This window comes from Salmo trutta, chromosome 20 (genome assembly GCF_901001165.1).
Source record: "Salmo trutta chromosome 20, fSalTru1.1, whole genome shotgun sequence".
NCBI lineage: Eukaryota > Metazoa > Chordata > Actinopteri > Salmoniformes > Salmonidae > Salmo > Salmo trutta.
This window is the reverse complement of record NC_042976.1, coordinates 49,234,890-49,523,247: the sequence shown is the minus strand read 5'-3', so window position 1 is coordinate 49,523,247 and position 288,358 is coordinate 49,234,890. Positions and strand designations below refer to the sequence as shown.

At 42.1% G+C, this 288,358-nt stretch overlaps 3 protein-coding genes, 1 long non-coding RNA gene and 1 pseudogene across 7 annotated transcripts; all 5 read right to left on the bottom strand.

Moving 5' to 3' along the window:
* Positions 1-8,288: 8,288 nt before the first annotated feature.
* LOC115155370 (uncharacterized) lies at positions 8,289-8,961 on the bottom strand. The gene is made up of 2 exons (XR_003868044.1): positions 8,608-8,961; positions 8,289-8,510 (listed from the first exon to the last, which is right to left on the bottom strand). It is a non-coding gene; the product is annotated as an uncharacterized LOC115155370 (long non-coding RNA).
* A 41,067-nt stretch (positions 8,962-50,028) lies between these two features.
* LOC115156208 (COP9 signalosome complex subunit 8) lies at positions 50,029-69,289 on the bottom strand. 3 transcript variants are annotated; one of them, XR_003868201.1, is made up of 8 exons: positions 69,071-69,289; positions 67,371-67,441; positions 67,220-67,268; positions 65,578-65,710; positions 54,097-54,204; positions 53,809-53,871; positions 51,446-51,596; positions 50,029-51,405 (listed from the first exon to the last, which is right to left on the bottom strand). XR_003868201.1 is itself a non-coding variant. In XM_029703587.1 (7 exons), the coding sequence occupies exons 1-7, from the start codon at positions 69,164-69,166 to the stop codon at positions 51,517-51,519; spliced, it is 600 nt and encodes a 199-aa protein (XP_029559447.1). In that variant the 5' UTR covers positions 69,167-69,289; the 3' UTR covers positions 51,418-51,516. The 3 variants fall into 3 exon arrangements, 1 of the variants encoding a protein (XP_029559447.1); XR_003868203.1 differs by having other exon boundaries at positions 50,029-51,399; XM_029703587.1 differs by lacking the exon at positions 50,029-51,405 and having other exon boundaries at positions 51,418-51,596.
* On the bottom strand, positions 59,797-62,004 carry LOC115156207 (E3 ubiquitin-protein ligase TRIM63 pseudogene; annotated as a pseudogene).
* Positions 69,290-87,015: 17,726 nt separating the features above from the next.
* On the bottom strand, positions 87,016-92,175 carry LOC115156206 (leucine-rich repeat-containing protein 3). Its single transcript, XM_029703586.1, has 2 exons — positions 91,049-92,175; positions 87,016-88,542 (listed from the first exon to the last, which is right to left on the bottom strand). Exon 2 carries the CDS (start codon positions 88,149-88,151, stop codon positions 87,351-87,353), a length of 801 nt encoding a protein of 266 aa, XP_029559446.1. The 5' UTR covers positions 88,152-88,542; positions 91,049-92,175; the 3' UTR covers positions 87,016-87,350.
* An 18,971-nt stretch (positions 92,176-111,146) lies between these two features.
* Positions 111,147-283,325, bottom strand: LOC115156204 (poly(rC)-binding protein 3). 2 transcript variants are annotated; one of them, XM_029703584.1, is made up of 16 exons: positions 283,026-283,325; positions 255,187-255,279; positions 254,703-254,813; positions 253,638-253,782; positions 172,707-172,877; positions 163,431-163,454; positions 163,266-163,298; positions 163,051-163,167; positions 162,404-162,535; positions 161,852-161,980; positions 160,314-160,388; positions 155,254-155,295; positions 150,629-150,707; positions 114,417-114,469; positions 113,833-114,002; positions 111,147-112,468 (listed from the first exon to the last, which is right to left on the bottom strand). In XM_029703584.1, the coding sequence occupies exons 5-16, from the start codon at positions 172,779-172,781 to the stop codon at positions 112,414-112,416; spliced, it is 984 nt and encodes a 327-aa protein (XP_029559444.1). In that variant the 5' UTR covers positions 172,782-172,877; positions 253,638-253,782; positions 254,703-254,813; positions 255,187-255,279; positions 283,026-283,325; the 3' UTR covers positions 111,147-112,413. The 2 variants fall into 2 exon arrangements, with proteins under 2 accessions (XP_029559444.1, XP_029559445.1); XM_029703585.1 differs by having other exon boundaries at positions 150,629-150,704.
* Positions 283,326-288,358: the final 5,033 nt, after the last annotated feature.

The window sequence follows — 288,358 nt, the reverse complement described above, 5'->3', positions numbered from 1 at the left end:
TCGGTCGACCTCTACTGTAGACCACACTATCTACCTAGAGAGGTTTCATCTGTATTTTTCGTAGCTCTGTACATACTACCACAGACCGAGGCAGGCACTAAAACCGCACTCAATGAGCTGTATTCAAAAGCAAACAGGAAAACGCTCATCCACAGGCAGCGCTCCTAGTGGCCAGGGACTTTAATGCAGGGAAACTTAAATCAGACCACCATGGCGGACTGAAGATGGCGGACTGAACGTAGTTATGTAGAGCACCTCAAGATTGAAACGTAATATTCAATATCGGTAAGTTAGACTAAATATTAGCACCACACAATCTGGTGGGTGATAACCTTCAATCTGGATAACAACACAAAACAAATCTTAAGACTAGAGAAATTTATCGACAAATATTACAAAAACAAGCAACACCCAAACATGACGGATAGTAAGACAGGGGAACCTATTTCAAAACGAAAACGTGACTCTTCTACAGACACAGACGATTTAATATTTTCACCACCGGGAATGGTAAAGGTCAAAACCGATCTGTTAAAATCAATAAATGACAAACTGGGTATACTGGAATTAGTCAGTAAGGATATAAAAGAATTGAAGGAAAGCCTCGAGATGAGTGATGAAAAAGCTGCGACATTGGAGAAAGATACAAACAGCTAAAAGGGACAGTCAATAAGATTCAAACCGAAGTGAATGAACTTAAAAAGGAGAACACTGTTCTGAGAGAAGCCTTACTTAACATACAGACTAGATCCATGAGAGAGAATCTGGTACTTACATGTATCCAAGAGAAAGAAGGAGAAGTTCCTGAATCTGTCGTTAGAGAGTTCCTCCTTACTCCTTTCAGATTCCATGTGAAGCTATCAAGAAAATCCAACTCGAATGTGTACACAGCTTCGGACAGAGAGGGCAGAGGTATGAACGCCCAATCGTTGCCAAATTTGCTTCCTTTAAAAATAAAATAATGGTTAAAAGCCTGGGTAAAATACTTGCTGGGACCCAAATTGGCATGAATGACCAGTTCCCGAAGGAAATTAAGGATGTGCCTTTAGAGGCCATGCAATTCAGTACTCATCTATAAAACAAAAGCAATTTAGATCCAAAGAGTCCATATTAACAAAGGAAATTGAAAGACTAACAGTACAGTTAGATAGCAATAAAAACTGTACCATAGAGGCACAGAATAAGTTAGAGGAAAAACAAAAAGAAATGGAGGAACTTATTCAAGAAAGATCCAGTGTAATATATTATAAAAATAACGTGAACTGGATGGAATATGGGGAAAAATGCACCAAATTATTTTTCAATCTACATTTTTTTTTTATTGAAACGTGTTACAAATGATGGAGTCACGCATGATTCACCGAATGATATTTTGAAAGAGGAAGTAAAGTAATTTAAGGATATGTTTTCGTTTCAGTCTCCTCCATCTCCACTAACCGAAGATAATTGTATGGATCTTTTTCCTAATTATAATGTAAAATTAACATCAGAAAGACTCATGTGAAGGCCAAATTACAGATGAGGAACTTCTTGATGCCATTAAAGCCTTTAAAGCTGGGAAATCTCCAGGGCTGGATGGCATACCAGTGGAAGCATACCAAACTTTTTTTGATATAGTCAGAGGACCATTATTAGTATGTTTTAACCACTCCTATATAAATGGTAGATTATCGGACACACAACAAGAAGGTCTGATATCATTATTACTAAAACAGGACCCAAGTGGTATATATAAAGATCCAGTCCATTTAAACATTTGGAAGCCTCTTACACTTCAGTGTTGTGATGCAAAAATCCTAGCAAAATGCTTGGCGCATAGAATTAAAAAAGTATTGTCAGATATTGTTGATCCTAATCAGACAGGTTTTTAACATGGACGATACATTGGAGATAATATAAGACAAGTACTGAAAACAATAGAATACTATGAAATATCGGGGACACCAGACCTGGTTTTCATAGCTGATTTTGAAAAGGCTTTTGATGACTGGAGTTTATATATAAATGCCTAGAATATTTAAATTTTGGGGAATCTCTTATAAAATGGGTTAAAGTTATGTATAGTAACCCTAGGTGTAAAATAGTTGTCAGGGATTTCCTCGTCGTTTGACGATATAGCGAAATCATCGTCGGAAAAAGATGACCAATATGCAGCAGAGTTGATATAGTTCATTTTGAACATTTAATAAACTCAAAATGGATATACAAAATAACAAAAACGAACTCACGATATACTGACAGCCCTGTTAGGCTTACACACGCTAAACACGAAACAATCTCCCACAAAAACACAGACAAACACACCCAACTAATATAGGACTTCCAATCAAAGGCAACACCAAACAGCTGCCTTCAATTGGAAGTCCACCCCAATTAACTCAACATAGAAATAGATACCTAGACTAAACATAGAATTACATAAACAAGGAACAGTGCCCAAAACCCCCGGAATACATAAATCAAATGCCGTTTTTAGAAAAACCACCACCCCTAACCACATAAAACAAATACCCTCTGCCACGTCCTGACCAAACTACAATACCAATTAACCCTTATACTGGCCAGGACGTGACAATAGTAAATAATGGCTACATCTCAGAAAGTTTTAAACTATCTAAAGGAGTAAAACAAGGTTGTCCACTATAGGCACATCTATTTATTTTTGCCATTGAAATGTTAGCAGTTAAAATTAGATCCAACAATAATATTAAGGGATTAGAAATCCGTGGCTTAAAAACTAAGGCGTCATTGTACGCTGATGATTCATGTTTCTTTTAAAAACACAATTAGAATCTCTGCATGGCCTCATAGAGGATCTAGATACTTTTGCTATCCTCTCTGGATTAAAACCAAATTACGATCAGTGTATTATATTATGTATTGGATCACAAAAAAATGCAAATTTAACATTACCGTGTAGTTTACCAATTAAATGTGGACATACTCGGTATACAAACCCCAAAAGAAAGAAATGATCTCACTTCAATACTCCAAGCACGCGCTGACCAACTGGCAAGTGTCTTCACTGACATTTTCAACCTCTCCCTGTCTGAGTCTGTAATACCAACATGTTTCAACCAGACCACCACAGTCCCTGTGCCCAACAACGCAAAGGTAACCTGCCTAAATGACTACCGACCCCTAGTACTCATGTATGTAGTCTTGAAATGCCTTGAAAGGCTGGTCATGGCTCGCATCAACACCATTATCCCAGAAACCCTAGACCCACTCCAATTTGCATACAAATCAAATCAAATTTTATTTGTCACATACACATGGTTAGCAGATGTTAATGTGAGTGTAGCAACATGCTTGTGCTTCTAGTTCCGACCATGCAGTAATATCTAACAAGTAATCTAACAATTCTCCAACAACTACCTTATACACACAAGTGTAAAGGAATGAATAAGAATATGTACATAACAATATATGGATGAGAGATGGCCGAACGGCATAGGCAAGATGCAGTAGATGGTATAGAGTACAGTATATACATATGAGATGAGTAATGTAGGGTATGTAAAAATTATATAAAGTGGCATTGTTTAAAGTGGCTATTGATACATTTATTACATCCAAATTTTAATTATTGAAGTGGCTAGAGATTTGAGTCAGTATGTTGGCAGCAGCCACTCAATGTTAGTGATGGCTGTTTAACAGTCTGATGGCCTTGAGATAGAAGCTGTTTTTCAGTCTCTCGGTCCCAGTTTTGATGCACCTGTACTGACCTTGCCTTCTGGATGATAGCGGGGTGAACAGGCAGTGGCTCGGGTGGTTGTTGTCCTTGATGATCTTCTTGGCCTTCCTGTGACATCGGGTGGTGTAGATGTCCTGGAGGGCAGGTAGTTTGCCCCCGGTGATGCGTTGTGCAGACCTCACGACCCTCTGGAGAGCCTTACGGTTGTGGGCGTAGCAGTTGCCGTACCAGGCAGTGATACAGCCTGACAGGATGCTCTCGATTGTGCATCTGTAAAAGTTTGTGAGTGTTTTTGGTGACAAGCCAAATTTCTTCAGCCCACCTGAGGTTGAAGAGACGCTGCTGCGCCTTCTTCACCATGCTGTCTGTGTGGGTGGACCATTTCAGTTTGTCCGTGATGTGTACGCCGAGGAACTTAAAACGTTCCACCTTCTCCACTACTGTCCGTCGATGTTGATAGGGGAGTGTTCCCTCTGCTGTTTCCTGAGGTCCACAATCATCTCCTTTGTTTTGTTGACATTGAGTGTGAGGTTACAGTGAGGGGGAAACAAATTGATCCCCTGCTGATTTTGTACATTTGCCCACTGACAAAAATATTATCAGTCTATAATTTTAATGGTAGGTTTATTTGAACAGTGAGAGACAGAATAACAACAAACAAATCCAGAAAACGCATGTCAAAAATGTTATAAATTGATTTGCATTTTAATGAGGGAAATAAGTATTTGACCCCCTCTCAATCAGAAAGATTTCTGGCTCCCAGGTGTCTTTTATACAGGTAACGAGCTGAGATTAGGAGCACACTCTTAAAGGGACTGCTCCTAATCTCAGTTTGTTACCTGTATAAAAGACACCTGTCCACAGAAGCAATCAATCAATCAATCAGAATCCAAACTCTCCACCATGGCCAAGACCAAAGAGCTCTCCAAGGATGTCAGGGACAAGATTGTAGACCTACACAAGGCTGGAATGGGCTACAAGACCATCGCTAAGCAGCTTGGGGAGAAGGTGACAACATTTGGTGCGATTATTCGCAAATGGAAGAAACACAAAAGAACTGTCAATCTCCCTCGGCATGGGGTTCCATGCAAGAGCTCACCTCGTGGAGTTGCAATGATCATGAGAACGGTAAGGAATCAGCCCAGAACTACACGGGAGGAAGGACGCCGTGAAGGACTGAAATCCTGCAGCGCCCGCAAGGTCCCCCTGCTCAAGAATACATATACATGCCCGTCTGAAGTTTGCCAATGAACATCTGAATGACTCAGAGGACAACTGGTGAAAGTGTTGTGGTCAGATGAGACAAAACGGAGCTCTTTGGAATCAACTCAACTCATAGGAATGCTGCCTATGACCTCAAGAACACCATCCCCCACCGTCAAACATGGAGGCGGAAACATTATGCTTTGGGGGTGTTTTTCTGCTAAGGGGACAGGACAACTTCACCGCATCAAAGGGACGATGGATGGGGCCATGTACCGCCAAATCTTGGGTGAGAACCTCTTTCCCTCAGCCAGGGCATTGAAAATGGGTTGTGGATGGGTATTCCAGCATGACAATGACCCAAAACACACGGCCAAGGCAACAATGGAGTGACTCAAGAAGAAGCACATTAAGGTCCTGGAGTGGCCTAGCCAGTCTCCAGACCTTAATCCCATATAAAATCTGTGGCGGGAGCTGAAGATTCGAGTTGCCAAATGTCAGCCTCGAAACCTTAATGACTTGGAGAAGATCTGCAAAGAGGAGTGGGACAAAATTCCTCCTGAGATGTGTGCAAACCTGGTGGCCAACTACAAGAAACATCTGACCTCTGTGATTGCCAACAAGGGTTTTGCCACCAAGTACTAAGTAAGTACTAATTCTGTCTCTCACTGTTCAAATAAACTTACCATTAAAATTATAGACTGATCATTTCTTTGTCAGTGGGTAAACGTACAAAATCAGCAGGGGATTAAATACTTTTTTCCCTCACTGTATTTTTCTGACACCACACTCCGAGTGCCCTCACCTCCTTCCTGTAGGCCGTCTCTTCATTGTTGGTAATCAAGCCTACCACTGTAGTGTCTGGTACTATGGTGTTAAATGCTGAGCTGTAGTCGATGAACAGCATTCTTACATAGGTATTCCACTTGTCCTGATGGGTTAGGGCAGTGTGTAGTGTGATTGCGATTGCGTCGTCTGTGGACCTATTGGGGCGGTAAACAAATTGGAGTGGGTCTAGGGTGTCAGGTAGGGTGGAGGTCATATGGTCCTTGACTAGTCTCTCAAAGCACTTCATGATGATGGAAGTGAGTGCTATAGGGCGATAGTCGTTTAGCTCAGTTACCTTAGCTTTCTTGGGAACAGGAACAATGGTGGCCCTCTTGAACCATGTGAGAACAGCAGACTGGGATAAGGATTGATTGAATATGTCCGTAAACACACCAGCCAGCTGGTCTGCGCATGCTCCTAGGACGCAGCTAGGGATGCCGTCTGGGCCGGCAGCCTTGCGAGGGTTAACATGTTTAAATGTTTTACTCACGTTGGCTGCAGTGAAGGAGAGCCCGCAGGTTTTGGTAGCGGGCTGTGTCGGTGGCACTGTATTGTCCTCAAAGCAAGCAAAGAAGTTGTTTAGTTTGTCTGGGAGCAAGACATCGTGGCCCGCGACGGGGCTGGTTTTCTTTTTGTAGTCTGTGATTGACTGTAGACCTTGCCACATACCTCTCGCGTCTGAGCCGTTGAATTGCGACTCTACTTTGTCTCTATACTGACGTTTAGCTTGTTTGATTGCCTTGCGGGGGGGAATAGCTACGCTGTTTGTATTCGGTCATGTTTTCGGTCACCTTACCCTGATTAAAAGCACTGGTTCGCGCTTTCAGTTTTGCGCGAATGCTGCCATCAATCCACGGTTTCTGGTTGGGGAAGGTTTTACTAATAATAAAATAACGATATAACCGATGCACTTGCAAATGAACTCGCTCACTGAATCAGCGTATTCATCAATGTTATTGTTAGACGTTATGCGGAACATATCCCAGTCCACGTAATCGAAGCAATCTTGAAGCGTGGAATCCGATTGGTCAGACCAGCGTTGAACAGAGCACGGGCGTTTCCTGTTTTAGTTTCTGTCTATAGGCTGGGAGCAACAAAACGGAGTCATGGTCAGATTTTCCGGAAGGAGGGCGGGGGAGGGCTTTTTATGCGTCGCAGAAGTTAGAGTAACAATGATCCATGATTTAACTAGCCCGGGTCGCGCATTCGATATGCTGATAAAATTTAGGGAGCCTTGTTTTCAGATTAGCCTTGTTAAAATCCCCAGCTACAATAAATACAGCCTCAGGATATGTGGTTTCCAGTTTACATAGAGTCCAATGAAGTTCTTTCAGGGCCGTCTGTGTCTACTTGGGGGGGATATACACGACTATGATTATAATCAAAGAGAATTCTCTTGGTAGATAATCAATTCAAATCTATTTATAAAGCCCTTCTTACATCAGCTGATATCTCAAAGTGCTGTACAGAAACCCAGCCTAAAACACCCAAACAGCAAGCAATGCAGGTGTAGAAGCACGGAGGCTAAGGAAAAACTCCCTAGAAAGGCCAGAACCTAGGAAGAAACCTAGAGAGGAACCAGGCTATGAGGGGTGGCCAGTCCTCAAATGCAGACGGCATTTGATTGTAAGGATTTCTAGGTCAGGTGAACAAAAGGACTTCCTGTATGTTGTTATGATCAAACCATCTCTCGTTATTCATAAGTCATACACCACCGCCTTTCTTCTTACCAGAGAGATGTTTGTTTCTGTTGGCACGATGCGTGAAGAAACCAGGTGGCTATACCGACTCTGATAATGTATCGTGAAACGTGAAACAAAGAACGTTACAATCTCTGATGTCTCTCTGGAAGGCAACCCTTGCTCGGATTTCGTCTACCTTGTTGTCAAGAGACTGGACATTGGTGAGTAGTATACTCGGGAGCGGTGCGCGATGTGCCCGTCTACGGAGCCTGACCAGAAGACCGCTTCGTCTGCCCCTTCTGCGTCGCCGTTGTTTTGGGTCGCCGGCTGGGATCCGATCCATTGCCCTGGGTGGTGGCCCAAACAGAGGATCCGCCTAGGGAAAGTCGTATTCCTGGTCGTAATGTTGGTAAGTTGACGTTGCTCTTATATCCAATTAATTAGCGTACTGGAAAGGTGTGACTTTCAGGTTACAATAGGCCAGAAGTATACAGCAGATCACCGTTTGTCCTCACTTTGATTATGCTGTAACAACATACTGTCAGAATATTCTGATATTCTTTGAGTTAATTTGGGAAATAGAAACTCAATTAAGCCAAAACTTTCCAATGGTGCCCCATGTTAATGAGTTAATAACTACCTGATTCATGAAATAATTTAATCATTCGATGAACAGCAGTCGTCACACGTCCGGACGGCCCTTGCTGTGCCTGGTGAGCAGTTCATCAAGTTCTGTTGTCAGAAGAGGAATGATGGAAATGTCAGGGTGAACCGACAACCTGACACCACGTATGTTGACTCTGCCTGTCAGAGGTGGAGTTCCAGAGCTCACAGGTGTGCCTGGCATGGGTTGTGACTCCATCTCGTTCTTCGCCCTCTTCAACGCGTACTCTTCTCCGCCTGACTCGCCGCCAATGCCGCCTGGCTCTGGACCAATGCATCAGCTGTCGTCGTATCTCTGCCCTCAGAGAAAGTTTCTCTTTCTGCTGGTCTGCCTTCAATGACTCGATCTCTGTCTTCAAAGTTTAAATCTGATCCATGCGCACCCTCATCAGATGAGCAGAATGGTACCGCCCTGAGCCCCCATCGATTACAGTGGCCTATGTTAGAAACAGTAGATCAATTAAGAATTAAAAGTGACTCCAAAACAGAAATGCTGCATACAAAAACACATTTTAAGAATCTAGCAAAACGAACCGCTTTGATGGGAACCATGCGTTTTTTCGGTGTGGCCCATTGTCCAGCACTTTGTCCACTGATCTCCACGGATGGTTGTTGGCATGGTTGTATGCTCTGCAAAAACATATTCACGTTTTTAGTTCACAATTATCGATTTTATTACACAGTATGCCTACACATTGATAGCCTATAACATTTTTTTAAGAAAATGCACTGAAACCAAAATATCTTTAGTTTTGGTGATCCTCTCAGCTCCGGCTCAGTAAATGTATTGTTTACGAACCACATCTGGATTGATCCATAATGTCTATTCTCTTTAGTCGCAATGTCCTTTTTTTTTAGATAACACATTTACCATTAAAAAAACGAGTTGTTTAATCTTACATCTAGATGTTCCGCTAGCGGAACGTCTGCTCCAATATCCAATGATGGGCGGGGCGCGAAATACAAACTCCTCTAAAATCCGAAAACTTCCACTTTTCAAACATATGACTATTTTACAGCTATTTAAAGACAAGACTCTCGTTAATCTAACCACACTGTCCGATTTCAAAAAGGCTTTACAGCGAAAGCAAAACATTAGATTATGTCAGCAGAGTACCCAGCCAGAAATAATCAGACACCCATTTTTCAAGCTAGCATATAATGTCACAAAAAACAAAACCACAGCTAAATGCAGCACTAACCTTTTATGATCTTCATCAGATGACACACCTAGGACATTATGTTATACAATACATGCATGTCTGTTCAATCAAGTTCATATTTATATCAAAAAACAGCTTTTTACATTAGCATGTGACGTTCAGAACTAGCATTCCCACCGAACACTTCCGGTGAATTTACTAAATTACTCACGATAAACGTTCACAAAAAGCATAACAATTATTTTAAGAATTATAGATACAGAACTCCTCTATGCACTCGATATGTCCGATTTTAAAATAGCTTTTCGGATGAAGCACATTTTGCAATATTCTAAGTACATAGCCCGGCATCACAGGGCTAGCTATTTAGACACCCAACCAGTTTAGCCTTCACCAAAATCACATTTCCTATAAGAAAACTGTTATTACCTTTCCTGTTCTTCGTCAGAATGCACTCCCAGGACTTCTACTTCAATAACAAATGTTGGTTTGGTCCCAAATAATCCATCGTCATGTTCCATCAACGACGTTTTGTTCGTGCGTTCTAGACACTATCCCAATGGTATATCACGGTCACGAGCATGGCGCAGAAAGTGACAAAACATTTCTAAATATTCCATTACCGTACTTCGAAGCATGTCAACCGCTGTTTAAAACCAATTTTTATGCAATTTATCTCGTAGAAAAGCGATAATATTCCGACCAGGAATCTGCCTGTCTGTAAACTGAGGGAAAAACCGAAAGCCGGGGGCGGGGCATGTCGCGAGCGTAGGCATTTCCCCACTGAGAGACCACTTAGCTTTTGCTCTCCTTTGTTTCAGCCAGGGCTTTGAATTACGTCATTCCTGTTTTTCCCGGGCTCTGAGAGCCCATTGGAGACGTGGGTATTGTCACGTAACAGCAGAGATCCTTAGTTTTTGGAAGAGATGTCAAAGAAAGCAAATAAATGGTCAGACAGGGTACTTCCTGAACAGAACCTTCTCAGGTTTTTGCCTGCCATAGGAGTTCTGTTATACTCACAGACACCATTCAAACAGTTTTAGAAACTTTGGAGTGTTTTCTCTCCAAAGCTAATAATTATATGCATATTCTAGTTTCTGGGCAGGACTAATAATCAGATTAAATCGGGTACGTTTTTTATCCAGCCGTGAAAATACTGCCCCCTAAGGGTGGAGTTTGGGGCTGGGTGAGGAGTACTGGAAAGGTGTGACTTTCAGGTTACAATAGGCCAGAAGTATACCGCCGTTTGTCCTCACTTTGATTGTGCTGTAACAACATACTGTAGCACCATGACCAGGATCTCTATTCATTTAAGTGAGCAGATTAGGTCTTTGAGGAGGAACGGAAAATCTACTAGAGACATTTCAAAAATACTGTTAGACTTGGCGATTTTGGTCACGGACAGTGCTATTCGCAAACACTATCATCTGATGCCTGTGTTACGCCGAACACAAAAGCTCAGGAAAATGATCAGGTACAGTAGGCTACAATACTGTACCGTAGGCCTAATAATGCTATATGCGTTCTGTTATACTCACAGACACCATTCAAACAGTTTTAGAAACTTTAGAGTGTTTTCTGTCCAAATGTACTAATTATATGCATATCCTAGCTTCTGTCCTTAACGTGCGTCAAGAACTGCATCAAGTTCAATACATTTAAAAACAATGAAGGTATCCATCGGACCTTTCCCCGTGACAACTACGAACTTGTCGCAGATAATACACTTAAATAGCACGCAAGTCCCCAGCAGATTCACAGGAGTTTTCACTGCTGAACACCGACAGTCCAAGGGAACAAACATTTCCCGGCACCGCCAGGGACATAAATGCGCCCTCTATGGCCGCCCCTACCAGCACCTTGCACAACTGTTTTGGTGTCTGTCTCTCATTTAATGTGAAGTGCGAGAGAGAATCGCAGGGGGGGAGGTTGATGGCTGGGTCGGTTGTCAGTGGCTGGTCGCAGCCTGTTTCTTGCTACACACCGTCCCGGCTGTGTGTTAGCGTTCGGTGTAGCCTCTCAGAGCTGTGTCGGACGTGTCCCCAGTGTCTTTAGTAGTTCTATAGAGAGTGTTGTATGAGTTGAGCTCTTGGTAGCCTGGCTCGGTTGTTAGTATACAGGTACTAAAGTGTCCGGGGTGAAAAAGTTGAATGAAACAAGTTGAGCAAGGAAAAAACAAAGACGTTGGTAAATGTGATAAATGCAGAGTCTTGATTAAAGTAAAAAACGAAAAGTTTGGCAGGTAGCCAAGTCGCAACAAACAGCACAGCAGCACGACAACGCAGAAGTGTGACGGTTTCCCACGTGACTTACAAAGATGAGGACCAAGATCAAGAGAGGGAATGCGTGATGTAGTGTCCACTGTTATGTGTAAGGCTTGGATGCCACCTGCTGGTATGGTGCTAAACTCTTAGGTTATAGCCCAGATGCCATTGTTCCATGTGCGGGATGTGGCAGTTGTTACACGCTGGCTACATGACACATCCACAACTAAAGAAATATTATGTAATCTGAAAAGACACTTATCACAAATGTATGATGGTGTACTTACTACATGCACATGCTAAAATAACGGAAAGAGGTGGGTAGATAACTAAGTGCGTCATCGTAACAAAGTGTTTATAAACAAAAAAATCTGATCTCTTAAACGTTTCGTTCATTTTCGTTCTATTATCTATACAAGGGGCTGTAATTGATTTTTGCCCAATAGGTCTGGCATATTCCCACCTTCAAAGAGATTTCCATTTTGATTGGGTTATTTTGCCTAAAAACCTTGAGGCCTACGTATAGAAAAAAAAAACTCTGCCCAGCCTGGCAAGAGTGGCCAAAAGGGTGTTTAGCATTCCCTGTGGCTCTGCAGGTGTAGAGAGAATATTCTCCACTGCTGACTGGCTCTCCAGGCACCATCGCATGAGCCTGATGTCATAGACTGGCCAAACTCGTGTTCCTAAAAATGAATTATAAAAATGAATTCAAAGGGACTAATAAGTCATTTTTAATTTAATTTCTGATTAATTCTATGTCCCTACCAACGCCTTGTGTCGCACTCGCAAATGCTTCACAATGTATTTATTTGTAGTCTATAGCCTTCAAATAATATAGCCTAAAAAAGGCTCCCTGTCAGGATCCGGACCTATTTAGAGTGCTTCTATGCTCTTTAATATGACATGTAGCCTATTTGAAATGATGTTCGCTTCTTACATTCACCTTTTCATGTTTATTCAAATACTTTTCATTAAAATCCATAATGGTTTGGTTTCAATACTTAAAAAACAATTGTTAGGTCCAGGTTGTCACAAAAATAGATGGGTGTTGGTTAAATTGTGATTTTAATGAATGGAGCGAACTTGGAGGAGGTTTTCTTCCTGTGAGCATGGAGCAGTTTTTAGCAGAGGGGTAGGAAAGGTCTTCGCTCACATACTCTGATTAGTTAGCTACTTGAGGTAAGAAAACATGTAACGTAACATCTAATTAGGGTCACTTGGAAACACTGACCAACACTGGTTCCCACCCTGTCAATAATTTATCCCTGGCTTATTCATTTATTTACATCATTATTTTACCAGGTAAATTGACTGAGAGCACATTCTCATTTACAGTACAGCAACGACCTGGGGAATAGTTACATGGGAGAGGAGGGGGGATGAACGAGCCAATTGTAAGCTGGGGATGATTAGCCAACCTCAAATGATTGAATATCATCGTCTCATTCAATTTAATAAGTTAAATTGTTGAACGTACCTTTTCAGGTTCTTCCAATTAAATGAGACAATTTAAACTTTTGCACATTAACCTTGATACAGCTTCGCTTCCGGATTAATTAAAGTATAATTCCAAATAGCCTATACAGGTTTGATTTATTATTATATATATTTATTTATTTATCATTGATTAATTAGTCAAATTTGCTTTGCAAAGCTCATTGGGTACAACACAGTACAGACGGAAGTCCCGCCTTCGCGGGAATCCCATGTGGCTTCGGCCTTAGGGATATGTGAACCTGGTGGTGAATGTGAACATGTGAATGAACATTTAAACTAATGGTTACATTTATGATAATCCAGCCAATCTCAATTGATTGGATATCATTGTTTCATTCAATTTAATAAGTCAAATTGTCGAACATACCTTTTCAGGTTCTTCCAATTAAATTTGATATTATAAACTTTCCCATATTAACCTAGACAAGCCAACTTCTCAGGTTAATTAAAGTTTAATTCCCGGATAGCCTATCCATAACGATTAATCATTATCATTGATTAATCAATTCAATTTGCTTTTGCAATTGATTCATGTTCAGCTCCCACATTACGGATACAGTATTGATGGTTCATTAACATCTATAAATAGATTAAAATCATCTTTGCAGCTTCCAACAAATCAAAACCTTGAAAAAATATGAAACATTTCCTCTCAAATGTTCTAATAATGGTCAAGCTATCAGAGGGGGTTGTCCCTACTCCCCAGCTAATTAGTGAACCCTCACCCATAAAAGGATTGATCACTGACCTCAGCAGCGATACAAACCCTAATTATGCCATTAGCGGAAAAACAGCAGAAATTGCGAACAACGCTCTCCAAAATCAACCATCAAACGCAGACTTTGTAGTGGTTCTCTCCACTTTAGCCCTTATGTATCACCATCAAATATTGGCATCGGTCCAGTACCGCAGTGCTTACCAGAAGCACGTGCAAGACATGGCTGACATGAAGGGACAGGTGGAGAGAACTGAGCAACTATTGACAAAAGCAGGAAATGAAAACATTCTGCTAGCCGAGGAACTGCATTTGAAATCTGAACAATTAAAAGTAATTGCAAATACTTATGACAATGAACGAGCACAAACTCGTCAACAAAATCATTTTCTACAGGAACAACTTCATTTAGCCAAAAGTAAATACGATGTAGTCCACTCCAAACTGGATAAATCTGTTGAGTTATCTACAAACAGGAGCGCGCAATTTGATAACATGCAGGCAGTTTTGTTGAACGTTACTCAAGGTAACAATGTTCTACTCCAAATGCTGCAGATCAAAGACAATCAGTTTATGAACACAATGACTAAGTTGGATGACAAATCAGCAGAACTCATTGAAGTCACTGACCAAATGAATGATGAGAGAACTCAAGTGATGAAGATGGAAATATTGAGATCTAAGCAAAGGGAGGAAATCTCATCACTGAATCTCTCACTCCATACTCAAGACCTCTATCTGCAAACCATGACAGATAAGTATGAGACCGAAAGGAGCAAGTGCAACACTCATGTGTCCAAAATCAGTACTCTAAGTGCTCAAGTGGACTCTGCAATGCAGCAGAATACCACCCTTAGGTACAATCTAGTGGAATTCCAGAACGGTCACGTGCTACAGCGTGACTACTCAACCAAGCAACCGGAGCCCGGTACTCAAAGGAGTGAAGATGATAGAAGGTTTCAGACTTTGCCTACCTCATGTGTCCCTCAAGTCTTCTCCTCTTGGCCTTTCGGCCGCAATTTCCCCACAGGATAAAGCCAAACCTCTGCGCCCGCTTGGCATGGAACGCCTTGACAAGCTCATCAAAAATGTCCCCACCTTTGACCCCGTTCCAGGTCAGCCAAATGATAATGTTACGTTCCTAGCTGACATAGAGGACGAATTGGATGGCTACCCGAATGCTACGGGTTCTGACATGGTTTACCTGTTGAAGCGAACGTCGAATAGACACGTGACGAGGTTCACTCGTCTACAACAGCAACACGTGCTAAACGACTATGCTAAACTTGCCACAGTTTTGAAATTAGAATTCAGTGGTTCTGCGACTCGCAAACACGATAGCTCAATGGTTAACACTGTCAAACAAGCTCGGAATGAACACCCACAAGCTTACAATCATTGGCACCTTTCAGCTTACTTTGGCCTACTCACTGAAACAGGAATGGAAGACAAACAAATGCTTCTGTCGAACATGTATCCCATCTTCATTATCTACTTGGGCCCTACAGCCCACGTTGGCTTGCCTATCTTACAACTCAGAGAGCTTGCAATAACTGTAAAGTACATATACATCGGCTTAAAGATGACCTTCTTGTTAATCCAGCCGCTTTGTCAGATTTCAAAAAGGCTTCAGGGCGAAAGCATACCATGCGATTATCTGAGGACAGCGCCCCGCTTACAAAAGCATACATACATTTTACAACCAAGTAAAGGAATTACAAAAGTCAGAAATAGCGATAAAATTAATCGCTTACCTTTGAAGATCTTCATATAGTTGCAGTCCCAAGAGTCCCAGCTACACAATAAATGTTCGTTTTGTTTGATAAAGTTCCTCTTTACATACCAAAAACGTAGTTTTGTTGGCGCGTTTTGTTCAGTATTCCACTGGCTCCAAGTCGGTCAAAACATGCAGACGAATACATCCTAATAGTACCGGTAAAGTTCATCAAGACATGTCAAACGATGTTTATAATTAATCCTCAGGTTGTCAATTGTCTAAATAACGATAATATTTCAACCGGACAATAGCGTATTCAATAGAAAGAAAAAACAATGGAGGGCGCTGTCACGCCCTGACCTTGGAGTTCCTTTTATGTCTCTATTTTGGTTGGTCAGGGCGTGAGTTGGGGTGGGCATTCTATGTCCTTTTTTCTATGTTTGGTATTTGTTTCGGCCGGGTATGGCTCTCAATCAGGGACAGCTGTATATCGTTGTTGCTGATTGGGAGCCATACTTAGGCAGCCCGATTTCCTTTGGGTTTTGTGGGTGGTTATTTTCTGTTTAGTGTTTTGCACCTGACGGAACTGTTCGGTTGTTCTTTTGTTTGCTTGTCGCATTAGTGTTCAGTTTTAACATTAAAATTATGAACACTTACCACGCTGCATTTTGGTCTGATTTCTCTTCCCCTTCATCCGAGTACGACGAAGACCGTTACAGAACCTCCCACCATAAGAAGACCAAGCAGCGTGGATTGGAGCATCGGGTTGACGGATGGACTTGGCAGACGGAGCGAAGATTCTGGGAGGACTAGTTGCGGGAGCTACGGGAGCCCGAGAGGCAGCCCCCAAAACATTTTTGGGGGGGGCACACGAGAAGTTGGCCTGAGTCAGGATGGAATACTGAGCCAATTTCCCGTGCTTACAGGAGGCATCGTAGTACTGGTCAGGCACCGTGTTATGCGGTAGAGCGCACGGTGTCCCCAGTACGCGTTGAGAGCCCGGTGCACTACATCCCAGCTCCTAACATCTGCCGGGCGAGAGTGGGCATTGAGCCGGGGCGGAGTGTTCCAGCTCAGCGCATCTGGTCTCCGGTGCGCTGTCTCGGTCCAGGTTATCCTGCGCCGGCGCTGCGTACTGTGTCTCCGGAGCGCTGGGATGAATCAGTCCGTCCTGTGCCTGCGCTCCGCCCGCGCCGGGCTAGGTTGGGTATTCAGCTTGGAAGATGGGTAACAAGCCTACGCACCAGATCTCCAGTGTGACCCCACAGTCCAGTACGCCCTGTTCCTGCTCCTCGCACTAGCCTTGAGGTGCGGGTCTCCAGTCTGGTACCTCCAGTACCAGCCCCACGCACCAGGCCTCCAGTGCGTCAGCCAAGTCCAGCTCGTCCTGCTCCTGCTCCTCGCACTCGCCCTGTGGTGCGTGTCCCTAGTCTGGCGCCTCCTAAGCCAGCCCCACGCATCAGGCCTTCAGTGCGCAGTCCCCGTCCAGAGCTTCCGGCAACAGTGCCCGTCCAGAGTGTCCGGCAACAGTGCCCCGTCCAGTGTCCGGCAACAGTGCCCCGTCCAGAGCTTCCGGCGATAGTGCCCCGTCTAGAGACGGCCCACAATCCAGAGCCGGCAGAGACGGCCCACAGTCCGGAGCCGGCAGAGACGGCCCACAATCCGGAGCCGACAGTCGCCCTACAGCCCGGAACCGGCGCAGCCAGAGTCGCCCTCCAGTCCGGAGCTCCCAGAGTCGCCCTCCAGTCCGGAGCTCCCAGAGTCGCCCTCCAGTCCGGGGCCCGCTGCGAGAGTCCCCAGTCCGTGGTCGGCGGCGAGAGACCCCGCTCTAGGGGAGCCATTAAAGTGGGGTGAGCCAGCGGTGGAGCGGGGTCTGCGTCCTGCTCCTGAGCCACCACCACGGGTAGATGCCCACCCGGACCCTCCCCTATAGATTTAGGTTTTGCGGCCGGAGTCCGCACCTTTGGGGGGGCTACTGTCATGCCCTGACCTTGGAGATCCTTTTATGTCTCTATTTTGGTTGGTCAGGGCTTGAGTTGGGGTGGGCATTCTATGTCCTTTTTTCTATGTTTGGTATTTCTTTGTTTCGACCGGGTATGGCTCTCACTTCCTGGATGGATTTTCCTCAGGTGTTCGCCTGCCATATCAGTTCTGCTATACTCACAGACATTATTTTAACAGTTCTGGAAACTTTAGAGCGTTTTCTATCCAAATCTACCAATTATATGCATATCCTAGCTGCTGGGCCTGAGTAACAGGCAGTTTACTTTGGGCCCACTTTTCATCCAGATGTGAAAATACTGCCCCCTACTCAAGAGAGGTTAACAACGCACACACACTCACGAAATACATAATTATATTTATTCTCAAATGAGCGGTGTTGTGGTGCTAAGTGATGGTTGTATGGGGACTTTGTTTATGGCTCTATCACTTCCTAAGTGTCAAAGGAAATGAAATGGAATAAAAGCATAAACAAAAGATATACAAAATATAGTTATCACACCTTAATCATCTAATTGGACTGTATTCTACATACGTTCAAGGTCTTGGCAAAATGACCCAATCATGGCATTGTCTAATGGCATTGTCTAATGTCATATCTAGGGCGTTCCTAATTTGCAGTGTGTTGCTTAGGGCAATATCCTAAGTTGATAACTACATGATAAGTCTACAGCTGCAAGGCACCAGCTTTCGTGCAGTCTACAGGGATGACCTATTGACCTCTGTGGAGAAACTGGTGAGTACTGTAGCTGTGGAGTCAAAGGCCTCAAAGTAAATTTTCAACTTTACTAAGGCTGGTATTTTGCTCGGACCCTTAAGCGATCCAAGCATGAATCCTTATTAAATGTTCCATTGTACGTGTGCGTTTATGCTTACATAAGCGCACATGCAAAGGGAAAGAAAACCAATTATCCTGGTAGGCTGCAAACTGTTCAGAATGAGTCTGATGTCATCAGATAATTTCCAGGTTAATGCCTGGAGGTCAGTAATAATTTATGTCGACCTCAAGCCATATGTTAAGGGGACCTGTAGTAGTTTTACTACACGTCAATGTGTCTTACACCATTGTAGCAGTGGTAGGTATGAAGGAGTCTATTTCATAGCTATGTTATCCACGGAGGAGATAACCTCACGATGGAAGTACCCTTTAAGCACTGAACCAGCCGTAAGCGTTGTGATCATGGTTCATGAATTCTAATAACTGTCCTCGAATGGAGGGTTCTATTTATTAGTGGCATGTGTGTTGACCATCAGAAGAATGTTCCGGAGATTCCCTTACACGTGTTGCAGTCTGAGTGACTACTAACTCCTTTGTCGCTGTTATCAATAGCAATTTGACTTGTGAGGTCTCTAATCCTCTTACTGATTGCTGCTGGACTGACTGTGCTGACATTGGTACTGATACTCAAGGGGACCAGTTATCCTACCGACTTATTCTGAAATATTATCCTACCGGAACAGATGATTAGAGCACTTTACTAGTTGTATTGTAGTTGAACCTACACTTGGCAAGGCATTACAATTTTTGCCATTTGTTTTGGAGGTTAGGGTTAGGTTATGTCTGTGAGTATAACAGAACTGATATGGCAGGCGAAACCTCGAGGACAAACCATCCCAAATTGTTTTTATTTCAGCCTACCACTGTTTTCAATGGCTGTCACTTTTATTATAAGGCGAAACCCTCCCAGATTGCAGTTCCTAGGGCTTCCACTAAATGTCAACAGTCCTTAAAAAGAGTTTCATGCTGGTTTTTGGTTAAATGAGCCAGAAATTGTACACTGCTCAAAAAAATAAAGGGAACACTTAATTAAACAACACAATGTAACTCCAAGTCAATCACACTTCTGTGAAATCAAACTGTCCACTTAGGAAGCAACACTGATTGACAACACATTTCACATGCTGTTGTGCAAATGGAATAGACAACAGGTGGAAATTATAGGCAATTAGCAAGACACACCCAATAAAGGAGTGGTTCTGCAGGTGGGGACCACAGACCACTTCTCAGTTCCTATGCTTCCTGGCTGATATTTTGGTCACTTTTGAATGCTGGCGGTGCTTTCACTCTAGTGGTAGCATGAGACGGAGTCTACAACCCACACAAGTGGCTTAGGTAGTGCAGCTCATCCAGGATGGCAAATCAATGCGAGCTGTGTCAAGAAGGTTTGCTGTGTCTGTCAGCATAGGGTCCAGAGCATGGAGGCGCTACCAGGAGACAGACCAGTACATCAGGAGACGTGGAGGAGGCCGTAGGAGGGCAACAACCCAGCAGCAGGACCGCTACCTCTGCCTTTGTGCAAGGAGGAGCAGGAGAAGCACTGTCAGAGTCCTGCAAAATGACCTCCAGCAGGCCACAAATGTGCATGTGTCTGCTCAAACGGTCAGAAACAGACTCCATGAGGGTGGTATGAGGGCACGACGTCCACAGGTGGGGGTTGTGCTTACAGCCCAACACCGTGCAGGACGTTTGGCATTTGCCAGAGAACACCAAGATTGGCAAATTCGCCACTGGCGCCCTGTGCTCTTCACAGATGAAAGCAGGTTCACACTGAGCACATGTGACAGACGTGACAGAGTCTGGAGACGCCGTTGAGAACGCTCTGCTGCCTGCAACATCCTCCAGCATGACCGGTTTGGAGGTGGGTCAGTCATGGTGTGGGGTGGCATTTCTTTGGGGGGCCGCACAGCCCTCCATGTGCTCGCCAGAGGTAGCCTGACTGCCATTAGGTACCGAGATGAGATCCTCAGACCCCTTGTGAGACCATATGCTGGTGCGGTTGGCCCTGGGTTCCTCCTAATGCAAGACATTGCTAGACCTCATGTGGCTGGAGTGTGTCAGCAGTTCCTGCAAGAGGAAGGCATTGATGCTATGGACTGGCCCGCCCGTTCCCCAGACCTGAATCCAATTGAGCACATCTGGGACATCATGTCTCGCTCCATCCACCAACGCCACTTTGCACCACAGACTGTCCAGGATTTGGCGGATGCTTTAGTCCAGGTCTGGGAGGAGATCCCTCAGGAGACCATCCGCCACCTCATCAGGAGCATGCCCAGGCGTTGTAGGGAGGGCACGTGGAGGCCACACACACTACTGAGCCTCATTTTGACTTGTTTTAAGGACATTACATCAAAGTTGGATCAGCCTGTAGTGTGGTTTTCCACTTTAATTTTGAGTGTGACTCCAAATCCAGACCTCCATGGGTTGATAAATTGGATTTCCATTGATTATTTTTGTGTGATTTTGTTGTCAGCACATTCAACTATGTAAAGAAAAAAGTATTTAATAAGATTATTTCATTCATTCAGATCTAGGATGTGTTATTTTAGTGTTCCCTTTATTTTTTTGAGCAGTGTAGTTTTTCTAGGTGGCTCCCATTTTGGCTGTAGTGTTTCCAAGCGCGTGGAAGAGAGTGCGTTCTTTGGTATTTTTCTCCGGGTAAAGACAATAAAGATTCCCCGTCTTAAATTGTATAGTTTATTTACTTATTAGGGTACCTAAGGTTTGATTATAAACATTGTTTGACTTGTTTGGAAAAGTTTATTAGTAACATTTGGGATTCATTTTGTATGCATTTTGATGGAGGGAAACTGGGTGGATTATTGACTGAAGCGTGCCAGCTAAACTGAGTTTTTATGGATATAAAGTTGGACATTATTGAACAAAAGGACCATTTGTGATGTATCTGGGACCTTTTGGAGTGCCAACAGAAGAAGATAATCAAAGGTAAGGCATTTATTATATTGCTATTTCTGACTTTCATGGTGCACCTCCCTGGTTGAAATATGTCTTTCATGCTGTTGTATGCGGGGTGCTGTCCTCAGATAATTGCATGGTGTGCTTTCGCCGTAAAGCCTTTTGGAAATCTGACACAGCGGCTGGATTAACAAGAAGTTAAGCTTTATTTTGATTTATTACATTTGTGATTTTATGAAAGTTAAATATTTAGAATTCTGTAGTTTGAATTTCGCGCTCTGCAATTTCACCGGATGTTGGCCAGGTGAGATGCTACCGTCCCACCTGCCCATAAGAAGTTAACATCTGCCTAAGTTACTGCCCAGATCTTCCAGTCTGGACGACCAGACGACGGTTCCGGAACGGTGATCCCAATCCGGACATCCGCTGCCCATCCTTGTGGCGGCCTGTTCTATTTGCAGAAATCCTACCCGGGTCGACCACCAGAGGGGGACTGCAACGGCAATCACCAACCGGACACCCACTGCCCATCTTTGAGTTGGACTGCTCCGCTTACAGAGAGCCTACCAAGGTAAACCACCAGAGGGGGACCGCAACGGCGATCACCAACCAGGACATCTCCTGGCCATTCCTGTGGTACTTTGCAGCTTCCAGGAAACCTACCAAGGTAAACCACTAGAGGCGGACCACAACGGCGATCACCAACCGAACATCCACTGCCCATCCTTGTGGTGGACTGCTCCGCTTTCAGAGAGCCTACCAATGTCAACCCCCAGAGGGGGACTGCAAAAATGATCCACAACCAGGACATCACGTGGTCATTATTTTTATGTTGGCTTGCAATTTGCAGGATAATTATGAGATTGAACCCACCAGAGGGGGACTGTCATATCTCTTCTGTGACGATCTGAAGGATCAGGTTAAAGTGGGTCCGCTCTACAGCATGCTCTCTCTCGTAGAGGGGGGAGAGCGGGAAGTCAACTGTTTTATGGCGGTTGTAAAATATGCTGCCTCTATGCTCTGTAGTGTTTGAGTTTGGAATGTAAACTGTGGAACACAGAGAGACCTTTGGACAATCAAAAGTTTGAATAATTAAACAATATATAAAAAAAATGGAATTGGTTTGATTGTGTGACACCAGGAAAGACAGTGGAACAATATACAGTATACTGTGTCTTTGGTTGTGTCCACTTCTCAATTATGGAGTTCACATCTAAATGTTGTATAAAATATATGATTGAATACGAAACTATTTGTGAGAAGATGTAATGTGATGTTGGCCATCTAAACAAGATACTTGTTAAGATGTAATGTTTTAACTAGTCTGTGGCCACGCCCACATGAGCGTAGACTTGGTCGGCGTCATGGAACGCCCCCTCTTCCAGAGTATAAAATCCACTTCCTAGAAAATGTACATTAAGTCAGAGAACACCGGGACGTGAGTCCCCACATTGGAATGGCTACAATTTTATAGGCCATTAGACCAGACAGCATGCAGCGGTGGCTACGCGGCTGACAAATGGTTTAACCTCTCTTGGGTATGTGGGACGTGACCGTCCCACCTGCGGGACACACTCCCAACAGCCAGTGAAATAGCAGGGCGGCAAATTCAAAACGACCAAAATCTCATAATTCAAATTTCTCAAACATACACTTCTCCTTAATGCAACCACATTGTCTGATTTCAAAAAGGCTTTACAGCGAAAGCAAAACATTAGATTATGTTAGGACACCACCTAAACAAGAAAAGCCACACAGCCATTTTCCTAGCATGGAGAGGCGTCACAAAAACCAGAAATACAGCTAAAATTAAGCACTAACCTTTGATGATCTTCATCAGACGACACTCATAGGACATCATGTTACACAATACATGTATGTTTTGTTCGATCAAGTTCATATTTCTATCCAAAAACAGCATTTTACATTGGCACGTGATGTTCAGAAAATGTTTGCCTCCCAAAACTTCCGGTGAATGTGCACATAAATTTACAGAAATACTCATCATAAACGTTGATAAAATATATAACAATTATTTAAAGAATTATAGATATACTACTTCTTAATGCAACCACTGTGTCAGTTTTCAAAATAAATAACTTTACGGAGAAAGCACATTGTTCAATATTCTGAGTACAGAACTCAGCCATCAATGCAAGCTATACAGTTACCCGCCAAGTTCTAGCATCAACAAAACTCTAAATTAGTGTTATAAATCTTTCCTTACCTTTGCTGATCCTCAGCGGAATGCATTCGCAGGACCCCCACTTCCACAAGAAATGCTCATTTGTTCGATGAAGTCCATAATTTATGTCCAAATACCTCCGTTTTGTTGGCGCGTCCAGAACACTATTCCAAAGGGACGAGGCGGGGGCGCAAATCAATAGACGAAAAGCTCAAAAGTTCCATTACCGTTTGTAGAAACATGTCAAATGATGTTTACAATCAATCCTTAGGGTGCTTTTAACATAAATAATCGATAATATTCCAACCAGACAATATCATATTCATTACAGAAGAAGAAAAAAAATGCTAGCCATGCGTGAACGCGCATGAAGTAACTACATGACCTCAGACAGTCCACTGCTTGAACCGGCTGTTATTCCCTCAAAATTCACCATAGAAGCCTCAAACAACTTTCTAAAGACTGTTGACATCTAGTGGAAGCCTTAGAAAGTGCAAAATGACCCCTAAGTCACTGTAGTTTGGAAAGGGAATTATTAAAAAAAAAAATACAGCCTCAGATTTTCAAGTTTTAGAAACTTGTGAGTGTTTTCTATCTAAATCTACTAATAATATGCATATTCTAGTTTCTGGGCCCGAGTAGTAGGCAGTTTAATTTGGGTACGTTTTTCATCCGTCCGTGAAAATACTGCCCCCTACCCAATAGAGGTTAAAACTACAAGACCAGAAAAGCATGGAGCGGTAGCTACATGTGAAATGGTTAAGAACTACAACTATAGGCCGAGGAGACCATACATCGTGTAGCATTGGCTACATGGCTGGAAATGGTTAAACACTAAAATATTGCCACAAAAGGAGCAAATCTTAGACAAGGCCTTTTCAGTCTGCAGCTGGAAATGTACGTAGCCTAGGATGAAGAAAACCGCCAACCACCGAAACATCTATTTTATGTGACAACATGGGTATCCATTAGGATACCCAGGATTAGCCTTCCCCGTAGCTCAGTTGGTAGAGCATGGTGTTTGCAACACCAGGGTTGTGGGTTCGATTCCCACGGGGGGCCAAGTACGAAGAAAAAAAAAAATGTATGAAATGAAAATGAAATGTATGCATTCACTACTGTAAGTCGCTCTGGATAAGACCGTCTGCTAAATGTAATGAGGAACGCAACCGGAGACTTTTCTGTCGTCTCTCTCCAGCAGATGGACCGGCAACCACAGCGCGAGACAACAAGACATACACTCGTAAATATGTAAATTGTAATTTCTTTTCGAATGAGAGGTTGTTCATATTCAAAGTATTAACAATTTCTATGAGCGTAGTTTTCAGCTATGAGTCTCCCGCTCTTGAGCAGTCCCCACCCAGTTTCCTTTGTCTACCAAGCCGTTATATCGGTTTCGTCCGCTAGGGACTTTTTCTTTGATTAGTTCGTTAGTGAATAAATAATTAAACCAATTTGTATATCGCTGATTCATGATCTAGGCTAGGGTTCATGCAGATATCCAAGAGTTTGCGACATTCAATAATGAAACTGATGAGGTAAAATTAATTAATAAGCAACTGTTTTGATAAGATATGAAAATATCTGAAGAGTTATATTCGGGAAATTGACACTCTATTAAACAACCTGTTCCCGTGGTGCCCCGATTTCCTAGTTAACTAAAGTTACATGACTAGTTTAATTGCGTAATTAAATTACAAAGAGAATTGATTTGATAATATAGTCTTCACATTTAATAATAGTCAACGACACGACAGTGACCGTGATGGTATTCCTTGTCATGTCAAACAAAAATGTATTCAAGGTGCTTCCCACTATAGAATTTGAAGAATCATTCTATTTCCATGATTCCAACAGTTCACCAATTATCTAGGCCTAGATTTTTTGCCCGTATCATGCAGCCCTGGCACAGTGTGGAAATCATAACAAAAGTGCAGGAAATGCAGAAATGTATGAAAACCGCTGAAAATAATTTTGGGTTGAAGTTGGATTTAACTCATAATATATGTGTTGCCACCCTAAGGGAATAAAATACTCATGAAGCATATTTAGAACTTTTATTTTTCAAAAACATAAAATACTGTCAAAAAATGTACAAATATTGTGATATAGTATGATATTTTGGCCACATCACGCAGCATTAGACTACACTGCTTCAGACAGCAGAGGTAACTGTAGCACGTATACCTGTGGATGAATGAGTGACTTGATTTTATCATGGTAAAATACTCCAACAAAATGAACCAGCATATCGTATCGCTACAATATCGATAATCACAATATCAGCATATCGTCTTATAGCATTATGAGTTTTCCAAACATGAGAAGGCATACTGTAGGCCTAAATGTGTATGTATATTTATTTGTACTGTACGGTATGTATGTACATGTACTGTACAGGGCTTGTTGAGTTTATTGGGTGATGTTGTGCCCTACACTTCTCTGTATTCCAGACATGATTATAGAACATTAACTTGGTTCTAGCACTTAACACTTACTGTCTAATACTGTGATAGAATGCAGTTAGAAGGTTCACTCTATAAACGTTATGGGCCAGTTTCCCAGACAAAGATTAAGTGTACCCCACAACAGCCACTAAAACTAATTTTCCGATCATTACCACTTCCTATGGTACCACCAGTGTTACTGCACCACTGACACCATTAACAACCACAACTACAAAACATAGCAATAGTGATGGTAACATATATTCTATAGTAGTAATATACTACTGTTACAATCATCTTTTTTAGGTTGAGCTTTGCAGTCTCTACCTAGAATGAACCTGTCATTCCTCAACTGAAACCTGTTTTCTTCCTGTATTTTTCCCGTATTTCGCTGGAATTCTCTACTGGCAGCATAGCATTACCTCAGCCACCTCCAGCTGTTAGCAACTGACAGACTTGCCCAGTGTCCAGGACTAAGTGACAGAGCAGGCGATGAGCTTTGACCCTCAGATGAATAGCCTCTGTTCTGGTCAGTTCTGTCTCAGTTCCAGCTTATTACTACACTGACTGTAGAGAAATAGAAGTAAAGCACAAAGGGGCAGATCATATTATACTGGATTGTGATTAGTAGGCACGGAATGGAAGGTAACGCTCCGCAACGGAGTGAAACAGGCAAGTACTATGTGCTTTTCCAATAAGAAACAATTGTTTTCCGTTGCAAAACATTTTGCTAGGGTGTGCCCTAAATTAACACATCCCTGGAGTTATACTGGAGCAGGATCATTTGAAAAACAGCCAACACTTCTATGTTGATTTTCTTTTCCTTTTTTCCACAATTTGGCGAGGTAAGTCAGGGAGCGGTCACTTTTTTCATCACAGAAATTTCCAGAAGGACCCAGGTCTGGCTAAAGCAATGAACTGGGCTCTTGCTCTGGCCAAGCGAGATGCAGACCGGCAATGTTTCCACTGTATCCATGGTAACCTTGTACAGTATGAGTAGGCGAGTTAGTATATTATGTGAGTGGGAGGACAGGTTTCTGGACCATTGACAATAATATGTCATGCATTTGCTTGATTGTTTACTTTTTGTTGTTGATTGTCCTCTCCACTCGACATCTTACAGAATGTGGCTTAGTAGGATAACATTAGATTATAATTTCAAGGAACAACTTAAATCACAGTGCCATTGTCAGGTCATTTCTCTAACTCTGTTTCTTATATTGTACAGATTGTAGTTGTAGTTGGCTTTGACAGACAGTACATACAACACCAACCGTAACATTACAACTAAATGGAAAGGTCTTCCTTCTAATCGTAAGAACATATGCCAATAAATGTGCACCTCGGGGAAATTCAAGTGAAGTGTTTTGAAAACGTACAGTACCTCTATCCAGGCATGGAAGGTCTTGCTATACTCAGGGCCGGCTCTAACCTTTTGGGGGCCCTAACTGAGATTTTGATGGGGGGCCACCTCGAGGCAAAGCATTTTAGTGGCCCCTCTATTGACTGCAAATTTAAAAAAATACATTTGAACCTTTTCACTGGTGAGTTCCAAATCTCTAACGGTCACCCCAGTGTGAGTATTCTTATGTTCTTAAATGTCCAAATGTTCTCACTGTTCCAAAATGTAACAGGACAGTTAACCCACGCTGCCCTCCAACCAAGGCACGCTGCTAATTATCTATAGAATATGTTTGAACTTGATTTTTTTTCTAAGAAGTTTTATTTTCTAATAACTGTTTGAATTGAGTTGTCGTTCCGCTTTGTCATTAATTCACATAGAAGAAACCCATTTCACTGTTGCAGACAATTTACATTTGAGGTATTACTGTGCTGGACAAACTTCTCTCTTCGATGAGAGCCCAAGCACAAACCTTTTCCTCCCTGGCACATTTTCCGCCTGCACCCGCATTGCCTTAAGAAACGAATAATAACTTTGGACATGTGTGCGTTCTTATCAAAGAAAGTGACTTATTACGTTATCGTTATAGCGTATATCATGTTATCATTTCAATTGTAGCACACCGTGTGTATGTATGTATGTATGTATGTATGTATGTATGTATGTATGTATGTATGTATGTATGTACAGTTGAAGTCGGAAGTTTACATACACCTTAGCCAACTACATTTAAACTCAGTTTTTCACAATTCCTGACATTTAATACTAGTAAAAATTCCCTGTCTTAGGTCAGTTAGGATCTCCACTTTATTTTAAGAATGTGAAATTTCAGAACAATAGTAGAGAATTATTTATTTCAGCTTTTATTTCTTTCATCACATTCCCAGTGGGTCAGAAGTTTACATACACTCAATTAGTATTTGGTAGCATTGCCTTTAAATTGTTTAACATGGGCCAAACATTTCGGTTAGCCTTCCACAAGCTTCCCACAATAAGTTGGGTGAATTTTGGCCCATTCCTCCTGACAGAGCTGTTGTAACTGAGTCAGGTTTGTAGGCCTCCTTCCTTGCCCACGTTTTTCAGTTCTGCCCACAAATTTTCTACAGGAATGAGGTCAGTGCTTTGTGATGGCCACTCCAATACCTTGACTTTGTTGTCCTTAAGCCATTTTGCCTTTGGAAGTATGCTTGGGGTCATTGTCCATTCAACCAAGCTTTAAATTCCTGACTGATGTCTTGAGATGTTGTTTCAATATATCCACATAATTTTCCTCCCTCATGATGCCATCTATTTTGTGAAGGAGCACCAGTTCCTCCTGCAGCAAAGCACGCCCACAACATGATGCTGCCACCCCCGTGCTTCATGGTTGGGATGGTCTTCTTCGGCTTGCAAGCCTCCCCCTTTTTCTTCCAAACATAACAATGGTCATTATGGCCAAATAGTTATATTTTTGTTTCATCAGACCAGAGGACATTTCTCCAAAAAGTATGATCTTTGTCCCCATGTGCAGTTGCAAATCGTAGTCTGGCTTCTTTATGGCGGTTTTGGAGCAGTGGCATCTTCCTTGCTGAGCGGCCTTTCAGGTTACATCGATATAGGACTCGTTTTACTGTGGATATAGATACTTTTGTACCTGTTTCCTCCAGCATCTTCACAAGGTCCTTTGCTGATGTTCTGGGATTGATTTGCACTTTTCGCACCAAAGTACGTTCATCTCTAGGAGACAGAACGTGTCTCCTTCCTGAGCGGTATGACGGCTGCATGGTCCCATGGTGTTAATACTTGCGCACTATTGTTTGTACAGATGAAGGTGGTACCTTTAGGTGTTTGGAAATTGCTACCAAGGATGAACCAGACTTGTGGAGGTCTACAATTATTTTTCTGATGATTTTCTTTTGATTTTCCCATGATGTCAAGCAAAGATGTGAAATACATCCACAGGTACACCTCCAATTGACTCAAATGATGTCAATTAACCTATCAGAAGCTTCTAGAGCCATGACATTTTCTGGAATTTTCCAAGCTGTTTAAAGGCACAGTCAACTTAGTGTATGTACATTTCTGACCCACTGGAATTGTGATACAGTTAATTATAAGTTAAATAATCTGTCTGTAAACAATTGTTGGAAAAATTACTTGTGTCATGCACAAAGTAGAAATCCTAACTGACTTGCCAAAACTATAGTTTGTTAACAAGAAATTTGTGGAGTGGTTGAAAAACGAGTTTTAATGACTCCAACCTAAGTGTATGTAAACTTCCAACTTCAACTGTATGTATGTATGTATGTATGTATGTATGTGTGGGGCAAAATGTATTTACTGTTTTATTCATGTTTTCAAGTACTGGTGACAAAGCATGCATTCCGATTCTTGCATAGATTGTAATGGACGTATTTGATGTTTGTAAAATACTTTTTTGAAGGTTGTACTAAATACAATGAGCTAATTGGCAGTTACAGTGGGGGGAAAAAGTATTTATAAAAAAAGTATTTATAACATTTATAACATTTTTGACATGCGTTTTTCTGGATTTTTGTTGTTGTTATTCTGTCTCTCACTGTTCAAATAAACCTACCATTAAAATTACAGACTGATCCTTTCTTTATCAGTGGGCAAACGTACAAAATCAGCAGGGGATCAAATACTTTTTTCCCCCACTGTATGTGGGCGCCATGTTTGTTGACATACAATGCATTCTGGTTGTCACATAAATGTCTGTCAGACCAAAGATGTTTTTACAAAACGAAGTGAAGGGATAGTTCACTCGTCTTTCGAGTAAACTTCCGGAAGTGAATGATGGATGTGAGTGATGGTAGACGACACACCCCCTTCAATATGCATACTGAAAACAGACCCAACTCATCGTGTAACCTCTTATCTTCTGGTGACGCAAAGAAACAAACACGGCGACGCACACAAACTACCCATCGTTGGATTAATTTAGATTTTTCGATCACTGGTGAGGTCTCCCGTGATGTGATGAACTGTAAATAATAGTTTCTGTCAACCGAGAGCTAAGTATGACAGCTTATGTCAGGTCAATCTTTCCTCAGTTAGCCCTACGACTAATGTAGCCTACATTTTCCGGTTTGGGTGAGAACTGTGTTATGCTGTCAACACTTCTGTGAATGTCTGAACATTGCATCCAAAAATAAACTGCTTACATTGAGGACATAACGTTGTAAAAACTGTATTTATGCAAAATCTTTCTGTGAAAAAACTGTGTGGCCAGCTCAAACGCTGACTGTAACATCAATCGTAACTGAACATTCTAAATAAGTGTTCTAATCACACCGTTTTGAGTGTATGCTGCAAGAACCATTGTAGAATGATCACACCCGTATGTTCCTACATGTCAAAGGGTTAAAGTTAATTTCGTTCAATTCTACACATTTTGCCATGGGGCAGAGAGAAAATGTAGCAATTTTATAATGAATTTAATGCTATTCTATTCATTTTTCCATGGGGAAGAGAGAAAAAAGTAGCAGTTTCACAGCTAATCACCTGCAATTCTACCCATTTTTGCCATTGGGTGGAGAGACATTTTTGGAGTTTTAAAGGCCCATAAGGAAGAAAAAAAAAATTCAACTGAAAGAAGATGCCCATAGCTTGCCCATGATGTTGCACAATGATTTCAAATCAAATCAAAGTTTATTTGTCACGTGTGCCGAATACAACAGGCTTGGGGGAAAAAACTGTTGAGGAGCCTTTTTGTCCCAGACTTGGTGCTCCAGTACCGCTTTCCATGCAGTAAAAGACAGAACAGTCTATGACTTGGGTGGCTGGAGTCTTTGACAATTTTTAGGGCCTTCCTCTGACACCGCCTAGTATAGAGGTATGGCAGGGAGCTTGGCCACAGGGATGTACTGGGCCGTACGCACTTCCCTTTGTAGTGCCTTACGATCGGATGCCAAGCAGTTACCATACCATGATAGGTCCTTAGTAATGTGGACACCGAGGAACTTGAGGCTCTCAACCCGCTCCACTACAGCCTCGTCGATGTGAATCGGGCGTGCTTGGCCCTCTGTTTCCTTTAGTCCACGATCAGCTCTTTGGTCTTGCTGACGTTAAGGGAGAGGTTGTCCTGGCACCACACTGCCAGGTCTTTGACCTCCTCCCTATAGGCTGTCTCGTCATCAACGGTTATCAGGCCTACCACCTACCACCACAGGCCAACTTAATGATGTTGTTGCAGTCGTGCGTGGCCACGCAGTTGTGGGTGTACAAGAGGGAACTAAGCACGCACACCTGAGGGGCCACCATATTGAGGGTCAGCGTGGCAGATGTGTTGTTGCCTACCCTCAGGAAGTCCAGGATCCAGTTGTAGAGGGAGGTGTTCAGTCCTAGGGTCCTTAGCTTAGTGATGAGCTTGGAGGGTACAATGGTGTTGAATGCTGAGCTGTAGTCAGTGAACAGCATTCTCACGTAGGTGTTCCTTTTGTCCAAGTGGGAAAGGGCAGTTTGGAGTGCAATAGAGGTTGAGTCATCTGTGGATCTATTGGGGCGGTATGCAAATTCGAGTGGGTCCAGGGTGTCTGAGATGATGGTGTTGATCAAACCAGCTTTTCAAAGCATTTCATGGCTACATAACTTTACGTGAGTGCTACAGGGTGATAGTCATTTAAACAGGTTACCTTGGTGTTCTTGGGCACAGAGACCATAGTGGTCTGCTTGAAACATGCAGTGCCTTCAGAAAGTATTCATATACCGTTGACTTATTCCAAATTTGTTTGTGTTACAGCTTAAATGCAAAATGTATTAAATATATATTTTTTGTCACCCATCTACACACAATACCCCATAATGACAAAGTTTTTGCAAATGTATTGAAAATTAAATACAGAAATATACCATTTACATAAGTATTCACACTCCTGAGTCAGTTCATGTTAGAATCACCTTTGGCAGCGATTCAAGTTGTGAGTCTTTCTGGGTAAATCTCTAAGAGTTTGGCACACCTGGATTGTTGTTGATCATAGCTAGACAGACATTTTCAAGCCGATTTAAGTCAAAACTGTAACTTAGGTTAGTATCATTTAGGTTAGTACTGTGGAATAACTACAATGTTGTTGATCCATCCTCAGTTTTCTCATATCACAGCCATTAACGTATGTAACTTTTAACGTCATCATGGTGAAAACCCTGAGAGGTTTCTTCCCTCTCCGGCAAATAAGTTAGGAAGGACACCTGTATCTTTGTAGGTACTGGGTTGTATTATACAACATCCAAAGTGTAATTAATAACTTCACCCTGCTCAAAGGGATATTCAATGTCTGCTTTTGTTATTTCTACCCATCTACCAATAGGTGCCCTTCTTTGCGAGGCATTGGAAAACCTCCCTGGTATTTGTCATTGAATCTGTTCGAAATTTACTGCTCGATTGAGGGACGTTACAGATAATGGTATGTGTGGGGTACAGAGATGAGGTAGTCATTCAAAAATCATGTTACACACTATTATTGAACACAGAGTGAGTCCGTGCAACTTATTATGTGACATGTTAAGCACATTTTTAGGCTTGCCATAACAAAGGGGTTGAATACATATTGACTCGACATTTCAGCTTTTAATTGTTTATTCATTTGTATATATTTGTAAAAACAGAATTCCACTTTGGCATTATGGGGTATTGTGTGTAGGCCAGTGACATAATCTCAATTTATTCCATTTAAAATTCAGGCAGTAACACAACAAAATTTGGAAAAAGTCAAGGGGTGTGAATACATTCTGAAGGCACTATAGGTATGACAAGCTGGGTCAGGGAGAGGTTTAAAATGTCAGTGAAGACACTTTCCAGCTGATCAGTGCATGCTCTGAGTACGCGTCCTGGTAATTGCCCTGCAGCCTTGTGAATGTTAACATGTTTGGGACATGTGGGACGCTAGAGTCCCACCCGCGGGACACACTGCCAACAGCCAGTGAAATAGCAGGGCGGCAAATTCAAAACAACAGAAATCTCATAATTCAAATTTCTCAAACATACAACTATTATATCCCATTTTAAAGATAATCTTCTCGTTAATCCAACCACATTGTCCGATTTCAAAAAGGCTTTACGGCGAAAGCATAACATTAGATTATGTTTGGACAGCACCTAAACAAGAAAAACCACACAGCCATTTTCCAAGCAAGGAGAGGCGTCACAAAAACCAGAAATACAGCTAAAATTAATCACTAACCTTTGATGATCTTCATCATATGACACTCCCAGGACTCAATGTTACACAATACATGTACGCTTTGTTTGAAAAAGTTCATATTTATATCCATAAATCCCATTTTACATTGGCGCGTGATGTTCAGTAATGTGTTGCCTCCCAAAACTTCCGGTGAATGAGCACATCAATTTACAAAAATACTCATCATAAACGGTGATAAAATTTACACCAGTTATTGAAAGAATTATAGACACACTTCTCTTTAATGCAACCGCTGTATCAGATTTCAAAATAGCTTTACGGCGAAAGCACATTGTTCAATATTCTGAGTACAGAACTCAGCCATCAAAGCAAGCTATACAGTTACCCGCCAAGTTCTGGAGTCAACTAAACTCAGAAATAGTATTATAAATCTTCACTTACCTTTGCTGATCTTCATCAGAATGCACTCCCAGGACTCCTACTTCAACAATACATTTTTGTTTTGTTCAATAAACTCCATATTTATGCCCAAATACCTCCGTTTTGTTCACGTGTTCAGATCACTAATCCAAAGGCATAATGCACGAGCGCAAAACTCGAGACGAAAAGTTAAATAGTTCCATTACCATTCGTAGAAACATGTCAAATGATGTTTACAATCAATCCTTAGGGTCTTTTTAACATAAATCTTCGATAATATTCCAAGCGGACAATAGCGTATTCATTACAGAGGAAAAAGAAGGAGCGGCGTGTGAGTGCGCAGTAAACAACTCACTGGTCCCAGGCTTGAGACAGCTCTTATTCTCTGCCCAGTAACAGTAGAAGCATGAAACAAGGTTCTAAAGACTGTTGACATCTAGTGGAAGCCTTAGGAAGTGCAAAATGACCCCATTGACACTGTAGTTTGGAAAGGGAATCAGTTGAAAAAACTACAAACCACTTCCTGGTTGGATTGTTTCTCAGGTTTTTGCCTGCCATATGAGTTCTGTTATACTCACAGACATCATTCAAACAGTTTTAGAAACTTCAGAGTGTTTTCTATCCAAATCTACTAATATCCTACCTTCTGGGCCTGAGTAGCAGGCAGTTTAATTTGGGCACGTCATTCATCTGAATTTCCGAATACTGCCCCGTCACTAAAAAGTTAAAGGTGTTACTCACATTGGCTATGGAGAGCGTGATCACACAGTCTTTCGGCACCGCTGTTGCTTGTTTCATGGTTCGTCGGAGGGCGTAGGAGGATTTCTTATAAGCGTCCGGATTAGTGTCCCACTCCTTGAAAGCGGCAGCTCTAGCCTTTAGCTCAGTACGGATGTTTCTTGTAATCCTTGGCTTCTGGTTGGGATATGTACGTACGGTCACTGTGGGGAGGATGTCATCGATGCACTTATTAAGGAAGCCGGTGACTGATGTGGTAAACTCCTCAATGCCATCGGATGAATCCCGTAACCTATTCCAGTCTGTTCTAGGGAAACAATCCTGTAGCTTAGCATCAACTTCATCGGAACACTTCCGTATTGAGCGCGTCACTGGTACTTACTGTTTGAGTTTTTGCTTGTAAGCAAGAATCAGGAGGATAGAGTTATGGTTAGATTTGCCAAATGAAGGACGAGGGAGAGCTTTGTATGCGTCTCTGTGTGTGGAGAAAAGATGATCTAGAGTTTTTTCGCCTCTAGTTGCACAGGTGACATGCTGGTAGAAATTATGATTTCAGTTTTCCTGCACTAAAATCACAGGCCACTAGGAGTGCCTCCTCTGGGGGAGAGTTTTCCTGTTTGCTTATGACCCTATACAGCTGGTTGAGTGCGGTCTTAGTGCCAGCATCTATTTGTGGTGTCAGTAGACAGCTACGAAAAATATAGATGTAAACTCTATTGGTAAATAGTACGGTCTACAGCTTATCAGGAGGTATTCTAACTCAGGCGAGCAGAACCTTGAGACGCTCTTAATATTAGAGATTGCGCACCAGCTGTTGTTAACAAAGAGACACACACCACCCCCTTCAGACTGCCTGATGCTGCCGTTCTGTCTTGCCGATGTTTAGAAAAAACAGCTAGATTTATATTTTCAGTCACAACTCTGAGAATCATTGAATATTACAGTTCTTAAGATCATGTTGATAGGATAGACTCTAATGGAGCTCAGCAAACCGCTCGCCCACATGACCCCATTCACGTGGTCTGCGGCTGGTTGGACGTACCTCCAGATTCTTCAAAATTACATTGGAGGCAGGTTATGTTAGAGAAATTAACATTCAATTCTCTGGCAACAGCTCCCTCAAAACATGTAACATTTGTGGCATTGTGTTGTGTGACAAACTGCACATTTTAGAATGGTCTTTTATTGCCCCCAGCACAAGGTGCATCTGTGTAATGATCATGCTGTTTAATCAGCTTCTTGATATGCCACACTTGTCGGGTGGATGGATTATCTTGGCAACTGAGAAATGCTCACTAACAGGGATGTAAACAAATTTGTGCACCATATTTGAGAGAAATAATCTTTTTGTGCGTCTGAAACATTTTTGGGTTATTTTATTTCAGCTCATGAAACATGGGACCAACACTTTATATGTTGCATTTATAATTTTGTTCAGAGTACAATACAAAACCATAAAAATGTCTGTGTCTCTTCACAGTCACCCTTGTGCCATAAGGTGTTCTTTTATCTGTTTATTTAATTTGGTTTTATTGCTAACTTGAGTTACCTGGGGTAGCAGAGAGCTCCATTTAGTCATGGCTCTATTTAATACTGTGTGTTACCTAGCCTCTGTTCTGGACCTGGGAACTGTGAAGAGACCTCTGGTTGCATGTCTTGAATGTTTCCGATGAGCGTCCAAACTGAGTGCCAACTGCTTGAACAGACAGTTCGGTAGCTTCAACACATCCGCACCTTGCACAAAGACCAAGGGTCTCCCTCCTCAACTTTGAGCAAAGAGAGATTGACATGCATGTCATTGCAATTTGCCCTCCGTGTACATTTAAGTGCAATATGTGCTGCTCTAAGTTAAGGGTGTCAGTAATCTATTTTACTGTTGCAGCTGACGTGTATACTGTTGAGTTATCAGCGTACATGGACACACAGGCTTTATTCAAGGTCAGTGGAAGGTAATTAGTAAACACAAAAAAACAATAATGGTCCAAGCCGGCTGGCTACCCTGCGGGTACAACACACTCATCAGAATTTGCATTAGAGAGGCTTCATTAAGGAAAACCCTCTGTTCCCAAATGCTTTCAAGTTTGAGAGTAAAACCTGGTATTTTCAAGCCTTTAACAAGTCCCTCATACTCACTTTTCTGCTTTTACCGGATTCTACCCAAGATTGTGCTGTAAACAATGACTACAGATGTTAATTTGGGGTAAGTAAAACAGAATGGAATATGTTTCTACACTAATGTGGATGCTACCATGATTACGGATAATCCTGAATGAGGGTCAAAGATCATACCTCTGGGCCTCCCGAGTGGCGCAGCTGTCTAAGCATTGCAGTGCTTAAGGCATCATTACAGACCTGGGTTCGATCTCAGGCTGTGTCACAGCTGGCCATGACCGGGAGACCCATGAGGCGACGCACAATTGGCCCAGAGTCGTCCGGGTTAGGCCGGCCGGGATTTCCTTGTCCCATCGCGCTCTAGCTATTCCTTGTGGCGGGCCGTGCACCTGAAAGCTCAAACTTCGGTCTCCAGCCGGAACAGTGTTTCCTCCGACACATTGGTGCGGCTGGCTTCCGGGTTAAGCGAGCAATGTAATAATTTTTGTAACTTGTTAAACTAAATCTCTTTCTCTGAGCAATTGTATTAGTATTAAATAATATCATTTCCCCCTTTTTTTGCATAAAATATAGCTCAGTATTTGAATTATTTATTTTATACATTCATTATTGCTCACCTTTATCAATGCTGTCAATAATTTCGGACCCCATTGTAAGAGGAGCAAGCCTCTGAAAGGACAGTTTTGTGTTTTCTCTAGGTCTGCCTGAGTGGAAGGTTTTGTTGAATTTTTTGTTAATCATAAAAAAGCCCCTGCACATCCGAAGTGAAACTGTTTCCATGTGGGATGGTGAGTCATAGGTTACGCTGAGACTGGGACCACAAAGAGTCCAAGAGGATGTGGGAGATTGGAAATGGAGAGATGATGAGAAAAAAGAAAGAATGTAAGAGAAAAGAAAGACTAGAGTTAGGAGAGAGAGAGAAAGCAGTGGGTGGAAGAGGGGGAGAGATGGATGAGTGGCGAGAGGGAGGGGAGAACATCACTGATTGGAATGATGGAACGGGAATGAGAGATGGAGAGAGAGGGAGTGGGAGTAGCAGGACTTCATTGGCCTCAAAGCTGCAACTGGGTCAGTTTTATATGGCCGTAATCCGAGGGAGCTGTTGGTTCTGGCTGGGGAAATTTGTGCACTGTGTGGAACAGGATCTTTGAAGTGTTACACTTTAACCAATTCAGATGTTGCACAAAGCAAAACTAAAATAAATAGTTTTTAGCCAAAACTGCTATGCCTTGTTAATTTTGTTTTACTAACATCTGTAGTCATTGTTTACATGGTAACAGAGCACAATCTTGGGTAGAAGCCCGGTAGAAGCACAAAAAGTGAGTATGAGGGACTTGCTAAAGGGCCTTGAAATAAGAGGTTATACTTCCAAACTCTTGAGAGTGATTTTCACTAAAGGGACATTTTTTATATATAGTTTTTGTCATTACAACATACAGGTAACTGTCAAAATAATGTAAACAAAGTCTACTGAAAGCAGGTGATTCCACACAGGTTTGGTTTCTGAGTTAATTAAGCAATTAACCTCCCATCATGCTTAACAAACACATCACCGACCATTTCGAATCCCACCGTACCTTCTCCACTATGCAATCTGGTTTCCGAGCTGGTCATGGGTGCACCTCAGCCACGCTCAAGGTCCTAAACAATATCATAACCACCATCGATAAAAGACAATACTGTGCAGCCGTATTCATCGACCTGGCCAAGTCCTTCGACTCTGTCAATCACCACATTCTTATCGGCAAACTTAACAGCCTTGGTTTCTCAAATGACTGCCTCGCCTGGTTCACCAACTACTTCTCAGACAGAGTTCAGTGTGTCAAATCGGAGGGCCTGTTGTCCAGACCTCTGGCAGTCTCTATGGGGGTGCCACAGGGTTCAATTCTTGGGCCGACTCTTTTCTCTGTATACATCAATGATGTCGCTCTTGCTGCTGGTGATTCTCTGATCCACCTCTACGCAGACGACACCATTCTGTATACTTCTGGCCCTTCTTTGGACACTGTGTTAACTAACCTCCAGACGAGCTTCAATACCATACAACACTCCTTCCGTGGCCTCCAACTGCTCTTAAATGCAAGTAAACTAAATGCATGCTCTTCAACTGATCGCTGCCCGCACCTGCCCACCCGTCTAGCATCACTACTCTGGACGGTTCTGACTTAGGTATTTGTAATTGTCCACATATTCTAAGTGTCTGGTTAGACTGTAAACTGTCCTTCCAGACTCCCCTTAAGCATCTCCAATCCAAAATTAAATCTAGAATCGCTTCCTATTTCGCAACAAAGCATCCTTCACTCATGCTACCAAACATACCCTCGTAAAACTGGCTATCCTACAAATCCTTGACTTCGGCGACGTCCTTTATAAAATAGCCTCCAACACTCTACTCAGAAAATTGGATGCAGTCTATCACAGTGCCATCCGTTTTGTCACCAAAGCCCAATATACTACCCACTGCGACCTGTATGCTCTCGTTGGCTGGCCCTCGCTTCATATTCGTCGCCAAACCCACTGGCTCCAGGTCATCTATAAGTCTTTGCTAGGTAAAGCCCCACCTTATCTTAGCTCACTGGCCACCATAGCAGCACCCACCCATAGCACGCACTCCAGCAGGTATATTTCACTGGTCACCCCCAAAGCCTATTCCCCCATTGGCTGCCTTTCCTTCCAGTTCTCTGCTGCCAATGACTGGAATGAATTGCAAAAATCACTGAAGCTGGAGACTCATATACATCTCCCTCACTAACTTTAAGCATCAGCTGTCAGAGCAGATCACTGCACCTGTACATAACCCATCTGGAAATAGCCCATCCAACTGCCTCATCCCCATATTGTTATTATTATAGTTTTTTTTGCTCCTTTGCACCCCTGTATCTCTACTTGCACATTCATCTTCTGCACATCTATCACTCCAGTGTTTAATTGTTATATTGTAATTACTTCGCCACTATGGCCTATTTATTGCCTTACCTCCCTAATCTTACCTCATTTGCACACACTGTATATAGATTTTTTCCTATTGTACATTTGTTTTTTTCCATGTGTTGTTGTTTGTGTCACACTGCTTTGCTTTATCTTGGCCAGGTCACAGTTGTAAATGAGAACTTGTTCTCAACTGGCCTACATGGTTAAATAAAGGTGAAATAAAAAATAAAATAAAATCGAAATTGGCTTATCGCCCCCTAGTGGCAAAAGTAAGAAAAGCCAAAAATGCACAGTTCAAAGAGGAGAAAAATTATTCTGTCAAGGAAAAGATTTGTATATATTTTTTAAAGACAAAGTAAATGTGACACAGTGTGTAACTACCGTAATTTCCGGACTATAAGCCGCTACTTTTTTCCCAGGCTTTGAACCTCGCGGCTTAAACAATGACGCGGCTAATATATGGATTTTTCCCGCTTTCAAATAAAATAAAAAAATAAAAAAAACATTCTGTGACGTGCTCAGTTTTTTGGCGGCATGAAGCTTTCATTAGACCAATGAAATTGCCGAACGTGTTAAGGTCAAACAACTTCTTTGTTTACTGTTTAGATTAAATCGAGTGCGCTCAAACTTCCCATCATTCTGATTACGGTAGTCATTTTGTCACCCTCATCATGGCAAAGACACGGAGAAATGCATATGATGCAGCTTTCAAGTTGAAGGCGATTGATCTGGCTGTTGGAAAAGGAAATAGAGCTGCTGCATGGGAGCTTGGTCTGGAGCAATGACTTTCTTGGTAGGCTACTGTTTACTGCAAATGTTTTATTTTTTGTTACAAGCCGTGTTTCGTTAAAGCCTGTGTAAAGTTAATTTGTTTCAATGTACCGGTAGGCACCTGCGGCTTATAGACATGTGCGGCTTATTTATCTTCTTATGGATAGGGGGCAGTATTTTCACGGCCGGATAAAAAACGTACCCGATTTAATCTGGTTATTACTCCTGCCCAGAAACTAGAATATGCATATAATTAGTAGCTTTGGATAGAAAACACTCCAAAGTTTCTAAAACTGTTTGAATGGTGTCTGTGAGTATAACAGAACTCAAATGGCAGGCCAAAACCTGAGAAGATTCTGTACAGGAAGTACCCTGTCTGACCATTTCTTGGCCTTCTTTGTCCTCTATCCAAAACAGAGGATCTCTGCTGTAACGTGACACTTTCTAAGGCTCCCATAGAAGCATATTTGATACATTATGAATATGGTATTCAGGTGAGGTTATCTATGAGATTATCTGTTTACTGTTGTGCGCATTCAGTTTGGCGCCAGAACGTTGAATGATGACTCTGCAGTCTCTGGCTGAAAAACAGTAGCGCATTTGGATAGTGGTCGATCTGAGAACAATGAGACGGGCGCGCGCGTGCACGAGACGACTCCATTTTCAACTTTGTATCTTTTAACGAAAACATGGTTTCCTGGTCGGAATATTATCGCTATTTTACGAGAAAAATCGCATAAAAATGAATTCAGTGGGTGCGGCTTATATTCAGGTGCGCTCAAAAGTCTGGATATAACGGTAGCTAGGTTTCCAAGAAATTGGCCACAGTCTTTCACGCAAATATTCTAGAATCTGCTTAAATGAAATTAGCTAATTTCCCACCAGTGGTATGTTTCCACTAAACGTCTAACGGAGACGCTGGGAGTCGGAAGGCAGGTGGTGAATTTAATACTACAAGAACCATGGCATGACATGAACCAAAACAAGAGTAGGGTCTGGACATGAAACCAATACTGCCTGGGGAATGGAACTAAGGGAGTGACAGATAGAGGGGAGGTAATCAGTGAAGTGAGTCCAGGTGTGCCTCATAATGAGGCGCAGGTGTGCGTAACGATGGAGCCAGGTGTGCGTAATGATAATTGCCAGGACCAGTGGTTAGTAATCCAGCAATTATTTTTTCACCTTTATTTAGCCAATGCACACAAAATGTACTTTTTCGCCTAATTTTTCATGTACCAAATAAAAATCAAATGTTCAATGTGTTTCCATCGCATTTTCAACTCTACCGATAGTTTTGTCACAAAAACTGTTGGGTTAAATAGCAACTGTGCCTACTATTGTCTTGGCACCTGCGCTCTAGCCAACAGCCCGCAGATACAGTACATGCTGAGATTATGGATAAGAGTGAGAATATTTTTATTTGTCAAACGGCAGTTAAGCATCGATCATCATTTCACCAAAATAAGACCCGTGGTATTTATTTGAAAGCAGCAAGCTCATTATTATCATCATAACTTATTTAATCTGTAGCCTAATAGACTGCATGGTTTCCCCGAGTCATAATGGGAGGACCACACACCATATCATCGTGTGACTCCAAATTGACTTCGATATGATGGTCATTCTATTAACATTTGCGCATAAATATTGTTCCACCACCATTTCCAGCATAATTAATTTTACGGAGGGAAAAAGATCCCACCATGTCAAAGGAACAAATTATCTGTCAATAATTATAAAATTCCATTGAAACTTCCTGTTTCCATCACAGCTATTGTGATTTTTTTGTATACAATATTACTTAACTGTGGATGGAAACGTGGTCAATAATAACACATTAGTACAGGAAATGAAGAAATGTATTAAAATGCTAGATGTGTATGTTGGAATTAAACAATTAACTATGCAAATGAGCAAAAGCTGTGTGCATTATGGAAATAGACAACTGGCTCAAATAGAAGCCTCTCTAATAAGTGCCTGTGGTGTTCAGTGATTTAAGCAAATAAATAAAACACCCAGGCTATTGATTTACGTTTTCCCGTACCGACGCTCAGTGGTGTAAAATACACTGCTCAAAAAAATAAAGGGAACACTTAAACAACACAATATAACTCCAAGTCAATCACACTTCTGTGAAATCAAACTGTCCACTTAGGAAGCAACACTGATTGACAATACATTTCACATGCTGTTGTGCAAATGGAATAGACAACAGGTGGAAATTATAGGCAATTAGTAAGCCACCCCCAATAAAGGACTGGTTCTACAGGTGGGGACCACAGACAACTTCTCAGTTCCTATGCTTACTGGATTATGTTTTAGTCACTTTTGAATGCTGGCGGTGCTTTCACTCTAGTGGTAGCATGAGACGGAGTCTACAACCCACACAAGTGGCTCAGGTAGTGCAGCTCATCCAGGATGGCACATCAATGCGAGCTGTGGCAAGAAGGTTTGCTGTGTCTGTCAGCGTAGTGTCCAGAGCATGGAGGCGCTACCAGGAGACAGGCCAGTACATCAGGAGACGTGGAGGAAGCCGTAGGAGGGCAACAACCCAACAGCAGGACCGGCTACCTCCGCCTTTGTGCAAGGAGGAGCAGGAGGAGCACTGCCAGAGCCCTGCAAAATGACCTCCAGCAGGCCACAAATGGGCATGTGTCTCCTCAAACGGTCAGAAACAGACTCCATGAGGGTGGTATGAGGGCCCGACGTCCACAGGTGGGGGTTGTGCTTACAGCCCAACACCGTGCAGGACGTTTGGCATTTGCCAGAGAACACCAAGATTGGCAAATGTGCCACTGGCGCCCTGTGCTCTTCACAGATGAAAGCAGGTTCACACTGAGCACATGTGACAGACGTGACAGAGTCTGGAGACGCCGTGGAGAACGTCCGGCTGCCTGCAACATCCTCCAGCATGACCGGTTTGGCGGTGGGTCAGTCATGGTGTGGGGTGGCATTTCTTTGGGGGGCCGCACAGCCCTCCATGTGCTCGCCAGAGGTAGCCTGACTGCCATTAGGTACCGAGATGAGATCCTCAGACCCCTTGTGAGACCATATGCTGGTGCGGTTGGCCCTGGGTTCCTCCTAATGCAAGACAATGCTAGACCTCATGTGGCTGGAGTGTGTCAGCAGTTCCTGCAAGAGGAAGGAATTGATGCTATGGACTGGTCCGCCCGTTCCCCAGACCTGAATCCAATTGAGCACATCTCGGACATCATGTCTCGCTCCATCCACCAACACCACAGACTGTCCAGGAGTTGGCGGATGCTTTAGTCCAGGTCTGGGAGGAGATCCCTCAGGAGACCATCCTCCACCTCATCAGGAGCATGCCCAGGCATTGTAGGGAGGTCATACAGGCACGTAGAGGCCACACACACTACTGAGCCTCATTTTGACTTGTTTTAAGGACATTACATCAAAGTTGGATCAGCCTGTAGTGTGGTTTTCCACTTTAATTTTGAGTGTGACTCCAAATCCAGACCTCCATGGGTTGATAAATTGGATTTCCATTGATTTTTTTTTTTGTGTGATTTTGTCAGCACATTCAACTCTGTAAAGAAAAAAGTATTTAATAAGATTATTTCTTTCATTCAGATCTAGGATGTTGTTTAAGTGTTCCCTTTATTTTTCTGAGCAGTATACTTAGGTAAAAATACTTGAAAGTACTACTTAAGTTGTTTTTCGGGATATCTGTACTTTACTGCACTATTTATATTTTTGACAACTTCACTACATTCCTAAAGAAAATTATTTACGTTTTACTCATACATATATTTCCCTGACACCCAAAAGTATTTGTTATTTTTTGAATACTTAGCAAGACAAAAAAAAAATGGTCCAATTCACACACTCAAGACAACATCCCTGTCATCCCTACTGCCTCTTTTCTGGAGGACTCACTAAACACAAATGCTTCCTTTGTAAATGAGTGTTGGAGTGGGACCCTAGCTATCCGTAAATATTTATTTATTTATTTATAAAAAAATAGTGCCGTCTGGTTCGCTAAATAAGGAATTTAAAATGAATTATACTTGTACTTTTGATACTTAAGTATATTTTAGCAATTATATTTACTTTTGATACTTAAGTATATTTAAAACCAAATACTTTTACACTTTTACTCAAGTAGTATTTTATTGGGTAACTTTCACTTTTACTTGAGTGATACTCTATTAAAAGGTATCTTTACTTTTACTCAAGTATGAGAGTTGGGTGCTTTTTCCACCACTACCGGCGCTTTTACGCGCGATTTGTGGAGGTGGAGAAGCGTACCCAAGTTGTTAGGTTGTTATTTTTAGTGAATGAAAATATGCTAGCCAGGTACATTATGAAAATAGTATACATTTCCTCCGCTACATTTTCTGATTAAAAATGCCTATAATATTCCTATCATACCCATATGTTAAGAACTTGATTGATATCCTCGAAAACCTTCTACGGTAGAAGCATTCTGAGACAGTTGAATGTGTTTTTTTATTTCAGATGGCTGTCTATCCTGTCTTTCCGTTTATAATCGAATGCTAAATTGCAGGTTTTGCAGAATATATTGTTGACTGCAAAGAGCGTACCAGTGAGGAATTAGCACTCTTTTTTCAAGCGATATTCAGATTGAATTGTTTTTCTTTTTTGGTTGCATTTGTATTTATTAGGGATCCCCATTAGCTGCTGCCTTGGCACATTGGCACACATTAAGGCACTTAGACCACACACAAAACAAAAGATAAAACAGTACATCATATAACATTACACCACTACATATCTACAATGCAAAATGTATAACACCACCGTACAACAATATTACAATGTACGTGTGTGTGTAGTGCGTGTGCTAGCATTTGTGTGCATATGCATTTGTACTCGCTGTGTGCTAGTAGTTTTCAACAGACAGCATAGAGCATTCAGCTTGTCAACACTTCTTACAAAAACAAGTATTGATGAAGTCAATCTCTCAATCTCTACTTTGAGCCAGGAGAGATGGACATGCATATTATTAATGTTAGCTCTCTGTGTACATTTAAGGGCCAGCTATGCTGCCCTGTTCAAGCCAATTGTATCTTTCCTAAGTCCCTCTTTGTGGCACCTGACCACAGGAGTGATCAGTAGTCCCGGGGTGCCTTGTTTATAGTGTTGTTAAGAAGGCAGAGTAGCGCTTTATTATGGACAGACTTCTCCCCATCTTAGCTACTGTTGTATCAATATGTTTTGACCATAACAGTTTACAATCCAGGGTTACTCCAAGCAGTTTAGTCACCTCAACTTTCTCAATTTCTACATTATTTATTACAATATTTAGTTGAGGTTTAGGGTTTAGTGAATGATTTGTCCCAAATACAATTATTTTAGTGTTTGAAATCATTAGGATTCATAGTCTCTCCCCTTTTAACTGTCCTAACTGCCCCATTTTTATAACCTCAGATCAGCGATTGAGTCTGTTGGAGAGGATCAGCTTGAGCAAAGGGAGGTGTAGAATCACTGATATACAAATAATATTCCCTGCCAAATAGTAGGCTTTGTGCAATAAAGATTTGAATGCTACGCCTCCCCTGGTTTAATCAATCCCCCCACCAAACACTAATGCACAACCAGACATTGAACATTTGATTGTCAATTAAAGAGCATTTCCTATGATTTTCTGCCTGCAGCAAACCCAGTAGATAATGCTGGAAATACGGGTAAAAAAAATGATAAAACATGTAATAAAAAAAACACCCATGGTGAATCAGAATGTGGACAAGATCAGGATAAAGGATGTTTGCGCCAGGTATAAACGGTGCTATAGTTTTATGCGAGTAAAGTCATACCATATAATATTTCAAAATCACGACAGCTGTGATGGAAACAGGAAGTTTTGGTAAAATGTTATAAATGCTGACAAATAATTTGTTTGTTTGACATGGTGGGTTCTTTTTGTGACAATAAAATGTGTTAAAATGCGAGAAATGGCGTTGGTAACGAGTCACGCAATGACATGGTATGTGGTGCTCCCACTAGGACTCGGCAAACCATGCATTTCAAATTAGGCTACAGATGCAATAAGTTATGATGAACTTCACAGGGTGGTGAAAATACACGGTATGAGCTTGATGTTCTTTTCCAATAAATGTTGAGGGTCTTATTCTGGCAACATGATAATCAATGCTTGACTGCCGTTTTGACAAATAAAAACGTTTTCTTATCCATAATCTCATCATGTAGACTTGCCAACACGCAGAGCACGTGCCAAGACCAGAGTAGGCACATTTGCTATTAAAGGCTACAGTTTGTGAAAAAATATCAGTAGAGTTGAACATGTGATGAAAACACATTGAACATCCCATTTTTATTCGGTACATGAAAATGTAAGCGAAAATTACATTTTGTACACACTGTGTCATCTGCAACATGTCAGTTTGGTGGAAACACCACTATTGGGCAAATTCACATATTTTCTTTATGCAGATTTTTTTATATTCAGGAAACCAACCAAAAAATGTACCTTACCAACATCATCATGTGTCATATCATCTAATTCAGTCATCTTTATCTGACATCTCATGTCAACCTCATATTATGACATGAGAAAGATGTCCAGCGCGTCTACAGAAGTGAGTACCTGGTCACTGCTACATTTGTGTACAGAAAAATAAATCAGACTCCTGAGTCTGCACAATAGCCATGGGAAGTAGGTGTGCTGAGGATGCTGCAGCACCCCCTGATAAATCACAATTACCCCCTGATAAACTACCCAAAAACATATTCCCGCAGCCATGGTCTGCAGGTCGGAACTCTTGACCTCTGTGACCTTACTTCAAAGTCTCTCAGCCAGCAGCTTCACAACATCTGCATTCCTTTCAGGTTTCCAGTATGTGTTATGGTGCAGTAAACCTGGGTTGGCCCATCCACAATCATCACATATCACAAAGGAGTATCTGACAGGGTTATGATTTCGGAGACACCCCTGGAATACACTGGGAATAGTGAGTTGAATGGAGGTTAGTATGTGTAGAGGTTAGTGTGTTTTCAGCTTTCTGGTATAAAATGGCTGCCATGGCATCCCCCAGCTGGGTGCTAAGCAGGGGTAAGGATGAGGTGAGCCCCCCCCCCATACAATTTAAAGCCTTTTGAGCACCTGGAAAATGTGCTAAGTATAAATCCAACACAGTCACATTACAACAAGTCAGTCTAGACTCCTGTTGTTCTATGTCAATCTTTCAGCTGTTACTGTAAACACACCTGAGGTCAATATAAATAGGCTAGGCCATAGATTACATTCACAGGGCATCGGGGAATGGTGTGCGCCTGTGTCCACAGATCTCCAAATTCATTACTGTTTACAACGTTGAAAACAACAGCTGTGCCCATTGTAAGCAGCCCAAAAAATAAGTTGGATCTTCAATCAAAAAGAGAGACTCGGCTTGATTTTGTCCCCATGCAGCTGTTAGTCTAACATTGATTCTAAAGTTATAAAAAGGTTCAGGTTGCACCTGTTGATATTGAGTTTCAGTAATAATTAATGTTACAAGCCCCACACTATTTTAACTGTTGTGAGTCATGGTGATAGAGCTCTGCATTATTGCAAATACTTTTCAGCGAGTGTAATGACCATAGGCATAACATTGTCATAGGACTGGGCTTCCCCAGGACCACAACTGCTAAATCTCTATATTAGCCTACTAACAAACTAAACAAAAAGGAAGAACATGGATAACAGCAACTCAGAAAAAAAGGATCTTTGAATTTGAAGCCAAAAAATGCATGTCCACAAAGGGGTATTATTTGCATTACTTCCATGTGTGAAGAATTAGTAGTTTATCGTTGTTGATTATTTTCATTTGATGGTGTCCAAAGGCTTTATGTGGGAAGAGTAACAGTAATTACTTTGTCCATCTCCCCTATGTATCATTACAAGCATATTAAGGCAAGTAATTACTTGCTATTAGCAAAATGTTAAGTAGTTCACACATTCATGGTAGTCAGCTTTATCTCGAACCGCTCAGAAACAACCCTCACTTTGTCTACCTTCTCTATGTCATCAAGTTCAAATACAGTGGCGCTTCCTTGCTCAATATAACTTTATGGCTGGCCCCCATGTGGATGACGAGCGCTGTTGATATGCATATCAGACAAGACAGGGAGTAACGGAGTCACTGAATAGTGAGTGATCGGGTCCAGTTACCACCAGCCTGACTGACACTGACACACCATAAACTGGACCATAGGAGTATACAACAACACAGGCACAATGAGTTAGCCAGCTAACTTTGATAAACAACCAGAAATAACTATAGATTTTCTGGTTCATTAAGAAAGCTAAACTTAGATATGTATTATTGATTGCTGGGTCAATTAGATCATGCCCATTTCTAGCTTATCTTTAAAAAAAAAAGTTACTTCACAAATTTAGGTAAGTTATCTGGCTAACTCATTGATCCTGCTGTGTAGCATACCCTTCTGGTGTTGTGGCCACTGCAGTGTCAATAAATGCCTGGAAATTATGCTACACGTGTTTGTATAGAGCATGCATCGCAAACAACCACATAGAACAAAGCTATACAGATGGAGAGCACACATTATACCGGTTTTAAGGTCTCTGCACTGGCTGCCTGTGAGTTTGAGTTCATTTTAATATTCTTCGATTGGTTTTTAAACCAATCCACAATTGTGCACCCCAATACATGTCAGACATGCTTCTAAGTTATGTACCCAGTAGGTCCCTCCAGTCTTGGTGGATTTTAACTTTGCTGTTGACATCTGTATATAAGCAGTCGTCCAGCTGTGTATCGTCATGTTATATTGTTGTATCTGTAAAATACATTAAATTACAGCTCCTTTTAACTATCCCCAAGCCTAGGACCAAGAGGCATAGAGGCAGCCTTTAGTTACAGTGCCTTGCAAAAGTATTCATCCCCCTTGGAGTTTTTCCTATTTTGTTGCATTACAACCTGTAATTGAAATGGATTTTTATTTGGATTTCATGTAATGGACATACACAAAATAGTCCATATGGGTGAAGTGAAAAAAATTGTTTCAAATTATTTATTGTTTTAACTGAAATGTGGTGTGTGCATATGTATTCACCATCTTTGCTTGGATGCCCCTAAATAAGATCTGGTGCAACCAATTACCTTCAGAAATCTAAGTATCACAGAAATCTAAGTATCACATAATCTGTCACATGATCATATATATATATATATATATGATCATATATATATATATATATATATATATATATATATATATATATATATATACACACACACACACACACACACACACACTCTCCTGACATAATCTAATGTTTTGCTTTCGCTGTAAAGCCTTTTTGAAATCGGACAATGTGGTTAGATTAACGAGAGTCTTATCTTTAACCTCTCTGGGCCAGTGGGACGTTAGCGTCCCACCCTAGTCAACAGCCAGTGGAATCGCGTGGCGTGAAATACAACCCCCCCCCAATTTTTTATTTTTTATTCCAGGTTGTAAGGCAACAAAATAGGAAAAATTCCAAAGGGGGTGAATACTTTCGCAAGCCAGTGTATTATGCCCCCAGCCTCTGGAATAGCCTGCCAGAGAATCTGAGGGGGCGAAACTGTGTACATACTGTATTTAAAAGAGATCTTAAAACACACCTTTTTAGCTTTGCTTTTCCTTAGGATTCTGTTTTGTCATTTAGTTTTTGTTATTCTTTTGTTTTTATCCTCTTGTTTGTTGTGTAGTAAATATTTATTTTATTTATTGTTTTTATTTTCTCCTGTGAAGCACATTGCATTGCATTCCATGTCTGAAATGTGTATAAATAAAGCTTTATTTAATTTCATACATTGGCAAGCCAGTGGGCAATAGGCCAGGCGACAGGCAGTTGGAAGTTTCTTACAGCTAAAATGGAGGAGTACCTATACAAGTCGAGCTAGATCATTGCATGGTGTTGCTTTTATTATTGCGCAATTGTTGCATTTCTCAGTGTATTTGAATATTTTGTGGCTCCTCAAGGTTTTTAGTCAATAAGTACTACTACAGGTACAAATAAATGTCACACCTTCTTCTGGAACCTTAATGGTCAACTTGAGATGTGTGCTTGCAATTTCAACTTTAGGAATATGGAAAACTTTAAATTATCCAAAGTGCATGCATACTGTAGGTCAGAAACAAATAAGAATAAAATCTGGGCTTAGATGAAATCAACAGGAAAAAAAGCACATCCCAAAACTGTCTCCCACCATGTGGAGACTAGAGCGGCGTTTTCTAATGATTATTATAGGGGTTTCAAGTTTCTCTGCAGATCAAGAAAGTATTTTTTTTGTTGAAAAGTGTGCTCCTTATTCTTTTGAAAAGGATTGAGAAAACCTGACCAGACTAACAGTATTTCATAGAGCAGATGGTTGCCAGATTCACCTAAAGGATTGTTATGGAGAGGGAGGGACGTCTAGGCCACCCTTCTCGTGGCATGTTGCTCTCACAGACAACTGACACTAGAGAGTCACAACTTTTCTTGTTTGCAGTGACTGCCCCCCAAAAACCACCAAGTTCAGAAATAGAAACAAGCCATACCATTAATTCACAAGTCAAAACACAAACAGTAATTCAAAAGCAAAGTCTATAGATGGAAGGGTGTTGTTGGAGAGAAGGGCCTACATTTTCTAAATAGCCTGATGAGTAATCTCTTACCTGAAGAATTTCTATTGAGATAACTTAAGTGCTCAGGGAGTCTACATAAATAGGTCTATTTATATATTTGGTACTGTGTAAAATGCAGTTCCGTGTCTTACTATGATCAGGTTCACTCCACTCTTGAGAAACCATATAAATGCATGTAGCGATAAGGTGCATACTCAAATACAATACTGAACAAAAATATAAAACGCAACATGCAACAATTTCAAAGATTATACTGAGGTACAGTTCATATAAGGAAATCAGTCAATTGAAATAAATTCATTAGGCCCTAATCTATGGATTTCACGACTGAGCAGGGGCGCAACCATGGGTGGGCCTCGGAGGGAATATATGCCCACCCACTGTGGAGCCAGGCCCACCCACTGGGAATCCAGGTCCAGCCATTCAAAATGAGTTTTACCCAACAAAAGACATGACGACAATCATTCACAAGGGGGGGTCAGTTTGAGGTCCTGCGTGTGTGTGTGTGTGTGTGTGTGTGTGTGTGTGTGTGTGTGTGTGTGTGTGTGTGTGTGTGTGTGTGTGCACCTAAGCTTGGGAAAAGGGGCGTTCTGGTGTCCTCCTCATGGCAGACAAACAGGGCTGAAGGAAATGTATCAGTTCTCAAGAAAAGCCACGTAGTCAGTGAGTCTGGCCAGCTGCTGCTCGTTTGGAACCAGCGATACAGGGGGAGGATCTGTTGAAAGAGAGAGAGTGAGTGAGTAAGCGAGGGATTCCTCATAGAGCCAAGTCTTCTACCATGTAGCATCCTCCATCCGTGTGTGTGTCAGAGTTTCCGTTATGAAAATGTGGTGCAGGACATTTGACCAGCAGCATTTCCATTTACCAGACATTTTAGAAATGTACCAGAACCATAGGCCTATGCATTGGGTGCGTAACCTGATTAAGGCATCCACCAACGGTGATCGGAATGACAGAAACCACATTCAGATTATAGTGAATTAATCTTAACATAACGTGCAAGTCGAGTATGCAATGACGTGTTTCTTACTTACCGCTCACTTTGTAGATGATAGAATAACTGTTGACATTTACTTTTCCTCAGCCAACAAGATGAGAAACGAAAAGTACAATCACTAGCCTAGGCGGTGCGTGATTTTGAAGTTTGGGGAAGCCAATTTTCACCATAAAAATGCAACTGTATTTGCAGACTTATGTAAAATAGCCTACTATTCGGAATGTGATGAGTAGAGTGTATAGTCATAATTTAGGCTAATAATATAACTCAAAATCACTGTTCGCAAAAAAGACTGTCCAATGCATGGCTGAGCGCATATAGTAGAGAGGCCTAGGCTATATCAGATGTGTTTTTTCTTTCTTTGTGCAGGAATAATTAAGCTTAGACGTATTATTCAATTCTACTACACTTTACAATACTGCAGACATTAGCAGACTCTTTTTTAATTACAGGGTAGCCCACTCTGCTGACACTGACAAACAGATCAATAAAAACGACATTGTCCATATAATAGGTGAGACAAATAGAATATGACATCCATCTAAGCTGGAGGAGGAAATTATTGCCCAAAAACAAACTTAAGTGGCACTGACCCGACAACGACAGAGTGAATATGTGCAGTGAGCACTCACCAGGGATATGGTCAATGCTCTCCACAGATGCCAAACAACATGAACATGACAGAAATGGGCAACAGGTTTCAATGGCATATGGAAGTCTTTATAAAAATAGGCTAATTGCCTCCACTGATATGGTCAGATTTTGCCTAGGCTACTTTGAAGCAAGGTAAAACATGCCTCATAATATGTAGCAAAATGTTCAGGTTTCAAACAATTAAGAAGCTATACACTTTCAAAATGCATACTGCCTCCAGCTCATTGCAAAGTGGTGTGTGACGCACTGATGAAGCCTGCCTTCATTTGCCTATACATTTAAAAAGCAAATGGGAAGCGTGCTTCAATTTCCAGTTGAGAAATAAAAATAATACCTATAAGTACGGCGTGGGACAAAAATATATTTTTAACACAAGATTGCATTTAGCATTGTTGCGCAATGATTGGGCATATGAAAGCGCTGTCTGGCAGATTTTCTGCTCAAAGGCTCTGTATGCTGATTCAATGTAAGAAAAATTGAGGTGCGAGAGGATTAATCGAGGGGCTGACGGATCAAGTCAGATGAACATATGTGCCACAGATTTTCAGCATGATGGTCTGCTGGTTAGAGAAAGGGGCTGTTACAAGGTCCCGCAAAATGTTTCCATAAAGAAATGCATCTCAAACCAGACTGATCAACAAGCCACCCACTGGGCGTGTCGACAGTTAGGATTGGAGGGAAAAGAACGGCATATGTGGTGATGAGAGTTGAGGGAAGGGGGAAGATGAGGGAAGGGAGTGAAAAATGAGCGAGCACAAGAGAGAACTATGGTTACGAAGTGGATGAAAGAGAACACAAGTGGGGGGAAGAAGGAAACTATGATGTGTGAGAAATTAAGGGATATCTGATGTTGCTCATTCCTGAACCCGTATTTGACCAGTTACACAGGGACAGAATGTCTCAGGAGGTAGACCAGGCAAAGGAAACAGAACAGTAATATGGGGTGAAAATGCGCAAAGAAAAACCTATGAGAGCCCACAAATACATGAGAGAAACAGAGAGGAGGGGAAAGTAAGGGCGGTGAGGAGGAGTGGAGTCAGTGTCTAAGCCAGCTATGAATGACCTCATAATTCACAGCTCTGGACCGGGTTCGCTCTCACACACAACACACACACGGCGTATGGTTAAATGGAGCGTATGGGGGAATGACAGTCTGGTTGGAAAATGCTATCTGCACCAGAAGAGGGGGTGATTGAGCAAAGTAGGGGGGAAAAGGCTCAGGCATGACAAATAGCCTACTGACGGGAGAAAAGAGAAGGGCAATAGCTCCACCTACCTGGCTTCTGGGGCATTACCATCCTGGTGGCAGGGTCTGCATGCCAACCCTGGCTCACCACCCCTGTGGGAGGGAAAAAGTGATAAGAGAGAGGAGGGTTGGGTGGAGAAAAGAAGGGCAAAATAAGCGAAGAAAGGGGAAAAGTTAGAGACACACTATTTTCAGGTCTAAACTTGAAGTCACATGAAGAGATTAAGGATATACAAAACAATGGTATACGACTGTGTTATTGATCCAGTAGCCAGATAGTAGTGAGTATAGATTAGGTTCTACACTGCTTCTGCTTACCCTTCACGGCTTCCTCCACGGAGTAGCCCACAAAGGCGGCAAAGTCTTCGGCCATGATGGAGGTATACGCCTGGGCCACCAGGCCATACGCCCTCCGACGAGTGGTCTCTGTAGGAATAAAGATGGGTACACACGTGAGATGTATGCATTTAAGAGAGGGCCATTTTGTCTTTCAAACATGCAAAAAAATCTAATAACACCTCATGTAAACTGCACAATGTGGAGTCCAGCCCCATGGTCAAAAAGTAATGTTATTGTACTACTCATGTAGCAGCGCTAACAACAATTTGTCTATACTTGGACTGAGAAATAGCAAGTCAAATAGGCCTACAGTGTAAGGCAGATGTTTTTTATTTAACCTTTAACCAGGTAGGCAAGTTGAGAAGAAGTTCTCAATGTATGTAAAGATGTAAGGAAAAGGCGAGCACAAAACAAGGTCAGAGTATGATTTGGTCCCGAGTCAAGAGTGGGTCAACTGCTCCTTATGACGACATTGCAAAACAATTTAGCCTCACAGCTGACGGCAAACCAGACTTTGGCTTACACCTTTGATGGATTGTATGTTTATTGATACCCCGACAGCTTCAATGAACAAGCCCTAAGTTATCGCCTTCACACTTTATAGCCTAGCAACAGTCTGTGTGTATTAACAACCCCCCATTCGCTACAACAGTGTTACCGGTGGTAACATAACAACTGGGACAAGTGGAGACAGCTGCGAGGACGGGCGCAGTGACTGTCCGGGGTTTTTCCCCCTTTCTTCTCCCCAAAGAGCCCCCTGTTATCAATGTTACTTCATTTTCTGAACAAAATGCCACATTTGCTTTTAACTCCAGGCATTGGCCCAGAAAATCAACCGATATCCTTCCAACCACATTATGTAGCCTACTGTATATGGCACAATTGAGAGCCAGAGCATTATCAACTGGTGTGCCCAAGTAATATAAATTAAAACTTAACTGGTCCTGCCTTTTTAAGTAGACCTACAAAATGCTAAACCCACCTGATGTCTTTCTCAGCCATCTACAGTGCATTCGGAAAGTATTCAGACCCCTTGACTTTTTCCACATTTTGTTACGTTACAGAATTTCCCCTCATCAATCTACACACACAAATACCCCATAATGACAAAGCAAAAACAAGTTTAGAAATTTTTGGAAACGTTTAAAAAAAATGTAAACTGAAATCTCACATAAGCATTCAGCCCCTTTACTCAGTACTTTGTTGAAGCACATTTGGCAGTGATTACAGCATCATGTCTTCTTAGGTATGGCGTCACAAGCTTGACACACCTGTATTTGTGGAGTTTCTCCCATTTTTCTTTGCATATCCTCTCAAGTTCTGTCAGGTTGGATGGGGAGCATAGCTGCACCGCTATTGGGTTCAAGTCCAGGCTCTGACATTGAGACTTGTCCTGAAGCCACTACTGCGTTATCTTGGCTGTGTGCTTAGGGTCGTTGTCCATAGGGTCGTTGTCCTATTGGAAGGTGAACCTTCGCCCCAGTCTGAGGTTCTGAGCGCTCTGGAGCAGGTTTTCATCAAGGATCTCTCTGTACTGTGCTCTGTTCATCTTTCCCTCAATCCTGACTAGTCTCCCAGTCCCTGTCGCTGAAAAACGTCCCCACCACCATGCTGCCACCACCATGCTTCACCGTAGGGATGGTGCCACGTTTCCTTCAGACGTGACGCTTGACATTCAAGCCAAAGAGTTTAATCTTGGTTTCATCAGACCAGAGAATCTTGTTACTTTAGGTGCCTTTTGGCAAACTCCAAGCAGACTGTCATGTGCCTTTTATTGAAGAGTGGCTTCCGTCTGGCCACTCTAGCACAAAGGCCTGATAGGTAGAGAGCTGCAGAGATGGTTGTCCTTCTGGAAGGTTCTCCCATCTCCACAGAGGAACTCTAAAGCTCTGTCAGAGTGACCATCGGGTTCTTGGTCACCTCCATGTCCAAGGCCCTTCTCACCCGATTGCTCAATTTGGCCGGGCAGTTAGCTCGAGTCCTGCTGGTTCCAAACTTATTCCATTTTAGAATGGATGGAGGCCAATGTTTTTGGGGACCTTCAATGCTGCAGAAATGTTTTGGTACCCTTCCCCAGATCTGTGCCTCGACACAAACCTGTCTTGGAGCTCTACGGACAATTCCTTCGACCTCATGGCTTGGTTTTTGCTCTGACATGCACTGTCAACTGTGGGACCTTATATAGAGAGATGTGTGCCTTTCCAAATCATGTCCAATCAATTTAATTTACCACAGGTGGACTCCAATAGAGTTGTAGAAACATCTCAGGGATGCTGAATGGAAACAGGATGCACAGGAGCTCAATTTCGAGTCTCATTGCAAAGGGTCTGAATACTTATGTAAATAAGGCATCTGTTTTTTATTTTAAATTAGCAAAGAAATTCTAAAAACCTGTTTTCCCTTTGTCATTATGGGATATTGAGTGTAGACTAAATACATTTTTAAAACAATTTCAATCTATTTTAGAATAAGGCTATAACATAACAAAATGTGGAAAAAAGCCAAGGGGTCTGAATACTTTCCGAATGCACTGTATTTCCTGTGCTTGAGGGGTATAAAATCAATGTCACTTAAATCTCACTGGATTGATTGAGTTCATTTTATTCTTGCATGTGCTGATAATTTTTTCCCGTTAATGTTACGACCACGGAAACGTTTGTAATGTTAAACACACCCCGGTAATGACTGAAATGGACTCAAAGGAATAGATTGTCTTTCTGTTGAATCTATAAGAACACTCAAGCTTTGTCAGGGATTTAACACAGTCTTGACACATACCACAAGAAATAGAAGATAACAGTGCCTTCAGAATATATTCACAGTGCCTTCAGAAAATATTCACACCCCTAGACTTTTTCCACATTTTGTTGTGTTACAGCCTGATTTTAAAATTGATTAAATTTAGGTTTGTGGGCATCGGCCAACACACAATACCCCATAATGTCAAAGTGGAATTAAGCTTAGAAATTTGTACTAATTAATTAAAAATTAAAAGCTGAATTGTCTTGAGTCAATAAGTATTCAACCCCTTTGTTATGTCAAGCCAAAATACATTCAGAAGTAAAAACGTGCTTAACAAGTCACAATAAGTTGCATGGACTAATAATAGTGTTTAACATTTTGTTATGACTACCTCATCTCTGTACCTCACACATACAGATAATTGTATGGTCCCTCAGTCAAACACAGATTCAACCACAAAGACCAGGGAGGTTTTCCAATGCCTAGCAAAGGACACCCATTGACGTGAACATCCCCTTGAGTATGGTTAAGTTAATTGACTTTGGATGGTGTATCAATACTCCCAGTCCCTACAAAGTTACAGGCGTCCTTCCTAACTTAGTGGCCGGAGAGGAAGGAAACCGCTCAGAGATTTCACAATGAGGCCAGTTAGAGTTTAATGGCTGTGATAGGAGAAAATTGAGGATGGATCAACCTTGTACAGTGGGGGAAAAAAGTATTTGATCCCCTGCTGATTTTGTATGTTTGCCCACTTACAAAGAAATGATCAGTCTATCATTTTAATAGTAGGTTTATTTGAACAGTGAGAGACTGAATAACAACAAAAATATCCAGAAAAAATCATGTCAAAAATGTTATAAAATGATTTGCATTTTAATGAGGGAAATAAGTATTTCACCCCTCTGCAAAACATGACTTAGTACTTGGTGGCAAAACTCTTGTTGGCAATCACAGAGGTCAGACGTTTCTTGTAGTTGGCCACCAGGTTTGCACACATCTCAGGAGAGATTTTGTCCCACTCCTCTTTGCAGATCTTCTCCAAGTCATTAAGGTTGAGGCTGACGTTTCAGAAAGATTTCTGGCTCCCAGGTGTCTTTTTTACAGGTAACAAGCTGCGGTTAGAAGCACTCCCTTTAAGAATGTGCTCCTAATCTCAGCTCGTTACCTGTATAAAAGACACCTGGGAGCCAGAAATCTTTCTGATTGAAAGGGGGTCAAATACTTATTTCTCTGATTGAAATGCAAATCAATTTATAACATTTTTGACATGCGTTTTTCTGGATATTTTTGTTGTTATTCTGTCTCTCACTGTTCAAATAAACCTACCATTAATATTATAGACTGATCCTTTCTTTGTCAGTGGGCAAACGTACAAAATCAGCAGGGGATCAAATACTTATTTCCCCCACTGTAGTTACTCCACAATACTAACCTAATTGACAGAGTGAAAATAAGTGAGCCTGTACAGAATTAAAATATTCCAAAACATGCATCCTGTTTGCAACAAGGCACTAAAAGTAATACTGCAAAAAATGTGGCACAGCAATTAACGTTTTGTATGGAATACAAAAAGTGGAATGTTTTGGGGTAAATTCAATACAACACATTACTGAGTACCACTCTCCATATTTTCAAGCACAGTGGTGGCTGCATCATGTCATGGGTATGCTTGTAATCATTAAGGACTGGAGTTTTTCCAGATAAAAAATATAAACCAAATGGAGCTAAGCACAGGCAAAATCCTAGCTGAGTTAGTTGACTTAAATCTATGGCAAGACCTGAAAATGGTTGTCTAGCAACGATAAAACAATTTGACAGAGCTTGAAGAATTTTGAAAATAAAAAGGTGCAAATGTTGCACAATCCAGGTGTCAACAACTCTTAAGAGACATACCCTGAAAGACAGACAGCTGTAATGACTGCCAAAGGTGCTTCTACAAAGTTGTGACTCAGGGGTGTGAATACTTGTGTAAATGAGTGTACTTCTGCATATTTTTTTTGTATAAATTAGCAAAGAAAATATGTTGCTAATGTTTTCACTTATGGGTATTGTGTGTAGATTGGTGAAAAATATATACATTTATTCAAATTAGGCACATCATTTTCTGTATTTTAACAAAATATTTTCCTTTTCTGACACCATTACAAAATGTATACAAGTGCATTCTAAGAAAAAAGTCAATTTTGACAATAAATGTAATAATGGAATTCCCACCAAAATCCCTGAACTAATTATTTGTCCGCCCCAGTAAAATGTTGTGCTCCAATTCAGTTAATTAATAACGTTTGGAGTGTCTTCATCCATTGTCTAACTGTTGCATTTATTAGAATTGTTCTTAAAACCTTTTAACAATTTTGATGACTGTTGCTAGCACCACTGATAAAATATTACAACTAATTCTAAAGGAATTTGGAGACTACAAGAACAGATGACAGAAGCCATTGAATCAGCTGACTGGCAGGGTACTAATCCAAAGATGACTAGTCATGTGGGCCGGCCCCTCCAAATGCCTTCCCTACAGCTCTTCAGAAAGGAGTTGGTAGTTGCTGAGCAAGTCGGTCTATGACATGAGGGGGATGGTACTTAATGGAGAAACAGGACCCCCACCTGACCTTCACTGACACTCTATTCCAGGGCCTCTGTCATTTCTCAACATCTTAACTTTTAAAAATAGCCCCCCCCCCAATATTCACCAGCAAAGGCTTGCCACTGAGGACTTAGCAAGGGCTTTTATTTTTAAATGCTGGCACATGCCAAGTGAGAGCAACAACATATTGGGACAACACTCAAACTATAGTTATATTGCAAAACCATTTTGTTTTGAACTTCAAACTGATTTGCTGGGTATGCATGTGTGTTTCTCTGTACCTTGAAAAAAGGAGGAATGAAGGGCATTCTTGAAATAATCAGAATCTGATAAAAACAAAGAAATATCTGCTTGAGTCATTTGAAGCATTGTTTATTTCATGATGCGACAAAAACAGATCTGTTGAAATATTCTGTTGCCAGTTGTGGGCACGCAATCAATTCAAGCATTTATCCGTTTGAAACAACCACAGGCATTCTAGATGCAGATGAGAAATCACAAATCAAATCTTCATTCCCATCTCAATCTCTACACCTGATAAAGTCTTCAAGTGGTTGTTTACCAGAGTGTATTCAACCTAAAGTACATAACAAATAGATCTGATATGGAAATACAAAAGTATAAAAAAAACTATATAGTTTACAAAATGGCAAAATTAAGAGTACAAAAACCTAAATATTGCACTCAAAACTGGGGTAAGCCATTGTGTATCCAAGTCAATCCACTCCTAACGAAAACATTCTGACGCAACCAACGTCTTCCTTCCTTCCTCCTAAATTATCTTAATATCTCTGAAACATTGAAACTAGAGTCCCTGCCATGAACATTCAGGTTGAAGAACCTTCAAAAGTAGTAAATAGTTAATTTGTTCATTTCGTATATTTAAGTTTCATCACTCCTCCTCTTCGTCCCCTTCCGCATCCTCAAACTCGTCATCGTCGACAATTCCAAAGTCCATCTTGGCCAGGACGACCTCCACATGCTCCGTGGACAGCGTGAAGTGGTCCATCTTCTCAAAGCCTGGCTCGGGCCTCTCCTCACCCAGGGAGCTCTTGGCGGTGTCCTTGGTCTGTGTAATCAGGCCCTTGGAGGCCAGCAGGAACTCGGCAGCACCGCTCTGCTCCAGGGCCTGAACCGCCGTGTCAGTCAGCTCTGAGCCTGCCTGCAGTCGCTCGCCATAGCGCTGGGCCAGCGCCCGCAATGCTGTAACCTTCTCGTCCTGCTCCTTGCCGATCTGTTCCAGCAGCATGCCCTTACGCTCCTCCAGCACAGCGTAGAGCAGGTCGAAGCGCTCGCCCAAGCTTTGCTTGGCGCGCTGTGCATTGTCCTGCACTGCCCGGCAGGCGTCCTCCATCTGGTTGAGTAGGGCCTGAAGGCGCCCATTGCCCGCCACCAGGGCGTCGATGGCGTTGCTAAGCTCGCCCTTCTGCACCTGGTAGACACTGGCCAGCGGCGACACTTCACAGTCCTTGTGCTGGCCAAACACCTTGCACATGGAACAGGTGGGCATCTGGCAGGTAACGCAGTAGATGTTGATCTTTTCCTCCTCGTGCTCCTGGCACATGGGTTCTTTAGAGTCCTTGGGCTTCAATGGAGTCTCTGTGCTGTCACCGCTGCCACTACCCCCGCCGCCCTCCTGCTGTTGCTTGTAGATGTCAATTATGTTCTCCACCAGCAGGTTGCGTTGAAGGCCGTGCACGCCGTGGCGGTCCAGGACCACCTCGAAGCGGCAGGTGGGGCAGCGGAAGACGCCGCCCGAGAAGCGGTAGGGATTGCGTGAGTCGTAGAGGTCGCTGGCACAGCCACGGCACAGGTTGTGCTGGCAGGGCAGGATGACCACGGGCTTAGTGAACATCTCCAGGCAGATGGGGCAGCTCAGCTGCTTCTCCAGGCTCTCCATGGGGCTTGGTGGACGCACCACCGAGCCTGTCCTCTGGACATCCATGCTGAAATAAGCTTCTCCTTAATGTTGGGCTAGAAAAGCTGAGTCTCTTTTTCGACACAGCCTTCTCAAACTTCAGTGTGTCTTGGACGACTGCTTCTCCTATAGGCTTTAACAAGCCTGTAACTGTGGAGGCTGGGGGCTGAACCTTTCTCTTTGGTAGCTGCTTCAGAGTCCGCTGAAGTGCTGACATCTGTTCTGACTGGGGAATAGCAGCCCTGTCCTTTATAACCAGCCTGCGACACCCGATATCTCCCACCAACCAGGGTACACATTCCTCCCTGCTTGTTTGCCAGGCTCTTTTCTGAGAAAATGGCCCCCACCCACTGGCTGCTGCATGTGTCATATGTTACACAAGGAGCGAGATCCCCTCCCGCAGTGACAGAAATCTGACAGGGCCAGGAGTACATTCAGCAGAGATAAAGCCCCCCATGTGACTGTCCCAGAGCAGTCGCACCTGAGGGAGGTTTCCTTAAGGGTAAACAACATGCCTTGTCACGTCAACACACCCCTGACTTTGTTTACCACGGGCTGGTTTTCCAGGAGTATTACGACAAAGCCAACATAGGCTTCATAAAGCTGACCACCTTTCTCGCTGGTGTAGCCTACTTATAGACTCTGGTCATATCAGAGCACTTCAGTAGATTAAATAAAACTCTTAGCAAGCATTCACAACACCCTCTGTGGCAGACCCCAAACCCACTGTTTGATGTTTCATGCCATGCATTGCACCATCATCCTATAAATATGCAAAAAATCTATATTTCTCTCTACATACTTTTGCCCCTTCTACATTTGCCCACTGAATGGTGTTTTGAATCCAACATCTTACTCGATAAACTGCCCCAACAAAACAAGCAGAATAAAATACCTCCCAGTGACTTTCTTTGGATTGATTTCCATTATATTACACAAGCGGTCAGCTATAGGTTAAACCCCAGATCGTGGAAATTAAGATGGCCTTGAGTAACTCTCCTGTGAATGTGTAGCACATTCCGTGACGCTGAAAAATTATCAAAATAAATAACAGTGAACTCCAGGGATGAGCTATTCTTAACCTTGCCGCATGAGTGACTTCGTGTATGGGTCTACCAGGGTCCAAAAGTTAGAGGTGGTTACACGTGGGGAGTGTGAGCAGTGAAGGTCATAAGTGTTTCCATATGACACTTAACTGCAGAGGCAGGAACTTACTGATGGATATTTTAGTGTAATTTAAGAAGACACCATCTTATCTGTCAATTTCATAACCTTGTGACAATACCTTTGTAATATACTCATCTATATTGACTACTGTCATTTTGAGAATCAAGAAAAATGATCTGTTTTGAACAATTGTGGCAGGCTAAATGGTGTGATGCTGCTTATGGTTTAAAGAGCTAGATTAAACAAGGTGAACTGTATCATATCATGCTGTGCATCAATGAGACAATTTGTTTATGTTCTTATAGAGCCTATTAATTATCAAGGGGGTATTACAAAAACTTTTAAAGATGGAATCCGCAGTATTGGGAAACAGCTCCACTGTCCACTTGACAAAGAAGAGCTGGGGAGCATCACGTATCGTAAATATACATATGCTGCTGTTCTATCGTGTGTGCAATAAGGGGAGAAAAAAAATGTTTGCAGTAACTTTGTTGTTCTTATAGAGCAAATGGACATGGCAGTTTCACCATTCAGGATTCCAACTTTAAGCTCCCTCATGTTTGCCCCCATTTACCACTTCACAGCTGGGAAACAATGTAGGATGCAAGTGGCACCCTTTTATTTATTTAACTAGGCAAGTGAGTAAAGAACAAATTCTTATTTACAATGACGGCCTATCGGGGAACAGTGGGTTAACTGCCTTGTTTAGGGGTAAAATGACAGATTTTTACCTTGTCAGCACAGGGATTCGATTCAGCAACCTTTCGGTTACTGGCCCAACGCTCTAACCACTAGGCTACCTGCCACCCCTTTTGATCATCAAGAACCCTCAATAGGCAGCAGACTACAATGTACAGTTGAAGTCGGAAGTTTACATACACTTAGGTTGGAGTCATTAAAACTTGTTTTTCAACCAGTCCACAAATTTCTTGCTAACAAACTATAGTTTTGGCACATCTACTTTGTGTATGACAAGTCATTTTCCCAACAATTGTTTAGACATTATTTTGCTTAGAATTCACTGTATCACAATTCCAGTGGGTCAGAAGTTTACAGACACTAAGTCGACTGTGCCTTCAAACAGCTTGGAAAATTCCAGAAAATGATGTCATGGCTTTAGAAGCTTCTGATATGCTAAATGACATCATTTGAGTCAATTGAAGGTGTACCTGTGGATGTATTTCAAGGCCTACCTTCAAACTTAGTGCTTCTTTGCTTGACATCATGGGAAAATCAAAAGAAATCAGCCAAGACCTCAGAAAAAAAATTGTAGACCTCCACAAGTCTGGTTCATCCTTGGGAGCAATTTCTAAACACCTGAAGGTACCACCTTCATCTGTACAAACAATAGTACGCAAGTATAAACACCATGGGACCACGCAGCCGTCATACCGCTCAGGAAGGAGATGCGTTCTGTCTCCTAGAGATGAACGTACTTTGGTGCGAAAAGTACAAATCAATCCCAGAAAAACCGCAAAGGACCTTGTGAAGATGCTGGAGGAAACAGGTAGAAAAGTATCTATATCCACAGTAAAACAAGTCCTATACCAACATAACCTGAAAGGCCGCTCAGCAAGGAAGAAGCCACTGCTCAGAAACCGCCATCAAAAAGCTAGACTACGGTTTGCAACTGCACATGGGGACAAAAATCGTACTTTTAGAAGAAATGTCCTCTGGTCTGATGAAACAAAAATAGAACTGTTTGGCCATAATGACCATCGTTATGTTATGAGGAAAAAGGGGGATGCTTGCAAGCCAAAGAACACCATACCAACCGTGAAGCATGGGGATGGCAGCATCATGTTGTGGTGATGCTTTGCTGCAGGAGGGACTGGTGCATTTCACAAAATAGATGGCATCATAAGGGAGGAAAATGATGTGGATATATTGAAGCAACATCAAAACATCAGTCAGGAAGTTAAAGCTTGGTTGCAAATGGGTCTTACAAATGGACAATGACCCCAAGCATACTTCCAAAGTTGTGGAAAAATGGCTTAAGGACAACAAAGTCAAGGTATTGGAGTGGCCATCACAAAGCACTGACCTCAGTCCTGTAGAAAATTTGTGGGCAGAACTGAAAAAGCGTGTGGAGCAAGGAGGCCTACAAACCTGACTCAGTTACACCAGCTCTGTCAGGAGGAATGGGCCAAAATTCACCCAACTTATTGTGGGAAGCTTGTGGACGGCTACCCAAAACGTTTGACCCAAGTTAAACAATTTAAAGGCAATGCTACCAAATACTAATCGAGTGTATGTAAACTTCTGACCCACTGGGAATGTGATGAAAGAAATAAAACATTCTCTACTATTATTCTGACATTTTACATTCTTAAAATAAATTGGTGATCCTAACTGACCTAAGACAGGAAATATTTACTAGGATTAAATGTCAGGAATTGTGAAAAACTGAGTTTAAATGTATTTGGCTAAACTTCGACTTCAACTGTAAACATTGCAAAATGTGCTATATAACAAGTGTGGGGCCACTAGTTTCATAATTTAAGTAAGAATACAAATTCTTACATCAACTACCCAACATTTTATTTAATCCTGCTACAAATTGTCCAAAGCTAATTCTAACATGAAAAACTTAGCTGCTGATTGTGTGAACATTAACAAATCTATCCTTATCCAATGTATTTCTTCTTGTCTAGCCTAAGGGTTAGGCTATGAATATAGTAAACTGGTGAGAGACAAAGCCTAAGCAAGAGTTCAGTCTGTCTCAACAGGTCAATACAGTGAGCCTCAAACACATCTGCAGTCAATCAATCACTCACTCAATGTGTAGCATTACTCTCTGGAGTGTATTCAATAACACCCAGTAACAGTCTCCAGAATATGTTTTTCTCACCAGAAGACATACAAAAACAAAACAGCATGCATATTCTGAGATCCCCTGTAGGACTACTGTTATATTTGAAAACCTGGAAACTCAGTCACATTGTGTTAGAAATGCATTTTGAGCCACAGATGTGTGTAGTGCAAGCCATCATTCAGGTCAGGTGTGTGCAATTGGTAACAGAAAAGTGCACAGCCATGACAGTACCTCGCAGGGCCTCCATGACTGGCAGGATGTTCTCAGACCACTGGTGAGCTGCGATGGCCGAGTAGATCCCTGGGAAGTCTCGCTGCCATATACGCTGACCCACGGCCCATAAGGCCGTCAGTTCTAGGTTCGCCTGCACACACCACATGTTTCAACCCACTTCACTGACATTACCATACATTGGGGCCTAGACTATAATGAATGACATGCAGGCTAGGAGTCTTGTTGCTAGTGACACATTGGATACACTCATTCTCATGTGTTGAATTAATTCAGCGTGCAGGGCAGATCCCACTTGTCTACAATCATTTTCAACGTGGGAAATTATATGTTGAGTACCTATTCAATAGTTACGGGGTTCCCAGTATAGCGTTAACATTTTTATCTAACAACTAGGGATGTTAACAGATAACCGTTTTAAATCGGTTAGCCTCTGAAAATACATTTGATTGGTCATGCTCATCAGTCTATAGGTTAAATTGCATAATTTAGGAGTTAAATTGGCATGTGTGTATATTCATTGTTATCATGTAGATTATCCCACCAGCACAGCATAGAGCCTAGTTTTAGGAGTGGAATGGCCTATCACGGGTAGGCAACCCTGTTCCTGGAGTGCTGCAGGATTTGTAGTTCCAACACTAGGCACCATACCTGACCAACTGAATTAATTGATCAGTTCAGTGATTGCCTAAATTCAACACACCTGGTCTTCCTGCAGCACTCCAGGACCAGGGCTGCCTGGCCTATCACCTGTCAGACAGCGCAGCTCTTTAAAAATCTGGAGTGAAGCATGTGCTTTTATAAACCCAGTCATTGTGCAACAAATAACAATTCTAAATGCAATTGCATGTTAACTGTTTTGATGGCCACGATTAAGAGCTACTATTTTAAATTCTCAAACTCAACTCGTAATTAAAGAGTCCCTTCCATTCGCCATTCAAGTGCATAGGCTAGTCGACAATAGGCAGGCTATCATCGTGTCACCTACCACTTTTCAATGTGAGCTTGAGGCAGTATAATTGTTTGAAACCTGAACGTTTTACTTTGATTAAAATAATGAGGCATGTCTTACCTTGCTTCAAAACTTGGGAGGTAATTATTTAATAAAGACTTAATGTCATTAACCAGCATTTGTCTCCTGTTCTATTGGTTTTCATATCAACTTTCCTTCGTTGTCCAGAAGCCAAAGGCACAATCATAGTCATATTAGCAACCCATCCTAGTTGTTGCCATTAGATTACCCTCTTTCTATGTTTGAGATTCACCTCTATCACATATGGAACCACTTGCATTTGGTGCACTGTTTAGAACAGTGTTTTTCACATTAATAGCATGTTTGAAAATGGGGTTTTATTAACTGTTTCATTACAGAAGTTGCCTGTTCAATAATAGGCTTGCTATTGTTGTATGTTTCCATTAAGCTCTTAAAATGTCTTGTGTGCATGCATTATATTTTGTTGGTCAGTCATTTGACTGTTTGGAGAGAGAAAATCTATTTGTTGACCGGTTAATGAGGGTCGGTCAGTCGGCAGCAAAATTGACCCGAAATGTGCATACCTACTAAGAAAAAGATGCTTTTGACACTAAGACATTTACAAACATTTACAGCTATCTAAGTATGAGAAATTCTAACCCTTCTCACCGATTTAATGGCTTGAGGAATTCGCTTCCACAAGTACCTTGCATTATTCCTGTAAAGAGAAAAAGTAATCTGACAATTAATTCCAATCATGTCTCAGTGGGTAGAAAATCTTATCTTTAGAAGGGCTTTGGAAAGGCATAGCCTGACTTGCATGTCATTGTGCAGTAGATAGAGCACCAACAGCTGGGCATACACTTGAGGGGTAGCAATGCCACCTGGAGCCTGGCAATAAAAAGAGCATGAATTAGTCAATGCCTATGGTCAGACCATTCAAGCCAATTAATTACTCATGAAGTTCCACATTTGGTAGCACCCTCATGACTTAGAATAGCCCAATAATGGAGTAAAGGAGCCTACGTTACTCCTTACAGTCCAAGGACCTTACTTGTTCTGTTTAAAGGCGAATTGGCTCAAAGTCAAAACAGCCATCTAATCCTGAATCGATTCTCAATTGCAGTACGGTTCTAGAATCAAATCCCTCTACTTCTCATATCAAATGTCACAAATGCAAAATACACACTTATTGTACATTGTTAAAACAGTTTCAGCCGACAATATACTTCAGTGACAACATGTTTGGGGCATCAGTCTTCCATTTACACAGAGGTGTTAGGAGACACAGATAGCTAATTAGCACAAGTAGTCAACTGTCTTCAGTCTGTTTTCCGTAAACACGCACTGTAACATGGAGATATGGCATTACCATGCAGTGGTAGAAAAGATCATAAAAGTTCACATGGGAGGAACCATACAAAGGCTTTGTGTGAGTCAGGCTGTTGGTAGATCTGCCCACCTATGAAACCAGTAGGCCTATAGGAGAATAACTTTTCTGTTCTAATTATAAGCCTTGGTCGAACAGGGCGAAAATTATCTTCTCCATGCAAACTCCCAAGTGGCGCTCCCGAGTTGTGAAGCGGTCTAAGGCAGTGCTTGGGGCTTCACTACAGACCATGGTTCGATCCCGGGCTGTATCACAACCGGCCGTGATCGGGAGTACCATATTGCGGGGTACAATTGGCCCAGCGTCATCCGGGTTAGGCCGCCATTGTAAAATAAGAATGTGTTCTAAACTGACTTGCCTAGTTAAAGGTAATATATATATATATATATATATATTCTGCAACCTTGCGAGGCACATGTATCAAATAAGGACCATGCGGGCTAGACATATGGCAAAACGCATGTGTATCTGGTGGACATCTGACATTAATGTTCCAGTGTCAAGCTAAGAATGTAGACTTTAAAGCCACTAGTCTGAATTATGTATATACCAAAGAGTAGCATACATTTAGAAGCTTAGTTTAAAACGTTGTCTGTGCATACCATCAAAGAGTAGGCCACCAACACAAAACGTACGGTTAAACAACGGACCAAATGCAAGCACTAGCCAAATGACGTACGGGTGACAAGGTACTTTACGCACAACTCATTCAATGAACTGCGTTAGTCAATTTCATGTTATGAGCTAGCTAGTTAGACGTGTTGTTTGCCAACAAACGCTAGTGTGTCTGTGTGTGGCTGGATAGCTAACTACTGAACTTAGCAGCCAGCTACACCAAACGTAAATAACGGAGCAGATGCAAAAGCACTAACGTTAGCAACATCATAACTAGCTAAGTTAGCAAACCACCGTCGTGTAGCTAGCTACTTTCACTCACAGCTCCTGCAGCGTTAGCTTTGTTCAATTTAACGGTAATGTTATGATCTAGCTAGCTAGATATGTTGTGTTCGCTGACGTTACCTAGTTAGTGTGTGTGGATGGGTAACTTAGCTAGCTACAACACAAACCAAAGCGATTATCTTCGAACACCGACATTTAAATTATAAAAGTTTGAAGAAATACATAACTACCTCAAGCTCCTGTGTTTCGCACTGCTCTAAAAGTTTATCATAATTTTCACCCATTATCACTGCGGCAGGCATTTTGTTGCTGCCCAGATTAGTCATTCGACCAGATACTGGGTTTCCAATTGCACTAGTAGTTACCACAGCCACAAAGTCCAATTGGCTTGGTCTTAAACATTTATACAAACAAACATTTTCTTCTTGGTATTCATTTAAGGTTAGGGGCACGGTTTGCAGTGTGATTATGGTTAAAATCACATTTTAAGATGAAAAATTATAGAAATGGGCGGGGTTTATGACTGTGTTGCTGTGGTAACTAGTGAAGACCCAGATACTGGGTAATTTCTTCTTTAAATTTGTATTGGTTGATCGCAACCAAGTGAAAGCTGCATACACCGCAACCTACTGTATTGGAGTGCTAGGCCCCTATTAATCTATTTCTCTTACCTAGCCGTGTTTCCTCCTACTGTTCTAGGAAATTAAAAAATATAAAAATTGCCCTACACAAATTTAAACCTCACCACTATTCTACTACTAGGCTGATGCTACACCAGGCCGGCAGCCTGGGAGGATTCAACACACCTTGTTACTCTTCTTCAGTAAAATCTTGTACACCCAAGTACTTCTCTGCAACTACCACCGCAACATTTATTTTCTGTATTTTATGTTCGATTTCTGCAGTACAGTTGATAACCATGGCTATGAATGCTTAGAAACCAACAGGATAACGGAAGCACATGTTATTCCTACTCACAGGTAGCCTCTTAGGATCCCTTGACCTACTCACAGGGAGCCTCTTAGGATCCTCACCCTACATATGACACCTTCTGTACAACTCTGATCCTGGCAGCCTCAGCCTGCCTTTCTCTCACCGGACACTTCTTATCTCCGGCACCATGGGTAACCCTACAGTTAAAACACAACTTTTCCCACCTATACTACACATTCCTTTGTCTCATGCCCTCCTGCACACTTCTCACATCTAGGAATCTCCCTCATACAAACTGCTGCAACATGACCAAAAGCTTGGCACCTAAAACACCGTAATGGGTTTGGGACAAAATCACTGGATAACTGACACATCTAACTTGACTTTGTCAGGTATTGATGCTGCATCAAAATTCAGCAGGACAAAGGCCCTCCCGAGTGGCGCAGCAGTCTAAGGCACTGCATCACAGTGCTTGAGGCATCACTACAGACCCGGGTTCGATCCCAGGCTGTGTGACAGCCGGCCGTGACCGGGAGATTGGCCCAGTGGGTTAAGCGAGCAGTGTGTCAAGAAGTAGTGTGGCTTGTCAGGGTCGTGTTTTGGAGGACACATTGCTCTCAAACTTCGCCTCTCCTGAGTTCGTAGGGGAGTTGCAGCGAAGACTGTAACTACCGATTGGATATCACGAAATTCGGGAGAAAAAGGGGTAAAAGTTCAAAAAAAAATAAAAAATTCAGCAGGACAGACACCACGCTGTTTCACCACGCTCTCCACCAGGTCTGCATCTCCCCAAACAGAGGGCAGCACAGACACCGGGAATCTTCCATTTCAGTTGATCCTCCTCAGCATAACCCCACCCCAGTTATCACTTCTTTCACTGGCACCCTGCTGCAGAGAGAGCAGTCACAGTTCTTGTCCCTAGGTGGGTGGTGCGGAGCGCCCACTCCCTCTGGATGGAAGAAACGCAAAAGATCATCACAAGTCCACTTCAACTGTCGCCAACTTCATCTCCACCCAACCTGACACCAGCATATAGATCAGCCAGAAGGTAAGGATTTATTCTCTCCAAAAACCTCACTCCCACTGGGCCAGAATCATCTTTGTCATCATCGGGATGAGGCTCTAACTCGGCTCTCTTCACCGCATATGCCACCGGAGGTAATTAATCCTCTCTTGTCAGGTTCAATTTCTGAGCTATTGGAATACGTTTTTTTATTTTTGCACTTGACGCCAATCTATCTCAACACACGCTTCACTTTATACTCAACTCCTTTCCTGATTCTTCTCTGTCCATTTCCACATCTCCACACTCTTGCCGCTCCTAAACCAGGCTATGAGGGGTGTCCAGTCCTCTTCTGGCTGTGCTGGTTGGAGATTATAACAGAACATGTCCAAGTTGTTCAAATGTTCATAAATGACCAGCATGGTCAAATAATAGTAATCACAGTGAACAGGTTCAGGGTTCCATAGCCGCAGGCAGAACAGTTGAAACTGGAGCAGCAGCATGGCCAGGTGGGCTGGGGACAACAAGGAGTCATCATTCCAGGTAGTCCAATGTATGCATTCACTACTGTAAGTTGCTCTGGATAAGAGCGTCTGCTAAATGACTAAAATGTTAAATGTTATGACAAATGTTTTTAGTTTTTAGGGGTGCAACTGCATCTAGGGTATTGCGCAAGGTTAAATTGAGTTCCTCAGTTAGGTGGTTAACTGATTTTTGTCCTCTGATGTCCTTGGGTAGGCAGAGGGAGTCTGGAAGGGCATCAAGGAATCTTTGGGTTGTCTGAGAATTTATATCACGACTTTTGATGCTCCTTGGTTGGGGTCTGAGCAGATTATTTGTTGCGATTGCAAACGTAATAAAATGGTGGTCCGATAGTCCAGGATTATGAGGAAAAACATTAAGATCCACACATTTTTTTCCATGGGACAAAACTAGGTCCAGAGTATGACTGTGGCAGTGAGTAGGTCCGGAGGCATGTTGGACAAAACCCACTGAGTTGATGATGGCTCCGAAAGCCATTTGGAGTGGGTCTGTGGACTTTTCCACATGAATATTAAAGTCACCAAATATTAGAATATTATCTGCTATGACTACAAGGTCCGATAGGAATTCAGGGAACTCAGTGAGGAACGCTATATATGGCCCATTAGGCCTGTAAACAGTAGCTATAAAAAGTGATCGAGTAGGCTGCATAGATTTCATGACTAGAAGCTCAAAAGACGAAAACGTAAATTGAAATTTGCTATCGTAAATGTTAGCAACACCTCCGCCTTTGAGGGATGCGCGGGGGATATTGTCACTAGTGTAACCAGGAGGTGAGGCATCATTTAACACAGTAAATTCATCAGGCTTAAGCCATGTTTCAGTCAGGCCAATCACATCAAGATTATGATCAGTGATTAGTTCATTGACTATAACTGCCTTGGAAGTGAGGGATCTAACATTAAGTAGCCCTATTTTGAGATGTGAGGTATCACGATCTCTTTCAATAATGGCAGGAATGGAGGAGGTCTTTATTCTAGTGAGATTGCTAAGGTGAACACCGCCATGTTTAGTGTTGCCCAACCTAGGTCGAGGCACAGACACGGTCTCAATGGGGATAGCTGAGCTGACTACACTGACTGTGCTAGTGGCACAGCCTGCTGCCTGGCCTGTACCCTATTTCATTGTGGAGCTAGGAGAGTTAGAGCCCCGTCTATGTTCGTAGATAAGATGAGAGCACCCCTCCAGCTAGGATGGAGTCCGTCACTCCTCAACAGGCCAGGCTTGGTCCTGTTTGTGGGTGAGTCACAAAAAGAGGGCCAATTATCTACAAATTCTATCTTTTGGGAGGGGCAGAAAAGTTTTCAACCAGCGATTGCTGTGAGACTCTGCTGTGGAGCTCATCACTCCCCCTAACTGGGAGGAGGCCAGAGACAATTACTCAATGCCGACACATCTTTCTAGCTGATTTACACGCTGAAGCTATGTTGCGCTTAGTGACCTCTGACTGTTTCATCCTAACATCGTTGGTGCCAACGTGGATAACAATATCCCTATACTCTCTACACTCGCCAATTTTTTTGCTTTAGCCAGCACCACCTTCAGATTAGCCTTAACGTCGGTAGCCCTGCACCCTGGTAAACAGTGCATGATCGCTGGATGATTCGTTTTAAGTCTAATACTGCAGGTAATGGAGTCGCCAATGACTAGGGATTTCAATTTGTCAGAGCTAATGGTGGGAGGCTTCGACGTCTCAGACCCCGTAACGGGAGGAGTAGAGCCCAGAGAAGGCTCGGCCTCTGACTCCGACTCGCTGCTTAATGGGGAGAACTGGTTGAAAGTTTATGTCGGCTGAATGAGCGACACCGGTTGAGCATTCCTACAGCATTTCCCTCCACAAGCCATGAGAAAGTTGTCTGGCTGCAGGGACCGTGCGAGGGGATTTATACTACTATCTGTACTTACTGGTAGCACAGACGCTGTTTCATCCTTTCCTACACTGAAATTACCCTTGCCTAACGATTTGATTGCGTCTGAAGCTGGGCTTGCAGCACAGCTATCCTCGCCGTAAGGCGATCATTCTCCTGTATATTATGAGTACAGTGACTGCAATTAGAAGGCATCATGTTAATGTTACTACTTAGCTTCGGCTGTTGGAGGTCCTGACGAACCATGTCCAGATAAAGCGAAAAAGTTGAGTGAGGGAAAAACTACAAATATAAATGGTAATTAAAAAGTAAAAAACGTAAAGTTGTCAGGTAGCAAAGTAAGGTTAGCAACAAAACGCACAGCAGCACGTAAACAAGTCTGCAAGTTGTAACCGTAAATGACACAATATTGACATGCATATTATCTCTGTACTTCCAGGGGCCAGCCGTGCTGCCCTGTTCTGAGCCAATTGTAATTTTCTCAAGTCCTTTCATAATTTGGTCTGATATACTTAAGTGTGTAGTGTCAGCGTTTGTTGCTGGCATGTCATCCCTAAGTTCGCTTATCTTGCCAATGAAAAAGTCATTAAAGTAGTTGGCAATATCAGTGGGCTTTGTGATGAATGAGCCATCTGATTCAATGAATGATGGCGCCAAGTTGGCTTTTTTTCCCAAAATGTAATTTAAGATGCCCCAAAGCTTTTTACTATCACTCTTTATGTAATTTATCATTGTTTCATAGTATAGTTTATTTTTATTTAGCTTAGTCACGATTTTTTAATTTGAAGTACATTTGCCAATCAGTTGCCAGACTTATTTGCCATACCTTTTGCCTCATCCCTCTCAACCATACAATTTTTTAATTCCTCATCAATCCAAGGGAATTGAACAGTTTTTACAGTCATTTTCTTAATGGGTGCGTGCTTATTAGTAACTGGAACAAGCAATTGTATAAATGTGTCAAGTGCAGCATCTGGTTGCTCCTCATTACACACTACAGACCAGCAAATATTCTTTACATCATCAACATATGAATCATTACAAAACGTATTGTGTGACCACTTATACACTATATTAGGCCCAGCCTTTGGAACTTTGGTTTTCCTAGATATGGCTATTATATTGTGATCACTACATCCTATGGATTTGGATACTGCTTTAAAGCTAATTTCTGCAGCATTAGTAAAGATGTGATCAATCCATGTTGATGATTTAATTCCGGTGATGTTTATAACTTCCCTGGTAGGTTAACTGATAACCTGAACCAGGTTGCAGGCACTGGTTACAGTTTGACATTTTTTCTTGAGTGGGCAGCCTGATGAGAGCCAGTCAATATTTAAAAATCACCCAGAAAATATACTTCTCTGTTGATATCACATATATTATCAAGCATTTCACACATATTATCCAGATACTGACTGTTAGCACTTGGTGGTTTTAGCAGCTTCCCACAATAATGGGCTTTAGGTGAGGCAGATGAACCTGTAGCCATATTACTTTAACAATATTTAACATTAGATCGTCTCTAAGCTTTACAGGAACATGGTTCTGAATATAGACCGCAACACCACCCCCGTTAGCATTTCTGTCTTTTCAGTAGATGTTATAACCATGTATTGCTACCACTGTATCATCAAAGGTATTTTCTAAGTGAGTTTCAGAGACAGTCAGATTATGAATGCCATCTGTTACAAGCAAGTTATTGACTTCATGGACCTTGTTTCTCAAGCTGCATATGTTAATATGAGCTATTTTTAAATCAAATCACATTTATTTATATAGCCCTTCGTACATCAGCTGATATCTCAAAGTGCTGTACAGAAACCCAGCCTAAAACCCCAAACAGCAAGCAATGCATGTGAAAGAAGCACGGTGGCTAGGAAAAACTCCCTAGGAAAAACTCCCTAGAAAGGCCAAAAACCTAGGAAGAAACCTAGAGAGGAACCAGGCTATGAGGGGTGGCCAGGCCTCTTCTGGCTGTGCCGGGTGGATATTATAACAGAACATGGTCAAGATGTTAAAATGTTCATAAATGACCAGCATGGTCAAATAATAATAATCATAGTAGTTGTCGAGGGTGCAACAAGCACGTCCGGTGAACAGGTCAGGGTTCCATAGCCGCAGGCAGAACAGTTGAAACTGGAGCAGCAGCACGGCCAGGTGGACGGGGGACAGCAAGGAGTCATCATGCCAGGTAGTCCTGAGGCATGGTCCTAGGGCTCAGGTCCTCTGAGAGAAAGAAAGAAAGAAAGAAAGAGAGAAAGAGAGAATTAGAGAGAGCATATTTAAATTCACACAGGACACCAGATAAGACAAGAGAAATACTCCAGATGTAACAGACTGACCCTAGCCCCCCGACACATAAACTACTGCAGCATAAATACTGGAGGCTGAGACAGGAGGGATCAGAAGACACTGTGGCCCCATCTGATGATACCCCCGGATAGGGCCAAACAGGCAGGATATAACCCCACCCACTTTGTCAAAGCACAGCCCCCACACCACTAGAGGGATGTCTCCAACCACCAACTTACCGTCCTAAGACAAGGCCGAGTATAGCCCACAATTTTTTTTGGCACTTTTCTGGGTTGCTTGATTGTTTTTAATGCTTATCAGAATAGACTTGCTCATGTTATTTATATTGGAGCTGATCGTGCAGGGTGAGCAGCACAAATTGGTCTTCCTACTAGGGCACACTGCCTCAGTGCTAACAGTGTAAATTTGGTTCGTTGGCCCATGATTACTGCATACAATAGCTGTAGGATAAACAGAGGTATTCGGTGCAATTAGGGGCACATAAATTAAGTTACATTGTTTGCCAATGCCCCTAGGATAATATACAATTGATGCAGCATTATGAGGATTCATTGTCACAATGGTAGGGATTAACTGAGTTGGTCTTGGATCATTGAAAAGTCATTGTTTCAATGCAGCCTTGAGTCCAGGAGCCAAGATGATTTGGATGGACTCCGTCATTCCTGTAGAGCAGTGGTTCCCAAACTTTTTATAGTCCCGGACCCCTTCAAACATTCAACCTCCAGCTGCATACTCCCTCTAGCACCAGGGTCAGTGCACTCTCAAATGTTGTTTTTCCCATCATTGTAAGCCTGCCACACACACACACGATACGATACATTTATTAAACATAAGAATGAGTGTTTTTGTCACAACCCGGCTCTTGGGAAGTGACATAGAGCTCTGAAAGGACCAGGGCACAAATAATATAATAATCAATAATTTTGCTCTTTATTTAGACATATTTATCTTACATATAAAACTATATTTGTTCATCAAAAATGGTGAATACCTCACCACAGGTTAATGAGAAGGGTGTGCTTGAAAGGGGAATCATCCAAAGTGATACGCTACTACGCCAAGTCTTTCCTGAGCCACCAGTCATAAGCTTTAAGAGATGTCCTACCCTAAAGGACAAATTAGTCCACAGTTATCTTCCGGGTGACTCTCAAAAAACTTGGCTTGGCCACAAACCCAAGGGCTCGTTTAAATGTAACCAGTGCAACCATTGCAGAAATATTGCACAGAAAAAGTATTTTGTTGATACAGCTTCCAAAATGGAGTATTACGTCAAGCATTTCATTAACTGCAAAACCAGTCATGTCATCTATAGATTGGAATGCCCACAGTGCAAGGTGTTCTACATTGGACGAACAAAGAGACGCCTTCAAGATCGCCTAGCGGAACACAAGTACGCCATACGGGTAGGCAATGAAGACTACCCCATGGCAAGGCACTACAAGTCCTTACACCATGGCAACCCTGCCTCCCTACAAGCTATGGGTATTGATCATATCCCGGCCTCTATTAGAAAAGGGGACCGTCTTAAACAGTTAAACCAAATGGAACGTTTTTGGATTTACAAACTACAGGCCACTAAATACCCGGGTTTAAATGAAGATATGGATTTCTCACCCTTCCTGTAGGGTTGTGATGGGTACATTTGCTGTCATCTAGTGGATATTTTGCTCAATTGCCCTCAGCTATGTTTAGACTCTTGTTGTTCATGTTTTGCTGTGTTCTTGTGTATTGTGGAATATATTGCTTTCTTATTCTTGACACTTCGCCCAGACATATTTAAGGTTAGAACTACCTTTCTAACTGTTCTGATACTTCTAGTTTGGAGTTACATTTTTATGATAACATAGCTACAGCATTTCACTTTAAAGTGTGTATACTATTGCTTACTAGGTGTGTCCAATCAATTTTAACCACTCCCCCTTCAAATTAGGGTTAATTGGAAAAGCTGTTAACCTCTCTGGGCTAGGTGGCACCAAATCGTCCCACCTACGTAACAGCCAGTTGAATCCTGTGGCGCGATTTTCAAATACCTTAGAAATGCTATTACTTCAATTTCTCAAACATATGACTATTTTACAGCTATTTAAAGACAAGACTCTCGTTAATCTAACCACACTGTCCGATTTCAAAAAGGCTTTACAACGAAAGCAAAACATTAGATTATGTCAGCAGAGTACCCAGCCAGAAATAATCAGACACCCATTTTTCAAGCTAGCATATAATGTCACAAAAACCCAGAAGACAGCTAAATGCAGCACTAACCTTTGATGATCTTCATCAGATGACACACCTAGGACATTATGTTATACAATACATGCATGTTTTGTTCAATCAAGTTCATATTTATATCAAAAAACAGCTTTTTACATTAGCATGCGACGTTCAGAACTAGCATACCCCCCGCAAACTTCCGGGGAATTTACTAACAATTTACTAAATTACTCACGATAAACGTTCACAAAAAGCATAACAATTATTTTAAGAATTATAGATACAGAACTCCTCTATGCACTCGATATGTCCGATTTTAAAATAGCTTTTTGGTGAAAGCACATTTTGCAATATTCTAAGTACATAGCCCAGCCATCACGGGCTAGCTATTTAGACACCCAGCAAGTTTAGCCTTCACCAAAATCAGATTTACTATAACAAAAATGTTATTACCTTTCCTGTTCTTCGTCAGAATGCACTCCCAGGACTTGTACTTCAATAACAAATGTTGGTTTGGTCACAAATAATCCATCGTTATATCCAAACAGCGGTGTTTTGTTCGTGCGTTCAAGACACTATCCGAAATGGTAAATCAGGGTTACGAGCATGGCGCATTTCGTGACAAAAAAATTCTAAATATTCCATTACCATACTTCGAAGCATGTCAACCGCTGTTTAAAATCAATTTTTATGCAATTTATCTCGTAAAAAGTGATAATATTCCGACCGGGAATCAGCGTTTCGGTAAATAGAGGGGAAAAAAGAAAGACGGGGGCGGCCAGTGCACGAGCCTAAGCCCTTTGTCCTCTGATCGGCCACTTGACAAAGGCGATAATGTGCTTCAGTCTGGGGCTGCAATGACGACATTCTGTTTTTTCCCGGGCTCTGAGAGCCTATGGGAGCCGTGGGAAGTGTCACGTTACCGCAGAGATCCTTTGTTTTGGAAAGAGATGTCAAAGAAAGCCAATAAATGGTCAGACAGGCCACTTCCTGTAAAGGAATCTCTCAGGTTTTTGCCTGCCATATGAGTTCTGTTATTCTCACAGACACCATTCAAACAGTTTTAGAAACTTTAGGGTGTTTTCTATCCATATCTAATAAGTATATGCATATTCTAGTTACTGGGTAGGAGTGGTAACCAGATTAAATCGGGTACGTTTTTTATCTGGCGGTGTAAATACTGCCCCCTAGCCTTATTAAACAGAGAACATTGTATTATTTCTTTGTACACCCGGATGAAGGCCATGCAGCCGAAACGCGTCGGTTTTTTTAAAACATTGTTTCTATTGAACATGCCGTACTAATAAAGGCATTTTAATCAATTATATGAAGAGTGCCTTGGTCCTCCTTTCTTTTTGAAGACCAACTTCTTTTTTTACTGTTTAGATTAAATCGAGCGCTCTCAAACTTCCCATCATTCTGATTACGGTAGTCATTTTGTCACCCTCATGGCAAAGACACGGAGAAATGCATATGATGCAGCTTTCAAGTTGAAGGCGATTGATCTGGCTGTTGGAAAAGGAAATAGAGCTGCTGCACGGGAGCTTGGTCTTAATGAGTAGATGATAAGACGTTGGAAACAGCAGCGTGAGGAATTGACTCAGTGCAAAAAGACAACTAAAGCTTACTGCAAATTTTTTATTTTTTGTTACAAAGCCGTGTTTCGTTAAAGCCTATTTATTTTTGTTACAAGCCGTGTTTCGTTAAAGCCTATTTATTTTTGTTACAAGCCGTGTTTCGTTAAAGCCTGTGTAAAGTTCATTTGTTTGAATGTACCGGTAGGCACCTGCGGCTTATAGACATGTGCGGCTTATTTATGTTCAAAATAATATATATTTTTAAATTCAGTGGGTGCGGCTTATATTCAGGTGTGCTTAATAGTCCGGAAATTACGATAGTTTTTTGTTGCGTCCGTTTCGGGAAAGTATCTGCGTAATTGCGCACCCAGCTCACTCGGGTGCTTTGCTATATCACATTTGACATTGTCTGTAAGCTTGAGTTCATTTGCACACAAATCATACAATGATGAAAAGACCTATGTGTTGTCCTTGTTAATGCAGACAGAAAATAGCTCCAACTTCTTAATCATAGCCTCAATTTTGTCCAGCACATTGAATATACAGTTGAAGTCGAAAGTTTACATACACTTAGGTTGGAATCATTAAAACTTGTTTTTCAACCACTCCACAAATGTCTTGTCCACAAACTATAGTTTTGGCAAGTCAGTTAGGAAATCTACTTTGTGCAGGACACAAATAATTTTTCCAACAATTGTTTACAGACAGATTATTTCACTTATAATTCACTGTATCACAATTCCAGTGGGTCAGAAGTTTACATACACTAAGTTGACTGTGCCTTTAATAAGCTTTTACAATACAGAAGAAGGCCCTCCCACTTTTTGATTAAAGTATACAGAATTGGAGGCAGCTGAGGGGAGGACGGCTCATAATAATAGCTGTAATGGAGTCAATGGAATGGTATTGAGCAAATGGTTTCCATGTGGTTGATACCATTCCTTTCACTCTATTACTATGAGCCGTTCGTCCCTCAGCTGCCTCCACTGGTATACAGTGAATAATCTATTCCTTTAAATAAATAAATACTGCAATGTAGTACTGAAGCAATTCGAAAGTGATAATCCAACACTACACCACCACTGAAATGCTGCCAGTGAAGCATTTAGCATCCTAATTAGAAATTACACAAATAAATGTCATTCTTTTTCACACTCCATGCACCATCTGTTGTAACCCTGTAGAATCTCACCCCACTGTTCTTACAGAGCACTTGACCCCTTCCAAAACAAGACAAAACCCCCTTGGCCTTTACACTGACGTGCCAGGTTGCAACCTGTTCGATCTTATCTTGTAACTTCTGGCCTGACATCTAGTGCAGCTCCGGGGTGCCACTTTCTTAATTAAATGAGTTAGACATTACAGCGAGGCGGGCTACTTTACAGGCTGCACTGAATGCATGATTTCCTATAGGCTCTGAGGGTTGCTGTTTTCCAAGATGGTGTTAGTGAGGTTCAGGTACTGATTTATTCCTACACCCTTCCCAAATATACCACCAAATCTATAGGTAACATTTATACCAGTTAATGGACAGACATTAATCACTGTAGGCAAAATCATTGCTTTGAATGAGAAGATGGGGGCTGGTTGAGAAAGATGTGTATTTTAGTGATAATAAACCATACCAACGAATAATCTCGATTAATATGCAATGCCCATTCTTTCAGCTCTGCATATGCTATCCCTGAGGCTGCAATTAAAATCAGATAAAATATACATTAAACCTTTGCTTGTTTGGTGTTCGGAGAATACCCAATGCTCTCTCATCAGAAAAATAGCCAAAAATACTCCCTGGGATTGGAATCCAAAATGCTTCAGCGCTGCTTTCAGAGGCAGAACACATACATTTTCAGAAGTGGTATATGGGCATCCAGTAACTGGCAGAGGACTAAGATGAGGAGGAGGAAGAGTTGGAGGAGAGAACGAGGTTAAAAAGAGGAAGAGAGGAAGAGGACAAGGAAGATGGGGTGGAATATTGCAGATTAATGTTAACAGTTAAAGTTATGAATAGTACACCTACTAATGCAATTTTCATACTATTGTGTCAACCCAAACCCTACTGTACTGGTTCTGATATTTTCTTGAAATAAAGATAGATACCCACATAATGTTGAATGCCCCCACTGTTTTATTGAGTGCATTGTTTTTTCCGGAAGCTTCTCAGCCTGACAAAGACGTTTGCAGAACACATTCATCCCAAACCAGGTCTTACTGTAACGATCGTCGTAGTAATTGGACCAAGGCGCAGCGGGTTGAGTGCTCATCTTAACCTTTATTGTGAACACGACTAATAAACAAAACAATAAACGAACGAACGAACAGTCTTGTAGGCTCACACAGCAGTACAAAGAACAACCTCCCACCATTCCCATGACAAATACATTCCTAATTATAGGACCTTCAATCAGAGGTAACGATAGACAGCTGCCTCCAATTGAAGGCCCCAATCCCAATGACCTAAACACAGATGTAAACACCCTAGAACAGACATAGAAATATACAAACATAGAACAATGACCAAAACCCCGGAATACATAAATCAAACACCCCTCTACATACACACACACCCCCCAAACCATATAAAACAAATACCCCCTGCCACGTCCTGACCAAACTATATTAACAAATAACCCCTTTACTGGTCAGGACGTGACACTTACTCCACACATAAGGCCCCACTACCCAGAACAATGCCAGTCACTGGACGGTGGGCAATGTCGCTGAGAGTCAACAGTATGCAAAAATACACACTTGCTCTCCTGACCTCTTAAATGATATTTGAGAGCCACTTTGATCTGATATCATGAGGTCATTCAGCACCCAGTCCTTTGAAAGTAATGAATTGCCTGTATTGCAGACTCTATGGTACACACATGATCTACCTCAAATCACAATGTCTAAGAATAATGCAACAGGAAGGAGTCTTTTGGCTCGTGTTTGAAGTAATGAGGACAGAGGGATGCATTCATGTCTCTTTCACTGTTCCTTAACCACAATGCATTTTCCTAACAGATTTTTATCTCTAGGTTAGGAAATTCTGTTGCATACATAATAAACATCATACCACAAAAAAAGATTTTGATAACAGAATCAAATACTGGTGACCACTCAATACATTTGCAACCCAACTTTGCTTGGTTGAGAGTGCCAAACAGTTGCTGATACTTACATCTTAATTTGTATTCCTTCAGCAAATGCTGCCAAATTAGTTGTGAATCACCAGCCAGTTGATAACTAATGTATCATGCTCATTTGCTTTCAAGAATAGAGATGGAGAATAATGTGTTTTGATGATAGTCATGTGTACAGGAAATGAAGTCGCTACTTATTGAGCTACAGAAGACATTGAAGTTCCCAATTGTATGAAATTTGTATCATGTTATAGAGCATAATTTTCTGTCTGCGAAACAAACTAACTTATTACTTGCAAAATTGGTATCATGATGTTGTACGTTTTCTATAAAGATGTATGTGAAGGGCGAAAATTGGAATAAAAAGTGCAACAATGTGTTGCATGCAGCTACAGTGTACGCTAAGAAAGTGTGGCACTAGGGAGACATTAATTTAAATGCAACCTATATTTTTGACTATACATATTATCATTACAGGTGTGGGAGAGGAAGAGTGGGATATGTATATGTTCCCTGAGTATATTGAGACAAGGAGTCTCGTGGTCTTGATTGAGACCACTGCAGCACAGAAATGCGGTCTTTGTCTCAATCCACAGGGTCTGGTCTTGGTCTCGTAATGGCCTTGATTCACTGGGTCTTGGTCTCAAGAGGTTGGCTCTAGGTCTGGGTTTTAAGGGTTCTGGTCTGGGTTGCAAGTTCTGGTCTTGACCATAATGTCTGTTTTACCACATCTCGCTACCAACCTAAATGTCACATTATTAGAAAAGGTAGTGGTGCAATAACTCTCAAAGTTCGATACATAACATGAATCACTGGAGCATACTTTTCCTTTTGAAGCCTACTAACTGTTCTCATGAAAACTATCAGATCGGCTCTTCACTTCTCTTGGATCTACTTCCCTTGGAGTAATAATGGTTAATAGAATTTTAACATTGGTTTGAGCTATTTATCAAAATGTGTAGATTTTTGTTGATTACTTATTATTTGCGAGGGCTGACAAAATGTGAGTAAGGACCATTTGATGAGTCATTGCCAGATGAGATTAGTCAAAAGGGCTGTTACCTCTAAAATCATATTTCTTTCAATATCACTTTACGTTTCCAGGACAAGTATTTTATGTTGAAAGGAACGTATCTATTTTGAAAAGTTCACATGGCTGAAGGCTTGGAGTTCAAGTCCCATCAGTGAATCAGACTAAGTTGAGCGTAAGCAAATTGAGTGAATCTGTAGAGCATTTGTTCTGGCAATGGATTGAATTCAGGCTTAAAACTTCTACAGGATCGGTATCCCCCCGCGGGACGGTTGAGCTAACTTGCGCTAATGTGATTAGCATGAGGTTGTAAGTAACAAGAACATTTGCCAGGACATAGACATATCTGATATGGGCAGAAAGCTTAAATTCTTGTTAATCTAACTGCACTGTTCAATTTACAGTAGCTATACATTGAAATAATACCATGCTATTGTTTGAGCAGAGTGCACAGTTATTAACTTGAAAATGTATCAATAAACCAATTAGGCACATTTGGGCAGACTTGACACAACATTTTGAACATAAATGCAATGGTTCATTGGATGAGTCTAAAACTTTGCACATACACAGCCAAAATTGGAATTTTGCCTAACCTAAAATAATACATTGTGACCTTACTCTTGCATTTTTTACCAAATCTAATGTGTTCAATTCTCCTACATTAATTTCACATTTACACAAACTTCAAAGTGTTTCCTTTCAAATGGTATCACGAATATGCATATCCTTGCTTCAGGTCCTGAGCTACAGGCAGTTCGATTTGGGTATGTCATTTTAGCAGAAAATTGAAAAAAAGGGTCCAATCCTTAAGAGTGTGTTTACACAGGCAGCCCAATTCTGAAATGTATTTTGACCAATCAGATCAGCTCTGAAAAAGATCTGATGTGATTGGTCAAAATACCAATTAGTGGAAAAAATATCAGAATTCACACACCAGCTGCAGTTTGGAGGAGTTGTTGCCAGAGGAAATGTCACGATGACATTCATGTTCAAGTGTAATTACAAGGACATAGCAGTATATCACAGAAACCAACTGGATAGAATGGAACACTAAAATCCACTCTCAAATAAATGGGATTCTGTGGACACTCAATCAGAAAAGCAAACACATTCTCTGCAAGGAACAGAACACTCGTTGGATTAGAAATCCATTATTAACGTGACGCCAACTTTCCCTGCGCCATCATGAAATCTCATCACTACAAAGCAATAAGTCAGAATTCTACTTCTGCAGGTCAAGCTCGGTAAAACAAATAAGATAATTTTTTTGTGTGCCCTTCTGTTCGAGAGGCATTGGTTTTATGCACTTTCAGACAGCAATATCATCGTTCTTTCATACATCAAACACTGTCCTTGCAGCCCCAGTGCCAAAATACAAGCAGAAAATTCAATACATTAATGAAAACAAACCGATGTAGTATCTCAGGTGGTCCTCTGCTCAGTGTGTTTTGTATCAATGTTCATGAACTAGAAAAAAAGTTGAAATCCTCCAAATATGATCATTTCCATATACAATATTTGGCTTGGTTGTAGACATAGTAGTAGTAGTGGTAGTGGTGGTAATAGTGGCGGGGGCGGCTTCCAAGTGACGCAGCGGTCTAAGGCACTGCATCTCATCCCTGGTTCGAATCCAGGCTGAATCACTTCCGGCTGTGATTGGGAGTCCCATAGGGCGGCACACAATTGGTCATCCGGGTTTGGCTGGGATAGGCTGTCATTGTTAATAAGAATTTGTTCTTAACTGACTTGCCTAGTTAAATAAAGTTTAAATAAAAAAGTACTAGTAGTAGTAGTACAACATTACCTTTATGATATGAAGGACCTTTATGATTCATATAAAGCTGAAGAAAGTTATGTATAACAACCTTTATTTTCAAATGCTGCTATGGTGTCCATTTTGAATTCCACAGATTATAAATTTAAGTAACAATTCTACATTGACACATAGAAACAACAGAAATTGGACAATGGTAATTACAAGAAATGACTGGATGTCACGTCCTGACCAGCAGAGGGAGGTATGGTATCAGTTTTGGGTCAGGATGTGGCAGGTCTTTTGTATGTTAAGGGATTTGTGTTGGTGATTAGACTCCCAATTGAAGGCAGGTGTGTTGAGTTGCCTTTGATTGGGAGTTCTATATAGTGGTGTGTGTTTTTCTTTGGGGTTGTGGGTAGTTGTTCTTGCACTGCGTTTTTGTATGCCTGTAAGACTGTTCCTGGCGTGTGTATTGTTTTTCCAGTGGATGCTTTACTCCTTTTTTGAATTAAAACATGAGCATCCATATTCCCGCTGCAGTTTGGTCTATGTAACACGGCACCTTTTGTGACACTGGAGACCTTTCAATTCTAACAATGTGCAAATATAAATTACCTAATGACAATAACACTTTAAACCGGGCCCAGCCCCAGAAAAACGGACACTTGGCCCATTCATTGAACATTATGACAACATTGAAACAACATTGACCTATTTAGCATGTGGGATATCCCAAACAAGCACAGATTGTATAAACCATACAAGATGTTGACTCACGTTTGACCACTAAAACACCAAATAAAATTAGGAGAAAGTCTAACTACACAGATAAAAACTTCCTACCCAGCAGGCACAAATTGACACGACGTCTTAAGAACAATTTCCTGGTTGTAAACTGATTTTCTGATTGAGAAGACGTCATATTATCAGATGTCATATTTTGGTTGTTATCCTGTCAAATAACCAGATAAAGATGTATTTATATTGGTTGCTAAAAATACATTAATGAAACTTCCTTATATAACCAGTATACAACCTGACAATGACAACATAATTACCTCATTGCAACCAACTTTCCCCCCTGAGTAGCAACTAACTAGATTAAAAGACAGCATTAACGAAGTGTACATGGCAGAAGGACAGGGAGGGAACATGATCTAGTACAGCCCAATACACAGTGTTAAGGTGTAGAAGTCACAGGGGATAGGCACTTCGGCATGCACGTCTCATAACCACAAAGCTACAGAAAGACCAATACAAAAATGAGTATGGCTTATGGTTGTGCTAAAGTGGCAGAAATGTAACAGTCTAGCTATCAATCAACTTTTATTCCACTTGTCTAATGAATTCCATTGAATTTGCATGTAAACATATGTTGTATAAACAGACAACGGTGTGCATTTACCACATGTACATGGGGATTCTGTGGTGGTTTGCAGAGTATAATGAGTTGTAGTTAGGAACCAATCTGTGTGCCACAAGGAAATATAACAAGTTCTGAACAGCATAACTCTCCCACTTAAATGCAAGATCGCAAGAGATGTCAAGTGAAAATAGTGTTCTAAAAGAATTAGCCTTCACCTGAATATAAATGAAATGATAGTCTAGATGATAAAATGCCAGATTTGTCAATGTATGTCCTTTTTTGTAATTTGATCACTCTGTTGTCACAGAAAAAGTTCCTGCACCGTGGGAAATGCAACTTTTAGTGTATTTGAGGTTTAAAAAGGCTTTTAAAGTTTGGAATTTCCACTTTAAAATTTGCCCCAACAAAAATGTATCAACCCCTACAAAAATGCTCATTATAATCCACATAATAATTCACATTTCCTGTTGCGGAAGGATTATTTTCCTGCTGAGAGAAACTGGTCAAATTAAGATAGTATATCTGTGTACATACAGAGAGACAGAGAGCGATTATAAATACTAAAGGTCCAGACGAAGTCCAGGTCTATCATCTCCTTAGGCCACCTAAAATAAATCCCAGCTCAAAAATCAAGAACACCATTCCCCCTATCATCCACTCACTCACTCACTCACTCACTCACTCACTCACTCACTCACTCACTCACTCACTCACTCACTCACTCACTCACTCACTCACTCACACTTTCTCAAATGTGTGCCACAGCGGGCCTGCTAGAGAACTGTGCTGATGGTGTCAAAGTCTTTGCTGATCTGCGAGCTGCTGGGCAGGGACTTGAGGTACTCCATGTGCCTCTTGGCATCCTCCTGGTTCTGCCGCACGTAGTAGATCACGTAAGCTATCACCATGGTGAACCAGCCGAACACAATGACAAACATGGCCACGTCGGTGGTCTTGTGGTTGAAGTTGCAGAAGTTGATGCCCGAGTCCAGAACCTGGATAACGGGTTTGCCGGTGTACTCCTCCTCCACAGCCGTGTGACAGCTCACCTCATTGACCGTCTCTGGGTCTAGTCTCAGCTCCCTCAGGACCTCCTGCAAGCTGCACTCGCAGTGCCAGGGGTTGTTGGAGAGGCTGATTTTGGCCTGAAGTTTGGCGAATGCCTCTTTGGGCACCCTGCTTATGCGGTTGTTGGACAAGTCCAGGACCCGAAGGACGTCGGAGATCCCCTGGAAGGCCCCAGCATCCACCGTCTCAATGGCGTTGTTGGACAGATCCAGTTCCTGTAATCTGTTGAGGTCCTTAAAGGCCTGTTTGGGGATCTTGGTAATCCTGTTTGAGGCCAGCAGCAGGACTACAGTGTCACGCGGCAGGTCAGCCGGGATGTTCTCCAGGTTGCGTGACATGCACTGCAGCACAACAAGGCTGTTCTTCTCCATGCAGTGGCAGCTCTTGGGACAAGCGGTCACCAGTGCACCTCCGAACAATATTCCAAAGTGCAAGGCCCACAAGAGAGCCGAGACAGCTGAGAGCAAGGGATTTTTGGGCCGATCATGACCCATACGGTTGGACATATTCAGCTGTGTGCTCCTGCTGGTCCTGTCATGAAAGAGCAGTCATGGTTAAACCTTGTGCCATGTTGTTCTATCGTTATGGCTTGCAAACCACATGACAAGACAGTTTTAACTTCCTTACAAGCTGTCAAGGTTTTATCTGTAGTTAATCCATCAGATCCTTCGGTGAAGTATCATTTTCATGTCCTCCTGTTTCCAAAGGGTTTCAGTAGAGCCCAGTTTCACATGAGTTGCATTGGGAGTATTCCGGACAGAATCCAAGAGGCTGCTTTCTGATTAGAAAGTCAAGAGAGTTACTCAAGAGGGAAAAGTATCTTAGAGGGAGATAAAGGCAACTGTGAGGTGGAGGTAGGCTGAATGTGTTACCGGTACCCCCCTGCCATGTCGAGAACTGAAAGAACAAAAACAGAATAGCGAATAACAGTCCTAGTGAAAAAGGGAATTACTAGACATAGCTTCTTCTTAGAAGCAGTGACACAGAAAAACATGAAGGCCATACTGGAAGAGTTTTAGGGTAGGTTTAAGTATTTTAGGGATAATGTTTAATATCAAGATTACTTTCCTAAAATATTTGTACAATTGTCCTGAGTGCATCAGCCAAATTGGTTTTGCTTGCAAATTGGGCATAGTCAATTCAAGCGTCACACTGTTTACACATTTGTAAAATGATAATCAAGGACAATCCATTTTACTTAAAGGAAATCTCATAAAGCAGAGAGACAAATAGATTGATCATCACTTACATTATCGGATGATATTAGGATAGTCTAATTCATTTATATGGACTTAAAACATTTGAATGAAATTAATTTCTCCTGCTTCTGCAGGATAGTGCCAGTTTAATAATGATTACACTCTTATGAACTGTGCTTCTCTTCTCATAACGTAACATATCAATGCTTCAGCTGCTCAATCATATTTCCACAAAGGAAAACTGATGTCATACGTTTACACAACTAGAATGGATCCACTGTGCCAATGTATTATATCATTTTCACAATAGGTGCACCCTCTTGTGGATTATGCTGACCATACAGATTATTGTTGTACTTGATGTCAACCTGTGATGGGACTGGGGCACCAATGTGACATTTAGATATCAACCATTTTTGGCTACTTTACGTCTCTATGTCTTCATCCCATGAGCACGCACACACACAAAATGCAGACAAGATTTCTTAAACAAGCCCCTCGCGTTCACATATGAGCTGGAGATCATAGGGAGGTGTCGACAGGATTTTACAAGCTAAAATGCATAAGGGCACACTGGGACAGCCTGTAGTGACATTATGAAAGCACTGCCTTTGTTCTTTTACAAAAGAGGCCATATTAATAGACCATGGCAGCCCTGCAGTTGAAGTGAGTTTAATTGAATGTATAAGATCATATGACATTAATTTGGAGACAGAGCCAAAATATAACAAAATGTTAACAATTAGAGGTACTAATTGGTTCTGTATTTTGTTAGGTAACCATTTCTATTCCAAGTAAAATAGATTAATTATTGTAAATGCAGTAAAATGTTGAACACACATAATGTCATGCAGCAAATTGCTACATCCCTTTTTGGACTTTTAAATTAATGATATATACCCATTGATTCTTGAAGGATATGACTTGTAAATGCCTTATGAGCTTAGTTCAACTGCCGTGCCCCATCAGAACCCAAAATATAATCTTGTTTACTCCACTGTTTGTAAACAATGTAATTGTAAACAATTACTGTATAGCCTCAAAACATAGTTTAAACTATAATTTTGATATCATAGATGGTCAGTCCTTGCATCCACAGCTCTTGGAATTTGAGAGTAGTTACATTTCTTCAATCCCATCTCTAAGCTTTTTACCAAAACAGTGGTGGGTAAATTTGAAATTGTTTGTACTGCAGATTGCCCCTGTAGATAATGTAGCGCTGAATGTATCACAGATAAAATGAGGAGAGTTACAATCCACAATATGATCACTTATAATAATAAGGTTTCAGGCCACAATCCTGGTTTGCTATAAAGTTGAAGGGTGGGGCTAGATAAATGTAACCACTGTCAAATTCATAGGTGGAGCTATGGGTGCAAGGACTGAAAGGCAAGGAGATCATCATGAGTTGCAAACATATTTTGAAGCTATAAAAACCATCAAACCCATAAATAATGTAATAAAACAACCTTATATATTGGGGGAAGACAGTTCAAAGCTTATAATGCATTTTACATTACATTCCTTACATTTAGAAGTTATATAAAACCATGCTATTTAATTGCAGTAGTAGCCTAGCAAATTGTAACTCTACATAATTTTACTTATTTATCTTAATTTAAATTGTCCTATACTGAATTATTTGCTCTTACAAAAACCCACCCATAATCAAAAAGATTAATCCTATAGGCATTGGACATTAATTGTAGACAACTATGGCCTTTCAAAGTTTTTCGCACCAAAATATACAGATAAAACTTACTGGAATCGTTACCTGAGTGTTACCGTTATCATTATATTAAAAATTATTCCGCGTTATATCATAGTTATAAAAAGGAGCACACATCAGGTGTTTATCCAGCAGTCCATTTGCTCCAGAAGGCGTGCGTAAAAACTGGTGGACTCGTTTCCATTTTGAGAATATGTGCTTTTATATTTCAAATTTCCACGAAGATCCATACTTCTTTAAGGATAATTACTGCAGACATTTCTTATGAATATAAAACAAAACATAATTCAGACAGCTGTGGTCTGTACAACATGTCTTGCTTTCAGCACAAGGCATTCTACTCATAGTCTAAAATGTCAGCGGTCAGCATAAAACCGAAGTTCCCGCATGGTCTGTACATAGTATTCCAAGTAACATCATCTCCAAAACAGGTACCCTACACCATAGATTACAGTTGTAATAGCTAATAGCATACCGTTTTTTAAAAGAGATGACAGCAGCCACACTTGTTGATGTTCCTGTTCAGTCGCAGGCCACATTCATCAGCGCGTCCTGCGCCCATCAGTGGAGAGCATAGAAGAAGGTCGGTCGGGCTGTGTCGATTGGACTACTGTTAGTTTGGCAAGCCTCCACGTATTCCCTCGCTTGAAAAAAACGAGTCGATCCTGTATAGTCAAACAATGAATTTAGGGCATGGTGGTTGAATAAAATAGGCAATAAACCTATTACATGTTAACAATTATTACAGGTTACAGGTTAACAATTTGAAACATAAATGTAAGGAGGATATATTAGGTGTTGTAAGACCTTGACTATAAACTGGTGAGTCGGTGAAGTCAATACACATGTGTTGCTTATTGTCATCAGTAACTTTCTGACTGGACAGGCAACGTTGCGTGCACCGATATTGCTAAATAAATACATACATGTAATTCAATCGTTTCATTCAAACTGCTCTCGCGCTTCAACGGGTGTCGGTGTAGCCAGGCGCATAGAACTTGGTAAATAAAAAAAAGCATAGAACTTGGTTCTGTTTGAGACACTTGACGCACTGTAAATTCCTCCTATCCCATCTACTGATTGGTTTTCACAAGCATACTAACCCAAGTGGGTGATTAAAAGATGAACAAGGAGAGATTAATCAAATAAAACGAACTAGGTTTCCACTTGTATCTGTGGATTAATTGTCAGAGTAGAGAACACACAATTTTGTGACTCAAAATGTGTCAAAATTAAATTTCACAAAAAAAAGGACAATAGGCATTGCAATAGACACAAATGACTTATTCGACAGACAAATGAAAAGTCCCCTTTTTGGTGTGTATTACACGATTTTCATCACAATGAATTTCATGTGTATTACACGATTTTCTTTCTTCATAATGCATTAGTGTACATTACACGAATTCCAATTTGTGGTGGCTAATGTTAGCTAGGCTAGCTAGAAGGCTAACGTTAGCTAGGCTAGGCGTTAAGGTTAGGGTTAGGTGTTAAGGTTAGGGTTTGGTTTAGGGGTTACGGTTAGGGCTAGTTAAGATGCTAGCTAAGTAGTTAAAGGGTTAGGGGAAGGGTTAGCTAATTTAATAAGTAGTTACAACGTAGCTCAAAAGTAGTAAGTAGTTGCAAAATAGCTAATTAGCAAAAATGCTAAAGTTATCCATGATGAGATTCAAACACACATCCTTTGGGTAGGTAGATGTTCTAGTGATTCAATATATTGGAATAATCTATCGCGGTATAACAACTCGTACTCTCAGTGATAGATTATTCCAATATATTGACTCACTGTGCCACCTAAAAAATTATTTACAACCTGTGTATGACATGTTAATTAACTTGCAGGTGATTATGAAACGATGTAAACATAATTGTGTTATTTTCAACCCAGTATCACAGATTATTGTGAAATAGACATGAATTGCTCATTGGAAATGTGTCTATTTTTTGGTGTGCAATATACAATTTTGTATACAGTACATTTTAACTTATACCTTATACATTTATGTTACAAACATTCATTTACAAGGGCACAGTTATCAAAGTACCTCAATGCATTCACATATCAGGCAGCAGCCCTGCGTTTAAAATTTAAATGGAGGACATAACTGTAATTAAGAGAACATTTTTATATTCTTTCTTCCATGGGTGAATTGATTTTGACATCAACCCCAAACAATATGACCAAAATATCCCTCAAATGAACCTATGTACTAGCAGATGTTTACACATTCTCTGAGGATTGTGGGGGAGTCCTGTGCCTTTTAATGTAACACAACACTTTTTATGTGAGGATGTGTCTTCTCATCTGCATAGCATTACATTACATTATTAAGCGGTGTCTGTTGGCTCTCGCATAGCGTTCTATGACCTGGTACCAATTTCTTTTGGAAATTGTTTTCTAACTAACCTCCTCCACCCCAACTGGCTTGGATTCAGATAGTTTTTTGTGTGAAGCAGATGAAACCAGTACCATACATATTGTATAGCTGAGAGAAACTAGGATGTATGATAGTATAATAGGCATTTTAAGTTGTTTTCCATCATTATTAACGGAGGCACTCAGTTACCTCTGAAACATGAAGAATGTTCCAATTTAGTAAAGTCCAGAATTTGTATTATTTTGTTCACCAAATGATCAATATGTAGCCTGTTCCCAGATCTGATTGTGCTTTCATTTCAACTCCTTGCCATGTTCTGCATGACAAGGAGTGGCAAGGAGTGACATGATGGCACAAACTGAGTGGTACCCAGGCTAATGAATACCTGCTGACAGTGTAATACTGAATTATATAGTCATAAAGAGAGGCATCATGGCTCTATGGGAGGAGCAGTTTGGAGTTGCAATCCAGGTAAATTTGCTTGCATGCAGATTTGAAGAGGTCTGATTGGACAACATTGTTTCCTACACTCGAAAATACAGCTGTACTGGCACCATGTCACGTCCTGACCAGTGTAAGAGGTCATTTGCCATAGTAGAGTGGTCAGGGCGTGACAGGTGGTTGTTTTGGGTGGTTTTAGGGTTTTCTGTTTCTAGGTTGGATTGTTCTAGATGTCTATTTCTATGTGTTGTTTTCCATGTTTTGGTGTCTTTCGTTGTCTCTGATTGGAAGCCATACTTACGCAGCCTGTTTTCCTTTGGGGTTTGTGGGTAGTTGTTTCCGTTTAGTCTAGTGTACCTGACGGGACTGTTATCGGTCATTTGTTGTTTTTTGTCAAAGTGTATTCATTAAAGGAAAAGAATGAGCACAAGAATGAGCACTATACGCACAATACACGCTGCGCCTTGGTCTCCTTTCAATGACCCCTGTGACACACCAACTGCTTCCTCACAGCGTAGTATACAGTCATTACCAAACCATACTTCATTGATTCCATCAGAGCTCAGGGAACTATCATTCATTTATATATATATATATATATATATATATATATATATATATATACAATAATTGTTGTGCACAATATTTGCTGTATTGTACAACTAGCTTGCACTGTCTTAAAGACGGTAGAAGATGTGGAAATATGTGTTTGTGTTCCGATTATCTTTAAAATGCTCACACAATACCTTATTTTCTGTGAGAGGTACCTAAAACCTCCTGGTCCTCCCCATTGACCTATAATGTGGCTCATTGCATGGATTATTGATAGTGTAACTAAGCCCAAGTACAGAGTTATAAAGCTAAGGAAAACTATTTAATAGAAGATGACATTACGGTAACATTCGCTTCTAAGAAAATCCTAGGTCAGGACTTTTGAGGATATAGCTACTGGTGTGAGGCATACAAATCCTAACACAGCTCAAGCAGGCTTTCCACATCCACACCTTATGCTCACATCCTTCAATCTTTGTCAATTAATTTCACGTCACCAGACAGAGGAGCTGAGGGATATAGAAAACATCAGATCAGCCTGGATGTGTGGTAGCAGTTCTGTCTTCATTTTGATGTTCCGTAATTTGTTTTGCTGCTATGGGTTTCTTTTTCTATGGCATGTTTTTAAAAAGCAGCTGAGGTAATTGAGATATATATATTTATAATGCTTTTCCACAAAAACCGTTGCTTTTTGACAGAGAGCAAATACCTACAGCATGTGGATGGCAAACGTGTAGTAAGTATGCAGCCCAGTCTCCCTCAATAAGATGCTGCTACCTTAAGCCCACTATACCAATGATGAGCTTTAGAGTGAAGTGCACTTAATGGTCTTAATTGGTTTACATGAAGTAGTTTGGCCCATAATTTCCATGTAGACCACCAACAGCAATGTGAACTGCAAAACACATTAATCTAAAGCTGTGCTAAGCACCACAGGCGGTGTTGGTCCTCTGATACAATTAGCTGATTAATGTCTGAAAATGTGTGTTTGGGTGGGTAGTATCAGGCATGGAAGAGAACACAGCGGTCATTAACAATAGAACAGGCAGACTGCAACTGTTTATTTACCAAGGTTGCTCATTCACTTCTCTGTACACCTGTGTCTTAATTAATTCCCAGTGCTCCAAAGTCCTTAATAGACAAATTACGTGTCAAGTGCCAAGGGGGAATTCCGCTTCTATAGCTGACTTACTCATCCAAGCGCAACGGTGTGGTGTTATAGCAGATCCATCTTTTTTGATGGGCGAGATACTGCCTTTTGTCCCAAATTAATCACAATTACCAGTACTCTTACTGCCGCTCTGACCAAGCAATGGAGTTGGAGGCTGCAAATGATATCAGTAGCTGGGTGATCGGGTTGTATCTCCTATTAGCAGCCACAATGCACTCTTGTGTTCTAAGTGCAACTCCAGAACAACTGAGAGCCAACATCGGACGAACAGGGCAGACATGTACAGGAGCTATTAAGTTAAGGAGCCATTACGGCACCATGTATGTGGATATGTATTTATTATGCATAAGATACAAAACTAACGTCACATGGGCTCCTAAAACTTCCACTGACTGTCACAGATCCCCCCAGTACTGCTGCTCATTCCATTCACCTACGGTCTACGTCACCGGCCTTCTAGGTGTCACTGAACTGGATTCATTACCACCAACCCCGGACTGTCTTGTCTCATTACGCACACCTGGTTCCCATTCCCCCTGATTAGTATGTGTATATATGTGCCCTCTTTCCCATTGTCCTTGTCGGTTATTGTTACCATGTCTGTTGGTCTTGTGAGCACCTGTGCTGTTGTATCGGCCATGCTACGTGTTATTGTACACTTGTTTTATGGGTCTCATCCCGTGTATTATTTAGAGGTTTACACCTCACTCTTTTGTTTGGATGGAGAAAATATAACCCCCTATTACGTATTCCTGCGCTTGTCTCCTATCATTATACAGTGTGACACCGACACATTAGGCCCTCCATTTAATTTCTACTCAGAGGCAATCAAAATCAAGTGTTGAAAGCCAGATGCAAAACCCAATACTGAAGGTCTCCAGACATCCAAAAGTTTAGTCAATGAGATAATGAAGGCTCGATTCAATCAGATCCGCTTTAGCCAACATCTGCATGGCAGTTGTTTTGGAAGTGTCAGAGATGGAACTGCATTAGAGCTGTCAAATCCACAAGCTGCTCCCAGCATTATACCTGTAGAAGACATTGCCATTGTGTAACGGCCGTCGGAAGAGAGAGTAGACCAAGGCGCAGCGGAGTTAGTGTTCATCATGATTTTAACCCACCGTTCCTAGGCCGTCATTGAAAATAAGAATGTGTTCTTAACTGACTTGCCTAGTTAATGAACAAATATTATATAAAAAATAAAAAAATCGGCAAAACGGTGGCCAAAAATACCGATTACCGATTGTTATGAAAACGTGAAATCGGCCCTAATTAATCGGCCATTCCGATTAATCGGTTGACCTCTAGTCTACAGCTTATCATGAGATACTCTACCTCATGGGATTGACACGGGATTCCACTGGCTGTTGACTAGGGTGGGACGCAAACGTCCCACCTAGCCCAGAGAGGTTAACAATGCCACTGAAAATATAAAAAAGAAGGTCTAAGCGTCTTCGACAGAGGGGATCAAGCTGATTCTACACCGTTTTACAGAGGCCAGTTCATGAAGGAAGGCTTGCTCATTAACCTCTCTAGGGTATGTGGGACGAAATCGTCCCACCTACTCAACAGCCAGTGGAATCCCGTGGCGCGATATTGAAATACCTTAGAAATGCTATTACTTCAATTTCTCAAACATATGACTATTTTACACCATTTTAAAGACAAGACTCTCGGTAATCTAACCACACTGTCCGATTTCAAAAAGGCTTTACAACGAAAGCAAAACATTAGATTATGTCAGCAGAGTACCCAGCCAGAAATAATCAGACACCCATTTTTCAAGCTAGCATATAATGTCACAAAAACCAAAACCACAGCTAAATGCAGCAGTAACCTTTGATGATCTTCATCAGATGACACTCCTAGGACATTATGTTATACAATACATGCATGTTTTGTTCAATCAAGTTCATATTTATATCAAAAACCAGCTTTTTACATTAGCATGTGACGTTTAGAACTAGCATACCCACCGCAAACTTCCGGTGAATTTACTAAATTACTCACGATAAATGTTCACAAAAAACATAATAATTATTTTAAAAATTATAGATACAGAACTCCTTTATGCAATCGCGGTGTCCGATTTTAAAATAACTTTTCGGCAAAAGCACATTTTGCAATATTCTGAGTAGATAGCTCGCCATCACGGGCTAGCTATTTTGACACCAACAAGTTTGGCACTCACCAAACTCAGATTTACTATAAGAAAAATTTGATTACCTTTGCTGTTCTTCGTCAGAATGCCCTCCCAGGACTTCTACTTCATCCACAAATGTTGTTTTGGTTCAAAATAATCCATAGTTATGTTCAAATGTCCTGTTTTGTTCTTGCGTTCAAGACACTATCCGAACGGTGACACGCAGACGCGTATCGTGACAAGAAATGTCTAAATATTCCATTACCGTACTTCGAAGCATGTCAAACGCTGTTTAAAATCAATTTTTATGCAATTTTTCTCGTAAAAAAGCGATAAAATTCCGACCGGGAAACCCTGTTTTCGTTCAAAGACTCAAAATCTAAAATGGACTGTTCACGTGCAAGCGCGCACCCGTCTCATTGTTCTCAGATCGACCACTTACCAAATGTGCTACTGTTTTTCAGCCAGAGACTGCAAAGTCATCATTCAACGTTCTGGCGCCTTCTGAGAGCCTATGGGAGCCTCAGGAAGTGTCACGTTTCAGCAGAGATCCTTTGTTTTCAATAAAGAGAATGTAGAAGGCCAAGAAATGGTCAGAGAGGGCACTTCCTGTACAGAATCTTCTCAGGTTTTTGCCTGCCATATGAGTTCTGTTATACTCACAGACACCATTCAAACAGTTTTAGTAACTTTAGGGTGTTTACTATCCAAATCTACTAATTATATGCATATTCTAGTTTCTGGGCAGTAGTAATAACCAGATTAAATCGGGTACGTTTTTTATCTGGATGTGAAAATACTGCCCCCTACCCTAGAGAGGTTAAAGTTTTTTATCAAATGTCTATGACAAATCAGGACAGGTTGTTTCACTGAGCAGCCATTATGAACACAGGCTGTAAAACAGTGATCACTAAGGACATTACAGAAAACAACAGACTGATACCTATCAGGATTATTTGTGAGGATAACATCAAGAAGAGTAGCCTTTTCTGGGTGTTTGGAGTCATACCTTCTTCAATTGGTAATAATCTGAGAAAGATTTAGGGAATCCCATTGCTTAGGACTTGGTCAGGTGGTTTAAGCTTCTCCTAGTTCAGGTCACCTAGCAGGACAAATTCAGACTTGGTGTAAGGGGCCAGGAGATAGCTTAGGGCAGGTAAGGTACAGGCCGTGCTGACGGAGGACGATAGAACCCAGCAACAGTCAACAAAGAGCTATTTGAAAGTTGAATATTTAAAACCAGCAAATCAAATTGTTTGGGGACAGACTTGGTGGAGAAAACCAAGCACTGAAGGTGATCCTTGGTAAAGATTGCTACTCCCCCACCTTTGGAAATGGAGAAAAAGGTTATAACCAGAACAGTTAACATCAGTATTCAAAACACTCTTCCTTAACCACGTCTCAGTAATGACCAACACATCTGGATTGGAGCTGGTAACCCACACTTTCAATTGATCCATTTTAGGTAATAAGCTTCTAGTGTTAATGTGCAGAAAACCCAGGCTTTTAAAACCCAGGCCTCCGGATCTGGGTGGGGTAGCTTGCCATTTGTTGGGCTCAAATGCTTTGACACCTCTCGCTTCACACGTCAGTGCTAATTGAAGTTGATTCTCTTTGTCCTAGCAAGGTTGGTAGCCTTAGCATTCAGTCCTTATAAAGTAAAATATATCATTGTAATGTATTTTTCTTCTTGGCTTTTGAAAGTAAAAAATAGCTTCAGACTAAGCATTACTCACTCAGGTCCAGGTTGGATGGTGTTTTCAGGTCTCTGCTTGTTTGCCAGAGCAAGGAAGCATTCTAGGTAATTCCAGGTAATTCTGTCTAAACTCAGTTTGTAGGTTTGGAGTTTTGTTTTGGAGTGAAGGTTATGTTGTTTAGGGTAGCATCCTGTATATGTCCCTGCCAAAAAATCTAAGTTTGTCTAACTCTAAATTGATCGATTTTTTTAAAACATGCTGAAAAACGTGGGAGCTCATCTGCTCATGACCTCTCTCTCTCTCTCTCTCTCTCATCCCATATAGACCAAATAGCTACATGTTTAGCTGCATTGGAAGAGTTGGAGGTGCCGGACCTCACTAATCCTCGTGGCTAAAAGGAAGCAAGTCCCAGCAGAAATGTTCCAACATGTAGTGGAAAGCCTTCCCAGAAGAGCAGAGGCTATTATAGCATCAAAGGGGAGACCAACTCGATATTAATGCCCATGATTTTGGAACATGTAAGACGAGCAAGTGTCCACATACTTTTGGTCATGTAATGTATATATGACTGACACAAAAAGACAGACAGACACACACACACACACACACACACACCAATGTGTCTTTCTCTCCCTCTCTTCCTCTTTCTGTCTTCTCATCACTGTACCCTCTACCATCATCACTGTACCCTCTACCATCATCACTGTACCCTCTACCACTGTTATGCATTGCTATTGTTTTAACATTGTAGGTTGTAAAGCCTTATTTGCATATTTCCCAGCATGCCTTTCGAGTGAATGTGAGGGATACCCACTCATGACTGTTTGTTAGTGACAGAGACAAGGTTGTTGCATTCAATAAATTATATTCCTTAAAATCTCTCTGGGCTAGGTGGGACGTTTGCGTCCCACCCTAGTCAACAGCCAGTGGAATCGCATGGCGCGAAATACAAATAGCTCAAAAATGCTATAACTTCAATTTCTCAAACATATGATTATTTTACACCATTTTAAAGACAAGACTCTCGTTAATCTAACCACATTGTCCGATTTCAAAAAGGCTTTACAGCGAAAGCAAAACATTAGATTATGTCAGGAGAGTACCCTGCCAGAAATAATCACACAGCCATTTTCCAAGCAAGCATATATGTCACAAAAACAAAAACCACAGCTAAATGCAGCACTAACCTTTGATGATCTTCATTAGATGACACTCCTAGGACATTATGTTATACAATACATGCATGTTTTGTTCAATCAAGTTCATATTTATATCAAAAACCAGCTTTTTACATTAGCATGTGATGTTCATAACTAGCATACCCACCGAAAACTTCCGGTGAATTTACTAAATTACTCATGATAAACGTTGACAAAATACATAACAATTATTTTAAGAATTATAAATACAGAACTCCTTTATGCAATCGCGGTGTCAGATTTTAAAATAGCTTTTCGGCGAAAGCACATTTTGCAATATTCTGAGTACATAGCTCGGCCATCACAGGCTAGCTATTTTGACACCCACCAAGTTTGGGGCTCACTAAACTCAGAATTACTATTAGAAAAATTGGATTACCTTTGCTGTTCTTCGTCAGAATGCACTCCCAGGACTTCTACTTCAACAACAAATGTTGTTTTGGTTCCAAATAATCCATAGTTATATCCAAATAGCTCCGTTTTGTTCGTGCGTTCAGGTCACTATCCGAAGGGTAACGCGCGAGCGCATTTCGTGACAAAAAAATTCAAAATATTCCATTACCGTACTTAGAAGCATGTCAAACACTGTTTAAAATCAATTTTTATGCTATTTTTCTCGTAAAATAGCGATAATATTCCAACCGGGCAACGTTGTATTCATTCAAAGACTGAAAGAAAAAAATGGAGAAGTCTCGTGAATGCGCATCTCAGTCTCACTGTCCCCACTGTCCCCAGGCTGACCACTTACAAACTCTGCTGCTGTACTTTGCCCAGAGACAGCAGACACCCCATTCCACTTTCTGGCGGCTTTAGAGAGCCAATGGAAGCCTTAGAAAGTGTCACGTTACAGCAAAGATGCTGTTTTTTCGATAGAGATGCAACAGAAGGACAACAAATTGTCAGACAGGGCTCTTCCTGTATGGCATCTTCTCAGGTTTTGGCCTGCCATATGAGTTCTGTTATACTCACAGACACCATTCAAACAGTTTTAGAAACTTTAGAGTGTTTTCTACTAATTATATGCATATTCTCGTTTCTGGGCAAGAGTAGTAACCAGTTTAAATCGGGTACATTTTTTATCCGGCCGTGAAAATACTGCCCCCTAGCCCCAACAGGTTGCCCTCACCAAGTGACTGCCTAGTGAATGTGTTGGAATTAAATGTAAATGCTTTATGACCATATATTATACATTTCATCAGGCCTTTAGTTATCCTCAACATTGTGTTCTGAAAGTCTTGGCTCATGGGCCACATCAGACTTGCAACTCAATGTGAAATGATTAGTAATTCGGATCGGAATCCAGCCAAAGTAAGGATATCCAACAATTGGAATATTGACATGACAAACAAAACTACCAAAACCATCTAAACTGGAACAACCATCTCAGTAATGGGTGCAATAAGTCCAACCCCTTACAGATTGGATTAGTTTAGAAACATATACAGTACATTACCAAAAGTATGATACCTGCCTACCTACCTACCAGATGGTGAAGCTGATTCATCACTCCAAAGAACGTGTTTCTACTGCACCAGAGTCCAATGGCGAGCTTTACACCACTACAGCCGACGCTTGACATTGCGCATGGTGATCTTAGGCTTGTGTGCGGCTGCTCAGCCATGGAAACCCATTTCATGAAGCTCCCAACAAACAGTTATTGTGCTAAAGTTGCTTCCAGGGGCAGTTTGGTACTCTTAGTGAGTGTTGCAACCCGAAAACAGACACATTTTACACACTACGCGCTTCAGCACTCGGCGGTCCCGTTATGTGAGCTTGTGTGGCCTACCACTTCATGGCTGAGCTGTTGTTGCTCCTAGACGTTTCCACTTTACAATAACAGCACTTACAGTGGACCAGGGCAGCTCACAGGGCAGAAATTTGACGAACGGACTTGTTGGAAATGGTGTCATCCTATGACGCTACCACGTTGAAAGTCACTGAGCTCTTCAGTATGGGCCATTCTACTGCCAAAGTTTGTCTATGGAGATTTTATGGCTGTGTGCTCAATTTTATACACCTATTTGCAATGGGTGTGGCTGAAATAGCTGAATCCACCAATTTGAAGGGGTGTCTACATACTTTTGTCCAGTGTAAGTTATTTATTTTGTATAGTTTAAGATCAATTAATCAATCAATGTGCATGCAGAAACATAGATATTAAAACAAACTATTCTAAAAATCTACCTTCAACCAAGCATTCTGGGAAGAATGATAATGAGGCCTCGCCCATGTCTTTTTCACTCAGAGAGTTAACGGAAATGTACTCAACACAGTCGAGTAACAACAACACCACACAGTGTTGATTCAAATAACACTTGATTTATTCATGGCATGTGGTGTCAATTTTAATCCCAATGGTGTTAACCCCACAAGAACCAACACTCCGATATAACATTCACAACACTTTTTACCTGACCACTGAGATTTTAACACTTGCAAATGTGCTGTGTAGTTAGGAGTGGTGACAGAGTAGAGGAGAAGGGGAGGATGTGACTTCTGTTGCCCCTTGAGTAATGGTGCTAATTTGGAAACATGCCTGCGGACCCCGGGGCCTCCTCATGCTCCCTGCGCAAGTCTCCAAAATGAAATATTCAAATTAACTACACACAAGACATTTTTTCAGATGGACACATCACATTAAGGGCCTTATGGTTCTGGGGGTATAGAATACTATGGTTTTAGCTGTGTCTTTGGGAAACAGAGAGATTAACAAAGCTGATTCCGAGCAGTGAATAATGTTATAAAGTCTGTTTTGGTCAGACAGGATTTTAATTGTTTTGAATTGTCGACTCCATTGTTAGCCTAAATAGTATTGACCGTAAATCTTAGCTTAGTTTCAGTTTTCGGGAACTGGATTCTTTTGAGTGTTTATTTCAGTAATCAGGTTGCTTTTTTCATCGATTTTTTTTCAGTCTTTAGTTATTGGTTTAGCTAACTATTCTTGGATGACCACTCAATAAAATAACAGCATGTTAAATGGCATTGGCATGACTTATTGTTTCCCTTTTACAGCAATGTGCATCACTGGTCTAAAGTACGTGTCTTATGGCATTAGTTGCCCATGTCCCCAATGCTGGACTGGCACCTCTGATAGTTCATGGGGTAACCTTGACTTGTCCAGCCTCAGATGTAGGCTCTGTCAAAATATCTGGGATAGAGATTAGGCCCTCAGAGGGGTAACACTGCCTCATTACAGCCAATCACCAGCTAGGGAAATGTCGCCTTCAGCCTATAACGATCCATTACCTTGTCATACATTGTTGAGTACTACGTTACAATTGTCCCAACCAGCACTGTCTTCATTAGAAATTATAAACACTATCAAGGTTGACAGCCAATTCCATTTAAACTCAAACCAGGGAACAAATTGGAATGCAATGCAGTAAATGACAAGCTACCCCCCCCCCCCACACACACACACTCACAATTTTAATTAGAATGGAATTTACCCTCAACCTTGAAAACATTGGTCCTTTGTCGAAATGTGTGCCCTCTACTGGCAGAGATAGGTTAAAGTAATAGCCAGATAACAAATCTTGGTAGTACTGTATTTCTGAATTCCAAATCGACAGCTAGTCTCTTCTCCATAGCCACTACTGTAGATCTGACTACGGGAGGATTGGATAGGCGAAAGCAATATGGCAAAATTTCCATCCAGCCAGTCAGAAGGCAAAATGAAGCTATTATGATAATGCTACAGCGACCCAATCCTCACAGAGCTACTGGAGTTCTTAGGCGTAAGTAAGCCTTTGGATGTAGGCTAGGAGTCAATTTGGAATTGTGCTTATGTCACTGTAACACAGGTTATGGAGAGCTTAGAATAATTTATAACACATATAACATGCAACTTATATTTTTTCTAACAATAAATATTTGAAGAAAGACCCTCAGCAAAAATGTGTTTATGATTGGATGTTAAGCATTACGATAATAACATTATACTTTATTATTAAAAAAACGCACAAATAATAACAACCACTGATCAAAATTAAAAAAAGTAATTGTATTCATGTGAAAGCTTAAACTGATCTCAATAAATGTATCTAATATCGATCTCCAAGAAGCGAATTATCAACCATAAATATACCCCCTCTTACATTTTCAAACAGCATATTTTACATCAGCTTTAAGAGAAAAAAGGGCCCTTCCATTTTTTTGCTGCTCTAGCACAAAGAAAATAAAAGTGATTGAAAATGTATGATCAAAATGACAGCCTGTAATGGAATTTGTTTCTTTATACACTGCTCAAAAAAATAAAGGGAACACTTAAACAACACAATGTAACTCCAAGTCAATCACACTTCTGTGAAATCAAACTGTCCACTTAGGAAGCAACACTGATTGACAATACATTTCACATGCTGTTGTGCAAATGGAATAGACAACAGGTGGAAATTATAGGCAATTAGCAAGACACCCCCAATAAAGGAGTGGTTCTGCAGGTGGGGATCACAGACCACTTCTCAGTTCCTATGCTTCCTGGCTGATGTTTTGGTCACTTTTGAATGCTGGCGGTGCTTTCACTCTAGTGGTAGCATGAGACGGAGTCTACAACCCACACAAGTGTCTCAGGTAGTGCAGCTCATCCAGGATGGCACATCAATGCGAGCTGTGGCAAGAAAGTTTGCTGTGTCTGTCAGCGTAGTATCCAGAGCATGGAGGCGCTACCAGGAGACAGGCCAGTACATCAGGAGACGTGGAGGAGGCTGTAGGAGGGCAACAAGCCAGCAGCAGGACCGCTACCTCCGCCTTTGTGCAAGGAGGAGCAGGAGAAGCACTGCCAGAGCCCTGCAAAATGACCTCCAGCAGGCCACAAATGTGCATGTGTCTGCTCAAACGGTCAGAAACAGACTCCATGAGGGTGGTATGAGGGCCCAATGTCCACAGGTGGGGGTTTGGCTTACAGCCCAACACCGTGCAGGACGTTTGGCATTTGCCAGAGAACACCAAGATTGGCAAATTCGCCACTGGCGCCCTGTGCTCTTCACAGATGAAAGCAGGTTCACACTGAGCATGTGACAGACGTGACAGAGTCTGGAGACGCCGTGGAGAACGTTCTGCTGCCTGCAACATCCTCCAGCATGACCGGTTTGGCGGTGGGTCAGTCATGGTGTGGGGTGGCATTTCTTTGGGGGGGCCACACAGCTCTCCATGTGCTCACCAGAGGTAGCCTGACTGCCATTAGGTACCAAGATGAGATCCTCAGACCCCTTGTGAGACCATATGCTGGTGCGGTTGGCCCTGGGTTCCTCCTAATGCAAGACAATGCTAGACCTCATGTGGCTGGAGTGTGTCAGCAGTTCCTGCAAGAGGAAGGCATTGATGCTATGGACTGGCCCGCCCGTTCCCCAGACCTGAATCCAATTGAGCACATCTGGGACATCATGTCTCGCTCCATCCACCAACGCCACGTTGCACCACAGACTGTCCAGGAGTTGGCGGATGCTTTAGTCCAGGTCTGGGAGGAGATCCCTCAGGAGACCATCCGCCACCTCATCAGGAGCATGCCCAGGCGTTGTAGGGAGGTCACACGTGGATGCCACACACACTACTGAGCCTCATTTTGACTTGTTTTAATGACATTACATCAAAGTTGGATCAGCCTGTAGTGTGGTTTTCCACTTTAATTTTGAGTGTGACTCCAAATCCAGACCTCCATGGGTTGATAAATTGGATTTCCATTGATTATTTTTGTGTGATTTTGTTGTCAGCACATTCAACTCTGTAAAGAAAAAAGTATTTAATAAGATTATTTATTTCATTCAGATCTAGGATGTGTTGTTTAAGTGTTCCCTTTATTTTTTTGAGCAGTATATATACAGTTCCAGGCAAAAGTTTTGACACACCTACTCATTCAAGGGTTTTTCTTTATTTTTACTATTTTCTACATTGCAGAATAACAGTGAAGACATCAAAACTAGGAAATAACACATATGGAATCATGTAGTAACACTCTTGGAATTCTCTCAACCAGCTTCACCTGGAATGCTTTTCCAACAGTCTTGAAGGGGTTTCCACATATGCTGACCAATTGTTGGCTGCTTTTAATTCACTCTGCAGTCCAACTCATCCCAAACCATCTCGATTAGGTTGAGGTCAAGTGATTGAGGACGCCAGGTCATCTTCTGCAGCATACCATTACTCTCCTTATTGGTCAAATAGCCCTTACACAGCCTGGAGGTGTGTTGGGTCATTGACCAGTTGAAAAACAAATGATTGTCCCACTCAGCGCACACCAGATGGGATGGTTTATCACCGCATAATGCTGTGGTAGCCATGCTGGTTAAGTGTGCCTTGAATTCTAAATAAATCCCTCACAGTGTCACCAGCAAAGCACCCCCACACCATCACACCTCCTCCTCCATGCTTCACGGTGGGAACCACACCTGCAGAGATCATCCGTTCACCTACTCTGCGTCTCACAAAGACACGGCGGTTGGAAGCAAAAATCTCAAATTTGGACTTATCAGACCAAAGGACAAATTTCCACCGGTCTAATGTCCATTGCCCGTGTTTCTTGGCCCAAGCAAGTCCCTTCTTCTTATTGGTGTCCTTTAGGAGTGGTTTCTTTGCAGCATTTCACCATGAAGGCCTGATTCACGCAGTCTCTGGTGAACAGTGGATGTTGAGATGTGTCTGCTACTTTAACACTGTGAAGCATTTATTTGGGCTGCTATTTCTGAGGCTGGTAACTCTAATGAACTTGTCCTCTGGGTCTTCTTTTCCTGTGGTGGTCCTCATGAGAACCAGTTTCATCATAGCGCTTGATCATTTTTGTGACTGCACTTGAAGAAACTTTATAAGTTCTTGAAATTTTCCGGATTGACTGACCTTCATGTCTTAAAGTAATGATGGACTGTCATTTCTCTTTGCTTATTTTAGCTATCCTTGCCATAATATGGACTTTTACCAAATAGGGCTATCTTCTGTGTACCACCCCTACCTTTTTCACAACACAACTGATTGGCTCAAACGCATTAAGGAAAGAAATTCCACAAATTAACAAGGCACACTGTTAATTGAAATTCCTTTCGAGGTGACAACCTCATAAAGCTGTTTGAGAGAATGTCAAGAGATGCAAAGCTGTCATCAAGGCAAGGTGTGGCTACTTTGAAGTCTCTCAAATAAACATGTTATTTTTCTAAAACACTTTTTTGCTTACTACATGATTCTATATGTGTTATTTAATAGTTTTGATGTCTTCACAATTATTCTACAATGAACAAAATAGTAAAAGTAAAGAAAAACCCTTGAATAAGTAGGTGTACAAACTGTTGACTGGTACTGTGTATGTATAAACAGTTGAAGTCAGAAGTTTACGTACACCTTAGCTAAATACATTTAAACTCAGTTTTTCACAATTCCTGACATTTAATCCTAGTAAAAATTCCCTGTTTTAGGTTAGCTAGGATCACCACTTTATTTTAAGAATGTGAAATGTCAGAATAATAGTAGAGGGAATGATTTATTTCAGCTGTATTTCTTCCATCACATTCCCAGTGGGTCAGAAGTTTACATACACTCAATTAGTATTTGGTAGCATTGCATTTCAATTGTTTAACTTGGGTCAAACGTTTTGGGTAGCCTTCCACAAGCTTCCCACAATAAGTTGGGTGAATTTTGGCCCATTCCTCCTGACAGAGCTGGTGTAACTGAGTCAGGTTTGTAGCCCTCCTTCCTCGCCCACGCTTTTTCAGTTCTGCCCACAAATTTTCTATAGGATTGAGGTCAGGGCTTTGTGATGGCCACTCCAATACCTTGACTTTGTTGTCCTTATGCCATTTTGCCACAACTTTGGAAGTATGCTTGGGGTCACTGTCCATTTGGAAGACCCATTTGCAACCAAGCTTTCACTTCCTGACTGATGTCTTGAGATGTTGCTTCAATATATCCACATAATTTCCCTCCTCACGATGCCATCTATTGTGTGAAGTGCACCAGCCCCTCCTGCAGCAAAGCACCCCCACAACATGATGCTGCCACCCCCGTGCTTCACGGTTGGGATGGTGTTCTTCGGCTTGCAAGCCTCCCCCTTTTTCCTCCAAACATAACGATGGTCATTATAGCCAAACAGCTCTATTTTTGTTTCATCAGACCAGAGGACATTTCTCCAAAAAGTACAATCTTTGTCCCCATGTGCAGCTGCAAACCATAGAATGGCTTTTTTATGGCGGTTTTGGAGCAGTGGCTTCTTCCTTGCTGAGCGGTCTTTCAGGTTATGTCGATATAGGACTCGTTTTACTGTGGATATAGATACTTTTGTACCTGTTTCCTCCAGCATCTTCACAAGGTCCTTTGCTGGTGTTCTGGGACTGATTTGCACTTTTCGCACCAAAGTAGGTTAATTTCTAGGAGACAGAATGCATCTCCTTCCTGAGAGGAATGACGGCTACGTGGTGCTATGGTGTTTATACTTACGTACTATTGTTTGTACAGATGAACGTGGTACCTTCAGGCGTTTGGAAATTTCTCCCATGGATGAACTAGAGTTGTGGAGATCTACAGTTTTTTTCTGAGGTCTTGGCTGATTTATTTTGATTATCCAATGATGTCAAGCATAGAGGCACTGAGTTTGAAGGTAGGCCTTGAAATACATCCACCGGTACACCTCCAATTGACTCAAATGATGTCAATTTGCCTATCAGAAGCTTCTGAAGCCATTAAATAATTTTCTGGAATTTTCCAAGCTTTTTAAAGGCAAAGTCAACTTAGTTGATGTCAAGACAGACAGACAGGCAGACAGACAGGCAGGCAGGCAGACAGACAGACAGACAGACAGACAGACAGACAGACAGACAGACAGACAGACAGACAGACAGACAGACAGACAGACAGACAGACAGACAGACAGACAGACAGACAGACAGACAGACAGACAGACAGACAGACAGACAGTGGTGTGTATTCATGGATGCCAAGGGAAGCCAGGCTTCTCCAAATATTTGACCAATAAAAAAATGTAATAAATAAAATAATATATATTTTGTCTCTCTCTTTGTTTTCATAATTTTCCGTCAATTAGCAAGAGGCTGAATCTCACCGGAGAAATCACTTGAGCGAGTGAAACAGCGCCCCTCTGTCTCAGTATGTGTATCCCATTTATGTGATGCTGTCTGGACCAAAAGAGTAAAACATGTTGCCACAATAGTGTTTGATTGATTGATGCCAGCAAGCATTTGACCTCCCTTGTAAAAAAAGAAAGTGTTGAAAGAATCAGCCAATCAGCGGTGAGCTTAACTGTGGGTTGTCCACGTGCAGCAAAATTACTTTTGGTGTCTAAGTTTGTTTTCAGTGTATTAAACTAAGCAAACAGTATATAGCCTTGTTGATTTGATGATGTTTAAAGGTTTAAGTTGAAATGGTGCTGGAATAGCGAAGGCAGTGCTCCTGTGATTTGCGGTAACTCTGTGGTTCTAAATCAGTTGTTGTTGTTTAGTAGACTGTCAAACATTAACTTGCTTGATCATGCTGTAGGTGATAACACTATTACATGCAGTGGCGATCCATATATTTTGTATATTTTTTTGTGTCTTTTTTTTGGAGGGGGGTTGCCTGTTTTGCATGTTATTTTGACATTAATACAGTACGTGTTGCATATCAGTTTGCAAACAATATATATTTTTTTAAATAATCATTGAGTTAATAAAGTCGCAAACAAACTTGGCATAGCTCAGTGCTTTCTGTGGTGGTGGGGCAGCCAGCGGAAAATATGGAGCGTAGGGTTTGGTAATGTTCTCTTGTTGCGTCGTGATTGGGTAATGTTCTCTAGTTGTGCCGTGATCCTGACACACTACGTCACCGCAAAATCTACGGGGAGAGCAAGCCCCTTGGGTGCTGCCATTGACTTACATTAGAATTGCCCAACAAAGAAGGCTCAAGGTCATTGGTCACAGATAAAATGACATCAAATCACATTATATCTACAGTAGCTTTGATTGGACTGATCATGTCAATGTCATGCTTTAATTAAATCTTAGCCCGCAAGCTGGAAAGCGGTCATCTTCATTAATCAAGTCGACAATCTACTGGCAAATGCTTTTCAATTCTTGTCATATGAAGAGAAATTATAGATAAAACATACTCATCGGCCATTGGACATAAACATTACCCAACAAGTTGAAAATCGCAAATTCAACAATGAGTGGTTTGGAAGGAATCAGTGGCTAACTGCAAGCATTGCAAATAAATCACTAGCCTGTTATTCAGTGGAGAGGGTGTGTGGTCCAAGTCTGGGTTTAAGGGTCTCTTTTCCAAATAAATATTCACTCGCAACACACCATGGGCCAGAAAAAGTTGAATACATTAGCCATGCTGTCAATCCAGCATTACTTCTGCCGCATTCAAAACAACTGGAAACTTGGAACTGGGACATTTCAGTCTTCAGTGAGTTCAAGACAAATGGAAACTTGGGGGAAAAAAACGAGCTCCGACTGGGAAAATCCCTTTTGAACGGTCTTCCAAACCGGAATTCCAAGGCCTCTTTCTAGAGCTTCGACCTGAAGATCACTGACGTCATGATTCAACCTTGTTGTCTTGAAAGCATCATAAATCTAGAGAATGCCAGACTTTGATGACAATGTTGGATGACAAAATTTGTCCACGAGAAGGACCGCCGCGCCACCTTCCTGTTCAAGTGAGCACAGCACAACAAGGTGAGTCCAAAAATGTCTTGTATGCTGCTGCATAAATTATGTAATGTAGTGTAGTGGCTTTGCTGACATGCATCTAAATAAAAATTGGAGTTTGCCCCAGCAAGATTTACTGTGCACATATCACCCAAAACTTTGCCATGTAATTATTTATGCAAAATATATTCAGATATTATTACAATGTATGCATTTTTAGAGGCAAATATTCTGATGTGAATTTCTGGCTCCGTTGACTGTCCTAGCCTATTTCAATAGTACACTTATTAGCCTACTATTAAAGCATTGTGAATTACTTTGGTCCTAGACCCATGTTAGCAAATCAAACATTAAAAACAGACACGTATTTTAATTTGGGACAGTTTATTTTCTTTTTGGGGCGTTTGAAATTGCACTTTGGGACGATTCTCGGATGGTTAGTCTCTCTCGAACCCTGCATATATCATGAGCATAGACACTATACCTGTGTTTTAAAATGATTAAATAAACTGAATTCAGAGTAAAACACATGAAAATGCCCAAAAATAAAGTGTCCTTTGAATAGTCGGTTGAGGGCAGGTGAGGAGACTCATGTTAACAGTGTGGGTATCATGTTTACTTTACATAAAATAAATTAGTTAGGACCGCTTAAAGGCGCAGGACAGATAAATACAGAGAACAAAAATAAACGTGCAATGCCATTGACACAAGGGTCGTGTGATGCAGTGAAGAATGATGGGTAGAAATTAGTGTTCACATTCCAGTGACCTCAGACGTCAGCCTAGAATAGTTAAGGAAGAGGGGAGAAGGGAAGGGTGAAGGAAAAATATAGAAAAAAAATAGAAAAAAAAACTTTTCTGAGATTGGACACTTTCGCACAACAGTGAAACTCTGCAGCATTCTGTCTTTTAGGTCTCCATGTTACATTTACTATTGTATATTGGTCATGCATATGGATTTTATGATGCAATTTCATTAAAACCAATCCCAAATTTTCCAGGTAATTCCGGATTTTCCCTAATTGAAAAACCTGCACCTAAGTCTCTTGAGCTAAGAATAGTGTGAGTTCAAACGTAGTCCTCTATCACAATGGAAGTTGCTGACTTAATAATTTAAGTCTCCCTGCAAAATGGAGAACCTCCGAAACCTCCTTACTATTTACATAAAAAGCACTTCCTTTTCATTCCAAATTTGACGCAACAATATCTCTTCACAAACGCATCACATCACTCGAGACTCATGGCCAATAGCATTGCCCAGTAGCAATCTGAATAGCAATATTTTTTTGTTTTCCACTTTTTATCCGTTTTTACTTGCCTGACAATTAACTACAAGATTGAATCTGCAAACTTATCTCTGACCTAGCAAACAGAAAAATGATGTAACAATTATCCTAAGCAGTCGGCATGCTGAAACACTATACGTAACTCTTTACATTACATGAACAGAATTCAAGTCAAATTGTTTCACTTTGCTTTACAAATAGCCTCTTTAGCCTCTTCAAAGCTGCTAAAGCTTAAGTGTCAAGTGCTAAAGGAATCAGGTAGCCATTAAGTTCTGTGGGAGTATACATGGGGTTATTGGGGAGACAGTTGCTGCTGTTAGCTTCTTGATTGTGGAACCAGATTTGGGCCTCAGGATGTTGTCATGGATGACGGGTCATTCCACATGGCAGCCACATCCCTGAACCTGTCAGTGGAATTGTGGGAAAGCAATAGCCATTAGTCTCTTTCCAACCGCTTCTCTGCAAACCAAACTCTGAAAGAAAGAAGTCACAGAAAACAAAGCCCCCATGTTGTAAATTGTGTGTATCAGTAAGAATTGAAGCATATGGATTGGGACTGAACCCCTGACACTGTCTCATTTCAAGGTTGTGTTCATTAGGTGCCAAGGGAATAAAACTGACTAAAACAGGGACAGACTACCTGGCCTTTGTTCTCCGTGCTCTAATGACCATGACCCAACTTTGAAGATAAGTTATATGAACATTTCTGACACTTTATGGGAAAAAGCTTTTTATTTTGTTTTGTGATAATGAAAGAGTGGTTTTAGAGGACAGTGAGAAGAAGGAGAGAGGGGAGAGCATAAGGGAACTTTAAAATACAAATTTGATCTCCAATATTATATAATACACTGCTCAGCTCCTGGCTATACTGCCTCTGGCAAATACAGGAGTAGATGCTACCAACCACCACCAGGGTCAGATTCCCATCTATGTAAAAGGTTAATGGACTTTGTGCTGAGACAATGTCTCGGTCCCAAATGGCACCCTATTCCCTAAATATATAGGAAGTAGACTGCCATTTGGGACTGAATCCTCTGTAATAGCCTACTAGATTTATCTATAAATAAAGAGCTTGATTTCAACACAGAGAAGGAAGGGGGATACCTACTCAGTTGAATGCCTTCAACTGAAATGTGTCTTCTGCATTTAACCCAACCCCTCTGAATCAGAGAGTTGTGGGGGGCTGTCATAATCAACATCCACAGCACCCGGGGAACAGTGGGTTAACTACCTTGCTCAGGGACAGAACTACAGAATTTTACTTTGTCAGCTCAGGGATTCAATCCAGCAACCTTTCAGTTACTGGCCCAATGCCCTAAACACTAGGCTACCTAATTTATGTGTTATTTACCTGTGTTGAGGTGGATGTGTTTTCTACTGGGCTCAGTCATTAGCCAGAGCAGTGACATTTAACCTAAGCAGCCTGCCATGAAAGGTCTATCATAATAATGATATAATCCTCGTCAATAATGACACAACATTTTCAAAATTGAATCAATTGCTGTCTAATCTCAATAAAACATGTCATTAGGTTAGGTCTGTTGCCACCTAACTGCCATCACACATTATGACTCATATCGATGCCAGAAATAGCCGTGGAGGCATTTGACAGAAGGCTTCTTTGTACAAAGGGACTCCTCCACAGACAACCATTTCCCACGGAAATGTACTGCAGGTCACTGATTCGGCCTCATGCTAACAATGCATACTGCTTGCATTAGCATTATTAGTGTCAGCGCTCTGATGTTGGCGGTGGGTAAGAGGTTACCTTGCGTTGATGAGGTACTGGGCAAGGCTGATGTTGGCGGGGGTTCCTGTGATAGTGATCTGGCGCTCCGACGAGCCCTCCATGGCATTAGCGATTTTGATCTGCGCCCCAGACATCTGGCGGATCTCGTTGATTTTGGTTCCCTGGCGCCCGATTATGCAGCCTATTAGCTGGGAAGAAATGGCAGCGGTTCTTAACTGGGAAACCTGGAACAGAAGCCTTGGGCTGGCTTTCATTGATTTGAGCTTTAAAAAGCTCAATCATGAAAGCAGTGCGACATCATTGGCTCATTGCAGGGTCAGTTCCATTGAAACCCAGTAACTACAAGAAATTAATTTAAAGTAATTTGAGAAATGTTTCATTTTTCATGAGGTATTTTTCATGTCATTGAAAGTTGATGGTGTTACAAGGCAGCATTTTTAAGTCTTTGTATGTCTGTGTTAACTAATATTTGTCTTCACAGTAAAAGTTATCTTGTGGGGAAGTTCTTTGAATTACTGTTCATCTACTGAGCGGAGAGATAAAATGAGTTGACCCTGATACCGGTTCATTAGTAGTTTATCCTACTGTTGTCCTTTACTCACATCATTTGGAATTGTGAGTTCATGAGTGCTGGCCGGGGGGCTGGTATCCAAACCTGTGTTGGGGAACAGGGAAGGAGAGAACATGGCATAAATAGCATTTTTTATCAATTGGAGGATGTCTTGCTGTGAGTCAGGACCTTGGTCTCAGGATTGCAGTCCTAAGGCATCAATGAACCAAGGACCTTGGTTTGTTACCATAGTAGTCAACATGAGAGCCGTGCCCTTGGGGTGAGATCCAACATAATCGAGATCCCATTAATGTACAGTGGGATCCAAATGTATTGCCACCCTTGATATAGATGAGCAAAAAAGACTGTATACAATAAATAATAAAAATACTGAGCTATATTGTATGCTCAAATAAACAGGATTTTAATTTATTTTATACTAATACAATTGCTCAGAGAGAAATATTTTGTTTAAAGCCCCTATGCTGTCTTTTTAATTTAAATGTTTAAATCATCACTTTGTGCACTTATTATTATTATTTTGTATAACTTGTTATAATTTATTTCCCTGGGCCTCCTTTAGCCACTGAAATGCTCAGTGTCACGGTTGTCGTTGGTTAAGGAGGACCAAAACGCAGCAGGTATGTGTAAGCTCATCTTGAGGTTTATTCTCCAAAATGAACACCAAAAATAACTAAAAGAGAACAAACGATCAACACACAGTCTGACAAGGCTAAACTCAGAACAATCTCCCACAATTAAACAGACAAACACACCCAACTAATATAGGACTTCCAATCAAAGGCAACACCACACAGCTGCCTTCAATTGGAAGTCCACCCCAATTAACCAAACATAGACATACAACTAACTAGATCAACATAGAAATACGTGAAACTCAAACAGTGCCCAAAAACCCCGGAATACTAAATCAAATGCCCTTACAACAAAAACACCACCCTGAACCACATAAAACAAATCCCCTCTGCCATGTCCTGACCAAACTACAATACCAATTAACCCTTATACTGGCCAGGACGTGACACTCAGTCAGACTGTGTGGGCATGGGGATACAAATTTGAATATACACTACATGATCAAAAGTATGTGGACACCTGCTCGACGAACATCTCATTCCAAAATCATGGGCAATAATTTGGAGTTGGTCCCCCTTTGCTGCTATAACAACCTCAACACTTCTGGGAAGGCTTTCCACTAGATGTTGGAACATTGCTGCAATCTTGCTTCCATTCAGCCACCAGAGCATTAGTGAGGTCTGGCACTGATGTTGGGCGATTAGGCCTGGCTCGGTGTTCCAATTGTAATGCCCCCGTGAAACAGGAAAGGGCCTTCCCCAAGCTGTTGCCACAAAGTTGGAAGCACATAATTGTTTAGAATGTCATTGTATGCTGTGGCATTAAAATGTCCCTTCCGTGTAACTAACGGGCCAAGCCCGAACCATGAAAAACAGCTCCCGACCATTTTTCCTCCTATACCAGTTGGTACCATGCATTGCGGCAGTTAGCGTTCTCCTGGCATCCACCAAACCCCAATTCATCTGTTGGACTACCAGATGGAGAAGCATGATTCATCACTCCAGAGAATGCGTTTCCACAATTCCTGAGTCCAATGGCGGCAAGCTTTACACCACACCAGTAGAAGTCTTGGCATTGCACATTGTGATCTTAGGCTTGTGTGCGGCTTCTCGGCCATGGAAACCCATTTCATGAAGCTCCCGACGAACAGTTCTTGTGCTGCCATTGCTTCCAGAGCAGTTTGGAACTCGGTAGTGAGTGTTGCAATCGAGTACAGGCGATTTTTACGTGCTATGCGCTTCAACACTCGCCAGTCCTGTTCTGTGAGCTTGTATTTGTATTTATTATCCACGTTAGCTGCTGCCAAGGCAGCAAATCAAATCAAACTTTATTTGTCACATGCTCCGAATACAACAAGTGTAGACCTTACCATGAAATGCTTACTTACAAGCCCTTAACCAAGAGTGCAGTTCAAGAAGAGTTAAGAAAATATTTACCAAAAAAAACGAAAGAAAAAAATAATAAAAAGTAACACAATAAAATAACAATAACAAGGCTATATACCGAGTCAATGTGTGGGCGTTCAGGTTAGTCGAGGCAATTTGTACACGTAGCTAGGGGTGAAGTGATAATAAACAGCGAGTAGCAGCAGTGTACAAAACAAATGGAGGGGGGATGTCAATTGATTAATTGTTCAGCAGTCTTATGGCTTGGGGGTAGATGCTGTTAAGGAGCCTTTTGGTCCTACACTTGGCGCTCTGGTACTGCTTGCCGCGCGGTAGCAGAGAAAACAGTCTATGACTTGGGTGACTGGAGTCTCTGACAATTTTTAGGGCCTTCCTCTGACACTGCCTGGTATAGAGGTCCTGGATGGCAGGAAGCTTGGCCCCAGTGATGTACTGGGCCATTCGCACTACCCTCTGTAGTGCCTTGCAGTCGGAGGCCGAGCAGTTGCCATACCAGGCGGTGATGCAACCAGTCAGGATGCAATTGATGGTACAGCTGTAGAACTTTTGAGGATCAGTGGACCCATGTCAAATCTTTTCAGTCTCCTGAGATGGAAAAGGTGTTGTTCACGACTGTCTTGGTGTGTTTGGACAATGATAGTTTGTTGTTGATGTGGACACCAAGGAACTTGAAAGTCTCGACCCGCTCCACTACAGATCCAGAGATGTTAATAGGGGCCTATACGGCCAGCGGTTTTCCTGTAGTCCACGATCAGCACCTTTGTCTTGGCACCACACTGCCAGATCTCTGTCCACCTCACTATAGGTTGTCTCATCGTTGTCGGTGATCAGGCCTACCACTGTTGTGTCGTCAGCAAACTTAATGATGGTGTTGGAGTCGTGTTTGTGCACGCAGTCATGGGTGAACAGGGAGTACAGGAGGGGACTGATTCCAAACCCTTGAGTGGCCCCAGTGTTGAGGATCAGCGGGGCAGACATTTTGTTGCCTACCCTCACCACCTGGGGTGGCCCGTCAGGAAGTCCAGAATCCAGTTGCAGAGGGAGGTCTTTTTTCCCAGGGTCCATAGCTTATTGATGAGCTTTGTGGGCACTGTGGTGTTGAACGCTGAGCTGTAGTCAATGAACAGCATTCTCACATGCTCTCAGGTGCTCCTTTTGTCCCAGTGGAAAAGGGCAGTGTGGAGTGCAATAGAGACTACATTATCTGTGGATCTGTTGGGGCGGTATGCAAATTGGAATTGGTTTAGCGTTTCTGGGATGATGGTGTTGATGTGAGCCATGACCTGCCTTTCAAAGCACTTCATGGCTGCAGATGTGAGTGCTACGGGTTGGTAGTCATTTAGGCAGGTTACCTTAGTGTTCTTGTGCACAGGCACTATGGTGGTCTGCTTGAAACATGTTGGTATTACAGACTCAGTCAGGGAGAGGTTGAAAATGTCAGTGAAGACACTTGCTAGTTTGTCAGTGTATGCTCGCAGTACACATCCTGGTAATCCGTCTGGCCCTGCGGCCAGAATGTTGACCTGTTTAAAGGTCTTACTCACATCAGCTGATGCTCTCATGCATGTTTCAGTGTTATTTGCCTCGAAACAAGAATGAAAGTAGTTTAGCTTGTCTGGTAGGCTCGTGTCACTGGGCAGCTCCCGGCTGTGCTTCCCTTTGTAGTCTGTAATGGTTTGCAGGCCCTGCCACATCCGACGAGCGTCAGAGCCGGTGTAGTTCGACTCGATCGTATTGAAGCTTTGCCTGTTTGATGGTTCGTCGGAGGGCATAGCGGTATTTCTTATAAGCTTCCGGGTTAGAGTCCCGCTCCTTGAAAGCGGCAGCTCTAGCCTTTAGCTCAGTGTGGATGCTGCCTGTTATCCATGGTTTCTGGTTGGTGTATGTACGTACGGTCACTGTGGGGACAACGTCATCGATGCACTTACTGATGAAGCCAATGACAGATGTGGTGTACTCCTCAATGCATCAATGCCATTGAAGGAATCCCAGAACATATTCCAGTCTGTGCTAGCAAAACAGTCCTGTAGCTTAGCATCTGCTTCATCTGGGTAGGTAACAACACATCCGCCACGCTGATCCTCAACACAGGAGCCCCGCAAGGGTGCGTGCTCAGCCCTCTCCTGTACTCCCTGTTCACTCATGACTGCACGGCCAGGCACAACTCCAACACCATCAATACATTTGCTGATGACTTAACAGTCGTAGGCCTGATCACCAACAACAACAAGACAGCCTACAGGGAGGAGGTCAGAGACCTTGCCGTGTGGTGCCAGGATAACAACCTCTCCCTCAACATGATCAAGACAAAGGAGATGATTGTGGACTACACGAAAAAGAGGACCGAGCATGCCCCCATTCTCATCGACGGGGCTACAGTGGAGCATGTTGAGAGCTAAAAGTTCCTTGGTGTCCACATCACCAACAAGCTAACATGGTCTAAGCACAACATGACAGTTGAGAAGCGGGCACGACAAAACATATTCCCTCTCAGGAGACTGAAAAGATTTGGCATGAGTCCTCAGATCCTCAAAAGGTTCTACAGCTGCACCATCAAGAGAATCCTGACCGGTTGCATCACTGCCTGTTGTGGCAACTGCTCGGCCTCCGACTGCAAGGCACTACAGAGGGTAGTGCGAATGGCCCAGTATATCACTGGGGCCAAGCTTCCTGCCATCCAGGACCTCTATACCAGGCGGTGTCAGAGGAAGGCCCTAAAAATTGTCAAAGACTCCAGCCACCCTAGTCATAGACTGTTCTCTCTGCTACCACACGGCAAGCGGTGCCGGAGCACCAAATCTATGTCCAAGAGGCTTCTAAACAGCTTCTACCCCCAAGCCATAAGACTCCTGAACATCTAGTCAAATGGCTACCCAGACTATTCAGATTGCCCTCCCCTCTCCACACCACTGCCACTATCTGTTGTCATCTATGCATAGTCACTTTAATTAACTCTACTTACATGTACATACTACCTCAACAAACCGGTGCCCCCGCAGATTGAGTCTGTACCGGCACACCCCTGTATATATTCTTATTTTTTACTGCTCCTCTTTAATTACTTACTTTTATCTCTTATTCTTATTCGTATTTTTTGAAACTGGACTGTCGGTTAGGGGCTCGTAAGTAAGCATTTCACTGTAAGGTCTACACCTGTTGTATTCGGCGCATGTGATTAATACAATTTTATTTTATTTGATCTGACCACTTCCGTATAGAGCGAGTCACTGGTACTTCCTACTTTAGTTTTTGCTTGTATGCAGGAATCAGGAGGATATAATATGGTAAGATTTGCCAAATGGAGGGCGGGGGAGAGCTTTGTATGCATCTCTGTTTGTGGAGAAAAGGTGGTCGAGAGTTATTTTCCCTCTGGTTACACATGTGACATACTGGTAGAAATGAGGAAAAACGGATTTAAGTTTGCCTGCATTAACCTCTACGGGCCACGGGGGCAGTATTGAGAATTTTGAAAAAAATATGTGCCCATTTTTAACTGCCTCCTACACCAACTCAGAAGCTAGGATATGCATATTATTAACACATTCGGATAGAAAACACTCTGAATTTTCTAAAACAGTTTGAATGGTGTCTGTAAGTATAACAAAACTCATATTGCAGGCAGAAACCTGAGAAAAATAGATTAAAAAAAATGAGAATTTTGTGGCTGTACTATTTAGTGTCATTGTTTTAAAGATACCACAGTGAGAAAGGATTCAGTTCGCAACTCCTACTGCTTCCACTAGATGTCAACGATCTTTAGAAAGTTGTTTGAAGCATCTGTGATAAATACACACCGAATTAGAAAGCTTACAAGTTGACACGTCATCACTTCATTTTTTGCGCCTGCGCATGAATCTGAGAAGAGTGCCTTTGTCATTATCGTTTATTCTAGACACTTGATAGGTTGTGTGAAAATATTACTGATGTTTACTGATGTTTCACGTTAAAAATGGAACAAAAGATTAGTGCTAAACAACGTTTGACATGTTTAAACAAACGTAAATAGATTATTTACTAGGTTTTCTTTAGTTTTTCGACGTGACTTTACACTGCCCACCTCATTTTGTGGGAGCCTACTGAACGCTAACTATTTGGACATAAATTATGAACTTTGTCAAAAGAAACCACATTTGTTCTGGACCTGGGATCTCTGGCAGCGCCTTCTGATGGAGATAATCAAAGGTAAGGGGATATTTAGAATGTTATTATCGATATTAGATGATGCTAATGCTAACGGTATAGCTTAGCTTAGCTTAGCATATAGCTTATTGTTGTTAGCATAGTACCCAGTTTATACAAAATGTGATTTCCCAGTAAAGTTATTTTGAGATCTGGCCCTTCGGTAGCAATTACGAGATGATAATATATTATTCTTTGAATGACAATATTATAATTTACCAATGTTTTCGAATAGTAATTCCGTGATTTGTAATGCTGGATTCACTGGGTGCATTCGAGCCGAAAAAAATTCTGAATTTCACCGCGACTGTAAATGCTGTTTTTGGATATAAATATGAACTTGATGGAACTAAAAATGCATGTATTGTATAACATAATGTCCTATGAGTGTCATCTGATGCAGATTGTCAAAGGTAAGTGCATAATTCTAGCTAGTTTTCTGTCTGTTGATGCCCTTCTTTGAATTGGCTAAACATTACACGCAGCTATTGTCAATGTACTCTCCTCACATAACCTAACTTTATGCATTCTCCGTAATGCCTCTGAAAATCGGACAGCGTGGTTAGATTTAGGAGATATATCTTTCAAATGGAGGAAAATAGTTGATTATTTGATTTTTTGAAATGATTACTCTTGCAGTTTTGAATTCCCCGCCATGGTCACATGACAATGAATCCCAATACCGGGATAAGATCGGGATAAGATCCTCAACAGGTTAATGTCCCTGGCCTTATAGAGTTGGTTGAGTGCAGTCTTAGTGCCAGCATCAGTTTGTGGTGGTAAATAGATTGCTATTAATAATATAGTTGAGAACTCTCTTGGTAGATAGCTTATCATAATATACTCAACCTCAGGCGAGCAATACCTCGAGACTTCTTTAATATTAAACATCGCACACCAGCTGTTATTGACAAATAGACACACACCCCCATCTTACCAGACATAGCTTCTCTGTTCGGCCAGTGAATTGATTTTTTTTTTTAACTAGGCAAGTCAGTTAAGAACAAATTCTTATTTTCAATGACGGCCTAGGAACAGTGGATTAACTGCCTTGTTCAGGGGCAGAACAACAGATTTGTACCTTGTCAGCTCAGGGATATGAACTTGCAACCTTTTGGTTACTAGCCCAATGCTCTAACCACTAGGCTACCCTGCCACCATATAATCCATGTTGTCGTTCAGCCACGACTCGGTGAAACATAAGATATTACAGTTTTTAATGTCCCGTTGGTAGGATAATCTTGATTTTCCAATGATTGCACGTTGGCCAATAGAACGGATGGCAGTGGGAGTTTACTCACTCGCCCACAAATTCTCAGAAGGCAGCCCGAAGGACGGGGATATGGGCCTGTTCCCGGAAAAACAGTATATCCGTCTAGTCAGACTCGTTCAAGGAAAAAGCTTCTTCCAGTTCGAGGTGAGTAATCGCTGTTCTGATGTCGAGAAGTTATTTTCGGTCATAAGAGACGGTAGCAGCCACATTATGTACATAATTAGTTAAAAAATAAGTTGCAAACAACAACAAAAACTAACAAAATAGCACAGTTGGTTAAGAGCATGTAAAACGTCAGCCCTCCTCTCCGGCTACTCTTCCTGTTGTCTAGAAACATTAAGGCAGTTATATACAGTTTAGAATATTACATGACATTAGATTTCATAACACTTTTCACAACACAAAGTGTGTGCCCTCAGGCCACTACTCTACTACCACATATCTACAATACAAAATCCATGTGTACGTGTGTGTAGAGTGCGTGTCTTATCACACTCCCTGCTATTACATAAGGTATATTTTATCTTTTTTACATCTGATTCTACTGCTTGCATCAGTTACTTGATGTGTAATAGAGTTCCATGTAGCCATGGTTCTATGGTCTCCCATAGTCTGTTATTGACTTGGGGATTGTGAAGAGACCTTTTGGTGGCACGTGTTGTGGTATAATGATGAAGTCAATATCTCCATGCTGCCTTGTTTTGAGCCAATTGTAATTTTCCGAGGTCCCTCTTTGTGGCACCTGACCACCCAAGAGAATAGTAGTCCAGGTGAGACAAACTAGGGCCTATAGGACCTGTCTTGTTGATAGTGTTGTTAAAAAGGCAGAGCAGTGCTGGCTTTACTCAAAGCCAGTGGCATGTTATTAGTAAAGATTGAAAAAAGTAAGGGGCCTAGACAGCTGCCCTGGGGAATTCTACCTGGACTATGTTGGAGAGGCTTCCATTAAAGAACACCCTCTGTCTTCTGTTAGACAGGTAACTCTTTACTCACAATATAGCAGGTGGCGTAAAGCCATGACACACACGTTTTTCCATCTGCAGACTATGATTGATAATGTCAAAAGCCCACTGAAGTCTAACAAAACAGCTCCCACAATCTTTTGATCATCAGTTTCTCTCAGCCAATCAGCAGTAATTTGTGTAAGTGCCCTGCTTGTTGAATGTCCTTACCTACAAGCGTTCTGAAAGTATGTTGTCAATTTGCTTAAAATAAATAGCATTGTATCTGGTCAAACAGTATTTTTTCATAAGTTTACTAAGGGTTGGTAACAGGCTGAGCCAGTAAAGGGGGCTTTACTATTCTTGGGTAGCGGAATTACTTTTGCTTCTCTCCAGGCCTGAGGGCACACACTGTCTAGTAGGCTTAGATTGAAGATATGGCAAATAGGAAAGGCAATATCATCCGCTATTAACCTCAGGAATTTTCCATCCAAGTTATCAGACACCGGGGGCTTGTCATTGTTGATAGACAGCAATCTTTTTCACCTTTTCCAGACTCACTTTACTGAATTTAAAATTATAATGCTTGTCTTTCATAATTTGATTAGTTATACTTGGATGTGTATTGTGAGAATTAGTAACTGGAATAAGCAATTTTATAAATGTGTCAAGTGCAGTGTCTGCTTGCTCCTCATTACACACCACAGACCAACAAATATTCTTTACATCAACAACATAGGAATCACTACAAAACATATTGTATGACCTCTTATACACTATATTAGGCCCAGCCTTTGGAACTTTGGTTTTCCTAGATATGGCTACTATATTGTGATCACTACATCCGATGGATTGGGATACTGCTTTAAAGCAAAATTGTGCAGCGTTAGTAAAAATGCGATAAATACATGTTGATGATTTCATTCCTGTGCTGTTTGTAACTATGCTGGCAGGTTGACTGAACCTGAAGCAGGTTGCAGGCACTGGTTACAGTTTGAAGCTTTTTCTTGATTGGGCGGCTTGATGAAAGCCAGTCAATATTTAAATCACCCAGAAAAAAATACCTCTCTGTTGATATCACATACAATATCAAGCATTTCACACATGTTATACAGATACTGACTGTTAGCACTTGGTGGTCTATAGCAGCTTCCCACAATAATGGGCTTTAGGTGAGGCAGATGAACCTGTAGCCATATTACTTCAACAGTATTTGACATTAGATCATCTCTAAGCTTTACAGGAATGTGGTTCTGAATATAACCATGTATTGCTACCACTGTATCATCAAAGGTATTATCTAAGTGAGTTTCAGAGATAGTCAGAATATGAACGTCATCTGTTACTAGAAAATTATTGATTTCATAAACCTTGGAAGTCCACGGTTTAAGCTACATATGTTCATGTGGGCTATTTTTAGCACTTTTATGGGATGCTTGATTGTTTTCATTGCTTTACTGGGAAGCTTAGCAGAAGTAAACATGCTCATGTTATTTGTGTTAGTGTAGGGTGAGCTGCACACAGTGGACTTCCTACTAGGGCACACCGCCTCAATGGTAACAGTATAACTGGTTCAAAAGCACATGATTACTGCATACAATAGCTGTCGGATCAGCAGAGGCATTCAGGGCAGTAAGAGGGACATAAATTAGGTAACTCCATTATGTCTACCAACGCCCCTGGGATAATGTATATTTGCTGAAGCATTATGACAACTCAGCGACACAACGGTAGGGATTAACTGAGCTGGGCTTGGGTCATTGATAAGTCATTGTCTCATCGCAGCCTGCTAATCCTGTGAAAGTATCAAGGAACTAAAATGATTTTGGTGGATCCCATCCTCCTTAAAAAACAAGCTTTGTTTCCAGAAGATATCAAAATTGTTAATAAATGTTACACCCACAGAGCTGCAATTGTCAAGTAGACAGTTATGGAGGGCTAAAAGTCTGCTGAAACATTCAATGCCACGATTTAGGGAAGGCACAGGGCCAGATATTATGGGGTGTTTTGTTGGTGTCAAGCAGAAACTCAGTCAGTTCTTTAAAATCCATCTTCAGCTGTTCTGAGCTGCCCTTTATAATGTCATTGAATCCCACATAGACTCAATTTCCTGGTGCAGGTTTAAAATGTTTGGGAGATGTTTATTGATGTTCTCATGCTCCTGGATAGCATAATGTTTTTGCTCCAGGGACTAAGACAGTTCTCACCATTGAACTGCCCAATACATTGACTGGAGAAGGGGGTGGAGAAATCCACCCATTCCTACCCCTCACACAACTCTTGGAACATTTCAAGGGCCCACGAGAAGCAGAATAGCGTACACCCGCAGCTCCCAGCGATAGGTCCAGACCTTCCACAGCATGCAGAGCCCTGTCAGATCCAGAGAGAGGGAAAGGAGCCGAACTCGACGACGAAGCCGCTATTGGAGTCAGTGTGTTTGGAATCAGCACAGCTGTCGCAGACACAGGCAGTCTCAGCGATGAAGTAGCAGGTAGATCAGGCACCAGGGCGGCAAAGCTATTCTTCATGTCGATCTGCTCCGGACCTCTCGCAGACACTCTCGTCCATTTAGCATGCCGCTGCCTTTGGTTTTCACAATTTGTGACATGGGACCAGCACTGTTTGGAATAATCCTCTTGCTGTTCAAAGTCTATTCCACTACAATATTGAGGAGAAGCAGATGGAGACGACATCCTTGGCAGGCAAGTTCCAGGTAGCACAGGCCATTTGAACAGGGACAGATTACAAGGCGGGGATACATCTATCAAACCCGAGCGGTGCCCAGCCACAGGAGTTGAGAATGAGAAATTTCCAATTTGCAATTTCCCCAAAAGTTCGCGCAGAATTGAAATTTCGTTGCTAAGGATATCCACCTCATTCCTGAAATCCTCCGCAAGCAAACACTTGCCATATTGGTACTCCGGATTGTCAATATTGTCCCGGACAAGAGCATAATAACCACAGCTTCTACAGTGCTGAAAACGTTCATAAGCTATTCCAGGTGAAGGGGGCTCCACTTGGTAAACATCTAGTCCAAACCAGCAGGTTTTGACACAAACATTTATGAACAAAATAAAACTTCGGAAACAACAGGACAAGGCGCAGAAGGTATCTGAGTTCATGACAGTCATCTTTTTGGCCTACCACTTCGCGGCTGAGCCGTTGTTGCTCCTAGACGTTTCCACTTCACAATAATAGCTCTTACAGTTGACCGGAGCAACTCTAGTAGGGCAGAAATTTTAAGAACTGACTTGTTGGAAAGGTGCCATTCTATGACGGTGCCTCGTTGAAAGTCACTGAGCTCTTTAGTTAGGCCATTCTACTGTCAATGTTTGTCTTTGGAGATAACATGGCTCTGTGGTCGATTTTATACACCTGTCACCAATGGTTGTGGCTGAAATAGCCAAATCCACTCATTTGAAGGGGGTGTCCACATACTTTTGTATAGATAGTGTATTTATATACAGCCCTGATTGGCTGATGGAATTGTCTATAGCCCACCCCTTACCCCTTTAAAATAAAACATAATAACAAAGGCTCATGGTATTCAACCTGTCATTTGGGGCTGGAGTTGGACCCTGAAAGTGACAAACTTCCACGGGTGTGTAGGCTACGTTATTATTAAAACAAAAGGCATGTACATCACACATCTTCATTTGCTATATCATTGTTGTACTGTTTTCAATATGTCACCAGAATATGCAGGACCAAAACAGCCTGTTTGCATTGTGGGCCATCCTGGCATTTACTTTTCATTGCAGAAAGCAATGATTATCTACAGGGCAGACTCTAGGCATCTGTGTCTCAGAGGTCCAACACAAGAAGTTATACTTCGAACTGAGACGCAGAGGCCCATGGTATAATCTTCAATATCATCACAAAGCCTAATTAATAATTCTAAATAGACATTCTGATGATACTATTTAAATTTGTCTAATGAATAAATACTCTTGAGTTACACATTTTGGAATGTTTCTGTGTTGAAAGAAAATAAAGAAACCAGATTGCAATAAAAGGTTGTTGTCATTCTTCATAAATTGTTCCTATTTATTTACATAACATAATAAACAGATCATAAACAAGGTTATAATGAAAGTCAAAATCATGGCATGTAAGTACTTTCAAGTTATTGTTTTACAACTCAAGTTCTTCAAAGTATAACTCATAGTAAATGTATTTAGATTGTGATCCATACAAAATAAGGAACACCTGTTTGTGACAGATGGTACTTTTAAAAAAATGTATGGAATTTTCCATCATCAGTTTCTTATCCGGATAGTAAATTAAACACACATCTGCACCAAAGCAAATTACAGAATGCATTAAGTCTTACATATGATAAGGAACGACATACACAAGTAATATAATATTAATAAAACAATTACTTTATTGAAAGAATAAGGTTAGGGGAACACATGGTCTCATTCAAACCTAGAAACAAAGTGCAAGTTGCATCACTATTATAACCATATAATAATACACAACTACCTGCCCTCGCATTGGGATACCACACAAGCAATCCACGTCATATTCTCCTTTCTATCTTTCCTTTAACGCAGACAACCATTTCTAGAGTAGTCCTCAAGTACATTTAAGTTTCACACTTTCTGTTCTGACAATCAGCCAAATGTTAGCTTGGTCTTCGATCTGTTTGTGCTATATGTATAGCCAACTGCTGTGGTAACATGGCATGCCAACTGTCATGCATTAGAAGTTAGCACGACAGCATAAACAGATCTGGGACCAGGCTAGATCATTTTTACAACCTGCACCACCAGCTTGGTATGTACAGCAGCCACCTCCACCAGCAACAACCTAGGAGGATTGGGGGAAACCAGTTCAGCTGTTTCTCTGCCAGTCAATATTTATCTGTCTGTCCTTTGTGTGTGTCATACTCTTCATCATCATCTTCACCAAGTAGCTTCTCATCAAAAGCATCTTCCTCCAAGAAGTCCATGACCTCATGGTCCTCCCTCAATGATGACCCTTTAGCACATAAAAATATATGATATGATATATGATCTATCAATCTATACATTCATTATTGCATTCAACAGCCAGAAGGCGTATTCTTTTCTTGGAATCACATCACAAATAAACATCAACCTTATGAGATATCTAGCTAGCTAATAATAATAATAATATAACCTCTCTCGTCTGTCTTGCAGGCTAGTAGCTACAGTACTAATCCAATCACAAGCCAGTTCGTTTTAGCTCTAATGACAAATACTTTTCAAATTGTCAATATTAGCAATTTATTTTGTATAGTCAAGGAAAACATTAACATAAAATACAATACACAAGCAAAATCAAGTAGGCTACCTTGGTCTGTTGTGGGTGACTGACTGACTGCAGCTTGAACAACAGTCAAAAGGCTTTTTTTTGTTCTTTTTTTTAACAGTCAAAAGGCTATCTAGCTAGCATTAGTTAGCTCAAAGACTTTACTAGCTAGCAATCTAGACACTTTAGTGGCCTGGAAATACGATGACATTGGTAAAGTAGGAAACAACTTTGCCATCATTATCATGTCATCAAATTTACTTTAGCGAGACGCCATAGCTTGAAAAGTTAATCAAAAATAGCTAGCAATCCTAACTTTAGCTAGCAAAAATCCGGTCTGACTAAAGTTATACTCCATCTAAAGTAAAACTGGCAACATCACTGTGATGACAAAATGTTTTCCTACAAATTATTTGCCTCCTTCAGAAATGTCATCTGTTTTCTAAGTCACAATATTGTGAAGAAGCATGCAACCCACGAATAGCATATAATTTACTTACTAAATAAAACAATCTAACACTTACTTCAGGAATGGTTGCTACTGCTGTTGCTTTCAAGATCCATGTGACATAAAGATGGAGCTTCTGGAAAATCCAGATGGGTACCTAGCCTGATTTGGAATGCAGTCCTGTGCAGATGTGGAGGTCCAGACTGAACTTCTCTGACACTTGATTATAAAAAAATTAATGAACGCCAAATAAGACAAATTGATTGTTCGAAGGAAGACTTTGCAGTATGGCTATCTTTGCACTGTCTCTCTTGCTTTTGGGCGGGACCAGCACCAGAACTAGGAGGATACAGTATATGCAAATGAACAATGAATGTTCATTAGTCTATTATAATCAGATCGCCTTATGATGTTATGAAGCGGGCAAAAAATTCTAAGGCATTTTTTTTCAATCAGCTTACAGAGAAAGGGTATTATCAGTGTTATTTCGACTTCATGCAGATGTAGGATCTTAATTTGATCACTCTGTTGCAGGAAAACTTGTAGAGTATTTGAGGATTAAAAAGGCTTCTGAAGTTTGTAATTTCCACTTTGAAATTTCAGACTTGATTTTCCGATACACAAAATGTATCAACCCCTACAAAAATGTCCATTAGTTTTAAAATCAACATAATAATTCAAATTTTGTGTTGTTGCAGGATTATTTTCCTGCTGTAGCAAACTGGCCCAAATTAAGATCTGTATTGTTGTCACGACTCCCACCGAAGGTGGCTCCCCCTCCTGCTCGGGTGGCGCTCGGCGGTCGTCGTCACCGGCCTACTAGCTGCCACTGATTCCCTTTTGTTTTCCCCCTTTCCGTTATTGTTTGCACCTGTTCTGTGTTGGGTTGATTAGCGGAGCTATATTAGCCAGTAGGCCCACCTGCTCTTTGTGCGGGATTGTTTCTCTATTGTATTGCTTGTGTACACGCTGTTGGTGTTTTGCGCTAGTGCGTGTTTTTGCGCCGACTGTGTTTGTCCCCTATGTTTGGGGCACTTTGTTTTGTGTGCGCTCGTATTACTATTTGGGGTGGCTTGTGTTTTCGCCTTTGGGCACTTTAAAAGCCATTACCCTATATCGCTGCTTCCTGCGTCTGATTCCTCTCCCACAACGCTCAAGCCTTACAGAATCCCGCACCACTATGGAGTCAGCAGGAGCAGCTGCCAACCCCCTTCCCTCGATGGAGGAACACGTGCTCCATCACACCTCAGTCCTCAATCGGACTGGATCCGCGATGGACCAAATGATGGAGAGGATGGACCGATGGGAGAGGAGTGGTCTCCTCTCTCCACCTCCGGCTCCTCCGACTCAGCCACATCCTCCTCCCACTGCGTCTGGCTCCGGCGCACTGCGTCTTGCGCTCCTGAGGGAGTATGATGGAGCGGCGGCTGGGTGCCAGGGATTTCTGCTCCAGCTCGAGCTGTACCTGGCCACCGTAAGACCTGCTCCCTCGGGGGAGGAGAGTGTGAGTGTCCTCGTTTCCTGCCTGACGGGCCAAGCTCTGGAGTGGGCCAACGCAGTCTGGAATGGTCCGGACTCGGCGAGGGATCACTATCCGGAGTTCACCCGTTGCTTTCGGGCCGTGTTCGACCACCCTCCGGAGGGACGAGCGGCGGGTGAGCGGCTGTTCCACCTCAGGCAGAAGACGAGGAGCGCGCAGGACTTCACGCTGGAGTTCAGGACCTTGGCCGCTGGGGCGGGGTGGAACAACAGGGCCCTGATAAACCATTACAGGTTTAGTCTCCGGGCGGACGTCCGCAGGGAGCTAGCTGGTCGGGACTCCCTCGACGAGCTGATCGACATGTCTATCTGACTGGACAATCTGCTGGCTGCCCACGGGCGTTCGGAAAGGGTCCTGTCCGTTCCACCTCCGTACACTCCCGCCCCTACTCCTATGGAGTTGGGGGGGGGGGGGGCGTGCCGAGGGGTACCGGTGGAGGTGGCTCCTCCTGCACCAGCTGTGATCGGAGAGGACACACGGCCGACCGGTGCTGGAGGAGTCAGTCTGGGAGTTGAGAGGGCAGGCAGAACACTTCTCGGTCACCCCAGGTGAGTCAGCACCAAACTCACCCAGAACCCCCTGTTGGTCACATGTTCGTATTCATTTTGTTTTCTGATTTTTCTCCCTCTTCCCAGCATAAGGCACTAGTCGATTCAGGCGCAGCTGGGAACTTTATGGATCGCAGACTCGCCATCAAGCTGGGCATTCCTCTAGTGCCGATAGATCCCCCCTTCCCCGTGCACTCCCTAGATAGCCGGCCATTAGGGTCAGGGCTGGTCAGGGAGGCCACGGTTCCACTGGACATGGTAACGCAGGGGAATCATAAGGAACGGATTAGTCTCTTCCTTATCAATTCGCCTGCGTTTCCGGTGGTGCTGGGGATTCCCTGGCTGGCTGATCACAATACCCGGATTTCGTGGAAACAGGGGGTTCTCCAGGGGTGGTCAGAGGAGTGTTCGGGGAGGTGTATAGGAGTTTCCATAGGTGCCACGTCGGTGGAGAGTCCAGACCAGGTTTCCACCGTCCGCATTCTCCCTGAATATGCCGATTTGGCGATCGCTTTTTGTAAAAAGAGGGCGACCAAATTACCACCTCATCGACAGGGGGATTGTGCAATAGATCTCCAGGTTAACGCTGTGCTTCCCAAGAGTCACGTGTACCCATTGTCACAGGAGGAGACGGTGGCTATGGAGACATATGTCACGGAATCTCTGGGACAGGGGTACATTCAGCCCTCCATTTCACCCGTCTCCTCAAGTTTATTTTTTGTGAAGGAAAAGGAGGGAGGTCCGCGTCCGTGCATTGATTACAGAGGTCTAAATCCTATCACGGTGGGGTTTAGTTACCCGCTACCTCTCATCGCTACGGCGGTGGAATCATTTCACGGAGCAAGATTCTTCACAAAACTGGACCTCAGGAGCGCGTATAACCTGGTGCGTATTAAGGATGGAGACGAGTGGAAAACCGCATTTAGTACCACATCGGGCCATTATGAGTACCTCGTCATGCCGTATGGGTTAAAGAATGCTCCAGCCGTCTTTCAATCCTTTGTAGACAAGATTCTCAGGGACCTGCATGGGCAAGGCGTGGTTGTCTATATCGATGATATTCTGATATATTCCGCCACCCACACTCCGCATGTGTCCCTGGTGCGCAAGGTGCTTGGGAGACTGCTGGAGCATGACCTATACGTCAAGGCTGAGAAGTGTGTGTTCTCCAAATGAGCCGTCTCCTTCCTGGGTTATCGCATTTCCACCACGGGGGTGGTGATGGAGTGTGACCGCGTTAAGGCCGTGCGTAATTGGCCGACTCCAACCACAGTGAAGGAGGTGCAGTGGTTCTTAGGGTTTGCCAATTACTACCGGAGGTTTATCCGGGGTTTTGGCCAGGTAGCGGCTCCCATTACCTCGCTGCTGAAGGGGGGGCTGGTGCGTTTGCGATGGTCGACTGAGGCGGACGGAGCCTTCAAAAGGTTGAAGGTGCTGTTCACCGAGGCACCCGTGTTGGCGTACCCGGACCCCTCTCTAGCATTCATAGTGGAGGTGGACGCATCTGAGGCTGGGGTGGGTGCCATGCTATCACAGCGCTCGAGTATGCCACCGAAACTCCGCCCCTGTGCTTTCTTTTCGAAGATGCTCAGTTCGGCGAAGTGCAACTATGATGTGGGGGACAGGGAGTTGCTAGCGGTGGTAAAAGCCTTGAGGGTGTGGAGACACTGGCTTGAGGGGGCTAAGCATCCCTTTCTCATCTGGACCGACCATCAGAATCTGGAGTATATCAGGGCAGCTAGGAGACTGAATCCGCGTAAGGCAAGGTGGGCCATGTCCTTCACTCATTTCAGGTTTACTATTTCCTATAGACCAGGCTCCCTGAACATGAGGGCCGACGCGCTTTCCCGTCTCTATGACACTGAGGACCGGCCCATCGATCCTACTCCCATCATTCCAGCTTCTAGGCTGGTGGCACCGGTGGTATGGGAGGTGGACACGGACATCGAGCGGGCGTTAAGGGAGGAACCTGCGCCTTCACAGTGTCCCGTGGGTCGCATTTACGTGTCGCTCGGTGTCCATGATCAATTGATTCGGTGGGCCCACACACTAACCTCTTCGGGTCATCCTGGTGTGGCGAGGACAGTGCGGGGTCTCAGGGGGAAGTACTGGTGGCCCACCTTGGCTAAGGACGTGAGGTTTTACGTCTCTTCCTGTTCGGTGTGCGCCCAGAGTAAGGCTCCTAGGCATCTCCCGAGAGGGAAGTTACAGCCCCTCCCCGTTCCACAATGGCCATGGTCTCACCTGTCAGTAGACTTCCTGACAGATCTCCCCCCGTCTCAGGGGAGCATTACGGTCCTGGTTGTTGTGGATCGGTTTTCAAAGTCCTGCCGTCTCCTCCCGTTGCCCGGTCTCCCTACGGCCCTGCAGACTGCGGAGGCCCTATTTACCCACGTCTTCCGGCACTACGGGGTGCCGGAGAACATTGTCTCTGACCAATGTTCCCAGTTCACGTCCAGGATATGGAAGGCGTTTATGGAGCGTCTGGGGGTCTCGGTCAGCTTGACCTCCGGTTATCACCCCGAGAGTAATGGGCAGGCGGAGAGGGTGAACCAGGAGGTGGGCAGGTTTCTGCGGTTGTATTGCCAGGACCGGCCAGGGGAGTGGGCGAGGTACATTCCATGGGCGGAGTTGGCCCAGAACTCACTTCGTCACTCCTCCACTAACCTGTCACCCTTTCAGTGTGTTTTGGGTTACCAGCCGGTCCTGGCACCATGGCACCAGAGTCAGACCGAGGCTCCTGCGGTGGAGGAATGAGTGCAGTGCTCCAAGGAGACCTGGAGAGCCGTCCAGGAATCCCTGAAGCAAGCCAGTGGACGGCAGAAGAGGAGTGCTGACCGCCACCGCAGTGAGGCCCCCGTGTTCGTACCGGGGGACAGGGTCTGGCTCTCGACCCGGAACCTGCCCCTCCGTTTGCCCTGCCGGAAGCTGGGGCCGCAGTGTGTGGGGACCTTCAAAGTCCTGAGGAGGATAAATGAGGTGTGTTATAGGTTACAACTCCCTTCCTATTACCGTATTAACCCCTCGTTTCATGTGTCTCTCCTCAGGCCGGTGGTAGCTGGTCCCCAGCAGGAAGGTGAGGTGCCGGAGGTCCCTCCGCCCCCTCTGGACATTGGGGGTCCCCGGCATACAGCATACAGGCCATTCTGGACTCGAAACGCCAGGTGAGGGGCCTGCAGTACCTCGTGGACTGGGAGGGGTACGGCCCGGAGGAGAGGTGCTGGGTACCGGTGGAGGACGTCTTGAACCCGTCCCTGTTGAGGGATTTCCATCGCCTCCACCCGGATCGCCCTGCGCCTCGCCCTCCGGGTCACCCTCGAGGCCGGTGTCGGCGTGCTGCGGGACCGCACGTCAGGGGGGGTACTGTCACGACTCCCACCGAAGGTGGCTCCCCCTCCTGCTCGGGTGGCGCTCGGTGGTCATTGTCACCGGCCTACTAGCTGCCACCGATTCCCTTTTGTTTTCCCCCTTTCCGTTATTGTTTGCACCTGTTCTGTGTTGGGTTGATTAGCGGGGCTATATTAGCCTGTAGGCCCGCCTGCTCTTTGTGCGAGATTGTTTCTCTATTGTATTGCTTGTGTACACGCTGTTGGTGCTTTGCGCTAGTGCGTGTTTTTGCGCCGACTGTGTTTGTCCCCTGTGTTTGGGGCACTTTGTTTTGTGTGCACTCATATTGCTATTTGGGGTGGCTTGTGTTTTTGCCATTGGGCTCATTAATAGCCATTACCCTATATCGCAGCTTCCTGCGTCTGATTCCTCTCCCACAACGCTCAAGACTTACAATTGTGGAAATATTTAATATAAAAAACAGGGAAATTACATTTTTGGCTGCACTGGGCCTTTAACAAGTAATGTTATTTTTTTCTCAAAAAGATAAGGATCAACATTATTGGCACCTGTTTTCAATACCTCACCTTGCAAGGATAAGCCTTTTTCTAAAATGCTTTATGAGATTAGAGAACACATTGGGAGGGATCTTGACCATTCCTCCATACATAATATTTTCAGATCCTTGCTATCCTTTGCCTGCTGCTTATGGACTGCTCGCTTCAATTCAAACAACAGCACTTGGCAAAAACTGCGAATATTAGGCGATATCTTAATATATTTCTGGATATCTGGCATTTTACTAGATATATGGTGTAGACATGCTCCAGATACACGTCCTTAAAACCCCTAGAGTCTAAGCCGGGGGTCATACCAAGGATCATTTAGCTATTTGATTTAGAATTTTAGGACCTCTTTAGATATACATAAAAAATATGAAAACATTATTTGATGAAACATTGAATTTTTCCTTACTGCTATTAGCCCATAGAAACACATTGAATAACACATTCATACATGGAACCACAGAAAATAAAATAAAAGGAAGTTTGTTTTGAAGTGTTTGTCCTATATCTGAGAGATATAAGAAAGATCAGGAAAAAATAAAAACAAAATATTTGACACATATTTAAACCTTTTTTAGGAACTAACCTAATTCCATAGTGTATACTTCAATACTTTTTTAAAAGTGGTACTGGGCTACCTTCAGATGAGTCTTGTGAGGCTTGTGGGCATCCTAGAGCAAACCGACATGTATGTGTTTGTGAGAGTCTCACCTTTCCGCAGAGGGGTCATAATACTGTAGTTTGTAGGCCAAACCGTTCAGACACTACTGATGTTATCATGAGAAGACTGATTTTTCAGGATGTCTCATGGTCTGACAAACACAGCTGCAGCTCTGCTGCCTTTCACCATTGTCGAGCGGATGTGGTGTATTGAGACACAGCAAATGCAAAAAAACATACCTGTGGCTTTAATGATTTTTATGGGGATTTTTTTATTATGCTAATTCGATTTTCACGGAGCCGCGAACATCAAATCTAGGGAGTTTAATTTCATATACGGAGCTAGGGTATTCTCCCTAATGGGACAGTTTATACATGCATTCAATTTGGACCTCCGAAATCTCCCTGCTGCCATTTGAGTCCAGGGAGATATCTGGGTTGAGATACGTTCAAGACATGCACCTGATGCGCATGCACCCGTTTACATATTTGTAGAATATTCTAACTCCGGAAAGGGTGTCAACATGCTGACAAATCTAAGCCTTTATACTCAGTCATGAAGGAATCCACGTTTTCAGAAATGTATCATATCTGTAGTCATTACCTGATCATGTATGTATCTGTATTTCTCAAAGAATTCATCATTTCAATAGATATCATTAAAATATAAATGATTTACAAATCATGTAATGTTTCATCCTTGTCTGTCTCTGCTATTTCTGTTTCAGAAATGCAGCATAGAAAAACCACAGCTCCAATCACAAGTGTTCTGGAAATATGGAAACGTAGGCCAATCTTTGCGGAAAATTATTTATTTAACAAAAAATATAAGTTGCACACCCTCAATACCCCTGCCTGCCCTGTCTTATATTATGGATGATGCGATGGGTGCTGATTGGGTTGTCAGTGGCAGTCTCTTGGTAATCCAGACCCAACGTGGTGGTAGAGTGTTGGTCTGTGTCCACTCCAAACTGTCAATGCATAAATCTAAATTGTGTCGATATTGCATGAAAATATTGTTACTATACCTACTTCATTCATGATGAGAAAACTAACTGGAACTAGCTAGCTAAAAAAAGGGAAGTCAATTGTATTATTTGTTAGCTAGACTACCAGTCAGCTTTTACATCGCTATTATTTTTGTATATAGAGAAAATAAAGTATCTGCGTAAAACGCAAGATTGTGAAAACAGAGGAAAAATGACACTTTTAATATTTCTCTGTTATACTTAAGAAAGAGCCCAACCAAAACAAAACAAATCTCTGGAAAAAACGTGCAGTCAATCTAAAATGTGCGGCAGTTCAATTTGCTGGCTAAACACAGAACACAAAAATCGTATTGACTGCCCACCCTCGAAAGACAATCAGCCACCGAGTTGTCCTTGCCGCAGACGTGTTGAATTTCAAGGGGAAACTTCTGCAATATCAGACTCCAGTGAAGGAGCCGGTAATTTGTGGAACTAGTCCTTTGCAGAAAAACGAGAGGGGTTATGATTGGTATAGACCACTAGAGGGGTAGAGGCCGACACATACAGTGCCTTCAAAAACGATTCATACCCCTTGATTTATTCCACATTTTGCTGTGTTACAGCCTGAATTCAAAAAGGATTACATTTTTTTCTTAACCATCTACACACAATACCACATAATGAAAAAGTGAAAACATGTTTTTGTAAATGTTTGCAAATGTATTGAAAATTAAAAGTGTACACAGCCCTGAGTCAATACATGTTATAATCACCTTTGTCAGCAATTACAGCTGTGAATCTTTCTGGGTAAGTCTCTAAGAGCTGTGCACATCTGGATTATACAATATTTGCATATTGTTCTTTACAAAATTACTCACGCTTTGTCAAGTTGTTGATCATTGCTAGACAACCATTTTCAAGTCTGCCATAGATTTTCAATCCGATTTAAGTCAAAATTGTAACTAGGCCACACAGGAACATTCAATGTCGCTGTGGTAAGCAAATCTAGTGTATATTTGGGGTTGTGGTTTAGGTCATTGTTCTGCTGAAGGTGAATTCATCTCCCCGTGTCTGATGGAAAGCAGACGGAACCAGGTTTTCCTCTAGGATTTTGCATGTGCTTAGCTCCATTCCCTTTCTTTTTTATCCTGAAAAACTCCCCAGACCTTAACGATTACAAGTATACCCATAACATGATGCAGCCACCAGTATGCTGGAAAATATGGAGAATGTTACTCAGCAATGTGTTTTATTGGATTTACCCCAAACATAAAACGTTGTATTCAGGACAAAAAGTAAATTGCTTTGCAACATTTTCTGCAGTATTACTTTAATTCCTTGCCAACAGGATGCATGTTTTGGAAAGTTTTTATTATGTACAGGCTTCCTGCTCTTCACTGTCAATTAGGTTAGTATTGTGGAGTAACTACAATGTTGTTGATCCATCCTCATTTTTCTCATATCACAGCCATGAAACTCTGAAACTGTTTTAAAGTCACCATTGGCCTCATGGTGAAATACCTGAGTGGTTTTCTTCTTCTCCGGCAACTGAATTAGGAAGGATGCCTGTATCTTTGTAGTAACTGGGTTTATTGATACACCATCCAAAGTGTAGTTAAACACTATTTCTGCACACAGAGTCCATGCAACTTATTATGTTATTATTCACATTTTTACACCTGAACTTATTTAGGTTTGCCATAACAAAGTGGTTGAATACTTATTGACTAAAGACATTTCAGCTTTTCATTTTTTATTAATTTGTAAGAATTCAGGCTGTAACACAACACAATGTGGATACATTCAAGGGGTGTGACTACTTTCTAAGGCACTGAAAACATTTGAAGTGCTGGAATCAAACCAAATGTTATTTGTCACATGTGCCGAATATAACAGGTGTAGACCTTACTGTGAAATGCTTACTTACAAGCCCTTAACCAACAATGCAGTAAAAAGTTACAAAAATTAATCTAATCAATCAAAAAGTTACAAAGAATTTACATAACAATAACGAGGCTAAATACAGGGGATACCGGTACCGAGTCAATGTGCGAGGGTACAGGTTAGTCAAGCTAATTTGTAAAGTGACTATGCATAGATAATAAACAGAGAGTAGCAGCAGAGTAAAAACAAAGGGATAGTCCGGGTGGCCATTTGATTAGTTGTTCAGCAATTTTATGGCTTGGGGGTAGAAGCTGTTAAGAAGCCAATTAAGAAGCCTGGATGGTAGGAAGCTTGGCCTCAGTGAAGTACGACCCTTTGTAGCACCTTACGTTCAGATGCCGAGCAGTTGCCATACCAGGTGAAGCAACAACCTGGGCAAAGTTCGGTGCAATTCCTGGCGAGAAGACCCGTCTGACTTTTCCTTGGCCCTTCCCGAGATACACTGTTGTGCGATGTGCATGACACATTCAAACGTGGCTCGGGCATGTCTTAAACCGAACAGAAGACAAAGGTAAGAAAACAACCCATCAGGAGTGACAAAAACAGACAGCTCTTTGGCGCCCTCAGATAGAGGGACCTGTCAATATCCCTTCAGCAGATCAAACTTGCTAACGTCCTTGGCAGCACCAACACAGTCTACACAATTGTTGACCCTGGGGAAAGGGTATGAGTCTGGCTTAGTAATGGCTTTGTGTTTACGAAAACTCTGGAAAAAAATGCAGAGACCCACCCGGCTGAGGTACTATTATACAGGGCTAATTCCACGGACGGTTGCCATGTTGTGCAATGCCGTGTGCAAGCATGAACTCCATCTCGCTGCAGAGTTTCTCTCTCTTTTCAGGATTCACGTGATAGACATGCTGTTTATTTGGGGCAGAGTCCCCAACGTCAATGTCATGCTCTAGTAAATTTGTCTGAGTCAGCACATCTGAGAATAAACCCTGTTATTCTAAAAGTAGTGCAGCAATGTCGCCTTTATCCCCTGCATATAAGTGTACCAAAAAGTCGTTATGGTTTTCCAGGATCACTGAGTTACTCAACCATACCACAGGCACAGGGTGAATCTGGCTTTCCTCATGCTCTTGATGAAGATGAGAGTCAACTGTGACGGCCACAGGCAGAGAATCGCTACCAGTTCCCAACGACTTCTCCACCCATCCACAACAGGTGAAGTATGGCTTTAACATGTTGACATGACACAGCCTATTTTTCTTCTGCGCTCTGGTGTGTGGTGATGAGGTAATATCCAGATTGCAAATAACTTTGTTCTCTATGAGGTAAGGGCCATAAAAGCAAGCTTGCAACGGTGACACCAGGACGGTCAACAAAACCAGGACTTGGTCACCCACATCAAGTGAGACTTTGGGTCTTTCGATCGTACCAGACTTTCATTTTCATTTGCGCCTTCTCCAGATTCTCAATGGCAAACTCACAGGTGCAGTGCAATCTGTATCGAAATCGCTTAATATTCTCCAACAGATTTGTTTTGGAGTTTGATGTGTTGTCCTGCATCAACCTCTCTCTCAGAAAGCTCAATGAACCTCTGACATAATGTCACAAAATGATGTCAGAGGTTCATTGGTCAGATTGCACTATCTGCAGAGCCTGAACATTGAAAATAATTTCACAGGGGCCTTAACAATTTGTTTTGCAGACTGTAATATGTTCCGGGATTCTTCCAATGGCATTGAGGAGTACACCACATCAATCATTGGCTTCATCAATAATTGCATCGATGAAGTCGTCCCCACTGTGACCGTATGCACACGCCCCAACCAGAAGCTACGGATTACAGGCAACATCCACACTGAGCTAAAGACTAGAGCTGCTGCTTTCAAGGAGCGGGACTCTAACCCGGAAGCTTATAAGAAATCCCTCTATGCCCTCCGACGAACCATCAAACAGGCAAAGCGTCAATACAGGACTATGATCGAATCGTAATAAACCGGCTCTGACGTTCGTCGGATGTGGCAGGGCTTGCAAACCGTTACAGACTATAAAGGGAAGCACAGCCGAGAGCTGCACAGTGAAACGAGCCTACCAGACGAGCTAAACTACTTCTATACTCGTTTCTAGGCAAATAACACTGAAACATATATGACAGCACCAGTTGTTCCGGAAGACTGTGTGATCACGCTCTCAGCAGACGATGAGTAAGACCTTTAAACAGGTCAACATTCACAAGGCCGCAGGGCCAGACGGATTACCAGGGAGTGTACTGCGAGAATGCCGCTGACCAACTGGCAAGTGTCTTCACTGACATTTTCAACCTCTCCCTGTCCCGAGTCTGTAATACCAACATGTTTCAAGCAGACCACCATAGTGCCTGTGTCCAAGAACACTAAAGTAACCTGCCTAAATGACTACCAACCCGTAGCACTCAAGTCTGTAGCCATGAAGTGTTTTGAAAGGCAGGTCATGGCTCACATCAACACCATTATCCCAGAAACCCTAGACCCACTCCAATTTGCATACCACCCCAACAGATCCACAGATGATGCAATCTCTATTGCACTCCACACTGCCCTTTTCCATCTGGAAAAAAGCAACACCTATGTGAGAATGCTGTTCATTTAGAGCTCAGATTTCAACACCATAGTGCTCTCAAAGCTCATCAATAAGCTATGTAACAACACATCCCCCACACTGATCCTCAACACAGGGGCCCCTCAGGGGTGCGTGCTCAGTCCCGTCCTGTACTCCCTGTTCACTCATGACTGCACGGCCAGGCACGACTCCAACACCATCATTAGGAGCATCAAAAAGGAGCATCAAAAGTCGTGCTATAAATTCTCAGACAACCCAAAGATTCCTTGATGCCCTTCCAGACTCCCTTTGCCTACCCAAGGACATCAGAGGACAAAAATCAGTTAACCACCTAACTGAGGAACTCAATTTAACTTTGCGCAATACCCTAGATGCAGTTGCACCCCTAAAACCTAAAAACATTTGTCATAAGAAACTAGCTCCCTGGTATACAGAAAATACACGAACTCTGAAGCAAGCTTCCATAAAATTGGAATGGAAATGGCGCCACACCAAACTGGAAGTCTTCCGACTAGCTTGTAAAGACAGTACCAAACAGTATCGAAGAGCCCTCACTGCTGCTCGATCATCCTATTTTTCCAAATTAATTGAGGAAAATAAGAACAATCCTAAAAAAAATGATACTGTCGCAAAGCTAACTAAAAAGCAGCATTCCCCAAGAAAGAATGGCTTTCACTTCAGCAGTAATAAATTCATGAACTTCTTTGAGGAAAAGATCATGATCATTAGAAAGCAAATTACGGACTCCTCTTTAAATATGCGTATTCCTCCAAAGTCCAGTTGTCCTCAGTCTGCACAACTCTTCCAGGACCTAGGACCAAGGGAGACACTAAAGTGTACTATATCTCTTGACACAATGATGAAAATAATCATGGCCTCTAAACCTTCAAGCTGCATACTGGACCCTATTCCAACTAAACTACTGAAAGAGCTGCTTCCTGTGCTTGGCCCTCCTATGTTGAACATAATAAACGGCTCTCTATCCACTGGATGTGTACCAATCTCACTAAAAGTGGCAGTAATAAAGCCTCTCTTGAAAAAGCCAAACCTTGACCCAGAAAATATAAAAAACTATCGGCCTATATGGAATCTTCCATTCCTCTCAAAAAAATTTAAAAAGCTGTTGCGCAGCAACTCACTGCCTTTCTGAAGACAAACAATGTATACAAAATGCTTCAGTCTGGTTTTAGACCCCATCATAGCACTGAGACTGCACTTGTGAAGGTGGTAAATGACCTTTTAATGATGTCAGACCGAGGCTCTGCATCTGACCTCGTGCTTCTAGATCTTAGTGCTGCTTTTGATACCATCGATCACCATATTCTTTTGGAGAGATTGGAAACCCAAATTGGTCTACACGGACAAGTTATGGCCTGGTTTAGATCTTATCTGTCGGAAAGATATCAGTTTGTCTCTGTAAATGGTCTGTCCTCTGACAAATCAACTGTAAATTTCGGTGTTCCTCAATGTTCCGTTTTAGGACCACTATTGTTTTCACTATATATTTTACCTCTTGGGGATGTCATTCGAAAACATAATGTTAAATTTCACTGCTATGCGGATGACACACAGCTGTACATTTCAATGAAACAGGGTGAAGCCCCAAAATTGCCCTTGCTAGAAGCCTGTGTTTCAGACATAATGAAGTGGATGGCTGCAAACTTTCTACTTTTAAACTCGAACAAAACAGAGATGCTTGTTCTAGGTCCCAAGAAACAAAGAGATCTTCTGTTTAATCTGACAATTAATCTTGATGGTTGTACAGTCGTCTCAAATAAAACTGTGAAGGACCTCAGCGTTACTCTGGACCCTGATCTCTCTTTTGAAGAACATATCAAGACCGTTTCAAGGGCAGCTTTTTTCCATCTACGTAACATTGCAAAAATCAGAAACTTTCTGTCCAAAAATTATGCAGAAAAATGTATCCATGCCTTTGTTACTTCTAGGTTGGACTACTGCAATGCTCTACTTTCTGGCTACCCGGATAAAGCACTAAATAAACTTCAGTTAGTGCTAAATACGACTGCTAGAATCCTGACTAGAACCAAAAAATTTGATCATATTACTCCAGTGTTAGCCTCCCTACAATGGCTTCCTGTTAAGGCAAGGGCTGATTTCAAGGTTTACTGCTAACCTACAAAGCATTACATGGGCTTGCTCCTACCTATCTTTCCGATTTGGTCCTGCCGTACATACCTATATGTACGCTACGGTCACAAGACGCAGGCCTCCTAATTGTCCCTAGAATTTCTAAGCAAACAGCTGGAGGCAGGAATTTCTCCTATAGAGCTCCATTTTTATGGAATGGTCTGCCTACCCATGTGAGAGATGCAGACTCGGTCTCAACCGTTAAGTCTTTACTGAAGACTCATCTCATTAGTGGGTCCTATGATTGAGTGTAGTCTGGCCCAGGAGTGTGAAGGTGAATGGAAAGGCTCTTGAGCAACGAACCACCCTTGCTGTCTCTGCCTGGCCGGTTCCCCTCTCTCCACTGGGATTCTCTGCCTCTAACCCTATTACAGGGGATGAGTCACTGGCTTATTGGTGTTCTTCCATGCCGTCCCTAGGTGGGGTGCGATACTTGAGTGGGTTGAGTCACTGACGTGGTCTTCCTGTCTGGGTTGGCGCCCCCCCTTGGGTTGTGCCATGGTGGAGATCTTTGTGGGCTATACTCGGCCTTGTCTCAGGATGGTAAGTTGGTGGTTGAATGTATCCCTCTAGTGGTGTGGGGGCTGTGCTTTGGCAAAGTGGGTCGGGTAATATCCTTCCTGTTTGGCCCTGTCCGGGGGTATCGTCGGATGGGGCCACAGTGTCTCCTGACCTCTCCTGTCTCAGCCTCCAGTATTTATGCTGCAGTAGTTTATGTGTCGGGGGGCTAGGGTCAGTCTGTTATATCTGGAGTATTTCTCCTGTCTTATCCGGTGTCCTGGGTGAATTTAAGTATGCTCTCTCTAATTCTCTCTTTCTCTCTTTCTTTCTTTCTCTCTCTCGGAGGACCTGAGCCCGAGGACCATGCCCTAGGGCTACCTGACATGATGACTCCTTGCTGTCCCCAGTCCACCTGGCCGTGCTGCTGCTCCAGTTTCAGCTGTTCTGCCTGCGGCTATGGAACCCTGACCTGTCCCAGACCTGCTGTTTTCAACTCTCTGGAGACAGCAGGAGCGGAGAGATACTCTCAATGATCGGCTATGAAAAGCCAACTGACATTTACTTTTAAGGCTCTGACTTGTTGCACCCTCGACAACTGTGATTATTATTATTTGACCATGCTGGTAATTTATGAACATTTGAACATCTTGGCCATGTTCTGTTATAATCTCCACCCGGCACAGCCAGAAGAGGACTGGCCACCCCTCATAGCCTGGGTCCTCTCTAGGTTTCTTCCTAGGTTTTGGCCTTTCTAGGGAGTTTTTCCTAGCCACCGTGCTTCTACACCTGCATTGCTTGCTGTTTGAGGTTTTAGGCTGGGTTTCTGTACAGCACTTTGAGGTATCAGCTGATGTAAGAAGGACTATTTAAATACATTTGATTTGATTAAATTTGCAGAAGACACAACAGTGGTAGGCCTGATCACCGACAATGACGAGACAGCCTATAGGGAGGAGGTCAGAGACCTCGCCGTGTGGTGCCAGGAAAACAACCTCTCCCTCAGCGTAATCAATACAAAGGAGATGATTGTGGACAACAGGAAAAAGAGGACCGAGCACACCCCCATTCTCATCAACGGGGCTGCAGTGGAGCAGGTTGAGAGCTTTAAGTTCCTTGGTGTCCACATCACCGACAAACTAACATGGTGCAAGCACACCAAGACAGTCGTGAAGAGGGCAGGACAAAACCTATTCCCCCTCAGGAGACTGAAAAGATTTGGCATAGGTCCTCAGATCATCAAAAGGTTCTACAGCTGCACCATCGAGAGAATCCTGACTGGTTGCATCACAGCCTGGTATGGCAACTGCTCGGCCTCCGACCGCAAGGCACTACAGAGGGTAGTGCGAACGGCCTGGTACATCACTGGGGGCAAGCTTCCTGCCATCCAGGACCTCTATACCAGGCGGTGTCAGAGGAAGGCCCTTAAAAAAAAGGCCCAGCAACCCTAGTCATAGACTGTTCTCTCTGCTACCGCACGGCAAGTGGTACCGGAGCGCCAAGTCTATGTCTAAGAGGCTTCTAAACAGCTTCTACCCCCAAGCCATAAGACTCCTCAACACCTACTCAAATGTCTACCCAGACTATTAGAATTGCCCTCCCCCTCTTTTACACCGCTGCTACTCTCAGTTATCGATGCATATCTATGCATAGTCACTTTAATAACTCTACCTTCATGCACATATTACCTAACCGGCGCCCCTCCACATTTTTCTGTACCGGTACCCCCCTGTATATAGTCTCGCTATTGTTATTTTAATGCTGCTCTTTAGTTTCTTGTTACTTTTATTTCTTATTCTTATCCATATTTTTTTCAACTGCATTGTTGGTTAGGGGCTCGTAAGTAAGCATTTCACTGTAACGTCTACACCTGTTGTATTCTGTGCATGTGACTAATAAAATTTTATTTTATTTTATTTGACAATACTGGTAGCCATGACTTTCCTCAGTAGAATGGTCAAGAGAATTTGGCTAAAGGACCAACACAGTCCACCAGAACCCAGTTGGAAAGGTTTGTCAAAAGCATGTATAGGCTGAAAAGATGCAACCGGAACAGTTTGATTGGGTTTACCCGTCAGCTGGCAAACGCGACAGGATGTACAGTAAGCTACAACATAATTTTTCAGACCAGGCCATAAGAAGTTATGCGTCTTGTTAACCCCAATAGGGCCTACCATACTACCATTGTGAGCCAACCTCAGTATCTCTTGTCGGACTGTAACTCCGCCAATTGTCTTGCCCAGAAGTGGCATGAGAATGCCATTTCCTCATCAGAACATCATCTCTGTCAAAGTACCCCACAAACTTCATCAAATTCCTCTTCTGGGCGTATTGCACCAAAAAGAGGGGAGAAAGAAGCATCTTTTCTCTGTTTGGAAATCAGGTGCTTCCTAGACATCGAAGTGTCAACTGTAGGGACCCTCTCTTCTTTCAGATAGCCTACTAACTTGCTCACCTTTGGGACTTTTTAAAGGAGAGGTCAACTCTGGAGGGAATACCGAAGTCAGGACCACACCTTAACATCACAGACAGGACAAACATGGTGGGATTGATGACATCCTCCTCAACAATAGACTTCCTTTCAGCAATCTTCTTAGTCACGGCACATGTAACAGCACATGCTGGGAACACTGTAGGATATTTATTTATTATGATAACTAATCAGGTTTCTCTACTCTGGGCACCTTACAAACTCCAATGATAAAAATTGTTCCCTTGAGAATTCAACATGACTTTGCTATTCTGTCTATTGAAATTTACGGAACTGTTGTCTGTATGCCTCTGGGACCAACTCGTAAGCCTGAAGGAAAGCAACTTTAACAGAGCCATAATCTGAACTCTGATCAAGAGATAAAGCGGCGTACACTTTCTGAGCTTTTCCCACAAGACTACTTTGTAGGAGCATGACCAGATATTGCGTGGCTACTTGAAGGACGTGGCAATCCACAGTGTAAAATATACGTCCACCTCCTTTTTGTTGAAAGGTGGGACAAGCTGACGATTCCGACCAAGACCAAACTGCTGAGGGGGCAGTACGGCTTGTCTGGATTCGGAGTACTTCCAGATTACCTCTTTAAATCGGATGGCATGCACACGTTCTTCATCTTCTCTCTACTATGGTGGGGAAGATTACAAACTCTTTTCTACTTGCACTAACTCAAGTTCCTTTTTCTTGTACTCAAGCTCTAACTTCTGTTGCTCCAATTTTGCCTGTCGTTCAACTCCCGCAGCTGCACGTCTAAAGGGTTTTCTCTGCTCCCCGTAAGATCCTTTTCATCATCATCACCCTCTCTCTCTGGGAGGATTCCATCTCCACCAAAGCAGCATCAAGTAACTCTTTGGCTGCTGCTTTTGAATTGGCAGATGTCATACTGATGTCATAAGGCTTTGCAATGTTGAGTAGATTCACCTTCGCCCACTTATCTAGTATCTCCCAAGTAGGGGTTTCCACAAATGCTCCCAAATCAAAGCCTTTGTTTTTTCCCCTGTGTGCTTATGAAACTTTCACCAACCCTATAACCCTATGTTGGTTGGTAGTGACAGAAACTCTACAACAATAGTATTGCTTGAACACTCAAATATTTGAGCACAGTAGAGCTTCAGACTAGGTGATTAGAGCGAACACCATAATAATGCGACTACTAGGATGGTTAACAGGATCCTGGACGAGCCCCCATTTTGTTACCTTCCCTAAAAAATAACTCAAAGTATTGTTGTTCAACAGAAAAGGGGAACTAACAACCAGTCACTTACAACCAAATGAAACAGTTGTGGTTTTAGAATTGGTTCCGAAAGGAATCCATAGGGGTTTTTTATGGGGTGCTGGCCAAGTAAATCGAGTAGGGTCTTAAAAGACACCAACCATGGACGCCCACTGGATTTGACTGAGAACAGAGAAACCCATACCAAGTTAGGAAAGGGAGTACCAATGGATATGAAGAAAAACTGAATAGGGGAGGATGAAGGCTTTGTTCGTCTCTCTAAGGTGGAAGAGATAACATGACATGTAGCTTTTCCAATATCTCTCCCCTCCTGATGGACTGGGCTAGCAGGTCTTAAATACCAGCTCAGCAAGTACAGTTAAAACAGATACTGACTAACGAGGTGACTCCAATCAGTACACGCCACAACGTGTTCAGTGTCGACCCATCATTTTGGGCTTGCCTGTTTTGTATGTTAATTAATACTTGTCACATATCATTTTACAAACAATGTAAAAATAGTATATATCATTGAGTTAATAAAGCCGGACACAAACATGGTCTCTTTTTTGTTTTCTTGAGTAAGGCAGCTCCAAAATGCTGGTGTTTCAGCCTAGCTCAGTGTTTTCTGTGATGGTGGAGCAAGCCAGTGTTTGCCCTGATTGGCTCAGTGTTCTGTCACTCATGGGGACACTACGTAACTGCCAAGTCCAAGGGTAGAGCTATCACCTTGAATGCTACCATAGACTTACATTAGAAGTGCCCCTCCAAGAAGGATCAAGGTAATTGGCCACAGATAAAATTACTTCAAATCACGTTATATGTACAGTAGCTTTGATTTGACTGATCATGTCAACATCATACTTTCAAAATCTTAGCTAGCAGTCATCATCATGAATCAAGTTGACAATCTACTGGCAAATCCTTTTTAATCCTTGTCACATGAAGATAATTAATGAAGAGAAATTACAGATAAAATGTATCGGTTCTCATCAGTCATTGGACATAAACATTACATAACAAGTTGGAAAATGCAAATTCAACAATGAGTGGTTTGGAAGGAATCACTGACAGTGGCTAACTGCAAGCATTGTAAAGCAATCACTCGCTTGCTATTCAGTGGAGTGGATGTGTGGTCCCAAATCTGGTCTTAAGGGGCTCTTTTCCAAGTTTAAAATGATAAACATTCACCATTGGCCAGGCTGTCAATGAAGCATGATTTGTGCAGCACTCAAAAAAACAACTGCTAAGGCCTCCCAAGTGGCACTGTGGTCTAAGGCACTGCATTGCAGTGCTAGCTGTGCCATTAGAGATCCTGGTTTGAGTCCAGGCTCTGTCGCAGCCGGCCACGACTGGGAGACCCATGGGGCGGGGCACAATTGGCCCAGTGTCATCCGGATTAAGGGAGGGTTTGGCCGGCAGGGATGTTCTTGTCCCATCGCAATCTAGCGACTCCTGTGGCGGGCCAGGCGCAATGCACTCTGACACAGTTGCCAAGTGTACGGTGTTTCCTCCGACACGTTGGTGCGGCTGGCTTCCACGTTAAGCAGATATTGTGTCAAGAAGCAGTGCGGCTTGGCTGGGTTGTGTTTCGGAGGACGTACAGCTCTCGACCTTCGCCTCTCCCAAGTCCGTACTAGAGACAAGACTGTAACTACCAATTGGATACCACGGAATTGGGGACAAAAAGGGGTCATCCAACTGGGAATTGTAAATCCGGCCCCTTTCTAGAGTTACGACCTGAAGATCAATGACGTCATCCTGAATCAACCTTGTTTTTTCCCCCAGTTGTTTTGAAAGCACCATAAATCCAAAGAATGCCAGACTTTGATGACAGGCCCTAACAGTTTGTGGGCACCGCTATAGTGCTATTAATGTATTGTTTAGTGTTGTGTTGTGTAGTGGCTTTGCTGGCATGCATCCCACTTTTTTTGTTGCCCCATCAAGATTTACATGGTAAAATCGGCCTTGTAAGTGTTAATAAGGTACTAGGTACACAAGCTAAAATGGAGAGAAAAACCAAAGCCTGTAACAATGTGCATGGCCTAAGAGTTGTATTTTCATGTCATCTTACCATAGCACTGATTCCAATCTAAGTGCCAATGCCGTTTAACAAACTTCAGGTGTTTACAACTGTTGGATGATATGAAAATAGAGCTCTTTGGCAACGCACATAAGTGGTGGGTTTGGCGTCGAAATAAGGTTGCATAAGCAGAAAAGAACCCCATACCTACTGTAAAATACGGTGCTGTACCTTTGATGTTATGGGGCTATTTTGCTTCCACTTGTCCTTGGACCCGTGTTAAGGTGAATGGCATCATGAACTTTACCCAGTACCAGGACATTTTAGCCAAAAACCTGGTTGCCTCTGCCAGGAGGCTGAAAATAGATTTATCAGGGAGACAATGACCCCAAGCACACATAATCCACAAAGAAATGGTTAATTAACGACAAATTTAACATTTTCCAATTGACGGTCCCCTGAACTTGAACACCATTGAAAACCTGTGGTTTGAATTGAAGAGTCCATAAGCGCAGGTGAAGGATATCAACGATCTGGACGGATTCTGTATGGAGGAATGGTCCCAACGTGTTCTCCAATCTCATAAAACATTTTAGAAAAGGCTCAGTGCCATTATCCTCGCAAGGTGAAGTATTGAATGTATTGAAAACTGGGGTGGAAATAATTTTGACCACTTTTTTGAGAAAAAAGATATCACTTGTTAAACAAAACCTCTTTCTCTGAGTAATTGTAACAGTATAAAATACCATAATTTCCCCATTTTTTTGTTGTTGCATAAAATATTCTTTATTTTACCCTTTATCAAGGGTGTAATTTAATCAATTACAATAATAATTACAATCATTTTGGACCCCACTGTACAGTCATGTACAGTCAGTCAGGTGTTTGTGAAAGAGAGTACGAGGTTATGTAGGCCTATTGTTTGGTGCATTGCCTGCTCTGAAAGAAAAGTACAAAATAGTGATTTCACTGTCAAATGAAGTGCAACCAACTTGCTTTTTCAAATTCAAAGAACATTGACAGCTGGATGTTTTTTGATGGTGTTTCTCCTCGTGATTCTCAGGATCTGTTTTGAAAGGCATTTATGAATCAGAAACTCTGAAATGTAGGGTCCTTTGAAGGGCCTGAAAGCTGGTTGTTGTTTTAATAAATCAATCCTGTCCTGTATAAAATGGTAATCGTCAAGTCCTTGTAGATGACGCTGGTGGAAAAAGGAATCAAACGGCGCCATCTTTATTCATGAGACCTTGGTTGTGTCTTTTACAAATACCTGAGTTTTGCATCATATGAGGAAAATAATATTAGTACTGAAGTCCAAGCCATATAATACAGATGCAGGAGACTTGAGGTGTCCTCTGTCCATGTGTCTGTCCTTTTCATATTAACTGGGAACTAACTAAATCTCAAATGAGACCATAGCTGGGATGTAGCATATAGTTGTTGCCAGATGGTATTTCAAAATAGAGTCCTCATGTGTGACAAAATATCAACGAAATACCAGCTCTGGTTGACCAAAAGAAGGCAGGGCCAAACAAAAATCCAAGCTGAGGAGACAAGCAACCACCAGAGACATGGGGAAAGAGAGGAAAGAGAGAAAAAGAAGAAAGAGATGACAGTGTCTACAGGTACAAAGAGAAGGAAGTGTTGAGAGAGGGCTTGTGGGTACATACCAGGGAAAGCAGGGGTGGTCTGTCCGAGGGGGGTAAAGGGGGTTTGCTGCATAGCCAACTGGTGGAGCTTGGTCAACTGCTGAGGGGGGTAGGAGCGACAGTAGAACTAAGAGGTTATTGTAAGGTCACACAAGGTCACACCGACAAGAAATCAAGAACTTAAAACTAGAACAGTGAGGAGAAACAGTGAGGAGAGGAGGCATGACACATGGTGGTGGGAGATGAGAGAGAGCAAAAGACAGACAGACAGACAGACAGACAGACAGACAGACAGACAGACAGACAGACAGACAGACAGACAGACAGACAGACAGACAGACAGACAGACAGACAGACAGAGACAGACAGACAGACAGACAGACAGAACTTGAGAAGGACTTAGCCCAATGTGGTTGAGATGGGGTGTTATATTTGCTGCTGTATCCAGTTTGTAATAGCAGATGGATTGCATAATCAACAGAGATGCCGCTTTTTCGCAGGAAAGATCAACACAGACAACTTGTTGCATTATAATATTTTCCATTGATTGGTAATGAAGACATTAACTAACTTCTTAACATTCTAATTTAATGCATTTATTTGAACACTTCAATCTGGTTGGTTTTCTGGTTAAAGGTCCAGTAATTAGATTTATTTTGCAACATTTATCAAAATGTCTGACTCACGTCCGAAATTGTCTGATTAAATAAATATACCCCCAATACATGGTTGTAGTCTCCATTGTTATGGTGCCTAGAGTTGGAGTCTAAGGGTTAACATACAGTAAATACTGCAATTGCAATCACAAACCTTATGAGCTAGACTTAAGTTTATGCAATTAGACAAGCTAAGGAAAGAATGTTTTAATGTTTTATTTAAGATTAGCCATGTCCGGTTTGGGGCTGAAGTTGTCTGTTTAAATTTAGAACACAGAATGACGTGATCTGACATGCATTGGCCAGTAACTTAAATCTATGTGAGATCCTAGTTTGTCATTTATTGTTGTTGCATCTAAAACTTCAAAAAATTTAACAACTCCTTGATTCAAAACTGTATTTAGGTAACTTTGGGGAAAAGCGATGGTGCGTAACAATGATGGAACAATATGCTCATCTTACAACGTGGATGACACATCAGTCCGAAATGCACAAATCCTGTATTTATTCTTTACAATTAATAATCTAGTAACATACAGTAAAACTCATGATTGACCACTCAAACCATTTCTTACAGGAAACCAGAGATGGGCAACCTTGCCAAGACCAACTATACAACCTTCATGGGCCTGGCTGTCAGTCCAACAACACTTGGCCCATATAAAACTTTGCAATTGACAATTTTCCCTCACTGTCTATCATTGCCATCAAAAATGAGCGAGACGGATGCTTGAGAATCCCTCACCCTTTAAAGAGTAGCTTAAAGAGGGTGGGGAGGATGTCAAGGCCCTATTTGAGTGATCGCAATGTCAACCAATGGTTCCCCTGCCATCAATCACTGCCTTCTCCGAATTAAAGGATCTGACACGCGATAGCTCTCGAGATGCTCTCGAGACAGAGACAGATGAAGTTAAATTATTAATGGACCCTATGTAGAATATGATTTATCCTCCAGAAAAGATAGAACAAATATTACAATAAATATTAGGGTTAAACTCTGATAAACTCTAATATACTGATTAATAAAAAACATTCTTTATGGATTTTCATTAAAAGTGGTATTATATTTCTTAATAATATTATGAATAGAAAAGAAATGCTGGAGTTAAGTCACATATGCAGCTTTCAAAAATATATGTGAATGTCTGCTCAATCCCAATTTATAACCAACTGATTGCAGCATTACCACAAAAATGGAGGAGCCAAGTAGAAGAGGGAGAAGTTAGGGAACTTGTTTGCCTGCCATATATTAAAGATACAAATTGTCTGAAAATAATTGGCATAAATAGAAAAATATACCAGTTTCATTTGAGGACAAAAATGTTGACAGCTGCGCCAATCAGGTTGCAAAATAAATGGGAAGAGATTTTCGATGTACCGATTCCGTGGCACATGGTTTATGAACTGATACAAAAAACAAGTTTTTCCATTTAAATCATTATACAAAATTCTTGCCACCAACGTAATGGTATATACAGTTTTAAGAAAATGTATGTGAACCCTTTGGGAAAAAAAAAGATTTTTGCATAAATTGGTCATAAAATTTGATCTGATCTTCATCTAGGTCACAACAACAGACAAAACGCAGTCTGCTTAAACTAATAACACACAAACAATTATACGTTCTCATGTCTTTATTGAACACACCGTGTAAACATTCACAGTGCAGTCTGGAAAAAGTATGTGAACCCTTGGAGTTAACTGATTGAGCCTCCTTTGGCAGCAATAACCTCAACCAAACGTTTTCTGTAGTTGCGGATCAGACCTGCACAACGCTCAGGAGGAATTTTGGACCATTCCTCTTTACAAAACTGTTTCAGTTTAGCAATATTCTTGGGATGTCTGGTGTGAATTGCTTCTTGAGGTCATGCCACAGCATCTCGATCGGGTTGAGGTCAGGACTGACTGGGCCACTATTTTCTTCTGTTGAAGCCATTCTGTTGTTGGTTTACTTCTGTGTTTAGGGTCATTGTCCTGTTGCATCACCCAACTTCTGTTGAGCTTTAATTGGCAGACAGATAGCCTAACATTCTCCTGAAAAATGTCTTGATAAACTTGGGAATTCATTTTTCTGTTGATGATAGCAAGCTGTCCAGGCCCTGAGGCAGCAAAGCAGCCCCAAACCATGATGCTCCCTCCACCATACTATACAGTTGGGATGAGGTTTTGATGTTGGTGTGCTGTGCCTTTTTATCTCCACACATAGTGTTGTGTGTTCCTTCGAAACAGCTGAACTGTAGTTTCATCTGTCCACAGAATATTTTGCCAGTAGCGCTGTGGAACATCCAGGTGCACTTTTGCAAACTTCGGACGTGCAGCAATGTTTTTTTTGGACAGTACTGGCTTCCTCCGTGGTGTCCTCCCATGAACACCATTCTTATTTAGTGTTTTACGTATTGTAGACTTGTCAACTGAGATGTTAGCATGTTCCAGAGATTTATGTAAGTCTTTAGCTGACACTGTAGGATTCTTCTTAACCTCATTGAGCATTCTGCACTGTGCTCTTGCAGTCATCTTTGCAGGATGGCCACTCCTAAGGAGAGTAGCAACGGTGCTGAACTTTCTCCATTTATAGACAGTTTGTCTTACCGTGGACTGATGAACATCAAGGCTTTTAGAGATACCTTTGTAACCCTTCCCAGCTTTATGCAAGTCAACAATTTGTAATCTTAGGTCTTCTGAGATCTCTTTTGTTCGAGGCATGGTTCACATCAGGCAATGCTTCTTGTGAATAGCAAACTCAAATTTTGTGAGTGTTTTTTATAGGGCAAGGCAGCTCTAACCTACATCTCCAGTCTCGTCTCATTGATTGGACTCCAGGTTAGCTGACTCCTGACTCCAATTAGCTTTTGGGGTTCACATACTTTTTCCAACCTACACTGTGAATTTTTAAACAATGTATTCAATATAGACAATAATTTGTGTGTTATTAGTTTAAGCACAGTATGTTTGTCTATTGTTGTGACTTAAATGAAGATCAGCTCAAATTTGATGACCAATTTATGCATATATCCAGGTAATTCCAAAGGTTCACATACTTTTTCTTGCCACTGTATGTGGGGCATACAACAATTTCAGCTCTATAGATTTTGCTGCGAAGAGACATAATCACTAGATAATTTATTCTGATATTGCCCCTATGTAGCTTGTTTCTGGTCAGAAATGGTTAAAAACATCACAACATTCACTTAAAATTAACCTTACAAATAGCAGTGTTGGGCGATTTGGAAAGCCATAGACAGTCAATAAATAATATAATACTTGTAGGAAAGGTTTTCATCTTTAGCTCACGATCTGTGCATACTATACGATTAGAAAGGTTAAAAATGTATGTAAAACATCACAGCACAATTGAAAAATATATGGCACATGGAAACCAAACAAGGGTGGTCTATGGTGATAGGTGGAATGGGCTGAGAGTGGCTGGGGGTGGGATTAAAGAGCTTATGTTCGGTAATGTATTATTGTTATGTGATTGCTGTATATAAAAGTACCATGTATGTAACATGTATATGTAAAATGTATGTATATGTAGCATAAAAGTTGTAAAAAAACAAAAAGATATGTGTCCTCCGAAGACGGGCGGTGGTGGATGGGTTAATAAAAAAAAACACACCAAAAAACATTGGAGACCTTGGGTGGCCTTGTGGAATTTAGGAGGTGTCCACACCCAGACGACCAGTTCTATCACGTTCTACTTAGTCATAAGCACTGCAACAGAGCACGGCATCAGTCAAAAGCAATTTCCTGGGTGTGGAGACTGTTGAGTCTATGCGATTCTAAATCTGAAAAAATCCCTCCAAACCAAAAACTTGTTCCTTAAGTGCCTCATTTTAAAATTGCAACAGGCCAAGACCTGCCATTGGAGGTTTCGGAAGGCTTACACTGAGAACAATGTTGTATTAATATTACTGGTTAATATTAATAGGTGTAAGAAATGTGCAGACTTTTAACAGTAATAAGATGTGACAGCAGAGACTTGGAACTCACATCTGGGTGTGGGATGGCATATTGTCCCTGAATTGTGTAGGCCTGTATGGAGGAAGAAGAAACACAAAAAATGAATATTATCATCTATCTTCACAGGGAATAGGGCTTATACATGTAACCTCAGAGACTACTCTGAAGTTCAATCATTATCTCAGACTTAAGTAGTCTCATTCAATTGCCTAAATAGTCTTTGTTTCCCTCGAAGGTATTTTATACTAGACAATGTTGCATAAATGTCATCCACCAAGTTTATATAAAATATGAACACTGAACAATTTCAAACCACTGTGAATGAACTAACATGACTTTCGAAAAACTTGCCTTATATGATATCCCTTTAATAGGTGATAGTCAACCACATGTTTGTACTTTGATGCCTTGACTATAACTACTATTCATTACATGGAATGTCTTTGACTAATGTACAGTAGTGGTAGTGGATGAGTAGTTTTATTAGTAGCAGTAGCAGGAATCAAAAATGTTAAAGGTAGAATCAGCGAAAAGATGTTGCTAAAAGCAGCACCGCAGATATTGAGATGAGCAAAATGTAAGACTTCACTCTCACACAGTCACACACAGTATCTGCACATGGGCACAGTTAAGCTTCATACTATTCACAGCGTGGTAGCCAGGGCACCAAAACAGAGGAGGAGTTGAGCCTCTCACTTCCATGCTCGTAGTTGTTGCGGAAAATGACTCACTATGCTGTTTACTTTCTGTATCTAGACTATATGTACAAAAGTATGTGGACACTGCTTCAAATTATTGGATTCGGCTATTTCAGCCACACCCGTTGCTGACAGGTGTATAACATTGAGCACACAGCCATGCAATCTCCATAGACAAACATTGTCAGTAGAATGTCCTTACTGAAGAGCTCAGTGACTTTCAACGTGGCACCGTCATAGGATACCACCATTCCAACAAGTCAGTCCGTCAAATTTCTGTCCATCTCGAGCTGCTCCGGTCAACTGTAAGTGCTGTTATTGTGAAGTGAAAACATCTAGGAGCAACAACGTCAGTCCTCAGTTGCAACACTCACCTCCAAGTTCCAAACTGCCTCTGGAAGCAACTTCTGCACGAAAACTGTTAGTCGGGAGCTTCATGAAATGGGTTTCCATGCCCAAGCAGCCGCACACAAGCCTAAGCACACCATGCACAATGCCAATCGTCGGCTGGAGTGGTGTAAAGCTCGCTGCCATTGGACCCTGGAGCAGTGGAAACGTGTTCTCTGGAGTGATGAATCACACCCATCTGGCAGTCCGACGGACAAATCTGAATTTGGCGGATGCTAGGAGAACGCTACCTGTCCCAATGCATAGTGCCAACTGTAAAGTTTGGTGTAGGTGTAATAATGGTCTGGGGATATTTTCCATGGTTCGGGCTAGGCCCCTTAGTTCCATTGAAGGGAAATCTTAACGCTACAGCATACAGCCGTGGCCAAAGGTTTTGAGAATAACACAAATATACATTTTCACAAAGTCTGCTGCCTCAGTTTGTATGATGGCAATTTGCATATACTCCAGAATGTTATGAAGAGTGATCAGATGAATTGCAATTAATTGCAAAGTCCCTCTTTGCCATGCAAATGAACTGAATCCCCAAAAAACATTTCCACTGCATTTCAGCCCTGCCACAAAAGGACCACCTGACATCATGTCAGTGATTCTCTCATTAACACAGGTGTAAGTGTTGACGAGGACAAGGCTGGAGATCACTCTGTCATGCTGATTGAGTTCGAATAATAGACTGGAATCTTCAAAAGGAGGGTGGTGCTTGGAATCATTGCTCTTCCTTTGTCAATCATGGTTACCTGCAAGGAAACACGTGCCGTCATCATTGCTTTGCACAAAAAGGGCTTCACAGGCAAGGATATTGCTGCCAGAAAGATTGCACCTAAATCAACCATTTATCGGATCATCAAGAACTTCAAGGAGAGCGGTTCAATTGTTGTGAAGAAGGCTTCAGGGCGCCCAAGAAAGTCCAGCAAGCGCCAGGACCGTCTCCTAAAGTTGATTCAGCTGCGGGATCGGGGCACCACCAGTACAGAGCTTGCTCAGGGATGGCAGCAGGCAGGTGTGAGTGCATCTGCACGCACAGTGGGGCAAAGACGTTTGGAGGATGGCCTGGTGTCACGAAGGGCAGCAAAGAAGCCACTTTTCTCCAGGAAAAACATCAGGGACAGACTGATATTCTGCAAAAGGTACAAGGATTGGACTGCTGAGGACTGGGGTAAAGTCATTTTCTCTGATGAATCCCCTTTCCAATTGTTTGGGGCATCTGGAAAAAAGCTTGGCCGGAGGAGACAAGGTGAGCGCTACCATCAGTCCTGTGTCATGCCAACAGTAAAGCATCCTGAGACCATTCATGTGTGGGGTTGCTTCTCAGCCAAGGGAGTGGGCTCACTCACAATTTTGCCTAAGAACACAGCCATGAATAAAGAATGGTACCAACACATCCTCCGAGAGCAACTTCTCCCAACCATCCAGGAACAGTTTGGTGACAAACAATGCCTTTTCCAGCATGATGGAGCACCTTGCCACAAGGAAAAAGTGATAACTAAGTGGCTCGGGGAACAAAACATCAATATTTTGGGTCCATGGCCAGGAAACTCCCCAGACCTTAATCCCATTGAGAACTTGTGGTCAAGTCCCAAGAGGCGGGTGGACAAGCAAAAACCCACACATTCTGACAAACTCCAAGCATTGATTATGCAACAATGGGCTGCCATCAATCAGGATGGGGCCCAGAAGTTAATTGACAGCATGTCAGGGCGAATTGCAGAGGTCTTGAAAAAGAAGGATCAACACTGCAAATATTGACTCTACATCAACTTCATGTAATTGTCAATAAAAGCCTTTGACACTTATGAAATGCTTGTAATTATACTTCAGTATTCCATAGTAACATCTGACAAAAAAAATCTAAAGACACTGAAGCAGCAAACTTTGTGGAAATTAATATTTGTGTCATTCTCAAAACTTTTGGCCATGACTGACCTCACTAATGCTCTTGTGGTTGAACGGAAGCAAGTTCCCGCGGCAATGTTCCAACATCTAGTGGAAAGCCTTCCCAGAAGAGTGGGAAGGCTGTTATAGCAGCAATGGGTGGACCACAACGAGCAGGTGTCCACATACTTTGGTCATGTAGTTTATGCACTGCTACATTGTATTGACTTCAGCTTGAACACTTTTTCTGTACTTTGTTCTTGGTACTTGAATGAGGAAGTCAACATTGGAAGCCCCAAAATGTCCACATACTTTGGCCATGTAGTTTATCTACCTCAATTACCCCGTACCCCTGGACATTGACTTGGTAATGGTACCCCGTATATATAGCCAAGTTATCGTTGCTCATTGTGTATTTATTCCTTGTTATTATTTTTGAATTGTTTCTATTTTTCTATTATTTCCCCCAAAAATCTCTCTGCATTGTTGGGAAGGGCTTGTAAGTAATAATTTCACTGTTAGTCAAATCAAATCAAATTTTATTTATCACATACACATGGTTAGCAGATGTTAGTGCGAGTGTAGTGAAATGCTTGTGCTTCTAGTTCCGACCATGCAGTAATATCTAACAAGTAATCTAACCTAAAAATTTCACAACAACTACCTTATACACACAAGTGTAAAGGAATGAATAAGAATATGCAAATAAAAATATAAAACACCTGTTCTTCATGAAGTATATGACAAATACAATTTGATTTGATTTATTTTTAAGGATTCCCCTCGGACTAAAAAGTTTTGTACATTGCACCGTCGTAAATGTCACCAAGTATATTCTTGAATGTTGCCCATGTACATCTGTGGTTAAGGGAGTATCTTACTTTGATATTTTCAAGCAGATTTTGAACTTGATAATCTATAGTAAGCATAGCATGGTCGCTCCTGTTCTTCGAATCATTGATGCCACATGACCTGTTACAGTTTGTGCATATATATTGTTGTGTTGGATTACCCTGTTTCTGACTCCCCATATATATTCACAAAAAGTGCACAGAAAATGTAGTTTTGATCTACTACTTAAATGCTTGAAGGCCTTACTAAACAAATAGTTAGTAGCTGGCAGCGTAGTTGCACAGAATAGGTCAATGATTCATTTTAGCTCTGTCCAAGCAACTTTGGTCAAGGCTATTATAGCAGCAAAGAGGAGACCAACTCCATGTTAATGCCCATTCTTTTGGAATGAGATGTAGTGTACGTCATATCGCTGAGTCTACCTTTAAAAAGATGTTAACAAGTCATCAGGAATGTTAAAAGGATATTATATATTTTTGAAAGAGGAGGGGTGCACTGTACAATTAGAGCTTGCATGCAAGTCATTAGTTATGAGTGTTTTGAAACACAATCTGAACTTAAATTTTCTCTTCCGATGGTTAACCCACAAAGGTGTTAAAAGTCCAATAGCCATGCTGTTCATTTTGGTCCTGACATCCTAAAGGACCCCTCATCGTGTTAATAGTCCAATAGCCATGCTGTCCAATAGCCATGCTGTTCATTTCGGTCTTGACATCCTAAAGGACCCCTCATTTTGCAGGTTTTTGTTCCAAAACCCCATCACAACCCCTGGTTATCATTTTAATGCTACTGTCAAGAGGTGGACTTGAAATTAATAGAACAGAACTAAGTGAAAGTCGGAACAAAAACCTCTGTGAACAGGGGTCCTAAAGCACCACCGTTGCAAACTATACTGGCCCTCTATTGAGTAGTAACCTGCAACAAGCTCCTTCACTATATCCCTCCCTCCCTCTTGGCCTAGCTTTACCCTGCCTAACATTTAGGTTGCAACAAAGTTCAACAAATATAGATAGTCTATACGTCATATAGACGTCCACAACTAGATAAGAGCCAATCAAACAAGGTTTGTTAGAATGTAATAAAGGGCCACGCTAACTATCATGGCTGCTCTGAACTTTGTACATTGGGCTTTACACGAAGGGGGGCGGAATGCGAGTGAGTGTGAAGGTGAGAAAATCTGAGTGCACTAACAGGCAGCGGCTGGTGCTGCAATAAAAGGCTGATGTTGGCTGTGGATGCCACCAGCAGCTCGGCTCTTACCTGGCCACCTGAAAAAATTACGGGGGTGGAGGCGGGCTTTGGGCGGTAGGGAATGGTGGCACCTTTTGGTGGGGACTAGGAGAAGAGGAAGAGGGAAGACACAGAAAGAGCGTTAGACCAGGACTGAGTGTGTGGCCGTGGGTTTGACAAGAGAGACGAGGGAGACAAAGATTACATCCAAAATGTCACCTAAGTCATGCATTATAGAGGGAATAGGGTGCCGTTTCAGACAGATGTGTTTTCCCAGCCCAGTGTTTTTGTGAGGAGTTTGTCTATTCCTGACTGTAGCATTCTATTCGCCATATCTTGAAAATAAATATTGAAAGACGGCTGGGTGTTTTAATAATGTAAAGTATAGGGGCAGCTGCAGCTGAATGTGTTAACAGCAAAAACCACATGGAATCTGATCTTTTGAGTTTTGACTTATTCCACATTTTCGTATGTAGTTCTCGATCCTGATACAATTCCGATGTTCCATTAACAACATCAGATCAGATGTTTTTTTTCGCACGTGACCTGCCGTTACCACAACAACCCCCCAAAACATTAAAGGAACACTGACAGGAAATGAGCATTGCATCTGTGTGATATTTCAGAGGCTACATCAGTGTGAATGTGCAAATCTGATATGGGTCACATAAAACTGAGTGTGGAAAGTCAGAAAAAAATATTGGATATGAAAAAAATATTGGGCTCTTAGAATGGATGTATAAACACAGCCTTAGAGAGCTGCTTGAGTAAGACATTATACATTAATGTGGCAGTACACATACACTTTGGGTGATGATTAACTCCATCAAATTGTATCACTAGCCATTGTAAGACAAAAGCTACATGTCAGTTTAACTGGTTATCAGACAAGAATAATCTGTACATTAGTAAGTAGACTATCAACCAGCAGTGCTTGACTTGGGCAGGAGCTCACCGGAGTTGAGTACTGGCACCTCAAATTTTCTACTGCTTGAACTTCTGTTTATAGAATATGCTCCTGCACCTAAATATAAACACATCGGCACCCAAAATGAGTAACAAACCTATTTCAGTCCAACCAGGAACAAGAAATTGTTGACTTCGATGGGGAAAATTGGGGCAATAATAACTAGTTGACTGATTCGATCAAAAGCTGTGTCTAGACCACATTTCTGAGTTAAAGGTAAAATAACACTCTTCCCATGTTGTGAGATAGGATATTTGAATTACGGTTTTATTTCTAAATGTGATGTTAATTTAAAATGAATGAAATGAGTCATCCAGATCTCTCTGTCAGAGCACACAAATTGGTTTTGTCTGACCCCTGAAACTTCTGGAACTATAACGTTGTTACTGGAGAATTACTATATTATGTTCAGTCCATTATGTCAGATTTTTTTTTACCATCACAGCAGGAGTATCTTGGAAGGGGACTAGGGACAGAGACCATTCAGAGTGCCAGCAGTAGCATGACTCTCTCTGTATCTTTGTTCTGGCTATGTGGGTTTTGGTGGCTAGATTCACATTTTATTGCACTGAAAAACACCTCTCCCTCCAACATACTTTACCTCCAGCATGACCACACAGATTTGTTTGACACATTGGATTATGGCTTCAGGGGTCCCAGAGATTGTCACGGCACGCTCTGTGGAGTTAGGCAGCATGTCCCCTGCCACCTGAACCTGTGCCCCTGTGGACTGGGGAGAGATAGACATGGCACAGTGAGACATAGTTCCAGTTCAATTCAATTCACTTACTGTAAATTGGCCTTATTTATCTCGCATCTTGAGCTCCTGAGTAAAGACAATCAACATGTACAGATCACATTGATATTGGAAATAACAACATAAGGTCACACTCACAAAGACACAGAGCCATTGACAACTCAAGTAATACGGTGAGGGGCATTGCCTAGTATGACAAGTTTGTTGGCTTTATTTAGTATAGGCAACAGTCATAAGACAGAAGTGAAGTATAGTAAATTGAGGAGTGAGCAAGTGCACACTTCTGGTAGAAGGGTAAAGAATCAGAATGCAAACAATCTTGGCATCATCTTGAGTCCATGATCCATGTCTGATGTTCATGGTATAGCCTGCTACTGTACCTGTACTGTACCGTACCTCTCTCATCTCCTTTATCTTGGAACCTCCCTTCCCAATGAGAGATCCACACTGGCTGGCTGGCACCACCAGACGCAGAGTGACAGGGGGCTTGCTGGTGGCTGGACTGTTGCTCATGGAATTGATTATATCCTGGAATGGGATATAATCTGGTCAAGCATAAGAAACAGTTGCCTGTGTAAGACATATCTTACTTTGATGTTTACTACACCTTCTTTCCAAGGCCATTTATGTTTCTCCCTTTTGTTGGCAAATCGGTTTTGTTGGACCACGGTTAAAGAAAGTAAAGGAGGTTATTCTTCATAATTTTTTTATTTGTTTTGCCTAAATGTTAAATGCTTTTATTAAATTGGCATACCCACAGGAATTAAAAATATAAAAACCTGGCAAACTTTTTGGCTTCACATACTGGCTTCAAAAAAATGGTTTCATGTTTTTATTAGTTACTATGCCAAACTAATTAAGACATTTTATATTTTCACAAGGTTGAAGAGTGCCTTGAATTCGTCTGAATATGAAGACAAAATCAGCAACCCTCCCAAGGAGAGCACCATCTGAAGCTATTCTCTATTTGTCCTCACCCAAGCAGTGGTAGCACTCCTGCCTCTGCGTATAGAAGTTATTTAGGACAAGAGAAATTATGATACCTCCTCAAACTTATAGGCAATCATGGCAAAGGCCTTAAAGATGGCGTCTGTTGGGCCTGTGATGGTGACGATCCTCTCGGGGCAGTTGCCCTCAGAGATGTTGATTCTTGCTCCGCTCTGTGAATAATAACAGACGTCATTATGAGCAGCCCTGGGATTGATTAACTCTCATGATAAAAGTGTATAATGGAAGAAAAAGGTGATTGACAACGCACCTCCTCGCGCATTTTCTTCACTGTTTCCCCTTTCTGGTATAAAAACATTAAATGTTTACAATAATCTCAAGTAATTATATTTTTTCTGATACAGTGCATCTGGTAACTATTATTCTTGTGATTGTGTTATGTACAAGTGCGTGATAAATACGAACTCTTGCATACCTTGCCAATAATACTTCCAACCTCCTAAAACAAATAAGGGAACATGAACATAAAATAGTAGTTGTTATTAACATTTTAGGGTAATCTCAATGCTAACAATAAGGTTATTGATACTGCTTTGGTAACACTTCATGTTAAGGTCCCTTAACAAATAATTTTAAACACTTTGTAAAGAGTTTACTTAACATTTATTTATAATTAGTAAATTATTTATTTAATAAGGTATTTGATCATAGTATGTTCACAATTTGTAAAGGATTTATAATGAACTACTAATTTACTTAACCAGCTACAGATGAAGTCGGAAGTTTAATTACACTTAGGTTGGAGTCATTAAACCTCGTTTTTTTTATTATTATATTAGAATTTATACCGGTAAATGTGTGCTTTCATATTGTTTTCTTTGGCAACTGTGATATAAGTGAGATAAACGCCTCCGTTCTGTACATGACCTTAAAATAATTAACTCTGCAAAGGGACTTGGCTCCACCTCATCCCGCTGCGTCGTCCATTACTTCCAAGGTAATCTACAGAATGTCAGCATTTATCCCTTACATACAGTTGAAGTCGGAAGTTTACATACACCTTAGCCAAATACATTTAAACTCACAATTCCTGACATTTAATCCTAGTAAAAATGCCCTGTATTTGGTCAGTTAGGATAACCACTTTACTTTAAGAATGTGAAATGTCAGAATAATAGTAGAGAGAAGGATTTATTTCAGCTTTTATTTCTTTCATCAAATTCCTGGTGGGTCAGAATTTTACATACACTCAATTAGTATATGGTAGCATTGCCTTTAAATTGTTTAACTTGGGTCAAACGTTTCGGGTAGCCTTCCACAAGCTTCCCACAATAAGTTGCATGAATTTTGGCCTATTCCTCCTGACAGAGCTGGTGTAACTGAGTCAGGTTTGTAGCCCTCCTTGCTCGCACACACTTTTTCAGTTCTGCCCACACATTTTCTACAGGATTGATGTCAGGGCTTTGTGACTGCCACTCCAATACCTTAACTGTGTTGTCCTTAAGCCATTTTGCCACAACTTTGGAAGTATGCTTGGGGTCATTGTCCATTTGGAAGACCCATTTGCGACCAAGCTTTAACTTCCTGACTGATGTCTTGAGATGTTGCTTCAATATATTCACATAATTTTCCTCCCTCATGATGCCATCTATTTTGTAAAGTGCACCAGTCCCTCCTGCAGCAAAGCACCCCCACAACATGATGCTGCCACCCCTGTGCTTCACAGTTGGGATGGTGTTCTTCGGCTTACAAGCATCCCCCTTTTTCCTCCAAACATAATGATGGTCATTATGGCCAAACAGTTCTATTTTTGTTTCATCAGACCAGAGGATATTTCTCCAAGAGGTACGATCTTTGTCTCCATGTGCAGTTGCAAACCGTAGTATGGCTTTTTATGGCGGTTTTGGAGCAGTGGCTTCTTCCTTGCTGAGCGGCCTTTCAGGTTATGTCGATATAGGACTCGTTTTACTGTGGATATAGATACTTTTGTACCTGTTTCCTCCAGAATCTTCACACGGTCCTTTGCTGTTGTTCTGGGACTGATTTGCACTTTTCGCACCAAAGTACGTTCATCTCTAGGAGACAAAACGCGTCTCCTTCCTGAGCGGTATGACGGCTGCATGGTCCCATTGTCACGCCCTGGTCATAGGGAGGGTTTTATTCTCTATTTTGGTTAGGCCAGGGTGTGACTAGGGTGGGCATTCTATGTCCTTTTTTCTATGTTTTGTATTTATTTGTTTTGGCCTGGTATGGCTCTCAATCAGGGACAGCTGTACATTGTTGTTGCTGATTGGGAGCCATACTTAGGTAGCCTGTTTTCCTTTGGGTTTTGTGGGTGATTACTTTCTGTTTAGTTCATGTTAACCTGACAGAACTGCTGGCTGTCGTTTTCTTGTTTTGTTTATAGTGTTTCAGTATAATAAATACAAGTATGAGCACTAAACACGCTGCACCTTGGTCTACTCCCTTCGACGGCCATTACACCCATGGTGTTTATACTTGCGTACTATTGTTTGTACAGATGAACGTCGTACCTTCAGGCGTTTGGAAATTGCTCCTAAGGATGAACCAGAAGCTTCTAAAGCCATGGCATAATTTTCTGGAATTTTCCAAGCTGTTTAAAGGCACAGTCAATTTAGTGTCTGTAAACTTCTGACCCACTGGAATTGTGATTCAGTGAATTATAAGTGAAATAATCTGTCTGTAAACAATTGTTGGAAAAAGTACTTGTGTCATGCACAAAGTAGATGTCCTAACCGACTTGCCAAAACTATAGTTTGTTAACAAGAAATGTGTGGAGTGGTTAAACAACAAGATTTAATGACTCCAACATAAGTGTATGTAAACTTCCGACTTCAACTGTATGTTGAGCACTTGTTGGCTGATTTTCCTTTACTCTGTGATCCAACCCATCCCAAACCATCTCAACTGGGTTGAGGTTGTGTGATTGTGGAGGACAGGTCATCAGATGCAGCAACCCATCACTCTCCTTGGTCAAGTAGCCCTTACACAGCCTGATGGTGTGTTTTGGTTCATTGTCCTATTAAAAAACAAGTGATAGTCCCACTAAGCGCAAACCAGATGGGATGGCGTATTGCTGTAGAATACTGTGGTAGTTATGCTGGTTATGTGTGCCTTGAATTCTGAATAAATCACTGACAGTGTCACCAGAAAAGCACCCCCACACCATCACACCTCCTCCTCCATGCTTCACGGTGGGAACCAAACATTCCGAGATCATCCGTTCATCTACTCTGCGTCTCACAAAAACACGGCGGGGTTGGAACTAAAAATCCCAAATTTGGAATCATCAGACCAAAGGACAAATTTCCACTGGTCTAATGTCCATTGCTCGTGTTTCTTGGCCCAAGCAAGTATATTGTTCTTATTGGGGTCCTTTAGTAATGGTTTCTTTGCAGCAATTTGACCGTGAAGGCCTGATACATGCAGTCTCCTCTGAACAATTGATGTTGAGCATTTATTTTGGCTGCAATCTGAGGTGGAGTTAAATCTAATGAACTTACCCTCTGCAGCAGATGTAACTCTGGTTCTTCATTTCCTCTGGCAGTCCTCATGAGAGCCAGTTTCATCATAGATCTTGATGGTTTTTGTGACTGCATTTGAAGAAACTTGCTTGAGATCTTCAGTATTGACTGAACTTCATGTCTTAAAGTAATGATGGCATTCCATGTGACTACCTCACGAAGCTGGTTGAGAGAATGCCAAGCGTGTGTAAAGCTGTCATCAAGGCAAAGGGTGGCTATTTTGAAGAATCTCAAAAATAAAATCTATTTTGATTTGTTTCACATTTTTTTGGGTTACTATGTGATTCCATTTGTGTTTTTTCATTGTTTTGATGTCTTCACTATTATTCTACAATGTAGAAAAGAGTAAAAAAAAGAAAAACCATGGAATGAGAAGATTTGTCCAAACTTTTGACTGGTACTGCATGTGAAGTCATACTTTCTCATCTTTTGGTTGCTAGAGACGTGACCCAGTCATTTGTTCGATAACTTCGATATTTATGGACGTGACCCAGTCTTTTGTTATTTATGTTACATTGCCATTCTCGCTGGCAATGATCTTATCCCTTGCTTGCTAGCTAGCCATCTAGCTACAGCTAGCACAGTCATGACCTCTGCAGCCAGAATAACAATTAAGCAGTTGTTTTCTATTGACATTCATTTGTATACATCCATACCAATGAGCTGATAATGCAGATTTTGCCTGTCATAGCTATAAAAGTTTGCTTTCTCGTCAGGACACTCGTCAACACTGACTGTTAATTATGAGGAGATCGCAAGATCCATTTTTTCTTCTTGCAAAGCTGCCAATATGATGACCAAATTCAAAAATATCCGTTGCTGAAAACAGCTGGTCACACTAAAAACATGTCGGAGGATTTGACAGCTTTGGGGGAGCCGTGAAGGTTACTGGAGAAATTCATGCTCATCACTGACGATGTTAGGTCATAAGACGCACTCCAAAAATGTGTCTCTGCAAAAACAAATCAATGCTAGCTAACTAGCTATGTTTTTACCTCGTCGGATCTGCGTTTACAACTCATTGAAATTAAGTTTGTGTAGTTATTGGTTTAGCTTTCTATAAGTTTGTAGCAAATATGGTCTGCATGTGTAGGCACTTGCAAGTTTCCCTATATCTTTTCCTACTGTCCCGTTATCCAGCTTTAATGTCCATTCTATAATGCCCTTCTAGCCAATCAGAAATGAGTATTCAACAACGCTGTGGTATAAAAAAATGAATTATTGTCAACTCATAAGGTTATTTTTAGGCATTTGGTAATGGCTGATTAATCCTTTCAATACCATGTCTCTAGGTGGCAATTTCCGCCTAATTGTTACTCATGGTTTGACTCACCATTTCTTTACATATTTATAAATGTATTTATATATATCATCAATGAGATATTTATTAATTGTTAATGAGTCAAATAAAATACATTTGTATTTGTCACACGCTTTGTAAAAAACAGGTCAAGACTAACAGTGAAATATTTTCTTATGGCCCCTTCCCAACAATGCATAGAGAATAATACAATGAACAAATACATAATGAGTAAGGATAACTTGGCTATATACACGGGCTAGCAGGACCAAGTCGATAGTGCAAGGTTAAGACCTAATTGATGTAGAAATGTAGATATAGGTAGGGGTAAAGTGATGAGGTAACAGGATAGATAATAATGATTCAAAGGAGTTAGTCCAAAGACTAAGTCCAAAGAGAGTCAATGCAGATAGTCCGGGTAGCTTTTTGGTTAACTATTTAGCAGTCTTATGGCTTGGGGGTAGAAGCTGTTCAAGGTCCTGTTAGTTCCAGAAGTTTTAGGGCCTTCCTCTGACACCTCCTGAAATAGAGGTCCTGAATGGCAGTGAGCTCTGCCCCAGTTATGTACTGGTACCCTCTATAGCGCCTTGGGGTCGGATGCCAAGCAGTTGCCATACCAAGCTGTGATGCAGCCAGTCATGATGCTCTTAACGGTGCAGCTGTAGGGCCTATGCAAAATCTTTTCAGTCTCCTGGGGGGGGGGGGGGGGGAGGCGGGCGTTGTCGTGCCTTCTTCATGACTGTGTTGGTGTGTGTGGACCATGTTAATTCCTTAGTGATATGGACACTGAGGAACTTGAAGCTCTCTACTCGCTCCACTACAGCCCTGTCGATGTGGATGGGGGCATGCTTGGCTCCCGTTTCCTGTAGTCCACGATCAGCTCCTTTCTCTTGCTGACGTTTGAGGGAGAGGTTGTTGTTCTGGCAACACACTGCAGGTCACTGACCTCCTCTCTATAGGCTAAGGCCACACTAAAATGTGCAGTTTTGTCATACAACACAATGCCACAGATGTCTCATGTTTTGAGGGAGCATGCAATTGGCATGCTGACTGCAGGAATGTCCACCAGAGCTGTTGCCAGAGAATTGAACGTTCAACGTCCAATATTCAATGAGCCAACTTTGTTTTAGAGAATTTGTCAGTACGTCCAACCGGCCTCACACCCACAGACGACATGTAACCACACCAGCCCAGGATCTCCACATCCAGCTTCTTCACCTGCGGGATTGTCTGAGACCAGCCACCCGGACAGCTGATGAAACTGTGGGTTTGCACAACTGACAAATTTCTGCAAAAACTGTCAGAAACCGTCTCAGGGAAGCTCATCTGCATGCTCGATGTCCACACCAGGGTCTTGACCTGATTGCTGTTCGTCATCGTAACCGACTTCTGTGGGCAAATGCTGATCTTCAATGGCCACTGGCACACTGGAGATGTGTGCTTTTCACGGATTAATCCCGGTTTCAACTGTAACAGGCAGATGACCAACAGCATGTATGGCGTCGTATGGGCGAGTGGTTTGCTGATGTCAACTTTGTGAACAGAGTGCCCCATGATGGCAGTGGGGTTATGGTATGGGCAGGCATAAGCTATGGACAACAAACACAATTGCATTTTATCAATGGCAATTTGAATGCACAGAGATACCGTGACAAGATCCTTAGGGCCATTGTTGTGCCATTCATCCTCTAACATCACCTCATGTCGCAAGGATCTGTACACAATTCCTGGAAGTGTGTTCGAGTTCCCGCCAGTATCCAGCAACTTCGCACAGCCATTGAAGAGGACCGGGACAAAATTCCACAAGCCAGAATCAACAGCCTGATTAACTCTATGAGAAGAAGATGTGTCGCACTATGTGAGGCAAATGGTGGTCACACCAGATACTGACTGGTTATCTGATCCATGCCCCTACCTTATTTTTAAGGTTACTGTGACCAACAGATGTATGTCTGTAATACCAGTCATGTGAAATCCATAGATTAGGGCCTAATACATTTATTTCAATTTAATTATTTCCTTATTTTAACTGTAACTCAGTAAAGTCTTTGAAATTGTTGCATGCTGCATTCATATTTTTGTTTAGTGTAGCTCATCTGACTCACTGGGCAGCTCGCGACTGGGTTCCCCTTTGTAATCCGTGATAGTTTGCCAGCCTTGCCACATCCAATGAGGTCGTAGCGGGATTTCTTATAAGCATCCGGATTAGTGTCCCGCTCCTTGAAAGCGGCAGCTCTAGCCTTTAGCTCAGTGCGGATGTTGTCTGTAATCCATAGCTTCTCGCTGGAATATGTATGTACAGTCATTGTGGGAACGACATCGTCGATGCACTTCTTAATGAAGCCGGTGGCTGAGGTGGTAAACTACTCAATGTTATTGGATGAATCCGGCAACATTTTCCAGTCTGTGAAACTGTCCTGTAGTTTAGCATCCACTTCATAAGACCACTTTCGTATTGAGCTCGTCACTGGTACTTCCTGTTTGAGTTTTTGCTTGTAAGTAGGAATGACATGCTGGTAAAAATTACCTGGTAAAAATTTGGTAAAACTGATTTCAGTTGCCCTGCATTAAAATCAGTGGCCACAGGAAGTGCCACCTAGTGGATTTGCATTTTCTTGTTTGCATATGTGCATTTATAAATGTGAATACATGCACTTACTAATACCTCAGTTGATGATTAATGTAGATCCTTATAAAATACTTATAAACCATTTAATCTAAAGTGTGCACTATATATATACTTTCTGAGCATTTATAAATGACTTGCTAGTCCCCAAAAGCTGGCCACATTAGTAGACATTACCTGATGCTCCACGCTAGCCTAACATGCTTAAAAAAGGTAGTTTAATAAAAAATGAGCAGTATTTCAATTTTCTCGATTTTGCAGCTTGGATAATGGGGAAGTTAGGAGTACAGTGATACCTTCCATCCCTGGATAGGGGTACATTTTCAAGCCATATCCCTTGTCCGTCACTGTGGTGAAAACATATTGGCATAGGACTGAACTTCAAGTGAGTATAGTGAGTATACAAAACATTAAGAACACCTGCTCTTTCCATGACACAGACTGACCAGGTGAATCCAGGTGAAAGCTATGATCCCTCAATGATGTAACTTGTTAAATCCACTTCAATCAGTGTAGATGAAGGGGAGGAGACAGGTTACACAAGGATGTTTAAGCCTTGAGACAATTGAGACATGGATTGTGTATGTGTGCCATTCAGAATGTGAAAGTGTAAGAAAAAATATTAAAGTGCCTTCGAACAGAGTATGGTAGTAGGTGCCAGATGCACCAGTTTGTGTCAAGAACTGCAACGCCCCTGGGTTTTTCACGCTCAACAGTTTTCCGTGTGTAACAAGAACGGCCCACCAGGCTGTTCTGAGGGGGGGTTCTATCACGCCTGCTCCCACTCTCCCTCGCGCGCCAGGCTCCCAGCATTACGTACTCCTGCAACCATTAGTACGCACACCTGCCTTTCCCCATCACATGCATCAGCGTATTATTGGACTCACCTGGACTCACCAGTTTATTACCTCCCCTATATTTGTCAGTTCCTCATATCTGTTCCCTGCTGCTGCATTAATTGTCATTTGTCGATGTATACTCATGTGCTGACGCTGCTCCTGTCTATTCCTAATTAAATGCCAACTCCCCGTACCTGCTTCTCGACTCCAGCGTCGGTCGTTACGGGTTCCTAATGTTTGTTTGGTATAATCAGTGTGTATAGTGCAGATTAGGGGCTGAAAGTAGTTGATTAATAATTAGTCAATGGTTTATAAGGATTTACGTTAATCATCAACTGAGGAATTAGTAAGTGCATGTACTCACATTTACAAATGCACTCATTACCAATTAATAAATATCCCATTCATGAAATATTATAAATACATTTAAAAATATGTAAATAAATTCTCAGTCAAAATATTAATCAACCATTAACAAATGCCTTATAAATAATCAAAAGAGTTGACAATAACTTCTTTATAGCTGGTTTATAAGTACATTATTAATAATTTACACATTGTGAACATACTATGATGAAACACCTTATTAATTATCTTATGAAACAATAATACATCATTTAAAATAGTGTTGATAAATGAGTAAATGACTTAAAATATTGCTTATTGACATTTAGAAATGTAAGAACAATGATAAATATATTGTAAGTACACTTTATAAACTGTTTATAAATGGTTTATTAAGGAACCTTAATATAAAGTGTTACCACAGCTTTTCGAGGCATCACTTCATATTCACTAGCAAAGAGCCCAAGTGACAATTGCAATGTACTTGCAAAGGTCGAACAGCTACCCAATCTAATTGTTGCCAAACCAAAATATGCATGCAATCACTCTCTATCATCTTGGTCTGGTGCAGTACGACTAGGGAAGCCGGGCAGTGATGGCTTTGAGCGCTAACACTCTCTCACCTCTCCCCCATGGTCACATGCACTCAGCATCACCCAGAAGGACAGCAGCTGAGTCACCGGCAGCCAGCTTGCCAATTAAGAACAACAATCATTCCAACCACATTTCCATCTAGCTTCTGTTTGGTTGTGAGATAACATTATCACAATTTTTTATTTGAATTTATGTTTTATAAATGATACAAAACATACACATCCAAATGAAAAGTTCATACAAACATCAACTACATCACACCTGCCCAGATCCACTAGCACACACCCCCATCTCCAACACCTGCATGATGTTTGAGGTTTAATTTATTTCGTTTTGTTAATGTTTGGTTTTGCAGAAACGGTCTGACAAGATGAAAGGAAAACATTCTCTTTATTTCATAATTCCATGTTCTGGGTGAGCTACTGTAATTCAGACACATATCAACTATTATCTAGGTTTCTCTTCCTTAACCAGAGATGTATGAAGACTAGAGATTGCTTACTTTGCCGTGCATGAGGAGGCGGATGGTGAGGGTAACATTGAGGCCGCCCTCTGGCTGGACTTTGTTGGGTTCCATACTGGGAGTGGAGGTGAAGAGAGGAGGAGTGTGGTCGTGAAGAGGGTTTCCTCAGGAATGGGAGGAGTGTGATGGTTACAGTAGCCAGCCAGTCACCTGGAACACAACAAGGAGATACCAACATACCCAGAAAGGTTAGGTCATTCAATCAACTAATCAAAGTTTAGGTTGAGTGACTGATTTTAGACATGAGTACCCAATTCTTCCATACAGAACACAACAATAATAACCATTCATGTTGGGTCCATTTCATTTGGATTCCAGACAATTTAGTAAATAAATGTAATTTCAGTTTACATGAAGGAGATTGTCTATAATAACATTTAAAAAAGTCAATTTAAAATCTAATTAGGTTTCATTCCAGCCATGTACTGAAATAGCTGGAATTGACTTTGTGTCACGTCCTGACCATAGTAAGATGTTATTTTCTACGGTAGAGTAGGTCAGGGCGTGACAGGGGGTGTTTTGTGTTTTTTTTCCTATGTTTTCTATATCTATGTTTAGTTCTAGTTTTCTATTCCTATGTTGTTGTTTTTTTGGGTTGATCTCCAATTGATCTCCTCGTTGTCTCTAATTGGAGAGCATATTTTAGTAGGGATTTTTCTTCCTGGGTTTTCTGGGATATTATATTTTTGAGTAGTGTTTGATGATCATCTGCATCACGGTTTGTTGTTTCTGTCTATTCAGTTATTTTGATGTATTGCATGAGTTTCAGAGTAAAAAAAATGTGGAACTACACACACGCTGTGCTTTGGTCCGCTACTCCTTTCGACAGCCGTGACAGAATCACCCACCATCAAAGGACCAAGCAACGTGCCCAGGAGCAACAGAAATGGACCTGGGAGGAGATTCTGGATGGGAAAGGACCCTGGAGTCAGGCTGGGGAGTATCGCCGGCCGAAGGAGGAAATTGAGGCAGCGAAGGCGGAGCGGCGATATTATGAGGCACTATACCGACCACGAGGCAAGTGCGAGAGGCAGCCCCCCAAAAACATTTTGCGGGGGGGCACACGGGGAGATTGGCGGAGTCAGGGTGGAGACCTGAGCCAACTTCCCGTGCTTACCGTGGGGAGCGAGTGACGAGACAGGCACCGTGTTATGCGGTGATGCGCACTGTGTCGCCAGTGCGCACTCACAGGCCGGTGCGATCTGTGCCCGTACCCTGCAGTTGTCGAGCTGGGTTGAGCATCCAGCAAAGACGGGTTGTGCCAGCCATATACTCCAGACCTCCGGTGCGCCTCCACAGCCCAGTACGTCCTGTGCCTGCTCCTCGCACTCTCCCTTCAGTGCGCCTCCACAGCCCAGTACGTCCTGTGCCTCCTCTCCACATTCACCCTGAGGTGCGTGTCATCAGCCCGGTGCCACCTGTACCGGTCCCCCGCATCAGGCCTCCAGTGTGCCTCCACAGCCCAGTACGTCCTGTGCCTACTCCTCACACTCTCCCTACAGTGCGCCTCCACAGCCCAGTACGTCCTGTGCCTCCTCCCTGCACTCGCCCTGAGGTGCGTGTTACCAGTCTGGCACCACCTATGCCAGTCCCACGCATCAGACCTCCAGCGCGCATCCCCAGTCCGGAGCCTCCAGCGACGCTCCCCAGTCCGGAGCCTCCAGCGACGCTCCCTAGTACAGAACCTCCTGAGGTGGCCTGCATCCCAGAACCTCCTGAGGCGGCCTGCATCTCAGAACCTCCTGAGGCGGCCTGCATCTCAGAACCTCCTGAGGCGGCCTGCAGCCCAGAGTCTTCAGCGATGGCCTACAGTCCGGTTCCTCCGACGACGATCCACTGTCCGGTGGTACTAAAGCAGAGGGATCAGCGGGGGTTACGCCCCGAACCAGAGCCGCCTCCTCTGCTGGAGGATAAGGTTATGTGTACTGCATTAGAGCCGCCATAGATAGGAGTTACCCACCCAACCCTCCCTTTTGTTTTTGTTTAGTGGCATTCGGAGTCTGCACCTTTGGGGGGGGGGTACTGTCACGTCCTGACCATAGTAAGATGTTATTTTCTATGGTAGAGTAGGCCAGGGCGTGACAGGGAGTGTTTTGTGTTTTTTTTCTATATCTATGTTTAGTTCTAGTTTTCTATTTCTATGTTGTTTTTTTGGGGGTTGATCTCCAATTGGAGGCAGCTGGTCCTCGTTGTCTCTAATTGGAGATCATATTTTCGAAGGGGTTTTTCTTCCTGGGTTTTGTAGGTTATTGTATTTTTGAGTAGTGTTTGTTCTCCTCTGTGTCACGGTTTGTTGTTTTTGTCTATTCAGTTATTTTGATGTATTGCATGAGTTTCACAGAGTAAATAAAATGTGGAACTACACACACGCTGCGCTTTGGTCCGCTACTCCTTTCGACAGCCGTGACACTTTGATGCTGGTCTGATCTGCTCGAATAGATATGACGGATGATCTTCATGAGAGTTTATAACACAAGAGGGAGCACCTCTCAAACTGTATTCAGGACAGGCTTCTCAGATGTTGTTACAAGTAGGATCAAATTAATCAATAAGAAAAGTTTTACAACGAACACATGAAATTAGTGACCATCCCTAGTAGATCTCAACTCAATCGTACACTTGCCACTGTACCTTTACAGTTTTAAAACACCTTTAACATCCGGCATGGCAGACAGACTTCTCAGCAAGAGAGGCTTTTCAGTACACCAGTGCTGGAAAGTGATTTAAAGCCACAGTCTAAAAATGAGTTCAGCAGCCTTGCTAAGATCCTATAATCATATTTCACAAGACTGCGCTGAAGCTCAAATTGCGTGGTGACAGCAAATCCATCACCTCCACACCTGGCTATGAATTTCGGGAAGGGTTGGGGAGTAACTGATTACATGTAATCACTAACATGTAATCTGATTACGAAAAATAATTGCTGTAACATTAGTTATGTTAACAGTTAAAATATTGTAATCAGATTACAGATATTTTAAAAACTAGATGATTACTTATTGGACTACTTTTACATTCAGAAGGGATGTTTGTGAAGGGTACTGAGTTTGCATAATCCAAAAGTTAGGTTACTGTTTAAAATGTTGGACAGTTAACTAGTTACTGTAACAGATTACATTTAGAAAGTAGCCTACCCAACCCTGATTTCGGGGCTTCCAATTTCGACTTCCTCATTTAAGTACCAGGATCAAAGTACAGAAAAAGTGTCCAAGCTCACCTGAAGTCAATACAATGTTGCAGCTTACATACACTACATGACCAAAAGTATGTGGACACCAGCTCGTCAAGCATCTCATTCCAAAATGATGGACATTTATATGTAGTTGGTCCCCCCTTTGCTGCTATAACAGTCTCCACTCTTCTAGGAAGGCTTCAACTAGATGTTGGAACATTGCTGCGGAACCTGCACTGATGTTGTCGGGCACTGATGTTGGGCGATTAGGCCTGGATAGCAGTCGGCGTTCCAATTCATCCCAAAGGTGTTTGATGGGGTTGAGGTCAGGGCTCTGTGCAGGCCAGCGAAGTTCTTCCACACTAATCTCAACAAACCGTTTCTTTATGGACCTCGCTTTGTGCACGTGGGGCATTGTCATGCTGAAACAGGAAAGAGCCTTCCCCAAACTGTTGCCACAAAGTTAGAAGCACAGAATCATCTAGAATGTAATTGTATGCTGTAGGGTTAAGATTTTCCTTCACTGGAACTAAGGAGCCTAGCCCGAACCATGAAAAACAGCCCCAGACACTATTCCTCCTACACCAAACTTTATAGTTCACACTGGGGCACACTGGGGCATTGGGGCAGGTAGCGTTCTCCTGGCATCCGCCAAACCCAGATTCGTCTGTCGGACTGCCAGATGATGAAGCTGATTCATCAATCCAGAGAACGTGTTTTCACTGCTCCAGAGTCCAATGGCGACATGCTTTACACCACTACAGCCAACGCTTGGCATTGCGCATGGTGATCTTAGGGTTGTGTGCGGCTGCTCTGCCATTGAAACCCATTTCATGAAACTGACAACGAACAGTTCTTGTGCTGACGTTGCTTCAAGGGGCAGTTTGGAACTCGGTAGTGAGTGTTGCAACCGAGGACAGACAATTTTCACGCACTACGTGCTTCAGCACTCGGCGGTCCCGTTTTGTGAGCTTGTGTGGCCTACCACTTTGCGGCTGAGCCATTGTTGCTCCTAGACGTTTCCACTTCACAATAACAGCATTTACAGTTGACTGGGGCAGCTTTAGCAGGGCAGAAATTTGATGAACTGTCTTGTTGGAAAGGTGGCATCCTACGACGGTGCCACATTGAAAGTCACTGAGCTCTCCAGTTTGGGCCATTCTACTGCCAATGTTTGTCTATGGAGATTGTATGGCTGTGTGCTCAATTTTATACACCTCTCAGCAAAGGTTGTGGCTGAAATAGCCAAATCCACAAATTTGAAGGTGTGTCCACATACTATTGGTGTAAATACAGTGGTTCTTAAGTGACAACTTAATTTTGACCTATAGTCTCATAAGGAAATGGCCCCTTCGGAAATGTTGTGAATTCATAAGCAGGTCTTTTTTTGGTTTTGTTCGTTTGTAGAATGAAAAAGTGTGTGCCAAAACGTTCTAACTGAAAATTTAAGAAAGGATGATTTATATTTAAAATGTGTCTTTGAAAGCATAATGGTGCAGCATTACTTCCTTCTCATTATTCCTGAAGAACAACCATTATAAGTGGATGGTGCCCCTTTCTGCCTCCCAGACACAGTGACACATACACCTCTACTCTAGGCCATACAGCTCTCTTTGATATAGAAGGCAGAGCACAATTGTGTTCAGATTTAATGGGTCATATGGGTCTTTGATCAAGGGGTTGAGAGACTGAAATGCACCATCCCCTTCACGGCTGTTATCAAGGGGCAGTGTATCATGCAGTGTATGATGCTTTGACTCAGATTGGTGTCAGCAGGCTGTACAGTTCAGTGGTAAGGGTGAGACTCGGAGTGATAGGCAAAATAGGAAAATAAGTTACTAAACTTTGCATGACACAGATGTGTGGACATGAGTCATTGATGCAAAAATAAATCAAGTTCACACATATTTTTATGTGATTGAGTTTAAGTGTGTCTGTTAGCACGTGAGTGTATGTATGCATGCGTGTGTGTGCTGCATGTCTATGCCTGTGTGTGTATTTGTGAGCATAAGATAGAGATAAAAAGATTAATAGATAGGAAGAGGGAACATGGATGAGTGCTATGATAACAGCCAACCAGTTGTGCTCCCAATCTTCCAGCCCAGTTTATATTGCAAAAGACACTATTCCAGGTTAAAATCAACTGGCAAGTAGACAGACATAAACCCACTCTGATGTCTTGGTGAGATGCATGCCACTGTGCTAGGTGCACTGACCAGACAGGACACATTAAACACCAAAGCATCCCTCTCTCTCTCTACCCAAAGTCCATACAAGGCCCGTTTTGAGACCCAAGGGAAACTATGCAAAATAATGGGGCATTGCTGTACAAACATGAAATAAACGATTTGTTGATTTTCTTCATCGGTGGATATACAAGAAACATGCTGGATAAGGTAATTGAAATTGGTCATCGAGGGAACAAAATACACAATGTTTTCCTAAATTAAAATATTTTTCCCAGCTTCCTGCTCCACAGACAGTGGAGTATGTTACAGTCAGTGGAAGTCACTCCTTATTACACCCTCCCGGCCATTACCCCTGCTTTCGGCAATCTGTGTTTGCCTAGCTTTCTGGTCCGTAATCCCTGCAGTTCATTGTGTGGAATTCACTCCGCATCCTGCTGATAATATATCAGAGTAACACTTATTTTGCAAGTGCTAGTCATTTCTTTATACAATCCCATATCGCTCTCTACCATCCATCACCACTGCCCTTTAGAAACCTTTTGTGTGGCAGCCACTCTCTCTGGTTGTCTTGACACGCTGACCAGCATAGTCTTCAATATCAAACACAATCACGCTTCATAGCTGGGGCCAGATTTGAACCTCCGACCTCTGCCTAAAAAGCAAGTCGCAGGGTTAGGGTAGGGGCTAGCGGTCGTTTCTGCTGGACGGGCCGTACATTTGAAAAAGCTTCTATTTAGAATGATAATCCCATCCCATTGCAGTACATGATACATAAAAATAATATCTATTGTTATAATGTTATTTGTAGTGTGTGTAATTTCATGTAATTTGCGTTTTTTCCTTGTTGTTATTAGGAGCATTATCTCTCGTGACGTGTGATGTAGAAAGTGGGTCAGGCTTTCCGCTAAAGGGCTTCCGGCCCCTTCTTTGTTGCTAGCTGTTAAATCTAATCATGCTTAATGCCTGGTCAAACTGCTACCCAATATTGTCTTTTTTCTGTTCTCTCATTTGTGTGTTGAAACTGATATTCTGTTGACAGTATACATGTAACCACACCAATCTACACCAAATCCCAACTACATGAAATCACCTGGGACTGGGAGTCAAGTAATGTAACAATTGAATCTGCAAAGATTACTATTGTTGTAAAATAGTCGCTTCTTTTCTAGTGAGGGGTTGTTATAATCACCCTCAATGCATATAAACAGCAAAGTGTCTTTGATTCATAACTAGTTCAAATTTTTTCTGCTGTTTTCATGGACATAGAGAGTCGGGACTGTGTTAACAACAAATGTCCAGCCAGATGCAGACTTAACCTAGGGCTATCATCTCTTTTCTCCATACCAAAGAACCCTTCTCACTAAACTGTCTCGATAAAATGTTATTTTTCAAATTGAGATTATGAATCGAAATCTAACTGAGACCACAGGCTCTTTTATTAATTAGTTTGAAACTGGGAAATGTTTTTTCTATCCTCACCTCATAGGAAAAATATTGTGTTTGAATGAGCTTACTATTGCAAGAAAGTAATCTATCCACTATCAAACTATTCACTGGCTCAATGTAGGCTACTTAGATAAAGTAATGAGACATTGAAGAGGACACAAGCCAAACAGGGAGATGACCATCAGTGGGCTTGATTATCTCTAAATGCTTTATTATTTATTATCTCTGTGGCATAACTAAAGAGGTGGATTTTGACAGTGTATTGTATTGGTGGTCTACTCTGCAACATTCGATGTAAGCCAATGAGAAGGCTGTTTCCTGACCATTTTGCTGAGATATTCACATTTTTGGGGTCGAGGTAGATCAATTGAGCATGCTTTAAAAAACATTGAATGCCACACAGTATTTCACAAAATAGTAAAAATGATCTCCTTTATTTCCAAAAATCCTGGACATCAAATAGCCACCTTATTGCCTTCGATCTTAAAATCTGGCTGACAATTAGTATAGTCTAGGTCCCCAGATCAAGTTCTTCTAGGCTGAGCTCAAGGGAACTTGACAGAGAGACCTGGCTAGATCGAGAACCATGATTTATCGTATTAGCCACATCACTACTCCTGTCAGGGGATAAAAGACTGCAGTGTAACAGGAAGTGACAGTGTTTATTAGCGACACTGTTGCTCATGTGAGATTTCAGGGTAAATTACCAACTGGGGGCATGGGGACTTTTCTCCCCTCCTCTCACAAACCCTCCTCAGCCATAACACACAATACACTGCATTCAAGAAGAGACAAAATAGGACCAAAAAAGGAGGAGATTATGAAAAAGTAACAGAAAGAGGAAAGGAGGAATGTGGGAAAACGGGTGCTCAGGGCTACCATCCTGCTTTCTCTCCACTCCAAATTGTGGTTTCTCTGAAAGGATGACACGGGTATTAGCAGAAACAAATTGCTTTCCCCTCACACACTCAGTGTAGACAGTCCATTCAGACAGAATATGAAAAGAGCGGAACTGCAGACAACACATACATGTACCAGACAAAACACTTCTATTAAGGAACGCGTAAACTGAGCTTGTTATACACTGGAGGTGGCAAATACCTTCCTGTCCTTGAGCAATGAACTACAGGTAACTGCCAAAATAAAGGAAACTCATAAAGTGTCTCAATAAGGCATTGGGCCACCACGAGCCAGAAGAGCTTCAATGCACCTTGGCATATATTCTACTAGAGTCTGGAACTCTATTGGAGTGATGCGAAACCATTCTTCCACGAGAAATTCCATAATTTGGTGTTTTGTTGATGGTGGTGGAAAACGCTGTCTCAGGCGCCGCTCCAGAATCTCCCATAAGTTTTCATATGTGTTGAACTCTGGTGGCTGACGGCCATGGCATATGGTTTACATCCTTTTCATGCTCATCAAACCATTCAGTGACCACTTGTGGATGGGGACATTGTCATGCTATGGAGACGTAGCCATAGTAGCCAAAATAATGGCTTGCCCAGCATTTTGTACATGACCCTAAGCATGATGGGATGTTAATAGCTTAATTAACTCAGGAACCACAACTGTTTCACTCATTTACTCAAGCTTTTCCATTATATTGTCAGTTAACTGTACATTATATGGCACACATAAAAATGCTATACCATCAGGCTATATTTTCTGGGACTCATGCCACTCTTTCATAATTAACAGATGTGATATGGTGATGAAAATACAGTATATGAATGGTATGTCACATGCGCCGAATACAACATTACATTACAGTGAAATGCTTACTTACAAGCCCTTTTCCTGTAGTCCACAATCATCTCCTTTGTCTTGATCACGTTGAGGGAGAGGTTGTTATCATGGCACCACTCTGACCTCCTCCATATAGGGTGTCTCATCATTGTCTGTGATCAGGCCTACCACTGTTGTGTCGTCGGCAAACTTAATGATGGTGTTGTAGTCGTGCCTGGCCAATGCAGTCATGGGTGAACAGGGAGTACAGGAGGGGACTGCGCACAAACCCCTTGAGGGTCCCCCGTGTTGAGGATCAGTGTGGCAGAAGAGTTGTTACTTTCCCTTACCACCTGGGGGAGGCCCATCAGGAAGTCCAGATTCCAGTTGCAGAGGGAGGTGTTTAGTCCCAGGGTCCTTACCTTATTGACGAGCTTTAAGAGCACTATGGTGTTGAAATCTTAGCTGTAGTCAATAAATAGCATTCTCACATAGGTGTTAATTTTGTCCAGGTGGGAAAGGGCAGTGTGGAGTGCAATAGAGATTGCATCATCTGTGAATTTGTTGGGGTGGTATGCAAATTGGAGTGGGTCTAGGGTTTCTGGGATAATGGTGTTGATATGGGCCATGACAGCCTTTCAAAGCAGTTCATGGCTACAGACGTGAGTGCTACGGGCCGGTAGAAATTTAGGCAGGTTACCTTAGTGTTCTTGGGCACATGGACTATGGTGGTCTGCTTGAAACATGTTGGTATTACAGACTCAGTCAGGTACAGGTTGAAAATGTCAGTGAAGACACTTGCCAGTTGCTCAGCTCATGCACGGAGTACACGTCCTGGTAATCCGTCTGACCCTGCCGCCTTGTGAATGTTGACCTGTTTAACGGTCTTACTCACATCGGCTATGGAGAGTGTGATGACACAGTCGTCCGGAACAGCTGATGCTCTCATGCATGTTTCAGTGTTGTTTGCCTCGAAGCGAGCATAGAAGTAATTTAGCTTGTCTGGTAGGCTCGTGTCACTGTGCATCTCGTAGCTGTGCTTCCCTTTGTAGTCTGTAATGGTTTGCAAGTCCTGCCACATCTGACGAGCGTCGGAACCGGTGTAGTACGATTCAATCTTAGTCCTGTATTGATGCTTTGCCTGTTTGATGGTTGGTCAGAGGGCATAGCAGGATTTCTTATACGCGTCCGGGTTAGAGTCCCGCTCCTTGAAAGTGGCAGCTCTTGCCTTTAGCTCAGTGCGGATGCTGCCTGTAATCCATGGCTTCTGGTTGGGGTATGTACGTACGGTCACTGTGGGGACGATGTCATCGATGAACTTATTGAAGAAGCCAGTGACTGATGTAGTGTACTCCTCAATGCCATCGGAAGAATCCCAGAACATATTACAGTCTGTGCTGTAAGCAGGAATCAGGATAGAATTATGGTCAGATTTGCCATATGGAGGGTGAGGGAAAGCTTTGTACACAGACTTGGTGCCAGCATCGGTTTGTGGTGGTAAATAGACAGCTACAGAAAATATAGATGAAAACTCTCTTGGTAAATAGTGTGGTCTACAGCTTATCATGAGATACTCTACCTCAGGCGAGCAAAACCTCAAGACTTCCTTAACATTAGATTTTGTGCACCAGCTGTTGTTTACAAATATATACAGACCGACACCCCTTGTCTTACGGAAGGCAGCTGTTCTTGGCAATTCAGCGTAAACCCCTCCAGCTGTATTTTATCCATATTGCGTTCAGCCACGACTCAGTGAAATATAAGATATTACAGTTTTTAATGTCCTGTTGGTAGGATATTCGTGATCGTAGCACATCTAGTTTGTTATCCAATGATTGTACGTTTGCTAATAGGACTGATGGTAGAAGCAGATTACCCACTCGCCGTCGGATCCTTACAAGGCACCCTGACCTACGTCCCCGATATCTCCGTCTCTTTCTCCTGTGAATGACGGGGATGAGGGCCTTGTCCGTTGTCTGAAGTAAGGGAAGACCCCCATGAAATGGACAAAAATGAATGGGAACATATTGGCACCGCACGAATCATACACCCTAATGACAATACCATCCAATTTGGTCCACATTCATCCAAATCATATTGAAAATTTCATATGGCAAATGTCAAGTGTCACATCCCAAAAATTCTATAGATGGCGAGCGCGCTCCACCGTGGATTTTCTTATACCAAATGTAACACAAGTCAACACCCAAGAGTCAAATTTTGAAAAAATGAATTTATTTTTGAAAACGTATCACCCCCTTAAAAAAGTGCTTTCTGGACCGTTTTTCGAAATTCTTTCGATTTCTTTGTCAATTACACATGTATAAGAACTGTATAAACATAGTTTTGACATATTTTATTGACATAATTTTTTTTTGCTTGTACAGAAGGCATATGTTTTGTCCATTTGCAATATGATTTCATAGGAAGTCAAAAGTTAAATAATTTTTTCATTTTTTTGCCAAATGCCATAAGAAATGTCCAAATGAAATGTCCAATTATTTTTTTGTCAATTATACATGTATGAAAGTATTGAATGTGCCAAATCAGGATGTTTGTCCATTTGCCATGTACGATCATAGGAAGTCGGTTTCCAAACCCAAAAGTCAGTGAACCATGTCCAAATGGCATTTATACTGCCCAAATGATATATAGCCCTATGTTAAGTCATGAATCAACCTAGATGGTCTATTTGTTATGTATGATGAGAGAGAAGAGGGACTCTGATGTTTTTTAATGATTTTTTGAAAAACGTCCAAAATGACCATTACATCACAAATTTGACATGCTCAAAATACTGCAGAAATGCATAATTGACTGACCCAATGAACTCGGGATTGCCGGGCAGTGACTCTGGTTCCTCTCCATCGCTCGTCACCCAGCAAGTCAGCATCCATCAGTCAATTTGATGTCATTCTGACACCAAACTGATACCATCTGACACCAAATCTACTTTTTCCAACTCGTTTAGAAGCCAACTATCACATATTTCAGAGCAGGCCCATAATTCACAACACCTTCAGTTTAAACCATAAAAAAACATAAAACATGTAGTTACGTTCTAGCTGTGGATCCAGCTCTGACATTATGTGTAGGCCTATGTGGGGCGACCCCGAATCCCAAGTTTCGGCTCAATAGGTCATTCGGTGCCCGAGCAACGACCGTAATTGGTGCTGAAAATCCACTTTTTCAGGGCGTTGCTACAGGGTCCTTGAATGAGTTATCGGACAGAAACGTTGGGGTCCGTCTCTATGGGCTGATGCGGTTTCAATGCACATAGTCTTGCGACTCTGGGACATTTCTAAATGTCACCATTTCCATGATGGTCAAAATGAATTCAACATATTGCAAATGTACAAGGCTGTTGCTCGGTCTGAGAACCTTCTAGAGCCACATACCTCACCGTGCACTATCGACTTGAGCTCTAGAACAGGTTTCTAAAGTTTCAGAGCTCTAGGGCTGACGGTTCTTTGATCGTTCGAACGAAGGTAACTATTGCAGGCAATGTATGTCAATGAGCCTCACACTGTGTCACTATGTCCTAGCTGTGTGTGTGTGTGTTAGTTTTTTTGCAAATCTGATGGGATAAATGACTGATTTACAGTTCATGAGGGTTACCTAGTCACACATATGAAGTTTTGAAATGGTTTGACTTTTTTAACCCTTCGAAACAGCCCCTTTGACCCATATTTAAGGCACTTCCGGTTGGCACAGGAAGCTATAAGTAAACACATATCCTGATTGGGGTATGCTATTACAGACTCCTGAATTTTAAGTCTTTACGTTAAGAATTGACTGATCTACATAGGGTTGAATGAAGTGATTTTCACAATCTGTAGGCTGGTTATAGAAAAACACCTTTAGGGTGTTTTTAACAACTTACGGTTGCTCCAGGAAGCTTAGAATCAACACAGGTAGACCTCACAGTAGCCTGATGGATTGTTATCGAAGACAGGTTCATAAAGCATTCATAACCCACATTGGCTTCAGGTTGAATTAAGGGGAATAGGCAATGTATTCCTATGGGGAGAGAAGTCATTGCAACCTGTTTGATGTAAACACCTTCTTTTCACTGTTAAGGGTTAATGCCACAAGGTCAAGGTTAGGCTTGCACAGATCGGGAGGACCTCAGGAACGTTCCTGAGGTCGAATTGTGCTTCTAACCCTAACAGTTCTCTCGCTGTCACCCCAAAGCACTTGAAATTTAGGGCCAGGCTTCATTTTGGGCCTACTTTTTCTCACGGTCGCTGCACTTGGACCGAGCGAGCTACGGTCAATCGGAGCATCTCGTTGAACTCGGCACAGCCTAGAGATAATGGTAATGCCATTGCAGGGTCTGTGTGTCTTTAACCTCTCTAGGGTAGGGGGCAGTATTTGCACGGCCGGATAAAAAAACGTACCCGATTTAATCTGGTTATTACTACTGCCCAGAAACTAGAATATGCATATAATTGTAAAAAGCTGTTTTTTGATATAAATATGAACTTGATTGAACAAAACATGCATGTATTGTATAACATAATGTCCTAGGAGTGTCATCTGATGAAGATCATCAAAGGTTACTGCTGCATTTAGCTGTGGTTTGGGTTTATGTGACATTATATGCTAGCTTGAAAAATGGGTGTCTGATTATTTCTGGCTGGGTACTCTGCTGACATAATCTAATGTTTTGTTCAATCAAGTTCATATTTATATCAAAAACCAGATTTTTACATTAGCATGTGACTAGCATGTGACTAGCATTCCCACCGAACATTTCCGGTGAATTTACTAAATTACTCACGATAAACGTTCACAAAAAACATAACAATTATTTTAAGAATTATAGATACAGAACTCCTTTATGCACTCGCTATGTCCGATTTTAAAATAGCTTTTCGGTGAAAGCACATTTTGCAATATTCTGAGTAGATAGCCCGGCCATCACAGGCTAGCTATTTTGACACCCACCAAGTTTGGCACTCACCAAACTCCGATTTACTATTAGAAAAGTTTGATTACCTTTGGTGTTCTTCCTTCAGAATGCACTTCAATAACAAATGTTGGTTTGGTTCCAAATAATCCATAGTTATATCCAAATAGTGGCGTTTTGATCGTGCGTTCAAGACACTATCCGAAGGGTAAAGAAGGGTGACGCGCCCAACGCGTTTCGTGACAGCAAATTTCAAAATATTCCATTACCGTACTTCGAAGCATGTCAAACGCTGTTTAAAATCAATTTTTATGCTATTTTTCTCGTAAAAAAGCAATAATATTCCGACCGGGAGTCGTTGTTTTTGTTCAAAGAGAGAGAAAGTAAACATGGTGTCGGCTTGTGCATGCGCCTCCAGTCTCATTGTCCTCAGATCGACCACTTACAAAATGCGCTAATGTTTTTCAGCCATGGCCTGCAAAGCCACCATTCATCGTTCTGGCGCCTTCTGAGAGCCTATGGGATCGTTAGAAAATGTCACGTTATGCCAGAGATCCCCTGTTTTGGTTAGAGATGATCAAGAAGGCCAAGATATAGTCAGAGAGAACGCTTCCTGTTTGGAATCTTCTCAGGTTTTGGCCTGCCAAATGAGTTCTGTTATACTCACAGACACCATTCAAACAGTTTTAGAAACTTTAGGTTGTTTTCTATCCAAATCAAACAATTATATGAATATTCTAGTCACTGGGCAGGAGTAGTAACCAGATTAAATCGGGTACGTTTTTTATACGGCCGTGCAAATACTGCCACCTATCCCCAACAAGTTAAGAGCCCGTAAAAGGGCATCCACATCCACTGCTAGTGTATAGCTTCAGTGCTCAAATACAGTGCATTCGGAAAGTATTCAGACCCCTTGACTTTTTCCACATTTTGTTATGTTACATCCTTGTTCTAAAATGGATTAAATAAAAAATGTTCCTCGGAAATCTACACACAATACCCCATCACGACTAAGTGAAAACAGGTTGTATGACATAAATGTGTAAAAAAATCTTAAATAAGTTATTTACATAAGTATTCAGACGCTTTGCTATGATACTCGAAGTTGGCCAAACTGATCAATCGGGGGAGAAGGGCCTTAGTCAGGGAGGTGACCAAGAACCCGATGGTCACTGACAGAGGTCCAGAGTTCCTCTCTGGAGATGGGAGAACCTTCCTGAAGGACAACCATTACTGCAGCACTTCACCAATCAGGCCTTTATGGTAGTGACCAGACGGAAGCCACTCCTGAGTAAAAGGCACATGATATAGATTTTGCCAAAAGGCACCTAAAGGACTCTCAGACCATGATAAACAAGATTCTCTGGTCTGATAAAACCAAGATTGAACTCTTTGGCCTGAATGCCAAGTTTCACGTCTGGAGGAAACCTGGCAAAGTACAGAGAGATCTGTGATGAAAACCTGCTCGAGAGAACTCAGGACCTCAGACTAGGGCAAAGGTTCACCTTCCAAATGGACAACGACCCTAAGATCACTGCCAAGACAACGCAGGAGTGGCTTTGGGACAAGCTTCTGAATGTCCTTGAGTGGCCTAGCCAGACCCTGGACTTGAACCCGATCGAACATCTCTGGAGAGACTTCAAAATAGCTGTGCAGCGACGCTCCCCATCCAAACTGACAGAGCTTGAGAGGATCTGCAGAGAAGATTGTGAAAACTCCCCAAACACAGGTCTGCCAAGCTTGTAGCATCATACCCAAGAAGACTCAAGGCTGTAATCGCTGCCAAAGGTGCTTCAACAAAGTACTGAGTAAAGGGTCTGAAAACTTCTGTAAATGTGATATTTCAGTTTTTATAAATATGTAAAAATGTGTAATAACCTATTTTGCTTCGTCATTAAGGGATATTGTGTGTAGATTCATAAGGGGGAAAAACAATTTAATTAATTTTAGATTAAGGCTGTAACGTAACAAAATGTGGAAAAAGTCAAGGGGTTTGAATACTTTCCGAATGCACTGTATTTGGTGGCCTAGAGACAGAATAGTCTTCTCTTTTCAGCAGGAGCCATTTGCTTTCCAACCTGTGTTTTCCAGCAATTATATTTGAAATATTGCGAAAGGCCTGTTTTGGCTGCATGCTGTTCACGTTCACTGACAGATTTGCCGCATATTCCAGACTGGAGGCATGCCTTGTGATTACACACAATCCAGAACTAGGCAACTTTTTAAAAATAAGCTATTGATCCTCTGTGGCTAAATTATAGGCCTACTCCTGGTGCAGTTTTCTGAATTATTTCATTTTTTCTGAACAGACAGCAGTAATAACTTTGGCAAATGTATCAGGGGTGCTGCAGCACTTCCAGCACCCTTCCCACGGCTATGATTCTACAAGGAAATAAATGATGAAGCGCAACGCTGGAGAGATGAGAGTTGCAGGGTCATGTCTATCAGAGCAGAAAGAGGGAGATAGATAACAGAAAGTGAATCTCAATCTAGTTCTGTGAGAGATACAGGCACGTTTCTCTTTCTCACCACAACAATGGCTACGCAATGGTCTATAGCAGGGATGGGCAAACTTTTTGGCTCGAGGGCCACATCGGGATTTTGAAATTCAATGGAGGGGGACCAATTGTTTGTTTAAATCAATTTGCGGGGGCCTCCCAAGTGGTACAGCGGTCTAAGGCACTGCATTGCAGTGCTTGAGGCATCACTACAGACCCGGCTTCAATCCAAGCCTGTGTCACAGCTGGCCATGACTGGGAGACCCATGAGGCGGCGTACAATTGGCCCAGCGTCATCCGGGTTAGGAGAGGGTTTGGCAGGCCGAGATTTCCTTGTCCCATCGCGATCTAGCGACTCCTGTGGCGGGCCGGGCGCATGCATGCTGACACGGTCGCCAGGTGTACGGTGTTTCCTCTGACACATTGGTGCGGCTGGCTTCCGGGTTAAGTGGGCATTGTGTCAAGAAGCAATGCGGCTTGGCTGGGGCGTGTTTCAGAGGATGCATGGCTCTCGACCTTCTTCTTCTGAGTCTGTACGGGAGTTGCAGCGATGGGACAAGACTGTAACTACCAATTGGATACCACGAAATTGGGGAGAAATAAGGGCAAAAAAAAAATAAGTTAGGATAAAAAAATATATATCTACGTGTTGTTTTTTTTATTTCTCGCTGGCCGGATTGAAGTGCGTACTTTGCCCCCCCTTGGTCTATAGGCTAAAATGTTGTGCAAACCATGAACCCGGGCCAACACAAATCAATTCTTAGAGTATCAGGCACGTTTTAACATTACGTCATTTATAGGGCAGGAGAATTACAAAGCAATTTACATGATTGCTTTTATTATAATTTCTACATTACAAACAGTGAAAATTATTTTTCATTGTAGGAGAGGTACCAGATCCTGGCAAATGAGTTCTGGAACCTAACAGTCCAAAACTGAGAGGTGCTGGATCCTGATCTGGCTCAAATTAAGCACTGGTGATTACCCCAGCTCCATCCCTCAGCTTTATAGCAAACTAAGTGGGGTTGCTGATGTTGACTGAAAAACAAATTAAGGAGCGTGCCTTTAATGGAACCACTTTGATGTGGAAAGAACCTCCTTTGTGTTACATTGAGGCTATTGACAGCCCTTCCTAATCCCTAGTATGGGACTCAAGAGGCTTCATCTCTCTCATTGCTTGTGCTTGGCTTTCTCAGTGAGCAACGGGCCCCTATCTCACATGAACACTAACCTCTTTTAAAGACACTGGATCCCTCTCTGAATGATTGTGTATGTTATTCACATGACAGAATGTGAATAACATTGTTCTATAAAGGTCTCAAGCCAGGACAAAATCAAATAAAAATAAAAAAGGAGAACCAGTACCGCTTTGTTCCAGAATTATGTAATTAAAATGCATTGACTACATTGTTCCTTATGGCTAAATAAATTTGATTTTACTTTATTTATTTATTACATTTCAGATAATAATACATGACATAGATAATACCCAGTGATCATACTAATGGTGTTTTTTTGCAGTTTCCCGGATTTGCCTTTTTAGCAGAACATTCACCACTCTCTTAAATGGCTAACTCCGCCCTCTTGCAGCACAGGCCGAGGTCCTGAGACATTATAAACGCTTCCGATGGTGTGTTTGTGTGATGCCAGACAAAGGCCATTTTCAAACAATCCCGTGACTACTGCTGTGTCTACAGACAGCCCCCAAACAAACAAAAACCGAATCACAGAAAATGAGTGCACAACTGGTAAATAATCGCTTTTACTGTCGATATGTCAGTCAGTTAGGTGTCTTGCTGCCGGCAGATACCTTTATTGCATTAATGTTGAAGGGCTCTGACTAGTAGTACTTAGCCAGCTAGAAGGATGAAGGTATAAGCTAACGTTCAACAGAGCCTTCCTCAGTAGGAGCAAAAAGTAGGCTACTTAAGTTTTCATAATAACTCCTTGCTCGTACACGCTTTTTCAGTTCTGCCCACACATTTTCTATAGGATTGAGGTCAGGGCTTTGTGATGGCCACTCCAATACCTTGACTTTGTTGTCCTTAAGCCATTTTGCCACAACTTTGGAAGTATGCTTGGGGTCATTATCCATTGGAAGACCCATTAGCGACCAAGCTTTAACTTCCTGACTGATGTCTTGAGATGTTGCTTCAATATATCCACATAATTTTCCTTCTCATGATGCCATCTATTTTGTGAAGTGCTCCAGTCCCTCCTGCAGCAAAGCACCCCCACAACATGATGTTGCCACCCGCGTGGTTCACAGTTGGGATGGTGTTTTTTGGCTTGCAAGCCCCCTTTTTCCTCCAAACATAACAATGGGCATTATGGCCAAACAGTTCTATTTTTGTTTCATCAGACCAGAGGACATTTCTCCAAAAAGTACAATCTTTGTCCCCATGTGCAGTTGAAAACTGTAGTCTGGCTTTTTTTATGGCGGTTTTGGAGTAGTGGCTTCTTCCTTGCTGAGCGGCCTTTCAGGTTATGTCGATATAGGACTCGTTTTACTGTGGATATAGATACCTTTTTAACCTGTCCCCTCCAGCATCTTCACAAAGTCCTTTGCTGTTGTTCTGGGATTGATTTGCACTTTTCGCACCAAAGTACGTTCATCTCTAGGAGACAGAATCCGTCTCCTTCCTGAGCGGTATGGCGGCTGCGTGGTCCCATGGTGTTTATACTTGCATATTATTGTTTGTACAGATGAATGTGGTACCTTCAGGCGTTTGGAAATTGTTACCGAAGATGAACCAGACTTGTGGAAGTCTACAATCTTTTTTCTGAGGTCTTGGCGGATTTCTTTTGATTTTCCCATGATGTCAAGCAAAGAGGCACTGACATTGAAGGTAGGCCTTGAAGTACATCCACAGGTACACCTCCAATTTACTCAAATTATGTCAATTAGCCTATCAGATGCTTCTGAAGCCATGACATAATTTTCAGGAATTTTCCCAGCTGTTTAAAGGCACCTTCAACTAGTGTATGTAAACTTATGACCCACTGGAATTGTGATACAGTGAATTATAAGTGAAATAATCTGTCTGTAAACAATTGTTGGAAAAATTACTTTGTCATGCACAAAGTAGATGTCCTAACCGACTTGCCAAAACTATAGTTTGTTAACAAGAAATTTGTGGAGTGGTTGAAAAACGAGTTTTAATGACTCCATCCTAAGTGTTTGTAAACTTCAGACTTCAACTGTATAGCCAGGAAGAAGTTTTGGGCATCAGAGCGGCAGTAACTCACCAGCCTTGCCAGCATTACGACCAGTAATACGACTTTCTCGAATCGGATCCTTTGTTCGTACCCCCAAGGCAATTGAATTGATTCCAGAGGCTGATCCAAAACACCTCCGACGGAGAAGAGGTGCTAGGAATGGACGTCTAGTCCGACTCAGGAGGCGCGCACACCACCCACCACTAACGAGTATATTACTTGCTAATGTCATCAGTCATCAGGTGATGTCTGTTGAGGACCTGCCTTACAACAGGCCTACAAGCCCTCATCCCAGCCTCTTTGCATTTATTTTCTGCAAACTTAACATGTGTAAATATTTGTACGAACATAACAAGATTCAACAACTGAGACATACACTGAACAAGTTCCACAGATATGTGACTAACATAAATGGAATAATGTGTCCCTGAACAAAGGGGGGTCAAAATCAAAAGTAACAGTAAGTATCTGGTGTGGCCACCAGATGCATTAAGTACTGCAGTGCATTTCCTCCTCAGGGACTGGAGCAGATTTGCCAGTTCTTGCTGTGAGGTCTTACCCCACTCTTCCACCAAGGCACCTGCAAGTTCCCGGACATTTCTGGGGGGAATGGCCCTAGCCCTCACCCTCAGATCCAACAGGTCCCAGACGTGCCCAATGGGATTGAGATCTGGGCTCTTCGCTGGCCATGGCAGAACACTGACATTCCTGTCTTGCAGGAAATGAAAAACACAAGGGTACCACATGAGGGAGGAGGATGTCTTCCCTGTAACGCACAGCGTTGAGATTGCCTGCTATGACAACAAGCTCAGTCCGATGATGCTGTGACACACCGCCCCAGACCATGACGGACCCTCCACCTCCAAATCGATCCCGCTCCAGAGTACAGGCCTCGGTGTAACGCTCATTCCTTCGATGATAAACGTGAATCCGACCATCACCCCTGGTGAGACAAAACCGTGACTTGTCAGTGTAGAGCACATTTTGCCAGTCCTGTCTGGTACAGCGACGGTGGGTTTGTGCCCATAGGCGACGTTGTTGCCGGTGATGTCTGGTGAGGACATGCCTTACAACAGGCCTACAAGCCCTCATTCCAGCCTCTCTCAGAGTATTGTGGACAGTCTGAGCACTGATGGAGGGATTGTGCGTTCCTGGTGTAACTCGGGCAGTTGTTGCCATCCTGTACCTGTCCCGTAGGTATGATGTTCGGATGTACCGATCCTGTGCAGGTGTTGTTACACGTGGTCTGCCACTGCGAGGACGATCAGCTGTCCGTCCTGTCTCCGTGTGGCTCTGTCTTAGGCGTCTCACAGTACGGGCATTGCAATTTATTGCCCTGGCCACATCTGCAGTCCTCATGCCTCCTTGCAGCATGCCTAAGGCACGTTCATGTAGATGAGCAGGGACCCTGGGCATATTTCTTTTGATGTTTTTCAGAGTGAGTAGAACTTTCATAACTGTGACCTTAATTGCCTACCGTCTGTAAGCTGTTAGTCTCTTAACGACCATTCCACTGGTGCATGTTCATTAATTGTGTATGGTTCATTGAGCAAGCATGGGAAACAGTGGTTAAACCCTTTACAATGAAGATCTGTGAAGTTATTTGGATTTCCTGTCCCTCAGGTTCTCTGGCACTGGCCTTTTAACTATTCCAAAGCCTAGGACCAAGAGGCATGAAGAGGCAGCCTTTAGGTATTATGCCGCCAGCTTCTAGAATAGCCTGCCAGAGAACATGAGGGGGGCTGAAACTGTGGACATATTTAACAGAGATCTTGAAAGATATTTTTTGCTTTGCATTTCCTCATTGTGATATTTAGTTGTTCAGTTTTTGTCATTCTTTAGTTTTTTATCTTATGTTTGTTGTGTGGTCAATATTTCAGCTTTTTATTTTCATAGTTTTTCATTAGTTTTTTCCAGTAAAGCACTTTGTATTGAATATCTGAAATGTGCTATATAAACGAAGCTTCACTTGATTTGATTTGTTATAATAGCCATATCTAGGAAAACCAAAGTTCCAAAGCCTGGGCCTAATATAGTCTATATGTGTTCATGCAATAAGTTTTGTAGTGATTCCGATGTTGATGATGTAAAGAATATTTTCTGGTCTGTGGCGTGTAATGAGGAGTAAGTAACCAGACGCTGCCCTTGACAAGTTTAGGAAATTGCTTATTCCAGTTACTAATAAGAATGCACCCATGAAGAAAATTGCTGTAAAAACTGATAACTCCCTGTGGATTGATGAGGAATTGAGAAATTGTATGGTTGAGAGGGCTGAGGCAAAATTAATGGCAAATAAGTCTGGCTGCACAACCGATTGGCAAAAGCACAGCAAATTGAGAAATCATGTGACTAAACTGAATTAAAATAAGAAGAAACTATACTATGAAACAAAGATAAATTATGTAAAGAATGGGGCAAAAAGGCAAACCCAGCTCCACCAGTCATTGAATCAGATGGCTCATTCTTCACAAAACCCAATAATATTGCCAACCACTTAAATTATTTTTTTAATTGGCAAGATTAACAAACTTAGGCATGACATGCCAGCAACAAACACCAACCCTACACATCCAAGTAGAACTGACCAAATTATGAAAGACATGCATTGTAATTTTGAATTACGTAAAGTAAGTGTGTAAGGTGAAAAATATATTTTTGTCTATCAACAATGAAAAGCCAACTGGGTCTGACAACTTGGATAGAATATTACTGAGGATAATAGCGGACAATATTGCCACTTCTATTTGCCATATCTTCAATCTAAGCCTACAAGAACATTTGTGCCCTCAGGCCTGGAGGAAACCAAATGTCATTCTGCTACCCAAGAACAGTAAAGCCCCCTTTACTGGCTCAAATAGCCGACCAATCAGCCTGTTACCGACCCTTAGTAAACTTTTGGAAAAAATGAGTTTGACCAGATACAATGCTATTTTACAGTAAACAAATTGACAACAGGTATGCTTATAGGGAAGAGCAATCAACATGCACAGCACTTACACAAATGACTGATGAAATTTGTGTAAGACAAATTGATGATAAAAAGATTGTGGGAGCTGTTTTGTTAGACTTCAGTGTGGCTTGACATTATCAATCATAGTCTGTTGCTGGAAAAACATATGTGTTATGGCTTTACACCCCCTGCTATACTGTGGATAAAGAGTTACCTGTCTAACAGAACACAGAGGGTGTACTTTATTGGAAGCCTCTCCAAAAGTAATCCAGGTAGAATCAGGAATTCCCCAGGGCAGCTCTCGAGGCCCCTTACTGTTTTCAATCTTTACTAATGACATGCCACTGGTTGACTCAACACTATACATGTGAGCTATACATGTGAAAAGGCTTTCAACTCTGTCAAGCACCGTATTCGGTGACCCGATCCTGTAGGTTCATGCTCTACAACATTCGCAGAGTACGACCCTGCCTCACACAGGAAGCGGCGCAGGTCCTAATCCAGGCACTTGTCATCTCCCGTCTGGATTACTGCAACTCGCTGTTGGCTGGGCTCCCTGCCTGTGCCATCAAACCCCTACAACTCATCCAGAACGCCGCAGCCCGTCTGGTGTTCAACCTTCCCAAGTTCTCTCACGTCACCCCGCTCCTCCGCTCTCTCCACTGGCTTCCAGTTGAAGCTCGCATCCGCTACAAGACCATGGTGCTTGCCTACGGAGCTGTGAGGGGAACGGCACCTCCGTACCTTCAGGCTCTGATCAGGCCCTACACCCAAACAAGGGCACTGCGTTCATCCACCTCTGGCCTGCTCGCCTCCCTACCTCTGAGGAAGCACAGTTCCCGCTCAGCCCAGTCAAAACTGTTCGCCGCTCTGGCACCCCAATGGTGGAACAAGCTCCCTCACGATGCCAGGACAGCGGAGTCAATCACCACCTTCCGGAGACACCTGAAACCCCACCTCTTTAAGGAATACCTGGGATAGGATAAAGTAATCCTTCTAACCCCCCCCCCCTTTAAAAGATTTAGATGCACTATTGTAAAGTGGTTGTTCTAATGGATATTATAGGTGAATGCACCAATTTGTAAGTCGCTCTGGATAAGAGCGTCTGCTAAATGACTTAAATGTATGTAAATGTAATGTAAATGTAATTCTTATCGGTAGACTCAACAGCCTTGGTTTCTCTAATGACTGCCTCACCTGGTTCACTAACTACTTCTTAGATAGAGTTCTGTGTATCAAATCGGAGGGCTTGTTGTCCGGACCTCTGGCAGTCTCTGTGGGAGTGCCACAGGGTTCAATTCTCGGGCAGACTCTTTTCTCTGTATATATCAATGATGTCGCTCTTGCTGCGGGTGATTCTTTGATCCACCTCTACGTAGACGACACCATTCTGTACACATCTGGCCCTTCTTTGGACACTGTGTTAACAAACCTCCAAACGAGCTTCAATGCCATACAACACTCCTTCCGTGACCTCCAACTGCTCTTAAATGCTAGTAAAACAAAATGCATGCTCTTCAACCAATCGCTGCCCGCACCCACCCGCCCAACTAGCATCACTACTCTGGACGGTTCTGACTTAGAATATGTGGACAACTATAAATACCTAGGTGTCTGTCTAGACTGTAAACTCTCCTTCCAGACTCATATTAAGCATTTCCAATCCAAAATCAAATCTAGATTCGATTCCTGTTTCGCAACAAAGCCTCCTTCACTCATGCTGCCAAACATACCCTCGTAAAACTGACTATCCTGCCAATCCTTGACTTCGGCGATGTCATTTACAAAATAGCCTCCAACACTCTACTCAGGAAATTGGATGCAGTCTATCACAGTGCCATCTGTTTTGTCACCAAAGCCCCATATACTACCCGCCACTGTTTTTATGCTCTCGTTGGCTGGTCCTCGCTACATATTCATCGCCAAACCCACTGGCTCCAGGTCATCTATAAGTCTTTGCTAGGTAAAGTTCCGCCTTATCTCAGCTCACTGGTCACCATAGCAACACCCACCCATAGCACGTGCTCCAGCAGGTTTATTTCACTAGTCATCCCCAAAGCCAACACCTCATTTGGTAGCCTTTCCTTACAGTTTTCTGCTGTCAATGACTGGAACGAATTGCAAAAATCATTAGGCTGGAGACATATCTCCCTCCCTAACTTTAAGCATCAGCTGTCAGAGCAGCTGACCGATCGCTGCAGCTGTACATAACCCATCTGTAAATAGCTCATCCAACCAACTACCTACCTCATCTCCATATTTGTTTTTTGTTTTTTTTCTGCTCTTTTGCACACCTGTATTTCTACTTGCACATCCTCATCTGCACATCTATCACTCCAGTGTTAATTTCTAAACTGTAATCACTTTGCCACTATGGCCTATTTATTGCCTTACCTCCTTACTTCAGTTGCAGACACTATATGCAGATTGTCTATTGTATTATTGACTGTACATTTGTTTATCCTTGTGTAACGCTGTGTTGTTGTTTTTGTCGCACTGCTTTGCATTATCTTGGCCAGGTCACAGTTGTAAATGAGAACTTATTCTCAACTGGCCTACCTGGTTAAATAAAGGTAAAAAAAAGGTTTCTTAGCGATTCTGCTGAGCAAATTGCCCCTTGTATTACACATATCGTTAATCTCTCTCTTGAACAAGGCATCTTTCTCAGGGACATGAAACAAGCTAAAGTTATACCTCTGTATAAGAAGGGGACAAAGTCTGACCCTGGGACTTACAGGCCTGTATCTATCCTCTGTGTAACATCAAAGATCCTGGAGAGAGTTCTACATGAGAAAATGCATGAATATGTCAGCAAACAAAGTCTAACGTATGATTTTCAGTCGGGTTTTAGAAAAACATACTCCACTGATTCATGTCTACTTTACTTGACTGACTTTATCAGGAAAGAGATTGATGAGGGACATCTCTGTGGAATGCTACTGCTTGACCTACAGAAGGCCTTTGATACAGTTAACCACTGTCTCCTAATCTCCAAACTGGAGGCGATAGGGTTAAGCAGTATCCCTCTAGGCCGGCTAAAGTCCTATTTGTCAGGTAGGGAGTAAGTAGTAGAGTTTAATGGTTCACCAATAACTGTTGGCGTTCCGCAGGGGAGTGTGCTTGGGCCGCCACTGTTTTTACTGTGTATAAACGATCTGAAAGATGCTTGTTCTTGCCGTGACTCTACACTTCTGGTGTCTCGTCAAAGTAAAACTATGTTTTAGAGAATACTTAGCACAGAGCTTACTAGCATTAGCAAATGGCTAGGAGATAATAAGTGATCTCTTCACTTAGGTAAAACTGAGGCAATTATTTTGTGGTCCAGACCAAAATTGTGTAGGTCCTCTAAAATCAGAGAGGAGTTAGGGTGTGAGGTGCTGACTACTAAAACCTCTTAGCTACCTGGGATGCATCCTTGATGAAAGCTTGGCCACTATAGTGCTAGGGTTTGGCTAGAAAGTCCAAGCTGCTTGGTAAGGACTCCATGAGAGTGCTAGCCACTGCCCTTATTCAATGCCATTTTCACTATGCTAGTACTTCCCGGTTTGTGGGTCATTATCGAAGCTTCTGAAGGAGAAGCTCCAGATAGCACAGAATAAGCTGATCAGGATAGTATTGAAGGTGAGTCCATGTACTCACATAGGCAGGAGCTGCTTTCAGGAACTCAACTGGCTGCCTGTTGAGGGTAGTGTCCCAGATTAGACTAGGTTTGGTTTTACAGGAGTACTTATGGTCTGCGCCCAGATACCTAACTGATTACTTTCCCTATGTTAGGGATGCACACAATCACAGCACCAGATCAGGTGTTGCTAATGTGTGCTTATACAGGTTCAGGAGTAATACTGGGAAAGGTACTTTTTTGTATATTGGAACCTCAGAGTGGAATGAGTTGCCTTTTCCCATAAAAACGACATCCTCTCTGGGCAGCTTTAAAAATAAAGTAAAAAACTGTTTGATGTCTTCTGTGCCCATATGAATATACCCTACAATGTAACTGCAATGATGAGATAGATGTTCTTTTACTTTGTTTTTATGTTTTATTATCGTGCTGTCATACTGTGTTCAACAATGTTCGATCTTGCCTAGCCATCTTGTTTCAGGAGGACCACAATGGAAACAAGTCCCAGACTTTATTGTGTGTTATCCTTAATGATTCTATGTATGTGCATGTATGGCTTTTTCAAGTTTAATGTGCACTTCTTTTTTTAAATGGTCAAATTAATAATTAAACTAAAACACACAAACCTCAGTAGGCCGAAGCCATGGATGAAACAACATTAATCAAAAACTGAAAGAGTAGGATCATGGGTGAAATATTTCAAACAGTCGAACAAGGGACGCTAAGCTCCTGCTACTCAGGAGCGAATGGCAATTCTTTCTCAACAGGATTCTTGCAACCTCAACACAATGAGATCTGCCTAGCAATACGGAGAAAAGCTACACCAGAATTGGAATCAGAAAGACCGTATTTCAAGTCTAGGAGTGCCCAGGGGGAAGGGTGTTGGTGCTAAGGGTCCAGAGCAACACATGCTGTGGACCCTTAGCTCCCGAGTGGCGCAGCGGTCTAAGGCACTGCATCTCAGTGCTAGAGGCGTCACTACAGACCCTGGTTTGATTCCAGGCTGTATCACAACCGGCCATGATCGGGAGTCCCATAGGGCGGCGCACAACTGGCCAACGTCGTCCGGGTTAGGGTTTGGCCGGGGTAGGCTGTCATTATATATAATAACTTGTTCTTAACTGACTTGCCTAGATAAATAAAGGGTCTCATTAGAATCCTACCATGCGCTACTCAGTGTCTCATTAGAACCCTCCCATGGGTTCCTCAGTGTCTCATTAGAACCATCATTGGCTCCTCGGTGGAATGCCTGACATACACAGCCAGGGCATTCTGCTCATGGACAGAGAGGGACAATTGAGAGTGAGAAAGACTATTGTTCACATAATCACTCTTTCCTTATCAGTGAGACTGGATCACTGGGGAGACTGGAGACCTGAGGAACCCTGGGTTTTCATGAACATATCTATAGACCCTGAACACAGCCACACCTCCCACCGGGGTAAAACAATAGTCATTTCCAGTTCCACACCTGGAACCAAATCTTGTCTGTATAGGGACCCCAACGCACCACAGCAGGAGGAGTGCATGTGAATAGCATACACACCTGGAACCAAATCTTGTCTGTATAGGGACCCCAACGCACCACAGCAGGAGGAGTGCATGTGAATAGCATACACACCTGGAACCAAAATCTTGTCTGTATAGGGACCCCAACGCACCACAGCAGGAGGAGTGCATGTGAATAGCATACACACCTGGAACCAAATCTTGTCTGTATAGGGACCCCAACGCACCACAGCAGGAGGAGTGCATGTGAATAGCATACACACCTGGAACCAAATCTTGTCTGTATAGGGACCCCAACGCACCACAGCAGGAGGAGTGCATGTGAATAGCATACACACCCGGAACCAAATCTTGTCTGTATAGGGACCCAACGCACCACAGCAGGAGGAGTGCATGTGAATGGCATACACACCCGGAACCAAATCTTGTCTGTATAGGGACCCCAACGCACCACAGCAGGAGGAGTGCATGTGAATAGCATACACACCTGGTTTGTAGTCTGGTATATTCAGGACTAGTTTAGCCACAAATACACCTGCTGACGTCCAAATCAAAGTTTTTACCACCACAGAAATATACTGAAGCAGGCCCAGGTTTGGGTTACTGTATTCAATTATTTTCTCCTACTGACTGCTCCCCTTGGTGGCTGTGAGAGATAGGAGCAGGCTGAAGGTGTCCTTGAACAGATCCCTCTACAGCGGGGAGAAACTTGAGGAATAAAACAGCTACTGCATAATGCAAATGCCTTTATCATTACACAAAATTGTTGCCATTCAAGGGTTATGTTTCAGAATACATTACAGCATCTGCTGACTACCAGACTGACTCCCTCATCAGTTAATATTTGTGATAGCTACATTTCTGTCTTGAACCTGAAGACAGGAACCTGTGTATTCTGTATTTTCCCTGTTATTTCCACCTGTTACAGAAAACCCTGCATGAACTAGTACAACCTCAAAGACCAAGGGTTGTGTTTCATTTGCTGATACCAGAAATGTGAGAGCAGGAATATCAGATGTGTATACAAATACATTTTTATGTTGACCTTCACACTTGACTGTGAGAGGTAATAATACCGCATTTTCCTCCATATTAAAAAAGTACCTGTTCCATATTAATCAAAATGTGTCTGCTGTAACACAAGACATAACACGTATTAATCTATAGGTATTATTCTAATTGGGTAAGGAGTGTTGAACTGAAGCTTTAGAAGGCAATTATCTTTTGACAAAATAATGAAGCTCACATGGCCACAGTGGGAAGTGTAATCAAAATGATGGTACAGACAAGATTGAATACAAAGTGATGTGCTGTTCCAACAGATACAGTGTCATTCAATTGACTCCTGTAGAGGCTACTTGAGTTGTTGCTGACATCATTGATATTGCAATAGGTCCTTATATTGCCTGTTTTAATGAGACACACTTTTTGAGGATGGATAGCAACACGCTCAACGGATTATATCCAAATGAACAGATCAATAAACATCAACTTCAGATTAATGATTGTCAGACATTTATCTCTGATGTAAAGTACTCTCATGCGGAACTCCTGCTGATTTGTTGTAGAGAGATTATAATATCAGTAATTGTCAAATGAAATGGCACCCTCTTCCCTATAAAGTGCACTACTTTTGACCAGGGCCCATAAGGCTCTGATTAAAAGTAGTGCACTATGTAGGGAATAGGGTGCAATTTGGGATGCTGCCTTGGTCTATGCTTTGAAGAGATTGCTGATAGGGGCACCAGAGGAATTACAATAAAAGGTGCAGACTGGGCTAGCGGAAGCTTCAGTGATTATCCCATACAGAGTGTAACTAAAATGTTGACAGCCTTATCAGCAGCACCCTCTGGCATATATTTAACAGCATTACAGTGAATTATGGAAATGGTCCATCTACAAATGTCTGAGAAATATGTCCTGACAGAAACTAGAGGTCAGTCATTCATTGAACTTTCACAGATGGTAGATACGTACTTTTGGAAATGCTACACGGCTGTCACAATATACAGAAATTTGACAGAGATAGAAAGCACTACTTTTACCTTTACCCTATTCAAAAGTGAGATTTGCACCATCAATATCTGTACAGTAGGTGAAAGAAATTAGCAGAACTGGGAAGGTAAGCCTACTGTATGGTGTCATTGTTTCATGCCACCAACACCTAGCTTTACGGTCCAAGATTAATTGTGACAGTTAATAAGTTATAATCTCCTCTAATAGCAGTGAAAGCCATTATGCATGTTCCAGCACAGTAATTATTTTATAGTCACACTTCACCTAGTCATCAGGCTGAAAATGATGTCATTAGCATGGCATAACATTATGTACGCAGGCAACCATGATAATGGATAACAGTAATTGTCAAATTATATGGCATACACTGTATTATGATTAGGGGTGTCAAACGATGATACATTTTTTTTTTGTTAATTGCAAGATTTGCTGTGATTAATCAAATTCAGAATGTTTATACAAAAAGCATTACAAGAATATTGACGTCTTGATGTTAGAAAATAAGGTACACTGAACAAAAATATGTATGCAACATGTAAAGTGTTGGTCCCATGTTTCATGAGCTGAAATAAATCCCATACAATGCATTCGGAAAGTATCCAGACCCCATCACTTTTTTCCACATTTCGTTACGTTACAGCTTTATTCTAAAATTGATTAAAACCTCTTGAGGATACAATCCCGCTAACGGGATTGGTTGGACAACAACCAATGAGATAGCACGGCGCGATATTCAAAACAAAATAATCTCAAAATTTAAATTCAAGTATTATACGGCATTTTAAAGATACTCTACTCGTTAATCCAATCACATTGTCTTATTTCAAAAAGGCTTTATGGTGAAAGAAAAACATTAGATTATTTTAGCATAGCACCTCAGCAAAAAAAAAGAAATAGCAATTTTCCAAGCACGATAGCATCACAAAACCAGATATACAGCTAAAATTAAGCACTAACCTTTGACAATCTTCATCAGATGACACTCCTAGGACATCATGTTAGACAATACATGCATTTTTTGTTCGATCAAGTTTATATTTATATCCAAAAACGCAATTTTTACATTGGCGTGTGACGTTCAGAAAATGTTTTCTCACCATAACACCGGTGAATAAGCACATTTAATTTATGGAAGAACTCATAAACGTTGAAAAATGTATTATTATTATTTAAAGAATTAGAGATAATCTACTCCTTTATGCAACCACTTTGTCAGATTTCAAAATAACGTTACGGAAAAAGCACATTGTTCAATATTCTGAGTACAGAACTTAGCCTTCAATGCTAAGCTATACAGTTAGCCTACAACCACGGCGTCGACAATTCTCTAACAATATGTTCGAAATATTTACTTACCTTTACTGATCTTCGGCAGAATGCACTCGGATGGGCACCCACTTCCACAAGAAATGTTAATTTGTTCTGCAAAGTCCATAATTTATGTCCAAATATGTCCGTTTTGTTGACCCATCCAGAACACTTTACAATGCCATGTGGCGTGGACGCAAATCCATAGACGAAATGTTCAAAGTTCCATTACCGTTTGTAGAAACACGTCAAACGATGTTTACAATCATTCCTTTAGGGTATTTTTTAATGTAAAATAGCGATAATTTTACAACCGGGCAATAGCTATTCATCCCAGAAGAAAAATATAAAAACGATGACGTCACGTACACACGCATCATAGGACACCTCTCCTCAGACTGGCCAATGATTGACTGAGCCAAAATGATCTGCCCGGTAACAGATGACGGTTGAAACCTGTTCATAAAGATTGTTGACAGCCAATGGAAGAGTTAGGAGGTGTAACGTAAATCCTATGTCACTGTTGTTTTCCAAGGGATTCTAAACAAAAACTACATTTCTAAATTCTCCAACTTCCTGAATCAATTTTTGTCAGGTTTTTTGCCTGCCATATGAGTTATGTTATACTCACAGACAGCATTTAAACAGTTGTAGAAACTTCAGAGTGTTTTCTATTCAAATCTACTAATAATATGCATATTCAATTTTCTGGGCCAGAGTAGAAAACCTGTTTAAATTGGGTACGTTTTTCATCCGGCCGTGAAAATACTGCCCCTAGAGGTTAAATAAATAATGTTCCTCATCAATCTACACACAATACCCCATAATGACAAAGCGAAAACAGGTTTTTGGACATTTTTGCAAATTTTCAAAAACTAAAAAACAGAAATACCTTCTTTACATAAGTATTCAGCTCCTCGAAATTGAGCTCAGGTGCATCCTGTTTCCATTGATCATTCTTGAGATGTTTCTAGAACTTGATTGAGTCCACCTGTGGTAAATTCAATTGATTGGACATGATTTGGAAACACACACACTTGTCTATATACGGTCCCACAGTTGGCAGTGCAAGTCATAGCAAAAACCAAGCCATGAGGTCAAAGGAATTGTCCTAGAGCTCCGAGACAGATTTGTGTTGAGGCAGAGATCTGTGGAAAAATACCCAAAAAATTCTGCAGCATTGAAGGTCCCGAAGAACACAGTGGCCTCCCTCATTCTTAAACGGAAGAAGTCTGGAACCACCAAGACTCTTCTGAGAGCTGGCCACCCGGCCAAACTGAACAATCAGGGGAGAAGGGCCTTGGTCAGGGAGGTGACCAAGAACCCGATGGTCACTCTGACAGAGCTCCAGAGTTCCTCTGTGGAGGAAGGACAATCATATCTGCAGCACTCAACCAATCAGGCCTTTATGGTAGAGTGGCCAGACGGAAGCCACTCCTCAGTAAAAGGCATATGTCAGCCCGCTTGGAGATTGCCAAAAGGCACCTAAAGGACTCTCAGACCATGAGAAACAAGATTCTCTGGTCTGATGAAACCAAGATTGAACTCTTTGGCCTGAATGCCAAGCTTCACGTCTGGAGGACACCTGGCACCATCCCTATGGTAAAGCATGTTGGTGGCAGCATCATGCTGTTGGGATGTTTTTCAGAGGCAGGGACTGGGAGACTAGTCAGGATCGAGGGAAAGATGAACAGAGCAAAGTACAGCGAGATGAAAACTGGCTCAATTTTTTTTATGCATTTGCCGAAATTTCTAAAAACCTGTTTTTGCTTCGTCATTATGGGGTATTGCGTATAGAGTGATGAAAAAAATGAATACATTTCAGAATCAATTGGATATTCCACAGCGAGTGTGGAGTCTCCGGATCGAATGTCCATATTTAAAATGAATCAAAATATCAATTAGACCAATGATCATCAAACGCTAGGAATGTTTCGTATGCATCATCTAAATACTTAGAATTGACAATAGCAACAAACACTCTCACATCTCTATTCTAGTAATACATTTGTATACTTATTTCAATCATTTAATTCAAATAGATTTTACCTTTGTCTAGTTCCAAACAGATTCCCACCACTTTCAATGTTGAAACAAAAGATTAGAAAAAATATAAACATCTTTCTCGACTCCTTACTCACCCCGACACCTGATTGGGCCTGAGATGTGATCATGTGGGTGAGCCATCGCAACACGTGACATCTGGTGACATAAAATGCACAAAAAAAAAGACAGTTGCCTTTCTGACGGGTCAAAAAGGTCCCAGGGTTGCCCCAGATTGAGCTTCCCCCTGGGGCTAGAAGAGGCACCAGCCGCACCTTGGGAATGGGCGGCTGGGCTCCACACTGGGTTACATGTCATCTCAGCAGAGCTGTCTCCAGATGCCGCACATGCCCACTGGACCCCAGTCTGGTTCACCGCAACTGACACATCCCATCCTAATCAAATATCCACCCATATCATCCAAATTGTGTAATTATTGTCAATGGCACCTTAATATCTTTACATGACATGTAAATCCCCCCCCCCCCCCCCCATCACTTCTGTGATATTATATAATGACGGTCTAATCCTCATTGTGTTGTGTGGCCTCTTTCATCTGGCTATGCTGGGAATCATATGAGCGAGGATTATAAGCCCTCAGGCCGATTCCATTTCAGATGGACAGTGAAATGAGAAATTATCAAGAGCTATTGCGGTGAACACACTGAGCTGAAGCAGGCATACAGCAGGGTTGTGATCTGATATATGAACAAAGCTATGGGTGTTGGTTGCTCTGTTTAACTTTGATTGTGAAGATCAATACGATGTCTATAGTCAAGTTCATGTAAGATCATGTTTTTTGTTTCTTTACTGTGAAATGCCCTATCCTAGTAATTCCTCTTTTAAAATACTTGTGAATGAACACTCGCACTTGGCTTTTTTCCACACTTACTAGCTCTGACCTTGATGATAGCTACTTTGAGGACAAATGTGTTTACTATGACTATGATATGTGGGTCCCACCTATCTACTGTATCTTTAGATGAATGCACTAGCTGTAAGTCACTCTGGATAAGACTAAAATGTAAATGTAAATTAGGCTTATAAAAAATGTCTATGACTATGCTGTGCTCATTGATTTCAGTGTAGATTCAATGGTTGTAAAGATGGGGAGAGGTCTGTCCATAATAAAAAGATGCTCTGCTTTAATGACACTGCACTCCAAAAAGCAAGTTCTGCAGGCTCTAGTTTAGTCTTATCTTGATTATTGTCCAGTCGTGTGGTCAAGTGCTGCAAGGAAAGACCTAGTATAAGCTGCAGCTGGCCCAGAACAGAGCGATACGTCTTGCTCTTCATTGTAATCAGAGGGCTAATATAAATACAATGCACACCAATTCTCTCTTGGCTAGGAGTTGAGGAGAGACTGACTGCATCACTTCTTCTTTTTAATAGAAACATTGTTTTGAAACATCCTAATATGTTTGCATAGTCAACTTAACCCCTTGATATTATTGTTGGATCTGATTTTAATAGCTAACATTTCGAAGGCAATAATAAATAGATATGCCGATAGTGGACAACCTTAAATGAATTAGGTCCTAATCTATGGATTTCACATGACTGTGAATACAGATATGCATCTGTTGGTTACAGATGCCTTAAAACAATGGTCCTCAGGATCTCCTCACGGTATTTTTCTGCATTCAAATTAGCATAGCTAAAAGTAATTGTGTTCGTTGTCCGTAGCTTATGCCAGCCCATAACATAACCCCACCGCCACAATGTGGCACCTGTTCACAACGTTAACTTCAGCAAACCGCTCGCCCACACGACCCCATATACGTGGTCTGAGGTTGAGGCCAGTTTGACCTCCTGCCAAATACTCTACAATGACATTGAAGGTGGCTTATGGTAGAGAAATTAACATTCAATTCTCTGGCAACAGCTCTGGTAGACATTCCTGCAGTCAGCATGCCAATTGCACGCTCTCTCAAAACTTGAGGCATCTGTGGCATTGTGTTGTTTGACAAAACTGCACATTTTAGAGTGGCCTTTTATTGTCCCCAGCACAAGGTGTACTTGTGTAATGACCATGCTGTTGAATCAGATTCTAACCTCTTAAGGATCTGACCATTTTTTTCAATTTTCATCTAAAATTACATACCCTAATCTGACTGCCTGTAGCTCAGGACCTGAAGGAAGGATATGCATATGCTTGATACCATTTGAAAGGAAACCCTTTGAAGTTCATGGAAATGTGAAATTATTGTAGGGAAATATAACACATTAGATCTTGTAAAAGATAATACAAACAAAAAAACATGTGTTTCTATTATTTTTTTAATCATCTTTGAAATGCAAGAGAAAGACCATAATATAATATTGCAGTTTAGGTGCAATTTAGATTTTGGCCACTTGATGACAGCAGTGTGTGTGCAAAGTTTCAGATTGATCCAGTAAAGCATTGCAATACTGGACAATATTTGTATCAAGTATGCCCAAATGTGCCAAATTGGTCAATTGATACATTTTCAATTACATAACCATAGAGAACATACAAAAATGATATGGTAATATAAAATTTCAGCTTATACACTAACTTTCTAGATCTAGATGGCCGGACAGAGTGGGTGACAGCAGGGTGTCAGAGACAGCAGGGTGTCAAACTGTAGAATCCAGTTCCTACATTTTAATATAAACATTTATTTTATCAAACAAAATTATTAGAGGATTTAATATGCTACACCTGTCAGGTGGATTATCTTGGCAAAAGAGAAATGCTCACTAACAGGGATGTAAACACACTTGTGCACAACATTTGGGAGAAATAAGCTTTTTGTGTGTATGGAACATTTTATATTTTTATATTTTAGTTCATGAAATATGGGACTAACACTTTACATGTTGTCTTTACATTTTTGTTCATTGTACTTTGTGAAAAATTATCATATGTAAATCTGAAATGTCATAGACTACAAATTGCAGAAGGGCATTTCCATCTAATGCCCCATTTCCACTGACACTTAAAATGAGGCCCAAATTCGAGCTGGCTCGAATGGAATTCTCAAATTCAAGCTGGGTCGAAGGAAACCTGGTGACAGCTCGATTAGCATTCAGGCTGGTGATGCCCTTACTATGCAACCCCCAAAATGATCACTGCTGGATGCTGACACAACGTTTAGCTAGCTCGTCTGGGCTTGTTACTGTTAGCTAGCACATGGACAAGCAGTACTGCAGTAGTCAGATGTGACATGGATTACCAACATAGCTGGATCCTTCATTCATTTTTGCAACACAATAAACTTTGAGAACAGTAAGCTCTCAAATGCTAGCTACCTAACATCAGCTAGCAAATCAGAGTTGAAACTAGCTAGCTAGCGTGAGCTACCAGAAATTTTAGCTGGCCAGAATGTATTGAAAGCTAACTAGCTAGTTACATCATATCAAACCTGTCATCTGGTTTGCTTGGTTAGCTAGTTAGCTAAAAGCCAATGCCATGGCAAGCAAGGAATTAAGCTAGCTAGCCTGTTATGCTAGTGACAACGCTAACCGTTTAGCTAACGTCAGCAAGCTTAATACATGGCTCTGAGTCTGGCTGACACTGACAAGAGTATGAGGTAACGTTAGTTACATTATGGTGAGGGTGAATTCAGTTCTTCAACATCTTGCTAGCTAGCAACATTAGCAAATCCAGCTGCAGTCACATATTGACTACCTAGCAACATGACATCATTTCTAATTACTGGAGGCAGTGAAAACGCAATTTGAGCTAGCCCTCCAAGGCCAGCCTAACCTGGGTTGACTTCAAATTGCCAATGGAAACGGGGCATAACATGACCCATAGCACCAACATGTGAAGTTCTTTGGAGCATGTCAAATTGGGTTCCAAATGAAAGTTAAGTCTATATTTTTGAGAAATTAAGGGATATAGTCATTTTTCAATCATTTTCCCTGCTGGAAATACCAGCGTGCCATGGTAGCTAGTAACTGGTAGCTGGTTGACCAGTTAAAACAGCTAGACCATCTACCAGCTTTACCTCGTTTACCTGATCAGTGTCAGCTTTAGCTAGTTTGACTACCCAGTACTAGCTTCAGTGCAAAACTAGGTGGTATTCAGGGCCGATAGCAGTCAGTCAGAGCGCAACAACCAATGGATGCTTTCCATGTCTTTACCTGCTCATTGGATGATGCTGCAGTCATTGTCATGGTGTGTAACCATTGGTAGCTGCAAACATTTTGCACATTTACTGAAAATGAAGTACAGAAATAAGTATTCACACCCCTGAGTCAATGCAGGTTAGAATCACCTTTGGCAGTGATTACAGTTGTGTGTTTCTGGGTAAGTCTCTAAGAGCTTTGAATACCTGGATTGTACAATATTTGCACATTATTCTTTTCAAAATTCTTCAAGCTCTGTCAAGTTGGTTGTTGATCATTGCTAGACAGTAATTTTCAAGTCTTGCCATAGATTTTCAAGCACATTTAAGTCAGAACTGTAACTAGGCCACTCAGGAACATTCAATGTTGTCTTGATAAGCAACTCCAGTGTAGATTTGGCCTTGTGTTTTAAGTTATTGTTCTGCTGAAAGGGGAATTTGTCCCCCAGTGTCTGTTGGAGCAGACTGATCTGGAGGAGAAAGAAATGCACACCTGTTTAGGCGAGTTTCTGGCTAGCGGAGTAGAACACTTGAAAAAGAAAAGGAGCACTGCACACTCCATAAACTCAGACGCAATAATTGAATAACCTAATAACCAACATTTCGACAGACAGACAGCTGTCTTAATCAGGGTATAAATGACAAACACTGCGGGTCACTAGTTTATAGTGTCAAAGGACAAACACAGGTGTCTGTAATCATGGCCGGGTGTGGCTTGATATCATTGGTTAACAACAGATATAAATAGAACATATAAAAAACATGAATGGATAGCAGCATACGATCATAGATACAATTTGGTCACATAGGCCTACAAACATTTGTAATGAATAGCAAAAATCACAATAATCACAAGAATGAATTCAGATCAAAGATCAAAGACTACGTTGAGACCAAATGGAGCAAGGGTCTTGAAATTAAAGTTCAGGCAGCCTCTCATTTTAACAATAAATTGTCGAGGTCACCCCCTCTCCTAGGGAGAGTGCCGTGTTCGATGCCGATATAACGTAGGGATGAAAGGGTGGTTCGCTTCCATAAAGCGGGGGGCCAGCACAGGGGGGCCAGCACAGAAGAAAAAAAATGTATGAAATTAAATATATGCATTCACTACTGTAAATCGCTCTGGATAAGAGCGTCTGCTAAATTACTAAAATGTAAATGTAATAAAGTGGGATGCAACTGGGTACATTGAGTTTATGCACCTACTGTAATGGTGCTACGATGCTCCGAGATTCGTACTTTTAATTCGAGTTTCGTTTTACCCACATAATCTTTACCATGAGGACAAGTTATAAGATAAATAAATGTCTTAGTGGAGCACGTGATAACACCTTTGATTGGGATCTGTTTCCCTGTTTGGGGATGTTTGAAGGATATACATTTGTAAGTGCCATTGCATTGAGCAAAGCCATTACACTTGTATTTTCCATCTGGTATAGGTGCAAATAGATGTGCAGGGGTATTTTGGGTTGGTAAATTAGAGTTTACTAATTGATCTCTGAGATTTCTGCCCCGCGAGAATACGACCAAGGGAGGGTCCAAAAACACATTTCCGATACTGTCATCGGATCTTATGATGTGCCAATGTTTGTGAATGATTCCTTTAATTTGTTCAGAGCACTTCGAATAACGGGTAGTAAGAATGCAAGAATGCTTCTTTTTGCCAGATTGTCCTTGAAAGAGATTATGTCTCAATTTCTGGTAGTTTTAATCTGACCATTTTTGTATCCCCTCTCCTTGAATTTCTTTGCGTCTCAGCCATATTTCTGTCGAAATCTGATTGTTTTTTGCAAATTCTTTTGAGTCGACAGAATTGGCTGTAGGGCAAACTGTTTTTCAAGGGAAATGGGTAACAGCTATCAGCCCTCAACAAAATGTTACTATCAGTAGGTTTCCTGTAATGATCAGTGTATAGAACGTTATCCTCATACAAAATCAGAAGATCAAGAAACTGATTTGACGTGTGTCAGATTGCATAGTAATTTTCAGGTGCTCAGAACAAGAGTTAAGAAAAGCATGGAATGTCTGGAGTTGTTTTGCATCACCCCTCCATAGAACAAAAATATCATCAATGTACTGTTTCCAAATAATAATGTTAGGCAAGAAAACATTTTTGAGAGGATTGAGAATTTACTGTTTCTCCATGTAACCCCATACAAATTAGCATAGTAAGGAGCCATAGGGGATCTCATAGCAGTACGCTTCATTTGAATAAATAAAGCATTTAGAAACATGAAATAGTTGTGTGTGAGTACAATTTCAAGAAAATGTTCCATGGCTTCAATACCACCCTCGTGTGGAATATTTGTGTTTAATGACTCAACGTCAGAAGTAACTAACAAGTATTCTCAGGGAGAGGATCAAGAGATTCAATAACAGAGATCATACTGCTGGTGTCCTTTACAAAGGAGGGGTGCTGTTCTGCAAGTGGTCTAATAAAAGAGTCAACAAAAGTCGATAAAGTGGCCGTTACTGCATCAATGCCCGCTACAATAGGGCGCCCTGGAGGTTTTGTAACATTCTTGTGTAATTTCGGCAAAGTATAGAAAGTGGCAATTTTAGGGTGTTGAACAGCCAAAAAGTTCTTCTTTTCTGGTGATTTTACCAGAACTGAAATACCCATCTAGGACAGTAAAGCTAGTGTTATGAAATTGGGCAGTGGGGTAACTTCTGAGTTTCTTGTAAAAGGTGTTGTCAAGCAGTTGTCTATGACACTCATTTACACAAACTGTCCTATCCATGAGTACATCCGACCCACCCTTATCAGCAGGGCGGGTAAGCATGTTTTTCATCCTTATGGAAATTATGGAAAGATATGTACTCACATCTTTTTCAATGACTATGCAATATGTCTCAATAGAGTGATTTCGATTGGCTGGAGGTACAAAATAACTCTTACTTCTAAAAGGAGTCTGAATATGTGTAGGTGAGCAGCCTGAACCAGGTTTTCCTCTAGCATTTTGCCTGTGCTTAGCTCTATTACATTACTTTTATCCTAAAAAAACTCCCTAGTCCTTGCCGATGACAAGCATAACCATGATGCAACCACCATGATTGAAATATGAATAGTGGTACTCAGTGATGTGTTGTGTTGGATTTTCCCCAAACATAAAGCGTTGTATTCAGGACATGAAGTTAATTTCTTTGCCCAATTTTTTGCAGTTTAACTTTAGTTCCTTATTGCAAACAGGATGCATGTAAATGGCGGAGTGTGAATGGCGCCGGAAGGGATGGCTGCCTTTTAACGGGCTCCTAACCGATTGTGCTATTTTGTGTGTTTTTTCACATTGTTTGTAACTTATTTTGGACATAATGTTGATGCGACCGTCGCTTATGACCGAAAAGAGCTTCTGGATTCAGAACAGCGATTACTCACCTCGAACTGGACAAAGATTTTTTCTTTAATGAGTCTGATGCAAAGGATAATGTTGCTCCCGGAAAAGGCCCAAATCCTTGTAATTCGCATGAAGATAAGAAGGAGATACAGAGGGCGCAGATCAGGGTGCCTTGTGAGAATTTGTCGGCGAGTGGGTAAACCGCTTCTACCATCCATTCTATTGGCCAACGTGCAATCACTGGAGAATAAACTGGATGAGCTCCGTTCGAGACTATCCTACCAACGGGACATTAAAAACTGTAACATCTTATGTTTCACTGAGTCGTGGCTGAACGATGACACGAATAATATACAGTTGGCTGGATTTTCCATGCATCGGCAAGACAGAACAGTATGTGTCTATTTGTCAATAACAGCTGGTGCACGATGTCTAATATTAAAGAAGTCTCGAGGTATTGCTCACCTGAGGTAGAGTACCTCATGATAAGCTGTAGACCACACTATCTACCAAGAGAGTTTTCATCTATATTTTTCGTAGCCGTCTATTTACCTCCACAAACCATAAGCAAACAAGAAAATAATCATCCTGAAGCGGCACTCCTAGTGGCCCGGGACCTTAATGCAGGCAAATTATATCAGTTTTACCTCATTTATACCAGAATGTCACATGTGCAACCAGAGGGAAAAAAACTATACACCACCTTTACTCAACACTCAGAGACGCGTACAATGCTCTCCCTCCATTTGGCAAATTTGACCATCATTCTATCCTCCTGATTCCTGCTTACAAACTAAAGCAGGAAGTGCCAGTGACTCTGGTGGCTCTATACGGAAGTGGTCAGATGATGCGGATTCTATGCTACAGGACTATTTTGCTAACACAGACTGGAATATGTTCTGGGATTCATCCAATGGCATTGAGGAGTATACCACCTCATTCACTGGCTTCATCAATAAGTGCATTGATGACTTCATCCCCACAATTACCGTACGTACATAACCCAACCAGAAGCCATGGATTACAGGCAACGTCCACGTCGAGCTAAAGGCTAGAGCTGCCGCTTTCAAGGAGCGGTACACTAATTCGGACACTGATAAGAAATCCCGCTATGCCCACAGATGAACCATCAAATAGGCAAAGCATCAATACAGGACTAAGATTGAATCCTACTACTCCAGTTCTGACGCTCCGGTTCTGGCAGGGCTTGAAAACTATTAAGGACAACTAAGGGAAGCCCAGTCGAGAGCTGCCCAGTGACGTGAGTCTACCAGATGGGCTAAATGCCTTTAATGCTCGCTTCGAGGCAAGCAACACTGAAGCATGCATGAGAGCACCAGCTGTTCCAGATGACTGTGTGATCACACTCTCAGTAGCCCATGTGAGCAAAGACCTTTAAACAGGTCAACATTCACAAGGCCGCGAGGCCAGACGGATTACCAGGACATGTCCTCAGAGCACGCACGGACCAACTGGTAAGTAGTCATTTAGGCAGGTTACCTTCACTTTCTTGGGCACAGGGACTATGGTCTGCTTGAAACATGTACAGTACCAGTCAAAAGTTTGGACACACCTACTAATTCAAGGGTTTTTCATAATTTTTTTACTATTTTCTACATTGTACAATAGTAGTGAAGACATCAAAACTATATCAACACATATGGAATCATGTTGTAACTAAAAAAGTGTTAAACAAATCTAAATCTAGTTTATATTTGAGATTCTTCAAAGTAGCCACCCTTTGCCTTGATGACAGCTTTGCACACTCTTGGCACTTTACCCCTACCTACATGTACAAATTACCTCGACTAACCTGTACCCCCACACATTGACTCGGTACCGGTACCCCTTGTATATAGCCTCGTTATTGTTATTTTATTGTTACTAAATAAACTAAATGAAAAGTGTAAAAGTAAATATTTTCTGATTTGTTATGGAATATTTGTATTCTGTACAGGCTTCCTTCTATTCACTCAGTCATTTAGGTTAGTATTGTGGAGTAACTACAATGTTGTTGATCCATCCTGAGTTTTCTCCTATCACAACCATTAAACTCTGTAACTGTTTAAAATCACAATTCCAAATTCTTATATTACTTGTTAAGCATATTTTTACACTTATTTCAGCTTTTAATAAAAAATAATAATTGTAACAATCTCTAAAAAGATACGTCCACTTTGACATAATGGGGTATTGTGTGTAGGCCAGTGACACAAAATCTCAATATAATACATTTTAAATTCAGGCTGTAACAAAACAAAAATTAGGAAAAAGCCAAGGGGTGTGAATATTTTCTGAAGGCACTCTATATGAAGTAACTACAAACACTGCCTGAAATGTAATTCATTTTATTTTTAAAGATCAGCTGGCAGCACCCATCTTAATCACATGCTTTGAACTCGTTGACAACACAGATTGGGTAATGGCAAACAAGCTGCATCAACCATAAACTAAAGGCTGTGGCTGTGGTGTTCAATAAACATTATCAGCCGCCCTTATAAGACCTCCCCAATCTGCTTTCCATTTTTTTTTGTTTAGGTCCATAATTTTTTCAGTTAAATACTTCCCCATTTCCCCTGATTTTTAGTTCCTTCTCCACACTCTTGCTTTTGAGCCAGGTTAGGAAACAATCTGAAAATACACAAAACATAATATTACTAAGCAAGCCGGGGGGTGGAGATGTTTTTAATGTGGGGCAGGCTTTTCCCTCCAGGCTCCTGGTGCTGAGGGTTGCTGAACCTCAGATGGACACAATTCATTCTTTCACAAACATGAAATCTCTCTGTTTGCTGAATTGTTTCCCAATGGTCCAGTCAGATGAAAACCCCCTCTCCAATATGGACCTGTAAAACAATCATATAGGTTTAAAGTACTTCAGTGAACATCATTTCATCAGAGACTTCATCAGGAGTATATTGAATCGAGAAGAAACTACTGTCACCCCTATTATTCAACAGGCAAACCAACATTAACTGAACATTGTGCACCGGATAAGTATTTGTGTACCCCTGTCCCTAGCTTCAGATAACCCTAAAATCTTCTCCTGGACACACCTTTAGAATGCCAACTCAGAATAGCCCTGCCCCTCCTCTCTTACTCGCCCTGCCTTCCTCTCCTAGACTCACCTGTACTGTATGCCAAGTAACCCTGCCATCCTCTCCAACACTGTTTGCCAAGCGTGTAAAAAGCAGTCAACATTCACTCAAGTATCAAGTGGCTAATTTTACATCTAAGATTAATAACCATAACAATCAGACTTGAGAAATATTTTTGTAAACAATAGAATACCTAGAATAGAATAATATAATACCTTTTCATCCAGGTGGTCTCTTCCGGGTGTAGCCAGGTGGTCTCCTCCTGGTGGGGCAAGGGGCTAAGAGCTACTATTGATAGAGAAGTAACAGTGAAGTTATTTTTCTGAATGAAAATATAAATACAACATGTAAAGTGTTAGTGCCATGTTTCATGAGCTGAAATAAAAGATCCCAGCAATTTTCCATATGTACAAAAAGCTTATTTCTATGAAATTGTGTGTACAAATGTGTTTACATCCCTGTTGGTGAGCATTTCTCCTTTGCCAAGATAACCCATCCACCTGACAGGTGGGGTATATCAAGAAGCTGAATAAACAGCATGATCATTACACAGGTAGGTGCACCTTGTGCTGGTGACAATAAAAGGCCACTCTAAAATGTGCAGTTTGGTCACACAGCACAATGCCACAGAGCATGCAATTGGCATGCTGTCTCCAAGAATGTCCACCAGAGCTGTTGCCAGATAAATGTTAATTTCTCTACCATAAGCCACCTCTAAAATTGTTTTGGGGAATTTGGCAGTACATCCAACCGTCCTCACAACTGCAGACTAAGTGTAACCATGCCAGCCCAGGAACATCCAGCTTTTTTACCTGCGGGATTATCTGAGACCGGCCACACGGACAGCTGATGAAACTGTGGGTTTGCACAAACTAAGAATTTCTGCACAAACTGTGAGAAGCTCATCTGCATGCTCGTCGTCCTCACCAGGGCAGATGGCAGTATATGTGGGCGAGCTGTTTGCTGATGTCAACGTTTTGAATAGAGTGCCCCATGGTGGCGGTGGGGTTATGGTATGGGCAGGCATAAGCTACTGTATAGAAAACAAACACAATTGCATGTTATCAATGGCAATTTCAATGCACAGAGATACCTTGACAAGATCCTGAGGCCCATTGTCCTGCCATTCATCCACCAGCATCACCACGTTTCAGCATGATAATGCACAGCCCAATGATCTGTACACAATTCCTGGAAGATGAAAATGTCCCAGTTCTTCCATGGACTGCATACTCACCATTGAGCTTGTTTGGGATGCTCTGGATCGATGTGTACGACAGCGTGTTCCAGTTCCCACCAATATCCAGCAAATATGCACAGCCACAATCAACAGCCTGATCAACTCTATGCCAAGGAGATGTGTTGCGCTGCATGAGGCAAATGGTGGTCACACCAGATACTGACTGGTTTTCTGATCAACACCTTTATCTTTTTTTAAGGTATCTGTGACCAACAGATGCATATCTGTATTCCAAGTCATGTGAAATCCATAGATTAGGGCCTAATGAATTTATTTCAATTGACGAATTTCCTTATATGAACTGTAACTCTAACATTTATTTGTTTGTTCAGTGTAGTATATTTGACATTCATCTTGATGAAAACATTCATGAACACAGTTATGTTAAAGTGCATTGTGCAAAAAAATTACGGATTAAATTGCACTCATACATGGGTTTAAATTTGGCGATCAGGCATTCCTGTAGGTCAACATTGAGTTCTCTGTAATTTGCCACCTCTGCCCCCATTGTCTTACATCTGTCTGTGGCCTCATTCAACTTCTTGGTCAGCGTCTTTATTTTTTTTTTAAACTGTCACAGAGTTGTATTTTTGACACCACCTCGTCATCTCTTCCATCAGTGGTGCTCTCTGTCTGCCCTGTACTCATTGGGTGGCTCCTTTAAAATTAAGTGCCTGACACACTTCCAGTATGCTCACCAAGTTTGCCTGCTTGGCTTCTGCGGCACAAGACTTCTGAATGGCCTATAACCAAGAATGACATGTAGCACAGCATTCACTGGTTGTTCTTTAACCAAAGTATATATTCAGAAAGTGTTAGCGTATCACATAACAGAATTTGTGTGCATTTACCTATAAGATGAACACCTGTAGTAGTGGATGTGTTAGATCCAAAATTATTTCATTACCCCTCTTTACGTCTTTGTAAATGCCTTTTGGTATTGGTCGCATAACTCTCACAACTCTTCCTAGGGTATTCTGACTTGCCCATGTGAGGGAGCCAAACCACTAAATGTTAAGACGCTCAATAAAACATCTGTATTCATAGTTTGCTATAGCCTAAGTTATGAATGATTGAATAACTGGTCTATGATAATGTAAATGTGACTTGCTCCATCATCATAATGATGATCATTATCAGTTGCATGGACATATCTATATTTTGAGCTTTATTGTTGAAAAGAGGAGATTCTAACCTTCGCACAGATTTGAACTCTTGAGCACAGCAGAGTAAGTTTTAATAGAAAATCAACCCTGACATTTGTTAGCTAGCTAGTTTTCAGCACAGCGCCATTTGTATTCTGCAGTTTGCAACTGCAAGACATGTCTGTTATTTGGCATAACTTTCAGCTAACTTGCAAGCTACCATTTACACTAGCTAGCTAGCTAACGTTAGCTGATAAGTAATCCCGACAAGCGAATTAGCTATCTAAAATGAAAGACAAGGTCACATACATCACAGGTTAGCTATCTAGCTAATGTTAATCACTTGCTCCATTCACACTCATAAATATTTCTGGCTCCTAGCTGGCTTTTAGTTGCTAGCTAGCTATGTTAGGTTAACTAGCTAGCTAGCTTATATTTTCAGTGTGGATCGATAGCTAATGCTAGCTAGCTATTTAGCATGAAAGTTACTCAGTTACTCACCTTTCATGAATATGATTTGTCCTTTGTAGTAATTCTCATGTCCAAATGGTATCAGGTAGAGCTGTCAAGGATCGAAGTCTTCTGCATATTTAGGGTGAAAAGATTTAATATTGCATATTTCTATGGTGCCTTGAACCTTTCTTCATAATAACTGACATAAGCATACAAGGCTAGCTAGCAAAATAATCAAATAGCTACTTTATTTGAGGACTTTAGTCCATAGTGAAGTGACAGTTGCGGGCAACAAGCAGCACATTAAGTGCACTGTTCCAACTGTCATCTATTATTAGCTGGTTAGCTAGCTTAGCATTAACATATGTCTTTAATGAGTTATGGTTAACTTTGTTTAAGCTTTAACCAGATCTGAGGTTATTGTGGAAGTATATTTTAAATACAAAAGAATCAGAATGTATAGTAAAACATTTTAATACGCATGTATCAAGCAGCAGTCACCAAACTTTTCTGGGTCGAGATCAGTTGGAGTCAAAATGCAGACTGAGATCTAACCTACTGCTCTGAATAGCGAACGTGCATGAAGATGGAATTCAGATATTCAAGGTTTTACTGCTAACCTACAAAGCATTACATGGGCTTGCTCCTACCTATCTTTCCGATTATGTCCTGCCGTACATACCTACACATACGCTACGGTCACAAGACGCAGGCCTCCTAATTGTCCCTAGAATTTCTAAGCAAACGGCTGGAGGTAGGGCTTTCTCCTATAGAGCTCCATTTTTATGGAATGGTATGCCTACCCATGTGAGAGACGCAGACTCAGTCTCAACCTTTAAGTCTTTACTGAAGACTTATCTCTTCAGTAGGTCCTATGATTAAGTATAGTCTGGCCCAGGAGTGTGAAGGTGAACGGAAAGGCTGGAGCAACGAACCGCCCTTGCTGTCTCTGCCTTGCCGGTTCCCCTCTTTCCACTGGGATTCTCTGCCTCTAACCCTATTACAGGGGCTGAGTCACTGACTTACTGGTGTTCTTCCATGCCGTCCATGGGAGGGGTGCGTCACTTGAGTGGGTTGAGTCACTGACGTGGTCTTCCTGTCTGGGTTGGCGCCCCCCCTTGGGTTGTGCCATGGCGGAGATCTTTGTGGGCTATACTCGGCCTTGTCTTCGGACGGTAAGTTGGTGGTTGTAGACATCCCTCTAGTGGTGTGGGGGCTGTGCTTTGGCAAAGTGGGTGGGGCTATATCCTGCCTGTTTAGCCCTGTCCGGGGGTATCATCGGATGGGGCCACAGTGTCTTCTGATCCCTCCTGTCTCAGCCTCCAGTATTTATGCTGCAGTAGTTTATGTGTTGGGGGGCTAGGGTCAGTCTGTTACATCTGGAGTATTCTCTTGTCTTATCCGGTGTCCTGTGTGAATTTAAATATGCTCTCTCTAATTCTCTCTTTCTCTCTTTCTTTCTTTCTCTTGGAGGACCTGAGCCCTAGGACCATGCCTCGGGACTACCTGGCATGATGACTCCTTGCTGTCCCCAGTCCACCTGTCCATGCTGCTGCTCCAGTTCCCACTGTTCTGCCTGCGGCTACGGAACCCTGACCTGTTCACCGGACGTGCTTGTTGCACCCTCGACAACTACTATGATTATTATTATTTGACCTTGCTGGTCATTTATGAACATTTTAACATCTTGACCATGTTCTGTTATAATATCCACCCGGCACAGCCAGAAGAGGACTGGCCACCCCTCATAGCCTGGTTCCTCTCTAGGTTTCTTCCTAGGTTTTTGGCCTTTCTAGGGAGTTTTTCCTAGCCACCGTGCTTCTTTCACATGCATTGCTTGCTGTTTGGGGTTTTAGGCTGGATTTCTGTACAGCACTTTGAGATTTCAGCTGATATACGAAGGGCTATATAAATAAATTTGATTTGATTTGATTTGATATGACGTCATTGTTTAAGCACTATCCAAAATAGTTTTTAAACTACAGCGCGCAACATGATTCAATGGGACTGTAAATCAGCAACAATCAACTTTCAGTTTTTCAAACTGCCGGAGTCTTTGAGCTAAAATGGTGAAATTTTATACTGTGATAATGCCCGAAACATAAAAAGAATATCGATGTACAATACGGCAAACTTAGCAAGTATGGAATTTGTGGTAAGTGCATGAGGCCCAACATATTTATGCACATCCGGTATTGTTTTTAAACATTACTTAAAAAGATGTAAGCCTATGCAAAATTCAACTATTAAACTGTTCTGTAGCAATACATTATCACTGCATATTGGCTATGCTTGAATTGCCCTGTCAATGTTGTTCTTCTCAGACCATTTTAAAATTATATTTCTAAACTTTAGGTAGCCTACAGTGCCTTCAGAAAGTATTCATACCCCTTGACTTATTCCAGATTTTGTTGTGTTACAGCCTGAATTCAAAATGGATTAAATAAATGTTTCTCTCTCACCCATCTACACACAATACCCCATAATGACAAAGTGAAAACATGTTTTAGAAATTTTGGCAAATTAAATACAGAAATATCTCATATACATAAGTATTCACACCCTAGTCAATACTTTGTAGAAGCACCTTTGGCGGCGATTACAGCTTTGAGTTATCTTGGGTATGTCTGTATCAGTTTGGCACATCTGGTTTTGGGTATTTTCTCCCATTCTTCCTTGCAGATTTTTTAAAGCTCTTAAATTAGATGGTGAGCAGCGGTGAACCGCAATCTTCAACGGATTCAAGTCAGGGCTTTGGCTGGGCCACTCAAGGACTTTCACATTATTGTTCTGAAGCCATTCCAGTGTTGCTTTGGCTGTATGCTTGGGGTCACCTATAAAAATATATTTTGATTTGTTGAACACGTGTTTGGTTACTACATGATTCCATAAGGGTTATTTCATAGTTTTGATGTCTTCACTATTATTCTACAATGTAGAAAATAGTACAAATAAAGAAAAAGCCTTGAATGAGTATGTGTTCTGAAACTTTGGACCGGTAGTGTAGATGGATCTCAGAATTAACCTTGAAGAATCCATTGAAGGGTTTAGGTAAACTGTCTGGGAGGTATTTGAAGATGAAAATGCATAATAGACAAGATATTGTCCCGAGGGCTACCGAGTGGCGCAATGGTCTAAGGCACTGCATCTCAATGCTACAGGCGTCAGTCACTACAGACCCTGGTTAGATTCCAGGCTGTATCACAACCGGCCGTGATTGGGAGTCCCATAGGGCGGCGCACAATTGGCCCAGCGTCGTCCGGTTAAGGGTTTGGCCGGGGTAGGCCGTCATTGTAAATAAGAATTTGTTCTTAACTGGCTTGCCTATGTACTGGCCCAGACAATATTACATTTAATGAGATAACGGTAAATTAAACTAGATTGAGATTCTGGCATTCTACCTTTTTTTTTACAATATTTCTTAATCTTGCTAGTGAATTTTTTTTTTTTTTACAATTAAAGATAATTTGTGACCGACCACCTCGATTTTATGTAGCAAAATTTGAAATTGTGTTTTTTACATTGGATAAAAGTAGAGATTCAGAGCTAGAAAATGGTATGTTATACACTGCAGTTGAGGAACAATGAGAAAGTAATTCTGCTTTGAAAGTTGATAAACTTGTAACCCCACTTTTGAGAAAATAGTCCTTGAATATTTTTGGTACACCTACTGGAGAGTTCTTCTTTATCTACACCCATTTAGCATCGTTCACACCATCTTAAGCTTTAGCTCCACCCATCTCTTTAAGGATTCACATGTGAGGCCATGTGGTAAACACACACTATAAGTTCATTTGTCACATGCACAAGATACAGAAGGTGAAAACGGCATAGTGATAGTACTTGCCTACTTGCATAGTAGAAATATCAAAAACAGAGAGTGTCCAGATAAAAATATTTTAGAAATATTTTTACCGACACACTTGTCTAAATTGATGGGTCATGTGAAGGAAATGCTATAATCACCCCCCAGCCACATCTAGCTAAGTGGATGGGTCACTACTGTCTAGACATGTTCACATATTCATGAAATACAAAAGATGTCCGTAACCACCCCTTACCCACATCTAGCTAAGTGGATGGGTCACTACTGTCTAGACATGTACACATGTTCATGAAATACAAATCGATGGTCGTAATCACCCCCAGACACACACACAATTTGATGGGTCATGTAATAATCTGGCCAAAGTGGAGTTTTTTGTTAAGACATGTAGCTAGCTAGGTAGATAGCTAGCTAAACAATGAACTGGCATAATCCCAACTCATACTACTAGCAATACAAACTTTGTCATAGCTGTAGTATGTATCTGCAGGTAGCTAAAGCTAACAAACTAGTTTCAATGTTAGCTAGCTAACATTAGGCTATAAATAGCAATGGAAATGGATTTCAGATTCAAATAATATTACTACACAGATCATAGACGTAACGTTAGCTAGTGAGCCAGCAAGCCAATGTTTTCTAGCTAACAGTACGATTTCATTTACAATACAAATGAATTTCTGACAAAATTTGAAACTTCTATCTGGAAAATGTAGCTAGACTCTTACCCGTACAGTGGGGGGGAAAAGTATTTGATCCCTGCTGATTTTGTACGTTTGCCCACTGAAAGGATCAGTCTATAATTTTAGTGGTAGGTTTATTTGAACAGTGAGAGACAGATTAACAACAAAAATATCCAGAAAAACGCATGTCAAAAATGTTATAAATTGATTTGCATTTTAATGAGGGAAATAAGTATTTGACCCCGTCTCAGTCAGAAAGAATTCTGGATCCCAGTTGTCTTTTATACAGGTAACGAGCTGAGATTAGGAGCACACTCTTAAAGGGAGTGCTCCTAACCGCAGCTTGTTACCTGTAAAAAAGACACCTGTCCACAGAAGCAATCAATCAATCAGATTCCAAACTCTCCACCATGGCCAAGACCAAAGAGCTCTCCAAGGATGTCAGGGACAAGATTGCAGAACTACACAAGGCTGGAATGGGCTACAAGACCATCACCAAGCAGCTTGGTGAGAAGGTGACAACATTTGGTGCGATTATTCGCAAATGGAAGAAACACAAAATAACTGTCAATATCCCTCGGCCTGGGGCTCCATGCAAGATCTCACCTCGTGGGGTTGCAATGATCATGAGAACAGTGAGGAATCAGCCCTGAACTACACGGGAGGATCTTGTCAATGATCTCAAGGCAGCTGGGACCATAGTTACCAAGAAAACAATTGGTAACACACTACGCCGTGAAGGACTGAAATCCTGCAGCGCCCGCAAGGTCCCCCTGCTCAAGAATACATATACATACCCGTCTGAAGTTTGCCAATGAACATCTGAATGATTCAGAGGACAACTGGTGAAAGTGTTCTGGTCAGATGAGACCAAAATGGAGCTCTTTGGCATCAGCTCAACTCGCCGTGTTTGGAGGAGGAGGAATGCTGCCTATGACCCTAAGAACACCATCTCCACCGTTAAACATGGAGGTGGAAACATTATGCTTTGGGGGTGTTTTTCTGCTAAGGGGACAGTACAACTTCACCGCATCAAAGGGACGATGGACGCGGCCATGTACCGTCAAATCTTGGGTGAGAACCTCCTTCCCTCAGCCAGGGCATTGAAAATGGGTCGTGGATGGGTATTCCAGCATGACAATGACCCAAAACACACGGCCAAGGCAACAAAGGAGTGGCTCAAGAAGAAACACATTAAAGTCCTGGAGTGGCCTAGCCAGTCTCCAGACCTTAATCCCATAGAAAATCTGTGGAGGGAGCTGAAGGTTCGAGTTGCCAAACGTCAGCCTCGAAACCTTAATGACTTGGAGAAGATCTGCAAAGAGGAGTGGGACAAAATCCCTCCTGAGATGTGTTCAAACCTGGTGGCCAACTACAAGAAACATCTGACCTCTGTGATTGCCAACAAGGGTTTTGCCACCAAGTACTAAGTCATGTTTTGCAGAGGGGTCAAATACTTATTTCCCTCATTAAAATGCAAATAATTTTATAACATTTTTGACAAATGTTTTTCTTGATTTTTTTGTTTGTTTTTCTGACTCTCGCTGTTCAAATAAACCTACCATTAAAATTATAGACTGATCATTTCTTTGAAAGTGGGCAAACGTACAAAATCAGCAGGGGATCAAATACTTTTTCCCCCCATGGATGAACGCTTCATGGCAGACTGGAACCATTTAACTCAGTTTTCTTTGTAGCTACGTCTTGTTTAGCCAGCTTTGTGTCAAGTCACTCCTTTTCACACTGACTGGGGCGTGTGCAGAAAGTAGCCCATCACTTTTTCCTACTGATCTGTTGATAGTGTCTGCTAAATTCAGAGCATCAATGTTGTTGAGAAAAGTAGCAAAACGTTGTAGTTCTTGATGGCTAACGTTATATCTTTCAAAAACGGCATGGTAGAAAGGACTGCCAACAACACATAATGAACAGCTCACGTTATAGACAAAAGCAGCTACATGGAAGACCAATCGAAACTCACCCCCCCCAGCATGTCGAACCCATACATTACCTCAGCCAATCATGGCTATTGGGAAGGTTCTTGCTTTTTCCATGGCTAAACCAATTAGGCTCGTAATTTAACAATTATATTCATATTTATGGGTCGAATACAAGTTTTGTTAAGGCACATGAAAGTTCACATGTTCCAGAAGGCATTTCTTCCCAAAATGCATTTTGATAAAAAAATACATGTTTACGTTCAAATGCTGCTCCTGTGAAGTAGTGACATGCGACACATGCCTAGTTTCCTGAAATGAGTCATATGTGTTATTCTGGAAGCATTCTGAAAATTTGGCCATGCCGGAGTTGGCTTCAATAATTAGTGAGTCCAAATTATTGTGTGATAAAAGAAAATTGGTAGCATCAGCAAAGAGAATGGGAAGTATGGTAGAAGACACAGCAGCAAGGTAATTTATCTAGATTAGGAATAACAAAGGTCCAATCATCGAACCCTGTGGGATGCCACAGGGTATCTTGGCACTGGTAGATGCACAGCCGTTTGCAGAAACAAATTGTTCTCTATCATAAACATAACCACAAAACAAAGTATATGTATAATCATGAAAACCGTAATAATGCAATTTAGAAAGTAATATTTCATGATCAACCATGACAAACACTTTGGATAAATCAACAAATTTGTCAAGAGCGTATTCATTGTTGTTAAGGACTGTAAATATTTTATTTCACAAGTTGCAATAGAGACACATCTGTGGAGTAGTTTTTACAAAAAACATATTGGTGCTCAGATAGAATACAGTGTTGATTTAAATGTTTCAACATTCTCTTTTACACCAACTGGGCAATAATTTGTAAAAGATCTTGAATCCCCAGATTTATAGGGGGGGATAACTTTGGAAATTTTCAAATCTTTAAGAACAATAACAGTTTGCATAGATTTGGTGGCCACAGGTGGACTCCAAACAAGTTGCACATTTATGGTTTATAAAGGTGTTGAATGAAGTGTTGACAGAGCTGAATAAAAACTTAAACATGAACTCATAGACAAAAACTGCAGCTCTTTGCTGTATGTGTTGACAGCCTCTGTCTTGTCATGTTTTAAAAGTTGTAATCTCACAGCATCAACCGCTGTGGACTTGAGGAAGTAGGCGGAGTTTGTACCTTCAGAAATGGTTCAAAATAGGAACACTGACTACACGGCACACAGGGCAGCTGAATCATGTGCACCGCCAAAAGCGTAAAGCGAATAAAAAATAGCAACGCAAGGCTTTATTGTTGTGTTTTTAATATAAACGTTTGGCAATCGACTAGGAATGCCTTGGAGATAGAACAGTCGATCACGTTCAACCGTTTGGTGACCACTGCTTTAAAAGTGTTTACTGCAACATAAATGGTCAAGCTACAAAAGAGCTTCAACCCAATTCCTGGAGAGTTACTTTCCTGTAGGTTTTCGTTAACCATAATCTAATAATTAGCTGGTTGATAACCTGATATCAGGTTACAACTGGAGTTGTAACCTACATGAGGGTAGCTCTCCAGGAACAGGGTTGGAGAGCCTTGAGCTATAGGTTTGTTGTGAATATAGAGTTAAGTGTGACAAATGTTGCACTCTTGCTACAACATTACATTTTCATCCGTTCCCTGCCTGTTCAGTCTGCTGCTTCTACCCTGTCTGCTGCAACTATTCATCAAGTGTGGTTGAGTATTTTTCAGATTAAGTAAAGGGAAATAGAAATATAACCACTCTCAAATTCATAGACCGAACTATGGATCCAAGGACTGGCCATCTATGAGATCAAAATTATAGTTTTAACCATATATTGAAGCTATACAGTGCTAGTTCACATTGATAGTTCACTTTGTTTACAAACATTGGAATAAAACAAGTTTATATTTTGGTTTCTGATGTGAACATCCATCAGAACACTTCACCTTAAAGGCCTGATTGGTGGAGTTCTGCAGAGATGGTTGTTCTTCTGGAAGGTTCTCCTATCTCCACAGAGGAACTCAGGAGCTCTGTCAGAGTGACCATCGGGTTCTTGGTCACCTCCCTGACCAAGGCCCTTCTCCCCCATTTGCTCAGTTTGTCCGGACGGCCAACTCTAGGAAGAGTCTTGGTAGTTCCAAACCTCTTCCATTTAAGAATGATGGAGGCCACTGTGTTCTTGGGGACCTTCAATGCTGCAGAAATGTTTTGGCACCCTTCCCCAGATCTGTGCCTCATCACAATCCTGTCCCGGAGCTCAACGGACAATTCCTTAGACCTCATGGCTTGGTTTTTGCTCTGACATGCACTGTCAACTGTGGGACCTTATATAAACAGGTGTGTGCCTTTCCAAATCATGTCCAATCAATTGAATTCACCACAGGTGGACTCCAATCGTTGTAGAAATATCTTAAAGATGATCAATGGAAACAGGATGCATCTGAGCTCAACTTCGAGTCTCATAGTAACGGTCTGAATACTTATGTAAGTAGGGTATTTCATTTTTTGCTTACATTTCTAAAAACCCGTTTTCACTTTGTTATCGCTTTGTGTATTGTGTGTAGATGTTTTATTTTTCACCTTTATTTAACCAGGTAGGCCAGTTGAGAACAAGTTCTCATTTACAACTGCGACCTGGCCAAGACAAAGCAAAACATTGTGACACAAACAACACAGAGTTACACATGGGATAAACAAACGTACAGTCAATAACACAGTAGAAAAGTCTATGTACAGTGTGTGCAAATGTAGTAAGATTAGGGAGGTAAGGCAATAAATAGGCCATAGTGGCAAACAAATGACAATTTAGCAATTAAACACTGGAGTGATAGATGTGCAGAAGATGAATGTGCAAGTAGAGATACTGGGGTGCAAAGTAGCAAAAAATAAATAATAATATGGGGATGAGGTTATATGGTGGGTTATTTACAGATGGGCTGTGTACTGTTGCAATGAACGGTAAGCTGCTCTGTCAGCTGATGCTTAAAGTTAGTGAGGGAGATATGAGTCTCCAGCTTCAGTGATTTTTGCAATTCGTTCCAGTCATTGGCAACAGAGAACTGGAAGGAAAAGCGGCCAAAGTAGGTGTTGGCTTTGGGGATGACCAGTGAAATATACCTGCTGGAGCTGTGCTACGGATGGGTGCTGCTATGGTGACCAGTGAGCTGAGATAAGGCGGGGTCTTTACCGAGCAAAGACTTATAGATGACCTGGAGCCAGTGGGTTTGGCGACGAATATGAAGCGAGGGCCAGCCAACGAGAGTATACAGGTCGCAGTGGTGGGTTGTATATGGGGCTTTGGTGACAAAACGGATGGCACTGTGATAGACTACATCCAATTTGCTGAGTAGAGTGTTGGAGGCTATTTTGTTAATGACATTACACTTTCTGAATACACTGTATACACAGTACCAGTCAAAAGTTTGGACACACCTACTCATTCAAGGGTTTCGTTATTTTTACTATTTTCTACATTTTAGAATAATAGTGAAGCCATCAAAACTATGAAATAACACATATGGAATCATGTAGTAACCAAAAAAGTGCTTCAGATTTTAGATTCTTCAAAGTAGCCACATATGCTGAGCACTTGGCTGCTTTTCCATCACTTTGCAGTCCAACTCATCCCTAACCATCTCAATTGGGTTAAGGTCGGATGATTGTTTAGGCCAGGTAATCTGACGCAGCACTCCATCACTCTCCTTCTTGGTCAATTAGCCCTTACACAGCCTGAAGGTGTGTTTTGGGTCATTGTCCTGTTGAAAAACAAATGATAGTCCCACTAAACAAAAACCAAATGGGATGGCGTATCGCTGTAGAATGCTGTGGTAGTCTAAATAAATCACAGACAGTGTCATCAGCAAAGCACCTCTACACCATAACACCTCCTCCATAGTTCACGGTGGGAACCACACATGCGGAGATCATCCGTTTTCCTACACTGCATCTCACAAAGACACAGCCGTTGGAACCAGAAATTTGGACTCATCAGACCAAAGGGCAGATTTTCACCGGTCTAATGTCCATTGCTCGTGTTTCTTGGCCCAAGCAAGACTCTTCTTCTTATTGGTGTCCTTTAGTAGTGGTTTCTTTGCAGCAATTTTGAACATGAAAGCCTGATCCACGCAGTCTCCTCTGAACAGTTGATGTTGAGATGTGTCTGTTACTTGAACTCCGTGAAGAATTTATTTTGGCTGCAATTTCTGAGGCTCGTAACTCTAATTAACGTATCCTCTGCAGCAGATGTAACGCTGCGTCTTCCTTTCCTGTGGCGGTCCTCATGAGAGCCAGTTTCATCATAGCGCTTGATGGTTTTTGCGACTGTTTGAAGAAACTTTCAAAGTTCTTGAAATTTTCCGGATTGACTGACCTTCATGTCTTAAATGAATGATGGACTGTCATTTCTCTTTGCTTATTTGAGCTGTTCTTGCTATAATATTGATTTGGTATTTTAGCAAATAGTGCTATCTTCTTTATACCACTCCTACCTTGTCACAACACAAATTATTTGCTCAAAGACATTAAGAAGGAAAGAAATTCCACAAATTAACTTTTAACAAGGCACACCTGTTAAATATAATGCATTCCAGGTGATTACCTCATGAAGCTGGTTGAGAGAATGCCAAGATTGTGCAAAGCTGTCAAGGCAAAGGGTGGCTACTTTTGTCTCAAATATTTGGATTTGCTTAACACTTTTTTGGTTACTACATGATTTAATGTGATATTTCATTGTTTTGACGTCTTCACTATTATTTCACAATGTAGAAAATAGTAAAAAAATGAAGAAAAACTCTTGAATGAGCAGGTGTGTCCAAACTTTGGACTCGTACTGTATGCCCAAACTGTAACAGGTCTTGTGGCATCAATGATTTGAAGAATAGTAGCTACTTTGTTACCCTTCCTATAGATTATCAAGTACAAGCTCTGCTTGAAAATGTCAAAGTAAGAGACTCCCTTAATCACAGATATACATGGGCAACATCAGTGAGAATATACTTGGTGACATTTACAACGATGCAATGTACAAAGAACAATGTACAAAGAACACATGCTTCATAAACAACAGGTGTAGACAAACAGTGAAATTATTACTTACAAGCCCTTCCCAACAATGCAGAGAGAGAAAAGGGAAATAATATAAAAATATAACAAATTCTAAAATATTAACAAGGAATAAATACACAATGTGTCACGGACGTCGTAGTAAATGGACCAAGGCGCAGCGGGTCGAGTGCTCATCTTAACTTTATTTGTGAACACTTAAACAAAACAAGAAAACTAACTAACTAACAGTCTTGCATGCTAAATACAGCAGTGCTATGAACAACCTTCCACAATTCCCAAAACAAACATACTCCTAATTATAGGACCTTCAATCAGAGGCAACGATACATAGCTGCCTCCAATTGAAGGCCCCAATCCCAAATACCTAAACATAGAAATAAACACCCTAGACTCGACATAGAAACATACAACTAAACCAAAACCCCCGGAATACATAAATCAAACACCCCTCTACATAAACACACACACACAAAATCATATAAAACAAATACCCCCTGCCACGTCCTGACCAAACTATAATGACAAATAACCCCTTTACTGGTCAGGACGTGACAGTACCCCCCCCCCAAAAGTGCAGACCCCGGATGCACCTAACAACAAAAAATATCTACAAAAATATACCCCTAAACGAAAGGGAGGGAGGGAAGGGAGGGTGGCTGCCGTCACCGACGGCTCCCGTGCTACACCCCCCATCCCCAAACCTCCTACAGTGGAGGTGGCTCAGGCTCAGGCCTTAGTCCCCCACCTGACCAGTCTACCCCTACTGAATACCTTGGCCTGAAGCATGTCACTGTAGACCCTGGATTGTACTCTGGGAGCTCCGGACTGTAGGGCGACTCTGGGTGCTCCGGACTGTAGGGCGACTCTGGGAGCTCCGGACTGTAGGGCGACTCTGGGAGCTCCGGACTGTAGGGCGACTCTGGGAGCTCCGGACTGTAGGGCGACTCTGGGAGCTCCGGACAGTGGGCCGTCTCTCTTGGTTCCGGACAGTGGGCCGTCTCTCTAGGTTCCGGACAGTGGGCCGTCTCTCTAGGTTCCGGACAGTGGGCCGTCTCTCTAGGTTCCGGACAGTGGGCCGTCTCTCTAGGTTCCGGACAGTGGGCCGTCTCTCTAGGTTCCGGACAGTGGGCCGTCTCTCTACGGGGCACTGTTGCCGGAATTTCTGGATGAGGCACTGTTGCCGGAGGTTCTGGACGAGGCACTGTTGCCGGAAGTTCTGGATGTGGTACTGTCGTCGGAAGCTCGGAACTGGGCTGACGCACTGGAAGCCTGATGCGTGGGGCTGGTACTGGAGGTATCAGCCTGGAGACACGCACCTCAAGGCTAGTGCGAGGAGCGGGAACAGGACGTACTGGACTGGGCTGACGCACTGGAAGCCTGGTGCGTGGTGCTGGTACTGGAGGTATCAGACTGGAGACACGCACCTCAAGGCTAGTGCGAGGAGCGAGAACAGGATACACTGGGCCGTGAAGCATTACTGGCGGTCTGGAGCATACAACCCCTACGGCCTGAGTGCTCACTCGAGCATGGCACTTGCGAGGGGCTGGAATCATTTTCACCGGACTGTTCGTGCGCATAGGCGAGATCATGAGCATTTCCGCATAGTACGGTGCTCCTCTGATCCTCTGTTCCACATAATAATCACGGATAGTTGGCTCAGGTCTACTGCCTGCCCTAGCCAAACTACCCGTGTGCCCCCCCCCACAAAAAATTTGGGGGCTGCCTCTCCGGCTTCCTTGCCAGCCGTGTTCCCCTGTAGCGTTTCCGGTCCTCTTCAGCCTTTCTTCATGGTCCCACTCCGGCTAATATCTCCTCCCAAGTCCAAAACTCCCGATAGTCCCTGCTGCTCCTTTCTCCGCTGCTTGGTCTGTTGGAGGTAGAAGGTTCTGTCACGGACGTCGTAGTAAATGGACCAAGGCGCAGCGGGTCGAGTGCTCATCTTAACTTTATTTGTGAACACTTAAATAAACAAAACAAGAAATGAACGAACTAACAGTCTTGCAGGCTAAATCCAGCAGTGCTAAGAACAACCTCCCACAATTCCCAAAACAAACATACTCCTAATTATAGGACCTTCAATCAGAGGCAACAATACACAGCTGCCTCCAATTGAAGGCCCCAATCCCAAATACCTAAACATAGAAATAAACACCCTAGACTCGACATAGAAACATACAACATAGAACTAAACCAAAAACCCCGGAATACATAAATCAAACGCCCCTCTACATAAACACACACTTAAAACCATATAAAACAAATACCCCCTGCCACGTCCTGATCAAACTATAATAACAAATAACCCCTTTACTGGTCAGGACGTGACACAATGAGCAACAATAACTTGGCTATATACACGGGGTACCAGTACCGAGTCGATGTGCAGAGGTACGGGGTAATACACGACTTGGCCAAAAGTATGTGGTCAACTGCTCATCGAACATCTTATTCGACAATCACAGGCATTAATATGGAGTTGGTCCCCCTTTGCTGCTATAACAGTCTCCACTTTTCTGGGTAGGCTTTCCACTAGATGTTGGAACATTGCTGTGGGGACTTACTTCCATGCAGCCACGGGAATTAGTGAGGTCAGGCATTGATGTTGGGCGATTAGGCCTAGCTCGCAGTCAATGTTCTAATTCATCCCAAAGGTGTTCGATGGGTTTGAAGTCAGGGCTCTGTACAGGCCAGTCAAGTTCTTCAAGACTTATCTCGACAAACCATTTCTGTATGGACCTCGCTTTGTGCATGGAGGAATTGTCATGCTGAAACACGAAAGGGCCTTCACCTGTTGCCACAAAGTTGGAAGCACAGAAACGTCTAGAATGTCATTTTATGCTGTAGCCTTAAGATTTCCCTTCACTGGAACTAAGGGGCCTAGCCCAAACCATGAAAAACAGCCCCAGACCATTATTCCTCCTCCACCAAACTTTACAGTTGGCAGTATGCAATGGGGCAGGTAGCGTTCTCCTGGCATCTGCCAAACCCAGATTCATCCGTCGGACTGCCAGATGGTGAAGCGTGATTCATCACTCCAGAGAAAGCGTTTCTACTACTCCAGAGCCCAATGGTGGCAAGCTTTAACTCAAATCAAATTGTTCCGAAAACCGGTATCAACCTTACCGTGAAATGCTTACTTACAAGCACTTAACCAAAAACGCAGTTCAATAGAGTTAAGAAAATATTTACTAAAATAACTAAAGTAAAATTTTTTATAAAAAGTAACAATAAAATAATGAGGCTGTATACAGGAATAACCTGTAACGAGTCAGTATGCGGGGGTACAGGTTAGTTGAGGTAATTTGTACATGTAGGTACTGCTGAAGTGACTATGCATAGATTATGAACAGTGAGTAGCAGCAGTGTACAAACAAATGAGGGGGTCAATGTAATAGTCCGGTGGCCATTTGATTAATTGTTCAGCAGTCTTATGGCTTGGGGGTAGAAGCTGTTTTGGTCCAAGACTTTGCGCTCCGGTACCGCTTGCCGTGCTGTAGCAGAGAAAACAGTCTATGACTTGGGTGACTGGAGTCTCTGACAATTTTATGGGCTTTCCTCTGACATCGCCTATTATATAGGTCCTGGATGGCAGGAAGCTTGGCCCCAGTGATACATACACACTACCCTCTGTAGCACCTTGCAGTCGAATGCCAAGAAGGTGCCATACCAAGTATAACCTGTCATATGTGTTCAACACAGATGGAAGCCCTTTATTCAAATCCTATGGATCATCCATTTGGGCAATTCAGTTGGCTATCAATGAATTTCCTTCCATTGATTGAAAAGACATATGCTCTTGGCAGGGTTATGGTTTAGGAAAGGGGAACTGACCATTTTATTCAGTAGACTACACAAGACCGAAAAGGTATAATGACACTGTCATTCTTCTTAAGATTAAAACTATGGTTGTGGTCAGCAAAAGTTTTACTTTATCAACTGCTGATTCAGATGTGTTTCATACTGTTGAAATAGAGTCTGCTCCCCATATCATAGTGTGTTCATCCCAGATTGAGGACTTTAGGGCTGTTCCACCAACTGATATATTAAGCAAATGCTTATTGATCAGCTTTTCAAGTGAAACATACTGTATATAGTCACATTCTCAACTGGAATTGAAAGGGATGTTTAATTAACCATATCAAGCAATATGATGATTGCCTGCTCATCTAGAATGAGCCAAAGGCTTACAAAAAGACTGTGTCCAAGACTCCTTGCTATTGTGTAAAAAAAATATGACCAGCTTGACCAGCTCAAAATCCAAGCTGGACAGTCCGGCAGGATTAGACATCTATTAGAAAAAGTCTTAAAAGGTATTACAAATACATCAAAACACCATATTGTTGAAGTAAAGACCCCCTGTGAACTAATATTGTCACGTCCTGACCAGTAGAGGGCGTAATTGTATTAGTTTTGGTCAGGACGTGGCAGAGCTTTTGTGTTATGTGTTAGTTAATTGGGGTTGGACTCCAAATTGAAGGCAGGTGTGTTGAGTTGCCTTTGATTGGGAGTCCTATATAGTAGTGTGTGTTTTTCTTTGGGGTTGTGGGTAATTATTTCTTGTTTAGTGTGTTTGCACCTGACAGGACTGTTGGCTGTCGGTTTTCTCAGTTTGTTTTGTATAGTGTTCTCTTTTGCTTCATTAAATATGACGAACACTAACTCCACTGCATTTTGGTCCATTCCTGAAGACAGCCCTTACAGAATTACCCACTAAACCAGGACCAAGCAGCGGAGGAGGAGGGAGCAGCGCCGGGAGGAACGAAAGGAATGGACTTGGCAGGATGAACGACGATTCTGGGAGGACAAACTAAGGGAGCTAAGGGAACCCGAGAGGCAGCCCCAATAATTCTTTTGGGGGGGGGCACACGGGTAGTTTGGCTAGGCCAAGGAAGAGCCGTAAGCCAGCTACCCGTGATTACATGGAGGAGCGTATGAGGTGGAGGGGCCATGTTTCGCTGAGGTGCGTACTATTTCGTCTATACGCACGCACAGCCCAGTCCGCCCTGTACCAGCGCCCCGCATGTGCCAGGGCGAAGTAAGCATCGAGCCTGAAGGGGTGATGCCAACCCTGCGCTCAAGACCGCCAGTGCACCTCTACGGTCCGGTGTTTCCCGCTATACGCACTAGCATGGAGGTGCGTGTCTCCAGGCTGGCACATCCAGTACCAGCCCCACGCATCAGGCGTATAGTGCGTCAGCCCAGCCTTGCCAGTCAAGAGTTGCCAGAGCTGCCTGCCAGTCATGAGTCGCCAGAGCTGCCCGCCAGTCATGAGTCGCCAGAGCCGCCCGCCAGTCATGAGTCGCCAGAGCCGCCCGCCAGTCATGAGTCACCAGAGCCGCCCGCCAGTCATGAGTCGCCAGAGCCGCCCGCCAGTCAGGAGCTGCCAGAGTGGCTCGACTACCCGGGTCTGCCAGAGTGGCCTGACTGCCCGGGTCTGCCAGAGTGGCCCGACTGCCCGGGTCTGCCAGATTGTCCCGACTGCCCGGATCAGCCCGAGTGGTCCGCCTGTCCTCCGGCCCAGCCCAAGGGGCCCGCCTGTCCTCCGGCCCAACTGCCCGGATCTGCCAGAGTGGCCCGACTGCCCGGGTCTGCCAGAGTGGCCCGACTGCCCGGGTCTGCCAGATTGTCCCGACTGCCCGGATCAGCCCGAGTGGTCCGCCTGTCCTCCGGCCCAGCCCGAGTGGCCCGCCTGTCCTCCAGCCCAGCCCGAGTGGCCCGCCTGTCCTCCGGCCCAGCCCGAGTGGCCCTCCTGTCCCCCGGCCCAGCCCGAGTGGCCCGCCTGTCCTCCGGCCCAGCCCGAGTGGCCCTCCTGTCCTCCGGCCCAGCCCGAGTGGCCCTCCTGTCCTCCGGCCCAGCCCGAGTGGCCCTCCTGTCCTCCGGCCCAGCCCCAGTGGCCCGCCTGTCCTCCGGCCCAGCCTGAGTGGCCCGCCTGTCCTCCGGCCCAGCCAGAGTGGTCCATCTGCCAGGGTCAGCCCAAGTGGCCCGTCTGTCCGGCGCAGCTATCGGCACCACCGAAGTGGGCGACGCTGAAGGTGGAGTAAGGTTCACGTCCCGCACCTGAGCCACCTCCAGGATAGGTGGGTTGGGGAGGGAGGGTGTAGCACTGTGCCGTCGTTGACGGCAGCCACCCTCCCTTCCCTCCCTTATTGTTTAGGGGGTATTGTTTATTGGTTTTGTTGGGGTATTGGGGATTTTTTGTGTTTTCTTTTTTTAAGGTGCATTCCGGGGTCTGCAACTTGACGTTGGGGTACAGTCACGTCCTGACCAGCAGAGGGCGTAATTGTATTCGTTTTGGTCAGGACGTGGCAGAGCTTTTGTTATGTGTTAGTTAATTGGGGTTGGACTCCCAATTGAAGGCAGGTGTGTTGAGTTGCCTTTGATTGGGAGTCCTATATAGTAGTGTGTGTTTTTCTTTGGGGTTGTGGGTAATTGTTTCTTGTTTAGTGTGTTTGCACCTGACAGGACTGTTGGCTGTCGGTTTTCTCAGTTTGTTTTGTATAGTGTTCTCTTTTGCTTTATTAAATATGACGAACACTAACTCCGCTGCATTTTGGTCCATTCCTGAAGACAGCCCTTACAAATATCAACACTTATATTTCATTTTCAAGAAAGTATTTCCCTTCTGTAAGTTTAAGAAACATTGCCTTGTGCCTTGTAATTCTGTTACCAAAAACCCACAATCTTTAAGATATTTTCTCATTTCACTCTCTTTCCATTCACTATAAAAATCATCCTCACCCACTGAGCATTGACCAACACCAGGCGTCCATGGACGTTGAAAGTTAGTTGAAATTTGGTAGAGTTCAGCACAGCACACTAGAGTAGTGTACTGTGCATATCTACTTTACTGTACTGTACTGAAAGCTGCTGTGCTGTACTCTACTGTGATGTCCAATCTTGTTAAACATAATCATAGATGACTGTTTCCGTTTTGGTCTGGTCCGGACCAACTAAATGCGGTCTTGTTTGGGGGTGGAACTCATTACAATAATAGCCAGTGTGAAGAATAATACCCAAATATGCAAAAGAAGGATATTGTATATTTCTACATTTGTGTACTTATTTAGGATACCTTACCATGAAGATGATCATATTCATATCCATAATTATTCCTTTTTTGTATAGTACAGCTCCGGAACCCCTGATGTAATTCCGTTACCGGATAGAAATCCACCGCACCTACTGTATTTCAATAACAAAAATATATTTTTTCCAACTCAAGGTCTCATGTAATAGCTGACACCCCATACTTTCCTCAGAAATCTTTGATTCTTAATTTGGAGCAGATAATTAACGTTTTTGGAAAAGGTTGTCGCATAAAAAACTGAGGTAGATTTTACTGTAATTCTGTTACCAAACTATGCATCTGTACAGTTCTTCAAGAAAATGTGTTTTTGTGAAATGTACTGTGTAAATTGTTCAAGGCAGTCCTTGTGCATAGAGGTATATCGTTCTGTTAAACTTCAAAATGTTTTTTGTTTGGCATACATTTTAAAGTAAAAAATCGAAGTCAAGGCTTAATTCCGTTACCCTAGAATTGCCCAAGAACAGATCCCTTTGGGGTCATATGTTAATACCTTAACATACAGTTGTGTAATTTAGCCTATTAAGCACAAAAACGATGTTTCAAGTGAAAATTAGGCATGTCTGATAAAGAAAGGAAATGATTCCCTTATTAAAAAACGGGCTTCTGCCAAACAGTTTGCCACACATTGCCAGCAAGCTCATATTTTCACATGCAAATTAGCTTTGTGCCAACCTGATGTTCCGATTCTGGCAAACAATTCTGGGAAACTTGCAGCAAAACATTAGATTATGTTAGGAGAGTACGCAGCCAAAAATAATCACACAGCCATTTTCAAAGCAAGCATGTGTCACAAAAACCCAAACCACTGCTAAATGCAGCACTAACCTTTGATGATCTTCATCAGATGACACTCCTAGGACACTATGTTATACAATACATGCATGTTTTGTTCAATCAAGTTCATATTTATATTTAAAAAAATGCTTTTTACATTAGCATGTGATGTTCTGAACTAGCATTCCCACCCAAAACTTCCGGTGAATTTACTAAATTACTCATCATAAACGTTGACAAAATACATAACAATTATTGTAAGAATTATAGATACAGAACTCCTTTATGCAATCGCTATGTCAGATTTTAAAATAGCTTTTCAGCAAAAGCACATTTTGCAATATTCTGAGTACATAGCTCGGCCATCACAAGCTAGCTATTCAGACACCCGCCAACTTCGGGGCTCACAAAACTCAGAATTACTATTAGAAAAATTGGATTACCTTTGCTGTTCTTCGTCAGAATGCACTCCCAGGACTTCTACTTCAACAACAAATGTTGTTTTTGTTCCAAATAATCCATAGTTATGTCCAAATATCCCCGTTTTGTTTGTGCGTTCAGGTCACTATCCAAAGGGTAACGCGCGAGCGCATTTCGAGACAAAAAAATTCAAAATATTCCATCACCGTACTTAGAAGCATGTCAAACGCTGTTTAAAATAAATGTTTATGCTATTTTTCTCGTAAAATAGCGTTAATATTCCAACCGGACAATGTTGTATTCATTCAAAGAGGAAAATAAAAAATTGCGAGGTCTCGTGAATGCACATCTCCAATCTCTCTGTCACCAGGCAGTCCACTGACAAACTGTGATAGTATACTCTGCCCAGAGACAGGAGACGCGTCAATCCGGTTTCTGAAGGCTTTAGAGAGCCAATGGAAGCCTTAGAAAGTGTCACGTAACAGCTCAGATACTGTAATGTCGATAGAGATGCAACAGAAGGACTACAAATTGTCAGACAGACCACTTCCTGCTTGGAATCTTCTCAGGTTTCTGCCTGCCATTTGAGTTCTGTTATACTCACAGACACCATTGAAACAGTTTTAGAAACTTTAGAGTGTTTTCTATCCAAATCTACTAATTATATGCATATTCTAGTTTCTGGGCAATAGTAGTAAACAGATTAAATCGGGTACGTTTTTTTCACCCGGCCGTGAAAATACTGCCCCCTATCCACAACAGGTTTTAAGCTCTGTCAAGTTGATTGTTGATCATTGCTAGACAGCCATTTTCAAGTCTTGCCATAGATTTTCAAGCCAATTTAATTAAGTCAAAACTGTAACTAGGCCACTCAGGAACATTCAATGACATCTTGGTAAGAAACTCCAGTGTAGATCTGACCTTGTGTTTTAGGTGATTGTCCTGTTAAAAGGTGAATTTGTCTCCCAGTGTCTGTTGGAAAGCAGACTGAAGCAGTTTATGATCTAGGATTTTGCCTGTGCTTATAGCTGTATTTGTCATGGCTCCATCTGTCATCAGAGGGCGGCAGAGACCATCCTAGAGACAATTATGACACTCGGGTGTGTTCTGTTACTCATTATCATTTCCCCTTTAAAAGAGGAGTGTTATCTGTTTCTCTTTTGCAGAAGCTTGAATTGTTTACTATGTGCATTCATGTTCTGAGTGAGTTTTCAAGACTTAGTGTTTGTTGTTTTTTCAAGTGTACGGTGACCCTGCGGCTACCGTGTCTTTAGGAAAGTCTTATGTTTATCCTTAACCACTGATTCCTGGTCTCTTCTCTGCACCTGGGTCCAACCTCACCACGTCACAGTATTCAGTTTCTTTATTTCCTTAAAGACTCCCTAGTCCTTACCGATGACAAGCATACCCATAACATGATGCAGCCACCACCATGCTTGAAATATGAAGTTATACTCAGTGATGTGTTGTGTTGGATTTTCCCCAAACATAATGTTTTGTATTCAGGACAGTATTACTTTAGTGCCTTGTTGCAAACAGGATGCATGTTTTGGAATATTTGTATTCTGTACAGGCTTCCTTCTTTTCACTCTGTCAATTAGGTTAGTATTTTGGAGTAACTACAATGTTGATCCTCAGTTGTTTTCTCATATCACAACCATTAAACTCAATCTATTTTAAAATAAGTCAAAAAATAAGGTGAAATCCCTGAGCAGTTTCCTTTCTCTTCTGCAACTGAGTAGGAAGGACGCCAGTGTCTTTGTAGTGACTGGGTGTATTGTTACACCATCCAAAGCCTAATTAATAACTTCACCATGCTCAAAGAGATATTCAGCAACTTTTTATTTTTTTACACATCTACCAATCGGTGTCCTTCTTTGCAAGGAATTGAAAAACCTCCCTGGTCTTTGTGGTTAAATCTGTACTGGAAATTCACTGATTGATTAAGGGACATTACAGATAATGTGTGGGGTACAGAGATGGGGTAATCATTCAAATATTCATGTTAAACACTTATTGAACACATAATGAGTCCACACAACTTATTATGCAATTTGTTAAGCACATTTTTCCTCCTGAACTTATTTAGTCTTGCCTTAACACATGCAAATACAACAGGTGTATTACAGGAAATGCTTACTTACAAGCCCCTAACCAACAATGCAGTTTAAAAATATGAATAATAAGAAATACAAGTAATAAAAGTAGAAGCAGCAGTAAAATAACAAAAGCTAGACGATATACAGGGGGTACTGGTACAGAGTCAATGTGCTGGGGCAACAGTTAGTCGAGGTAATTGAGGTAATATGTACATGTAGGTAGAGTTATTAAAGTGACTATGCATAGATAATAACAGAAAGTAGCAGCGGCGTAAAAGAGGGTGGGGGGCAATGCAAATAGTCTGGGTAGCCATTTGTTTAGCTGTTCAGGAGTCTTATGGCTTGGGGGTAGAAGCTGTTTAGAAGCCTCTTGGACCTAGACTTGGCGCTCTGGTACTGCTTGCCGTGCGGTTGCAGAGAGAACAGTCTAGGGTGGCTGGAGTCTTTGACAATTTTTATGGCCTTCCTCTGACACCGCCTGGTATAGAGGTTCTGGATGGCAGGAAGCTTGCCATACTAGGCAGTGATGCAACCAGTCATGATGCTCTCGGTGGTGTAGTTTTAGAGCCTTTTGAGGATCTGAGGATCCATGTATTTACATTTCTAGTTGAACTACATGTAGTTCCCTACTCCCCAAGACTGCATACATATATATGTGTACTTCACACATGCATTCATACATACCGTACATAATTTCTGAGTGTGCCTATTGATAATGTGCATATGCAGTGTATTTGCATGTCGTTGGCCTAACAGTGTTTTCAAGACTGGCTTTCAGGAACCTATCTTAAAGTCAGTCAGGAACCTACAGTCAGGAACCTAGCTTAAAAGGCTCTGTCCAAAGTGAGTCAGACCAAATCAGCCTCAAAATGGATCATTAGCCTTAGACCCCAAGCAATCCTTAACAAAAACCACACTCCGTCCAACAGACAGACATTCTTCAATTTTACAGGCACAATTGTGCAGAATGTTGTGCTGTGCACTGTGGTCTTAATTTATGATATTCACATACCGGTAAGAATAAGAGAGGGACAACAAGCACAGCACAGTATATTTTAAATAAATTATGATTGCCTTGGCTTTAATAGAGACTAGTGTTGTGTGTCTGAACATTCAGACCCATTCACAACAATCTCCTGAAGCGTAGATTTTCCAACTGACTAGCCTTACGACTTGCTCCAATGTATTTACTGACTTAGTTTTAGCAGTGAGGAATCATTCTTTATCAACATTTGAAGTTGTGAGTCAGACACATTTCTTAACTGTTAAGAATGAAACAAAACTATATGGAATTGTTTTAAGAAGGTCATACCAAGGATCATTTAGCTATTTGATTTAGAATTTTAAGGCTCCTTGAAGTATCAAAAATATATATAAACATTTTTTTGATGAAAAAGTATGTTGGGACTTTCTGTAATTAGCCTAAACAAACTCATTGAATAACAGATTCACTACATGGCACAACAGATAGTCCCCCCCTAATAAAAAAATCTAAAGGAAGTTTGTTCTGAAGAGTCTGTCCTATATCTGAGAGATATAAGGATGTATCTATGTATTTAACCCCTTGTTTTTGGAACAGTCTAAGCCCTGTCTAAACTGGAGGGTGTGTGTGTGTGTGTGTGTGGGTGGGGGGGGGGTGATCTACTAAGCTATTTGGAATTGTTTTAATACGGTCATACTAAGGATTATTTTGCTATTTGATTTTGAACGTGCGCTACAAAAATAAACAACAGCCTCTTTCTAGGTGTGCACTTGAATTAAAGGGTAACTACACCCAAAAATCTACATTTCTCACATTTTTACCAGAACTCAAAACTGGTATCTTGATGTGGTTTTCAGCATTGTTGTGGACAAATGTAGTTGTTTTTCTATTAAGTGATTTTGAGAGGAAAAACCTGAAAAAAAAAGAAACCTGGAAAAACTAAATAGAGAAAACGCAATTTGGAAAAGAACAAAATGGAATCAGGCAAACAATGTAACAGATTTCATAGGGCCTTACCTAATGATCATTTTTTTATTACATTTAGGCTAAAATAAAGATAAAATACTTAAGACTGATATAACCCTTTTTAATTTGTATTTAATTGTTTTTTTGTTTTTTTAAATGTTGGATATTTACTTTGAATAAAATACATTGTGGCAATTCATAACTTGCAGTAAAACTGTAAATAAGACTAATCTCAAGAGTTAAATGTTAAAAATTGTTTAATGTTCTCTTACTTAGAAAATAGTCCTGATCATATAAGCCTAGACCTAGACAATATCCAAAACAACTAACAATACAATGAATTCATTAATTTTTTAACTGTAAAGTCATGTCTTTCTACACAATACCACAACATATTTTTCCAATCTGGAGGTAAACTTGATAAAGCATTCAATAATTTCACTGTGTATTCAGATGGAATCAAGGTATAAGAATGTACCAGATGCCACCAAAATAGAGCTCCATGGACAAAGAAAATCTAACCCTGGATGGCTACTTTTTCTATTTGGCTATCTACTCTATGTACTTGTTGAAAACATTGTCCTGTGGCATTTCAGAAAGTTGCATGAAAATACAAATCCATGCAAACAATAATGAGTTGTAAGGATGTCCCCGGGACGTCATGAAATGGTCAACTAAAGTTCTGTCATGGTCCCCTGGAGGTTTTGTGTAGTTCCCGGTTGGTCCCGGGGACATTCCAGAGGACATTTTTAGGACATTCTTGGGACGTTGTGTCATGGTCCCCTGGAGGTTTTGTCTAGTACTCGGTTTGTCCTGGGGAAGTCACCTGATGGTCGCAAAGAAATGTTATCCCCCCACACACCCTAGTTTATTTTATTTTTTATTTTGGGTCAGAGTGCATTATTTATTTTGTTTCTTTCATTTTTTATAAACAAACAGAAATCCCACAAAAACGAAACACAACCACCACACCTGAAACACACCACAACACACCTGTCCATTAACGAACAAAATCACACAGTAGCCTCTCCTTTCAATACACAGTACATATCAAACGCGATTATGTCTGTTGGGAAATGTCACACTCCTCAAGAATGTCAATGTAAGGTTTCTAGATTTGATCAAATGTCTTTTTTTTGTTGCTTAATTTGATCAAACATAGCATCTAATCGAATGTAGCTACATAGTCCAGCCTCCAATTCGTTATTGACGGTGAGAACGATGCTTTCCAATTGATAGCTATTCATTTTTATGCTGCAATTAGTTTTTGATATTGGTCACCAATATTTACATTTCCGAACAGACATAATCATGGAGATGGATGGATATAAATTCCTAGACACAATGATAGGATAGCACAGACATCCCAAAATAGTGTCAGTTTGTCACAGGACCACAGCATATGCAATAGGGTTCCTGAATAGTTTTTTTCATCTCCAACAGAGATGAAACATACAGTACATACAATACATTCTGGCAGGAGGGCAGTAAATTCTATGGATTATTTTGAATTGCAATAATTGATGTCTAAGGTTGTAGGAGCAAATGTGAACATTTTCACATATCGTTGACCAATGGTTGCAAACATTTCTAATAACATGTTTTACCGTCGTCATTATGGGTATTGTGTGTAGATGGGTTAGAGAAAAAAATTGCTACGCAAGCAATACACAACTTTACATTTCTGTGTCACCAGAGGATTTTAGCAACACAAATACATTATTAGACTGTATTAGTGATTTAAATACTTGGATGGCTCACAACTTCCTGCAGCTAAATCAAGACAACACAGAGGTACTTATTATTGGAGCCAAAGCACAGAGAGAGAATTTGGCCGCACATTTTAATTAATGGGCAATAAAGATAATACACCAGGTAAAAAACCTAGGTATCATTTTAGATTCTGAAATCCATTTTGAATCACACATTGGAATAATTAATAATAATAATAATAATAAAAGCTAAAATAGCTTTTTACCACCTGAGGAACATTGCCAAGGTGCGGCCGTTTCTATCTCAGGCTGATACAGACTAATCCATACTTTTATTACAAGCAGGCTTGATTACTGTAATGCTCTCCTGTCTGGTCTACCCAAGAAGGCCATTTGGTCAACTGCAAAACATACAGAATGCCTGCATCACCAGACGGAGAGCACACATTACACCGGTTTTAAGGTCTCTACACTGGCTGCCTGTGAGTTTTAGAATTAATTCTAAGATTCTTCTATTTGTTTTTAAATCAATCCACAATTGTGCACCCCAATAAATATGAGACATGCTTTTGAGTTATATACCCAGTAGGTCCCTCAGGTAATCTGGTACTGGCCTTTTAACTATCCCAAAGCCAAGGACCAAGAGGCATGGAGAGGCATTCTTTAGTTATTATGCCCCCAGCCTCTGGAATAGCCTGCCAGAGAACCTGAGGGGGACCAAGAGGCATGGAGAGGCAGCCTTTAGTTACTATGCCCCCTGCCTCTGGAATAGCCTGCCAGAGAACCTGAGGGGGGCCAAGAGGCATGGAGAGGCAGCCTTTAGTTACTATGCCCCCTGCCTCTGGAATAGCCTGCCAGAGAACCTGAGGGGGACCAAGAGGCATGGAGAGGCAGCCTTTAGTTATTATGCCCCCTGCCTCTGGAATAGCCTGCCAGAGAACCCGAGGGGGACCAAGAGGCATGGAGAGGCAGTCTTTAGTTATTATGCCCCCAGCCTCTGGAATAGCCTGCCAGAGAACCTGAGGGGGACCAAGAGGCATGGAGAGGCAGCCTTTAGTTACTACGCCCCCTGCCTCTGGAATAGCCTGCCAGAGAACCTGAGGGGGACCAAGAGGCATGGAGAGGCAGACTTTAGTCATTATGCCCCCAGCCTCTGGAATAGCCTGCCAGATAACCTGAGGGGGACCAAGAGGCATGGAGAGGCAGCCTTTAGTTACTATGCCCCCTGCCTCTGGAACAGCCTGCCAGAGAACCTGAGGGGGACCAAGAGGCATGGAGAGGCAGCCTTTAGTTACTATGCCCCTTGCCTCTGGAATAGCCTGCCAGAGAACCTGAGGGGGACCAAGAGGCATGGAGAGGCAGCCTTTAGTTATTATGCCCCCTGCCTCTGGAATAGCCTGCCAGAGAACCCGAGGGGGACCAAGAGGCATGGAGAGGCAGCCTTTAGTTATTATGCCCCCAGCCTCTGGAATAGCCTGCCAGAGAACCTGAGGGGGACCAAGAGGCATGGAGAGGCAGCCTTTAGTTACTACTCCCCCTGCCTCTGGAATAGCCTGCCAGAGAACCTGAGGGGGACCAAGAGGCATGGAGAGGCAGACTTTAGTCATTATGCCCCCAGCCTCTGGAATAGCCTGCCAGAGAACCTGAGGGGGACCAAGAGGCATGGAGAGGCAGCCTTTAGTTATTATGCCCCCTGCCTCTGGAATAGCCTGCCAGAGAACCTGAGGGGGACCAAGAGGCATGGAGAGGCAGCCTTTAGTTATTATGCCCCCAGCCTCTGGAATAGCCTGGCAGAGAACCTGAGGGGGACCAAGAGGCATGGAGAGGCAGCCTGTACTGTAGTTACTATGCCCCCAGCCTCTGGAATAGCCTGCCAGAGAACCTGAGGGGGACCAAGAGGCATGGAGAGGCAGCCTTTAGTTATTATGCCCCCAGCCTCTGGAATAACCTGCCAGAGAACCTGAGGGGGACCAAGAGGCATGGAGAGGCAGCCTTTAGTTATTATGCCCCCAGCCTCTGGAATAGCCTGCCGGAGAACCTGAGGGGGACCAAGAGGCATGGAGAGGCAGCCTTTAGTTACTACGCCCCCTGCCTCTGGAATAGCCTGCCAGAGAACCTGAGGGGGACCAAGAGGCATGGAGAGGCAGACTTTAGTCATTATGCCCCCAGCCTCTGGAATAGCCTGCCAGAGAACCTGAGGGGGACCAAGAGGCATGGAGAGGCAGACTTTAGTTACTATGCCCCCTGCCTCTGGAATAGCCTGCCAGAGAACCTGAGGGGGACCAAGAGGCATGGAGAGGCAGCCTTTAGTTATTATGCCCCCAGCCTCTGGAATAGCCTGCCAGAGAACCTGAGGAGGACCAAGGGGCATGGAGAAGCAGCCTTTAGTTACTATGCCCCCAGCCTCTGGAATAGCCAGCCAGAGAACCTGAGGGGGGCTGAAACTGTGGACATTCTGTATTTAAAAGAGATCTTAAAAACACACCTTTTTATCTTTGCTTTTCCTTAAGGTGCTTTTTTTTGTCTTTCAGTTTTTGGCATTCTTTTTTTCTTCATCCTCTTATATTTGTTGTGTAGTAAATATTTATGTTTTTACTGTGAAGCGCATTGCGTTGCATTCAGGGGGCTCCCAAGTGGCGTAGCGGTCTAAGGCACTCCATCTCAGTGCTAGAGACATCACTACAGGACCTGGTTTGATTCCAGGCTGTATCACAACCGGTCGTGATTGGGAGTCCCAAAGGTCGGTGCACAATTGGCCCAGCGTCTTCAGGGTTAGGGTTTGGCCATAATAGGCCGTCATTGTAAATAAGAATTTGTTCTTAACTGACTTGCCTGGTTAAATAAAGGTTAAATAAAAAAATGTCTGAAGCGCATTGTTGCATTCATGTCTGAAATGTGCTATATAAATGAAGGTTGATTTGATTTGAATAAGTCAAGGGTATGAATACATTCTGAAGGCACTGTAACTAGTTTCATTACACTTAATCCCTTTTTACTGTTGCCAAGCCCATCAAGGTCCTGATTGATGAGTCACTAATCCATTCACAGCTTTTTGTCTTTTGGCAATGCTAGGGACACCCACACACACACACACACACACACACACACACACACACACACACACACACACAGTGAGTTTAACATTATGTGTCAAATATGTAATTAGAAAACACTATGTAATCATGTATGTCAAAGTGTATGTTTGTTCATACAGTAATTTTTGTTCACCTGGGATTTGAACACCTGGGATTTGAACATTACGATCTTCCTGCTATGCCACTATGTCTGTATCAATGACTGATTTCACCTGTAAGCCTATTCCTACACTTTGCACTTCAAAGTACATCTCAGCTCTGTTAAAAATACAATGAAGAAAAACTATTATATTTATAATTATCGTAGTGATTCAGGAGTAACATTAAAACAGAATAAAAGCCCCCACCAATATTAGACAACTATACCGAAAACCCAATGAGAGAAATGTCAGATTAATTGAAAACTGAAAGTGAAGTACTAAGTGATCATGTCAAATGTAATCATATTGTCATTGATTATTATTTATTATTATTTATATTTTTTTTACTATTTTAGCTGAACAGCATTTCATTACTTTACTTACAATAGTTTGGGACACCTGTAACCATCACGTGACAAAAACCTCCAGGGGACCATGACACAATGTCCCAAGAACATCCTAAAAATGCCCTCGGGTCAAACCGGGAACTATAGAAAGGTCCCCCAGAGAACGTCCCCTTGGGACCATCATGCGACCTCCTAAGGACTAGTAAAATGAAAGTCCTGAGAACGTCCTAAAAAGGTCTTGACATGGTCCTCAGTGATGTCCTGGGGACTTACAGAGAACTACACAAAGGTTCCCCAGAGAACGCTCCCTTGGGACCATCAGGCAACATTCTTAAAATTTTCTCAGAACGTCAGCCTTAAGGAAACTAATGGGAATATTGCCGAATGTCCTCAGACATTCCCTGTTTTCTGGGTAGGCTACACAACTGTCATTCCAATTAAAATGTCTAAACTACAGTTGTTGTGTGTGAAAACTGAAAGAAGGAAGACATAGAGCAAAGAGACCGTCGGTCAGACAATGAGAATAAAAGGAAGGATCACGTAGACAACACTCTTAGTAAAGCAAATCAACTCTTAATCATTAAAGCTGTGGGTTTCAGATAAATAGACTCCAGAGGGCAGGTGTAAAAGCGGGAGGCCCAAGACAAAGGGGCGGAGAATAATCAACAAAATCAGCAGAGCTGGGGCACGATGGAGAATATGGCCAGAGTCAGACAGAAATGGAGTGCCTTTGTTATTGCCCTATGCGCCAGTGGACGCGATGTGGATGAGTGAGATGAAGATTTAGAATGGGATGTTTGCTTCGCAAGTCTCATTAATTAAATCAATCAAATGGGTTTGTATGCAGATACAGATACATAGACGCACAATATACGTTTGTAAAACTCAAGTGTAAATTAAGTTTGATTTCATGATTATGTGATGATTAGAATGTTTTAAGCTATTATTTGGGGATGGAAATATGATGGTGCATCAACTGATGACAGCTCTTTAAAAATATTTTTGTGGTAGTTGTAGAATAGGTTCGTATGTAGACCTGCTGATAGTTAGCTGTTGTTCTAGCTAATAAATAAACTCTTTAGGCTAACAGTGATCATTGAAAAGTAAATTTCCAGAAGAAAATGTGATGTGCTTGCTAGCTTGTTTGAAAGGATTAGGGTTTTGAAATAAGTTATAGTACGATAGTGTCTGTGGTAGTAATGGTGGTGACTGGTTATAGTTAAAAAAGTAGGTAGATGAAAAACATTGATTGGTTGATTGATAGGATAGACTGAAAGTTGATTTGGTGTCTCTTGCATGAATGGTTCAAGAGTTACAATTATTGTTGTTGGGTATTATATGCAAATGTATGCATATTTAAGTAGTGATCATTTATCATGCATACCACAGCTACACCAGAGCTAGTGCGAACCAGATCTAGCTTGCTACACCAAGGAGCTGAGTGTGGGTCAATAGTTTTGTGGTCAGTAGTTGTGTGGTTGTGGTCAGTAGCTGTGGTCAGCAGTTGTGGTCAGTAGTTTTGGTCAGCAGTTTTGTGGTTGTGGTTTAGTAGTTGTGGTCAGTAGTTTTGGTCAGTAGTGGCTGTGGTCATTAGTTGTGTGGTTCAGTAGTTGTATGGTCATTAGTTGTGGTCAGTAGTTGTGTGGTTGTGGTCAGTAGCTGTGGTCAGCAGTTGTGGTCAGTAGTTTTGGTCAGTAGTGGCTGTGGTCATTAGTTGTGTGGTTCAGTAGTTGTATGGTCATTAGTTGTGGTCAGTAGTTGTGTGGTTGTGGTCAGTAGCTGTGGTCAGCAGTTGTGGTCAGTAGTTTTGGTAGGTGGTTGTGTTGTTTTGGTCATTAGCTGTGGTCAGTAGTTGTGTGGTTGTGGTCAGTAGTTTTTAGATTGTGGTCAGTAGTTGTGGTTTAGTACTTGTGGTCAGTTGTGGTTGTGGGCAGCTAGAAATCTTATCTGTATCATTCCAGGGTGTCCAGACCGGGGAAGCATTAGAAATCTTCTCTGTAGTGTTCCAGGTCATGCCATAATGTAGCTATTTTGGAAGATACTGTACTTCTCCCTATTAGCTGAAATCATATTTTTTCAAAGCCATTTTAGCTATCGCACTAGGTGTTTGGTCTGAACAGATTCACAAATCATGGGAATTTGTCGCCCTATGAAGACGTTGTCTCCCTCTGAGGCAAGTGTTGCTAGGCAACCCCCCATGCAGTTGCCTTGGCAGGCCTGCTCCCTCCGTGGCTAAAGCCAGTGTGAGAAACATGCTAACAAATGTTTGTGCTATGAAACTAAATAAATACTGCACTCTGACCCACAAAACTTTGTTGCTAGATTCACGATAGTGTTGTTAGACAAACCAATGAAAGTGAACTTCAAAACGTGATGTTCCCTATACAAGCTCATTATGAGATTAATTTGATTTGTGCTAGTAAAAGCGCAATGGCAAAATAAAATAACGTTGCTAGTAGAGGCTGTATTACTGTCTAACTTATTCTATGTAGTGTTAGAGCATGACTCAGAGATAAGGTAGTGATGTGTGTGCGCGTACATGCTTGTGTGAGTGTGTGCCTGTGTGCATCTGTGTTTGTGTGAGAGTATGTTTTGTTTGTACTCTGTACTAAGGAGAGCAACATAAATGCCAGTGCCTGCACACTATTTCAAAGTTATTGAAATGAGTATGGCAGAAAAAATTAGACTGCCTCCCTGTGAACTGGTCTGACAGATTAGTTTATGAGTTATGAATACATTAATAAATGCTGCATTTATAAAAGTTACAACACATCCAGAAGAAAACCAAAAACCAAAAACGACCCCTTCCTTCCCCCCTTTCGTCCAAACAGTGATGATGACAATGGCCGTTAAACTCAAAACGACTAATCTTTGGCCCATCTTGATCAGTCACTCTCACACAGATGGGCCCCTATGTAATGTGCCCATCTGACACGAGCGTCACTCAGCTCAAAGTGCAGACTCAGAAGAAACCCTAGACAACCACATCTGTCTGCACATAGTCCTAGCAGTCTACATTTTACATTTTTGTCATTTAGCAGAGCAACTGCATACATCTAAAACATTTCATGATTATTTTTTTCTCCATACTGGTCCCCCGCAGGAATCGAACCCACAACCCTGGCATTGCAAACACCATGCTCTACCAACTGAGCCACACGGGACCTAGTATAACTGCCACAGTTATATGAACCAATATATATTTGCATACAGTATACGTTGCAATGTCTGCACTTCTGACAAACTGAGAACGGTAAAATAGCTCCTATTCTCTCACATCCTTGAGAATTAGAAAATACTTTGAAAGCCATAATCTCTCAAAGAGTGACCTAACTGTTACCACCCTCCCTTTGTATAGACTTAACTTGCATTACAGACTGGTCCCATAGACTGGACGTCACATTGTATACGTTAACCTGCGACACTTAAATTAGTTTGGTATGGTAACGTAAGACAGATGTTTACTTAAGGTAAAAACCAAGTAGGGTGGTTGGTCGGGATTGATGGATGGGCTATAACGCTAATGTCTAGCAATCCCAAAGATTGCGAGTTGGAATCTCATCATGGACAACTTTAGCTTTTTAGCTAATTAGCACCTTTTCAACTACTTACTACTTTTCAGCTACTTTGCAACTACTTATCATGTTAGCTAACCCTTCCACTAACCTTAACCATTTTAGTTAACCCTCCCTTTAACCCTAACCCTTTAACCTAACTCCTAAACTTAGCCTTAACCCCTAGTCTAGCTAATGTTAATCAGCTAGCTAACATTAGCCAACTAGCTAGAAATTGTAACATATCATATGTTTTACAAATTCATAACATATAGTAACTTGTAACTGTAACCCATTGATTCGAGTTGAAAAAATAAATGCTGTGCTCATGGAATGGCATGCTTTAAGCACTACTGAAAAGTGCTATTTACATGTGAAAATGAATGCCATATGCTGCATTTGCTATAAGCCTATTTTGTCGCCTGCCTCTATTTTGGTAAAAAGCTGAGGGATGGGCCTGGAGAAATGTAACCACTCTCAGATTAATAGACTGAGCTATGGATGCAAGGACTGACCATCCATGTTATGAGGTTATACAGTATTTGTTTACATTTACAATGTTTACAAACATTGGAGAAAAACAAGCTTATATTTTATAAGTCCAAAAACGGATGTAGCAACTACAGATTCCCCGTTTTTTTATCAGCATGAATTAGATTGAGCAATAAAAGCCTCACTTTTATTCTATAGGCTGGGATCTGCACTATGCAGCTGTTGCAAGAGCGCATTTTTCACTGTCTGTCAACTGGTTTGATAACAATGATTGATAGGCAGTTTACACTTCTTGAATTCAACCATTATTACAAATGCACATTTAGATTTGTGAACAGCCACCCACAACAACCACAGTCCGCAAGGTGCAAATAGCCAAATGAAAGAGCAGCAATGTAATTTACATCAATGCGCTATGTAGATATCAATAATAAGTGATATCCGTATCACCATAGACTACACCTGTGTGGCTCAGTTGGTAGAGCATGGTGTTTGCAATGCCACGGTTGTGGGTTCGATTCCCATGGGGGACCAGTACAGGGAAAAAATGTATGAAATGTATGCATTCACTACTGTAAGTCGCTCTGGATAAGAGCGTCTGCTAAATTACTAAAATGCATGTAAATGTACACCACTGCTGTCATCCATACCCCCAAGCGTTTATTCAAGTTGGATAATCTTTGGATGCCGACAGCAGTCGCATCATTGGAAGACATATCTTGGACTGTAGCCTACAGAAGCCTATTCCTGTTCTTGAATGTCATTGAGAAACATCCTTTTTGAATTTAAAAGTAATCCTTGAAGAAATCATATAGTTTTTATATCATACAAAATGGGTGTTGGACATCCACTAATTAATACATACCATAGGACACGAAAGGTATCATACAAAATGGAGTGTCTCGGATTTACAAACAGAATAATACAAAATGCTCAGAGACCAGGTTGTGCTTTTGCCAAAGATACAGTCAGCTTTTGGTGTTTCGCTCTCACCATTTTCCCTCTCTCTGCTCTTTATGATCTAACATGTACATAAGTAACGGCAGAACTCTGGGCATGAGTCTGCGTGAGTTATTTTTACTCATGACTCGGCAGCTCCTGAACTGGTCACCCTTGAGCAAAAGCTGCCAATGTGGTGAAACTAGTTAGGATGACAAAAGGACAACATCTCCCTGGGGAGTAACAATCCTGGTGGAAAGGAAGCAATGTGACGCAACAACTTTGTGGATGATACAACACGGGGATTATAACGACGACTGACATTTTGCATGTCACTCGTCCACACGTAAGGGCAGGCGACATTGGGGACAATTTTTCTTTGATATGACTTGCCAGTAATTTATTTGATGAAAAACGATGTTATAGTGAAACAAAACATCAGCCAAATGGTTTATAAACCATTTTCAATCCTGTGTACAACTTAGTCTTTTACAAAGAAGGAGATGCAACCAAAATCCTGAATCAAAAAGTATGAATCATCCCATCCTAAATCGCCCATCTCGACACCTATCAGCACTACCGTTAGAGAAAACTTAACAGAAAACCTCTGTCTCTGTCAGGAATGAAGCTTTCCAAGACGGACACATCAAAAGAGGAAAACTAAAATCATGGTATGGAATGGAGACGGGGTCAGGGAAACTCAGGGAAACCCTTGCGAGCCAATTTCCAATTCCTCAATTCCAATTAGTAGTATTAGTACAGAGCTTCTTCGGAGCCCCATGTAGGAAAAGAAAAGAGATAACGTAGCCTTACTCACCAGAGTTGAGCTAGGTCGTGGGTTCTCAGGGCATTAATGGAGCCGTTTGGCAGAGAGCAGAGGGGACGACCGAGCACAGCTGCGTCTCCGTGCAGATCAGTTCATCAGCCTTTAGACTTGTTTCCAGGTTGATAACCGGCCCATTCTACACAGCCAGAGCACCAAACATAGAACGTCAACATCTAGATAGGGCTAATTGACATGACAAACACAATCATGCGTCTGTCATCTCTTCTGGTTCATACGTTCTACGGCAGTAGACTAGACCTTGTTCAGGCAAGGCCTTCATGTACTGTTAGCTAAAAACGAAAGGGCCACCGAGCAAAAAGGCAAGCACATGTGCATGTGGACTGGGTTACTTCATCGTCATGCGTTTTGCTAAGTTCTCTCATTAGGGAAAAGTAGCAAAAAGAGAATTGTTACAGTAAACTAAACCATTATGTATTTTCCATAATTTCCTCTTTCAATTATAGTGGGGCATCATTTATAATGAATGCAGAGATGCCAAGCTATAATGTCAATCTGTCTCTCTGTGTATTTATGTGGGTGTTGTGGCCATGTGCATGCATTTATAAATGCATGTGTGATTATGTTTTTGTTTGTGCATATGTGGGAATGCATGTGTGATTGATTGATTGAATGGATGACTGATTGTGTGTGTAAGCATGTGTGCATGTACATATCTGTGCTGCATTGCTGTATCTACTCAGATAGATATTCTTGTTACAGTTTCGACGGGCTAACCTAGCTTCTATTTGCTACGGATATGAATCCTAGCTTTGTTCATATTCATGGGTTTTGGCTGAGAGGTGGATTATTCTTTATTTTATACTCATTTAATGTTAATTTAAACCAGGAAGTCCCATTGAAGTCAAATACCTTTTTTCAAGGGAGACCTGGGTCATGTTCATTAGGCACTAAAAGGACGAAAACGGACTGAAAATGGGAGGGAAAACCTGAACTTGTCCAATAAGAAAGGTTCATTTTTGGTTCCCGTTGCGTGGCCCTAATGAACATGACCCAGGCCGAGAAAGGCAGATCATTAAGGTGTGATTGTTCTCTCACCAAAAAGGGATCCCAAAAGTCTCCTGGGTTTTCTCTTCCAGGTCATGTGACCTTGTGCTGTCAACCTTCCAGAGGACTGGGGAGACTTCCGTCTGTCCAGTGCCGTTCCACCTGGAACAGGAGAGATGAGGTAATGGTGGAATACAGTAAAATGTCATGTACATGGTATACTAGAATATATCATCACAATAATGGGTTACAGTTGTGCATGTCTCTGCTGTGCTGTTATACTGTATATTGTTTGCTCTGACATTGTAATTGTAATTTCCAGTTATACATTTTAGGCAATTTGGTTTTAGGGAGCAGTTATCAAATAATTTGAATAACTCTGTGGCAGTTACATTAATTTGTCAAGACCTACCTCCACATTTTATGGACAAGTGCAGGCAAGGGCATCAATGTTGACAAGAAATTAAATGAAATGTGAAGTAAAAGCTAAGAAACGTAAGGTACACAGCATTAACCCACCTATATTAGTACTTACCTGAGCAATGCTTCCTTGGTGACCACTTCAAATGGTTTATCAGTGTTCAATAATATGTTCCTCTTCAGGTTTATACTGGATTCGTTGCAAAAACTGGAAGAAAGAAATCACAGCAATTAAAGGTAAAACGTCAGTAACAAAGTAGTGCCCTATGCATTTCACCTTCATACTTTATATGAATACATGAATATAATGAATACATGAATATAATTCATTAACAGAGAAAGAATAAATGCTGTACTGTGTTTTTACCTACATTCTACCAGTATGTCTCAAATCAATAAAATGAATGAGTTCCATATGACAATGTGGTATTTTACAGCCTGTAAAACACATAGTCCATATGTTAAGTTAAGCCATTTCAAGACAACATCCCAGGCAGGGCCGGCCCTAGCCTTTTGGGGGCCCTAAGCAAGATTTGGTTGCCAAACCCCCCCCCCCCCCCCACCTCGGGGGCAAAACATTTTAGTAGCCCCCCTCTTGATGGCAGAGAGAAACATTTCAGTTTTAAAGTACATTTCCTGCAATTCTACACATTTTGCCATGGGGAGTAGAGACAATGTTGCAGTTTTAAACAACATTTCTGCAATTCTTCACAATTTGCCATTGGGCAGAGAGCAGTTTCGAAATGTTATGACAAATTTCATGCATTTCTACTATTTTTGCCAAGACTTAAGCCATGTTAATGACATCTGAGTGAGAGTGACAAACAAAAGCAATGGTGGCCCCCTGGAGGTCAGGGCCCTTGGTATTCGACCATGATTATTACAAGTTTAGACAGCTGGCTAGACTACTTACTTATGTCGCTTATGCCTGGAGCCGGCCACTACTCCAGGGGAAAAGAGGGGAATCATGTGACAAAATAATTCTGAATTGTATCCTCACAAAAGTGATGTGGATCAAGGCACATGTTGGTAGCTTTTATTGTGTCCACAGCTCCCTCTGCTGGCTTGTACCATGCATTCAGCAGCATGGTATGGGGAGCTATGTGATTGTGAATACAATAAATGCAAGCATGCATGCACACAGACAGACATGCACACACACACACACACACACAATGATATCTAATACTTTTTGGCCTACAATAACAACAATGTTAAAGTCACGTTAATGATGTGTTGAGGGAAGGTGGGGGAGTGAGGATGTTACATGGTGCCTTCAGGGCCCGGATTTAAAAAGTGTTTCAGAGTTGAAGTGCTGATCTAGGATCAGGTCCCTCTGACTTGCTCCAGTGTGAAGATTCCCCTAGATACAGATCTAGGATCAGCTTCCCCAGTCCTAGTCCTAACCTTAACTGTTAGTGGGGGAAATGCAAAACGGACCCAAGATCAGCCCTACACCACTTTGCCACTGAGATTGATTTACTAGGGGAGGACACTGCCCTCTGCTGGATTATCACATTCACTTTCACACAATAATACACCACAAAATCTTAACCTGGCCTAACCCTTAGCCACGCCATGCCACACGCAGAATGTACACAAGATTCCACGGTTGCTAGATATTGTATGCATCATGTTCTAGGTATAGAGGATGATATATTCTGTTAAATATTTGTATATTTATTTTCAATGGAAATTGCTGCAGAATTTAGAAAGTTTAACAAGCCTCCCTGGATCAGAACATTTGTCTGATGTATTCAACCCCCATCCCCAAGACATCCCTCTACTAGTCTACAGGAAATGATAAAAGACAGGGACAGATAGGCGCACACAGAGAATGGGAGCTTATCTTCCTCCTAGGAACTAGGGTGGCGTATGGTGATCGGATCTCTCCTCTGACAGAGAGCCAATGGCGAGAATCCCAGAGGTGAAACTCTATTACAACGCAGCATTGAAGTCAGCAATGGGCCTCGGCACATGAATCAGATATTAATGTGTAATGATATCTAAAAAGCCTAATACTTATCCTTGCTTATTCCTCTTTTAATTTCCTCTTTAAATATCCTCACAATATCCTCACCTTTAGAGATTAGCGTTTGACCCCTGTTCAGGACTATAGGCTGTTCTGATAGTAATAGCACATGCACATCCGTCTGTCTGAGCAGATTTGTTGAGATGGAGAGGCAGGGAGAATAAAGAAACTTAGGTATATAGATCTACAGAGTAGTTAACCTTTATAAGACTGTGGGGCAAGTACATTTTTCCAGGTCTATACTGTATGGCCCATAAGAATGCCTCTTGACATGTACCATAAGGATTCAAGTCAGTTCTGTTCATATTTCTATCTGCAACATTCCACACTGTTTGCCTACTGAATGAGGCCAAGGCATTGGATTGACGTGTGACAACCTGACATTGACAATGCACTGATCGTCCATGTGATTGGAGCAAAACTACTACTCAGAAGCTTGAGGGCTCCATTTAAATGCAACTTAATTCGTAAGCATCAATAATGTCTCTTTCCACATTGAATTGAATACTGGTGTATCTATAAAGTAAGAGTAAACAAAATACAAGCAAATGCCAACTGATTACATCATAAAGAGCATACATCCTATAAACGCAAATCGTTATTCCTTGAGGTTAGCACAGTTTTCAATTTAAGACCACCATTTTATGTTCCCAAATAAGTCACTCATATCTTTTTGCCTTACAGAACATATCATACAATATTAATCCAACCTAAACAATTTATTTCTCTGAGTATTAATAATGAATCGCAAGCCCCTACGAAAGCGTGCTACAAAACACAAGCCGTCAGGGGGAGGCAAGCAGATACACCTCTATATCCGTGTTATCTCCGGAGGAGTTAAAGGAGCTGTGCTCTTTGTGAGATTTACCAATAAGGGATCCATATTGGATCTGTAGATTAACAATGATTCAAAAGGAGAAAGATTTAAAAATGAAATATACTTACTTCTTAAGTGAACCAATTTGGACTGCTGAAATCATAAAGTGCATCATGTGCATTCATTAAACCAAAAACGGTTCCACATTTTTTAAACAGGCAAATTAAGTCGTCTCTTGAGATGGTATTTGGTGCAGACTCATGGACTACTCATTGAGGAAAATATATGAATTCTCATTGGGTAGTTTCATTACAATGATTAGATTGAAGTGGTGATTGATTTGAGCCAACATGTAGAGGAAATAAATACTTGATCCTCTGGATCTTTCCACAGCTAGAAATTTGGTTTAAAAAAATTATTAACAATACAACGATGGAAAAAAACCTGAATAATATACATTTTGACTAACCAACTGAATAGAGCAGGCTCATTTTAGAGTACAGGAATGGATCTGCCATCAATTTGATAATCCATTTTATGAGTACTACATCAGTGCACAGACCATAGGGAAACAGCGCACCTCTGTCTCTGTATGTTTAGCCCCTGTATCTGATGCTGTCTGGACCAAAAGAGTATAGCATGTTGCCGCCATAGCATTTGATTGATAGATGCCAGCAAGCATTTGGCCTCCCTTGATAAAAAATGATAAAATAATTAGCCAATCAGCATTGAGCTGAGCTCAACTATGGGTTGTCCTGGTGCAGCAAAACCAACCCAAACGAGGCCAGTTTGGATTTGGCTTCAGACCAATCAAATCACTTCCTAAGCAAAACATCATCTTCAGAAAAACGTGTCTGTTTCTGGTCTGCTTGTGTTGATGTCCTGCAGTAGCTAGCTTGCTAAATTGGCCCATTCCTAAACCATGGATGGAGATAGGGATTTAGACTTGTGGTTTAGACTAAAATCTCTGTACAGAGAGATCTAACCATCTGATCTAACCATAAATGAATATGCTGTGTTTCCTCCAGATCCCAGCTAGCACAGTGGACCTGGGCCGATTCCGGCTGAGAGTCGGGACTCAGCAGTTTACTTACGGCTAGGATGTGGGGATTGAGCTCGGGCCGAGTTATCTAGCCCAAATGTATTACTTGGGGCTCGGGCCGATTTGAACAACTCTCTGGCAGATGATTAGGTTGCTTAATATAATTAACATTTCATTATTTATATTTTTTCATTATTTCTGTGATCAAAAAATAGAATTAACATTTACATGAAATTCTTTAAGAGTCCTGTTTAAGTATTATTTTAGTATTTTGAATCTTTGTGCAAGGCAATTGATAAGCATTAAAAACTTTGTGGATGGAGCCTCCCGAGTGGCGCAGCGGTCTAATACACTGCAAATTGCATTACTACAGATGCTGGTTCGAGACCTGTGCCAGCCGCGACCAGGAGACCCATGAGGCGACGCACAACTGTCCCAGCGTTGTCCGAGTTAGGGGAGGGTTTGGCCGGCCGGGATGTCCGTGTCCCATCCCACGATTCAATTAGGGGAGCCGGAAGAGGGGAGCTAGTAGGCTCACATTAACTAGCTAGCTAACTTTGCTGGTACATTGTTGCCCATGCAGGGAAGTCAGCTAGCATTTTAGCTTGGTAGCCCATGACAACAAAAACTAAAAGTGTACTGTATGACGTAGCCATAGACCGTTTTGCAAAAAGAAAGAGAGGAGGATCACATTGGCGTTCAACTAGTCTACAAGTATGGTGAGTCCCAATTTATTTTTATTACTTAGGCACATGCACACGCACACACACAGAGAAATCAGTACCATGGACAGCCACATGATATTTAGAGACATTGATTGGACTAAATTGGTTTTGGTATCTTTTAAGTTTGTTTTCAGTGTATTAAACTAAGTATATATAGCCTTGTTGATTTGATAACATTTAAATGTTTAAGTTGAAATAGCAGAGGCAGCTGGAATAGCAGAGGCAGTGTGCCAGTTGTTTTCAGTGTATTAAACTAAGCCTTGTTGATTTGATAACGTTTAAATGTTTAAGTTGAAATAGCGGAGGCAGCTGGAATAGCAGAGGCAGTGTGCCAGTTGTTTTCAGTGTATTAAACTAAGCCTTGTTGATTTGATAACGTTTAAATGTTTAAGTTGAAATAGCGGAGGCAGCTGGAATAGCAGAGGCAGTGTGCCAGTTGTTTTCAGTGTATTAAACTAAGCCTTGTTGATTTGATAACGTTTAAATGTTTAAGTTGAAATAGCGGAGGCAGCTGGAATAACAGAGGCAGTGTGCCAGTTGTTTTCAGTGTATTAAACTAAGCCTTGTTGATTTGATAACTTTTAAATGTTTAAGTTGAAATAGCGGAGGCAGCTGGAATAACAGAGGCAGTGTGCCAGTTGTCTTTGTGCTGACTTGCGGTAACTCCGGGGTTCTAAATCAGTAGTTCTTTAGTAAACTGTTAAAAACATTAACTTGCTTGACCATGCTGCAGGTGATATAACTGTTTGTTACATGCAATATCTGCTATGTGGACTTCACTGTACACATGTTGCTCTCCGGTTTTGTGATGAAACAAACGTAAGTGTAGAATTTATTCCACCAGTGTGTGACTGTTGTCTTTTTGTTGTCAATGCCTTATTGTATGTCTCGGTGGCGTATGAACAGATGGGTTACAGAGCAATCTATGCAATTAACACAACATAGATTGTAATATGGCTTTTTTACAGACTTGGCTTGGCTTCCTCAGTGATTTTACCCACACACTGCAACAGCAAATTCTTCAAATAGAAGCAGTTGATTTGGCCACATTATTTGAATATAATTATTTAAAATACAAATACTTAAATATGCATATATTTTAACTCAGGTCTTGTCGCACTATAGCCTCACTCCCCAGCTTGAGATGTCTACACCTTCACTATCGGATTGGTACCTTTTCGGTGGCACAACTGGCTAAGATGGTGTCACTTGTGTTTGCGAAGCAGAGGACCTGGGATCAGTCGCAGACATGTGAGGAAGGAAGCTATACTGTTGAGCAAGCACAGTGACACATTTTACACATAGTTACTATGGGACAGTACAAATGTTTTTAAACTATTCATCAAATATCAATGATATAGTTGAAGTCGGAGGTTTACGTACACCTTAGCAAAGTACATTTAATCCTAGTAAAAATTCCATGTCTTAGGTCAGTTAGGATCACCACTTTATTTTAAGAATGTGAAATGTCAGAATAATTGTAGAGAGAATGATTTATTTCAGCTTTTATTTCTTTCATCACATGCCCAGTGGGTCAGTTTACATACACTCAATTAGTATTTGGGAGCATTGCCTTTAAATTGTTTAACTTGGGTCAAACATTTCGGGAAGCCTTCCACAAGCTTCCCACAATAAGTTGGCCCATTCCTCCTGACAGAGCTGGTGTAATTGAGTCAGGTTTGTAGGCCTCCTTGCTCACACACGCTTTTTCAGTTCTGCCCACAAATTTTCTATAGGATTGAGGTCAGGGATTTGTGATGGCCACTCCAATACCTTGACTTTGTTGTCCTTAAGCCATTTTGCCACAACTTTGGAAGCATGCTTGGGGTCATTGTCCATTTGGAAGACCCATTTGCGACCAAGCTTTAACTTCCTGACTGATGTCTTGAGATGTTGCTTAAATATATCCACCTAATTTTCCTACCTCATGATGGCATCTATTTTGTGAAGTGCACCAGTCCCTCCGGCAGCAAAGCACCTCCACAACATGATGCTGCCACCCCTGTGCTTCACGGTTGGGATGGTGGTCCTCGGCTTGCATTTCTCCAAAAAGTACGATCTTTGTCCCCATGTGCAGTTGCAAACCGTAGTCTGGCTTTTTTGTCCCCATGGCAGTTGCAAACCGTTGTCTGGCTTTTTTATGGTGGTTTTGGGGAAGTGGCTTCTTCCATGCTGAGCGGCCTTTCAGGTTATGTCGATATAGGACTCGTTTTACTGTGGATATAGATACTTTTGTACCTGTTTCTTCCAGCATCTTCACAAGGTCCTTTGCTGTTGTTCTGGGATTGATCTGCACTTTTCGCACCAAAGTACATTCATCTCTAGGTGACAGAACGCATCTCCTTCCTGAGCGGTATGACGGCTGCGTGGCCCCATGGTGTTTATACCTGCGTACTATTGTTTGTACAGATGAACGTGGTACCTTCAGACGTTTGGAAATTGCTCCCAAGGATGAACCAGACTTGTGGATGTCTACAATTTTTTGCTGAGGTCTTGGCTGATTTGTTTTGATTTTCCCATGATGTCAAGCAAAGAAGCACTGAGTTTGAAGGTAGGCCTTGAAATACATCCACAGGTACACCTCCAATTGACTCAAATGATATCAATTAGCCTATCAGAAGCTTCTAAAGCCATGACATAATTCTCTGGAATTTTCCAAGCTGTTTAAAGGCACAGTCAACTTAGTGTATGTAAACTTCTGACCCACTGGAATTGTGATGCAGTGAATTTTAAGTGAAATAATCTGTCTGTAAACAATTGTTGGAAAAATGACTTGTGTCATTGACAAAGTAGATGTAGTTGCTAACAAGAAATTTGTGGAGTGGTTGAAAAACAAGTTTTAGTGACTCCAATCTAAGTGCATGTAAACTTCCGACTTCAACTGTACATCGATCAGTAATATAAGTACAACAGCATCATTGATATACACTGAGTGTACAAAACATGCTCTTTCCATGACAATAAACTGACCCAGTGAATCCAGGTGAAAGCTATGATCCCTTATTGATGTCACTTGCTAAATCCACTTCAATCAGTGTAGATGAAGTTGAGGAGACAGGTTAAAGAAGATAGATTTTTAAGCCTTGAGATAATTGAGACATGGATTGTGTATGTGTGTGCCATTCAGAGGGTGAATGGGCAAGACACAAGATTTAAGTGCCTTTGGTAGTAGGTGCTAGGCACACCGGTTTGTGTAAAAAACTGCAACACTACTGGGTTTTTTCATGCTCAACCATTTCCTGTGTGTATCAAGAATGGTCCACCACATTGGAGTCAACATGGGAACACTGTGGAACACTTTCAAAACCTTGTAGAGTCCATGCCCAGACAAATTGAGGCTGTCCTGAGAGCAAAAGGGGGTCAACTCATTATTAGGAAGGTGTTCTTAATGTTTTGTGCTCTTTCACAATCTGTGCTGGCAAGGAAGTTTTAGGGTACAGTACTTTTGACATACAGTCTTTGAAAAATCCTGACTGAAAAGTTTGGGAGCTTCAACATCCAAGGTTCCAGACAGAACATTTAGGGGAGGGGATCTCGTTCTCTCTCTCACGCATGCCCCCCCCCCCCCCCCCCACACACACACACACACACACACACAAACAGGGAAATTGTAAAACTGCTCATACCTAGAAACACATCAGGAGCTGTAGGATTTATAATCACTTTTATAAAAAAGATTCAGCAGAGGGGCTTAGCTAGCCATATTAAGTTTTTTAGCAAACACTACATAATGTATGAATTGCTTAATTGCACTATGTGCCACCAGAACTACTTGCATCACATAAGTTTGACTGTGTGTATAATTCCTTGGAGCGCTTTGATGTAGCTTGGGGAGAGCCCATTCACTGTGCAGTAAGATGACTTGCTTTCATGTCATTTTGTGCCACTGTAAAGGGAGGATTAGTTGAGCTATGTGTGTCCCAAATTGCATCATATTCCCTATATAGTGCACTGTTTTACCCTATTGAAAAGTAGTGCACTAAATAGGGAATAGGGTGCCATTTTGGGCGAAGCCTATTTTTATACCCAGGTTTACTGAAGTTAATGTGTCAGCTCTTCAGAAAGCTGAAATGCACAGTTTGTGAGGTGACATACCGCATGATATGACAGTCTGTGGAAAAAAATGTCCCCCCAAAAATCAAGACTCTACAAAATAAATATTTGGAAAATATAATCTAGACCAGGAATCACCATTTACGGTCCTGGAGGCTTTAAACAGCCTCAGAAATCCCCTTTAAAATTAAATTCCCAGTGCACAGGTCATTTGGAATATTTATTTTAAGAGAAAGTAATGCTATTTTAAGAATTTAGAACAGTATAAGTCAATGTTCAGCCTCATTAGTTATTGTTATTATGCTGAGAAAAATAAACATGTTATGCCTATTCATGAATATTATATATAATATCATAAGATGGCGCCAACAGAGATGGCAGCATCGCGACTAGCTCTTACAAAACTTTGCAATATTTCATTTTTTATGTATACGACTTCCCTGGAGCAGACCCTTTGTTCACTCTCCCCAGAGCAATTTAACTTATTCCAGAGGCCAACCCAAAACATCGCCGGCGAGATGCCGGTAGCCTGCTAGTTCGACTTAGGAGTCGCACACCACCTACTGTTTCCAAGTATGTTACTCACTGATGTTCAGTCTTTGGATAACAAAGTTGATGAGCTTAGAGCAAGGATTTCTTTCCAGAGAGACATCGGGCCTGTAACATACTTTGTTTCACGGAAACATGGCTCTCTCGGGATACTCTGTTGGAGTCAGTAAAGCCAGTAGGATTCTCAGTACATAGCGCAGACAGGAATAAATATCTCTCCGGGAAGCAGAAGGGTGGAGGGGTGTGTTTCATGATTAATGACTCATGGTGTAATTCTAGGAACATACAGGAACTCAAGTCTTTTTGTTCACCCGACCTGGAATACCTCACAATTAAATGCCGACCATATTATCTCCCAAGAGAATTTCTCTGTCATCAACACGGCCGTTTACATCCCACCTCATGCCAAGACCTCGATGGCATTCAAAGAACTTCACTGGACTTTATGCAAACTGGAAACAACATATCATGAAGCTGCATTTATTGTAGCTGGGGATTTTAACAAAGCAAATCTGAGGACTAGCCTGCTGAAGTTCTATCAACATATTGACTGTACTACTCACGCTGCTAAGACTCTCGACCATTGCTTTCAAAGATGCTTACAAGGCCCTCCCCCGCCCTCCTTTCGGCAAATATGACCACGACTCCATCTTGCTCCTCCTGTCCTACAGGCAGAAACTCAAACAGAAAGTACCCGTGCATCGTACTATTCAACGCTGGTCGGACCAATCAGAATCCGCGCTTCAGGATTGTTTTGATCACATGGACTGGGATATGTTTCAGGTAGCTTGCGAAAAAAATCTAGACGCACACACTGATACGGTGACTGAGTTTATCATGAAGTGTATAGGAGATGTAGTACCCACTATGACTATTAAAACCTACCCTAACCAGAAACCATGGATAGATGGTAGCATTCGCACAAAACTGAAAGCGTGAACCACCGCATTTAACAATGGCAAGGTGACTGGTAATATAGTAGAATATAAACAGTGTAGTTATTCACTGCGCAAGGAAATCAAACAAGCTAAACGTCAGTATAAAGATAAAGTGGAGTCGCAATTCAACAGACACGAGGCGTATGTGCCAGGGACTACAGACAATCACAGACTACAAAAGGAAAGCCAGCTACGTCGCCGAGACGGGCGTCTTGCTTCCGGACAGGCTAAACACATTCTTTGCTTGTTTTGAGGATAACACAGTGCCACCGACACAGCCCGCTACCAAGGACTTTGGGCTCTTCTTCTCCCTGGCCGACGTGAGTAAAACATTTAAAAGTGTTAACCCTCGCATGGCTTCTGGCCCAGCCGCATCCTCAAAGCATGAGCAGACCAGCTGGCTGGTGTGTTTACGGGCATATTCAATCAATCCCTACCCCAGTCTGCTCTCCCCATATGCTTCAAGATGGCCACCATTGTACCTGTACCCAAGAAGGCAAAGGTAACTGAACTTAATGACTATCGCCCAGTAGCACTCACCTCTGTCATCATGAAGTGCTTTGAGAGACTAGACAAGGATCACCTCTACCTTACCTGCCACCCTAGACCCACTTCAATTTGCTTACCGCTCCAATAGATCCACAGATGATGCAATCACCACCACTCTGCACACTGCCGTATCCCATCTGGACAAGAGGAATACCTATGTATGAATGCTGTTTATTGACTATAGCTCAACATTCAACACCATAGTAGCCTTTAAGCTCATCATTCAGCTTGAGGCCCTGGGTCTGAACCCCGCCCTGTACAACAGGGTCCTGGACTTCCTGACGGGCCGCCCCAGGTGGTGAACGTAGGAAACATCACCTCCACTCCGCTGATCCTCAACACGGGGGCCCCACAAGGGTGTATGGTCAGCCCCCTCCTGTACTCCCTGTTCACCCACGACTGCGTGGCCAAGCACGCCTCCAACTCAATGATCAAGTTTGCAGACACAATTAGTAGTAGGCTTGATTACCAATGATGAGACAGCCTACAGGGCTCTGGGAGTGTTGTGCCTGGAATACAACATCTCACTCAACGTCAACCAAACAAAGGAGATGATTGTGGACTTCAGGAAAGAGCAGAGGGTGCACCCCCCTATCTACATCGACAGGACCGCAGTGGAGAAGGTGGAAAGCTTCAAGTTCCTTGGTGTACACATCATTGACAAACTGAAATGGACCACTCACACAGACAGTGAGGTGAAGAAGGCGCAACAGAGCCTCTTCAACCTCAGGAGGCTAAAGAAATTTGGCTTGTCACTAAAAACCCTCACAAACTTTTACAGATGCACAATTGAAAGCATCCTGTCGGGCTGTATCACCGCCTTGTACAGTAACTGCACAGCCTGCAACCGCAAGGTTCTCCAGAGGGTGGTGTGGTCTGCCCAACCATTGCCGGGGACAAACTACCCGCCCTCCAGGACACCTACAGCACCGGATGTCACAGGAAGGCAAAAAAGATCATCAAGGACATCAACCACCCGAGCCACTTCCTGTTCACCCCGTTATCTTCCAGAAAGCGAGGTCAGTACAGGTACATCAAAGCTGGAACTGAGAGACTGAAAAACTCTCTCAAGGCCATCAGACTGTTAAACAGCCATCACTGGCACATTAGAGACTGCTGTATATAGGCATAGCCTAGTAATCACTGGCCACTTTAAGAAATGGACCACTAGTCACTTTAATAATGTTTACATATCTGGCATTACTCATCTCATGTACTGTTTTCTATACTATTCTACGGTGTCTTATTCACTTAATAATGTTTACATATCTTGCATTACTCATCTCATATGTATTCTATACTATTCTACTGTATCTTAGTCCATTCCGCTCTGATATCGCTCGTCCATATGTATATAGTCTTAATTTATTCCTACCTAGATTTGTGTGTATTGGGTATATGTTGTGTAATTTGTTAGATATTACTTATATTACTTATAATATCATTTTGCCACACCCGCAATAACATGTGCTAATCACGTGTATGTGACCAATAAAATATGATTTGATATTGTCAGTAATCTAAAGAGCAGGCCTTATGTTATTTCCCACTCAGGATGAAGAGGAGTAAGCAAACGTTCACAGCATCATATCTCTCCCCGCTATTTCTGTTAAATAGAGTAGCCCAGTTACAGAAATGTATGCGATCTGGCTAATCAAATAGCACTTCCAAACATGCTCCTTGTTATCAGTAATGAACTACCATAAAACCGGTGCCGCTTCAAATTTTGTTGTTGTCAGCCCTTGGTGAAACTTATCTAGAGGCGATTGATATGGATGTGTTTTGCATAATTCTAAAGAGGTAATTTTCTCTTTTCTTAGATACCCTTTGTTTGACCCCGTTAGGTTGTCTACTTTTGTGCAGTACAACAGAGAAGGATGAGAAGCTATCCACACAGACTGACACACACACACACACACACACACACACACACACACACACACACACACACACACACACACACACACACACACACACACACACACACACACACACACACACACACACACACAGATGTATATCTTGAACCTGGACATGTTTATGCCCGAGGAGCCAGGCTTTCTGCCTGGTCATCGCAGTCCTGTTTGTGTGTGTGTGAGTGCATGTGTGCGTGTGTCTGTGTGTGAGTTACTGACCCATGATATTATTTACAAGTACCATCACTAACCACGTGAGAAAATCTATTGTTAAAGCCACAATCTGGAGTCTGTGTTCAAGCCCAACGGCAGCCCCGCCACTATCTGAGGATATCCCAGATTGTCTGTGATGTTGCACAGATCATATTCCAAAAATTGCTGAATACAAGACAAAGTCCATCCACCGCCGGTGCAACAAACTGGAACACTTAAATGTTTCAGATCATCAAACAAATGTAAATATTACACAAAGATAACCCAAGTAAACACAAAAGCAGTTAAGTGATTGTCACAGTATCCACAGAAGGTGGCGCCCCTCCCCGGTCGGGCGGTGCTCGGCGGTCGTCGTCGCCGGCCTACTAGCTGCCACCGATCTATGTTTCTGTGTCTTTTGGTTTTGTCTGTCTAGGTCCGCACCTGTTCCTTGTTTGTCATTAGTGGGGGGTATTTAGTTTGTCCTTTTTGTTCAGGAATCCGTGCGGGATTGTTTTCATGTCATGTATGAGGGCAGGTGGTATTTTGCGCTGCTTTTTAGTCACAGCATGCTTTTGATCAGTCATTTTGTATTGCCGGGCTGCGCCCGTGCGTTTTCGTTTTTGGAGCTATTCTCCTGTCGGGTGTGGTGTGCACCCTGCCTTGCGGCTACCTTGTTCAACGGTGTTTAATAAACATCTGTGTTACCGGACCTCAGTCTCCTGCACTTGACTCTGCCCCTTTCCTGCTACCTAAGATAGTCGTGACAGTGATGATTTTATTTATTAAGGGAAAAAAGCTATCCGAACCTTCATGGCCCTATGTGAAAAAGTAATTGCCCCCTAAACCTAATAACTGGTTGTGCCACCCTCAGCAGCAACAACTGCAAGCGTTTGCGATAACTGGCAATGAGTCTTTCACATCGCTGTGGAGGAATTTTGGCCCACTTTTCTTTGCAGAATTGTTTTAATTCAGCTATATTGGATGGTTTTCGAGCATGAACCGCCTTTTTAAGGTCCCGCCACAGCACCTCAATCGGATTCAAGTCCGAAATTTGACTAGGCCACTCCAAAACCTTCATTTTTTTTTTAATCCATTCAGAGGTGGACATTCTAGTGTGTTTTGGATCATTGTCCTGCTGCAGAACCCAAGTGCGCTTCATCTTGAGGTCATGAACTGATGGCCGGATATTCTCCTTCAGGATTTTTTGGTAGAGAGCAGAATTCATTGTTCCATCAATCACAGCAAGTCATCCAGGTCCTGAAGCAGCAAAGCAGCCCCAGACCATCACACTACCACCACCATATTTGACTGTTGGTATGATGTTCTTTTTCTGAAATGCTAAGTTACTTTTACGCCAGATGTAACGGGACGCACACCTTCCAAAAAGTTCAACTTTGTCTCGTCAGTCCACAGATTATTTTCCCAAAAGTCTTGGGGATCATCAAGATGTTTTTTGCCAAAAGTGAGACGAGCCTTTATGTTCTTTTTGGTCAGCAGTGGTTTTCGCCTTGGAACTCTGCCATGGATGCCATTTTTGCCCAGTCTCTTTCTTATGGTTGAGTCATGAACACTGACCTTAACTGAGGCAAGTGAGGCCTGCAGTTCTTTAGATGCTGTTGTGGGTTCTTTTGTGACCTCTTGGATGAGTCGTCACTGCGCGCTTGGGGTAATTTTGGTATGCCGGCCACTCCTAGGAAGGTTCACCACTATTCCAAATGTTCTCCATTTGTAGATAACTGCTCTCACCGTGGTTCGCTGGAGTCCCAAAGCTATTGAAATGGCTTTGTAACCCTTTCCAGACTGATGTCAATTACTTTGTTTCTCATCTGTTCCTGAATGTCTTTGGATCGCGGCATGATTTCTTGCTTTTTGAGATCTTTTGGCCTACTTCACTTTGTCAGACAGGTTATATTTAAGTGATTTCTTGATTCAACAGGTCTGGCAGTAATCAGGACTGGGTGTGGCTAGTGAAATTGAACTCAGCTTTACAAGAAATGGGATTAAGCACAGTAAATTCATGATTGAACAAGGGGTTGGCAATTACTTTGTCGCATAGGGCCATGAAGGTTCGGATAGCTTTTTTCCCTTTAATAAATAAAATTATCACTTAAAAACTGCATTTTGTGTTTACTTGGGTTATCTTTGTGTAATATTAACATTTGTTTGCTGATATGAAACATTTAAATGTGACAAATGTGCAAAAAATAAGAAATCAGAAAGGGGGCAAATACTTTTTCACAGCACTGTACATCTTAAACATTCAGGGTGAAATGGCAGTGTGATTTCCGATTGATTCAATTGAGGCCCAAGAAGTAACACTTTACTTGAACGGAGTTGTACATAAGGCATTCATTACATCTGTATATAATCCAGTCCAGTTTCATTCTTAAAACAATTAAAACCTCGCTTGGGCAGGTGGGATGCTAACGGTTCCACCCACGGTTCACACTATTCCCACCCACGGTTCACACTATTCAACAGCCAGTGAAAAATCAGAGCACCAAATTCAAAACCACAAAATGTCATAATTCAAAGTTCTCAAACAAAGGACTATTTTACACCATTTTAAAGGTACACGTCTCCTTAATGTAACCACATTGTCCGATTTCAAAAAGGCTTTATGGCGAAAGCATAAAGTTAGATTATGTTAGGACAGTTCCAACACAAGAAAAAGCACACAGCCATTTTCCTAGCAAGGACAGGCATCACAAAAACCAGAAAACCAGCTAAAGTGATGCACTAACCTTTGACGATCTTCATCAGATGACACTCCTAGGACATCATGTTACACAATACATGCATTTTTTTGTTCGATAAAGTTCATATTTATATCCAAAAACAGCATTTTACATTGTCACGTGAAGTTCAGAAAATATTTTGCCTCCAATACTGCCGGTGAATCAGCACAATTTACAAAAATACTCACCATAAACATTGGTAAAATATTAAACTGTTATTCAAAGAATTATAGATGAACATCTCCTTTATGCAAACGCTGTGACAGATTTCAAAAAAGCTTCACGAGGAAAGCACACTTTGCAATAATCTGAGTACTGCGCTCAGAAAAATACACTAGGCAATACAGATACTCGCCATTTTGGAGTCATCTAAAATCATAAATAGCATTAGAAATATTCACTTACCTTTGATGATCTTCATCAGAAAGCACTTCCAGGAATCCCAGGTCCGCAATAAATGTTGCTTTGTTCGATAAAGTCCATAATTTATGTCCAAATAGCTCCTTGTTGTTAGCGTGTTCAGTTAGCTACTCCAAGTGTAGGAAGCGCGCGGAAAATGTCATGACGAAAAGTTAAAAAAGTTATATTTACATTCGTTCAAACATGTCAAACGTTGTAAAGCATTAATCTTTAGGGCCTTTAGCACTTAGAACTTCAATAATATTCCAACCGCATGATTGCAATGTCTTGAAAAACGTTTTGGAACACAGCTAACTCTCACGTGAATGCGCGCCAATGAACGCCAGTACCTTCCTGAGTCAACAACTTCCAACTTCCTCTGTTCGCTCTCTGTTCATCATAGACGCCTCAAACAACTTTCTAAAGACTGTTGACATCTAGTGGAAGCCTTAGGAAGTGCAAAATGAAACCTTAGTCACTGTGCGTTCGATAGGCAATGACTTGAAAGGACTACAAGCACCAGAATTCTCACTTCCTGGTTAGATTTTTCTCAGGTTTTTGCCTGCCATATGAGTTCTGTTATACTCACAGACATCATTCAAACAGTTTTAGAAACTTCAGAGTGTTTTCTATCCAAATATACTAATAATATGCATATTCCAGTTCCTGGGCCCGAGTAGTAGGCCGTTTAATTTGGGTACGTTTTTCATCCGGCCGTGAAAATACTGCCCCCTACCCTAGAGAGGTTTTAATAACACGTTGGTTCAACATCAGTGAAGTGCTGTTTTATATTTAATTCTATATAAAGTCCCGTATAATATGTATTTATTGGTCCATTGTAACGGACACTTGTCTTTTCTCTGTCACAGTACCAACCCCTAACACACCTCACACACTAACTGTCTGGGAGCAACACAGGGTCAGCCAGATAGCATAGCCCTAGCAGTTTAGGGACAAAAGGCCACAATGGCAGTAGGTGATGGCCCCTGAGAAATTGACTCCAGTGTAATGTGTTGAGTAACCTTGAAGATCTGCATCAGCTACCCAACTAATGCCTAGGCCAGAGGTATTCAAATATTACCCTAAGAGGTCCGGAGCCTGGTGGGTTTTCGTTCTACCTAATAATTAATTGCACCACCTGGTCTAAATCAGTCCCTGATTACAGTGGAAGAATGAAAAAAGCTATGGAACTGGCTTTGAGGTCCAGATTTGAATATGAGGGGCCTGTCCTGACTGGTTATAAAAAGTTGTTATGAATACCTAATGTATATCCCCTTTATGTAAAATGTATTACATGTACAGTTGAAGTCGGAAGTTTGCATACACCTTAGCAAAATACATTTAAACTCAGTTTTTCACAATTCCTGACATTTAATCCTAGACAAAAATTCCCTGTTTTAGGTCAGTTAGGATCACCACTTTATTTTAAGAATGTGAAATGTCAGAATAATAGGAGAGAGAATTATTTATTTCAGCTTTTATTTCTTTCATCACATTCCCAGCGGGTCATGAGTTTACATACACTCAATTAGTATTTGGTAGCATTGCCTTTAAATTGTTTAACTTGTGTCAAACATTTCAGGTAGCCTTCCACAAGCTTCCCACAATAAGTTGGGTGAATTTTGGCACATTCCTCCTGACAGGGCTGGTGTAACTGAGTCAGGTTTGTAGGCCTCCTTGCTCGCACACACTTTTTCAGTTCTGCCCACAATAGGATTGAGGTCAGGGCTTTGTGATGGCCATTCCAATACCTTGACTTTGTTGTCCTTAAGACATTTTGCCACAACTTTGGGTCTATGCTTAGGCTCATTGTCCATATGGAAGACCCATTTGCGACCAAGCTTTAACTTCCTGACTGATGTCTTGAGATGTTGCTTCAATATATCCACATAATTTTCCTACCTCATGATGCCATCTATTTTATGAAGTGTGCCAGTCCCTCCTGCAGCAAAGAACCCCTACAACATGATGCTGCCACCCCCGTGCTTCACGGTTGGGATGGTGTTCTTTGGCTTGCGTGCGTCCCCCTTTTTCCTCCAAACATAACGATGGCCATTATGGCCAAACAGTTCTATATTTGTTTCATCAGAACATAGGACATTTCTCCAAAAAGTATGATCTTTGTCCCCATGTGCAGTTGCAAACCATAGTCTGGCTTTTTTATGGCGGTTTTGGAGCAGTGGCTTCTTCCTTGCTGAGCGGCCTTTCAGGTTATGTCGATATAGGACTCGTTTTACTGTGGAAATAGATACTTTGTACCTGTTTCGTCCAGCATCTTCACAAGGTCCTTTGCTGTTGTTTTGGGATTGACATGCACTTTTCGCACCAAAATGCGTTCATCTCTAGGAGACAGAGCACGTCTCCTTCCTGAGCGGTACGATGGCTGCGTGGTCCCATAGTGTTTACACTTGCGTACTATTGTTTGTACAGATGAACGTGGTACCTTCAGGTTTTTGGAAATTGTTCCCAAGGATGAACCTGACTTGAGGTCTACAAGGTTTTGGCTGATTGATTGCCCCTCAAGTGGATTATCTGTCTGATGCCTTCCCTCCCTTTAGGTCTCTATCGCTCTTTCACTCATTCACGCTCTTTCCCTTTCTAAATCGCTCATAACCACACATGCATACAGAAGCATAAATATTTCCTCACTAATTAGGGTGTCAAGGTGGACCTGACAATATGACAGATATAAAATGGTGTAAATGGATGAACTGATAAAACAAAATTCAAACACAAATTAACAAGGCCTTTCTCTCACTGACCATTTTACATACTTTTGGAACATAACCATGAAAATACTGTCGAAGTCTAACGATGATCGTCTCAACAACAAAAGCGTTATTAGTCATTTGAATATGCAGGTAAAATAAAATAAGATTGGTGGGGGAGAGGAAGGGTAATATTCTGAATCGTTTAGCAGCGTTTGACATGCTCACACCTTCAAGAGGCAACGCAGATCCCCTCCTCATGAAGCAGTGACATTAAAGCACTTTGATGATTTGGAGACTTTAATGTCTTAATCCCACAGAAAAAAAAATATTGTGGAAAATTCAAAGGCATTTCCCCAGACTTGAATATCACCCAAACCACCCTCTCCCTCCCCCACACACATTCATGTCCCCCTCCAGAGAAGAGTAGATAGTGCTTCTTTTCTGCTTTACCTAGGCTGCTAATCTTTTCAAGAAATAAGGGGAGGGGGAGGGCATCATGATGTCACAGGCTGCGATACTCTCTGAGAGATTGTGAAAGCGAATTAGCCAATGGATCAAACTCCAAACTCGGAGGGAGAAATCGTACCACGCTAAGTAATATGCTACTTAGATTTGCCTGCGGGAAACAGATTGCGGCTCAACTTGGTGATGAGCTCTTTAAAATGTCATAGAGGAGCCGTTCTTAATTGCGCACCACTTGATGCCTCGAGGAGTTCTGCCGTTGTAAGGAGGCCAATGTGTCAGTCTTGAAAAGCCAGAAAAAAATTACAAAAACATCCTGGTATATGTCAACCAATAATCTTTGACCCTTTCATATCACAATTGACAGAAGCAGGATTTTGGTCCAGGCCTGCACTTCATCTCAATGGTCTAAGGTGGCTTCCTTTCCTTGTTTCCTTTCCTTCTTCCTCTCATTAAACAACTGGTGAGGTGACAGCAGACACCCCTGTTGGCTCTCAGCATATTACCCTATTTCACCCTCACTGGTCCATGTGTCTGATCAGTTCAGATGAAGGAAAGGAGACGAGGAGAGGAGGCAGCATTAGTGGAGATTCCCACATGATCTGCTAAGTATTAGCACAGACACAGTTTCAGCATTGCATTATATGAATAATAGATAGTAAGAAGAGGGTAATAGCATTTCATTCACAATGTGAAGGGGATGGGGCATGGGTGGGGGGGTAGAGAAAGAGAAAGGGATGAAACGAAGGGCTAGGTTTAAGGTGGAGAATGTTTTCCTAGTGTTGCAAAGGAGCGTGGTATACCTAGAATACAGTAAAGTTGTTTTGTTTCACATTGAAAGACTTTTGTAGACTACGTCTATCTGAAACATAAATTATTGCAGAGCTAGAGGGTATTCTATTTTGTTCTTACCTAAAAACCTGGTAAACAGTTTTGATCGGGCCAAGTCGGGCCAAGGGGTCTTTAACTTTTAGTGACTAATGAATTAGCGCAGAGACTAGGGAAGGTGGGATAACGCGAATAAAGGGATTTGAAGCTCATTTAGGTTTCTGCGGGTGACACAATAGACACAGAGGCCCTGTACACTGCAAAGAGCAGAGAGGGAAGTGTTTCTCAGTCATCATACAGCCGTCCGCTCTTTTCTACATCTGCTTATGCACACTCGGCAGCGTTCTTGCTGACTTAGCGTGCTCTGCGGATGCCTTGGGAGCCGAAAAACCAACAGCTCAGGGAAAGTATGTCAGGCAAGCCGAAGGGGAACATCCTCCATCCTCCCTCAAAAAGGGGTGAGAAGGAAACAAACCCAGCTCTAAGAGTACTACACCTGGTATTTCAAGTTCAAACTTTGTTAGGCAGTGGGTACCCTAAGGCTGTAGTGCTTTAGCCCAAAAAAATGTAATAATGATGCCTCAGTGGCAGCCTACACCTTGTTCCTTCCCACCCTACGGCCCCCCCAACTGTGACCAATCTGTCCGGCAGGCATGTCACTGTGCTGTTGTCTGTGGCTGTGCCAACAAGTCAAAGGGGTAATCCAACACAGCCCAACTACCAAGGAGAAGAGCTTTCGTTATGATTCGATAACTCTTACACAAGCTGATGATCATCCCCAGTCCAAACAGTATCAAATAAATGGTGTACCATGTATGAAAAACGTGTGGCAATGTTCTCATGGTGTTATGATTTAATGCTAGAGTGTGCAGGCTTTCTAGAGATGGGAAGGGAATTCAACACAGACCAAACAGCAGACCAAAACTGTGATCACATTGTTTTTGCCACACACTTCTTACAGTCATATCATGGCAGGCATATCATGGGGAATGCTCTTTAAAGTTGTTCAAGAAATCTGGACAAAGTAAGATTCAGAGAATACTCCATAGCCTTCCCCATTTCGGGAACATTATTTGACCCTAGAAATATCTGCTGTGTTGATGAGCCACTGGCACCCTGCAGAAGTGGAGATGGCATGACCCCGCAGGGAGAGGCGTGAGTTGTGTGTCAGGCGCTGCTGCGTCACACACACTGTCGGGGGGGGGGGGGTTAATGACCTGTATCACCAGGTCATAACCACGTGACCTGGTGACACACTCACACCCCTGTGGCAGGAGGAGGAGGCGCAAAAGGAGAGTCCGACCGGTGTGCTCGCCTCACACAGTCAGCCATCGCTGCTACGCTACTGGGGTGGATTATGTCTATATAAAGCCTCTGCACCACATGAATCACTGTGCTATGCACTGATCCCCACAAGCTACGAGACAACAGGTCTGCCTTCTGTGGGCTGTCTCCATCTTTTCCCATTTCCTAAACTCCGCTCCCTCAATGAAGACAGAATGAAAGAGAGAGATTGAGACGGAGAGAGAGGGGGAAAAGAGTCGATGTTAATCATTCGAGTGCCGTGGCTTAGCCTAAGAGGCTTGAATAATCAGCGGTTAAGCTGTCAGCCCTTGCGCTCGCACCTATCGTGCTCTACAAACTCCTGGGTTGCTTTTAATCAAGCAAAAATGCTGAGAGCGTGTGGGCTAAGTGCAGGCTAAGAGACAGGGCTCAAGCATATCCCTTACATTTTTCTTGACATTACCAGATAGCATTTCTGTATAAGCTGCAGACATGTCTCTTTGCAAGAGCACACAGTGTTACAGTACAGTAGGTCTTTGGCTTTTGAGGGCACTATTGAAAGCAGAACCACAAACTGTGACCAGTTTAGGTCAATGACCACTTTAAACTCCAGTTTGCTCTGGCTTTTGGGACCTAGGGTCCTACTGAATTAAAACCAGCATCCATGGGTTTCAGGGATATGGTGAAACAATATTGCTCTCACCGTGTAAGGAAACATGTTCTCCTTTTATTCTAAACATTAATCTGTGGAATCATTGGGTTAAAAAAGCACAAGCAGAGTGATGAACTCCTGCATACCAGTTTTGATTGAACAGCGCTCCTGGTTGTAATGGAATCACAGCATCCCTCCCATGCCACCAACCATACTTTGATCAAGAAAGCCAGGCCTGTTCCTAGCTAACAATAATATTTCCACTTTACATCCCACTAGAGCATTGCTCCGAACCCCCTATGTATTAACGGGTATAAAAATAGCTTTTTGACATTGTGGCAACGTGCCTATTCACGACCTAACTGCACCACCCAGAGCGATGTTAACACAGGCAGCGGGAGGCAAAGCGCCAAGCTCCACCCCATCTCGCTCTCTCTCTCCGGGCTCTTCAGCCCCTCATTGATCTCACAGCCCATTGCCGGCTTAAATTACATTGCCGAGACAAAAGGCCCCTGATTTCACAGGTCATAATTCTCTCCTATAGCCTCAACTTTGAAAAGGTGCAGCGTTCAGTTTCAGCCCCCTCCAGCATTGCATTTGCTTATGAGTTATGACACGGGCCGGACGCCTTTAAGTTACAACCCAGCGCAGTGGGGGAGGCCTGTTTACCAATCAGGGCTGAGATGAAGGAGAGAGGGCTGTGGCGTAGTGCATCTATGTCCATAGGACATCGAAAGGGCATTAAGGCTTTAGAATTATAGGATTCTAATCTACAATATGTTGTTCGGGAATAATGTATTGACCACGGACCGGCTCTGAACAATGCACCTATACCGCAGCAATATCATAGCCTACAGCTCATAGGCCTATAAAGATTCAAACGAGGTGTGATTATTGCAGAAAAAAAGGTGTATGCTAAATACTCCAAAATTATATTTAAGAGAAAGATAAAAACAGAAAATGTCAACATAGCTCAAATCATTCGGAACATGAAACTGATGAATGGCTAAAACTATCCTTTTTTGTCAGACGGCAATGTTTAAAGACAAAAACAATGTCAAACTTAAGAGTGTTCATGACAACAGAACCCAGATCTGACCAGAGCAGATGCCACCGGTACCGTAGGTGTCTGCTTTGTGCTCTCCCCATCCCTTCTGGCATACATGGGGACACTGGCCAGTGAATGTCAGTGCCCTTTTCACGCTGTGCCACTGCCGCCGAGGCAACTCCCAAGCCAGGACAGCATGAGATCCGGAACAGGCAGAAGCAGCCAAAGCACAAAGGGACCAGCTGCTTTGAGAGCATGGTTCAAGACAAGAAGAGGGCTCTTCAAAGAGAATAGACTCAATGTTATTATTGTACTGTACTATTGCTTCATTTTGACAATGCAACTGTTTGGTAGTGGTGGAACTACTTAGAGATACTACAGTATATGTAACAAATTATTTTCAAGTGGTGTTATATATTTGAGTCCCCAATGTTTTGATAACACTACATAAGCTATCATTTATTATGGTGTGGCATAACAAGAAGGGAGGGATCATACCTGCTTATAAAGAATAATAGTGCATTACTATGGGTTTAAGTAAAGTGTTAGCAACATTTCCACTTCACTTTCGATACCATGCAATAGTACCTATGATGTATATAAACCCTGGATTGCTGATGCTATGTAATGGCTATTGAGACGCTTTGAAGGCCAGCCATACCGGCCAGCCTTATTGGCACTCCCCGGTAGGAGCAGTCCTCCCTAGGAATGAATTAAATGTTTCAAGGACAAAATTAAATGCATCTCTAAAAATGATACTAAAAATAACATTTTTAAATATTTTTTTAATTTAAAATGTTTATGTTCATCTCACATAATATAATTTAAAGTTTGCATTAAGGTGTCTGAAATAGAATAAATATGGCAAAAACGAATGTATATATTAATAAATGCATTTATATACATTAAAAAATATATATATATGATGGTGGGGGACTGCCAAGATTGAGGCACGGTGTGTGCATGGCTTCAACACAGTGCCCCCTATTAGTCATCTAGTGTACATATACATTATTGAATAGTAAACACTAGCATGTTGATGAAAGAACATAAAACTGATGCGGAACAGTAGTCACTTTAATAACGTTTACATACTGCTTTACTCATCTCATATACACAGTTGAAGTCGGAAGTTTACAAACGCTTAGGTTGGAGTCATTTAAACACATTTTTCAACCACTCTACAAGTTTTTTGTTAACAAACTATAGTTTTGGCAAGTCGGTTAGGACACCTACTTTGTGCATGACACAAGTAATTTTTCCAACAATTGTTTACAGACAGATTATTTCACTTAAAATTCACTGCATCACAATTCCAGTGGGTCAGAAAATTACATACACTTAGCTGACTGTGCCTTTAAATTCCAGAAGATAATGTAATGGCTGAAGAAGCTTCTGATAGGCTAATTGACATAATTTGAGTCAATTGGAGGTGTACCTGTGGATGTATTTCAAGGCCTACTCAGTGCCTCTTTGCTTGACATCATGGGAAAATCAAAAGAAATCAGCCAAGACCTCAGAAAAAAAATGTAGACCTCCACAAGTCTGGTTCATCCTTGGGAGCAATTTCCAAACGCCTGAAGGTACCACGTTCATCTGTACAAACAATAGTACGCAAGTATAAACACCATGGGACCACGCAGCCGTCATACCGCTCAGGAAAGAGATGCATTCTGTCGCCTAGAGAGGAACATACTTTGGTGCGAAAAGTGCAAAATCAATCCCAGAACAACAGCAAAGGACCTTGTGAAGATGCTGGAGGAAACAGGTACAAAAGTATCTATATCCAAAGTAAAACGAGTCCTATATCGACATAACCTGAAAGGCCAATCAGCAAGGAAGAAGCCACTTCTCCAAAACCGCCATAAAAAAAGCCAGACTATGGTTTGCAACTGCACATGGGGACAAAGATCATACTTTTTGAAGGAATGTCCTCTGGTCTGATGAAACAAAAATAGAACTGTTTGGCCATAATGACCATCGTTATGTTTGGAGGAAAAAGGGGGAGGCTTGCAAGCCGAGGAACACCACCCCAACCATGAAGCACGGGGGTAGCAGCATCATGTTGTGGGGGTGCTTTGCTGCAGGAGGGACTGGTGCACTTCACAGAAAGAAAAAAAAACAGAACAGATGGCATCATGAGGAGGAAAATTATGTGGATATGTTGAAGCAACATCTCAAGACATCAATCAGGAAGGTAAAGCTTGGACGCAAATGGATCTTCCAATTGTCCAAAGTTGTGGAAAAATGTCTTAAGGACAACAAAGTCAAGGTATTGGAGAGGCCATCAAAAATCCCTGACCTCAATCATATAGAAAATGTGTGGGCAGAACTGAAAAAGTGTGTGCGAGCAAGGAGGCCTACAAAACCTGACTCAGTTACACCAGCTTTGTCAGGAGGAATGGGCCAAAATTCACCCAACTTATTGTGGGAAGCTTGTGGAAGGCTACCCAAAACATTTGACCCAAGTTAAACAATTTAAAGGCAATGCTACCAAATACTAATTGAGTGTGATGAAAGAAATAAAAGCTGAAATAAATTACTCTCTCTACTATTATTCTGACATTTCACATTCTTAAAATAAAGTGGTGATCCTAACTGACCTAAGATTGGGAACCATTACTAGGATTAAATGTCAGGAATTTAAATATATTTGTCTAAGGTGTATGTAAACTTCCGACTTCAACTCTATATACTGTATTCTATTCTGCTGTATTTTATTCATTGCCACTCCGATATTGCTCAATCTAATATTTATATATTTCTTAATTACATTCTTTTACTTTTAGATTTGTTTGTATTGTTGTGAATTATTAGATACTACTGCACCGTTGAAGCTAGGAACACAAGCCTTTCACTACACCTGCAATAACATCTACTAAATATGTGTATGTGACCAATAAAATGTGATATTTATTTAACCTTTATTTAACTAGGCAAGTCATTTAAGAACAAATTCTTATTTGCAATGATGGCCACACCGGCCAAACCCAGACGACGCTGGGCCAATTGTGCGCCGCCCTATGGGACTCCCAATCACGGCCGGTTGTGATACAGCCTGGATTTTAACCAGGGTGTCTGTTGTGACGCCTCTAGCACTGAGATGCAGTGCCTTAGATCGCTGTGCCACACGGGAGCCCCAAAGCCTCTTTTAAGTTTCAAATTTTGACTATTGTTCCCCTTCAATTAATGCGAGATGCCCATTGGTTCTTGAATAATATAACGTAGAAGTGCCTTATCATTTGATCTTGAGTGTTTCTGATTGGATAAAACAATTGTTTTAAGATTATGGAGGCTAGGATTGCAATTGGCATGATAGTTTTAAGCATTTTGAATAGAGTTTGCTTACAATACTAACAGCCTTTGATCTTGGGTGTTTCTGATTGGATAAGACAATTGTACTAAAAGGCTGTTAGTATTGAAAACAAACTCTATTCAAAATGAATAGAAGCCAGGCACCCGTGATACAAGTCAGTATTCAACGTCCATCCATGTCTGAGGACATCGGGAGATGACGTGGAAACCGGCCACTTATTCCTAACTTTAAACATTTGACATTTCTGCCATATTGCGGACACCAATTCAAGTGGGGGAAAAAAAAAAACATTTCAAAAGCTTAGCAGAAATTTCGAGAGCCACTTTCACTTGATCCTGCCTTCGGAGGGGAGCCAGCTCAGCTTCATAGGGATATCGGTGTAAATGAAGACACCTGTTCTTCTCTCTGAAAAATCCACACAACTAATCTATGCCTCATCACTTCTCACTGACACTCAACTTCAATAACAGCTATATGCAACTTCAATCACTGACACAGAGGTACTCTACGTTTCTCTCAGACTAAATTAACAAATGTTGTTTAAAGTAGAAAGGACAAAAGTCATTGTTGTCTCAAGGGGCCCTCACAGTACTTTCACAGTCCATTGTAATTGTACAGAACACACCAGAACAATCTCAGCAAGGGCTGTTATCTCCCAAGAGGGTTGCTCTCTCTTGAAGGTCCCATACTCCCAGCAGGCTTTAGCACAGATGCATTTTTCAGAGCAAATTAAAAAATCATTATCACAAATATAAAGGTCACCCTTCACACAGGGGAAGCCCCTTTGAAATAGCCGAGCATCAGAGGCTGAGTTAAATTTGTTGAAACCTCCGGGGGCCAAGTTGTATTGACATCTAAAAATCACTTTAGTATCTCACAACATCCCCTTCCTGGCAAAACACAGGATGTGTGGAGTCTGTGTGGAGGACAAAGAAGCTTTTTTCTTTCTTCTTCTGCTGTTGCCAGAAATGCTTTATAGAGCATGCTAACGTTGGAACTCCTTGCTGGAGAAAGATAGATTGCTCGATTCAATCAAGGGAGTAGCGAACGTTGTAAAGTCATTACCGTTTGTGCAATGTCATGCGTTCTGGTTTCTGGTGGACCTGCGTATTTTCCATTTGGGGAAGTAGCTAGCGCATGCTGACACTGACATCTATAAATAGTTATTGCAAACAACAGTAAATAGTGTAAATCAATTAAGGATGCAACCAAAATATGGTGCGCTGTCACAGACTGGAACAGTTTGAGTTATACCCAGAACAGTTTGAGTAGGAGAGCTAATTTCCTTCTCTCTGTGTTAGTTTCCGCTCGAACCCTGAGGGCCCGAGATTGCAAAGGCAGATGGGAAAGATGAAGATATATGACTGTGGAGAAAAGGTAAGATCTCTGTGTGATATCAGTTGGATTGAGAAAAGACTGTGACCTCCCAGGTTTAATCTCGCTTTACCTTCCACTTTCAAAACATGTCTAAATCTGAGGGGAACTGCTGGAGGGAGAACTTGAAACCTAGAAAGACAGTGAAAGAGAGAGAGAGAGAGAGAGAGAGAGAGAGGGAGTAAGGGAGATAGAGAGAGAGAGAGAGAGGTAGGGAGTAAGGAAGAGAGAGAGAGAGAGATAGGGAGTAAGAGAGAGAGAGAGAGATCCAAAGGGGGAAGGAAAAAGGGGGAGATAAGAGAGTCGCAGCAGTATGAGCATCTTACCTGCTCAGTTGCAAAGCGGGTCGGAGAAGTGAGGAGAGTCAAAGGGGTGATGGGAGGAGGGTCCTGGGGAGGTCCAGGGTCTATCCGACTGGAGGCAGGGTGGTCCGGGAGGGAAGAAGAACGGAGTGACAGGGAGCAGGGAGACGGGGAGGCTAGAGGGGGAAAAGAAACACTGCTCGCCTCACTCTCTCTTTTTATCTCTTTCCCTCTCCAACACACACACTCCCAGACACACACACGCGCGCACGTTCAAAGGCAGACACCAATACCTGCAGTCACTCAAACAATGAGAGAAAGGAGTACTCGCATTCACACGCTCTACCACAGAAGAAGGAAAGGGAGAGCTACCCTCCCACTCTCTCCTAGGAGCCAATAGCGAGCAGCCAATAGACACCCCTGGCAGCAAATCAGAAACCCGGCAGCCAGTGCCGTGCCCCAGCCAATAAGTGCAATTGCTCATATCCAATTGAAATTATTACTCAGGGAGCAGTGTGAAGGAAGCTTCCCTCTGAAGGACAGACAAACCAGTGCACTTAGCCATTAAGTGTGATTTAAGACGGCAACAGACATTAGAGTAATTAGATTTTGAGGCACTTAACCCAGCACAATAACACTGCATGCTCCACTGCAGACCTGGCAAATGCTGCCTCCAGAAGAAAGAGCAGGTTTTGCGAAGTAGAGTGGAGTTAGGGAATGGATATCTCTGCACACTGATGAACATGCATGGAAGCGCATGCATACAGACATGTGCAAATGTGCAGACATGCATGCGCATGCACATAGATGAATAAACACACACACTTGACCCATGCACTCTCTGTATGTCGGGGCTTATTTATTTCTCCAGATCGATACCCCCACCGAGTTCTCAGCTTGATAAATGATCAATGGCACTGTCAAGCTTAATTTTCCATTAAACGAATGCAAAGTGGACTTTGATAGCGTTTTCGTATGTGCGCACCAATGTGTTGAAAGGTAGATTTTCTCTCTGTAGGAGAGAATTCTCGTGAGACTTCCCAGCTAGCCCCAGCTGTGAATGGTTGTGTCCCAAATGGTACCCTATTCCCTACATAGTGCACTACTTTTGACTAGAGCCATATGGACAGCCCATGCACTATCAGGGAATAGGATTTTGAACATTACCCATGTCTCAGGATTTAGGAACGTTTCAGCGCATGGACTCCTCTGGACTCCCCTGTGTTGTCTGAGAGCTTCTCTAAAGAGAACTATCTTCTAAATACTACACAGGGGCCCAGAATTGATGGCTGTGTCAATAGGGAGTGCACTATAACATGGTCTGATATGGATAGCCAAAGTACCACGTCCAGAGGTAAGTGCCAGACTTAAGTCCCGAGTTAGTCTTCCTCTGGAAACGATATCCACAGATATATCGGAAAATAACACCTTGTCTTAATGAAATTAGTTCAACCGTGTCTTGTTGAATTGCCACTGACTCAAAAGTTTTAAGATTATAGCACTATCATGGGCGGTTTCCCGGACACAGATTAAGACTAGTCCTAAAAAGCAAGCTCAATGGAGAATCAAAAATATTTTTAGTCTGGGATTGGCTTAAATCGAACATAAAAGGTTTAAAACATAGTTCAGACATTTCTGTTTTCTACCTGGTATTACTCAATCTGCACAAATATTTGAATTGCGTTCCATCGCAGATAACAAAATGTATATGGGCCGGACCTGGCACAGATCAGCCAATTTCTTCTGGCCCACATTTGGTTTGGAATTACGCTGCTGAAGTGGCCCAGAGGCAGCTGCCGTAAATCAGCCAGAAATCACCCACTGTGTAACTGCATGTCAGCCAGCAATTCAGGAAAGGTTCCCTAAATCAAGCCATAACTAGATTAAATTAGTTTAATAGTCACATGTACAGGGTTACAGATATAATTATAGGGTACAGTGAGCTCAATTCTTGAGTTCCAAGCTCCAACATTGTAGGATAAAGTGAAAGATAACAATACAAATAAAATAAAACAACTGTGGCAATGATAAATATCCATTGGGGTGGGGGCAGAGTAAGCAGAGGGGGGTTGGAAGCCCGGGGGTCAGGAGGGGGACAAGAGGAGCAGGTAGCTCCCCTTGTCTCCCTCATTCAGCAGCCTGATGGTCTGGGGGTAAAGCTATTGGCCAGTCTTACAGTTTTTGCCTTGATGCTCCTATACTGCCTGCATTTGAGTGATGGAAAAGGAGAGAACAGGCCATGGCTTGGGTGTGTTGTTTTCCTGGAAGCGAGCATAAAATACATTTAGCATGTTTGGGAGTTATTTGTCACTGGGCATCTCACGACTGGGTTTCCCTTTTTAATCCGTTATCATCTGCAAGCCCTGCCACATCCGACGAGAGTCGGAGAAGGTGTAACAGGATTCCACCTTCCTCCAATATTGTCCTTTTGTGCATGTCTGATGTCTCGTCAGAGGTCGTAGCGGGCTTCCTTGTATGCGTCCATGTCTGTGTCCCATTCTTTGTTAGCGGTAGCTTTAGCCTTTAGCCCAGCACGGATATAGCCTGTAATCCATGTTTTTTGGTTTGGATAAGTATAGTCACTGTGGGGACAACATAATAGACATAATTGATGAAGCCTCTGACTGATGTGGTAAACTGCTCAATGCTATCGGATGAATCCCGTAACATATCCCAGTCTGTACTAGCAAAACAGTCTTGTAGCCTCGCGTCCATTTCATCGGACCACATCTGTATTGAGCGCATCACTGGTACTTCCTGGTACTTGAGCGCGTCGCTGGTACTGGAGCGCATCACTGGTACTGAGCTTTTGGTTGTAAACAGGAAGCAGGAAGATTCATGGTCTGATTTGCCAAAAGGAGGGTGAGGGCGGGCCTTGTATGCGTTTTATGCATCTGTGGGTAGAATAAAAGTTTTAGCACCCCTAGTGGCGCAGAATAATTGTTGGTAGAAATGAGGTAGAACGATTTCAAGTCTCTCTGCAGTAAAGTCTCTGCCCATCAGAAATTATGCATTTGGTTGTGCAGTTTCTTGTTTGTTTATGGCCCCCTACAGTTTGTTGAGTGCCAAAGTGGTGCTGGCTTGTGGAGCCAGCATGATCATTACAAATAAGAACTCTATTGGTAGATAATAGGGTCTGCAGCTTACCATGAGGTATTCTATTTCAGGTGAGCAAATGCTCGAGATTTCCTTCACACTGAAAGCAGCGCACCAGTTGTTGCTTGTGAAGAGGCACACACCTCCCCCTTTGGATTTGCCCGAGGCTGCCGTCATCCGATCGTACCTCTGCAAGGCTTATAATATTGCAGTTTTTCAAGTCTATCTGATAGGAGACTCTCGAACGAAGCTCATCCATCTTATTCTTGAGTGACTGGACATTTGCCAATAAAATGGAGGGAGTGCCAGTCAATTTTCTCTACGTCTCAGTCTCACAAGGATGCCAGTCTGTCTACCAAGTCTATGCCTGCGGCATTTTGGTAGCCCATGAAACAAAGGAATAGTTTCCGGTGTGATCAACAGAACAGCTGAGTCAGTGGTTGAAGTCGGATTTGATGTCGAAATCAATGTTAGTAATTGTCAATCTTATGTCCAAAAGTGCTTGGCGGTCATATGTGATAATAGTACGTGCTAACTTTTTTTTTGTTACAGTCTTGTCCCATCGCTGCAAGTCCCCTACGGACTCGGGAGAGGTGAAGGTCGAGAGCCACGCGTCCTCCAAAACACGACCCTGCCAAGCCGCACTGCTTCTTGACACACTGTTCACTTAACCCAGAAGCCAGGTGCACCAATGTGTCGGAAGAAATACCGTCTAGCTGGGGACCGAAGTCAGCTTGCAGGCACCCGGGCCCACCACAAAGAGTTTCTAGAGCACGATGAGACAAGGAAATCCCGGCCGGTCAAACCTTTCCCTAACCCGGACGACGCTGGGCCAATTGTGCGCCTCCTCATGGATCTCCCGGTCACAGCCGGCTGTGACACAACCTGGGATCAAACCTGGGTCTGTAGTGACACCTCAAGCACTGTGATACAGTGCCTTAGACTGCTGCGTCACTTGGGAGGCCATGTGATAACTTTCTGTACAAAAAAGTAAAGATAAACCCCCCAAAAAATATTAAATGGCAAAGTCGGGTTTGAACTTGTGTCACGTCCTGACCATAGTAAGATGTTATTTTCTATGGTAGAGTAGGTCAGGGCGTGACAGGGGGTGTTTTGTGTTTTTCTATGTTTTCTATTTCTTTGTTCTTAGGTTCTAGTTTTTGTATTTCTATGTTGGTTTGTTTGGGATGATCTCCAATTGGATGCAGCTGGTCCTCGTTGTCTCTAATTGGAGATCATACTTAAGTAGGGGTTTTTCTTCCTGGGTTTTGTGGGTGATTGTTTTTGAGTAGTGTTTGTTTCTCCTCTGCTTCACGGTTTGTTGTTTTGTCTATTCAGTTATTTGATGTATTGCATAGTTTCACAGAGTAAATAAAAATGTTGAACTACACACACGCTGCACCTTGGTCCTCTCCTTTTGACAACTGTGACAACTTGTCAGATGTCGGCCTTGTCCATTTGCACCATCTTTATCAAAGTTAGCTAGCTACTTAGCTTGACTACACATATGAATGGGAAAAAACACTTAAATTATACATCAAAAGGACTAGAAAACTCCGATTCCAGGCAAACACGTTATCTCTAGATTTTGAAAATGAAACGATGTGTACAAACCTGAAAACAGTAAGCAATAAGGAGACACAGAGAGCTAGTTAGCTTCTCTCAGTATTTCTGGCTTTTCTTCCAACGGTTACAGACCAACATGAAGAAGAGAAAGTAACACTCCGAATGTCTGCCCCTAGTTGTAGCCTCAACACCATAATAATGCAGGGGATGGCTTAGAAGTCAGAAATAATTAAATAGGTACATTTCACATACAAAAACAAGACTTGTTCTAATAAACAGACCGAGTTCCAGGGATAGGCTAAGTTATACCTTTACAGAAGGGCATTACAGAATTGACAAGTCCACATTTGGAAACATTGCTTCTGCAACATGTTAACACCACCTTTTCATATGTGAGGAGAATAAAATGATTAATCCCCCACATGTGAAACTGAAAATTCATTTCAATCTGCAATTCACTTGAAAACATGTTGTTCTCCTCCCGTGAAAAGGTGGTGTGCAAAAAACATAATTCCTCTTTGATATTATGGGATATTGTGTGTAGGCGAGTGACCAAAAATCTCAATTTTATCCATTTTAAATTCAGGCTTTAACACAACAAAATGTGGAAAAAGTCAAGGGGTGTAAATACTTTAGGAAGGCAGTATACATTGGCTTGCAAAAGTATTCACTCCCTTGGCATTTTTCCTATTTTG

Excerpts from the sequence above, each read along its gene's own strand:
- LOC115156208 (XM_029703587.1), bottom strand. The coding sequence starts at position 69,166 with ATGACTAATCTGGGCAGCAACAAAATGCCTGCCGCAGTGATAATGGGT. Across the intron at positions 67,269-67,370 it reads TATCTACTGCACAATGACAT|GAATAATGCAAGGTACTTGT; the intron begins GCAAGTCAGGCT and ends TTCTCTTTACAG. Across the intron at positions 53,872-54,096 it reads CGTGGAGGAAGCCGTGAAGG|GGGTGGTGAGCCAGGGTTGG; the intron begins GTAAGCAGAAGC and ends TCCCTCCCACAG.
- LOC115156206 (XM_029703586.1), bottom strand. The coding sequence starts at position 88,151 with ATGTCCAACCGTATGGGTCATGATCGGCCCAAAAATCCCTTGCTCTCA.
- LOC115156204 (XM_029703584.1), bottom strand. The coding sequence starts at position 172,781 with ATGGAACCCAACAAAGTCCAGCCAGAGGGCGGCCTCAATGTTACCCTC. Across the intron at positions 114,470-150,628 it reads GACCACCCCTGCTTTCCCTG|GTTTGGATACCAGCCCCCCG; the intron begins GTATGTACCCAC and ends TCCCCAACACAG. Across the intron at positions 114,003-114,416 it reads AACTCACAATTCCAAATGAT|CTAATAGGCTGCATAATCGG; the intron begins GTGAGTAAAGGA and ends ATTTCTTCCCAG.